This window comes from Cervus canadensis, chromosome 2 (assembly GCF_019320065.1).
Source record: "Cervus canadensis isolate Bull #8, Minnesota chromosome 2, ASM1932006v1, whole genome shotgun sequence".
Lineage (NCBI taxonomy): Eukaryota > Metazoa > Chordata > Mammalia > Artiodactyla > Cervidae > Cervus > Cervus canadensis.
Genome location: NC_057387.1, coordinates 104,806,124 through 105,073,503, shown reverse-complemented (window position 1 = coordinate 105,073,503; position 267,380 = coordinate 104,806,124). Strand labels below are relative to the sequence as shown.

Below are 267,380 nucleotides of genomic sequence, written 5' to 3'. Positions count from 1 at the left end.
GTCCAGGCCCTCAAAAAAAAGCAAGGGGGTAGGTCACTCATAGGGAAGATAAATCTGATCATTTTCATACTTTCTGATAGTGACACTATGTTAAAAGATAATGAAGTAACATGAACTTAGGATTTTTCTTTTTTTTTTTTTGGTCACACCACGTGAGATCTTCGTTTCCTGACCAGGATCAATCACGCACCGCTGCATTAGAAGCCCAGAATCTTAACCATGGGACAACCAGGGAAGTCCGCAAACAGGATTTTATATCCAACCAAATGGACTTTCAAGCATAGCAAGCCACAAACTATCATCAATAGTTAGAAAAATAATGTTCTTACTCGTAGAACATTATTTCCATGAACCCTACATGAGGAATCTATTAGAATAAGGTTCAGATAACCAGATTAATAGGAAAGGCATTAACGTAAGAGGTGATAAAGCTTTGCAAGTATTAAATGAGTAAAATTAGAATATTACCTTAATGATTACCTATGCTAATACCAGTAATACAGTCAGACATTGTGTACTTCCTAGTTGGTATTAGCACTAGTTAAGAAAGGCATCCTTCTCAGAGATCTGAACTTCCATTCCATAGGACTCTCGGGCTGCTGAGTATTAATTTCAGCTTTTTTATTCTCCCAGTCTTAGCAACTAGTTGCAGTTGCTGCTGCTGTGGTACCTCCTTGGTGCTCTTCAGCCTTCCTAGTCATATAGTTCAAATAACTCATATGGTTCCAGTCTCCTGACTGGATGTTGCCTGATATAACACTAGCTATGAATCTTGCCAAATAATTCAATCTGGAATCTTGTCAAAACCCGAGAGCTAGCTGGTGGTTTACTGGAAATGGAGGGGGTCAGAGGAACATACTAACATCAATGGGATTAACCAGCAAAGTCCAAATCCTGGGAAACTGCACAGGATAAAGACTTCAACAAAAACTGACAAGGAAAAAATGGCAGAGGATCCTCTAACAGAGCAGTGGGATTTGAAAAAGAATACATGTATGTGTATAACTGAAAAAAAAATTTGCATTACAGTCCTGAGGGTAATCTCACTGAATTGTACACTTTAAAATGAGGGGATTGAGGGACTTCCCTGGTGGCCCAGTGGTTAAAAACGGGACACAATTAAATTCCTGGCCTGGGAAGACCCCCACATGCTGCGGGGCAACTGAGTCCATGCACAACTACTGAGCCCGCACTCTAGAGCCCATGAGCCGCACCTGCTAAAACCCATGTGCCCAGAGCCCGTGCTCTGCAACAAGAGAGGCCAGCACACTTAAGAAGCCTGCACCCCACATATCTAGAGGAGCCCCCAAGCACTGCAACTAGAGGAAACCCAAGTGCAGCAACGAAGACCTAGTGTAGCCAAAGAGGAAATACTTTTTCAAAAGAGAATTTTATGATACATGAATTATATTTCGATAAAGCTGTTATTTTAAAAATAGAAGTAGGAGCCATATATCATGTATATCATATATCATTGTGTAGACCATGTTTAGATCTTTAAGCAGCTGTAAAAAATGGATATTTATAATGACATTGTGGTTATGTGTTTTTTAAAAATTCACTTTTAAGCCGTTAGTCATGAAATTACCAACATGTAATCTGGGGCTTCAAAATAATCATAGAAGAGAGGGAGTATGAGAGGATCAAGATGAAAAATTTTCCATGATTTCATAGTTGTTAAGTCTAGGTGATGGGTACGTAGGGATTCATTGTATTGTTAACTCAGTTTTTACATGTGAAGTTTTCTATTGTAAGAATGTTACTAAATGATGAACTACTTCCCATTGGAATTCATGCCAGGAATGTAAAGGTGTTTTAATACTAGGAAATTTATGAAATGCAACAGAATAATATATCAAATTAAGAAAATGATATCAAATACCATAGCATTGCTAAAGCTTTAACTTTTGTGCCTGATTTTTAAAACTTTGGTAAAATTAGAATAAAAGATATTTTCTGTTAACAATAAATTGTTGGTAATATATTTATTAGTAGGTACATAAAGACCTAGACAATAGTATGTATAACATTAGCAGTTCAGTTGCTCAGTCATATCCGACTCTGTGACCCCATGAACTGCAGCATGCCAGGCTTCCCTGTCCATCACCAACTTCCAGAGTTTGCCCAAACTCATGTCCATCGAGTTGGTGATGCCATCCAACCATTTCATCCTCTGTTGTCGCTTTTTCCTCCCGCCTTCAATCTTTCCCAGCATCAGGGTCTTTTCAAATGAGTCAGTTCTTCACATCAGGTGGCCAAAGTATTGGAGTTTCAGCTTCAGCATTAGTCCTTCCAATGAATATTCAGGACTGATTTCCTTTAGGATGGACTGGTTGGACCTTGCAGTCCAAGGGACTCTCAAGAGTCTTCTCCAATACCACAGTTCAAAAGGATCAATTCTTCAGTGCTCAGCTTTCTTTATGGCCCAACTGTCACATCCATACATGACTACTGGAAAAACCATAGCTTTGACTAGACAGACCTTTGTCGGCAAAGTAATGTCTCTGCTTTTTAACATGCTGTCTAGGTTGGTCATAGCTTTTCTTCCAAGGAGCAAGCGTCTTTTAATTTCATGGCCGCAGTCACCATCTGCAGTGATTTTGGAGCCCAAAAAAATAAAGTCTGTCACTGTTTTCCATCATCTCCCTATCTATTTGCCATGAAGTGATGGGACCAGATGCCATGATTTTAGTTTTCAGAATGTTGGGTTTTAAACCAACTTTTTCACTCTCCTCTTTCACTTTCATCAAGAGGCTCTTTAGTTCGCTTTCTGCCGTAAGTGTGGTGTCATCTGCATATGTGAGGTTATTGGTATTTCTCCTGGCAATCTTGATTCCAGCTTGTGCTTCATCCAGTCCAACATTTCTCATGATGTACTCTGCATATAAGTTAAATATGCAATACCAAATTAAAATTATCAGTATGTATTATCTACCATTTTACTGAGTGCTTACCATCTATTAGAAACATTAAAAATTAGGAAAATAAAAAGTAAGCATCTTATCTCATCCATTTTTATATCTAGGAAATGATGTTAAAGTTATTCTACTTCCTCTCTAGGCAGGCCAAATTTTCTAGGGAGATGGCAAGGGCAATAAGCAAGTTGAAAAATGTTTCTGGAGAAGGAAATGGCAACCCACTCCAGTATTCTTGTCTGGAAAATCCCATGGATGGAGGAGCCTGGCGGGCTACAGTCCATGGGGTTGCAAAGAGTCGGACACAACTGAGCAACTAACACTTTTCTTTCACTTATATATATAAAATATGATTTAAAATATATATATATGTTCCTAGATTACTACAGTCCCAGGCCAGCTCATATGGAACACTGTTCAAGTGAGTCTCCCTATGAGCCTCCTTGCCTTTTTTTTTTTAGTTCATGCAAACTTACAAAATAGCCATTAAACCAAGATGAATAAAAATTTATCTCATTTATTAATTACAGTGACATTACAAGAATCTTCAGGAAAAGCAGCACCCTGAAAGGTCTCCAACATGCATGTTTAAATTTATATATGCATATGAAACCAAAAAGCCCTCTCTTCTTGTTCTCTTGTTAGACTCCACCTGAGTTTCTACCAGTATGTCCCTTGAAGAAGTCTATATCAACTCCATGGACTACCCACAGACTTACTCTTTTACATTCATCTTATTTAACTACTTTGTACTGGTGTCTGCTCAATTCTTCCTTAATAGCAGTTATAACCATATTTTGTTTTCTTCCAAATATGTGGAAGCTTTATTTTCCTTTTTAATCAAAAGTGTGCCCCTCTGCCCTCAAAAATGTGTGTGTGTGTGTTAGTTCTGTTTCTCTGAAGAACACTAAGATGTATATAACTATTCCACTCAGGAAAATGAGTGCAGAACTTCCCTGGTGGTCCAGTGGTTAAGAATCTGCCTGTCAGTTCAGGAGCCAGAGGTTCCATTCCTGGTCTGCAAAGATTCCACATGCCGTGGAGCAACTAAGCCCATGTACCACAACTGCTGAGCCTGTGCTCTAGAACCCACGAACCACAACTACTGAAGCCAGTGTACCACACAACTAGAGAGCAGCCCCCGCTCACCACAACTAGAGAAAGCCCATGCACAGTAATGAAGACCCAGTGCAGCCAAATAAGAAATTAAGGATGTTAAAAAAAATGCGTGGAAAACCAAAGACAATCTTTTCTTGGGAAAAAAAAAAAAATACTAGAACTCATATCTAAAACAAATTTAAAATATGATATTTGTGTAGGAATAGATAGCTCACTGGATCAGATATATAATGAAATTTAGTATATGATAAAGGCAGCTGAACTACTGAAGGCTACTTTGATTATCAAGAGACAGAAGTAACTCAACCTAGCTTAAGGAAACATTACTTCGGTGAATTGTGAAGCTGAATTCAGGTAGAACTGGAAGCCATGAAAATAATGTTACCACAGCTCCTCCTTTTTATCATTAAGCTTTACTCTTTGTTCCATATTGGTTTCATCTTCAAGGAGTTCTCTCTGAGGTAGGTAGAAGATGACCAATACCAAGCCTGGCCTTTTGCCTTTCTCCATGGTGCCCATTACCTAGTCAACAGAGCTGATAGTCCCACAGAAATAGGAACTCAGGAAAAGATTACACAGTTAAGCATAAACTATTGAAGCAATACAACAAACTGACTAAATTACAGTACAAAAAAGAAGATATAAAGAAATATACAGAACAAAAAATTTAAACATACATAAGCAATAGCCTCAAAGAGAGAAGGGATAGTATTGAAAACATCCATGCATTCGTGCACAGTTGCTCAGTCATGTCCAACTCTGCAATTCCATGGACTGTAGCCCAGCAGGTTCCACTAGCCATGGGATTATCCAGGCAAGAATACTGGAGTAGGTTGCCATGCCCTCCCCTCCAAGGGATCTTTCCAATACAGGGATCGAACCCGGCCCTCCGGCTTCTGCATTAGCAGGTAGACTCTTTACCACTGAGCCACCTGGGAAGTCAATTGAAAGTGTGAAGCAAGAATAAAGAGTTATGAAGGGAAACTTAATACTGGGTACAAAAATGTATAATAATTGACATAAAGAACAGAAAAGGTAGATTGGAGAAAATAATTAGAGAATATACCCCCCAAAAAAAGAAAATAAAGGAATCTAAATATTTAACTACAAAAAAATTAACACAAAAGAAGCCAGTAACGCAGGAAATGAGGGATGTATAAGGCATACAGAAAATAGCAAAATGACAGAAGTCCCTCTTTACCAGTAATTACTTTAAATAAAAATGGTTTAAACGCTCCAATCAAAAGACAGGGTAGCCAGAAACAAAAAAAACCACAGTGAAGCACCATTTCATACCCACGGAAATGAAATGAAGTCGCTCAGTCATGTCCGACCCTTTGCGTTCATACCCACTCAGTTCAGTTCAGTTCAGTCGCTCAGTTGTGTCCGACTCTGCGACCCCATGAATCGCAGCATGCCAGGCCTCCCTGTCCATCACCAACTCCCGGAGTTTACTCAAACTCATGCCCATCGAGTCGGTGATGCCATCCAACCATCTCATCCTCTGTCGTCCCCTTCTCCTCCTGCCCCCAATCCCTCCCAGCATCAGGGTCTTTTCCAATGAGTCAACTCTTCGCATCAGGTGGCCAAAGTATTCGCGTTTCAGCTTCAGCATCAGTCCTTCCAATGAACACCCAGGATTGATCTCCTTTAGGATGGACTGGTTGGATCTCCTTGCAGTCCAAGGGACTCTCAAGAGTCTTTAACACCACAGTTCAAAAGCATCAATTTTTTGGCGCTCAGCTTTCTTTACCGTCCAACTCTCACATCCATACATGACCACTGGAAAAACCATAGCCTTGACCAGACGGATCTTTGTTGGCAAAGTAATGTCTCTGCTTTTTAATATACTATCTAGGTTGGTCATAACTATCCTTCCAAGGAGTAAGCGTCTTTTAATTTCATGGCTACAATCACCATCTGCAGTGATTTTGGAGCCCAAAAAAATAAAGTCTGACACTTTACACTGTCTCCCCATCTATTTGCCATGAAGTGATGGGACCAGATGCCATGATCAAATCTGAATGTTGAGCTTTAAACCAACTTTTTCACTCTCCTCTTTCACTTTCATCAAGAGGCTTTTTAGTTCCTCTTCACTTTCTGCCCTAAGGGTGGTATCATCTGCATGTCTGAGATTATTGATATTTCTCCCGCCAATTTTGATTCCAGCTTGTGCTTCCTCCAACCCAGCATTTCTCATGATGTACTCCACATATAAGTTAAACAAGTAGGGTGACAATATACAGCCTTGACGTACTCCTTTTCTTATTTGGAACCAGTCTGTTGTTCCATGTCCAGTTCTAACTATTACTTCGTGACCTGCATATAGGTCTCTCAAGAGGCAGGTCAGGTGGTCTTCCCATCTCTTTCAGAATTTTCCAGTTTATTGTGATCCATGCAGTCGAAGGCTTTGGCATAGTCAATAAAGCAGAAATAGATAATTTTCTGGAATTCTCTTGCTTTTCCAATGATCCAGCGGATGTTGGCAATTTGATCTCTGGTTCGTTTGCCTTTTCTAAAACCAGCTTGAACATCTGGAAGTTCATGGTTCATGTATTGCTGAAGCCTGGCTTGAAGAATTTTGAGCATTACTTGACTAGCATGTGAGATGAGTGCAATTGTACGGTAGATTGAGCATTCTTTGGCATTGCCTTTCTTTGGGATTGGAATGAAAGCTGACCTTTTCCAGTCCTGTGGCCACTGCTGAGTTTTCCAAATTTGCTGGCATATTGAGTGCAGCACTTTCACGGCATCATCGTTCAGGATTTGAAATAGCTCAACTGTAATTCCATCACCTCCACTAGCTTTGTTCGTAGTGATGCTTTCTAAGGCCCACTTGACTTCACATTCCAGGATGTCTGACTCTAGGTGAGTGAATCACACCATTGTGATTATCTGGGTTGTGAAGATCTTTTTTGTACAGTTCTTCTGTGTATTCTTGTCACCTCTTCTTAATACCTTCTGCTTCTGTTAGGTCCATACCATTTCTGTTCTTTATCGAACCCACCTTTGCATGAAATGTTCCCTTGGTATCTCTAATTTTCTTGAAGAGATCTCTAGTCTTTCCCATTCTTCTGTTGTTTTCCTCTATTTCTTTGCATTGATCACTGAGGAAGGCTTTCTTATTTCTCCTTGCTGTTCTTTGGAACTCTGCATTGAATGGGAATATCTTTCCTTTTCTCCTTTGCTTTTTGCTTCTCTTCTTTTCACAACTATTTCTAAGGCCTCCTCTGACAACCATTTTGCCTTTTTGCATTTCTTTCCCATGGGGATGGTCTTGATCCCTGTCTTCTGTACAGTGTCACAAACCTCCATCCATAGTTCATCAGGCACTCTGTCTATCGGATCTAGTCCCTTAAATCTATTTCTCACTTCCACTGTATAGTCATAAGGGATTTGATTTAGGTCATACCTGAATGGTCTAGTGGTTTTCCCTACTTTCTTCAATTTAAGTCTGAATTTGGCAATAAGGAGTTCATGATCTGAGCCACAGTCAGCTCCCGGTCTTGTTTTTGCTGACTGTATAGAGCTTCTCCATCTTTGCCTGCAAAGAATATAATCAATCTGATTTCAGTGTTGATCATCTGGTGATGTCCATGTGTAGAGTCTTCTCTTGCATTGGTGGAAGAGGGTGTTTGCTATGACCAGTGCGTTCTCTTGGCAAAACTCTATTAGCCTTTGCCCTGCTTCATTCCGTACTCCAAGGCCAAATTTACCTGTTAATCCAAGTGTTTCTTGACTTCCAACTTTTGCATTCCAGTCCCCTATAATGAAAAGGACATCTTTTTTGGGTGTTAGTTCTAAAAGGTCTTGTAGGTCTTTATAGAACCATTCAACTTCAGCTTCTTCAGTGTTACTGGTTGGGGCATAGGCTTGGATTACAGTGATATTGAATGGTTTGCCTTGGAAACAAACAGAGATCATTCTGTCATTTTTGAGATTGCATCCAAGTACTGCATTTTGGGCTCTTTTGTTGACCATGATGGCTACTCTGACAATGCGGTCCACTGGAGAAGGGAATGGCAAACCACTTCAGTATTCTTGCCTTGAGAAGCCCATGAACAGTATGAAAAGGCAAATGATAGGATACTGAAAGAGGAACTCCCCTGGTTGGTAGGTGCCCAATATGCTACTGGAGATCAGTGGAGAAATAACTCCAGAAAGAATGAAGGGATGGAGCCAAAGCAAAAACAATACCCAGTTGTGGATGTGTCTGGTGATAGAAGAAAGGTCTGATGCTGTAAAGAGCAATATTGCATAGGAACCTGGAATGTTGGGTCCATGAAACAAGACAAATCGGAAGTGGTCAAACAGGAGATGGCAAGAGTGAATGTTGACATTCTAGGAATCAGCGAACTAAAATGGACTGGAATGGGTGAATTTAACTCAGATGACCATTATATCTACTACTGTGGGCAGGGATCCCTTAGAAGAAATGGAGTAGCCATCATGGTCAACAAAAGAGTCCGAAATGCAGTACTTGGATGCAATCTCAAAAACGATAGAATGATCTCTGTTCATTTCCAAGGCAAACCATTCTTCACTTTAGTAGACCATAAAAAATGTTCCCTGACTGAGTAAAATGTAAGGTATCATTAATATCTTAGTTATAGTGGCATGTGTGCATGCGTGCTCAGTCGTGTCTGTCTCTTTGCAACCCTGTGGACTGTAGCCCACCGGGCTCTTCTGCCCATGGGATTCTCCAGGCAAGAATACTCAAGTTGATTGCCATGCCCTCCTCCAGGGGATCCTTCTGACCCAGGGATTGAACCCATGTCTCCTGCAGCTCCTGGATTGCAGGATCTGGACTCCTTACTGCTGACCCACCAGCGAAGCCCTAGATATAGTGGATAAGACACCAAATCTGGAATAAAAAATTTTGTATCTGAGTGTCAGCTCTGCCATTTGGATAAGCCATGTTGTCTTAGGCTCAGTCTCCTTGGGAAAATAGGAATTATTTCTAATATAATATATAAAATAATTATAGTTATTTTAAATTTATTTTACAGCAGGATTCTCACAGAGGATTCAAAGTCCAGTAAGACATGCTCCCTGCCACTCAGAGGTCTAGTGGGTGAAACAGAACTGTAGACAAATAAATCCAGTGGGGAACAGTAAAGGAACCCCAAAGGAATCATCATTTTTCTTTGTGTGTCTGCATGTGTGTGTGTACCTCTGAGCTGTGGAAATTAGAAAAAAAAAACAACTTTGTTTTATAAGAAAAAGAAAAGTAAGAGTGTCTTGAAAGTTGATATTTGCTAGTCTTGAAATGGAGCAGGACCCTATGGTCCTTGCCACTACCCCCCACCATGTCCTCTGCCTGCCTTTTGTCTGTGGGTAACTTTAGTCAAAGAACAAGTTTAATCAGAGAAGTGAGAAAAGCTGAAACAAAGGAAAACAGTCAGAGGAGACTAAATAATTATAGTGTAGTCATTAAACATAGTCAAGGACCTTTAGTTTTTTCCCAAGGGCTATAGATAATATTCTGAGCCACATCCTGTGAGCTGTCTTATAGATACAACACTAAGCAGAGAAGTTATTTACATGATGATCAGAATCTACCCAGGACATGAGCTGCCACAATTTCGAGAATTGGCTGCAGAGAAGTGGGAACAAATGGACCCTGGAAATAAACATTAACTGTACCTGAAACAACCTAAATGATGCTAGTCAGACCACCGACGACCAATCTGGAGATGACTGTTAGAGATGACTGTGCAGTTTCTGCATGGAGCTGCCCCCTCTTCTTCGGTCTAGAAAAGCTCTCACTCCCTGCTTGTCAGAGGGGGAGTGAGTTGGCCTTTGGACAGACATCCGCCACCCTCCCTGCCTCCTCAGTTGCTGGCATCTGAAATAAAGCAAACTTTCTTTTCCACCAACCCGGCCTGCTTATTGGCTTTTGACTGGTGAGCCGCCAGACCCACTACACACCATTTGGTAACAGTCTGACAACCCAAAGGTCTTTCTAGGAAGCTGGAACAGTGTGTACAGAGGCAAAGAGGTAGAAAACCCAGGATACACTTGGGGAAGTACAAATAGTTTGCTTTGATTGAACGATTGTTTCAAAGGCATTTTAATAAAAGGTGTAACTAAAGAAAGAGCTATTAATAGATTTATGTGACCTGGTAAGGAGTTTCAGCTTCATCTTGAGTTGGCCAAAAAGTTCGTTCAGATTTTTCCTTTTTGGCCAACACAGTACAAGAGAAAGGGATTCTGAACACAGGATAAATAAAATTAGAGTTCTGGGAAGAAAACTGACAGCAGTGAAAGTGCCAGTGAAGGCAGGGAGACCGGTAAAGGGGAGCAGAGCCCAAGTGGCATATACTGAAGCACTGAATTAGGCTGGTTTTGGCAGATGCGAAAAGGGCTTGAATCAGATATTTAGGAAGTATAATCTACACTACTTAAAGAACAATTGCCTGAGAAAAGGGGAGGGGAATGTAAAATAATACTATTTTAAATTCTACCATAAAGTTGTGAGAAAAAAAATAACATTTGCTTTGGTTTATTTTTTAATGTCTCATGTAAAATATTAAATAAAATTCCACCAAAAAAAGTAAAAAACAAGGAGGGGCAAGAGTATACAAGTCTATAATACAACCATATATCAGAGAACCTAAAAAGTATAAAATGAAGGAAAGAAAAATGAGTAACATCTGTATGTTGCTGTTTAGTTGCTAAGCAGTATCTGACTCTTTGCAACCCCATGGACTGTAGCCCACCAGGCTCCTCTGTCCAAGGTATTTTCCAGGCAAGAATACTGGAGTGGGTTGCCATTTTCTTCTCCAGGGGATCTTCCTGATGCAGGATTGAACCCTTGTCTCCTGCCTTAGCAGGCGGATTCTTTACCACTCAGCCACCAGAAAAGCCTATAATATCTATTACTTGGTTCCATATAAAAGGGAACTGTATTGCTACTTTCATCTGGTTTTGCCCAGAATAGAAAAATTTGGTTTGACTCTCTAATGGAAAAATTACACTATTACTTATTTCAGTGTGGCATGTGGGATCTTACTTCCCCAACCAGGGATCAAACCCATACCCCTTGCATTGGAAGCTTGGAGCCTTAACCACTGGACCACCAGGGAAGTCCCTAGAATTTAAAGTTTGAAACCAGAAAGGGAACAGGATAAGCTATCTATCTAGCTGAACCCTGTTGGGTTAACTCATAATTTATCCAGCAGTCCTTGTGGTGCTAGCATATCCTTGTTAAATTCACCATCTCATTATTTGATGAAAATAAATCCCTGCTTCCAAATAAATATATAAATGAAGAGCTGGTTTCCCTAAGACACAAAGTAAAATATCAATGAATCCTCACATGCAAAACTTTTCCTTTTTGTCTATTACAGCTAAGGGCAAAGTGTTATTCTACCGCCCGATCCAAAACGCTTTTCTCAGACACAGACTGGCTTTCTAGTCTGTTGGAATTGCTACCACAGAATGTCATTTAAATGTCTCTCCACGCCACAGGCTCAGAGTTGAACATTTTCTAAAGTCCCTCTTTCCCACTGGCCTCAAAACATACACCAGTCCCTTTTGCTTTTAGGAACTGAGACATATTTAATTATTTTGTGGAAACAAATACAAAGTTCCAACCACCTCAGCGGAGGCATCAGATGCATGAGTGAAACAGCCATCTTGGTCCAAGTCTTCAGAAGACAAAAGACTCCAGTGTCTGTCCACCTTGCTGAAGCCCGTCAACTCTCAACATCATCATAATCTGTTGTCCCAAGTCACTACATTCAGGGATGGTGAGAGTCCCTTGGACTGCAAGGAGACCCAGCCAGTCCGTCCTGAAGGAGATCAGTCCTGGGTGTTCATGGAAGGGCTGATGCTGAAGCTGAAACTCCAGTACTTTGGCCACCTCATGCGAAGAGTTGACTCATTGGAAAAGTCCCTGATGCTGGGAGGAATTGAGGGCAGGAGGAGAAGGGGACGACAGAGGATGAGATGGCTGGATGGCATCACCATCTCGATGGACATGAATTTGAGTAAACTCCGGGAGTTGGTGATGGACAGGGAGGCCTGGCATGCTGCAATTCATGGGGTTGCAAAGAGTTGGACACGACTGACCAACTGAACTGAACTGAACTGTTATGACGCGCTAGATAATGGAAACTGCTGAAATGAACAACAGTGGGCAAGGGGTCAGACAATTTAGGAGGCAATTTTAATAATCTGGGTCATCTCAGTGTCTCTTGCTCAAGCTGCTTGCAAAGAACAGAAGAAAAGTGTTATGATCAAAATCCTTAATAATGGCCTACAAATGATCTTACCTCTGCCTACTGCTCAGGCCTCTTCTTACACAACAGTCTTTTTTTAAAAACCATTTTATTGGGATGTAATTCACATACCACCCAATTTCCTCCAGAGTATATGATTTAATAGCTTTTAGTATATTCACAGATACATGCATCCATTACTAGTTACTTTAGAATATTTTCATTACCTCATAAAGGAACTCTCTATCCTTTAGCAATTACACCCTTGTTCCTACGTTCCCATTTCTCAACACCTTTCCCCCAGTCCTAAGCAACCACTTACCTACTTCATAGATTTCCCTGTTCTGGCCACTGTATACAAATGTGGTCTTTTGTGACTGGCTTCACTTCTGTTGTAGCACATATCACTACTTCATTTTTTTTATGGCTAATATTCCATAGTATGGATGTATCACTATTTGTTTATCCATTCATCTATGACTTTTTTTTTCCATTTATTTTTATTAGTTGGAGGCTAATTACTTTACAATATTGTAGTGGTTTTTGTCATACATTGACATGAATCAGCCATGGAGTTACATGTGTTCCCCATCCCGATCCCCCCTCCCACCTCCCTCTCCATCCGATTCCTCTGGGTCTTCCCAGTGCACCAGGCCCGAGCACTTGTCTCATGCATCCAGCCTGGGCTGGTGATCTCTTTCACCTTAGATAATATACATGTTTCGATGTTTTTCTCTCAAAACATCCCACCCTCACTTTCTCCCAGAGTCCAAAATTCTGTTCTGTACATCTGTGTCTCTTTTTCTGTTTTGCATATAGGGTTATTGTTACCATCTTTCTAAATTCCATATATATGCGTTAGTATACTGTATTGGTCTTTATCTTTCTGGCTTACTTCACTCTGTATAATGGGCTCCAGTTTCATCCATCTCGTTAGAACTGATTCAAATGAACTCTTTTTAATGGCTGAGTAATATTCCATGGTGTATATGTACCATAGCTTCCTTATCCATTCGTCTGCTGATGGGCATCTAGGTTGCTTCCATGACTTTTATTTCCACATTTTGGCTGTTATGAATGATTCTATAAATATTCATGTACAAATTTTTGTGAGCATGTTTTTTTTTTTCTCTCAGGTTATTAGACTTGCTGGGTCATATGGTGACTGAGGAACTGCTACCGTCTTCCAAGATGGCTACACAATTTTACACTCCCAATAGTGTACAAGGGCTCTGATTTCTCCACATTTCTGCCAACAATCTAGTAGTTGTGAAGTGGTATCTTTTTTTCCTTCCCCAACTTTTATTGAGGCATTATTGACAGATATAATTGTATAGTTAAGTGTACATTGTGACTGGATACATTATGAAAGCACCCATCAAGTGCTTCTTTGAAAACATTTTGTTCTGCTCTCTTAGCAAATATCAACTCTATAATGCAGTGTTTATGAACTAGTCACCATATTATGAAGAATTGATGCTTCTGAACTGTGGTGTTGGAGAAGACTCTTGAGAGTCCCTTGGACTGCAAAGAGATCCAACCAGTCCATCCTAAAGGAGATCAGTCCTGGGTGTTCACTGGAAGGACTCATGTTGAAGCTGAAACTCCAATACTTTGGCCACCTGATGCAAAGAGCTGACTCATTTAAAAAGACCCTGATGCTCGGAAAGATTGAGGGCAGAAGGGGACGACAGAGGATGAGATGGCTGGATGGCATCACCGACACGATGGACCCGAGTTTGAGTAATCTCCGGGAGTTGGTGATGGACAGGCAGGCCTGGCGTGCTGCGGTTCATGGGGACGCAGTGTCGGACATGACTGAGCAACTGAACTGAACACCATATTATCTTCAGATACTCTATAGTTGAAAGTTTGAAGTGGTATCTCAGGGTATATATATATTTTTTTCATGGCCATGCTGCACAACCTGGGATGGAAGCTGGGCCCCTGCATTGGAAGTGTGGAGTCCTAACCACTGGACTGCCATGTTCTCTGAAGAAAAGTGATTAATTTTGGTAAACCCAATATGCCCATTTTTTTGAACACCTTTTTGGTGTCATATTTAATAATTTCTTGCCCAACTCAAAGTCATAGACATTTACCCATTTCCTAAGTGTAATTTTACTTGTACATTTAGGTGTTCAACACTTAAGTAATTTGGGGAATACCATGCTGTGTTAAATCTTTAAATTCTTAAAAACAGGATGTTTTCGTATTTGGCATTTCGTATTCTTCTGAGTCTCTCCCCAGACCACACGATTGCACTCATCTCACACGCTAGCCAAGTGATGCTCAAAATTCTCCAAGCCAGGCTTCAACAGTACGTGAACCGTGAACTTTCAGATGTTCAAGCCGGATTTAGAAAAGGCAGAGGAACCAGAGATCAAATTGCCAACATCCACTGGATCATCAATTAAGCAAGAGTTCCAGAAAAACATCTGCATTATTGACTATGCCAAAGCCTTTGACTATGAACTGTGGAAAACTCTTCAGATGGGAATACCAGACCACCCAACCTGCCTCTTGAGAAATCTGTACACAGGTCAAGAAACAAGTTAGAACTGGACACAGAACAGACTGGTTCCAAATTGGGAAAGGAATACATCAACGCTGCATATATTCACCCTTAGTTAACTTATACACAGAGTATATCGTGAGAAATGCAGGCCTGGATGAAGCACAAGTTGGAACCAAGATTGAAGTATCAGTAACCTCAGTTATGCAGATGACACCACCCTTATGGAAGAAGGCAAAGAACTAGAGTCTCTTGTTGAAAATCAAAGAGGAGAGTGAAAAAGCTGGCTTAAAACTCAACATTCAGAAAACTAAGATCATAGCATTCAGTCCCATTCAGTTCAGTTCAGTTGCTCAGTCATGTCCGACTCTTTACAACCCAGTGAAGCACAGCACGCCAGGCCTCCCTGTCCATCACCAACTCACTGAGTTTACTCAAACTCACGTCCATCGAGTTGGTAATGCCATCCAGCCATCTCATCCTCTGTCGTCCCCTTCTCCTCCTGCCCCCAATCCCTCCCAGCACCAGGGTCTTTTCCAATGAGTTAACTCCTCACATGAGGTGGCCAAAGTATTGGAAGCTTCAGCATCAGCCCCATTCCTTTCTGGCAAACAGATGGGGAAACAACAGAAACAATGAGACTATTTCTGGGGGCTCCAAAATCACTGCAGATGGTGACTGTAGTCATGAAATTAAAAGATGCTAGCTCCTTGGGAAAAAAAGCTATGACCAACTTAGGCATTTTAAAAAGCAGAGACATTACTCAACCAACAGAAGTCCATCTAGTCAAAGCTGTGGTTTTTCCAGCAGTCCTGTATGGATATGAGAGTTGAACTATAAAGAAAGCTGTACACCAAAGAATTGATGCTTTTGAGCTGTGGTGGTGAAGACTCTTGGACTGCAAGGAGGTCCATCCCAAGTATTCATTGGAAGGACTGATGCCGAAGCTGAAACTCCCAATACTTCGGCCTCCTGATGCAAAGAACTGACTCCTCTAAAAAGATCCTGATGCTGGGAAAGATTGAAGGTAGGAGAGAGGGAAGACAGAGGATGAGATGGTTGGATGGCATCACCGATTCTATGGACATACGTTTAAGTAGGCTCTGGGAGTTGGTGATGGACAGGGAAGCATGGCATGCTGCAGTCCATGGGGTTGCAGTCAGACACAACTGAGCAACTGAACTCTTTTCTTCCTCTCATTCTGACCTCAAGTATGTCTGGAACTTTTTAAAAATTATTTTTGAATATATACCTCACATTAATTTGGTATGAAAGAGTCCTTTAACAGCTTGTCAAATTGTAATGAGGTTCAAGAATGAAGGGGATAAGCAGACTTTATAGTAAATTACAGCAGTATTTCCCTTACACTTATAGGTAATCTGAGAATTTGCCCATTACACTGTATATATAAAATTCAACTCTATTTTACAGAAATGGCTACTCAGGACAACCAAAATATTTGGCAACACGCAATTCAGTCTGTGAGTGAAATTAACACCCAATTATTCATAACCATAATTTGCTAATTTTTGTAATATACAAGTGTTATACAAAATTCTATTTAACAACTGCTTTGATGTTTAGTCACTAAGTCACATTAGAATCTTTTGTGACTGCTATCTCATGGACTATATAGCACACCAAGGTCCTGTCTTTCCACCATCTTCTGTAGCTTGCTCAAATTCATGTCCATCTAAATCGGTGATGCTATCTCATCCTATGCCACCTCTGTAGCAAGTAACAATTGCCAATCACATGGTAACTCCAAGACTAAAACTTATGAAGACTGAAGGCAATTTTTTCTTTTTAAGGCCACACCAGGCAGCATATGAGATCTTAATTCCCCCATCAGGGCTCAAACCTGTGCCCCTTACGTTGGTCCACTGGACAGCCAGAGAAGTCCCTAAAGGCCATTTTTAAGATACTGACAGCTAAACCCGTGAATAAATAAGGCCATCAGGTTGATTAGTTATTAAGAGGTGGGGGGTAGGAGGCTGAAGCAGCTCTGCCAAAAAGGCCTCAAGAAATAGAAGTCCTGAATTATGCAATTTGTTTTAAACTTATAACATGAAATAACTTCTTCAATGCCACCGAGAAATAAGTTGCTGACACTTATGGAAAATTCTACAAAATAGAAGAATCCTACTTAAAAACAAAATCAAAACAAAATCCCATCTTGAAACATTTTTATTCAACAACAGGTTGATTCCTCTCTTTGCTCTTTTCCTCACTGGTTTTCAGGACACAGTTCACGTGATCCTGCCAATTAAAAGGAAACAATTATTCCAAAAATCATAATAATTAGGTATCAAGGTCTCAAATATTTATCAGCAACAATCAAGTAAACGTTAATCAAAGAATGTGGTAGCAGAAGTATTTGATTATCTTTAGATAAGTAAGGGTGAAGCAGCACAAATAATTTTAATTCCAGACTCACCTAGCAAGTTTATTAAATTTTATTTCCATCTTCTACAAGAACTTTTAGTTACAACCAAACTCTTAAAAGGAAGATCTCTTCAAGACACTCCCATTAACTGGCACCCTCTGGTGGCTCGGGCACTAAAGAATCCACCCCCAATGCAGGAGACCCAAGTTTGAACCCTGGGTCAGGAAGATCTCCTGCAGAAGGCAATAGCAACCCACTCCAGTATTCCTGGCCTGAGAAATCCCATGGACAAAGGAGCCTGGGGGGCTATAGTCCATGGGGTTGCAAAGAATCAGACACAACTGAGCAACTAATACTTTTCAAAGGTTTAAGACATAGCTCTCAATTCTCCCATTTCTGCTTAAAATTCAACTGAATTAAAATAAAATTCAACTGATTATGATAGCCCTTTATACCTACGTGATACCATGAACAAATGCAATTTTTATTACATGAGACAGGTAAGCTACTGTCTACAGACCATTTTGTAAAAAAAGCTTTACTGGAACACAGTCAGTCATTGTCCATTTGTCTATATAATGTCTATGACTGCTTTTTAGCCAGAAAAGCAGAGTTGAATTGCCCTTTAAAATTGCCAACCCTCTAGGATTTTGTTTTCTGGATGAAAAATAGAACTTCAAATCTTCTGCATCTTCCTCTGCATTGTTGTATGTATGCAAAGGTAAATATAGCTATATATATTTTTATTAAAAACTTAAGTGCCTGTCTTTCCTGAGATTTTAGCCAAACAAGACTAAAGTTAAGACCTACCACACCTCAGAAGACTTTAAAAAAAAAAAAGATTAAATATTTAAGTAAATGTTATAAAACATACTTGCTACAAAAAAGTTTTAACATAGAAGAAATTAAAATGATATCCACATAAGTAGTTATCTTACACCACCCAAGATTCCTTCTGAAAACAATTTTTAAGATGTTTTTCGATGTGGACCATTTTTAAAGTCTTTATTGAATCTGTTACAAAACTGCTTCTGTTTTATGCTTTAGTTTTTTAGCCCCAAGGCATGTGGGATCTTAACTCCCTGCCAGGGATTGAACCCTCACCACCTGCATTGGAAAGTCTTAACCACTGGACTGACAGGGAAGTCCCTGAGGACAGTTTAGAGTTAAGAATCTCAACTAACCTCCATACTGCATCAGTCTAACAAGTTGTGGCTTTCCTTCTTGATCAGCTCATGCTGTGTGACGTCTTGAGAACTTATATCCACCTATCATTAAAATAAAACTTTGTTATGATAACATATTTGGCATATCTTAAACATTTCTGAACTGATTTTTAACATGTACACCTTATTCTGACATCAATAGGTATATATATATTTTAGCATAGGTTTGGATTTCAATAGTGGTTTGTTTTTTTTTTTTTTTGGCTATGGGCTTCTCTTGTGGCTCAGACAGTAAAAAGAATCCACCTGCAAGGGAGAAGACCTGAGCTCGATCCCTGGGTTGGGAAAATGTCCTAGAGAAGGAAACGGCTACCCACTTCAGTACTCTTGCCTGGATAATTCCAGGGACAAACGAGCCTGGCAGACTGCTGTCCATGGGGTTGCAAAGACTTGGACACAACTAAGCAACTTTCACTTTCATTGTTACTGTTTAGGTAAGACATAGCATTGTAGTATGTATCCACTGGAAAAAATCTGCATCATTTAGTGAACCCCTAAAGCACAAACCCATGTTGTTCAAGGGTCAAATGTACTTAAGGAATTCTCCCTACCAGTAATGAAACAATTGTTATTCACAATTTATAATGTAAAAGGAATCTCAAGGAGATTTTTTAATTGGTCTGAAGTTGATTTTAGAGTACCATAAAATACAGCATTTCTCCACAAATTCAAGCCTTTTCTGATCTAACACCATCTTTTTCTTCTATTGTTTAACATTTTTGTAATAAATATTCCCAGCTGTTTCTCTTTCCAACTCATACACACCCACACACATCTATTTAAAAAAAAACAAAAATACAGGGGTATGAAGAGGTGAACATCTTAAAAATCAAACAGCTTTCGCCCCACACAGTTAAATCATTTAACCATTAAATAGAAACCAAACCCCCAAATCCTTAATAGGCAGACTTTCAAGGAAGCTTACTTCAAGTGAATGAGCACTCCAGTTATCAGCCAACATCAATCATTCTTACCTAAAGAATAATAGGAAATAGTTAATATAAAAGACAAGGGCATGAAGATTTGAAATGCTAGTTAATTTCAAAATTTAAAGAGTAAAATTCCAGAAACAAAGATTGGGGGCAAGTTACAGCATAAAAAATAGGAAGAAACTTCATGGGGGGGTGGGGGTGGAATCTAAAATCATTCTGAAGTAGCAGTAGACACCTGAATTAGAATGAGAACTGTATCTTCTTTGTATTTACAAAAGCCTAACTGCATTTTCACCAGTCTGAGCACAATGAAGTTTGACTGCAACCCAAAATATACTATCCCTTATGTGAAGGTATGTGACAACGTTTACCTTACCAAATGAGTTTTAACATCGGCTCTTTTCATAGAAAAGCACATACCCTGCTCCCCACCAAGTATGTCTTCCATTCTCAGGTGGACTGACCACCTTCAGCAGGAGTCCTCCAAGAGTGCCCTCCCCGTTCCACAGTACACAACAATGCAGTTGTTATCCTGCAATCCTATATATTTGCCTCCTTCTTTCCCTCTTAAGTCCTCACTGAGTTTTAAGTTATGGCAGGGAAGCTATGCCTTATCAGGACAGCAAGGAACCTGAGTTTTTCTGAGGGAGAAGACATTCACCTTCACTATATATGCCTGGCAGAGCCACAGTGCACAAAAACCAGAAAGATCAGCCTTAATCCAAATTCCAGGTTTTTCTTCCTCCCTGATTATCAGAGACTGCCAAGGGTATATGAAATAGTGCCCTGTTGCACATGTACCATCCATAAGGGATACTATATCGTTTTGCATTCTTCCTCCATTCTCCAGATTATCCTATTCTGCATCCAGCCCCCCTTTCACCCTCTGAATAAAATCTTTTCAGCACTGGTGTTCAAAAGCAACATTTATGTTTGATGGTTTACCAACAACTGTGTGATTTCCACAGTTGAGTCTTAGAAATTGCCAATCATTATCTAGCAGCAATGACAGATGATTAGGAGCAGCCAAATCCTCTGAATTCTTTCCCTAACAGGCAGCCATTTGAGAACTGCACTAGCTGACAGAGCACTGAAACGTTATCAGCTAAAGCCCAAACCAAATAAAGGCCCAGAACAAACATCCCAGCTCTCTAAAACCTATCCAAAATCATTACTGTTAAAGCAGTATATGCAGGACTGTGGATCATGTCACTGCAGCTGACAATGATTAACAATAAGAAACATGCAACCCCCATTAAGGTTAAAAGTCCAAAACTAGTCACACGCATCTCTTTATCGGGAAAAATGAGACTATTATGCATTCTTTGTAGGTTTTGCAACCTTATATGAAGAGCACCCATTGCATTTCTTTCATCTTTCATAAAGCACCGGTATCTATTCCCAAGGGCCTAACAGTACGAAAACGCATTCTGGCATCACACCTCTGAACTTGCAACCACTGTCATTAAAAACAATTTTTGTTTGTAATAAGAAAAGACTATGAAATACAATGCAAGCACCTGGGATATAGTTACTATTGAAACCCGTTTATCCCATTTTGACTGATTTTTAAAAAGACCCTCTGCACTAAAATTCACAAATTACAGCTACATACAAATCAAAACTAGTAAGAATCAACTTAAGTCACAGGTTTCTCATTCAAAGTGCAAAAGCCTGTTCATCTTGAAATAAGCAGAATGAGGCAAAATTACCCCCCAACCCAATGATGTCCATATATCAAGTACATTCTCTCAAAAGTGCTATTGACTGTTAAGAAATAAACCTGATCTTTTATTTCTAAACAATCACTGAGCCACGGGAGCCAAGTGTTGGCTACCAACTGCATGGATTATGCCATAGGAAAACCCCGTCAGAATTGCATGCCAATTTCGTGACAGTGTTGTCACTAACACTGAGCATTATGTTGGATGTACATTGTATTACTGATACAGAGCTAAACTAGTCACCATTTGTTCTTTCATCTAGCAGAAGTCAAGTCATTTGGTTGAATGGACTACATATTAAAATTACAAGTCTGTCCCCACCATGTGAACTGCTTGCCAAAGAGCAAGCCATTTTTCTTGATACAAAAAGAAATTCTCATAATTGTGAAGAGTTTTGCCAACATTTATGTGAAGTAAGCCAAACTTTCCAGTTACAGAGCAGAAAACATTATACATGAAAGCTATTTCTCGTGCATGCTAGCTAAAAGTCAGTTCATAGACCAATGTTCAGTTGAATTGAGGTCTGGAACAACTGTCGATGCAAATCTTAAATCCTGAACAACAAAGAGGGTGCTTTTGAAGACTTACTTATTTTGGTAATCGAACAGTTTGGACTGCAACATCTCATCCCTAAAAAGCTAAGGGAACCAAATTCAAAAAGCTACCCTGAACATTTGCAGTTATCCTACAGAATACGACGAAGTCTTACAATTGGGAAATGATTCCCAACATGTATTCAATAGGCAAGTCAACATGCCACACCATCTTCCCCCAGGTTTAGAGTATAGACATATTTAGACCAATCACAGAACTTGAACTATTCATGTTAGAATCCCATCTATGCCCCCAGTTAGTAACAAAGCTGTTCCCATGGAGCCCATTTAAAAAATCTTCAAATCACGTTGCCAAACTCTACTTTTAGTTTTAATTCACTCAACCCTGTGGAGTAATAGCCAAGATTACACTCTGAAATTGATACTGCTGACCTGTGGGGAGGTCAGTTTGCTGTAACAGAAACTAATTGTCACATGCTATATACAGTCTGTGTCAAGATGCTAAAAGTACTCTACTTTCCAAATATGGTATGGTCCCCTCTCCCCCACACCACTGATGTGTTTGTTATCTTCAGTTACGATGCAACTAAAAACCACACAACTGAATCAGATACATACCAAATACTCAAGTTTGCACTTTTTATCTGAGAACTGCAACAGCACTGAATTCTGCCTGACAAATTACAGCTCTAAACCCAAACCCACACAGTTTTGATATAAGCTAGCTTTATCATACACGTGTTAGGTGCTGCACTGTAATTTCATTGTCAGAGGTATGATGTCAGAATGCCCACGGAATAAAAGTACATAGCAAGTCACCAAGTTAGATTATATTGCTTGTTACCTACCTGTATGCAGTCGGCAATGAGAATCTCGGAGCAAGCAGGAATACTACATCCGGGTCCTAATGTCCATTGCCATTTGCGGTACTACGTTCCTCACAGTTACGCACTGCAGAAATGCTGGCTAAATGCAGTTATGTAGCAGGCCACTACTTTAATAGTGCACAATTGCAGTCCAAGAACACCAGAGAATATTCCGCCACAAACGTAGTGGCTTGCCCAAGAAAAGCCAAGTATCTAAATTTTTATCTGCCATGATATGCCACTTACAAAAATTGCACAGGCGTAACATTACAATTTCCCAAATTATTGTCTATTTATATTAGTGATATAATACATCTAATAAAGAGTGGTGGGGTTTACAGTACTTCTTAGAAGTTTAATTAGTGTTTTAAGCGAAGAGGATTATGGTTTCACTAAACATGAGCCAATGGGTTAAGTTTCTAAAGTACCTACTAAATACCCTGGGATCTCTTAGAGAATGCAGTTTTTAAAGATAAGGAGTAATAAAAGGAGCAGTTAGTTTTAAAACAATCAAGTGTTCCTCTTAAAATTATGAGAGAAAGTGGAGAAGAGGAAATGGGGGCAGGTGCTTTCTTTAAATGAGAAGAATGGCCAAAATACCTCTCAACTACTACCTTCCCTTTCCCACCCCAAGTTTCGTAAATCAGCTTTTAGGAATCTACTTTTTAAGATGATTTAAATTCACATTAGGCTATCATATACATTGCAAGACTTGTTGAAAGTCTGAGTAGCTTACAACCCTTGATACACTGCTATTTCAGTGATAGAAGTCAAAACTTAGTTAAAACTAAGCAACATTACTTGCTAAACAATGTTTAGCAATTCTACACAGTAAGGCTATCAAAACCACAACTTTCAGGAGATAATCCATTAGCATCCTTCACCACTCTTCAAAGGTACAGTACTACGAAAAGCTTATTTTAGGGGTCTGTGCCAGCATCCCTTACAAAGAAAGGCATGTAATCTGAAAAATAAACTGAAACATTAATTTTATAGGCAGATTTTCCCATTTCCCCCCCAGCCCCCACCCACACATTCAAGTTCACCCTCTGTGGGTGTCCCATGAACACCCCTTATTTTCTTATCATTAACGGGAGTCCCTACCATACAATTCAAATTGTAATGGACTCCTTTCAAATCAAGACCCTTGTTTCCAGTACAGAAAATCTCATACATTATCACCAATTAATGACTTGGGACAAAACTTCCTATGATATAATTATGATAGAACTACTCATTTCCAAGTGACTTGGTGAACAGAAATAATGAACATTTTCTAATGAGATTCTCTCCCTTAATTACCACACCAGGTACCTGTCAGTCACACAACCAGAATTTGGTGGCATGCCTTTATACTCCACTAGTATTTATTAACAGGTTCCCTATGCACAGTGCTGAGCTGTTTCAACTATAGGTTTCCCTTTGTACTCAGGCACAATACTAAACTTACTTCAGCATTTAAACAAAGACTTGATTTAGAATTTTACTTTTGCCAATTAACACTAAGAGGTGAAAAGGAGGAAGACATTCCACAGTAAGAGTTCTATAATGTACAAATTTGAATGGAAACATAGCGAAAATCAAAGCCAAACCATTCAATTACTTTTCCTACTTTTAGGAAATTGTTCCTCTGCTTATATATACACTGGGAAAGCAGGTGTTCCCAATGTACTAACAGACACCAGTAACAAACTATTTCATTAGTAAGTCAAAATGTCTCTGATGGAAGGAGAGTCAATGAAGTTGACGTTAAACTGACAACACCATCGAAACACTCCAAAAGCTTTATGGTGGGAGAAAGGAACATCTGCACCGTGTAGCACGAGCAACTCTCTCCAGATTTTGTGCCACATCAAAAGGAAACTATGAAAAACAAAAATGTTTCGTAACAATGGTTCTCTGCAACCCTGTGTTATTAACAGTCACTACAAGCTCTTAGAAAACAGAATAGGCTTTCTCCATAGTCCTACAGATTTTGCCCAATAGAAGTAGCACAAGGAGATGTAAAAGAGTACAAGTATATACACTTCTAACCTACTTCATGATTAACTATACCTCTTATTTTTTAATTGAATTATTCACACTAAACTCCACCTTTATAAATCACTTAAAAGTAATACATGAAAAGGCTTCATGTTTAACAATCTTTAATTCAAATATGAAAGTTCAATACAAGCCGTTTGTAGGGCTTGGGACTCGTTTTTTAAAAAACAAGAATGGAGGAATGCAACAAAATGATCTTTCCACTTTTTCTTCAGAAACTTTCAAGGAAAGAATAGATCATAGGGCCATAAAAGATCCATTTAAGTCATACCCACTTTCTCCCCCTATCAAGTCTTACACCCATTCCATAATCTTGATACACATTCCTGAATGAAGATTTACAGTTCAGCTTTGCTTACATAGCCATTTAAAAATACTTAGCACCAGCTTGCTTCCTTGCCAAACAAATCAAATCATGAAACTACTTCAATAAGCATTTCTTCTTTTTAAAACAAGGGGGTACTTATAAGTAGAAAGCAATACTTAGCCTACAAATAACATTTCCCAGAAATGGCATATGCCATTCAAAGGCCTAGACACTCTTATGCTTTCCAAGTGGAATACCTAGCCTAATGTGCATAGAAGCATGAATGGCAAAGTTGAAGATCAATATCATAACTATTTTTTCTATTTATTTGAAGCACAGTAAAAAAAAAATTGGTACACTTTGGAAATTCAGTGGCACAGGTACACTGCCATAACTTGAGGGACATTATACAGTTTAAAAAAAAAAAAGGAAAAAAAAGAAAAGGAAAAAAAAAAATTCCCCTGTTGCAAACACTGCATTACATAATTTTACCTGCCCCAACAGACCATTTACAAATATTAGGTCAATAAACTGCTAACATCCATAAAAAGGTTGCTTTCTTACTAAAATGCAAGAATTTAAAAGATTGGTATCTAAACAAGAAAAGACAAAAACAAACTGGAATGAAAGCCTAGATATCACATCTAAAATCGGGGTTTTTTGTTTGGGCCTTCATACTCTTCTCTCCCTCTACCATATCCTGCTGGAGTTCCAGGCCCCATTCCTCTAGGACCCTGTCCACCCACAGGTCCCGCACCTCCCTGCCCAAAGCGCTCAGTACGCTATTGGAACAGTAATCAACAGTTCATTATATGTAGTTGATGTCCATGTGTGTTAAGTAAATATTTTAGAAGGTTCCGTAGTCAACGTTCGTCGATACAATCACCAATGAGTCGATCCACAGGCACCGGGAACATAGAAAGGAAAAAAGGGTAATTTGAAAATTAGTTTACGGTAACACATGCCTTGTGGTATGTTCCCACTTGAGCCATTCTCATACACCTGTTTCAAAGAACAGATCTTCCCTGTAGTGCTAAGAAATTTAAGAATTAGTGCAGATGTGAAAACCCATTCCAAAATGAGTTTTAAGAAATTTCACATCAGATTAACCCACTGAAAAGCTTACAAACTTCTTGCTTTCAAGGTCTGAACAGGAAATTTAATTTCCAAGTAAGCCTAACAAGCCCAACCAGACAGATTCAATTCACTCAATGAAGTGACAAAGACCTACTCACCAGTTAGTGGTATGTGCTGCATAAGAAACCTTGTGCTTTTCAAGATCTTAAGACACATCTGCTAAGTTGCAGAAATCTTAAAAGGTTCAAAGTTTTTAATAAAATGCTACCAGACTACAAAAAGAAAAAGAATAGAAGACTAATAGGTTTAGTCACTTAACCGGCACAGTAATTTTGATTTAAAAGTGTTGCCATATTCTCTCCAAGTATATCACCTTCACAGCCATCACTACATAAAACCAGAGAAATTATGTTCACAGTACTGTTCTTTATAGTTGCAAATTAACTGAACATACAGCCCACCCTCGTAACAGCCCAACTTTTCATTTTCCCTTATGTCTGTGAAAAGTCCCGACAGTTATGATTCCGTGTTTCGGGTGTCTCCCAAACAGCATTAACACCAAGCTTAACTGACTGCAATAAAGCAGGCCTTTATTCCATCTAGTTTTAGGTGAATTCTAGTCCTAGAAACCTGTGATCCCAAACAGAGTAACCCTACAGGTATGCAAGCACAGCAGCCTGAACCATCTTGCAAATTCATATAAAGCAGACCAATTATTAAGAGTGTTGCTCAAAACACAAAACAAAACCCCAAAACAGAACAAAAATCCAACAAAACCCCCCAGAAATTAAAAAAGGCATCAGGGTTTAAAACTGTTATTATAAATAATTTCAACATGCTTCCTACAAAATACTATAGGGCTACTTAAGACTAAATCCTAATCCTTCAAACTATTTCAAAATCCTAACAATTTTAGGTTTTCAGCACATTGTATTATCTCTAAAAGGTGAAAAGGAAATTTGGGGGCTTGTTACCACATCATCTTAGAATCCAGGAGCTACATGTCACAAGGACTGTAGAATCTGAACTGTGGGAACATCGTGTCAGATTAGTTACAAATTTGATATATAACCTACATCTGACTATTAGGAAGCATATAAACCAAAATATAACCCACATTATTTTTAAAATTCATTTTGAAGCTAACAGCTACATTTAACCCTCCAACTACTTATGATTCTAATCTTCAAAGCCTTAAGTAGATGAGGCCCCATTCTAAATCCTTGTTATTTGCACAATGAATCTAGTGAGCTATATGCTGCAGCTTCCCTCCCTTTGCCAAAAGACTGTAGATGAACTAATTAGATTCAATTCAGTTGTGACAAAGCACTTTTCTCCAAACCCACCTCTACAGCCAATTCACTTCTTTAAGGATTGTAAAATCCCGATATCACCATTCAGACCAATTCTCTTGGTTGTTCTAAAGGATCCTGACAGGCTATCTGTACAGCTAAAATATGACCCCATCAAGAAGGTTCAGATCAAATGCACACAACTAGTACGCTAAAAAATAACACTGACTTTTGCTATTCTGTAGCAAAAGAGAGATGTCCATTTATTTTAGAAAGTACACCTAAAGACAGGCCCAAAAGGAGGGAAACGACGAGTCCGAAGACTAAACAATTCCCTTTTCATGGATAAAGTCACACCAAATGTAGGTCAAAGTCCTACACATTGCTAAAACATGCCTAAAGCTACAAGCTACAAACAAGTCTGATTCACACTTATGGCAAATACCAGCTTAATGAATGACAGCTTGCCATTTGATTACTCTCACTTGGATGTAGAATAATCAGTATCTAACATTTAGAATTTGGATTTGCCATGAGCTATTGTGCAGAAGTACACAAGCAATATAATGGAAAGCACCTAAGTCTACTTATTGCCAAAGATAACTCCCAACATACTACTAACAGTATTGACTTTTTGTTGGCAACCTTATCAGGTGAGGTTACCACATTGAGTTCTTCTATGTTGCCAAGGTATTCATCAATATTACGGATTTACACGATAGGGGAACTAAAAGTCCAGTCACCTACTTAAAAAACAAAAACAAAAAAAACACACACACGTAAGTTGTGAGAATGAGAACTTCCTTTTGAACTATGTCCCACAAGATACATTACCATGTCGCTTCCCATCATGGAACCACTCATTGTTGCCGGTGGGACTCCAGGATTAGCTTCATAACCTATGCCACCACCACCACCTAGAGGTGGAAATTTCTGGCCTCCTGAGCCATAGGGATCTAGGAAACAAAAATGCTGGTTACCATTCAATCAAAATACTGCCCTTCATTAGTATCACTAATTTAACTTTCATTCTTACCTCCCATGTTCATTGCTCCTCCACCACCCATTCTCATGTCTCTTTCTCTCTGAAATTAAAAAAAAAAATCCTTTACTACTCTTGTACTAAACCCATACCAAGCATTCTTAACTACCAAATTTCCAAAGCTTAACAAAAATTGTTTTCAACTTAAAGAAAGAAACCCAATTAGGCAATTTAAAAAAGACGCCAAAGAAACCTATAAAGCAAGCTTCTTCCTAACCAATGAAATCTTTTGGCCCACCCAAGAAGGCAAAACTCAAGGCACACCAATCATAAACACTTAGGTTAAAAAAAAAAAAGGGCAGAACAGCTACCATGTGGAAAGTCATATTTAACTGAATAAAACTGCACCCTAGATACCCACAAGTTCTGTAGAAAACTCCGATTTACATTGCCAAAGTTTACTTACTGGATCCATATAGCCCATCCGACTATAACTTTCCTCTCTTTGGCGTCTCATCTGTTCTTCCATCTCACGTTGACGAATCATCATCTCTTCTTCCCTCCTACGTCGTTCTTCCTCTTGCCTGGAAATATTCATCAAGTATGAAAACAAAAGTTTTTTATGCACATTAAAAAAATTCAACTTGAAGCAAACTAGTAGTTTATTTAACAGCATTACAGCAAATGGAAGGTTGGGACAGCGACTAACAAAAAAAAGCCCTAAATGTATTCCAACAAAGTAAATGAGCCATGTAACAGAAATCTCTATTTCACAATTTAAGCATTAAACCAACACTGACATAGTATTTAACATCTCTGTACCTCAACAGACTCACCTGCAAAATTTAGGTACACTTAACACTTAAAGGTTTAACAAAATTGTACCTCAATTGCATCTCTTTACGTTTCTGCATTTCTTGATTGTGCAGTTCTTCCATGCGTCTTAATTCTTCCTGGCGTCTCATTAGATCTGAACATTGGAAAATTCTGTTATAGATTCACATTAACAAATTCTAGTAAGCTCAAAAGGCAAATGATCCTACTAGCAAAATTCAGAAGGTATTTTACCTTGACGCAAAAGATTTGCCTGATGCTCATGATAGGCATCTTCCATTTCACTTTCCAATTTGTCTTTTGCATCTTTCATGTTTTTTTCAACTTGTTCCCGCTGCTGTTTTTCCATTTCATCAAGGGACTTCCACCGCTGAGAATACTCATACTCAAATGTCCCATGCTGGGCAAAACGAGGAGGGGTTTCTCTCTCCCTGACAATATTTAAATATGAACCAATTTATGGATGCACACAAGAAATGTATGTATCTGATATCCCCTAAAAAACACTGGTCCTTCCACTGGCTTCTCACTTCTAAGAAACACTGGAAGACAAAAATTACCTTGATTCTTAGTATCTCTTTACATTCCAGGATGGTACTAGACAGTAACATGGGCAATGAAGATCAATCCTACCTTTCTCACTGTCCTAATCCCACTTCCCAAGCCAGTTTCAATTCAAAGAATATTTTTCCAACTCTGAAAAACCAGATATCTACAACACATCTTAACAACTGTTAAGAACAAAACAAGAATGCATATGAAATGTACCTACCACAGAAACAAACACTAGGTATTTGAATGACTGCTTCAAAACCTCTAGCTTTCGAAACCTGAAGTTTTCATCAACCATATCTAAGATTTTTGTACATTTAAAAAAAAACTGAAAAATTATCAAGTTTTCCGAACTTATGGTTGCTGAAGGGGAAAGGATAGAGTTGGGTAAGACATGCACACATTCCTATTATTTAAAATAGATAACCAACAAGAACCTACTGTACAGCACAGAGAACTTTGCTCAATGCTATATGGCAAACAGGATGGGAGGGGAGTTTGGGGGAGAATGAATACATCTGCATGTATGGCTGAGTCCATGTGCCATTCACCTGGAACTATTGAACACTGTCAATCTGCTATACCCCAAAACAAAATTGAAAGTTTAAAACAAAAAAAAAAGAACAAGTTCTCCTTTGTACTTTTAAGAAATTGTTCTTACTTTTGATACATTGGATTCTTCTGGGCAAGTTTTTCAGGAAGACCGTCTTCATCATCTAACTGTTCAAGTGGTTCCACAATGACTGGACGAGGAGTTCTAGCAACAAAAATGGTTTCATCTTAATTTCGTTCCAGCTTTATTGCAATTTCTTCGAAATGTTAATAAATAAGAGTTACTAAGATAAACATAAAAACTTACGTTGTCAGTAAGAAAACACCTTCACTGCATCTTTCAAATGCTTTTCTTGCTGCTGGTTTGGAAGCAAATTCAACAATGCCTTTCCCTGTAGATCTTCCACGATCATCCACTATTACAACAGCCCTTTCAATAGGACCAAACTGGCTAAAGGCTTCTTCCAACAGTTCATTGGAAACATAAGGTGAAAGATTTCGAACAGAAAGGGCAGCAGCATGTGTGGCAAATCGAACCCGAAGCTGTCTACCTCTCATGGGTGTATCATCAAGTTCAGCTTTAGCTATTTCGGCCAACGCTCTAGATTCCTGCAACCATCAAGATATACACTCAAAGTTAATGACCTCAAAACTGGCTCATGCCCACCCTAAAATTGCCGCAAGTCTAACCCCACAATCCTAATCTTCTGCCAGCTCAGTTCAACTTATCTCCAAGAAGTCTTCCCTGACATTTACCCACACAATCCCCCGTTTTAAGTATTACGCACTACACAGCAGCTACAACTTTTCTGTGAGAGATGAAAACTTTATAAAATTGTTGGTTCAAAAAACACTATGTAGTAGTAAAAAGAGAAGTCCACCAGAAAAACACAAAAACCAAACTCACAAGCTTAATAAATCCAAATCCTTTGCCTTTGTTTATAAAAACTTCTCCAGGTTCTCCATATTTAGCAAAAAGTCTTTTGAATTCATCCTCCGTGATGTCTGCAGGTAGATTACCAACAAACAACCGACAACGCTGGGTGTAAGTTTTCTCTCCAGGCCTCCTCAGGAGTGACAAGTTGGCTTTAAACCCCTGGTATAAAAAAAAAGGCGACTTTCAAATACAAGGTACCTCTGCAAGTAGGAAAAAGCAATAGTCTTTTCCCCAAACTGAATATGTTACCAATCCAATCGGGTTGCTCTTCTGTTGCATTTAAAGATCGTATTACATGCCTAACCGAACTTCCAAAATAATCACTCTCTAACATTAAAGAGCCTAAACCATCAGAATACTCTTGAGACGACAGGTCTCTCCAGAGAGTAGGTTCTGTATCAGGAACCTCGTCAACCGTTTATACCTAACGTCTCTGACAGCATCAAAACTACAATGGACAAAAATTAAAAGGGTGAAAGGGTATTATTAAAACGACTAAAACTGTTGTCAACGACGAAACCTGTGGCTACGCGTTAGGACAAAAAAATCGCCCGATCTCGTCAATCCCAAATTTCACGCTATATTCTTTACTCTGGACCCCAGAACCCGTTAGCTTTAACAGGGCCCATCAAACTTTCCTCAAGCCCCCCTCTGCCAGCCCGGAGGCCTCCCCAGGGATGCCGCTTGCGGACCCGCGCCGTCCGCCCCTCAATCCCGCAGCCCCGCCCACCCACTCCCGCCTCCCGCGCGCAAGCGCCCTTTCCGGTCTCCGACAAAATGGAGGGTGGGGAGGGGGGCCGCCGCCATCTTAGGAAAACCGACGCGTAGCTCAGGTTGATACTCACCTCAGAGTCCGAAATCTTCTCCTCGCTGCGGCCGCCGGGCCCTCCGGGCGGCGGCCCTTGGTGGTGCTGCTGGTGGTAGGGCGGATGGTGTTGCCGGCCCCCGCGGGGCTCCCCGCCACCTCGGTGCGGTGGCTTAGGGTGGCCGCCAGGAGTAGTTAGGCCCGGGCCGCCGCCAGGCTTCGGCCCGCCTGGCATTTTGCCGCCCTTGGGGCCGCCGGGTCCCGGGCCCTGCTTAGGCCCGGGCACCGGGCCCCCTGCAGGTGGTGGAGGCGGCGGGCCCCCAGCCTGAGGGGGGGTGCTGGGCACCCCACTGCTCGGCGGAGCCGGTGGAGGCGCACCTGGGGGCGCCGAGGTGACAGCGGGCGGCGGGGTCGGGGTGGGGCCTGGCCCCGTGGGGGCCCCCGAGGTCGGGGGTGTGGCGGGCGGCGCCGAGCCGGTGGCCGGAGGGGCGCTGCCTACTCCGGGAGCCGAACCGGGTCCTTGAGGAACGACAGACTTAGATGAGTCCTGTGGCGGCGGCGGCGGCTGCTGGTGCGGCGGCTGCTGATGGGGCGGCTGGTGCGGCGGGGGCTGAAGCGGCGGCGGCTGCTGCGGTGGCGGCTGCTGAGGCGGTGGCTGCTGCTGTTGCTGGTGCGGAGGCGGTGGCGGGATCTGAGGCTTGGGGCCACCTTGGCCCGGCACGGGCCCCATGGGTCCGCGATTCTGATTGAGGCCCATGCCGGGCGGCGGGGAGCGGAAGTCGTGGAGGCCGCCGCGGCCGCCTCCTCCTCCGCGTCGGTGGAAGCCACCACCGCCACCGCCCCGGCTTCGGAACCGGTCCCGAGACATGTCTGTGATCAAGGGGCGGTCGAGGCAAAAGCGGAGAAGACGTTCAGGGAACGTGGATGCCACCTTGCTTCGCACAAGATGGCGGATGACACAGGCGGCGCGCCGCCTTTGTCCTCTTCTTATATAGGGCGGCTGGCATGGCCCCGCCTACTTCTCGATATGTAGCTCCAATAGCCAATTGCAAGTACTGTACTTGGTGACGCTAGGTTACGAAGATCTCATCTCTCCTATTGGCTCTCAATGAGAGGCGGGAGGAATGGAGTGGTTGAAGATTGCAGTCGGCCAATGAGCAGAAAAGGAGTTGTCTGTAGGCCACCGTGATTTGCTGGGAGTTATTTGAAAGGGTTCGCCAGAGCAATTTTCCCGTGAAAGCAAATAGCCAGGGCCCTATCAGCTCCTGGGGAGAGATGTTAGAAGACCCTTTTCTTTCTTGATTGCCCTTATGAGCAGCCTACTGGTATCTTTCCCCAGAAAGAACAGTAGTCTCCAGTTCAAAAGCATAAATTAGCTTTGTGCTGGGCCAATGGAATTAAAGAAAATTTTACAGATTTCGTACACAGCATTTACTGATTTGATTTTGGAACCTCATTGGAGTATTGGTTCTAGCAGTATAAATGTCTCAATAGGCTTAAGTGAGTGTTCTCTTTACTCAAAAAGGCCTTGATTTTGTGGTATATATATAGACTATTTACAAACACAAAACACAGAAGGAATTAAACATTTTTCTTAATTCTACCACAAAACACTTGATGAACAGATTAAGATATAAAATTACCATATAAAATATATATATGAAATCAACCAATGGACAACCTTCTTATTTCGAAGTGCATGAGCCATTTCCCTTAATACCTCTCCTAATTAGTGTCATCTAGAGACCATCCTAAAGGAGATCAGTCCTGGGTGTTCATTGGAGGGACTGATGTTGAAGCTGAAATTCCAATACTTTGGCCACTTGATGAGAAGAGCTGACTCATTTGAAAAGACCATGATGCTGGGAAAGATTGAGGGCAGGAGGAGAAGGGGACGACAGAGGATGAGATGGCTGGATGGCATCACCGACTTGATGGACATGGGTTTGGGTGGACTCCAGGAGTTGGTGATGGACTGGGAGGCCTGGCGTGCTGCAGTTCATGGGGTCGCAAAGAGTCGTACACGATTGAACGACTGAACTGAACTGCAGAGACCTTTGGGTGGATCATTCCTCTGGTTAATATTAGCCTGTGGCTCATGTCTTCTTTTCTAATTCTGTACATCATTCACCATCTGAATGGATGACCACCCAATAATAGTCTGTCAATCCTTTAACTCCTCACCTCCAGCCATCTTTCCTTCTATCCTATGTTAGCCACCCCACCCACATCGTAGTTAATCCTGTTTGTTATTGCCAGGAATAACATCCCTTATAAAAAAATTTCTACTTCGGAATCCCAGTCAACATAGTAACTTCTGAGTCTGACTTCATCAGAACCACTAAACCAGGACTTACCTGGCAGTCCAGTGGTTAGGCTTTCATGCTCCCACTGTAGGGTTCACAGGGTTGATCCCAGGTTGGGAAACTAAGATCTCATACGCCATACAGCTAGAAAAAGAAAAATAACTCCAAAATTTTCACTTTCACATTCATAACTGTGTCACCTAGTTTAGATGTTACGATTGCCGCCATAACTCTCTCCATTATACTCACCTGGTAAAATTCCGTTTCTGGTTGGACCAAAGAATTCACCTTCTTTAACAAGGGCTGAGGCTTTCACTTTAAATTTTGACCACAGATCTCAAAAGGGCATTAGGCTTTTCCTGTCAATCTTACCGAATTTCCCTAGTGAGTTCACTTTCTCTCTTCCAGAGATAGTGTATTTCACGCTTTCTCTGTTCAAACTCCAACACTCTACTGTCACTTCCCCATAACTAATGACTTCTCATATTTCTTCGAGAAAATAAAAATCACTAGATAGGAACATTCTCATCCAGCTAGAAGCCACCAAACTACTTGCATCTGCACCCATCATCTCTGACTTCCTTCCTGATATCATGAAAAGTGTATCTCTGCCCCTACCAAATGGCAAGCCCTAGGCCCCCACCCACTACTCCTGCCCCAGTGATTTGGATTCCAAGCTGCACCCGCCCCCCCCCCCCATGCCATCTCAGGGATTTTTCTTTGCTGTATCATCAGTTACTTCTACTGAATCATTTCCATCTTAAACAAAACTTTCTCTTTATGCTATCATTTCATTTCTTCCACTCTTCTTTGCAACAGCACTAAAATTGTCTATGCTCAGTTCAGTTCAGTCGCTCAGTCGTGTCTGACTCTTTGCGACCCCATAGACTGCAGCATGCCAGGCTTCCCTGTCCATCACCAACTCGCGGAGCTTGTTTAAACTCATGTCCATCGAGTCAGTGATGCCATCCAATCATCTCATCCTCCGTCATCCCCTTCTCCACTTGCCTTCAATCTTTCCCAGCATCAGGGTCTTTTCCAAGGAGTCAGTTCTTCACATCAGGTGGCCAAAGTATTGGAGTTTCAGCTTCAGCATCAGTCCTTCTAATGAATATTCAGAACTGATTTTCTTTAGGATTGACTGGTTGGATCTCCTTGCTGTCCAAGTGACTCCCAAGAGTCTTCTCCAACACCACAGTTCAAAAGCATCAGTTCTTTGGTGCTCAGCTTTCTTTATGGTCCAACTCTCACATCCATACACGACTGCTGGAAAAACCATAGCTTTGACTAGATGGACCTTTGTTGGTAAAGTAATGTCTCTGCTTTTTAATATGCTGTCTAAGTTGGCCATAACTTTTCTTCCAAGGAGCAAGCGTCTTTTAATTTCATGGCTGCAGTCACCATCTGCAGTGATTTTTGGAGCCCAAGAAAATAAAGTCTGTCACTGTTTGCATTGTTTCTGCATCTATTTGCCGTGAAGTGATGGGACCAGGTGCCATGATCTTAGTTTTTTGAATGTTAAGTTTTAAGGCAACTTTTTCACTCTCTTATTTCAGTTTCTCTTCACTTTCTGCCATAAGGGTAGTGTCATCTGCATATCTAAAGTTACTGACACTTCTCCTGGCAATCTTGATTCCAGCTTGTGCTTCATCCAGCCCAGCATTTTGCATGATGTACTCTGAGTATAAGTTAATTAAGCAGGATGACAATATACAGCCTTGATGTACTCCTTTCCCAATTTGTAACCAGTCTGTTGTTCCATGTCCAGTTCTAACTGTTGCTTCTTGACCTGCATACAGACTTCTCAGGAGGCAGTAAGGTGGTCTGGTATTCCCTTCTCTTTAAGAATTTTCCAGTTAGTTGTGATCCACACAGTCAAAGGCTTTGGTGTAGTCAATAAAGCAGAAGTAGATGTTTTTCTGGAACTCTCTTGCTTTTTCTATCATCCAATGGATGTTGACAATTTGATCTGTGGTTCTTCTGCCTTTTCTGAATTCATCTTGAACATCTGGAGGTTCTCAGTTCACGTACGGTTGAAGCCTCGCTTGGAGAATTTTGAACATTACGTTGCTAGATTGTGAAATGAGTGCAATTGTGCAGTAGTTTGAACATTCTTAGGCATTGCCTTTCTTTGGGATTGGAATGAAAACTGACCTTTTCAAATCCTGTGGCTGCTGCTCAGTTTTCCAAATTTGCTGGCATATTGAGTGCAGTACTTTAACAGCATCCTCTCCTAGGATTTGAAGTAGTGCAGCTGGAATTCTGTCACCTCCACTAGCTTTGTTCATAGTGATGCTTCCTAAGGCTCACTTGACTTCAGACTCTAGGGTGTCAGGTTCTAGGTGAGTGATCACACCATCGTGGTTATCTGGGTCACAAAGATCTTTTTTGTATAGTTTTCTGTGTATTCTTTCCACCTTTTCTTAATATCTTCTGCTTCTGTTAGGTCCATACCATTTCTGTCTTTTATTGTGTCCATCTTTGCATGAAATGTTCCCTTGGTATCTCTAATTTTCTTGAAGAGATCTCTAGTCTTTCCCATTCTATTGTTTTCCTCTGTATCTTTGCATTGATCACTAAGGAAGGCTATTCTTTGGAACTCTGCATTCAAATGGGTGTATCTTTCCTTTTCTCCTTTGCCTTTTGCTTTTATTCTTTTCACAGCTATTTGTAAGCCCTCCTCAGACAACCATTTTGCCTGTTTGCATTTCTTATTTTTGGAGATGGTCTTGATCACTGCCTCCTATACAATGTCATAAAACTCTTTCCATAGTTCTTCAGGCACTCTATCAGATTTAATCCCTTGAATCTATTTGTCACTTCCACTGTATAATCCTAAGGGATTTGATTTAGGTGATACCTGAATGGTCTAGTGGTTTTCCCTACTTTCTTCAATTTAAGTCTTAATTTTGCAAGAAGGAGTTCATGATCTGAGCCACAATCAGCTCCAGGTCTTGTTTTTGCTGACTATATAGAGCTTCTCCATCTTCTACTGCAAAGAGTATAATTAATCTGATTTTGGTATTGACCATCTGGTGATGTCCATGTAGAGTTGTCTCTTGTGTTGTTGGAAAAGGATGTTTGCTATGACCAGTGCATTCTCTTGGCAAAACTCTTAGCCTTTGCCCTGCTTCATTTTGTACTCCAAGGCTAAACTTGCCTGTTACTCCAAGTATCTCTAGACTTCCTACTTTTGCATTCCAGTTCCCCATGACGAAAAGGACATCTTTTTTTGGTGTTAGTTCTAGAAGGTCTTGTCTATGCTGACGGTCTCCGTTTCCTTACCTCTGTTGCGTCTTCAATCCACCTCAATCGGTCCACCCTCTGCTAAACTTGCCAAGGATACCAATGAGCCTGCTGTTGCCACTGCTGCTGTTTTTGCTTTTGTTTTTGTTTTGAGAAGCTGCTACTGTTTTAATTGCTAAGTTGTGTCCAACTCTTTGCAACCCCATGACTGTAGCCCATAAGGCTCCTCTGTCCACGTGGGATTCCCCAGGCAAGAATACTGGAGTGGGTTGCCCTTTCCTTCTCCAGGGCATCTTCCAGACCCAGGGATGGAACCCACGTCTCTTACACTGGTATGTCGATTCTTTACCATGGAGCCACCAGGGAAGCCCCCCAATGAGCTACATATTGCCAAATTCAATAAAAATTTTCTATACTATTTCTTTTTACCTGTTAGCAACATTCAACATAGATGGTACTCTGTCTTTGATGAAACGCTTTCTCACTGACCTCCGTGACAGCACACTCAGATGATTTTCCTCTTGCCTCAGTGATGTCTCCTTTGCTGACTTCTTCCTCCTCAGACCTCTAAATGATGAGATGGTTCACATCTCAGTTTTGGACTCACTTTAATAACCAGTCTCTCTTTTGATCTAGATAGTCTTTTCAAAACTTCAAACACCTTCTACATACTAATAATCTTTACATTTTTACTTACTTGATAGGATAGATCTCTCTTCTGAGTTCCCAGCTTATATATCCAACTGCTTACTAGACATCTCCATTCAGAGGTCTAGCTCAAGTATCAGATTGAGTATGTCCAATCTGGAGCTCTTGACTTTATCAACCTAACATATTCCTTCCAGTCTTCCCCAGCATAGTAAATGGCATCATAGAGTTAACAATAACAGGGATTTATCCTCTGCATGAAATTAAAAAGTCATTTCTACCTCTGAAATATATATCAAATATCACTACAACCTAATCTTTTCTACCTCCATCTCTCACCTAAATTACTGTAACCACCTTTTTTAAAAAAAAAAATGTTTATTTATTTAGCTATGCTGGCTCTTAGTTGTGGCATGTAGGATCTAGTTCTCTGACCAGGGATCAAATCCTGGCCCCCTGCATTGGTAGTGTAGAGTCTTAGGCACTGGACTACCAGGGAAGTCTCACTGCAACCACTTTATAACTTTTCTCCTTGCTTTCTTTCTGGGTCCTGTTTCATTTTCCATTCAGCAGCTAGAGTGAACTTTTAGGAAAAAATAATTCAGATGTCATTTTCCTTCCCCTATTTAAAGGCCCTCAGTGGTTTCTCGTTGCTCTTAGAATAAAATCCAAACACCTTACCAAGATTTAAAAGTGCCCCCCGCCCACGTCTGCTTCCCCATTCTTATCTTTCTAGTTCCCAAACCCCATCCATAGGAAGCCCCTATCTTTTCTTAGGATTTATCAAGTTACTTTGTCTGCATGGTTTTTGCCTCAAGGTATTTGGACTTGCTGTTTACCCAGCTCCAAGTGCTCTTCCCCCAACTTTCGGCCGTTATGGCGTCTTCATTCTTCTATGTCGGTTTGAATGTCACCTCAAAAGTCTTCTCCCCTCTCTGTAATGCCATTCTATATGTGATGTAATATACGTGAGAGTTCTCTTTACAATTTCTAGTATTTATCTTGTTTTTTTCTTTTGTTTATTGTCTGTTTCCTCTGTTGCACTGAGATTCTATCAGAGTTCTTTAAGTCTGTACCACTGGTACCTAACAAACAAGAGCACAGAAGTGCTTACTATGCTAAATGAATGAATGAAGCATAACATTTTAAGGCTCTGGTTCCATCTCCAGGGCCTTGTCCCAAGGTTCTGTCCTTTTCTGACACACTCCTTAGGGAAGTTGTGAAGATTAGGTGAAGTGTTATTATAGTTGTTAAGTGCTCAATAAATACTAGTTATTGTTTTGAAAAAAATCAGAAGCTCTTGAATGTTATAGGCCAGAAGACAAATTGACTTCAGTAACGAATGTCTGGTTAGTTTTTCAAAGAGGCAAGGTTAGTAATGGCTCTTATTTTTTTAAGAAATTTTATTGATGTATAGTTTATTTACAATGTTGTGTTAATTTCTGCTGTACAACAATTGTACATATATATACATATATTTATTCCCTTTCATATTCTTTTCCATTATGGTTTGTCACAGAAGACTGAATATAGTTCCTTGTGCTACACAGTAGGGGCTCCCCAGATAGCTCAATGGGTAAAGAATCCGCCTGCAATGCAGGAGACACAGGAAAGGTGAGTTCAATCCCTGGGATGAGAATATCCCTCTGGAAAAGGAAATAGCAGCCTACACCAGTATTCTTGCCAGAAAAATCCCATGGACAGAGAAGCCTGGCAGGCTGCAGTTCACTGGTTGCAGAGTCAGTCGCGGTTGAGAGACTGAGCGTGCACAGTAGGACCTCGTTATTCTTCCAGCCTGTATATACTTTGCCTCTGCTGATCCACAACACCCATGCCTTCCCTCCCCTCCTCCCTACCCACCACCCAACCCCATTGCCACCAGTCTGCTCTCTATACCTGACTCTGTTTTTGTTTCATAGACATGTTGATTTGTGTCATACTTAGATTCCACATATAAGTGATATCATATGGTATTTGTCTTTCTCTTTCTGACTTATTTTGTTTACCATGCTCCCAAAGCAGTGGGCCCTAAAAATGGTGTCACTATTGCCCTTTCTTTCTATTTTCCAGGTAGCAATCAAAATTATCTTTTAAAGACGTAAATCTGATGCTTCTTACTCTTCTTTTTAAAACCCCTTGTTGTCTTCATATTGCCTGTAGAAAAAAAAAATATAAGCTCCTAAATTCCTAAGATGAACCTCCATTCCCATCACATTTCTCTCCAGTTGTCTCTCCCTCTTGCATTCTTTGCTGCAGTCATACTGGCTACCTTTTAGTTCTTTTAACTTGCTCTCACCTGAAATAATCTCTCTCTAGCTACCTTCTTACCACTTTTTGGTCAGCTCCTACCCATCTTTTAAGACTTAACTTCTACCTACCCTTCCCTGAAGGCCTCCTGTGACCCCAAAGAAAGACCAAGTTGCTTCATTTGATTGGCATCCTGAACTTTCACTCTCATAACACTCATCTCACTCTATTATACAGACTTTCTAAATTGTACTCTTTAGTCTGTAAGATAATGAGGGCAATGACTGAGATTCTCCTTAAACCACCAAATCCCTGCAACCTGGTGGTGGATACTCAACATATATTTGGATGAATGAATGAACAAATCCATTAGTCTCCCTTTTCTGAGCTATTGAAGAATGGCCCCAGTCATAAATGACTAATTTCTGATATTAAACACAACTCCATAGTTCAAATATGTGGAAAATTATGCTGAATGGCATGTAGAACAATATTCAGTCTATGATACTCTGAATGTGGATGAACTTATAATTCAAACTATAATTTCAATAATAAAAAGTATAATAATTCTCTGGTTTGACTTTTTATGAGGCATAGAAAGTAGGGGGTGGAGATAATATGCTTGATAAAACATATTGCCACTCCCTAATGAAGGAAAGTTATGACCAACCTAGGTAGCATATTAAAAAGCAGAGACATTACTTTGCCAACAAAGGTCCATCTAGTCAAGGCTATGGTTTTTCCAGTGGTCATGTATGGATGTGAGAGCTGGACTGTGAAGAAAGCTGAGCGCCAAAAAATTGATGCTTTTGAACTGTGGTGTTGGAGAAGACTCTTGAGAGTCCCTTGGACTGCAAGGAGATCCCACCAGTCCATCCTAAAGCAGATCAGTCCTGGGTGTTCATTGCAAGGACTGATGCTGAAGCTGAAACTCCAATACTTTGGCCACCTGATGCGAAGAGTTGACTCACTGGAAAAGACCCTGATGCTGGGAGGGATTGGGGGCAGGAGAATAAGGGGACGACAGAGGATGAGATGGCTGGATGGCATCACCAACTCGATGGACGTGTGTTTGAGTAAACTCCAGGAGTTTGTGATGGACAGGGAGGCCTGGCATGCTGTGATTCATGGGGTCGCAAAGAGTCAGACACGACTGAGTGACTGAACTGAACTGAACTGAAAGAATATTAATTGAATTGGCTAAATTTACATCTTCAACTGTATCCCGGGGCCTGAGTTACCATGTTGGTCAGCTTAATTTGTGTTAATTAGCTTTGTAGTTCCAACTTTGCAGAGGCCATTCAGTTTCCAGATCTATCAGCACAGATTTATCTTGTAGCTTCACAAACGCAATAGAGGCCTCAAGTTATTTTAGAGCAGAAAAGAGGGCACCTGAGGTCCCCAAACCCACTCTTCCCAGTAATAAGGGGTTCCTAAGTGAAAGAAAGTGTTAGTCATTCAGTTGTGTCTGACTCTTTGCGACCCGATGGCCTGTAGCCCACCAGGCTCCTCTGTCCTGAGAAGCTGCTGCTGCTGAGAAGTCGCTTCAGTCGTGTCCAACTCTGCGACCCCATAGACGGCAGCCCAGCAGGCTCCGCCGTCCCTGGGATTCTCCAGGCAAGAACACTGGAAGCTGCTGCTGCTGCTGCTGCTAAGTCACTTCAGTCGTGTCCGGCTCTGTGCGACCCCATCCCTGGGATTATCCAGGCAAGAACACTGGAGTGGGGTGCCATTTCCTCCTCCAAACACTGGAAGCTAGGTAGGCCCAAATGGCAAATTCTAACAGTGCAGTAAAGATACTCCCCACTAGGTGTCTCAGTGGCTATGCCACTTCCTCCATCTCCTTGGAAAGCGGCCAGGTGCAGAAACTCCAGTACTCTGTTACTGAACCTTCAAGCAAATATCGTATAGTAAGGGTTGGTTTCAATACCTGAGTAAGTCTTCCAGCAGATCTAATCAGAATCTAGATCGCCTCTCTCAATAAGAGAAACATTGGATTAACCAAAGTGTCTCACTCAGTATGGCTTTCCTTTGCTAAGGGAAAACATGCTGTGTTGGTAGAACGTTTATTTATTTATTTCTCTCTCTGTTTACTTGTTTATGGGTTGGGGGAGAGGAAGGAGACTTGGCTTGAAGTGATTATGATGTTCTACCTGACCTTGATCACCTCTCACCCCTACAGTGGACTACATGTCCTTCCAGGCCCTCTCCACACAGGTACTTGACGGTATCATCACTCTGAAGCTAAGCTGAGCCACCAGGAAAGCCCAAGAATACTAGAATGAGTAGCTGATCCCTTCTCCAGTGGATCTTCCTGACCCAGGAATCGAACCAGGGCCTCCTGCATTGCAGGCAGATTCTTCTACCAACTGAGCTATCAGGGAAGCCATAAATTGACCACTTGGATTGATTTTTTTAAACTGAAGTATAGCTGACTTACAAGGTTGTGTTATTTCTGGTGTACAACAAAATGATTGAGTTATAATAAACATATTATTTTTCATATTATTTTCCTGGATTAATTTTAAACATCAAAAAAATTGAGAGTTTAAAGAATTATCAAATGGAGGAAGATAGCTCAGATACAGTTCCATATATATGAATTTTTAACCACAAGAGAACATCAGAGATCAATGAGAAAGGAATAGTCAATAAATGGTATTAAAATAACTAGTTTATGAAAAAATTACCAAACTAATTCTGGATAGGTAGATTAAAGAGATAAATATACTTTTAAATCAAATCCTGAAAGAAATAATGTGGAAAAAAATGTATATGAATATCAGATCTTTGTCAGGAAGAGAAATTTCTAAGATTTAATATGATACAAATAAATTACAAAACAAAATATCAATAAATTTCCATGCATGAAGGTTAGAAATCACCATGTGAAAAAAAAAGACAAAAATTAAAAGTTAAACTGAAAAACTTAATTGCAAAGAAAAATTATAAGTGGTGAATATCTTTAATATGTTAATATAAGTAATTTATACAATTTTATAAAATCACCAAGATCTCAGTAAAAAATAGCCAAAATAAATGAACAAACATATGGAAAGTATTCATCTTCACTGATAATTTCAAAAATGCAGATAAAAATTAGATACCATTTCTCATCTAAGTTAACACATATTGTGGACTTTCCAGTGGTTAGGACTCTATGCTTCCACTGACAGGTTTGGAAGAGGTTTGACCCCTGGTCAGGGATCTAAGATCCCATAAACTGTGTAACATGGCCAAAAATTTTGAAAATAACAATAAAATGAAAAATAAAATTTAAAAAATTAACACAAATTGAAACAGTCACTTTTGATACAACCCTTTTGGAAAATAATGCAGCATACCATTTAGCAAATTCATCCTTTCCTTTCTCCTCCATTAATCTCAGTGTTCCTCTCCTCCAAGCTCCCTTCCCCTCTTTCATTCATTCATTTTTATTCAACAAATACCCTTTGTATGTCTGCTAGGCACTGGAATCTAGCCTAAATTCTAAATACAGTAAAAAACTTTATGTGCAATTTTGTTCATGTCAATATGATCAGTAATAGCCTCAGATTGAAAACATCCTACATTTTCATCTGTAGACAAGGTAACCAAATGTCCTGTTTTGCTCCTGACACTCTTGGTTTATGCCTGATGTCCCAGAGTAATTATTAAATGGTGCCCCCATTTAGACAACTTCCTGACGGATGGCAGTGAAGTATTTTGAGGAAGGGTCAGCTTTTTTACTTTGTACAAACGCACCACTAGGATTAGCCACTGCCGATCAAGTTACTGAGATAGGGTGATTTCTGGTGTTGCCTCTGTTTTTCCATAATTTCTGGATTTTCTAAAATGAAAAGATAAAATATCTTCTATGGATATGGGGCTTTACATGCATTGACTCATTTAATTTTCTCAACTTTATAAGGCATACCTCATTTTATTGTGCTTCACTTTATTATGCTTTTCACAGATTAAAGGTTTGTGGCAACCCTGCCTTGTCAGATGATAGTTAGCATTTTTTAAACTAAAATGTACTTTATTTTAGACATAATGCTACTGCACACTTAATAGACAACAGACTAGTGTGAACATAACTTTTGGATGCATTGGGAAACCAGAGAAATCACGTGACTCACTTTGTTGCAGTATTGTGTGTATTGCAGTGTCTGGAGCCAAGCCCGCAATATCTCCGAGGTGTGCTTGTACTTAGTTGCTAGTTGCATCTGACTCTTTTCGACCCTAAGGACTGTAGCCCATCAGGCTCCTCTGTCCATGGGATTCTCTAGGCAAGAATACTGGAGTAGGTTGCCATTCCCTTCTCCAGCAGATCTTCCCAACCCAGGGATGCAAGCCAGGTCCCCTGAATTGCAGGCAGAGTCTCTAGCATCTGAGTCACTAGGGAAGATATACCTATAATTTTTTTCCCTCTATCTTTAAAAGACAATGAAATGAGGCAATTGAAGTACTGAGAGGTTTCTTACTTAGAGTCACAAATTTACCAAGCGGTGGAACCAAGATTTATACCTAAGCAATCTATCTCCATACCCTTAAACACTACAGTATCCTGCCCACAGGGACAACTATATTCAACTGAGCTTGTTTTTCATTTATGGGGGAATGTAGACTACCTACATAAATGTTATTTGAAAAGTGCTTACAAATAATAGCCCCAAAAGGTCTCCGTTTATTTCTGAGAAACATAATATTTTCTAAGAACGCTAATTAGAAACACATTATAAAAGTGTTGATTTTTTAGAAATTTAAGATGCAAAAATTTATAAATAAACTGTAAGAATTCCAAACACAAAGTTATGAATGTCCTTTTTAATATATATTTATATTTCCATTTAAATTTCAACACACATTAAGTACACCTGATTAAAATACCTGTTTTAAATGCGTTGGTAGAGGAACTTCTCTGGTGGGTCCAGTGGTTAAAACTCCATACTTAAACTGTAGGGGGCGCAGCTCAATCCCTGGTCAGGAAACTAAGATTCCACATGCCTTGTGGCCAAAAAAAAACATGTGTCGGTGGATAAATAATATTTTTCTTACATGATTAACTAATTTAAAGTGAATTAAACAATATGCATTACCAAGTGAAAGTGAAAGTCGCTCAGTCGTGTCCGACTCTTTGGGACCCCATGGGCTATACAGTCCTTGGAATTCTCCAGGCTAGAATACTGGAGTGGGTAGCTTTTCCCTTCTCCAGGGGATCTTCCCAACCCAGGGATTGAACCCAGGTCTCCCGCATTGCAGGTGGATTCTTTATCCGCTGAGCCACAAAGCTAAATGTAAAAAATACTTTATGAGTGTTATTGAGAATTTATAAAAACAACTGTTTAGTGCTAGTTTTAATTATCTGTTAATCTAAAATAAATTGTTTAATAACTTCAAGTCACCTAAAAAAAAATCATATACTACAAAAGGACAAATTTTAAATTACCTCCTTAAAGGGGACCCTGGTATACTGGTATACCTTACCAGTCTGAATACTACTACACTGGAGCCAATCAAATTCCCTTTCATGGGTTTGAGTGTTTCCAAGTCACCTCGGCTACAGATCCACAGCTCATGTTAAAGATTGGCTGTAGATGCCTCATCCATTATGTGCTGACATTTCCTAGTTTCATTCTCAGATGCTGAAAGTAGCATAGGTCAGCTATGGAATGAAGCAGATTCAAGTTTCCATTCCAGTTCCATCTCAGGTCATTTGTCCCTAGGCAAGTTTCTGAACTTCTCTGAGCTTCAGTTTCCTCATTTGTAAAAGGATAAGGGTAATAATACCACCCGGGATGAAGTAAAGTGGGTCATAGTCTTAACATAGAGTCTGGCTTCTGGTAAGTTCTCAATTGAAGTTAGTTATTATTATCTATGTGACATCTAAGTTGTGGGAACCCAACTTGGGCTCTTATGTGGTGACCCTGGTTAGACAGGAACAATTTTGAAAATAACCTCTCGGCTTTGAGTACTTCATTGAGTAAAGAGCACAGCGAAAGCACAGCTTGAGTGACGTTTCCCCAACAGAATGCAAAGGAACGATCTAGAAGGGTAGGACAAAGCAGGCAAGATCATCAAGGCTGGTTGGTTTTTGGCAGGCATGCTACACACTGCCAGGGTGTATCTGGGGCAAGCTGGAGTGAATTTTAATATTTCAGACCACAATATCTTCCTGGACTTTTGACACTAGTGAAAGCCAGCTTGGGTACTGGCCCTCCCCTGCTAGTCACTGGAACTGCATGAGCAGCAAAAGAGCCTTTGTCTCAACTGCCTGCCCTCAGACAGGCCCAGAATGTGGCCTTTGCTCTAGGTTAAGTCCCACTATTCAAGACTTTCATATTCTCCCAACAGCCTAGAGTTAGTACCATGGGCGGGAGAGAGCTGGAGGAGGCTGCCTCCATTTCCCTTTGCCGTTTTTCAAAGTTTAACTCGGGCTCAAGGCTATAAGGATTAAATGAGATAGATAATGCATATTTAGTACAATGCCCACTACAAAATTTTGGCTGTTATTCCTGTGCATCCCCATGCTCCACGACCTGGAATGCAGCAGACATTGGTTGATTCAAGGTCATCTTCCCTGGCCTTTCTCAGGCAGGGCCTGTCACTTGCTCCTTTTTTGTTCCTAAACACTCTGTTCTGGGTCTGTCATTGTGCTTGATCACTCTACATTGCATTTCTATGGTCTGCTGACTTGCAGATTACCTCCACAAGGCTGTGAGTTCTTTGAAGTCTGAGACTACATCCTTTATCTGTGAATTCAGCCTGTGAAATCATATCTTAGATGCATTATGAATGTTTCATGACTGTTAAATAAAGCAAAGTACATTGAAAAAAGTATGCATTGTGGAATTTTTATAGATCTGGATATGAATCCTAACCTTGGGAATAAAGCTGTTTGTCCCTAGTAAGTTACTTTGCTCACAGTTTCCCTTTCCTTATCCCCAAAAGAAGGGTGACCTGTAACTCCCTCCTAACATTGTTGTGAGGATTAAGTAGAATAATGTGAGAAAAAATATACTCCCCCCCTCCAAAATCTGGCCAATTTTAGGTGCTCAGTATCTGAGTTCCTACTGTAAACTGAATTACACTAATACAGTAAAGAAATGAAAATGCAAACCTGGACCCTTAAGTCTCCTTCATTTGTAAAATTCTCATGAGGTAAGGAGATATGAGATAAATGTAAAGTAATGCAATGATGTCTCTGGCTAAACAATGGGTGTTTAGCTGAAGAAGAGCCTAATGTGTTATTACTGAGCTTAATTAAGTCTTCTCTGCTATTCTACCATAATGGATGAAAATACATTCTCCTTGGGGTTAATTCAAGGAACACTCCTCTCAGGAGGGAAAGCCTGGTCAGGAGCTTCACTCCCCCACTTCAGGCAGCAACATCTCTTCACATACCCTAATAAACTGTGGTAAGCGCGTCCTCCTCCCGCGCTGGGGCTTCTCTAAACCAGAACAAGTCTGGCAATATGACTCAAGATTCATCAGGCCTGGTGAATGGCTGCAGCAAGGGCTGGGACTTGAAATAAACACGAATCCTATTGGACAGAGGATAAAAGATGAGCAGCAAAGTAAGCCTGACAGGCAAACGGAGAGAGATTCCTCAGAGTGCCATGGAGGCCAGATCCCTAGGTTGCTCAGTAGCTCCTCCCCAGGTCTTGCATTACCCACCTGCCATCCCTCCCCCACTGCCTTTTCTCGGCTGCTGAATTTAGACCCCGAACCACGTGCTGTGCCCGCTGCCTCTTGAGAACCCTCGCGGGAGTGAGAATAGGATGCTTCTGAAGCAGCCGGGGAATCCACTGCACGAACAGCCTTCTTCTGTTTTCGACCATCGGCTCCGTTTATTTGGGGGGAAACGAAGCAGTCACGCAAGAGATGATGCTAGGAGGAAATGGGCTAAAATTCTGACCAGTTTATTCACAAAACTGGATTAGATCTGTCACCCTCTCCCAACCCCTGTGGGTTATCATTCTGGGACTCATCTGCCAGTGTCCGCTACTCCCTTTCCCTTTCCCATCGCCTTCCCACTGCCCTTCAGGGGAGAATGGCCTCTTCTACCTTATTGTCTTTTACAAAGTTATAAAGATGTTCAGGGGACTTCCCTGGCAGACCAGTGGTTAAGACTCCATGTTTCCAATGCAGGGGGCCTGAGTTCAATCCCTGGTTGGGAAACTTAAGATCCCACACACCCACAGCCAAAATAGATAAATTTTAAAAACTCAAAATTTTTTTTTTTTTCCTTTCAGAAAGTTACCTCAGTCTCACAAGTCTGAAAGAGTGATTTGGGAAAAGTTCAAAACTCTTAGTTCTTATCTGAAATATTAGCATCTTTTCTTGGGAAGGTTTGTCCAACTCCATAAGAAAATTGCTCTATCCCTTGTTTCTCATTCTCTTAAAATTCACAAGAAATTGTCTACCCTAAAAAAAAAAAAAAGAAAGAAAGAAATTGTCTACCCTAGATGTCTTTTGTATGTCTTTTAAAAGAAATCGGTTTCTTTTTTTTTTTTCTTATTCCTTTTTTATAAAAGAAAAACAACAACAAAACCAACAATGTTTCAGGACAGACAAAACTCACTCCTGAGAGGTCAGCATAGCTTTTAAGCAGTACATAGAATTCTAAAACCAGACTGTGTGTTTGAATCCTGGGTCTGCTGCTCACTAGTTACATGCATTTGTCAAGTCTCTTAACCTCTCCAGGCCTTGAGGGAGATTTCCTTATCTGTAATACAGGGATGATAATAATGGTATTGATACTTATTTTTAGAATTAGGAGGATTAAGGGAACATTTTAAAGCATATAGAACAGTACATGAGACCTGCTATAAAGACACAGTCTATGATTTTACTAGAAAGTAGATTTGAACTCTGTTATATATAGATGACAACTGGGACTTGTATTCTAGATCTTTAAATGCTCAGCCACTCTGATACTTTGTGACAAACCATCATTCTCAATTCATAAATTCATACAAACCTTTTACCATTCTCCTACTTGGCCACCTGAATGCTTGTTCTTTCAAGAGTCAAGTACCTTCTACCCTTGAAAGAAGAGAAATGAACCCCTCCGGGTCAGAACTTCTGTTTTGATGAAACTGAAGTGGCTCCATTTCTAGGTTTGAAGAGATTTCAATTTATGGAAATGAGATCGTTAGCAGAGTTGAATGAAAAGCAGCTCTCAAAAGGAAGACAAAGGACTGACCTGTGAATCAGAAGCATCCACAGAATCCATAATCATACAAACAAAAGATGAGTTTCAATGCCTTGAAATTCAGCTTCTGGTACTTTGAAAAAGTCACTGATGTCCCTTTTGAGGCAGTCCCCACCTTTCTTTACTTCTTATCCTTCTTCAGTATTTGTAATTTCTTTGTGAGTCTGCACCAAAGCCTTCGAGCCATGGGACAGTGGCAAGAGGATACAAGAAAGGGGGAATTCCTTGGCAGTCCAGTGGTTAGGACTCAGTGTTTTCACTGCAGTGGCTAGCTGCCGGGGTCCTGCCCCAGCAGGATCTAGGGGAACCCTCAGGATGAACGGCGTCGGCGAGAGAGAGACACGTAGGACCGGCCTTGATAAGGCCAAGTCTGCTAGGGAGAGAGAGAGAGAGAGAAAGAAAAAGAGAGAGAGAGAGACCAGACCAGGAAGGTGCGGCAGAGTCTGGCAGTTGCTTTATTTTTTACCATCGCCTTTATACCCTAAGTTGTTACATTTCTAAGGGGCAGATAAGCATACAGACTTAGTTTAACATTACATCAGCTTGTCCTTCACGAAACCAAGTGTGTTCTGTATATTTTTTGTTTATGAGAGTCTTTTCCCATAGATTTTTTGTACATTATCTTTTGGCCTTGAGGTTAGCAGAAAACAGAAAATTGGCAGTCTCATGGTACGGCAAATTGCAACATAATAGAAATACAATCCTGTTAACATAAAAGTCAGTCTTTTTGCAGAAATTCTCAGCTAAATTTATCTAAAAAGTTTAACACACAAAGACTCTGCAGCTCTGATGAGGCAGCCCCTGTTTAGCGCTCTTGGTTAAAATTAACAATTATTTTATTGTTTTTACACTAGGGCTAAACTCTTATTTTACTATATCTTTAACTATATTAACAATAGTTTCCACTGCACAACCTCAACACATTAACATCAATCAAACGTTGATCTAATAACCACTTTTAAAACAATATTTTTTTGTATTTTCTAATAGGGCTTCCTCACCCCCCAAAGGGCTCTGTGCCTATTAGGGCCTTTTTAATGGCTAATCTCTATGTATAATATCTTTTGGCTTTCAGGCCTGTTGACAGTTTATGGTTTGCACCTGGTGCAACTTTAAGCAACTTCAGTAGCCGACCCTGTCTTTTTTGTGGTTAATCTATTTTCTTTCTATTAGGTGTCATCTCCAAGGGAACTAGATAGGATTACATTTTCACAGAACAGAAATGCAAAGGATTGCAAAAACAGCAGATATGGCACAAAACAGGCTCTTAGTCCAAAAGTTAATTACCTGCAAGAAGTCACCAGCTAATCTCTATCTAAACTATTTTTTATTGGGCGTATATGTGGCTATAACATTTGTGGGGCTTTTCTCACCCCGCGGAGGGACCTATGCTTAATAGTTTCTTTTGTTAGCGTACTGTGCTTAGGATGTTTAGAACAATCATGAGCATTTTGTGCAATGAGAGCACATGTTTATCAAACAAGCCAGAATGCCAGCAAAAGGGTTTGAATTGAAGCATTTCCTTCATCCCTGGCCCCTTCATAAGGTACCAGCGTCCAGGAGATTTATTAGTTAGGGTTTTAAGTTGGTCCTCATTCAGTGAAAGAGGAGCAGGAGAGCTCTCGGCAGGCAACACAAGAATCTGCAACAGGGCAAGCCAGAACAACAGCAGGAAAAGGGGGGAGGATACAGGGTGGGGTAGAGGCCGAGGCCAACCTGGAGGGTCCCTTATCCTAGACGGCCTTGACTGTCAGGTTCTTTCCTCGTGACCTCGTCATGGATGGGGTCCCGGACGGCCTTGCCTGCCCGGTATTTTCTTCATGACCTCGTCATGGGCGGGATCCCCCATAATGGCTCCCGACAGCTAGCCTCAATGTGAGGTCAAAAAAAGAAAGAAAGGTTACAAGGTAAAAGTTCTCATCATAAGAAAAAAAATTCTAAGTGTGGTAATGAATGTTAGATAGACTTATTGTGGTGGCCATTTCACAATAAATGTGTGTGTAAAGTCACTTCTAAAGAAGGAAATGGCAACCCACTCCAGTACTCTTGCCTGGAAAATCCCATGGACGGAGGAGCATGGTAGGCTACAGTCCATGGGGTCGAAAAGAGCCGGACATGACTGAGCGACTTCATTTTCACTTTCTTTCAAAGTCACTTCATTCATGTCTGATTCTTTGTGACCCCATGGACTATAGTCTGCTAGGCTCTTCTGTCCATGAAATTCTCCGGGCAAAAATACTGGAGTGGGTCGCTATTTCCTTCTCCAAGGAATCTTCCCAACCCAGGGATGAAACTCATGTCTCTGATGTCTCCTGTAGTGGTAGGCAGGTTCTTTACCACTAGCACTACCTCACAATAGATACAAAAATCAAATTATTATGTGCACATGAAATTAATATACTGTTATATGTTAATTATATTTCAATGAAAAAAATCTTTTTAAGGTTACAAAGAAGCTTTACTACAACAAAAAACAATGGAGATAATACATAGGCCAGAAAAGATGGATCAAAAGGGATGAAGTCTACCAAAAGCTGCTGGGCCAGACTTACTTTCTCCAACCCCCCTTTTTTTTTCTATTTGCTTTTTTAAAAAATTTATTTTATTTATTTGGCTGCTCTGGGCCTTTGTTGCAGCATGTGAGATCTAGTTCCCCAACCAGGGATTGAACCCGGGCTTCCTGCATTGAGAGCATGGAGTCTTAGCCACTGGACCACCAGGGCAGTCCTTGATTTTTTTGTTTGTTTGTTTGTCAATTGAAATATAGTTGACTTACAATGTTGTGTTAATTTCTGCTGTACAGCAATGTGACTCAGTTGTACCTATATATTTTTTCATATTCTTTTACATTATGATTTATCTCAAGGTATTGAATATAGTTCCCTGTGCTATAAAGTAGGTCTTTGTTGTTCATCTATTTGCTTTCTTAATGCTAAGTATAAACTACATTACAAAGAGGAGAGACCTTTCTGTGGAGGAGGTAACAGATTTCACATATGTAGAAAAGTTAATAATGTTTTTGTTTCTTTCCTGATGTATATCTAATTTATCTTTTTAGTAATTGGTTTCTTGGTTTCGTCCATTACTCCACTACAATATAAGCTCCAGGAGGGCAAGGAACAGGTCTTCAGTCTAGGCTTATCCTTGTATCCATGGCAACCAACACAATGCCTAGTATGTTGTTATAGATTTTAAACACAGAAAACAATCTATAAAAATAATACAAGGAAATATTGGAAAACATTTATTTTTTTTTTTTGGAAAACATTTATTTTTAAATCCTTGGAGGGCATGAAACCTTTCTATACAAAAAAGAAAATCAAGAAGCCAAGACTGACTACACACACACACACACACACACACACACACACACACACACAGAATTTTCCGCCTGAAAAATAATAATAACCAGCACTTATATGTCACTTTATTGTTCCAGCTTCTGTTCTAAGCATTTTATATCTCTTAATGCATTTATGCACCCTAATAATCTTACGATGCAGGCACTATTATCATTTCCGTTTTACATATAATGAAACTGAGGCTCAACAAGATTAAATACTTTGTTCAAGATCAGCTACTAAATTGTGGAGCCTCAGATTAGATCTCATGCAGCCTAGTTCCAGGGTCCATGTTCTCAACCACTGTATTACAGTTACCCTTGAAAAATACTGTAAAAAATTTTTTTTAAATAATCAAATGACTAGGAGAAAAATTTTGCAATATATGTAGCAGACAAAGCCTTAATATTTATAACAATTAAGAGTTTCTAGAGGAAGGCTGGATTTAGAATGGTCAGATGTTCAAGCTGGATTTAGAAAAGGCAGAGGAACCAGAGATCGAATTGCCAACATCCATTGGATCATTGAAAAAGCAAGAGACTTCAAGAAAACTATCTACTTTTGCTTTATTGACCATGCCAAAGCCTTTGACTGTATGGATCACAACAACTGTGGAAAATTCTTAAAGAGATGGGAATACCAGACCACCTGACCTGTCTCCTGAGAAATCTGTATGCAGGTCAAGAAGCAACAGTTAGAACTAGACATGGAACAACAGACTGGTTCCAAATCAGGAAACAAGTACGTCAAGGCTGTGTATTTTCAAAATGCTTATTTAACTTATATGCAGAGTACATCATGTGAAATGCCAGGCTGGATGCAGCACAAGCTGGAATCAAGATTTCTGGGAGAAATATCAATAACCTCAGATATGCAGATGACACCACCCTTATGGCAGAAAGCGAAGAACTAAAGAGCCTCTTGGTGAAAGTGAAAGAGGAGAGTGAAAAAGTTGGCTTAAAACTCAACATTCAGAAAACTAAGATCATGGCATCTAGTTCCATCACTTCATGGCAAATAGATGGAGAAACAATGGAAACAGTGAGAGATTATTTGGGGGGCGGGGGAGGGCTCCAAAATCACTGCAGATGGTGACTACAGCCATGAAATTTAAAGATGCTTGCACCTTGGAAGAAAAGCTATGACCAACCTAGACAGCATATTAAAAAACAGAGACATTACTTTACCAACAAAGGTCTGTCTAGTTAAAGCTATGGTTTTTCCATTAGTCACGTATGAATGTGAGAGTTGGAATATAAAGGAAGTTGAGTGTCGAAGAATTGATGCTTTTGAACTGTAGTGTTGGAGAAGACTCTTGAGAGTCCCTTGGACTACAAGGAAATCCAACCAGTCTATCCTAAAGGAAATCAGTCCTGAATATTCATTGGAAGGACTGATGCTGAAGCTGAAATTCTAATACTTTGGCCACCTGATGCGACGGACCAAATCATTGGATAAGACCCTGATGCTGGAAAGCTTGAAGGCAGGAGAAGAAGGGGACAACAGAGGATGAGATGGTTGGATGGCATCACCGACGCAATGGATATGAGTCTGAGTAGCCTTAGGAGTTGATGATGGACAGGGAAGCCTGGCATGCTGCAGTCCATGGAGTTGCAAAGAGTCAGACACTGAACTGACTGAGACAAAGGCTAAGGGCTGAAGAATTGATGCTTTCGAACTGTGGTGTTGGAGAAGAGTCTTGAGGCTCCCTTGGACAGCAAGGAGATCAAACCAGTCAATTTTAAAGGCAATCAACCCTGAATATTTATTGGAAGGACTGATCAGGTAGTATGAAGCTGAAGTTCCCATACTTTGGCCACCTGATATGAAGAGCCGGCTCATTGGAAAAATCCCTGATGCTGGGAAAGATTGAGGGCAGGATGAGAAGGGGGCGACAGGGAATGAGACCGTTAGATGGCGTCACCAACTCAATGGACATGAGTTTGAAGCAAGCTCCGGGAGACAGTGAAGGGCAGGGAAACCTGGTGTGCTGTAGTCCATGGTATCACAAAGCCTCATACATGACTTAGCAACTGAACAACAGCAAGAGTTTCTAAAATCAATAAGAAAAATACAGATAATCCAGTTGAAATATTGGCAAAGAATATGAATCAAAAATTCCATGAAGAAATAAACACATATGTTCAGTAAATATTCCTCGCTAGTAAGTAGTGATTTCTAAAACTATAATAATAGTGAGCTACTACTTTTTATCCTTTGGTTGGCAAAACATAAAATATTGCTACTATCAAGTACTGGCAAGGGTATGGGGAAATAGAGGAAACTGTTAGAACTGCTTTCTCATTTTATTCCCTGAGTTATTTTTCATTGCTGTCACTAATGATTGACTAATCAATGAGTATTGATTTTCAAATTATTCTAGATTTGACCAGGGGAAGCTCCTTTAAGCTGGCTCATGTGTACTTTTGAATATCGCATCATTCTTTGAGCACTGCTTAGTTTCTGGCACAACAAAACATTTGCAGGCTCATTCTGTTCCAGCGATCAGTCATTTTTCTAAGAGTTCCTGGTTCCAAGTATATTCAGTGTTCTTGTACTGTCATTGCTTCTGTTGCTCTTGAAGGGCTCGAAAATGAATATGTATAAAAATGCTTAGTGATAAATGTTAAGTAAAATAATCAAGACAGAAAACTGTGTATATAGTATGGTAGTTTTCATTAAAAACACACAGAAACACAGACACAGCAAAATTTGGGGGACTATTTTCTTGTTTAATTGAATGATAGTTGATTTACAATTTTGCATTAATTTCTCCTGTACAGCAAAGTGATTCAGTTATACATATATATATATATACATTCTTTTAAACATTCTTTTCCATTACGATTCAGCTGAGGATACCGAATATGGTTCCCTATGCTCTACAGTAGGACCTTGTTGTTTGGGATTTTTTTTTTTTTTTTTTTTTTTTGGCTGTGTTGCATGACTGTGGGATTTTAGTTTCCCAAAAAGGGATTAAACCCAGGCCCTCCACAGTGAGAATGCAGTACTAACCCCTGGACAGCTGGGGAATTTGGGATGATTTTTAAAATTTAAAATTCCAATTTGTATTTCAAATTTTCTGAAATGTAGCATGTAATTTTTTAAAAACATTTTAAGGCATATTATATTTTATTATTTTTTCAGTAAGCTTTATTTTAGAGTAGATTTAGATTACAGAGAAGTTGCTAACATAGACAAATTCTCTTAGGGCTTCCCTGATGATTTAGTGTTTTAGAATCCATCTGCCAATGCAAAGGACATGGGTACTATCCTTGGTCCAGGAAGACCCCACATGTTGCTGAGCAACGAAGCCCATGCTCTGCAACTACTGAAGCCTGTATGTTAGTGCCTGTGCCCAGCAGCAAGAGAAACCACCACAGTGAGAAGCCTGCACATCACAACGGAGAGTCGCCCCCACCATCGCTGCAACTAGAGAAAGCCTGTGTACAACAATGAAGACCCAGCGCAGCCATAAAAAAATGGTTCTCTTATACTCGACATAGTTTCACCTATTATTAACATTATTTGTCACAACTAATGAACCAATATTGATCATTATTATGAATTAAAGTTCATACTTTCTTTAAATGAAGTATTATTCATGCTTTAATTATATTTTATTTAGCTCCATACTAAAAGGACATTAGTTTTTACCTTTTTCTGTTCTAGGATCCTATCCAGGATACCACATACTATAGTCCAGGACTCCCACAGATACCAAAATCCAGCAATGCTCAAGTCCCTTATATAAAATGGTGTAGTGTTTGTGTATAACCTCCACATATCCTCCTATGTACTTTAAATCATCTCTAGATTACTCATAATACCTAATCCAATATATTAGTAAATGTTATGTAATCAGTTGCCAGTGCACAGCAAATTCAAGTTTTGCTTTTTGGAACTTTCTCTAATTTTTATTTTATTTATTTATTTAGGAACTTTCTCTAATTTTTAAAAAATATTTTTGATCTGCAGTTGGTTGACTCTGTGAATATGAAACCCATGGATATGGAGGGCTGTCTATAGTTTTGGTCATTATGTCTCCTCAGGCTCCTTTCCTTGTTTTTGATGACCTTGATAGTTTAGGGGATAGTCAGTTGTTTCATAAGTTTTGTTTGATGTTTTTCTCCCAATTAAACTGAAGTTATAGGTTTTAGGAAAGACCAGAGAAATAGAGTACCATTCTTATCACCTCAAGAGTACTTACTCACTTGTTGGTATGTTGTTCAGTAGCCAAGTTGTGTCCGATTCTTCGTGACGCCAGGGGTGCAGGACACCAGGCTTCCCTGTCTTTCACTATCTCCTGGAGTTTGGTATGTTATTTTTATAATAAAAAGTAATATGCTTTTTAAAGTTCTAAGAATAAACAATGCATTTTTATATATTTGTGAAGGATGTAAGTTTGGCTGTTATAACAGATATGAAAATATTGAAACATGATAGAAATTAATTTCTTTCTCTCAAAAAGGTCTAGACAGAGCAGTCCAGAGCTGATGGGGCAGTTTGCTTTACAAGGTTGGTAAAAGACCCAGATTCCTTCTGTCTGATAGTTCTATTTAACAAGTAGCCATCGTGGCTACAATGGAAGTTTTGGTTGTTGTATGACTAAGATGGGTGCTCTAGAGGCTGCCACAGCATCCACATTCAGTAGAAAGAGGATAGTACACTCTTTCTTTAAGACATAGTTAGAAGTTGCACATTTCATTCATTCTGCTCACTTTCCATTGGCCAGAACCTAGTCACGTGGCCATACCTAGCTGCAAGGGAGGCTGGGAAGTGTAGTCTCATAGTAGACAGCTCTGTGCTCAGCTAAAGTTTCTACAAAGATTAAAGAAGAGAAGGTTGGATTTTGGGAAGACCATCAGCAGCCTCTGCCAAAGCTGGGGTGCAACCATCCTAAGAGTAGATGATGGATCTGGGAAAATCCAACACTTTAGTGGCTATTCATCATCATCTTCATTACATTACCACCAAAATTTCAGTGAGAACACCAGATATTCCTTTTTCTAATGTCACTTGGTTACCCCACCACTAAGGAATTTATGCCAGCCATTTTTACTCCACATACTCTCCAACCTCATGCCATTTCCGTATTTCTCTGTCCCATCCCATTCTTCTTTCCTCTCCCTCTCAAGAGTGAAACCAAACTCTCCAGTTTGCTTGAAGTGGTTTATCCAGCCACAGTCATCCCCTTAGGGGTTCACCTTCTACTTTAAGAGGATTATCAAGATTTTTTTTCAAAGAAAACTTTTGCTTAGAAAAGCTGTTAAAAATTTTCGCACCTTTACACTAAGAACATCCTTTTCACCAAAAGATGAGATAAAATTCCTTTGTGTCTAGCACTCTTTGAACATTTCTTCACATGACAGTCAGAAGTATTAGCTGAAAACCATTGTTCTCAGTCAGCTTCCTGGCCCCATATAAGACTGTAATGTTGGAAAAATTTGTTTTCAGTTACCTTTTCTCTACTCTCTTCCCCCTCCTTCCTTTTCCTTCATGTCAGCCCCCAAGAGGTCCTCCTGCCTTTGCTTTCCCAAAACAATTCATGAACCACTTTGACTATGTCATAAATAAGAGCAGGGCATCTAGTTACTAATTCCATGGTTATTTTCATTTAAGTGTAGTAGTGTTAGTTGCTTGGTCATGTCCAAGTCTTTGTGACCCCACAGACTGTAGCCTACCAGGCTCCTCTGTGGAATTCTCCAGGCAAGAATAATGGAGTAGGTAGCCATTCCCTTTTCTAGGGGTTCTTTCCAACCCCGATCAAACTCAGGTCTCCCACATTGCAGGCGGATTCTTTACCATCGGAGCCACCAAGGAAGCCCCAAGCAGACAAGGACTAAAGGCTGAAGCCTAAGAAAGTGAAAGTGAAGTCTCTCAGTTGTGTCCATCTCTTCACGACCCCATGGACTGTAGCCTACCAGGCTCCTCTGTCTATGGAATTTTCCAGGCAAGAGTACAGAAGTGCACCCCAATGTTCGTCACAGCACTGTTTATAATAGCCAGGACATGGAAGCAACCTAGATGCCCATCAGCAGACGAATGAATAAGGAAGCTGTGGTACATATACACCATGGAATATTACTCAGCCATTAAAAAGAATTCATTTGAATCAGTTCTAATGAGATGGATGAAACTGGAGCCCATTATACAGAGTGAAGTAAGCCAGAAAGATAAAGACCAATACAGTATACTAATGCATATATATGGAATTTAGAAAGATGGTAACAATAACCCTATATGCAAAACAGAAAAAGAGACACAGATGTACAGAACAGACTTTTGGACTCTGTAGGAGAAGGCGGGGGTGGAATGTTTTGAGAGAACAGCCTCAAAACATGTATATTATCAAGTGTGAAAGAGATCACCAGCCCAGGTTGGATGCATGAGACAAATGCTCGGGGCTGGTGCACTGGGAAGACCCAGAGGGATGGGGTGGGGAGGGAGGCGGGAGGGGAGATCGGGATGGGGAACACATGTAAATCCATGGCTGATTCATGTCAATGTATGACAAAAACCACTACAATATTGTAAAGTAATTAGCCTCCAACTAATAAAAATAAATGGAAAAAAAATTTAAAGAAGCACTGACAAAAAAAAAAGAATACAGAAGTGTGTTGCCATTTTCTTCTCCAGGGGATCTTCCCGATCCAGGGATCAAACCCGGGTCTCCCGCATCACAGGCAGACACTTTACCATCTGAGCCACCAGGGATCTCTAAATGGGAGAATTCCGGGTATCTCAGTTCTCAGGGGGAAACTCTAAATCCTTGACAGCAAAAAAAATAAGACAAGACAAACTTTTACTGAAAAACTGGTCCACACTAGGCATTGTATACAACACTTTCATATATATCAGTGTATTTAATCTTCATGTTAACTGTGAATAGCAATAGTATCCCTATTGTATGGATAAATCAGCCTCAGAGAGGTGTCACAATTGGAATCCAGATCTGTCCAAATTCCCAAATCTGCATTGTTTTCACTATAGTAGCTGTGAATATTTGCCTGAAGAATACAAATTAAGGATTACCATAATTCCATGGGCCAAATCTCAGAAACTGTCTCCAGACAGATCTTGGACCAGAATTAGCAATGTAGGGAGTGGTTGCAGGAGATAATTAAATTCTATACTAGCCAGGCCCAGTCCCTTTTGTGGCATTTCTCAAGATGTAGGCTACATCAGAATCACCAGGGGTCCTTAATCAAAATGTGCCCTCCTGAATCCCTTCTCAAACTACTGATTCCAACCCCCAGGGCCACAGTCCTGGAATCTGCATTTAAAATAAGACTCTGTAAAACACACTGAATTTCCAAATCACTGGTTCAGTGAATAAACACTCCTCCTTCCTACACCTGCCCATATTTTTGTAATTTTATAGCTTGTTTGCACTCTTCTCAGAGACTGAGAACCAGAAAGCCTAGGATTTGTTCTAAATTATTCATTTAGCAATTATTTATTGCATGCTTTCCAATGTGCCAGGCATAGAAAAGCCAACACTTTGCTTTTGAAATGTATTAGAAAGGAAGGCAAACAACTGGGGAGAGAGAGATTTGAAAACAACGGTCAAAAGAAGAAATTGATAAATTATTTGAATGATCAGTTACAGAGACTCTCAGGGTCTCCAGTGAGATATTTGCAATAACCTGGGACTACGCAGGAGTCGCTGGTCACCCATGTGCTCTGTTTTACTGTAGTGGAGCATGCCTTCCTGGATATGCTGATCAAAGATAAGGAAGCAAGAGAGCTATTTCTCTTCTGCTTCCTGTGAAGAAGTCAGATCACCAGCTATTATCTAGCTTGGGAAGGATGTGTGTCTATATGAGCAGTGGATCCAGGTTTTGTAGGAGATGAGTTTCTACAGTCCCAAATACCCTCTCCAAGAATACAAAATTATGAGTACAGTATTAAGTATGAAAGTGAATGTTTGTTTAGAATGAGAAAAGAAGTCAAGACAAATTATTGAAGACTCAGTTTTAGATCCCTCTTTTCTGAGGTCTTTAGGCAATTTTTCAGAAATGCTTCTTGACTGCAAGCCACTTCCCCTCCTCAACTTTCAGGCTACAATTCCCAGCAACTCCCACCTCTCATAGGGGCTTCTGCAAGTGAGGGACCCTGAAACTTAAGCCTCATTGCTTCTGCTGCTGCTAAGTCGCTTCAGTCGTGTCCAACTTTGTGCAACCCCACAGACAGCAGCCCATCAGGCTCTTCTGTCCCTGGGATGCTCCAGGCAAGAATACTGGAGTGGGTTGCCATTTCCTTCTCCAAAAAGCCTCATTAACTTCACGATAAATCTTATTTCCTTCCTTCTTTCCTTATAGGACAAAGTGCTAATCTTTGCTCCCATGGTCTTTGCTTACAGGTTGGCTCCAGCAAATATGCAAAAGGCTAGTTAAACTGATTTTGTTGGGGGAGCAATCTTGAAAGAATAAAATCTGATGATGGTGGAGGTCTAGACTGGGGAAAATGATTTATTGGATCTCACTCCATTCACCCCGGGGAACAGAAGTGAATAATAAATGCTTGAAATTTAAATTATTATTTTTTTTTTTTTGGCCATGGTGTACTGCTTGCAAGATCTTAATTCCCCAACCAGGGATTGAACCCAGGCCACGGCAGCAAAAATACTGAGTCCTAACCACTGGACCACTAGGGAATTCTCTTGTTCTTCTGTTGTTTCTTCCTGCAGTTATTGCTTCATTTCTACATTTGTTTAGCTTTCAATAGTCATAAAATTAGCTTGTTTTGAGTGTTCCATGGAGTCTGCTACATGTCCATCAATATTACTTTTCAACTGGTCAAACATATCAGATATTCTACCAACTTCATTTTTTTCCCCCAGACACCTCATTACTAGAGCCTCATTTCTGTTGCTCTGTACAGGAGTAAGATCAGGATTTCTAGGGGCTTCCCTAGTAGCTCAGTGGTAAAGGGTCCACCTGCCAATGCAAAAGACACGGGTTCTATCCCCGGTCCAGGAAGATCCCACGTGCTGCGGAGCAATTAGCCCCTGAAGCACAGTTACTGAGTCTGTGCTTTAGAGCCAGAGAACCACAACTCCTGAAGGCCTGCAAGTCACAGAGTCTATGCTCTGCAACAAGAGAAGACACCACAATGAGAAGCCCATGTGCCACGACTAGCGAGTAGGCCCCACTCACCACAACTGGAGAAAAAATTTTGTTCAGCAATGAATACCCAGCACTTCCAAAAAAAAAAAACAAGACAAAGATTTCTAGATCTGACACAGACTATTTCCATAGCACTCTTTTCCACCATTTTGCCGTGTTGCATCTTCTGTTTCCTCCATCTTATTTCATTAGAAATAAAAATAAATCTATTTCATTAGATTTATTCCCTTATTTTACTGGAACACATCCTCCGGTAGTTTCTCGATTAAGGGGACATTTAAGGAAAATCTACTGAAAGCTTGTAAATGTCTTAATTTTATTATTATGTTTCACAGTATGGTAAGGTGAAGAAAACAAGACTGATACTCCATTTTTTTCCTCTCAGAATTTGGAAAGTCTTGCTCCATCATCTTCTAGCTTCCACTGTTACATCATGATTTCAGAATGTCATCTGTTTTCCTCCTCTCTCTGGAAACTTTTAGAAATTCCTTTTTATAGCTTGTAATCTGAGTTCTTCTTCTTTCTTTCTTTCTTTTTTTTTTTTTTTAGGCCATGCCATGCAGCATTCAGGATCTTAGTTCCTCAACCAGGAATTGAACCCATGACCCCTGTATTGGGAGGTCGGGATCTTAACCACTGGACCACCAGGAAAGTTCCTGTAACCTGAGATTTTTGAAGAATATATTCTTTAAGGTGAGCCTCTTTTATTCATTTGGTAGGCTTTTTCAATCTAGAGTTAATTTCTCTTAACGTAGAAGTATATAAACTATCAATTGGGTGTATGGTCTTTCTTAACTCACAAATGGTAATAACACAGTTTGAGTCTCTTACACGTTCCCATATTAAATTCTAAAACGTCCCAGACTTAGAAAATGCAGGGGCTTTCTGGTGGTCCAGTGATTAAGACTGCACTTCCACTGAAGGGGTGGCAGGTTTGATCCCTAGTCTGGGAAACAGGATCCAACATGCCACTAGGATAAAAAAAAAAGAGAGAGAGAGAGAGAGAGAGAAGATGCAGACCAGAAAGGGAGACATTTACAGAAGTTATGAATGACCACAGAAATATTGAACTCTCCTTAAAATTGTTAAATCAGCACTCATTAACCTCAAGTGGAGTATGATAACAAGCCTATGTTAAATATGAGCATTTCCTAATTTTTCCTTCTTCAATTAGTTGACTGAATTTTGCATTTCCAGGGCTTTTGAATATGTATATGTCATTTCTTCCTAATTATTAAAACCATTGGATTTGAGGGACCACAAGGATATGTTTTTTTCCATTTAAAATTTTAAGTTTTAAATGCTTTGTGACTTGAAGGAATCTTGCATTCTCACATAACCCTAGAATGAGACAAGCATTACTTTGAATATCTTAATATCTCATTTAATTTTTAATACCTCATAGATTTTGTGAAACTTGCAGCCAACAGCCAAAAACATCATTCTACCAACTTTTGAGTGCCCAAGTTTCTCCAGGGAACCCTAAAAAGGCTCATGAGACCAAATATGCATGAGGAAAGTCACAGGACCGTGGAAAGAAGACTAGATTTCCCTTGAAATAAAAATCTGCTCCAGGTGTTCTAACAGCAACTGTTCAGTTCAGTTCAGTCACTCAGTCATGTGTGACTCTTTGTGACCCCATGGACGGCAGCAACGTTAGGCCTCCCTGTCCATCACCAACTCCTGGAGTTTACTCAAACTCATGTCTATTGAGTTGGTGATGCCATCCAACCATCTCATCCTCTGTCATCCCCTTCTCCTCCTGCCTTCAATCTTTCCCAGTATCAGGGTCTTTTCAAATAAGTCAGTTCTTAGTATCAGGTGGCCAAAGTATTGAAGTTTCAGCTTCAGCATCAGTCCTTCCAATGAATATTCACGACTGGTTTCCTTTAGGATGGCCTGGTTGGATCTCCTTGCAGCCCAAGGGACTCTCAAGAGTCTTCTCCAACACCACAGTTCAAAAGCATCCATTCTTTGGTTGGTGCTCAGCTTTCTTTTGTAGTCCAACTCTCACATCCATACATGACCACTGGAAAAACCATAGCCTTGACTAGATGGATCTTTGTTGGCAAAGTAATGTCTCTGCTTTTTAATATGCTATCTAGGTTGGTCAGAGCTTTTCTTCCCAGGAGCAAGCATCTTTTAATTTCATGGCTGCAGTCACCATCTGCAGCGATTTTGGAGCCCCAAAAATAAAGTCTGTCACTGTTTCCACTGTTTCGCCATCTATTTGCCATGAAGTGATGGGACCACATGCCATGTTCTTAGTTTTCTGAATGCAACTGTTAAGGCTTCATAATCCTAGTATTATTTATTAATAACCAATGTCAAGATCACAGACATTTCTCTAAATCCCCTTGTGAACTTTACAATGCTTCCTATCAAATCTGTTGAGTCATCCATTCATTCAACATATACTGAGGGAAGCAAGGGTCTTCTCATTTATTGAAGGCCTACAATGTGACTGGCACTAGGCTAGGCATCCATAGACATAACCTTACTGATTTTCCTAAGAATTTGCAAGATGGAAATTATTATCTCCTCCTTACAAATGAGGAAACTGAAGTTAAGATAGCAGCTAATTTGCCCAGGTTCTGCCAAGAAGGCACTTTGCTGATTATGCTGTGAGAGAAACAGGCTCACTCTGGAACGTTTACAGTCTAATGGCAAGACAGACATACAAATGACTATAATATAAAACAGAAGAAATAAATGAGAAGATAAAAGTGCCAGCAAAATATCCAGAGAGCACACAGGAAGGGGAATTTTGTCTGAGTTGGTGGGGACAGGTATTTCAGCTGGGTCCCAGAGGATGAGTAGGATTTTAAATAAAATAAGAAGGTAGTCCCTAGAATATTGCTTGAGCACAGCCAGTGAAGTGTTTTGTGTTTGGGAGATAGCAACTGTCTGTGTGGTTGAAGCACAGAGAAGTAGAAGCAGAGAAGGGAAATGAAGCCAGATCATCTATGGTCCTGAAGGCCATAATGTAGAGTGTGGACTTCATTTTGAAGGTAATCAGGAGCCAACAGATGATTTAGTGTAACAGTTCTCAAGGTGTGGTCAGTGGAAGTCCCTGAGACCTTTTCAGAGTGTCTGTGGGGTTAAAACTATTTTAATACTAATAAGTATCTTGCCTTGGGACTTCCCTGGTGGTCCTGTGGCTAAGGCCCTGTGCTCCCAATGCAGGGGACCCAGGTTTGATCCCTCATCAGGGAACTAGATCCTAAATGCCACAATTAAAGAACTCACATGCCTGCAATGAAGATTGAATATCCTGTGTGTTGCAACTAAGACACGGAACAACCAAATAAATAAATTTTTTTAAAAAAATCAGTACAGTTTCTATACACTAACAACTGATTATCTGAAAACTTATAAAAAGTAAATATTTTGCCTTTTTAAAATGGTGGTAAAGAGCACATGCCGTAAAATCTACCATCTTAACCATTTTTAAGTGTACAGTTCAATAGTGCTAAGTATACTCATATTGTTGTGCCACTATCACATCATCCACTTCCAAAACTTTTTTTTTTCAGAACTGAAACTTTACACCCATTAAATAATAACTTCCTATTTCCCATTTCCACTAGCCCCTGCTAATCACACTTTTACTTTCTGTTTCTGTGAATTGGACTCTATCAGTTCAGTTCAGTCGCTCAGTCGTGTCCGACTCTTTGTGACCCCATGAACCGCAGCACGCCAGGCCTCCCTGTCCATCACCAACTCCCTGAGTCCACCCAAACCCATGTCCATCGAGTCAGTGATGCCATCCAACCATCTCATCCTCTGTCATCCCCTTCTCCTCCTGCCCGCAATCCCTCCCAGCATCAGGGTCTTTTCCAATGAGTCAACTCTTCACATCAGGTGGCCAAAGTATTGGAGTTTCAGCTTCAACATCAGTCCTTCCAATGAACACCCAGGACTGATCTCCTTTAGGATGGACTGGTTGGATCTCCTTGCAGTCCAAGGGACTCTCAAGAGTCTTCTCCAACACCACAGTTCAAAAGAATCCATTCTTTGGCGCTCAGCTTTCTTCACAGTCCAACTCTCACATCCATATATGACCACTGGAAAAACCATAGCCTTGACTAGATGGACCTTTGTTGGCAAAGTAATGTCTCTGCTTTTTAATATACTGTCCAGGTTGGTCATAACTTTCCTTCCAAGGAGTAAGTGTCTTTTAATTTCATTACTGCAGTCACCATCTGCAGTGATTTTGGAGCCCAGAAAAATAAAGTCAGCCACTGTTTCCACTGTTTCCCCATCTATTTGCCATGAAGTGATGGGACCAGATGCCATGATCTTAGTTTTCTGAATGTTGAGCTTTAAGCCAACTTTTTCACTCTCCTCTTTCACTTTCATCAAAAAGCTCTATAGTTCTTCACTTTCTGCCATAAGGGTGGTGTCATCTGCATGTCTGAGGTTATTGATATTTCTCCCAACAATCTTGATTCTAGCTTGTGCTTCCTGCAGTCCAGTGTTTCTCATGATGTACTCTCTGCATATAAGTTAAATAAGCAGGGTGACAATATACAGCCTTGATGTACTCCTTTTCCTATTTGGAACCAGTCTGTTGTTCCATGTCCAGTTCTAATTGTTGCTTCCTGACCTGCATACCTGTATCAAGAGGCAGGTCAGGTGGTCTGGTATTCCCATCTCTTTCAGAATTTTTCACAGTTTATTGTGATCCACACAGTCAAAGGCTTTGGCATAGTCAAATTACTTTCCGATTCTGTTAATTGGACTCTATGGACACCTCATATAAGTGAAAGCTTATGGTATTTGTCTTTTGAGGACTAGCCTAATTCACTTAGCATAATTCTTCACAGTTCATCCATGCTGTAGAATGTGTCAGAATTTCCTTTCTTCTTAATGCTGAGTAATATTTCACTGTGTATATACCACATTTTGTTTATCCATTCATTCATTGATGGACATTTGGGTTGCTTCCACCTCTTAACTATTGTGAAAATACTGCTGTGAGCATCAGTGTGCAAGTACCTCTTTGAGATCCTACTTTCAATTCTTTGGATACATATCCAGAAGTGAGGTTGATACAGCATATGATAATTTGATTTTTAATTTTTCTGAGGAACCATCGTAGTTTTCCATAGTTGTTGCACCATTTTACATTGTTATTTGCCTTTTTAGCTATGCTAACATTTGCACTGACATTGTAAATCAATGGTGGGTTAATGGTGGGTCAGCATAGCCCAGTGGCTCCAGATTGAATCTGTATCCTTTGCACATAATCACAGTAAAACAAGTGTTCTTGATGAAGCAGTAAAAAAAATTCTTAATTTTAATTTTATTAAATTTTTACTCTCAAGCACATATCTTTTTAATATCCTGTGTGGCAAAATGTGATGAAGACATAAAGCACTTTAGCTGTGTATCAAAGTATGAAGTTTATTTCAAGGAAAAGCACTTGTGAGATTGTTTAAGCTGGGAGCAGATCTAGCTGCTTTTTCACATAACACCATCTTTACTTGAAAGAATGATTCACGAATAATGGTTATACAGACTTGTGTAATTGGCAGACAAGTTCCCAAAATAGACTGAACTGAGACTATTACCTCAAGGAAAACAGCTGACAATATTTGTTGCCAATAATAAAATTTAAGTTTTCGTGGGAAATTATAATTTTGGAAAACTTGTATCTGCTATCATGACCTTGACAGGTTTGCAATACTTGAAGAATGATAAAGCTGATGGTGACATTAATGAATGAGATTTTTGATATTTTATAATGAAATGTGTCAGCATTTGGAAGATTAGGGTAACAGGGTGAATCAATATTTTCCACATTACCAATGCATGATGTTATAAAATTATTTATGGGTGGAGCATCTATTCAGGGTACAAGATAGATCGATGAATTTTAATATAACAGAATATAGAATTCATTGATATGGCTTCAGATTCCACATTGAAAGTAGCCTTTCATAAATTACTCTGTGTATGTTGATTATTGGTGTCATGCCAAAGAAGAATATCCACATCCCAAAAGCCTTTTAAAATACTTCTCCTTTTCCCAATAATACATCTATGTGAGGTTACATTTTCTTTCACAGACTTCAACCAAAACAGCATATTGCAGTAGATTGAATCAGAAGATATGAGAATCCAGCTGTTTTCTATTGAGCCAAACACAAATGAGGTTTGCAAAAATGTAAAACACTTCATTTTTCTCTCTAATTTTTTTTATTTTTGGAAAATATAGTTATTTTTCATAAGATAAGTTGTATTAACACATAGTGGATTTATTGCTATCATCTTAAGTAAATGAAAATATATTTCAATACATTCTAGTTCTAATTTCAAATATGGTAAATATACATAAACAAAAGTTCAATATTTATTTATCTATTTTTGACTGTGCTGGGTCTTCATTGCTAGTTGCAACGAGCGGAAGCTACTGTCTACTTGCGGAACGTGGGCTTCTCATTGCAGTGCAAGGACTTCTCATTGCCGGGGCTTCTCTTGTTGTGGAGCATGAGGTCTAGGACACACGGGCTTCAATAGTGTGGCATGTGGGCTCAATAGTTGTGGCTCCCCGGCTCTCGAGCACAGTCTCAGTAGTTGTGCCCCACGTACTTTGCTGCTTGGAGGCACGTGGGATCTTCCCAGACAGGGATCAAACCCATGTCTCCTGCATTGGCAGGTGGATTCTTTACCACAAAGCCACCAGGGAAGCCTCCCAAAGCTCAATAATTTTAAGAGTGTAAAGGGGTTCTGATACAAAGAACTTCAGAACTGATGATTTAGGGGTCTAGTGCAACAGGATTAGGACTTTTAGGACTTTTTTTTTTTTTTTGGTTGTGCCAGTTCTTAGTTGTGGCACGTGGGGCCTAGTTCTCTGAACAGGGATCCAACCTGGGCCCCTGCATTGAGTGTGAAGTCTTAGCCCCTGGACCACCAGGGAAGTCCCTAGGACTGTTTTTAAGAATATAATTCTGAAGATGGTGCTTGGAAGGCCTGAAAAAGGTGAACATTTAGAGGTATTGAAGTCAGTGGGGAAACTATTAAAATAGTTGTACTGAACATTCCACAATCTGAATGCAAAGTAAGAAAAGTACAGGGAAAATGTTTCAACCCAATAGAAACTTTAAGTACACTCAAAATTAAAAGAAAATGCCATTTTAAAAATCTAACTGATTGCTAACTGAATGCTCAAGAAGTCTGGTGATAGATGAAGGTAGGTGAAGGTACAGAGATATAGTCACATTTATACACAGCTGGAGGATGAATTGGGCTTCACGAAATATTAGTATCTATCAATATTTAAAGTATCTATGTATGTTGACCCAGACATTTATACTTTTAAGAATTTATACTACAAATATATGCACATTTGTTCAAAATTACACACACACATATATTTATATGCAATGGAAAGAGTTTAAACATTTGTAGAGGATGGTTAAATATTTGAGTTAAGCTATCCATACAATGTGGAGAAGGGAATAGCAGCCCACTCTAGTATTCTCCCCTGGGGAATCCCATGGACAGAGTAGCCTGGCAGCCTGCAGTCTATTGGGTGACAAAAGAGTCGGACATGAATTAGTGACTAACACACACACAAACAAACCATACAATGACATAGTACGAAGTTACTGAAAAGAAGGAATCAGTTTTTATGGGTACAAATATAGAACTATCTCCAAAATATATTGTTAGTGAAAAAAAAGGTTGAGAAAAATGCACATAATGTGCTATCATGTGTGAAAAAAAAGTGTGTGTGTGTGTGTATCGTAGATTTGTAACCTTTCAAAGGATATATAAGAAACTTGTGATAGTGGCTGCCTCTAAAGTAGAGAATTAGATGGTTGAAAGACAATAGTAGAAGGGAGATTTACTCTTCACTATATAAACTTTTATATCTTAAAATTTTCACATCAGATATATGTATTATGAGTCCAAATTTCACTTAAATGATTAAATAATTTCACAATTAATGATTAAATGATTAAGAATTTCACTTAAACTAGAAGATAGTTTCAGTGACAGTAACAGTATTATCTATGGTTGTGCAATGAAATGGAGAGTGGGAGATAGACAGCACAGACGTTGTAAAAGTGGAATTGATTGGTTTCTAAATCTTTTTTTGGCTGTGCTGGATCTCAGTTCCCTGACCAGGGATTGAACCCTTGTCCCTTACTGTGGAATCTTGGAGTCTTAACCAAGCAAGTCCTAAAATTGATTAATTTTGATGACTGATTTCATTTTGAAGGTATGAATGGTGTTGGGGCTAAAAAGAAAGATAAAAAGGAATTAAAGATGATTTCATTTCCCAAACAGAATGATTGATGGCACCCATAACGCCTGCGTGTGCTCAGTTGTGTCCGAGTTTTTGTGACCCCATGGACTGTAGCCCACTGGGCTCTTCTGTCCATGGAATTTTCCAGGAAAGAATATTGGAGTGGGCTGCCATTTCCTACTCCAGGGGCCATAACATTGAAAGAAACACAAAATAAGGAACTGGTTTATGCGGGTGGTAGAGATGGGGTGAAAAATTATGAGTTTCAGACCCAGATGCTTGAATCATTTATAAGAGGACAACTATAGTTTACTAAATATATTTTTCACAAACATAGTCTCTTAAATTCAAAACAACAAACAAAATAACTATATAAGGTAGGAATTACTATCCTGGCTTGATAGGAACAAAGTAGCCTCTACAATGTTAATAAACTTGCATAGGGCTGAACATAGGGGGAGAGGTGGCTTTGAATTAAGTTGTTCTTGTTCTCCAAAAATGTTTTCCTCCCCATCTGACACCAGATGCCAGGTGTTAAACTGGCAGAGGAGGCTAAAAGAACAGGTTGTGAACTTGAATAGACTTGGATTCAGATCCCAACTCTGCTTATTCCTACCTGTGTGATCTCGACCAAGTTACTTCAGCTTTTTAAACCTCACTTTCATCATGGTGTTGTTTGGTAGCTAAGTTGTGTCTAACTCTCAGCGACCTCATGGATTGCAGCATGCCAGGCTCCTCTGTCCTCCACTATCTCCTGGAGTTTGTTGAAATTCATGTCCATTATTCGGTGATGCTATCTAACCATCTCATCCTTTACCACCCACTTGGAAAATACCCTGATGTTAGGAAATATTGAAGGCAAAGGGAGAAGGGGGTGGCAGTATCTAGAAATGAGATATAAATTAGATGACACATCTAAAGGTTTTGGCAGACACGCATGATGGCTTAATATATGTCAGATCAACTGTCATATTGATTAGATATGGGACCTATCAGTACAGTAAATTGATAGTAAGAATTTTACATCTGGAGTTAAGGGAGGAGTGCAGATTTACCTCACATAATGATAACTAGTTTTTGCCATAATGGCTCTTGAAAAATTATTCCACTTTTCAGTCATTGACTCATTTTTCCCAGTACTACAGTTTTTTCACTTAAAAATAGTAAAAGTATGCTCTATTTTTATTATGTAATATTTCAATCCTATGGTTTCCAGTAAAAATACACTCACCACTTTACTTGGCACAACAGATTTAGTCAGAGAATATCATATGAACAAATTTGTATTGGACTCTAGATTTAGATGAGGACAAATGTTTTGTTTTGCATATATACACAAAGCGAGAAAAATGAAGCATCTTCTATGATCAGTTGAATGAGTGCTTATGTCATTTCCATTTTTCAAAGCACATTTGGAGTTAGCCTTTATTTTGCTCTAGAGATATTTTTCCTTGTTATAAACTTATTTTTAGGTGCAGTTCAAGTGCCAAGAAAACCATGAGCGTCTAAAAGATCGAAAAATTGGTGCAAATGGCCAACAAAAGAATACACCTTCTAGAGAATAATTTCCCTGTACCCATCCTCCACCAACCACCTCTCACAAACAAGTCTTCTCTTCTTTTTTTGATAAGGTTAAAAGATTGAGTTATATTTTATGTACAAAAGATATTAACTTTCAAGTCGCTGTTTATTTGGAGATTAATATATATATTACATGGCATGGGCTTTCCCTGCAGCTCACATGGTGAAGAACCTGTCTGTGATGCGGGAGACCAGGTTCAGTCCCTGGGTGGGGAAGACGCCCTGGAGAAAGGAGTGGCAACTCGCTCTGGTATTCTTGCCTGGAGAATTCCATGGACAGAGGAGCCTGGCAGGCTACAGTCCATGGGGTCACAGCATCAGACATGACCGAGCAAATAACACACACACACAGTATACCTCATATAATATTATATTATGCAATGGTATATATTGTATTATATCATTATTATGTAATTATATATTGTATATCTGTAATGGTATATACAGGTGATAGATATCATATAATATACCACATAATGGTATATATTTACAGTTATATATTATATTATAGTGATGTACCATTATATATATACTATGGTATAACATAATTATGATACTTATGTGAAAACAATTATATGTTATAAACCACATTATAGCTGTATATACCATCATGTAATGGTATGTGTGCTCAGTTGCTTCAACCACGTCTGACTCTTTGCATTTCCATGGACTAGCCTACTAGGCTCCTCTGTCCATGGGATTCTCCAGGCAAGAATACTGAAGTGGATTGCTATGCCCTTCTTCATGGGATCTCCCTGGTCCAAGGATGGAACCCATGTCTCCTGCATTGCAGGTGGATTCTTTACTACTGAGCAACTAGGGAAGCCCATAATGGTATACATATCATATAATCTATTGTGTAATAGATTATATAATATAATATAATATATATATTTACATATGATGTGTTTGATGTGTACTATTATACATTATAATTAATATATTATTTACTATCATCGATGATAATATATACCATTATAGTACATAATATATAAACCTATTTTCAATGCTTAATAAATATATTTATTTATTTATTTTTACTTCAGTTGAGATAATTTCATATGCAGAGTTGGGACTCAGATCTTGAAGGAGGAGGCACATCTGGCTGCTGATGGAACTTCAGGAGGGTGCAAAGAGGTACCATGCAGCTGCTGGCTCTAGGAATATCTAAAAAGCTGGAGGTTGGAACCAATTGCTGTTGCCAGGGTGAAGTGATCATTGATGGGAACAGTGAAGGAGCCAGTCCTTTATTCTGCCTCCAACACTGTAATCTCCCTCTACATCTTCTATTTCTTTATCTTTAAAAATTGTTTGCAAATCTTGGGTTCTAAGTTGGCTCCCAATGTTTCCATCTCTTGGTGTACACATTCTATAAAATCCCTACCCTCAAGAATGGGTGGCATCTATAAATATGACAACTAATGTGTGATGAGGTTATCTTAAATAGCAAAAGTGAGGAGATTTTTGAGATGTAATAAGGTTTCATGTATGGATGTGAGAGCTGGACTATAAAGAAAGCCGAGCACTGAAGAACTGATGCTTTTGAACTGTGGTGCTGGAGAAGACTCTTGAGAGTCCCTTGGACCGCAAAGAGATCCAACCAGTCCATCCTAAAGGAGATCAGACCTGGGTGTTCACTGGAAGGAGTGATGTTGAAGCTGAAACTCCAAAATTTTGGCCACCTGATGCAAAGAGCTGACTCATTTGAAAAGACCCTGATGTTGGGAAAGATTGAAGGCAGGAGGAGAAGGGGACGACAGAGGATGAGATGGTTGGATGGCATCATCAACTCGATGGACATGGGTTTGGGTGGACTCTGGGAGCTGGTGATGGACAGGGAGTCCTGGTGTGCTGCAGTTCATGGGGTCGCAAAGAGTTGGGCACGACTGAGCCACTGAACTGAAACTGAAACTGAAAGGTTTCTAATCAGTTGACTTTAAGGTAATCAAAAGGAAGATTATGCTGGATGGGCTTGACCTAGTCAGCAGGGCTCTTTGAAAAGGGTCAGAGACAGAAAGATCTGAAGCACAGCCGTCTTAAAGAAGCAAACTGCCCTGTTGTAGAGTGGTCTATATGGCAGGATATTGTGACTGGCCTCTAAGAGTTTAGGGCCTCAGCACAATGACTAGAAGAAGTTGCGTCAGCCAACAACCAGTAAGCTTGGAAGAGGACCCTGAGCCTCAGATGACATCAAACTCCTGGCTGACATGTTGATTTCAGCAGAGAAAGAACTGAGCAGAGGATCCAACTAACCCATGTCCAGATTTCTGACCCATGTGTGTGCATGCATGCTTAGTCACTTCAGTCGTGTCCAAAACTGTGCAATCTGTGACTATAGCTCCCCAGGCTCCTCTGTCCATGGGAATTCTCCAGGCAAGAATACTGGAGTGGGTTGCCATTCCCTCCTCCAGGGGATCTTCCCTATCCAGAGATCGAACCTACATCTCTTATGTTTCCTGCATTAGTAGATAGGTTCTTTACCACTTGGGCCACATGGAAAGTCCAAGACTGAGAAAATGAATGTGTTGTTTTAATCCACTAAGTTTCTGATAATTTGTCATGCAGCAGTAGAATACTGGTACAGATGTGTATAAAGGATCTATGGCCATAATAATTCTGTATAACAAACCATCCCCAAACTTAGAAGCTTAAAGTAACTACTATTTATTACTTGTCAGGTCACCCAGGCTGCTCTTTTGACCTGGGCTGGTCTAGGCTAATCTCACTTGGACTTGTTCATGAATCTATAACACCTGTTGAATTGCCTGGAAGTTGGCTAGTTAGAAAAGGCAGAGGAACCAGAGATCAAATTGCCAACATCCACTGGATCATTGAAAAAGCAAGAGAGTTCCAGAAAAACATCTATTTCTGCTTTATCGACTATGCCAAAGCCTTTGACTGTGTGGATCACAATAAACTGTGGAAAATTATGAAAGAGATGGGCATACCAGACCACCTGACCTGCCTCTTGAGAAACCTGTATGCAGGTCAGGAAGCAATAGTTAGAACTGGACATGGAACAACAGATTGGTTCCAAATAGGAAAAGGAGTACGTCAAGGCTATATATTGTCACCCTGCTTATTTAACTTATATGCAGAGTACATCATGAGAAATGCTGAGCTGGATTAAGCACAAGCTGGAATCAAGATTGCCAGGAGAAATATCAATAACCTCAGAAATGCAGATGACACCACCCTCATGGCAGAGAGCAAAGAAGAACTAACGAGCCTCTTGATGAAAGTGAAAGAGGAGAGTGAAAAAGTTGGCTTAAAGCTCAACATTCAGGAGACTAGGATCATGGCATCTGGTCCCATCACTTCATGGCAAATAGATGGGGAAACAGTGGAAACAGTGACTGACTTTATTTTTCAGGGCTCCAAAATCACTGCAGATGGTGATTGCAGCAATGAAATTAAAAGATGCTTACTCGTTGGAAGCAAAGTTATGACCAAACTAGGCAGCATATTAAAAAGCAGAGACATTAAAAAAAAAAAAAGCAGAGACATTACTTTGCCAACAAAAGTCCATCTAGTCAAGGCTATGGTTTTTCCAGTGTTCATGTATGGATGTGAGAGTTGGACTATAAAGAAAGCTGAGCACTGAAGAATTGATGCTTTTGAACTGTGGTGCTGGAGAAGACTCTTGAGAGTCCCTTGGACTGCAGGGAGATCCAACCAGTCCATCCTAAAGGAGATCAGTCCTGGGTGTTCATTGGAAGGACTGATGCTGAAGCTGAAACTCCAAAATTTTGGCCACCTTATATGAAGAGCTGACTCATTGGAAAAGACCCTGATGCTGGGAAAGGTTGAAGGCAGAAGGAGAAGGGGATGACAGAGGATGAGATGGTTGGATGGCATCATCAACTCGATGGACATGGGTTTGGGTGGGCTCTGGGAGTTGGTGATGGACACGGAGGCCTGGCGTGTTGCGGTTCATGGAGTCACAAGGAGCTGGACATGACTGAGCGACTGAACTGAACTGAACTGGCTAGTCTAGAAAGACCTCAGGTGGGATGACCTGGCCTCATTCCACATGGTGGCTCATTTTCTAGCAGGCTAGACTGTGTTTGTTCTCATGAAGGTTAGAGAGAGGAATTAAAATTTACAAAAGCAAATTTCAAATCATTTGCATCAAATTGGCTCAGTTCAGTCCAGTTCAGTCACTCAGTCATGTCCGACTCTTTGCAACCCCATGGACTACAGCATGTCAGGCTTCCCTGTCCATCACCGACTCCCAGAGTTTACTCAAACTCACGTCGATTCAGTCAGTGATGCCATCCAACCATCTCATCCTCTGTCATCCCCTTCTCCTCTGCCTTCAATCTTTCTCAACATCAAGGCCTTTTCAAATGAGTCCGTTCTTCGCATCAGGTGGCCAAAGTATTGGAGTTTCAGCTTCAGCATCAGTCCTTCCAATGAACACACAGGACTGATCTCCTTTAGGATGGACTGGTTGGATCTCCTTGAAGTCCAAGGGACTCTCAAGAGTCTTCTCCAACACCACAGCTCAAAAGCATCAATTCTTTGGCACTCAGCTTTCTTTATAGTCCAACTCTTGCATCCATACAGAACTACTTGGAAAAACCATAGCTTTGACTAGATGGACATTTGTTGGCAAAGTAATATCTCTGCTTTTTAATAAGCTGTCTAGGTTGGTCATAACTTTTCTTCCAAGAAGAAGCATCTTTTAATTTCATGGCTTCAGTCACCATCTGCAGTGATTTTGGAGCCCAAATAAATAAAGTCTGTCACTGTTTCCACTGTTTCCCCATCTATTTACCATGATGTGATGGGACCAGATGCCATGATCTTAGTTTTCTAAGTGTTGAGTTTTAAGCCAACTTTTTCACTCTTTCACTTTCATCAAGAGGCTCTTTAGTTCTTCTTCACTTTCTGCCATAAGGGTGGTGTCATCTGCATATCTGAGGTTATCAATATTTCTCTCAGGAATCTTGTGCTTCATCCAATCCAGCATTTCTCATGACGTACTTTTCATATAAGTAAACTAAGCAGGGTGTCAATATACAGCCTTGACATACTCATTTCCCAATTTGGAACCAGTCTGTTGTTCCATGTCTAGTTCTAACTGTTGCTTCTTGACCTGCATACAGATTTCTCAGGAGGCAGGTCAGGTGGTCTGGCATTCCCATCTCTTGAAGAATTTTCCACAGTTTGTTGTGATCCACACAGTCAAAGTCTTTGGCATATTGAATAAAGCAGAAGTAGTTGTTTTTCTGGAAGTCTCTTGCTTTTTTGATGATCCAATGGATGTTGGCTATTTGATTTCTGGTTCCTCTGCCTTTTCTAAATCCAGCTTGAACATCTGGAAGTTCGTGGTTCATGTACTGTTGAAGCCTGGCTTGGAGAATTTTGAGCATTACTTGACTAACGTGTGAGATGAATGCAGTTGTGTGGTAGTTTGAGCATTCTTTGGCATTGCCTTTCTTTCGGATTGGATGAAAACTGACCTTTTCCAGTCCTGTGGCCGCTGCTGAGTTTTCCAAATTTGCTGGCATATTGAGTGCAGCACTTTCACAGCATCATGTTTTAGGATTTGAAATAGCTCAACTAGAATTCATTCCATTAACTAAAGCAAGTTACATTAGAAAAGAAATTAAAATGTAGCCATATAGAGTTGTGAAAAAATATTTATAATCATTTTAGTCATAAGAGCCAACAACAGGAAACAATCCAAATGTCCATCAATAAGAGGAAGACTAGACAAACTGTGGCATATTCACAAAATGAAGTATTACTCAGGAATAAAAGAATGAACAACTGATACAAGTAACAACACAGATGAAAATAAAAACTATTGTGTTGAGCCAAAGAGGTCAGACCTAAAAAAGTACATCTGAATAGATCCATTTATTTGAAGCTAGAGGACAGATAAAGCTAACCTATGGTGACAGAAATCAGGATAATGGTTAAAGGATATGGAGGTTGAGTGGAAGAGGGCATAAGGGCATTCTCTGGTTCAAAGAAATAGGCTTCATCTTGACTGGAGTGCTGGTTACAAGTATATGTTAATTTATCAGAATTCACTAAACTTGATATTTTATGTTTTTAATTGTACACTTTAGATCTATGCATTTCAGTGTTATCAAAAATTTACCTTAAACAAACTGATGTAGTAGTACGAACATAAGCTTTGGTGTTAAAAAGCCTTGTATTGGATACCATTTCCAATTCCTAGCTATGTAAAGTCACATAATCTTTTTTTAAAATGTTTATTCATTTATTTTATTTGGCTGCAGCAGGTCTTAATTTACACATGCTAACTCTTAGTTTTGGTATGTAGGATCTACCTAGACAGCATATTAAAAAGGAGACTTTGCCAACAAAGGTCCGTCTAGTCAAAGCTATGATTTTTTTCAGCAGTCACATATGGCTATGATAGTTGGAGTATAAAGAAAGCTGAGCACTGAAGAATTGATGCTTTTGAACTGTGGTGTTGGAGAAGACTCTTGAGAGTCCCTTGGACTGCAAGGAGATCAACCAGTCAATCCTAAAGAAAATCAGTCCTGAATATTCATTGGAAGGACTGATGCTGAAGCTGAAACTCCAATACTTTGGCCACCTGAGGTGAAAAACTGACTCATTTGAGAAGACCCTGATGCTGGGAAAAATTGAAGATGGAAGGAGAAGGGCACAACAGAGGGTGAGATAGTTGGATCGTATCACTGACTCAATGGACATGAGTTTGAATAAACTGTCGTGATGGAGTTGGTGATGGACACAGAGGCCTGGCATGCTGCAGTCCATGGGGTTGCAAAGGGTCGGACATGACTGAGCGACTGAACTGAACTGAGTTCCCTGACCAGGGATTGAACCCAGCCCCCACTGCATTGGGAGCTTAGAGTCTTAGTCACTGGATCACTAGGGAAGTCTCTAAAGTCAGTGAGTCTGGATAAATTTTATTTGTTTATCTATAAAATAGGAAAATTGTTCACTGTTTTTTTAAAATTGTGATCAAGTATACTTAACAAATTTACCATTTAGTGTATAATTCTATAGCATTTAGTACATTTATATCACTGTGCAACCATTACCATCATCCATCTCCAGAACTTTCTCATCATCCCTAACTGAAACTGTACCTGTTAAACAATAAATCTCCATCATCCTCTTCTTCCAACCCCTGGCAGTCACCTTTCTACATTCTATGAATTGGGCTACTCTAGATACTTTATGTAGGTGGAATGGTACAATATTTGCCCTTTTGTGATTGGCTTTTTTTACATAGCATAATTCTTCAAGGTTCAGCTATGTACTCATGTTAAAATTTCTATCCTTTTAAAGGCGGAATAACATTCTGTTATATGGATATACCACATTTTATTTACCCATTCATCTGTTGATAGACACTGGATTGCTTCCGTCTTTTGGTTACTATGAATAATGCTGCTATTAATGTGGGTATATAAACACCTGTTCAAATCCCTTCTTTATTTCTTTGGAGTATATATCTAGAAGTAGATATGTTGCAATATATAATAATTCTATGTTTAATTTTTTGAGGTATTGCAATGTCCTTTTCCACAGGTATTGAACCATTTGCATTTCTATCAGCAATGTACATGGGTTCCAATTTGTTTGCAGCCTCATCAACACTCATTATTTTCTGTTTTTTGTTTTTTTTTTAATAACAGTCATCTTAATGTGGGTGCAGTGGTATCTTATTGTGCTTTTGATTTGGATTTCCAATTACTAGTGATGTTGAGCACCTTTTCTCATGCTTATTGGCCATTTATATTTCTTCTTTGGAGAAATAAAATCTTGTACTAAGTTTTTTGGGGGGCCGTGCCACATGACTTGCTGGATTTCACTTCCCTGACCAAGGATTGAACATGGGCCATGGCAATAACAGCCTGGAATGCTAACTACTAGGCCACCAGGGAACTCCCTCCTTTAAAAAAACTCTCTCCTTTTAAAAAATTATTTTATTTTTGTTGTTGTGTTGAACTCTAGGGGTTCTTTATATATTCTGGATATTAATCCCTTATCAGATACATGATTTGCAAATATTTTATCCTATGCTGTGGGTTGCCTTTCCATTCTGTTGACAATGTCCTTTGATGCATAAAAGTTTTGAATTTTGATGAAGTCTAACATCAAACAAAAGAAAAACATTTTTTTCTTTTGTTGCCTGTGCTTTTGGTGTCATGTCCAAACAGTGGTTGCCAAATCCAATGTCATGAAGTTTTTCCCTTAAGTTCTCTTTTAAGAGTTTTATAGTTTTAGCTCTTATGTTCAACCCTTTGATCCATTTTGAGTTATTCTTTAATACAGTGTAAGGTAGGGGTCCAAACTTTCTTTCCCTTGAATGTGGATATTGCGTTTTCCCCATACTATTTGTTGAAAAGTCTATCCTTTTCCTATTGGGTGTCCTTGCCCACTCTTATCTAAATTATTTCACCAGGAATTCCTTGGTGGTCAAGTGGTTAAAGATCTGTTTGACAATGCAGAGGACATGGGTTCAATCCCTGTTCTGGGAGGATACCACATGCCTTGGGATAACTAAGGCTGTGTGTCAAACAAGGAAAAATAACTGAAATGAGAAGCCTGTGCACCACAACAAGAGACTAGCCCCTGATGGCCACAACTAGAGAAAGCTGGCATGCAGTAACAAAGACCTAGTGTAGCCAAAAATTAATTAATTAATTGAAAAAAAATCATTTGACCATATATAGGAGGGCTTTTTCTGAGCTTTCTATTCTGTGCCAATATCTTTATATCAGTATCACATTATTTTTTAATAAATTTTAAAATCAAGAACTATGAGTCCTTCACCTTTGTTCTTCTCTCTTATGACTGTTTTGGCTATTCCAAGTCCCCTGAGACTTTACATGAACTTTAGAATGGGTTATTTTAGTTCTGCATAAAAGGTCATTAGAATTTTGATAGTAATTGCATTGAATCTGTAGATTTCTTTGGATAGTGTGAAATTTTGACAATAGTAAGACTTCTATTCCATGACCATTGCATGTGTTTCCATTTATCTATGTTTCTTTAATTTCTTTCAGGAATGTTTTATAGTTTTCGTTGCATAAGTCTTTCAACACTGTGGTTAAATTAACTTCTAGATCAGTCAGTCAATTCAGTCACAACCCCATGGACTGCAGCACGCTAGGCTTCCCTGTCCATCACCAACTCCTAGAGCTTGCCCAAACTCATGTCCATCAAGTTGGTGATGCCATCCAACCATCTCATTCTCTGTCGTGCCCTTCTCTTCCTGCCTTCAATCTTTCCTAGCATCAGGGTCTTTTCAAATGAATTGCTTCTTCACATCAGGCAGCCAAATTATTGGAGTTTCAGGTTTAGCATCAGTCTTTCCAATGAATATTCAGGACTGATTTCCTTTAGGATGTACTAGTTGGATCTCCCTGTAATCCAAGGGACTCTCAAAGTTTTCTCCAACACCACAGTTCAAAAGCATCAATTCTTCAGTGCTCAGCCTTCTTTATGGCCCAACTTTCACATCCATACATGACTACTGGAAAAACCATAGCTTTGACTAGACGGACCTTTGTCGGCAAAGTAATGTCTCTGCTTTTTAATATGCTGTCCAGGTTGGTCATAGCTTTACTTCCAAGGAGCAAGCATCTTTTAATTTCATGGCTGCAGTCACCATCTGCAGTGATTTTGGAGCCCAAAAAGATAAAGTCTGTCACTGTTTTCCATCATCTCCCTATCTATTTGCCATGAAGTGATGGGACCAGATGCCATGACCTTAGCTTTCTGAATGCTGAGTTTTAAGTCAAGCTTTTCACTCTCCTCTTTCACTTTCATCAAGAGGATCTTTAGTTCTTCACTTTCTGCCATAAAGCTGGTGTCATCAGCGTATCTGAGGTGATTGATATTTCTCCCAGCAATCTTGATTCCAGCTTGTGCTTCATCCAGTCCAGCATTTCTAGATATTGCATTCTTTTTACTGCTATTATAAATGGAAGTGTTTTTTACTTTTCTTTTCAGATTATTCATTGTTAGAGTATAGAAATGTAAATGAGGGTGAGCCGGTGTCTTGAGGGGGCACCGACTGCGTCCCCGTGCTCACAGCTCTCGGTTCTCCGCCGCCAGACTGGGGAGCGGGGGGAAGGTTGAGCCTGCTTGCTTGCCCGGCCCCTGCCCGCCTTCCCCTCTCCGGGGTCTTCCTCCTCAGAGCACATTTCTATCAGGATTACCGCGTTAAGCCAAACTAGTTAAGGAAACAAGATCCTGCGGAGGGCGGGGTGTTAGGGAAATACCCGTCTGTCACTCACCGAGGGAAGGCCATCCCTTCTCCAGGGACCTACGGGCTGCCTTCTCTGGAAGGCCAGCGCTCGCCCAGAGAGGGTGGACGCTGGGCTTGGGGGTGAGGAGGAGCCGCACCAAAGGAGGAGAGGAGAGGAGAGGAGACTGGCCTCCTGCTTGGCCCGGAGAAGAGCCCCAGGCTTACTCCTCTCTCTTCTCTTGGGGGCGTGTCCTAGGCGGGACACATTGCCAGGGCCTCTGTGCCTCCGTATTTCCAGGGGAGGCTCTGGAAGTGGGGTCCCTGCAGGTCTCAGGGGTAGGGATGCAATCAGTCCAGGAGGGACCTGTTACGGAGCACAGCTGTAGTGTGTGTCAGGCTTCTCACATCGGCCTCACGCACGAAGAGAGGTCATTCTGAAAGTAGTTGGTTATTGATCCACTGATGTATCAGCCTACTAAATCCTAGCATTGCTGGTGATGATGGGGATTCAGCAGTGAACAAACAGATAAATGCCCCCACCTTTATGGAATGTGTGTTTTGGAGGGGAAGATAGAAAAAGAAACAAAATGAGTAAAGCATAGAATGTTGGAGCACAGTATTTTAGGGGGAGTGGAGAAGGGAAGATAGGAACTGTCAGGGTGGATACAAGTGTATAAAGGTAGCTTATTAAGATGCAGGGGCTTTGGGTAAACACCTGCAAGAAGTAAGCAGTCAGTTCATAGGGATCTCATCCAGGGAAAGGACATCCCGAGGAAGACAGCCAGCTAGTGTACGTCCTGGTGCACGGGTACGGCTGTAATGTTCCAGGAAGTGCACAGCGGCCGGGGCAGCTGGAGCAGGGGGAGGTGGGCAGCTGAAGATAATCCCAGAGAGGGCAGGAGCCAGAGCTTGTGAGTCGCCTTAAGGCTCGTGCAGCTCTTGTAAGGGCCTTGGCTTCTGCTCTTAGGTGGGAAGCACTGGACACCTGTACGGAGGATTGATAGGATCTGACTTACTATATAACAGGAGCGGTAAGGCTGGTGCATTAGAATCATCAGGGGAGGAGCTCGCCAGACACGACAGGCCAGCTGGACAGCTGCAGTTATGGTCCAGCCTTGGGATCCCAGTGACATGGCCCAGAGGGGTTAGCAGTGGGTGGGATAACAAGAGGTCAGATTCTGGAAGTGTTTTGAGGTTAGAGCCAATGACGTTTGTTAATGGATTAGTTGTGAACTGAAAGAGAAAAAGATGTGCCAGGATGACCCAGGTTTGAGGCCTGAGCAGCTAGAAGGAATGGGATTGCCTTCAACACAAGTGGGAAGCAGGCTTGGAGTGGCTGCGGGTTCAGTGTGGGGCATATTTGCAATACAGATTAAACATCTGAATAGAGATACTGAGCCAGCAGTTAGATATATGCATCTCAAGTTCTAGAAGAGGTTCAGGCTAAAGATATAAATTTGGGACCTGTCAATGTAAAACTAACAACAATAAAACCCCACTAGCCTAGCCGAACTCACCAAGGGAGCAGTGTGGACAACAGAGATATTCAGGGACTAAGGGTGGGCTATGCTTAGCCACTCAGTTGTGTCCGACTCTTTGCAACCCCATGGATTCTCATGGGTTGCCATGCCCTCCTCCAGGGGGTCTTCCCAACCCAAGGAGCGAAACCAGGTCTTCCGCATTGCAGGTGGATTCTTTACTGTCAGAGGCACCAGGGAAACCCATGGGTAAAAGGTGTCAACAAAAAGCCTGAAAACCAACAGCCAGGGAGGTGGGAGGGAACCAGAAAAAAGAAAAAAAAACAAAAAGAAAAAGAAAAGAAAAAAAAAGAAGGAAAAAAAACAAAAATTAAAAAAAAAAGGAAAAAAAAAGAAATGTAAATGATTTTGTGTAATTTTATATCCTGCTTTATAAATTTGCTAAATTCATTTAGTAGTTCTATATATCTGAAGTTACTGATACTTCATCCAGCAATCTTGATTCCAGCTTGGGCTTCATCCAGCCCAGCATTTTGCATGACGTACTCTGCATATAAGTTAAATAAGCAGGGTGACAATACACAGCCTCGACGTACTCCTTTCCCAATTTGGAACCAGTCCCTTGTTCCAAGTCTGGTTCTAACTGTTGCTTCTTGACCTGCATATAGATTTCTCAGGAGGCAGGTCAGGTGGTCTGGTATTCACATCTCCTTAAGAAATTTCCAGTTTGTTCTGATCCAAACAGTCAAAGGTTTTAGCATAGTCAATGAAACAGAAGTAGAAGCTTTTCTGGAATTCTCTTGCTTTTTCAATGATCCAACAGATGTTGGCAATTTGATGTCTGGTTCCTCTGCCTTTTCAAAATCCAGCTTGAGCATCTGGAAGTTCTCGGTTCATGTACTGGTGAAGTCTAACTTGGAGAATTTTTAGCATTCCTTGCTAGTGTGTGAGATGAGTGCAATTGTGTGGTAGTTTAAACATTTTTTGACGTTGCTGTTGGGATTGGAATGAAAACTGACCTTCTCCAGTCCTGTGGCCACTGCTGAGTTTTCCAACATTGCTGGCATGTTGAGGAAAGGAGCAGTGACCCCACAAGAGATTGAACCAGACTTGCCTGTGAGTGTCCAGAAGTCTCCGATGGAGGCATGGGTTAACAGTGGCTTGCTGTAGGATTAGGTCACTGAATAAAACAGTCCTGCAGCATGCTGGTATAAGTCCTTTTGATGGAGGTCACCATTAATGCCATTACCCTTACAATAGTTTGACCTCAGGCCAATCTACAGGGACGGAACACAGCCCCACCCATCAGTATAAAATTGGACTAAAGATTTACTGAGCACAGATCTCATTTCCACTCTATAATTGTAAGGGATTTCATTTAGGTCATACTGGTATGGTCTAGTGGTTTTCCTACTTTCTTCAATTTAAGTCTGAATTTGCAAGATGGTGTTCATGATCTGAGCCACAGTCAGCTCCTGGTATTGTTTTTGCTGACTGTATAGAGCTTCTCCATCTTTGACTGCAAAGAATATAATCAATCTGATTTCGGTATTGACCATTTGGTGATGTCCATGTGTAGAATCTTCTCTTGTGTTGTTGGAAGAGGGTGTTTGTTATGACCAGTGTGTTCTCTTGACAAAACTCTATTAGCCTTTGCCTTGCTTCATTCGGTACTCCAAGGCCAAATTTGCTTGTTATTTCTTGACTTCCTACTTTTGCATTCCAGTCCCCTATAATGAAAAGGATATCTTTTTGGGGGTGTTAGTTCTAGAAGGTCTCGTAGGTCTTCATAGAACTGTTCAACTTCAGCTTCTTCAGGATTACTGGTCAGGGAATCAATTTGGATTACTGTGGTATTGAATGGTTTCCTTGGAAACGAACAGAGATCATTCTGTCGTTTTTGAGATTGCACCCAAGTACTGCATTTCAGACTCTTTTTATTGATAATGATGGCTACTCCATTTCTTCTAAGGAATTCTTGCACACCGTAATAGATACAATGGTCATCTGAGTTAAATTCACCCATTCCAGTCCATTTTAGTTTGCTGATTCCTAAAATGTCGATGTTCACTCTTGCCACCTCCCGTTGATCACTTCCAATTTCCCTTGATTCATGGATCTAACACTCCAAGTTCCTGTGCAATATTGCTCTTTACAGCATTGGACTTCACTTCCATCACCAGTCACATCCACAACTGGGTATTGTTTTTGCTTTGGCTCCATCTCTTCATTCTTTCTGGAGTTATTTCTCCACTGATCTCCAGTAGCATGTTGGGCACCTACCGACCTGGGGATTTCATCTTTCAGTGTTGTATCTTTTTGCCTTTTCATACTGCGGCTGCACCCTTCCGATTATACAGTGGATGTGGGATGTACAGTGGATGTGAGATATACAGTGGATGTGAGAAATAGATTCAAGGGATTAGATCAGTGTGCCTGACTGCCTGAAGAACTATGGATGGAGGTTCATGACATTGTACAGGAGGCAGGGATCAAGACCATCCCTAAGAAAAAGAAATGCAAAAAGGCAAAATGGTTGTCTGAGGAGGCCTTACAAATAGCTGTGAAAAGAAGAGAAGCAAATGGCAAAGGAGAAAGGAAAGATATACCCAATGCAGTGTTTCAAAGAATAGCAAGGAAAGATAAGAAAACTTTCCTCAGTGATCAATGCAAAGAAATAGAGGAACACAATAGAATGGGAAAGACTAGAGATCTCTTCAAGAAAATTAGAGATACCAAGGGAATATTTCATGCAAAGATGGGCACAATAAAGGACAGAAATGGTATGGACCTAAGAGAAGCAGAAGAGGTTAAGAAGAGGGTGGCAAGAATACACAGAAGAACTATACAAAAACTATCTTCACAACCCAGATAATCACGATGGTGTGATCACTCACCTAGAGCCAGACATCCTGGAATGTAAAGTCAAGTGGGCCTTATGAAGCATCACTATGAACAAAGCTAGTGGAGGTGATGGAATTCTAGCTGAGCTATTTCAAATCCTAGAAGATGATGCTGTGAAAGTGCTGCACTCAATATACAAGCAAATTTGGAAAACTCAACAGTGGCCACAAGACTGGAAAAGGTCAGTTCATTCCAATCCTAAATAAAGGCAGTACCAAAGAATGCTCAAGCTACCCCACAATTGCACTCATTTCACATGCTAGCAAAGTAAGGTTCAAAATTTTCCAAGTGAGGCTTCAACAGTGTATGAACTGAGAACTTCCAAATGCTCCAGCTGGCTTTAGAAAAGGCAGAAGAACCAGGGATCAAATTGCCAACATCCGCTGGATCATAGAAAAAGCAAGAGAATTCAGGAAAACATGTACTTCTGTTTCATTGATTATGCCAAACCCTTTGAATGTGTGGATCACAACAAACTGTGGAAAATTCTTCAAGAGGTCGGAATATCAGACCCCTTTACCTGCTTCCTGAGAAACCTGTATGCAGGTCAAGAAACACCAGTTAGAACCAGACATGGAAGAACGGATTGGTTCCAAATTGGCAAAGGAGTATGTCAAGGCTATCTATCATCACCCTGTTTATTTAACTTATATGCAGGGTACATCGTGTGAAATGATAGGTTGGATGAAGCACAAGCTGGAATCAAGTTGCTAGGAGAAATAGCAATAACCTCAGATATACAGATAACATCACCCTTATGGCAGAAAGTGAAGAGGAATTAAAGAGTTTCTTCATGAAGGTGAAAGAGGAGAGTCAAAAATGCTGGCTTAAAACTCAAAATTCCAAAAACTAACATCGTGGCATCTGGTCTCATCACTTCATGACAAATAGATGCTGAAACAATGGAAATAGTGACAGACTATTTTCTTGGGCTCCAAAATCACTGCAGATAGTGACTGCAGCCATGAAATTAAAAGACGCTTCCTCCTTGGAAGAAAAGCTATGACAAATCTTGACAGCATATTAAAAGGCAAGGACATTATTTTGCAGATTAAGTTTCATATAGTCAAAGCTATGTTTTTGTCGGTAGTTACATATGGGTTTGAGATTTGGACCATAAAGAAGGCTAATTGTCCAAGAAGTGATGCTTTTGAACTGCAGTGTTAGAGAAGAGTCTTGAGAATTCCTTGGACTGCAAGGACATCAAACTAGTCAATCCTAAAGGAAATCAGTCCTGAATATTCATTCAAGAAATGATGCTGAAGCTGAAGCTTCAATACTTTGGCCACCTGATTTGAAGAGCTGCATCACTAGGAAAGACCCTGATGTTAGGAAAGATTGAAGACAGGAGAAGGGGATGGAACTGGATCAAACGGTTGGATGGAGTCACCAAGTCAATAGACATGAGTTTGAGCAAGCTCTGGGAGATGGTGAAGGACAGGGTAGCCTGGAGGGCTGCAGTCCAGGGGGTAGTGAAGAGTCGGACAAGCCTGAGGAACTGAAGAACAATACCAACGAGGAAGTACCCACTTTAGTTTTGGTCTCATATGCAGATATCCAAGATTAGAACAACTGGAACTGAAGAGGACAGGCGATCAGTGCTTAGGAGGAAATGAATGATCTTTCCCCTGTGATTTCCTCCTTTGTCTCCCAGGAGTTGGAGCCTGCTGTGCCTCCAGGCTACTCCTGTTGTTCCCCTGTAGCTACAAAGGGAGGTAACTGTGTTGACTTTTCAGCTCTGTGCCTGTGTATTCAGTGTTCTTTTCCTCCCAAAGTTTGCCTGAATGTCTTCTCTTATTGCTGTTCCTTATCCTTCACTTTGCAATTAGGTGATATTTATTCAAAGCTTTTGGAGACATTACAAATGGTGGGCTTTCTAGGTGATTTTTCTTAGTTCAGTTCAGTCGCTCATTTGTGTCCGACTCTGCAATCCCATGAACTGCAGGACGCCGGACTTGTCTGTCATCAACTACTCCTGGAGCTTGCTCAAACTCACGTCCATCGAGTTGGTGATGCCATCGAACCATCTCATCACCTGTGGTCCCCTTCTCCTCCTGCCTGTGATCTTTCCCAGCATCAGGGTCTTTTTTCAATGAGTCAGGTTTTTACATCAGGTGGCCAAAGTATTGGAGTTTCAGCTTCAGCATCAGTCCTTCCAATTTTTGTTAGCATATGTGGAAAGTTCAAAACTATTTCACTAATTGACAGCACTGAAATATTTGTAAATTTTATGGTATGTCCATACAACAGAATGTTATCCAGTTATTTAAACGAATGAAGTACTGATACATGTTACAACATGGATGAACCACAAAAACAGTAGGCTAAAGAAACCGTTCACAAATGCCACATATTATATGATTCCATTCATATGAAATTTCCAGAATAGAGAACTCGGTAGAGACTGAAAGTAGGTTAGTAGTTGCTTATGGCCAGTTGGGTTGTGGGAGAGATTGGAGGGTCATAGTGAAAGTGTATTTTGGAGGTGATGCAAATGTTCTAAAAGTGATGGTGGTGTTGGTTGTATGTATCTGTGAATATAGTAAAAATTATTGAATTGTATGGTGGCTTCCCAGGTGGTGAAGTGGTAAAATAAATCTACCTGCCAATGCAGGAGAGGCAAGAGACACAGGTTCAATCCCTGGGTTGGGACGATCCCCGGAAGTAGGAAACGGCAACCAGCTCCAGTATTCTTGCTGGGATAATCTGAAGGACAGAGGAGCCTGATGGGGTCTACGGGGTCACAAAGAATGGGATATGACTGAGGACTGAGCACACACACACACTGAATTGTATACTTTAAGTGGGTAAATTATATGGTTCGTAAATTGTATCTAGTAAAGTTGTTTTAAAAAATTGAATTACAAATATCCAAAAGAGTTGAAAGTAGGGTCTCAAAGAGATACATGTGCATCCATATGCATGGAGACATCATTCACAATAATTGAAAAGTGAAAGCAATTCATGTGTGCATTAACAAATGAATGGATAAACAAAAGGCAGTATATAGATACAATGGAATATCATTCAGCCTCTAAAAAGGAAGGGAATTTTGACATATGCTATGATATGAATGAACCTCAAAGACTTTGTTCAGTGAAATTGGACAGAGAAAGATAAATACTTATGCTTCTATATATATGTGGTATCTAAAGTAGTCCAATTTATAGAAACAGAAAGTAGAATGGTGGTTGCCAGAGAAGGAGGAGATAGCTATTTTCTAAGGGATAATAATAATAATTACTTATTTTTACATTTACATAATTAACAACATTTTAAAAGTATATGATTAAGATTATTCCTCCCCCATCTTCCCTCATCTGGTCCCAAATAGGTAACTACTATTCATTTCCTGTGTATCCTTCCAGATTTTTAAATGCATATCTGAGCAAATACATATTCTTTCCAGGGGGTGATTTTTAAATTTAACTCTTTGCAACTTTCCTTTTGAAAAATAATTTCCATATTATTGAGAGCACTGTTGTTGTTATTATTATCATTACGGTTGTAGTAGAAAATAAGAATATTTCATGATTATTCAGCTGTCTTATGACAATTATTGTGACTTGCCAGGCTCTGTCCTTTATCTTTTTTTCCTGAAATTTCAAAATATCTAACTCATCAGCATTAAATATACTCATCTTTAATATATCCTTATTAGTCATGAATTTTACTCTCGTGCTAGTACTTGAAGAACAAGGTTTATAGAAGAAGCAGTCCAATGATATTCACCTTCTTTTACAGAAATAAACCAATAACTATAACAACTCTACAGGGCTTCCCCAGTGGCTCAGTGGTAAGACATCCTCCTGCAATGCAGGAGCCACAGATTCGATCCCTGGGTTGGGAAGATCCCCTGGAGGACAGCATGGCATCCCATTCCAGTATGTTTGCCTACAGAATCCCATGGACAGAGGAACTTGGTGGGCTACAGTCCATAGGGTCGCAAAGAACCAGATACAAGTGAAGGGACTTGGCCTGCATGCATGACAATGTTACAGAATGCATTTCCCAAGGATTAACTGTTGGATGGAGCACTGGTTTCTGAAGACGGGTTGGCCCCATGATGCATGATTTCTTCTTTTTCACCCACCTCATCATCCACTTCCTGGCCTTCACCTAATCTTTCAGCTTTGTCTCCAAAGTTTGTGTCATCTTGAAGGCAGAGGTCTTTCATACTGTGTTGTCCATATGTCCTTTCCAATATATTTAGTGATGCTTTACTATTTTTAATATTTACTATTTGTAAAATTTTACTAATTTGTAATATTCCCATCTTTAAAAAAAAACAATCCTCTTGACCCACAATTCTCCTTATAGTAGTATAGGGTTACTTGAAGGGACTTAGGTTCTCACAAGTCATGTCAGTCCCCATAGTTTGCATTTCATCTGTTTTTAGTTTCTTGAAGTATCAGTTTGGGTGGGGACAAAGTTAATGGGTTCAAGTTGAAACACACTTGCATTAACTGGAGTCTAAAAAGCTTTGGTACACTTCCTCTGTGCTCCCTACCATATCAGGCTCGTTTGTCTCGTATCACCCGTTTTAATTGTTTAATTACATGTCCATATCAATTCTTATCTTATTTATCTTGGTATCCTTAATTTTTGACACATGCTAGGCTTATAAATGAGTAAATTATGTTAAATCATCATGTAGTGGATATGAGGTTCTAGAGCTCGGAGTAAGGCCTGGACTGAAGATGTCAATAGAGGCAGCCAATGAGTTATGTGATGGATGAAATTTATCCGGGAAAGTTCCCATCTTCCAGGCCTGTAAAGCTGACTCTGCTCCAGTCTCTGAGCCTCTCTTACATACCTAGAGAATATTCATACCTTAGTGGGTCACTTTTTAGTGAAGGGAAATGGGGAAAATATCTTCACATGAGGACAATGTAATGTGCACTCATTGTTTGGGTGTTCAGTTCAGCTCAGTTCAATTCAGTTCAGTCGCTCAGTCATGTCCGACTCTTTGCAACCCCATGAGCGGCAGCACGCCAGGCCTCCCTGCCCATCACCATTCCTGGAGTCTACCCAAACCCATGTCCATTGAGTCGGTGATGCCATCCAACCATCTCATCCTCTGTCGTCCCCTTCTCTTCCTCCCTTCAATCTTTCCCAGCATCAGGGTCTTTTCAGATGAGTCAGCTCTTCACATCAGGTGGCCAAAGTATTGGAGTTTCAGCTTCAACATCAGTCCTTCCAATGAGCACCCAGGATTGATCTGCTTTAGGATGGACTGGTTGGATGGACACTCCCTGAAAAAACTGAATTGAAAATGTGGACATTCTGTTAATAAAACGTACAGTAAACTTGTCATAAGGAATCCAAACAATTTCACATCAGTAACAACTTCCCCGCAATTTACTGCAAGCTATTTTTTTGAAAAATGACAAACAAAATGTCCCTATTGCTTTAGTGTACATCAAGATGTAAGTCAGGAAAGATTCAGCCCAATGCCCCATACCGTCTGTTAGAAAGTTAAGATGCTTGACTTAATAACCCAGCTGCACTACAAAATCTTGGACTGTCTTCAAACTACCAAAGCAAGATTAAATTCTAATCTGAATAATTTTTATGTGAATTATACTCTCATATTCTAAATTTTTGAAAATTAATTCATGCAGAACATATGTATTAACTATCAGTTAAACTGAATATTCACCATTTCTCCTATCATTTTTGGCAGATAGTTGTTAATTTTATTTGTATTTATGTGTTAAGTCCTCTGAACCACTCTCCTCAGGCACACAGGCCCTTAAAGCTGAAAAGCTTGCATGATCCTTCTTACTATTATCTTTTATTTTCTCACAAAGGAACAGAAACTTATTTTATTATTTGCTTAATTTTAATTTTTTCTATTGTCCTCATTTCAGAATGAGAATTTTTAAATTGTCTTTTAATTTAATTAAAAAAATAATATTTGAAGATCATTCTTTAAGACAAAATTTTCTGCACAAAGGTCTGGTACATGAAAAGGAGATAAGCATTATTTTCTCCATATTAGGACAAGAAAAATAAGAGTTATCCTTTAACGAAAGAATCCATCTTCAGGTTTTTTTTGCAGCTAATTAAAAAGCTTTGGTTCAAGAAAAAGCTGTGGACCAGATTTCTGGATCTTCATTACTCAAAGGGCAGTGTTAAATTGGAGGATCAACTCCTTTTTTCCATCCCTTCTCTCCATTCCCATTGGCATAATGGCAAATACTCAAAACAGTGAGATTAAAATGCTACATCTCAACAGTAGTCACCTAAACTTAAAGAATCAAAAAAATCTAGAATAGGGGGTAAGTAGTAGAGCATTTAGCTTAGGGATGGCATATGTAATGGGCAATGTAGCTCCCTCCACCCCTATCTGATCTGTGGCAGACATCGCTCATTAGTTACTGTAACTAAATGTGACCCAACAGAGGTTTTCTGCACAACACCCCCAGTGGTCATTACCAGGTAATTGGTGCTGCCAGTGAGACCCTACCTGAACTAATCTAATCACCTCACATTTGAATACTGAGGCCCACGAAGGTAAGGTAACTGCCCTAAAGTCATTCAGTGACTGACATGTGTGCATGTGTGCATATGTGCTCAGTCGTGTCCCACTCTGCGACCCCTTGGACAGTAGCCTGCCAGGCTCCTCCATCCATGAGATTTCCCAGGCAAAAATACTGGAGTGGGTTGCCATTTCCTCCTCCAGAGTATCTTTTCCACCCAGAGACTGAACCCATCTCTCCTATGTTTCCTGCATTGCAGATGGATTCTTTACTCACTGAGCCATCAGGGAAGCCAGTGGCTGACAGAGAATCCTTCTTTGTATAATGTAAAAATCTGCTCTCTTATGAGCCTTGAATCAATTGAGTATGCTTCACGTCCCAGCAGTGGCAAATAAGAGCCTATATACGGTAGACCATTTCTATCTGGGAAGACACGTTCCTATGACATCAAGAAATCCGAGGGAGAAGCCAGGGACAAACAATAGATTACTTTTCCTCCTCATATTCTGGTGAAAGCAAGGGATAGAAAGAGGGGAAATTAAGATCTTCTGCAAGTTTTCTAATTGTGGAATTCTTGAAACTGTCCTACCAGGTAGCAGGGAAAGAAGGAAGGTGTCCCTCTACAAGTGGCAGTCCACAAGAGGGGCACCCAATTCCCTTTCTATTTGTTCAGGTTCCCAAAACCAGGGTTTAGAAGTTCTTCAGAAACTAAATAACTGAAGTGGCCCTATTCCATTCACTTTTGATCCCAGCACCCTGTTACTTTCTTTTAAACATTCTCAGAATTTATCTAATATACCTGAGTGTCCAATTTTGTTTAGGACATATTTGAATCTAAAGGATGGAATTCCTTTAGGTAATAACCCCTTTGGGGAAGAAACGCCAAGTACTTCCTACAGCTTCTCTCCACTTCTGCACATGTCCCTAAGATAGTGTTGTCATGGTTGTGTAGGAAATGTTATATTGCTGAAGAAGGACTTGGGACCCAAATGGACCTTGGATCCACTTGATATCCTTGTACTATTCTCTGACTTCTCTGGATGTCCAGCAACCTGTTCATCATGAGCAGTGTAACTTGTAGCTTGGCCTTGCTAAGCTTGCCGGGAGACTGGAAGCAAACCACAGTTCTTCCTGAGGTCTGGCGATTACTACTTTTTGTTCCCAGACCAAGCTGTAGAGTTACCTCCGTCTACACTTGCCAGCCAGTTCTCTTGGCTACCTTCCCTATTCTTCTGCAGGGCGTGTGGGAACTTCTGGATACATTCCATATCACACTGGAGCTAAAGGGCCACTCACTTGCAAAGCTCCTTCCAAAACACTGTATCTAATAATTGTGTATATGGAATTTTACACAAACGGGGAAGATGGAAACATGTATCTCTCAATCATTCTCTCTCTTATCTATCTCTTCCTTCTTCCCTCTACACTTTGAGTCAAACTTAATGCCTGAGTATGTCATGGCTTCCTGACTGAACTGTCCTCGCTGGAAGCAGTATCTTTTACGGAGTGTGGGAGAACATGAGATTCTTAGGAAGTACTGAATTTCACAGGTTAAATGGAATTAAGGAAATTTAGCAAATTCTTTTTTTCTCCACTAAGCCTGTTCTACTCACTCCTGATTAGGGAAATAAGTCTCAGAAGTACACTTCAGACAATAGTCTATACTAGAACAAAACTTAAAGAAGAAAATTAAAATGATACTCACAAAATACTACACCATTATATTCTACTTGTTCATAGAGAAGTCAGAAAGTTTTATGTGAAATTTGTATGTGAAATAGCCCATTTTAAAGGTTGGCATGCAATAAATATTTTAAGTTAAAAAATTTAAAAAAATCTATAAAATGATATGCTCTTTTGGTGTTTAGAACCAAAAGTATCCTAGAAGATTTAGAGGTATTAACTAATTTTCCCAGCAACCTATTTTACATATGAGGAAACTGAGGCAAAGGGCAGGTAACCTGACTAAACTGTACATGATGAAGCCAAATACAACTGTGGGAAAGATGCATCTGCAGGACTGCCAATTTGCAACCCCCAGGTTATGACATATTTGCGTAAGCTAGAAAGAAAAAGGCTTTTAATTCTGAGTTGGTTTCTCTGCTGAATGACCTTGTACTGTCACTTAACCTCTAAAATTCCCTCTACAAAATTCGGATAATATGAGTAACCTTGCAGCGCTCACTAAGTGTTGGTTTTCTCTTTTCTCCTTCCCCATATGGATGATTGCTCTGAAAATTGATGGTATGCTTGTATTATCATCTGGAATGTACAAATCCAGCCTTTTGTTCAGGACCCAACACATTTTCAATACTTCTAGAAACAGTCTGATATAGGAAACAGCTTTAGGCTGTCTGTTCCAGTCCTAATGTTGTTCATAATTCTTTGTGTGATCTCAAGCAAGTCACATCTTATTTCTGGGACTCAGTGGCTCCATCTTTAAAAATGTGGAGGAAATAAATGGCTTTAAACTGTGTTCAGAGAAACACATTTCTCTAACAGTGGGAGGGGGAATGAGAGGAGAACACAGGGCAAGGGGGAAGCTGGGGAGCAGGCTTATAGGTTTCCCATTTCCTCTTCAAATTTAACAACTCCAACTTCAAATTTAAGTCACCAGATTTTATTAGAAGAAATGACTAGACCCTTCATGTACCCATATTCCCTGGAATTCTCTTTTCTTGGCTGCTCTTTTTAATTCCTTCTTGTTCTTAACATGGAACTAAAGGGCCTGACATCTCTTTTTAAATTCTTTTGGGCTGAAACATACTTTTATTTACTTATTTAGTCTTTTTCTCCTCTTTCTCATCCAGAAGTGAAATTAAAGATGAACAAGAGTGAGCAAAGATCAGCATGGAAACCTAGCAATCTTACAGATACTTTTCAGCAAAATGTGATGGATTAGGAAACTTCTTAGTTTAAAAACATCTATCCAGCAATATATAAAAATTAACGTGACACACAAAAGTTACATCCCATTATCCTGTAATTTTTTTGAGTTGCTTATTTGCATCTGAATGTCTCTTGTCATGAGGAAAGACTGTTCCAGAAGCAACTTCTTTCTATTTCTTTCTTATATGATTACCCCTAACTGTAACTCCATTAGGGCAATTTCTCCCCACCTGGGGATGGGACACTGGAATGGATGAAGAAGAATGGATCAAGTCCTCATTTTCTTCAGCGGTCTTCAGCTTTGGTTTCAGAGCAAGTCAGACCCAAATCTACTTCCCAGTTTTCTGCTTAAAGATGCTCATTCTTTAAGTCAGATTCTCAAAGCTCCTTCAGTGGAAGTGAATGAAGACACACAGTATTTGCAAACCGTCACACATCTTCAGAGGATAATTACAGTATTCTTGAAAGATCATGGATTTTCACTTTTAATCTTCTAGAGAAGAATGAATTTATTTCTTGCTTCGAAGACAGCCTGGTGCGTTGAAAAGCCTGGAGGATTGTGACTCAAGTCTTGTTCTAATCACACACCAGCCTCTACAGGCTTTGGGACAAATGACTTCCCTTGATTCGGCTGCAATTTTACCAATGGGAAAGAGAAGATGGTTTCTAAGATCCTTTTCGATTTAGACAAAGGACACATTTGAGAAAACTGTCTCCCGTTGTTGCTTCAGTCTTCAAAATCACCAAAGGCTTTGGCTTTAAAGTTAGGCGGTCAGAGTTGGCCCTTAACCGTCTACGCCCTGTGCTTCAGATCAGGCTGTCTAAAGGCAAGAAAGCTGGATCTTCTTGAGATGACTGGCTTGTTCTCTCGTTGCTTGGGATTCTTCACATTCAGAGGTCCACTGTGAACTTCAGCTCACCATCATTTTGCCCTTACAATGGTATCACTGCAGTCAGGTCCAAGATGGTGATCTGTACCCCTCACTGACATTTCACCCAATACTCCAGATAGCCCTTTCACTAATTTCTTGCATTCCTCCTTCATCATTGCGTCATGGCCCCTTTAAGGAAGCGGCCATAGTTGAGTAGTGGGACCAGCTGCTGGCAGCAAAGAGACTTGCAGGATTTGGCCTACCCTGGGCTACTCAACGCGCAAGCTCGGGACCGGGGGCTTGGTGGGAAAGGAAGGAGGGGCTTAGGGTGCGCCTGCGCATCAAGGGCGCGCGCAAGGGGCTGGTTTGGTGATCCCTTTAAGAAACCGCAGGCGGAGGAATTTCTCTGAGAGAAAATAATCCTACTCACGGGGCCCCTTGGAGGCCATTAACCCCCCGAGTCCCGGCCCCCCCCCTTTCCCGGGCAGGCCCTACCGCCTACGCTCGCACCCGTGGGATCTCAAGATCTCCGACCCGGCGCGCGGCATCCGCCCCCTCCCCACTCTAACCGCCAGGCCCGGCCAGGTTCGGGGACGCTGCCGCGAGGCGGCTATTCCTGCAGTGTGGGCGGGGGCCGGGGGCCCGAGAGGTTCCGCCGCCACCGTGCTGGGAGCCGCAGCGGTTCCGAGCGGGGCCCAACATGGCGGAGAGAGAGGTGGAGTCCGGCCCCCGAAAGAGGGTAGGTGAGGTGAGGCAGAACTCGGGCGGCGGGGGGCGGGGCGGGGGCCGCGTCCCGGGGCCCGGGAGAGGAATGGGCCAAGCGTAGGCTCGTGGAGGGGTCGCCGAGGCCCGGTTGGGGAAAGGTTGCGGGCGGGACTGAGGCAACCTTGGGTCTGGAGCGCGCTTAGAGTGGTCCTTCGGCAGGTGGGACAAAGATTTGCTGCTGTTTGGAAGGGGAGGGGGAGGGGCTGTTGTTTTTGTGTTTTTAATTTTTCCAGCACTGTTGGTGGGTTATCTGGGCCGGGAGAGGAAAGGTGTCAGATACTTAAGTGCATCTTTAGTGAACCAGAGTCTGGAAGTTTTAACAGGAGAGAGGTCAGGTGGGGGTGGTAGTGGCGGGAATGAGTCGTGGAGGGGTCTTCTGAGGAATAACCAAGAGGGTGTTTCAGTAATACCATTGCAAATTCATTTTCCTGCCTTCTTTCCCTTCCCCCCATAACCGTTATCAAGACCAAGGTGGAGGTGGTGCTCTTACCTCAGAAGAAATGGGCTCGTTGGCTTGTCCTGATTTAGGAGAAAGATGTTGGCAACTATAAATGTCATGTTCTAGTCTAGCCCCTTTAGCAACAATTAAGAATGTGGAAGAGTGTGACAAGTTTTGTCATAACAAGGATGTATCCAACCAACCTGCAGAGGTGAAGCCAATTCTACATAGGAGTTGTTGAGTGCCTTTTAAAGTTTGTCTTGAAACTTTTCTTATTTAAATCTGAGTGATTTTCTTTTTTTCAGATGGAGAACAATACTGTACTGTCAGTTGAGCAGTATTTTTTAGATTTTTCTTTTACCACCGTCCCCCCTCCCCCCCGCCTCCCTCCTCCCTTAGCGTGCGTGTTAAGCAGTAAGTTTCCTACTAGGAATCTTCCTTTTTGTAAATGGTATCAAAATGATCAACTCAGTGTTAAGCTAACTGCCTAGAAAATTACTGCTTAAATCCTGATCTTTCGATTTATCATAAAATTAGCAATCTCAGTGATACGACAGCTAACATTTCGAGTGCTTACCATGTGCCTGGCACTGTGCTTTAGTGGAAGAATTAAACCTCAACATTTACTATGGGCTTCCCTGGTGTCTCAGCTGGTAAAGAATTTGCCTGCAGTGCAGGAGACCTGGGTTAGATCCCTGAGTTGGGAAGTTGGGAAGATTACCTGGAGAAGGGAAAGGCTTCCCACTCCGGTATTCTGGCCTGGAGAATTCTGTGGACTCTATAGTCCATGGGGTTCCAAAGAGTTGGACACGACTGAGTGACTTTAAGTCATTTTACTATGTAGACCCATTTTGCACAGGAGGAAATGTAGGTGTATAGGGGTTAAGTAACTCATATTAGAGAGCTAGTTAGGAGATTTAGCTGGGATTTGAATCCCTGTTTGTCCCAACTACAGTGCCTGCATAGGAGTTTTTAAAGTCTATGTTTCTCTCCTTAAAAGTTTAAATGATAAATAACCAAGGAAGTGTCAAGTAGTGTTTTTTCCACAATTTATTAGGAAAATATTTTCAACTAGAAAAAAATGCAGGAAGTGTCCATAATGCCCAACATTTAGATTCTATCATTAACATTTTACTATACTTGTGTTATCAAATATGTATCCACATCTGTCACTTTATCAGTTCTTATTCGCATTTCACTAGTATACTGAGCAGTTGAAGTTTATTGTTGATAGTCTTAGATTTAGAAAACTTTAGGTCTTCCTCATAGGACAAATTAAATTGTATGATAGTATGTCCAAATAGTTCACTTATGATTAATATTGGTTATGGAATGCATGTGTTTTGAAAGTTTAAATTGTTCTTCATACTTTAAGCCAGTTTTAAACTGGATCCTCATTATGCTTGAGTGAAGGCATATGGCATGTGATCCACCTGTTAAAATATATTCAGAATAAATTATTTTAGATGAGAATTCAAGATCATCTCTGAACCCAGTTGCTGCTAATGCTGTTGTTATTTTCACCATAGAAGATAGAATGTTCTGGAAAACATCTATGCACTTTGGTAACAAATTCAACTAGATTTTAAATACTACTTTCTCTTCTAATACACTTAAAAGGTGCTACACTGATATCAGTGTAAACTTAATATTATTTTTAACAGCATGTAACATACAGAGCACTTGTACAGGTTTTCCCTGTTATTTTACCAGTTTTATTGTGGAGGAAGGTTACAGTCAGTCTCTTCTAGGCTCCATAATCTATTTTGGTTTTGATATTTGTTAGAATGTTTAGTAGAGTTGTTTTAAATGGTGCACACGATGCATGTGCCTTTTTTTCCCCCCTTATTTTTGTCTCCCTGCACTGAACTCTTACCTGGGTTGCATATGTGTATTCTGAGCAGTTAGTAGGGAGTATGTACAAAAGTCTAGTATCTTTTTAAAGAAGCTGTGGTACATATATAAAATGGAATATTACTCAGTCATAAAAAGGAACACATTTGAGTCAGTCCTAATGAAGGGGATGAATCTAGTAAGTCAGAGAAAAACAATTATTGTATACTAATGCATATATATGGAATCTAGAAAGATGGTACTGATGAACCTGTTTGCAGAGCAACAGTGGAGACACAGACATTGAGTACAGATTTATGGACATGACTGGGTGGGGGAGAAGGAGAGGTGGCGGGGAGGGGGGATATGGCCAGAGTAACATGGAAACATATATTACCATATTTAAAATAGATACCAAGGGGAATTTGCTGTAGACTCAGGGAACTCAAACTGGGGCTGGATAACAACCTAGAGGGGTGGAATGGGGAGGGTGGTGGGAGGAATGTTCAAGTGGGAGGGGACATGGGTAAACCTATGGCTGATTTATGTTGATGTTTGGTAGAAACAAATATAATACTGTAAAGCAATTATCCTTCACTTAAAAATAAATAAAAATACAATATCTTTTAAAATAATCTGTTTGCCTTGAGGTAGTTAAACTACATAGGCCTAGATAATGTTTATTTAATCTGAAATTGCATTCATGATATGGTATTGTGTTTTTTATACTTACTGCCTTTGACTTTTATAATCACAAGTCACAAAAAAATTGTTGAGTACCTGTGCCTGTTGGTGAATTGTGTATTAGGTATTGTGCTATGGTATATGGTATGTATGATCATTTAGAATTACATATTCTGACTCGTCTGCTAAGTTGTGAACTCCATAAATAGGGCCATTATATTCTTTTTTGAACCTCTAATACCTATGACCTCTATGTGATAGGGACTCAAAAATTGACTTTTGGTAGTTTACTTGTATTAGAGGCTCTACGGCTTGGGTACCAGGTTATCTGGTTTGTAGTTTTGGGACCTTCTGTTAATCTTCATATCACCCTTTATATCCCAGATTCTCCTTTGTGAATCTAGATTTAAGGATCTTGTGTTTGTTTTGGATTACGGTTAGATGGGAGAATGTGTTTTAAAGCTATTGACTTCACAACCTTAAATTCTTTGTAGGTCTGCCTGATGTCTTATTTTTATGTTTATGGGCACTTAGGACAATAGTAATACCTAAGGTAAGACTGATTTAATTGTATTCAGACTATATCTGAACGCCATCTCTCAATTTATAAACATGGAGAAGCAGAATATGTGGGTGGGTGAGTACCACATCCATCTATCATCTCTTGTAGAAAGAACCAAGTTCATATGAAAGCCAGTATCATACACACACACACACACACACTCTTTCTTTGAAGTCAGGATATTTTTGAGATATTATTTATAAGTTTGTTTAAGATTATAAAATTTTTATTTTCTGAACTAAGCTTTAAAATTCATAAGGTAGGCTTGTAAGTAGTGGGATTATTTTATGCATGGTTATTATAATAAACTGTTATGAAGCATGAGCTCTGACTAAATCTGGTGACCATATTTTTTTGTGAAATTCCTTTATCTTTTCAAAGGTTACATACAAAATAATAATAACTTTTGTAAATGTATGTATTATTACCTGGTCTAGTAGATTGTATCCATTTTCATATTTAAACTTTTCTGTATATTAACTTTGAGATATATGTTTGGCATATGTTTAAAAGAAAGAGAAAGCATATGTATATAAGTAGTATGCTTCCATTTTTGTAAAAACAAACTAATCTTTCTCTCCTCCTTACGTATGTGTCTATACTTGTATATGTATGAGCTTGGAGAAAGTTGTGGAGGACGCATGTCAGCTGTTACCATTGATTATCTTCAGCAGGTGGGGATGAGAAAGGAAAAGGGAGACTGAGGGAAAATTTTGCAAAATGGAAAATTTGGGGTATAAAATTAAAGTGAAAATGTAAACTATGTTCTTATTGTAAATATGTTAAAATTGAACATGCATGTAGACAAGGAATAGAAAGTGACATGAACAAATGAAAACATTGATTTTACTATGTGATGGGATTATGGAGAAGTTTTGTTTTGTATTTCTGTTATTTTAATATTATAATAAAAAAATTGCAAAAGGTTAATCCCTCTTAATTCCTTAATTAACTTTTTATCTTTGGTTTTTCTACTGAATGTGTTGCTTAAGAACATGGTGGTACATATCATTAAAAATATTTGCAGTTCACATGTGCATAGTGTAAGTTACCTACTTTAAGAATGCATTGACTGTATAAAGGGCATTTTGAAGAGACCATTCTAATGATGACAGCGATCCTGAATTGTTTTCACAGTGCGCATCTTGTAACTAGCAGAGACTTCTATAAATAACGATAATATTTATAAACATTTACGTGCCAGTCATTCTAAAGGTTTTGTATGTAGTGTATTTTTTAGTCCTCATTAATTCCATAAATAGTAGTCAGCTATTACTGTCCTGTTTTACAAATGAGGAAGCTGCAGCACAGACAGAGCTCAAGGTCATGATATATTAGACTAAAGTAAGATCAAGTGCCACTTGAAAAATTGTACTGTTTGATAAACAGTATAGGTTAGAATTCATTATATCAACATGCAGTAATTAATAAACATTGTGTTTAGTCGCTCAGTCATGTCTGACTCTGTAGCCTCATGGGCTGGAGCCCAGTAGGCTCCTCCATCCATGAAATTTTCCAGGCAGGAATACTGAAGTGGGTTGCCATTTCCTCCTCTGGGGAATCTTCCCAACTCAGGGACTGAACTTGGGTCTCGTGCATCTCCTGTATTGGCAGGTGGAATCTTTACCACTAGTGCCACCTGGGAAACCTTTAGTAAACATATACATTAGTTATTAATATGTATGATACAAGGTAATATGTTTACATAATAGTATTGGTTCAGAATTCATTGACTGGAATTTTTTATTTTTATTTTTAATTTTTCATTTATTTTTATTAGTTGGAGGCTAACTACTTTACAATATTGTAGTGGTTTTTGCCATACATTGACATGAATCAGCCATGGATTTACATGTGTTCCCTAATTTTTGATTTTTAAAATAATATTGTAGTTAAGACTCTGCACTTCTATTGCAGGGAGCATGGGTTTGGTCCCTCGTTGGGAAACTACGATCCTGCATGCCCTATGGCGTGGCAAACAAAACATTGAAATATATTTAAATCACATTGATATAAATTATTTCTCAAGAAGCATCACATTAACTTTCTGCCTGTGAAATATATCTTGTGATAACCTTAAAACATATCTTTGCATCTCACAGGCTTGTTTTTAAGAGATATACACTAAATATTTTCAAGCAATGATTCACGTAATGGATAAAGCTTATGCTTCCTTTGAAAATGGGATGCTTTTATTATAAAGAAAATATAAGTAGATAAATGTACAGTTGCAATTTCTCTGGATATTTAGAAGATATTTTTGAGTTCTGTGTTAGATCAGTCACTTTTTTTTTTAGATCAACCACTTTTTAAAGAAGACTGACATTTCCTTTAAATATTCTGATTATTTTACTATGAGTTAACTGTATGTAATTATTTTAGCAAAAGAAAGAGAAACTAATTTTAACATAGTATTAGGTTGTACCATACAGAATTGCTAATATTTGACTATTTTAACTACATAGATGTGTTTTCATATGGCTCAACTCAGCAGTAAGAGCATGGACTTTGCAAAGTCAGGTTGTGTATAACCTCTGGTATTTAGCAATAGTATTCCTATGCCCAGTTTCTTATGCTTATGGAATACTAATAATGTTATTTTAATTTCATTCTTTCTGGCCTCATAGAAGCTTGAGCTAGCTGCCTCCCTGTCTTTGATGAAAGACAATACATAAGCAAACCTTTGTTGTCCAATATATAGGCTATTCTTTGAGGTCAAGGATCACATGTGTTCATTTTTCTTTATATTTCCCAACATGTCTTATAAATTGAAACATATACAGTCACATATATCTTACACATTCATAGGCAAGATTTAAAAACTTTACTATATTTCATAATTCCGTATCAATGCAGAATATAAAAAATATATTGGGGCAGTGAATCCCCATGTTTTTAATACGCAGCTTTGACAAGCAGTTTCAACATTTTGCCATTTTTTGTCTCCTCTGATTTCTTCCTGCCTTCCTTCTCTCTTTTTTTTTTTTTTTTGATGAAATAACAGTCAAAGAAATCTCAGGTGTCACATCATTTAATCTATAAATACTTCTGTATGCCTTTCTAACAGGTAAACGACACAACCACAGTGCTAACAAAATTGAGCTCCTAAATCCAGTTTAGATTTCTCTGATTATTAATAAGTGTGTTTTTATAATTGTTCTGTTTAAATTACTGTGCAAATGAGATTTACCATTTCATCTGGCTTATAGGTATCTTAAGTTTCTGTTAACTTTAACCATCTACCCTCCCCTTCCTTTACGCTATCCCCTCTAGCTCTTGCACTTTTTCCCATGCTATTTATTTGTTAAAAATATTACCTCTTCTGACCAGGAGAGTTTCCCACATTCTGGTTTTGGCTGATTGAATTCTCATGGTGTTTAACCCTTCATATTTCCCACAAAATAGATAAAGGTCTTGATTTTCAGATCAATTAAATCAGAATTCACAGGGTGGATTCTAGGCATCAGTATTTTAAAAAATTTTCCAAGAGATTTCAGTCTGCAGCCAAGGTTGAGAACTTGAATTGGTAGACCTTTATGAGATTTAGGTTCAGTTTCTTTGCAAAGAAGAATTCATGAATTGATTGTGTATTTCCAATCAGACAGTTTTAAGGATGAAAGAGTGTGCCGTTTAATAATTACAGTGGGACCGGAGCAGTGAACTGGGACTGTCCCGGGCTAGTTAGGGTGTGTAGTCACTCTACTAGGTGATGCTGCAAATTCTTACTGCGTCAGTTCCAGGAGTCACATAAACAGTTGTCACACTTCTGGTGATACTAAAATTGATCAGTTTAGGTTTTGTCAGCAGGATCCAAAGGTACTTTCCTAACTTATCACCTAATAGTTTTATCAGCCATTGATGATTATTGCCTTGATCCATTATTTTATTAGAATAGTGATTTTTCTGTCATTTCTCCTATGTTTATTTACTGGAATTCTTTTATGAAGAGTTCCTTTATTAGTTATTTGGTTACACTGTAATATCATTTCTATAGGAGAAGCAGAGAAAATGCTTCTTTTTTCCTCTTTATTTGCCAATTTTCAGACAAATGATTTGTTACCTAAGCAAATCCCAAAGGTGAGGTTTGGGAGGGGCTGTCACTAAACTGAAATTTTAATACAGTTGGTATATTTAAACTTACTGTGATCAGTATACTTTTTTGATGTCTAAATTTGTCATATTTTTGATTGATGGCTATCTGTATTAGTTTCCTAGGGCTGCCATAACAAATTACTAAAAATTTTGTTTAAAACTACAAGAATTTGTTCTCTCACAGTTCTGGAGGCTAGATATCTGAAATCAAGATGTTGGCAAGCGACGTTCTCTCTGAAGGCTCCAGGGGAGAACCCTTTGTCGCCTCTCCCAGCTTCTGGTAGATGGCTTTGTGTTCCTTGGTGTGTGGCAATATAACTCCAGTTTTCCCTCCATCCTCACACTGCCACCTTCTCTGTGTGTTCAGTGTCTTCTCAGGGTACTCTTCATTGAATTTAGAGCCCATTCTAGTTCAGGATGATCTCATTTCAAGATCTTTATCTTCATTACATCTGCAAAACCGTTCTGCACACATTCTGAGGTTCTGGGTGGACATATATAGGGGCCACAATTCAACCCACTACAGTCAGCTATTGTGGGACTACTATGGAATGGAAACATCATGTCCATTCCATATGCAAAATACATTCACCTTCATCAAGAGACTCTACTTCCTGTTCACTTTTTGCCATTAGAGTGGTATCATCTGCATATCTGAGGTTGTTGAAATTTGTCCCAGTAATCTAGATTCCACCTTGTGCTTCATCCAGCCTGGCATTTTGTGTGATTTACTCTGCATATAAGTTAAATGAGCAGGGTGACAGTATATAGCATTGACCTACTGCTTTCCCATTTTTGAACCAGTCCATTATTTTATATCTGGTTCTAACTGTTGCTTCTTAACTTGCATACAGGTTTCTCAGGAGACAGGTGAGGTGGTCTGGTAGTCCACTAAATCTCTAAGAATTTTCCACATTTTGTTGTGATCCACATAGTCAAATGATTTTTGTAGTCAATAAAAGCAAAGTAGGTGTTTTTCTGGAATTTCCTTGCTTTTTCTATGATCCAGTGGATATTGGCAATTTGATTTCTGGTTCCATTACCTTTTCTTAATCCAGCTTGTACACTTGGAAGTTCTTGGTTCGTGTACAGCTGAAGCCTAGCTTAAAGTATTTTGAGCATAACTTTGCTATCTTGCGAAATAAGCACAATTGTACAGTAGTTTGAACATTCTTCGACATTGCCTTTCCTTGGAATTGGAATGAAAACTGACCTTTTCCAGGCCTGTGGCCATTGCTGAGTTTGCCAAATTTGCTGACATACTGAGTGCAGTATTTTAACAGCATCATTTTTAAAGATTTGAAATAGCTCAGCTGGAATTCCATCACCTCCACTAGGTTTGTTTGTAGTAAAGATTCCTAAGACCCACTCAACTTCATACTCCAGGATGTCTGGCTCTAGGTGAGTGACAACACCATCGTGGTTATCTGGGCCATTAAGACTTTTTTGTATAGTTCTTCTGTGTATTCTTGCCACCTCTTCTTAATCTCTTCTGCTTCTGTTCGGTCCATACCATTTCTGTCCTTTACTGTGCCCATCTTTGCATGAAATAGTCCCTTGGTATCTCCAATTTTCTTGAAAAGATCTTTAGTCTTTCCCATTCTATAGCCTTCCTCTATTTCTTTGCACTGGTCACTTAAGGAAGTCTTTCTTACCTCTCCTTGCTATTCTCTGGGACTCTGCCTTCAGTTGGGTATATCTTTCCCTTTCTCCTTTGCCTTTCACTTCTCTTCTTTTCTCTGCTATTTGTAAGGCCTCCTCAGACAACCATTTTGGCCTTGTTACATTTGTTTTTCTTGGGGATGGTTTTGATCACCGCCCCCTTTATGATGTTATGAACCTCTGTCCATAGTTCTCCAGGCACTCTGTCTACCAGATCTAATCCCTTGAGTATATTTGTCACTTCCACTGTATAATCAATTATAAGGGATTTGGTTTCTTCCCTGGGTAGCTCACACAGTAAAGAATCTGCCTGCAGTGTGGGATCTGGGTTTGATCCCTGGGTCAGGAAGATCCCCTGGAGGAGGAAATGGCAAACCACTCTAGAATTCTTGCCTGGAGAATCCCATGGCCAGAGGAGCCTGATGGGCTACAGTCCATGGGGTCACGAAGACTTGGACACGACTGAGCGACTAAACACTACCTGAATGGTTTAGTGGTTTTCCCTACTTTCTTCAATTTAAGCCTGAATTTTGCAATAAAGAACCCATGATCTGAGGTCAGCTCTAGATCTTATTTTTGCTGATTGTATAGAGCACTCCATCTTTGCTTGCAAAGAATATAGTCAGTCTGATTTTGATATTGACCATCTGTTAATGTCCATGTGTAGAGTCATCGCTTGTCTTCTTGGAAGAGGGTGTTTGCTATGACCAGTGTGTTCTCTTGGCAAAACTCTGTTTGTCTTTGCCCTGCTTCATTTTGTACTCCAAGGCCAAACTTGCCTGTCACTCCAGGTATCTCTTGACTTTCTCCTTTTGCATTCCAGTCCCTTTTGCATCATTCCCTATGATGAAAAGAACATCTTTTTTTGATGTTCTAGAAGGTTTTGTAGATTTTTGTAGAACCTTTCAGCCTCTGCTTCTTTGACATTAGTGATTGGAGCCTAGACTTGGATTACTGTGGTGTTGAATCGTTTGCCTTGGAAATGAACAGAGATAATTCTGTCATTTTTGAGATTGCATGCAAGTACTACATTTTGGGCTCTCTTTTTGACTGCTATGGCTACTCCATTTCTTCTAAGGGATTCTTGCCCACAGTAGTAGATATAATGGTCAGCTGAATTAAATTCTCCTACACTGGTCCATTTTAGTTGACTGATTCCTAAAATGTTGGTGTTCCCTTTTGCCATCTCCTACTTGACCACGTCCAACTTAGCTTGATTCATGAACCTGACATCCCAGGTTCCTATGCCATATTTTCTTTATAGTACTGGACTTTCACCACCAGGCACATCCACACCTGAGTGTCACATCCACTTTGGCCCAACCTCTTCATCTTTCTGGAGCTTTTCCCTGCTCTTTCGTAGTAGCATTTTGTACACTTACCCTGGGGATTTATCTTCCAGTGTCATATCTTTTTGCCTTTTCATATTGTTCATGGGGTTCTCAAGGCAAAAATACTGTAGTGGTTTGCTATTACCTTCTTCAGTGGACTATCTTTTGTTAGAACTCTCCACCATGATCCATCTGTCTTGAGTGACCCAAACCTGGGTCTCCTACATTGCTGGCAGATTATTGTCTGAGTCACCGGGGAACCGCCTCAAATTCCACATTTTTAGATATTTATTGCAGCAGCATGTCTCTGTGTTCCAGAGGAACTTCCCGGCTTTAAACAACGAAATTTATTTCTGCACAGTTCTGGAGGCTAGAAGTCCAAATCGAGGTGTCAGCAGGGCCATGCCATGTCTGAAGACTCTAGGAAAGACTCCTTTGTCTCTTCTATCCTCTGGTGGCCCCACATGTTCTTTGGTTTTTGTGGCAGCATAATTCCAGTCTTTCCCTCCATCTTCACATAGCCTTCTCTTTCTGTTCTTTTCTGTCTAAGGATGATCGTCATTGGATTTAGGGCCCAGCCTAAACGAAGGTGATTTCGTTTCAAGATCTTTATATTAATTATATCTGCAAAGAAGTTTATTTCAAAAAGGTCACATTCTGAGATTCTGGGTACACAGATCTTTTGGGGGCCACAATTTAACCTACAGCAGGATCTTTTACTTCCTGAATCATTTTTAAAGATGATTATTTTATATTTGAACAGTTACTTTAAAAATTTCTTATGTCTTCAGTTCAGTCACTCAGTCATGTCTGACTCTTTGCGACCCCATGGACTGCAGCACGCCAGGCTTCCCTGTCCATCACCAACTCCCGGAGCTTGCTCAAACTCATGTCCATTGAGTCGCTGATGCCATCTAGCCATCTCATCCTCTATTGTCCCCTTTTCCTCCTGCCTTTGATCTTTCCCAGCATCAGGGTCTTTTCCAATGAATCAGTTCTTTGAATCAGGTGGGTCAAAGTATTCGAGCTTCAACTTCAGCATCATTCCTTCCAGTGAATATTCAGGACTGATTTTCTTTAGGATTGACTGGTTTGATCTCCTTGCAGTCCAAGGGACTCTCAAAAGTCTTCTCCAACACCACAGTTCAAAAGCATCAATTCTTCGGTGCTCAGCTTTCTTTATGGTCCAACTCACACATCCATACATGACTACTGGAAAACCCATAGCTTTGACTAGATGGACCTTTGTTGGCAAAGTAATGTCTCTGCTTTTTCATATGTTGTCTAGGTTTGTCATAGCTTTTCTTCCAAGGAGCAAGCATCTTTAAATTTCATGACTATAGTCACCAACTGCTGTGATTTTGGAGCCCTTGAAAATAAAGTCTTATCACTGTTTCCATTGTTTCTGCATCTATTTGCCATAAAGTGATGGGACTGGATGCCATGATTTTTGTTTTTTGAATGTTGAGTTTTCAGCCAGCTTTTTCCCTTTCCTCCTTTACTTTCATCAAGAGGCTCCTCAGTTCCTCTTCTCCTTCTGCCGTGAGAGTGGTGTCATCTGCATATGTGAGGTTATTGATATTTCTCCTGGCAGTGTTGATTCGGCTTGTGCTTCATCCAGCCCGGCATTTCTCATGATGTACTCTGCATATAAGTTAAACAATCAGGGTGACAATATACAGCTTTGACATATTCCTTTCCCAATTTGGAACCAGTCCATTGTTCCATGTCTGGTTCTCTTGCTTCTTGAAATATATATAATGTGCAGTTTATCATTTTAATCATTTAAAATGTATAAATCAGTGGCATTTGATACATTAACAATGTTGTGCAACTGTCACCACTATTTGATCCCAAACAGAAACTCTGTATATACATTAAGGTATAAGTCTCCATTGCCCTTTTCTCCTGCCTTTGGTTGTGTTTGCTGCTTATTTTAGGTATTTCATATAAGTGAAATCTTAAGTATTTGACCTTTGGTGTCTGGCTTATTTCACATAGCATAATGTTGTAGCATATGTCAAAACTTCATTTTTTTAAATGGCTGAATAATAGTCCATTATATGTATATAGCACATTTTGTTTTATCTGTTCCTCTGTTGATACTTTGGTTGTTTCTACCTTTTGGCTGTTGTGAAAAATGCTGGTGTAAGCATTACCTTACAAGTATTTGAGTTCCTTCCTTCAGTTTTTGGTTGGGTACCTAGAAATGAATTTGTTAGGACGTAGAAATTTTCTGCCTGTTGTTTTGAGGACTCACCAAACTTTTCAACAGAGACTGCACTGATTTCCATTCTCACTAGCAGTTCATGAGTTTTCTGTTTTCTCTACATCCTCACCAATACTTGTTCTTTTCTTTTGGTAATAGCGATCCTGGTGGGTGTGAAGTCTCCTTGTGGTTCCCCGCTCCCCCCAGTTTTATTGAGATCTAATTGACATACCAGATTGTAGAAGTTTAAGGTATACAGTATAATGATTTGACTCACATACATCATGAAATGATTATCATAGTAAGTTTAGTGAACATCCATCATCTCATACAGACTTAAATAGAAAAAAAGTTTTTTATTGTGATGAGAACTCTTAGGACTTATTCTCTTAACAACTTTTATATGTAATATACAGCAGTGTTAATTTTATTTATCATGGTGTATATTCATTGTAGTTTTGATGTTTTTTTCCAAGTATAATTTACAATATTCAGTTGTCCAGTAGGGTGATTAAATTATACACACACACACATATATATGTATATATTCTTTTTCAGATTCTTTTCCAGTATAGGTTATTACAAGATGTTAAATATAGTTCCCTGTGCCGTTCAGCAGGTACTTGTTGTTTATCCATTTTTATATATGGTACTGTGTATCTGTTAATTCCAAATTCCTAATTTATTCCTCATTGTTTGTGTGTTTTATTGTTGTTGTTTTTTGGATGCCCTGCATGGCTTGTGGGATTTTAGTTCCCCAGCCAGGGACTGGGATTGAACTGGGCTCTTAGCAGTGAGAGCATAGAGTGTTGAACACTGGACCCCTAGGGAGGTCTCTGTTTTGATTACTGTAGTTTATAAGAAGTTTGAAATTGGAAAGTATAAGTCCTCCAACTTTGTTTTTTTTTTTTTTTTCTAGATTGTTTTGGCCTTACTTGGGGTCTTTTAAAATTGATAAGAACTTTAGGATTTTTGTTTATTTCTGTAGTAAGTGCCATTAGAATTTTGATAGGTATTGGATTTGATCTGAATCTCCTGAGTAGTATGTTTCATCCCAGCACTATTAAATGTCATAATCAGTGAACGTGTGATGTCTTCCAATTTATTTAGGTCTTCTTTGATTTCTTTCAGCAATATTTTGTACAAGTCCCTCAGTGTGTAAGTTGTATACCTCCTTAGCTACAGTATCAGTCAGAGTAATAGACCACATTGATAGAATGAAGGGAAAAAGCATGGTAATCTTTGTTGATGTAGGGGAAAAAAGCATTTGAAAAGATCCAACACCCTTTTATAGAAACACTCAAGAAACTAGGAATAGAAGGAAACTTTCTCAATATGATAAAGTCTATATATGAAAAATCATAGCTAACATCATATTTGATGATGAAAGACTGAAAAAAATTTCCCCTCAGAACAAGAATAAGACAGAGATGCCCTTTTTTGGCATTTCTGTTCAGTGTAGTATATGTAGTTTTAGCCAAAGCATTTAGGCAAGAAAGAAAGAAAAGGTCCAAATTGAAAAGAAAGAAGTAAAACTATATTTACAGAGGATATGACCTTGTATGTAGAAGCCTCTAAAAATCCTCCTACTCCCCAAAAATCAAGCCCTCTGAGAAATTAAAGTTCAGGATAAAAAAAAAAAATACAAAGCAGTTTTATTTCTATATACTAGCAATGAGCAACTCCGAAAGGAAATCAAGAAAATGATTTCATTTATATTATAATCAAAAAGAATAAAATACTTGTATTTATCCTTTTGACTTAATTCCAGTAGTCCTCGAGTCTTCCCTTTTTGGCCAAAAAGGTATTCCTAGGCTCATTGGTTCATCTTGTATATTACCATTTCAGATTTGGAATTAACTCCAAAAACTTCTTTTAAGTGGGAAATGGTAGTTATCGACCATAGACTGAACTCAGGCAAGTCTTTTGACTTTGGATTTTTTTTGAGATGGTATCAGCTGAATATTTCCCATTCACTCCCCAGTCACACCTATGCTTTTCCTTCTGTTTCACCACTGAAATTCTCTTTAAAATCACTGAAATTACATAATAATCACCAAGTCTAGTAGATGCTTTTTCAGAACTTTCCTTTTTTGATCTTTGTTAAACATTTGACCCTATTACCCATTCTTTCCTTGAAACTTCTCCCTTAGGTATAAGATGGCATTCTCATGGTTCTCTCTTGAATGGCTTCTTTTCAGTCATCTCTGACTCTTTTTTTGCTTGCCCAGTAGTTCTTGTTCCCTCAGCTGGATTTTTCTTGGGTAATTCCTTCTACAGTGATTTTAGCCATTACCCATTAAATACATTATGAGGTTTCCTTTCTTCTTTGCTTCTCTGTTGTCTCTAAAATTCAAAATCAGTGTTTCCAAATGTGAGCTTTGACTCACATTTTGATGTCTTGTGAATATTGCTAATTCAGTATACCTAAAATGGAATTCTCTATATCCTTGACAAGTACGTAATCTTCCAAATAGTGCCCTATTCCTTCTGAATCTGTTTTTCTTCCTGTATTATCACCCAACTTAGAGACTTCTGAGTCATCTTGCTTCTTTCCTTTCTCTTATCAATCCAGTTTAAATTGGTAAATCTTGTTGAGATTAGCTGAAATGATTTTTAAAACTTCAATGCTACTGCCAACACCCTAGTTCTAGTACTTAAAATGCTTTGTCTTTTTACAATTCTTGTTTTCCCTTTATGTAATCTACTGTTTTCTCTTTCCCAATCGTCTTATACACTGGAGACTGATTTATCTTCAGAAATGAAAATCTGTTCATCTTTAAGGTAATAGGTTGACTCTCTCACTATTCTAATTCCCTTAGATACTCTTTGAATTCTCTCCCTGTGGCAAGAGGCAGGTTGCTTCACAGGTCTTATCCTAGAAATTCTTTTCCTCATGGGAGAGTTTCTGGTTATCTCTGCTACTATCATGTTACCTTGGTAGGGGTTCTGCAATCCAAATATGGAGACAAAATCTTTGCTTAATTCCACCCAGTACAGCTGAGACCAGGCTATGATTTTTTGTACAGGACTATTAAAAGTTTGCTTTAACCTTTAATAGAGGATGAGGTGGCTGGATGGCATCACTGATGCAATTAACATTTACTTGGGCTAACTTCGGGAGATGATGAAGGACAGGGAGGCCTGGTATCCTGTAGGTCATGGGGTCTCACAGAGTTGGACACAACTGGGTGACTGAACAACAATAGTTAAAAGTTTAGCATAGTAGGAGGGAATTAGAAAACAAATATAGCTTGTTTTTACATAGGTTGATCTAGGAGAAATGGGCAACATTTACCTACTAAGCCTTCAGCTTGTTGTCTAGTGAGTAGAGGATGTCTTCTTTTTGGAACCTGGAAGCAGTTTGAGAACTGAGGGAAATAACTTACTCCTCTCTTCTTTCTTTTAAGGATCTAGCATCCTGACCTGTAATTTCTTGTTTTTTTGGCTAACACTGGGACTGGTTCACTTTAGGAGATTCAGTCTCCTTTCTGCAGAGATGTAGTATTATGTTAGTCTTTGACTACAACAGAACAAACAGACCAACATTTGTGTAAGACAGATTGGGTTATTCAGCACATATACAAGATGTGTCACACAGCCATGGAGGTTCAGAGTCGGACACGACTGAGCCACTGAACTGAACACATGGTTTCAGGTGCTGAGAAATAATAATGAACACGAAAGACAAGGTTCATGCTGGTGGTGGGGGTGCAAGACAGAAAATAAGAAATAGATAAAATAATTTGAGGTAGTGAAGAAAATAAGAAAGCATAAGATAATATGATAGTGAGTGAGTGGGGTGGAAAGAAACAATATTAGCTATTTCTCTGAGAAGCCAGCTTGTGGTTTTTAAATAAGATCTCTTAAAAAGATTCCTTTAGTTCCTATGTGTAGGGTGAACTTCAGGGAGCAAGATGGGAAAGAGGATGAATTAGGAGGCTCTTGGTGTAATTTTTGTGTAAAGGTAACCATTGTTTGGGGGAGGTAGAGATGGTGAGAATTGGTTGTGATACATTTTGCAGATTGAGTCATTAGGACTTGTGGATTCATTGAATAGGGAAATAAGACTGCAGACCTCTGGGTTTTCACCTGGATGAGCTAGATATTTGGTGGCACCATAAACTGAGATGGGAAAATTGAAAAGAATACACATAGTAATGAGGATAAAGGAAGTGAAGTGAAGTGAAAGTCACTGAGTCGTGTGACTCTTTGTGACCCCATGGACAGTATAGCCTGTCATGCTCCTCTGTCCATGGAATTCTCCAGGCCAGAATACTGGAGTGGGTAGCCGTTCCCTTCTTCAGGGATCTTCCCAACCCAGGGATCAAACCCAGGTCTCCCACATTGCAGGTGGATTCTTTACTGTCTGAACCAGCAGGGAAGCCCTGGAGGTTCCACCAAGATAGGAAGAAACTGTTATTTTCTTACATTAGTCTAAATTGTTTGTGATTAGTATATAACAGCTTCACTGTAAAGTATACATCAGTTTCTCAACTTTGGTGCTGTTGAGGTTTTGAACCAGGGAATTTGTTTGGGGTAGAGCAAGTTGCCCTGTGTACTGTGGATGTTTAGCAATATACCTGCTCTTTATCAACTGCATGCCAGTAGCACTGACTCCCCATTTGTGAGAACTGAAAATAGCTCCAGTCATGGCCAGATGTCTCCTGAGGGGCATGATTGCCCCTCGTTGAGTACCACGGCTCTAGATATAGCCTAAAGACCTGTCCAAATGGTTCCACTCCTTCTCATTCTGACCTCATGTAAATTCTGTCAATACAGCTACGTTGATTGACCTGCTACTTTTCTTACTTTTGTGCCTTTTAAAAAAATCATGTTTTATTCAGCCCTAATTGTTTCCTGATTTTTTAACCTAAATTTTTGTCCTGAGCACTGCTTCTGTTATTAAAAATATGCTTGTAAACATAATTTTAATGGCTTTAAAATTATAATATTTTAAAGTTGTAATACTTTATTACTTTAAAATTTTTTTAGCTGTAATACTCTGTGATATAGATAGACCATAATGTGGGAATATCCTCCAATTCTTAGGTTGTTTAAAATCTTTTCCTATTAAAAGTGGGGCTCAACTGGTTGGATGAAGCACAAGCTGGAATCAAGATTGCTGGGACAGATATCAATAAACTCAGATATGCAGATGACACCACCCTCATGGTAGAAAGCAAAGAAGAACTAAAGAGCCTCTTGATGAAAGTAAAAGAGGAGAGTGAAAAAGTTGGCTTAAAACTCAACATTCAGAAAACAGATCATGGCCTCTGGTCCTATCACTTCATGGCAAATAGATGGGGAAACAATGGAAACAGTGAGAGACTATTTTTGGGGGCTCCAAAATCACTGCAGATGGTGACTTCAGCCATGAAATTAAAAGATGCTTGCTTCTTGGAAGGAAAGTTATGACCAACCTAGGCACCATATTAAAAAGCAGAGACATTACTTTGCCAACAAAGGTCCATCTAGTCAAGGCTATGATTTTTCCAGTAGTCGTGTATGGATGTGAGAGTTGGACTCTAAAGAAAGCTGAGCACTGAAGAATTGATGCTTTTGAACTGTGGTGTTGGAGAAGACTCTTGAGAGTCCCTTGGACTACGAGGAGATCCAACCAGTCAATCCTAAAGGAAATCAATGCTGAATATTCATTGGGAGGAGTGATGCTGAAGCTGAAACTCCAGTACTTTGGCTACCTGATGCAAAGAACTGACTCACTGGAAAAGACCCTGATGCTGAGACAGATTGAAGGCAAAAGGAGAAGGGGATGACAGAGGATGAGATGGTTGGATGGCATCACCGACTCAATGGACATGAGTTTGAGCAAGCTCCAGAAGTTGGTGATGGACAGGCAGGCCTGATGGGGTCACAAAGAGTCAGACATTACTGAGCGACTGAACTGAAACTGGCTAAACTGGGTGGAGGATGTTGGGACCAGTGAGTGATAGCCAAAGGGTTTGAGGTTTCCTTCTGGGATAAGGAAAATATTCTAAAATTGATTGTGGTCATTGTTATGTAACTCTGAGTATACTAACATTGGGTTAGTGTACTTTAGATGTTGTGTATTTTAGATGTGTGATGTGAATTATATGGCATCTCATTGAAGTTGTTATAGAAAAAGGAGGTTTAAAGCAAACAGCCTTATGTGTAACTTGGTTGTGATGGGTCTTTGTTGTTGCTCACAGGTTTTCTCTAGTTGCAGCAGGTGGGGTCACCTCTTCATTGTGGTGCACCGCTTTCTCATTGAGGTGACTTCTCTTGTTTCGGAGAACAGGCTCTCAGCGCACGGGCTTCAGTAGTTGGGGCACAGAGGCTTAATTGCTCTGTGGCATGTGGAATCTTTCTAGACCAGGGATTGAACCTCTGTTCCCTGCACCAGCAGGCAGGCTGTTATACACTGTACATCCAGGGAAGTCTGATTGTGTGTAATTTTTGTCTATAACTCTAGAAGTGAAACTACTGATTCACGGCATGTGAAAAATATATTTACGGTTTTTTGAGGTATTCTATATAGAGTAACATTTATCCCTTTTACTGTACAATACCTTCTGTAACTTACTGAACTACCAACATAGTCAAAATCCAGAACAGTTCCATCAACCCCCAAATTCCTCATGTCCTTTACAGCCAGGCTTTCCCCTACCTCTACCCCAATCTGTTTTCTATTCTGTAATTCTGCATTTTCAGAAAATCATATAAATAGCATCACACAATATGCAGCCTTCTGAGTTTTGCTTTTTTCACTTAGCATAATGCGTTTGAAATTCACCCATATTGTTGCATGTGTCAGCAGTTCCTTTTTATTGGTGACTAACATTCCGTTTTGTGGATGTACCAAAATTTATCAACTCGCCAGTTGAAGAACAATTGTATTGTTTCTAGTTTTTGGTGATTATGAGTAAAGTCATAATAAATATTTGTCTATAAGTGTTTTTTTTTTTGGCTGCCCTGGGTCTTTGTTGTGGTGTGCTGACTTCTCTAGGTGTGGCATGCAGGCTTCTCTTTGTGTAGTGTGGGCTTCTTGTGCGGTGGAGCTCAGGCCCTAGAGTGCATGGAGTTAATTGCACCATGGCATGTGAGATCTTAGTTCTTCAACCATGTCCCCTGATTAGGAAGATGGATTTTTAACCACTGGACCACCAGGAAAGTCCCTGTCTATAGATTTTTTTTTTTTCCCTAAGCACTATATTATTGCAGGGATATACTATAACACTTTGCTTTTTCAAAAAAATTTAAAGCAAAGTATATAAATGGGGAAAAATCCTTCATTTTCAAGAAGGAATTAATGAGGAAAAAACTTATGTTGGGTGTAATTTCTTTATACTTGTTCATAATGAACAATGAATTTGAGGCAATGAATTTGAGGCAGTTTATAAAAAGATGTATGGGGGAAAAGATTAAAAGAAATAAAAACCACATTAGGAAAATATAGATAATTCTAATGTTGCGATTGATGAGAGAATACGATTAGGTATGTATGTGCCATTATTAAGGGGAGCAAACATTACTGAATCTGCTAAAAAACAGTATCTTCTAGCACTGATTCTAAAAGTAATTTCAGATGTGAATCTTCAGTAGGAGACACTGAGTTAAGGAACAATAACATTTCCTTTTTAACAGGAAACAACAGTCTGAACTTCTTGCTTATAGGTTTTTGTATACACATACATGTTCATTTCCTTTGGGTAAATAATTAGGTGTGGGATTGCTGGGTCATATAGTGTTTTCTTATGTTGAATTTTAAGTTATATTTGTATTTTGAATACAAATCTTTTACTTGATATGTGTTTTGCAAATACTTTTTCCTAGTCTATGGCTCAACTTCATATTCTTAAGTATTTTTCAAAGAGTAGAAATTGAGATTGAATTTGGTGAATACACACCCAGACATATTTAATTTTGTGGGAATAAGTATGTAGATCATGTCAAAGGACCCAAGAGAAAACATCATGATGGGTTTTTTTTTGTTTGTTTCAGAAAAAGCAACTTGTTATTGAATTATAGTTGATTTACAGTGGTGTGTTAGTTTCAGGTGTATGGCAGAATGACTCAGTTATACATGTATTTATCTATTTTTTCATATTTCTTTTCCATTATAGTTAATTACAAGTATTGAACATAGTTTCATGTGTCATATAATAAGTTGTTTATCTATTTAATATAGAGAAGTGTGTCTCTGTTAATCCCACATTCCTAATTTATCACTCCTTCCTTTTCCTCTTTGATAACCATAAACTTGTTTTCTATGTCTGTGAGTCTGTTTCTGTTTTGTAAATAAGTCCATCTGTATCATTTTTTCAGATTCTACATGTAAGTGATATATATTGGTTTTTATTTTCTTGTTTCACTTGGCATGGTAATTTCTAGATCATTCGTATTGCTGCAAATGACATTATTTCATTCTGTTTTATGGCTGAGTAATATTCCTTTATATATACATACATACACACACACACACACACACACACACGCACGCACATACAGCATCTGGTTTCTGTATTCATCTGTCAGTGGACATTTAGGTTAATTCCCTGTGTTTATGTCAAAAAGTGTTCTGCTTATGTCTTCCTCTAGAAGTTTATAGTATTCCGTCTTATATTTAGGTCTTGAGTCCATTTTGAGTTTACTTTGTGTACGGTGTTAGAGAATGTTCTGATTTCACTCTTTTACTTGTAGCTGTCCAGTTTTCCCAGCATTACTTGTTGAAGAGGCTGTCTTTTTTCCATGGTACATTCTTGCCTTCTCTGTCATAGATTGGTCGGACATAAGTACGTGAGAATATTTCTGGGCTTTCTGTTCTCTTCCATTGATCTAGTGTCTAGTTTGGTAATTTGAGTTTGATTACTGTAGCTTTGTAATAGCGCCCGAAGTCAGGGAGTCTGGTTCCTTCAGCTTCATTCTTCGTTCTCAAGATTGTTTTGGCTATTCAGGATCTTTTGTGTTTCCATACAAAGTTTAAAATTATTTGTTCTAGTTCTGTGAAAAATGCCATGGTAGTTTGGTAGGTATTGCATTGAATCTGTAGATTGCCTTGGGTAGTATGGTTATTTTTAACAGTATTGATTTTTCCAATCCAAGAACACAGTATATCTTTCCATTTATGTTGACTTCAATGTCTCTCATCAGTGTCTTACAGTTTTTGGAGTACAAACTTTTTGCCTCCTGAGGTAGATTTATTCCTAGGTATTTTATTGTTTTTGATGCAGCGTTAAACAGGATTGTTTCTTTAATTTCTGTTTTTGATAATTTGTTGTTAGTGTGTAGAAACACAAAAGACTTCTGTATGTGAATATTTGGCAACTTTACTAAATTCACTGATGAGTTCTAGTAGTTTTCTGGTGGCATCTCTATGATTTTCTATCTATACTGTCATGTTATCTGCAGACATTGGCAGTTTTAGTTCTTCGTTCCCATTTGGATTCCTTTATTTTTCTTTTCTGAGTGCTGTGGCTAGGACTTTCAAAACTGTGTTGAATAAAAGTGGTGAAAGTGTGCATCCTTATCTTGTTTCTGGTCTTGGAAGGAATGCTTTGAACTTTCCATCGTTGAGTGTGGTGTTAGCCATGGGTTTGTAATATGTGACCTTTACCATGTTGAGATATGTTTCCTCTGTGCCTGCTTTCTAGAGAGTTATTTTCAATGGATATTGAGTTCTATCAGAAGCCTTTTCTGCATCTATTGAGATGATCCTATGGTTTTTATTCTTTAGTTTGTTAATATGATGTATCATATTGATCTTTGGATATTGAAAAATCCTTGCTTTCCTGGGATAATTCGCACTTTATCATGATGTATGATCCTTTTAATGTATTGTTGGATTTCGTTTGCTAGTATTTTGTTGAGGGTTTTTGCAGAACAACAGTTCAGTTCAGTTCAATTCAGTTCAGTTGCTCAGTTGTGTCTGACTCTTTGCAACCCCATGGACTGAAGGATGCCGGGCTTCATTAGAACTGACTGGTTTGATCTTTATTTCTCCTTGCTGTTGTTTGGAACTCTGCATTCAAATGGGTATATTTTTCCTTTTCTCCTTTGCCTTTTATGTCTTTTCTTTTCTCAGCTATTTGTAAGGCCTCCTCAGACAACCATTTTGTCTTTTTGCATTTTTTTCTCTTGGAGATGTTTCTTGATCACTGCTTCCTGTACAAACGGTTTGTTAAAAGAAAAAGTGGCTTGTTTAGTGTGAGGAATACAACTTTTAAGAGGTTTCTACTTGATTACTACTTTTCTTAACCTTTGTTATGAAAATTTTCAAACATAAATGTGAATAGATAGTTAAACTAATGCTCATGTATTCATCATTCATCTTTTTAAAGATTCATCAAATTTTTGCCTCATTTTTCATCTATTCCTCCCACATTTCTTTACCTATGATATACATGTGTGTGTGTGTATATATATATATATATATATATATATATATATATAAAGTATTTGTTTATTTGGCTACACCGGGTCTTAGTTGCAGCACACAGGATCTTTGATCTTCATTGTGGGCATGTGGAATCTAGTTACCCAACCAGGGATCAAACCTGGGCCTCCTGCATTCAGGGTGCAGAGTCTTGGCCACTGGAACACCAGGGAAGCCCCTCCCTGTCATGTTTTAAAGCAAATCCTGGACATACTTCTTTTTACCTATTAATACATAAAATATGTCTCTCTCAAAGATGCATCTCTTTTTTACAAAAAATAAGCCATAAATACCATTATCGCACTTAACAAAATCAGCAGTAATTTTTCAGTTTCACTTAATACCCTGTTCAACTGTTGAAACTGATTCAGAAAGTTAGTAGCTAAAATAAGATTTTTGTGTTGCTAAAACAAAGTCTGTGGGTTGTTGTGTCTTTTCAGCCTCTTTTCATCAGTAAATCTTCCCCAATTAAAAAAAAAGCCATTTATTTTTAGAAGATACTGTTTGATTTGTTCTGCAGCATTTCCTACATTCTGTGTTTTGCTGGTTATATCCTGGTGTCATTGAACACATTCCTCCATCCCTTATGTTCCCTGTAAGCTGTTAGAAGTATGGTTAGATTCAGGCTTAATTTATGTTTTGCAGAGACTTCTTCATAGGTGGCGCTGTGTTCTCTCTATGACACCAGTAATGGTAGCACATCACTATTTGTGATGTTCATCCTAGGCCAGGTGATGTCAGCCTAATCCATACATTAAAAAGTTCTCCTCCAGTTTTGACCTAATGGTTTTATCATTCATTGCTTAGTTCTTGATTCACTATTTAATTAGTAGTTATAAAATGATAGTTTCCTAATTCTTTTATTTGTGCAGTATCTGTTAACTGATAGTTCCTTTTCAGTTAACTCTCAAGTTTTCTTATTGCTTTGAAATATTGTTAATGCAGGAAAGACAAGATAAATGCTTAATTCTTTTTTTGTCATTTTAAAAAATAAGTTGATGCCCTCACAGGCTCTACAGACGACAAGTAAAGGTTGTTTTTTGTGTGGGTGGGGGAATGAGGGAGCTATCCTGATAAGTCATCAAAGATATATTTATGTATTGTTTATTGTACTGTATTGTACTTCATGGCACATAGATGGGGAAACAATGGAAACAGTGACGGCCTTTATTTCTTTGGGCTCCAGAATCACTGAAGATGGTGACTACAGCCATGAAATTAATAGATACCTGCTCCTTGGAAGAAAAACTATGACAAACCTAGACAGCATATTTAAAAAAGCAGAGACATTACTTTGCCAACAAAGGTCCATCTAGTCAAAGGTGTAAAGCTATGGTTTTTCCAGTATTCATGTATGGATGTGAGAGTTGGACCATAAAGAAGGCTGACCTCTGAAGAATTGATGCTTTTGAACTGTGTGTTGGAGAAGACTCTTGAGAGTCCCTTGGACAGCAAGATCAAACCAGTCAGTCCTGAAAGAAATTATCCCTGAATATTCATTGGAAGGAATGATGCTGAAGCTGAAGCTCCAATACTTTGGCCACTTGATGCGAAGAACTGACTCATTAGAAAAGACCCTGATGCTGGGAAAGACTGAAGGCAGGAGGAGAAGGGGACGACAGAGGTTGAGATGGTTCGATGACATCACTGACTCAATGGACATGAGTTTGGGCAAACTCTGGGAGTTGGTGATGGACAGGGAAGCCTGGCGTGCTGCAGTCCATGGGGTTGCAAAGAGTTGGACACAACTGAGCGACTGAAATGAACTGAGATGAACTGACATACGTCAATTGTACCATCTTTGGTCAGTAAAATCCTCAGTTAGCTCTTGAGTCTTTCTGTCATGACTTCAGTAGTCTTTGATAATTTTCTTGCTTTTTGATGAAAGATGAAGCACCTTGATGCTGGGAGTGATTGAAAGCAAAAGGAGAAGAGGACATGAGAAAGAGAGGATGAGATGGTTAGGTAGCATTACCGACTCAGTGGACGTGAACTTGAGCTAAGTCTGGGAGATGGTGAAGAACAGGAAAGCTTGGCATGCTACATTCCACAGCAAGGAGTCAGTCATGACTTTGTAGCTGAACAATGAAGCAGCTTCATGTGTGTATTCCCTGCTCAAGATCTGAAATCAACCACTTCTGCCAGGAGTCCTGATCCCTCTTAGTGGGAAATAGTATTTAGAGAACATAACACTTGATCATCTTTTGGTGGTTGTTGTTTTTTTTAACTGTGCTTGCGAGATGTTAGTTCCCTGACTACTTAAACCCATGCCCTCGGCAGTGAGAGTAGGAGGCCTAGCCACTGGGCTCCCAGGGGATCCCCAGGACTTTAAAGTTACATCACCTTAGTTTCTAGACTTGGGAGAGTTCTCTGGAGTTTCTGCCGAGTGTGGGAATCTGCGTCCTAAGCATTTTGCACATTCATGGTTGGACTCCTTTGGAGACCATTTAAAAAGGTTAGGTGATAAAGAGTCTCTTGTTCAATATGAGCTCTACTTGATGTTGCTCATAAGAAATCTAAAATAAAAAAAAAAGAAATCTAAAATGAAATGAAACTAAAAAATCTAAAAGTAAAGCAGTGTATATAAAGCATATGCAGCAAAATCAGAATTTTAATATTAAAAGAAAACTGTAAAAAAATGATTATCTGCCACAGATTTCTGACTTTATTCATAACAGATATAATTCACTTTGAGGATATAATTGCCATGAATTTTTATGTATCAAAAAGCCTTGTAGTGAAGTATATAAAACAAAAATTTTAATGGTTTAGAGGCACTATAGTTTAATTGAACCTGTACAGAATGGGGAAACATTGCCTTTTTTTTACACTCTCATGGAACATTTACAGAAATTAATCACAATTTATACTTTGAAGAAGAGTGCAGATTTTAAAACCTTAAAATTTAGAGCTTACATTCTTTGACCATAGTGCATTAAAACTGAGATGAGTAGAGTATCAATCAAAACAATCCAACCGTTTGGAAATTTTAAAACTTTTAAGCAACTCTTGGGTTAAATAAGTTATAACTAAGTTCAGTTGTTTGTAGAGTATAATAATGGTGTTATATGTTAATTATACCTTAGTAACAAAAAGAATATAGCAATGAGAACATGCCATATCACAACTTGGGATATGAGCAGAGCTATACTGTAAAGAAAATATTTAGGGTAATTCCGTGGCAGTCCAGTGGTTAGGAGTTTGTGCTCTCACTGCCGAGGGCCCACGTTCAGTCTCTGATTGGGGAACTAGCATCCTATAAGCTACAAGATGGGGCCAAAAAAAAGAAAAAAAAAAAAAATGGGAGTGGGCAGTCCTAACTACTGGACTGCCGGGGAAGTCCTGTAACTACTGTGCTTTGATGACTCTTGGAAAAAATAGAGTAATATATCATGTTCCTGGATGGGAAAACTCAATTTTATTAAAATGGGACACAGTATGCTATGGTGGAAGGGGCACTGCAGTTTTAAACAGGGGCATCTAAGCAAAAATCTGAGGGAAATGAGAAACCTATATAGATATCTGAGAGGAAGAACATTATAGGTAGAGGGAAAACGAAGAAGGGCAGTAGCTCTAAAGAGCAAGGTGGTGAATAGTCAGAGAAGAGATCAGGGAGATAACTGTCTAGATCATGTAGGGTCTTTTAAGGCCAGGTAATTGTTTGTTGTGGTGGCTGTTGTATACGTTGTTGATGTTTTGCAGCATCCTTGACCTGTACCCACTAGATGTCAATTGAACTCCCTAGTTGTGATAACCAAAAATGCCTCCAGACACTGCCAAATTTTCTAGATTTGGAAAATGAAATTGCCCCTGATTGAAAATCACTCCTTTACTAATTGACTGTAGATCCATCTGGGGGGAGGCTTGGAGGAAGATTTATGGTTGTGTTAGGGGCTTCCCAGGTGGCTCAGTGGTAAAGAATCCAGCTGCCAAGCAGGACACATGGGTTTGATCCCTGGGTCGGGAAGATCCCCTGGAGAAGGAAATGGCAACCCGTTTGAGTATTCTTGCCTGGGGAATCCCGTGGACAGAGGAGTCTGGTGGGGCTTTAGTCCATGGGGTTGCAAAGAGTTGGACATGACTTAGCCACTAAACCACCACCACCACTTGTGTGGTAATGGTGTGGAGTCCTTCCTCAAGAGAACCAAATCTCCCCACCATTAAGAGGCAGTTGACTTCCCTAGTGGTCCAGTGGTTAAAAATCTGTCTTGCAATGCAAGGGATACCAGTTCAACCCCTGGTCTGGAAAGAACCCACCTGCCTTGGAGCAGTTAAGCCTGTGTGCCACAACTGCTGAGCTTGTGCTTTAGAGTCTGTGAGCCACAACGTCGGACCCATGTGCTGCAACTACTGACGCCCCATGCCCGTACTCCACGAGAGAGTGTGTGTTCAGTTGCGTCCAACTCTTTGAGGCCCTGTGGACTGTAGCCCGCCAGGCTCCTCTGTCCATGGAATTTTTCCAGGCAAGAATACTGGAGTGGGTTGCTGTTTCCTACTCCAGAGGATATTCCCAACCCAGGGATCGAGCCTGCATCTCTTGTGTCTCTACATTGGCAAGCGGATTCTTTACCACTGTGCCACCTGGGAAGCCACAATAAGAGAAGCTGCCACGTTGAGAAGGCATAATGAAGAGTAGCTCCCGTTCTTCACAACTGGAGAAAGCTTGCCTGCAGCAACAGAGCCCCACTGTAGCCAAAAATCAGTCGATCAATAAATAATAATAAAAAAAGAGCCAATGAGTCTGTTAATTAACTTGGTCTGGAAACCGGGCACATATCCTTAACTTCCACTCTGATGACTTAAGTCAGTTTTTGGCCACCAGATTTAGACATTTTCCTGGTAGATAGATTACACTGCCCATGTATTTCATTCCTGGAGTCATTGTGATCAGTTAGCCACTGCCAGATTCCTGCGGGCCAAAGCATTCTGATTACTGGTACATCCCGGCTGCCCTTGGGCTTAAGTGCTGCCACTTGGCCTTTGCTGCATGGGGCCCTGTTATCCTCAGTGAAATCGGAGCCCATCTCAGTGGGCTTTCTTCCATACCTGGCGTCCAAAAGAGAACCGCCACACAGCTTCTCAGGGTGCTGTGCTCCTGTCACTAGTGTAGTGTCCTCTGGGCCTTCTCAGAGAAGGTAGTTGGATAATAGGTGTGCAGGATGCAGAGGATAAATGCATTCTGATGTTCCTGTCTCCCTGAGCCTTTGGATTTCCTCTCCTGCATAATACCAGTGGAACTTTGATATCTCAGTCTCTTTAAACTTTATTACATCTTCATTGTTGGTGTAGTTTTGATTTGCATTTCCCTAAGAGAAGCCAATGGCACCCCACTCCAGTACTCTTGCCTGGGAAATCCCATGGACGGAGGAGCCTGGTAGGCTGTAGTCTATGGGGTCGCGAAGAGTCGGACACGACTGAGCGACTTCACTTTCACTTTTCACTTTCATGCACTGGAGGAGGAAATGGCAACCCACACCAGTATTCTTGCCTGGAGAATCCCAGGGACGGGAGCCTGGTGGGCTGCCGTCTGTGGGGTCGCACAGAGTTGGACACGACTGACGTGACTCAGCAGCAGCAATGATTATCAGCTGTTGCTGAGTATCAGTTTAAACCAACAACTGAGCCAGTAAAGCCACCTCCAGCTGCACAGCCAGCACATTGCATTCTGAATCTGTAGTCATCTCACTCATCTTAATGAATTATACAGCCTCCTTGGTCTAAAACCCTTAGCATATATTTTCACACGCAGTCCCAGGTGTTTGCCTTTATATGTTAGCAAAGTTTTGCCATTTTGGACGTGTAATTTCTTCCCTTTTGGGTCATAGTATGTATCTGTTTTACTACAACCAACTCGTGAGTCTAGTGACAACAGGGTTGGTTGTGGTTGATCTTGAAGAGAATGAACATCTTCTCGCAAGTCATTTGTGTCACATAAGGATGTCACAGATGAATTCAAGAAAAGGAAGGCTGTTCTTACATACAGGATGGTAAGTTATTTCTACTGGAGGTTTGAAATTGTCTTTTTCATTCTGGTTCACCCACATGTTCCCATTCCAAGTTTAAGGATCCATTCTTTCCTAGTCATTGCCCTTACTTTCACATTAGAATTGGTTCGACTGTGAATTTATGTGATGATTGTAGTTCAGCTATTTGCCCAGTTACACTTTGGATTTTATTTTTAGCAATACCAACCTAGGAAAGTGAAAGTGAAAGTTGCTCAGTCGTGTCTGACTCTTTGGGACCCCATGGACCATACAGTCCATGGAATTCTCCAGGCCAGAGTACTGGGGTGGGTAACCTTTCCCTTCTCCAGGGGATCTTCCCCACCCAGATACTGAACCCAGGTCTCTCACATTGCAAGCAGATTGTTTACCGTATGAGCCATCAGGGAAGCCCTTCAATCTATGGTTATAAGAATTGAGACTTTTTAAAAAAAATACTATCATGAAAGTGCTCAGTTTCTCAGACTGTGATTTGATTTGAGAGTTAATGGACCTGAACTTGTTATTCTGTAACTGCTGAAGAGCGCTTGGAGAACCCATCTCATGTCTGTTCCATGAGGTGGCTGTAGCTCACCATTACGGCCTTACTGCAGCACCTCTAGTGGCACTGTGTGCCAGGGGTTACCAGCCTCCTAGCTCCTCTTTGAGCCTTACGCTTAAACCCAGAGACACAATCAAGCCAATCTCCGGATCTCGTCTTTGAGTCTGTCTACTGGGAACACTGCCATTACCTGCCCTGTATTAGTCAGAGATCAGAAACCAAAAAGTAAGTTGAATAGGAAAAGTTTAGTGTAAAGAATTATTAACCAGTAGCAGAGAATTAACTCTTAAGGGCAAAAGAGAATATTAAAGTTTACAGACTAGCAGGTAAAAGGAGCAGCCACTAGCTGTAGGACTGAGGCAAAGTAGCAGTGATGGAAAAATTTGGAAGATGCCTGTCTCCCACCTTCAGGGCTGAGATTCAGATTTTGGAGAGGGTGTGTGCCACTAGATGTTGAAGAAGTTCTAGATGCTGAAGAAGTTCTAGGTGCTGCAGATTTTTGCTGGCAAGGAGGAAACCTTCCTTGGGTGCTGACAAAAGTCCCAAGGAAACCCCTTGCTGAACCTGATAGGGAGCTGCCTGGAGTGTTGGCACGATTCCCTGGGAAACCTGCTCAGTGGAGTGCTGCCGGAACTTGCTTGGTGTGCCACCCTCTAGGGAGCTGACCAAATCTGATAGGAAACTACCTGCGGGGGTGTGTGTGTGTCTGAGTAGGAAACTGCCAGTGGAGTTGTGTGTGTGTCACTGAGACTGGTGGGGAGTTGGCACCTGGGGAGAGGGCCATAGACCACTGGCCTCCACTGGAGCAAGCAGATTAGAGCACAGTGTAATGAGAAGAGGACCCCTTCTTTCCAGAGTATTCTTTTGGTGCCATCTGTTGTCAAAAGTTAACACTGCCAGATGACAAAGGAGAAGTGTTTATAGATGCCAAAAACAAGGCAGAGAAAATCAGATTTGAAGTTGAAAGACAGTATGTATATAGTTGGTAATTCTTGTGCTCTTCATTCCTTTGAAAGTGAAAGTGAAGTCGCTCAGTCGTGTCCAACTCTTTGTGACCCCATGGACTGTAACCTACCAGGCGCCTCCACCCATGGGATTTTCCAGGCAAGAATATTGGAGTGGGTTGCCATTTCCTTCTCCAGGGGGTCTTCCTGACCCAGGGATTGAACCTGGGTCTCCCACAGGTAGACTCTTTACCATCTGAGCCACCAGGGAAGCCCTCATTCCTTTGGGGTTACCTTGATTTCCATGTGGTATAATTTTTCTTTTTTCTGAAAGGTGAAAGTTAAAGCCACTCAGCCGTGTCCGACTCTTTGCAAACACATGGACTATCCAGTCCAAGGAATTCTCCAGGCCAGAATACTGGAGTGGGTAGCCTTTGCCTTCTCCAGGGGGTCTTGCCAATCCAGAGATCGAACCCAGGTCTCCTGCATTGCAAGTGGATTCTCTAGCAGCTGAGCCTCCAGGTTTCCCCAAGAATACTGTAGTGGGTAGCCTATCCCTTTTCCAGTGGATCTTTTGGACCCAGGAATTGAACCAGGGTCTCCTGCATTGCTGGCGAATTCTTTACTAGCTGAACTACCAGGAAAGCCTTCTTTATGTAGGACATACTACCTTTAATTTGATATTCTTGTTGTGCTGGTCTAGTGGAGATGAATTCTTCAGCTTTTGTATATCTGAAAAGCTGTGTTTTGCCTTAAAAAATAGTGGCAAAATATACATAAAATGTACCATCTTAACGTATTTTTAAGTGTACAGGTCAGCAGTGTTAAATACATTTAAAATGTTGTACAACCATTATCCATCTTCATAGCTCTTTTCATCTTGTAAAACTGAAACTATATCCATTAAACTGATTTTCTTCTCTCCTAACCCCAACCCTTGGCAACTATCATTCTACTTTCTGTCTCTATTTATTTTACTTAGTATAATGTGTAAGGTTTCATACATGTTGTTACTATGTGTCAAAATTTCCTTTCTTTTAATGGGTGAGTAATACTCCATTATATGTAAGCACCATATTTTGCCTATTCATCTGTCTGTGGTTACTTGGGTTGCTCTCATACTTTAGCCTTTGTAATGTTATTATGAACGTGGGTATACAAGTAACTCTTTAAGTCCTTGCTTTCAGTTCTTTTGAATATATACTCAGAAGTGGAATTGCTGGATTACTTGGTAATTCTATTTTTATTTTTTGAGGCACCAATATAGTGTTTTTCATAGAAGTTATACCATTTTTACATTCCCACAATTTCAATTTCTCCACATCCTTGACAACATCTGTCTTCTGTTTTTTTGATAAGAAAGAAAGTGAAGTCGCTCAGTCGTATCCGACTCTTTGCAAGCCCATGGACTGTAGTCTGCCAGGCTCCTCCATCCATGGAATTTTCCAGGCAAGAATACTGGAGTGGTTTGCGATTTCCTTCCTAATGAGCTTGAGGTCATATCTCATTGTAGTTTTGATTTGCATTTTCAAAGAATTAGAGGTATTGAGTATCTTTTCTCATGCTTATTGGCCATCTATATATTTTCTTGGGAGAAATGTCTGTTCAAGTCCTTTGCCCTGTTTTTTTAAATCAAATTTAATTTTTGGTGACACCACACAGCATGTGGGATCTTAGTTCCCCAACCAGGAACTGAACCCACACCCCTTGCAGTTGAAGCATGGAGTCTTAACCACTGGACTGCTAGGGAAGTCCCCTTTTTGAATTGGGGTGGTTTTCTTGCAGGTTTTAGGTGTTTTCTATATATTCTCAGTATTCTTTATCAAATAGGAGATTTGTAAATATAGTTGACCTTTGAACAACATGAGGGTCAGGGGCACCAGCCCTCCATGCAGTTGAACACCCACATGGAATTTATAGTTGGCCCTCTGTATCTGTGGTTTTTCCATATCTGTGTAGTACTGTAGTATGTACTGTTGAAAAAAATGGAGGTATAAGTGGACCCACACGAATCATATCTTGATACATCATGTGCCTGAAAACACAAAAGAATTTAAAAAGTTTCATTAATGTCTTAAATTATGTAGAAAAAGTGACTTGAGTTATAAACCAAAGTTACAGTAATTCTAACTTTTATAATTGCCCATACATTTACCTTTATTAAGATCTTTTATTTTTTCATATGGCTGTGAATTACTATATTATTTTTTAAAATTATTTTAAAAATGTGTTTATTTTTAATTGGAGGATAATTGCTTTACAATATTGTGTTAGTTTCTGCCATATATCAACATGAATCACCCACAGGTTATGTATGTCTCCTCCCTCATGAATCTCCCTCCCACCCCATTCCCACCCCTCTGAGTTATCACACAAAGCATCAGATTTGAGCTCCCCGCTTCATAAAGTGGATCTCTGCTGACTGTCTGACTTTACGTGTGGTAATGCGTATGTCAGTGCAGCTCTCTTAGTTTGTCCCACCCTCTCCTTTCCTGCTGTGTCCGCAAGTCTGTTCTCTGTGTCTGCATCTCCATTGCTGCCCTACAGGTAGGTTCATCACCACTGTCTTTCCAGACTCCATATGTGTTCATTCATCTGTAATATTTGTCTTTCTCTTTCTGACTGACTTCACTCTGTATAATATGCTGTAGGTTCATCCATCTTGTTAGAACTGAGTCAGATGTGTTCCTTTTTATGGCTGAGTAATATTCCATTGTGTACATGTACCACAACTTCTTCATCCATTCATCTGATGATGGACATCTAGGTTGCTTCCATGTCCTAGCAATTGTAAATAATGCTGCGATGAACATTGAGGTGCATGAGTTTTTTTCAGTTATGGTTTTCTCAAAGTCTATGCCCAGTATGTGAATTACTTTCTGTTGCCCTTTCATTTCATTGTGCTGAACTTCCTTCAGTAGTATGAACTTCCTCAGGCTTTATTTATTTGGTAATGTCTTAATTTCTCCTTGAAGGAGAGTTTTACCGAATATAAGATTCTTGGTTATCTGCTTGTTCTTTTAACATTTTGAATATATTGGCCTGCTGGCTTACAGTCTTTCTAATGACTTCAGTTCAGTTCTTTCACTCAGTCGTATCCGACTCTTTGCGACCCCTTGGACTGCAGCATGCCAGGCCTCCCTGTCCATCACCAACTCCCGGAGTTTACTCAAACTCATTTCCATTGAGTCAGTGATGCCATTCAACCCTACTTATATACTTGTTGAGGATACCTTGTGTGTGATAAGTCAGTTGTATCTTGCTGCTTTCAATATTTTCTCTGTATCTTTGGCTGTTCAAAGTGTCTTTATGTGGATCTCTTTGAGTTTGTCTTTACATGGTGTTTGTAGAGCTGCTTGGACATTTATGTTCATGTTTTTCACCAAATTTGGGGAAGTTTTCAATTACTAATTTTTCAGATATTCTGTCTGCCCCATTTCACTCTTTTCTTCTGGGATTCCCACAACGCAAATGTTGGTACACTGGTTTGTGTCCTGTAGGTACCTTACTGTGTTTATTTTTCTTCTGTCAGTTTTCTTTCTTTTCCTCAGACTTGATAGTTTCCATTGTTCTGCCTTCAATTTGAAGCTTGATGTTTCTTTCTTTTGCTTGCCTAAATCTGCCTTTGAATCCATATAGTGAATTCATTTTAGATATTGAACTTTTTGTCTCTAGAATTTCTTTTTGGTTTCTTTATGTATTTTCTCTTTATTGATATTTCTGTTTTGCCTATATAGCATTTTATTGGTTTTCTTCATATTTCCATATCAGTTTTTCTTGCTAAGTGTTGACCACTCATCAGGTTTGTGAACCATTGACTCAAGTCATTTAAAAAATTCTGAAATCAGACAGTTGATAGAAATGATAATCACAGATAGTTAATAACTATATGGAAAGATTCTTCAAAAATGAAAATGAAAACAATTGAATGTAAATAAAACAGCAAAATACAAACTTAAATGAGATAACATCTTTTGCCTACCAAATGGAGGATGATGAATAAAATTTTATGCCAAGAAGTGGAAGAGTTCTATAATACTGTATTTGGAAAGAATATCTGATCACAGAACTCTTTTTTTCCTTTGGGCCTCTTGCAGGTTTTGTATAACAAATATTGAGAGATGCAAAGTTACAGTATTCAGTTAATAAAAAAGATACTGAGATGAGATACAACACAATATGCTAGGGCCTGTAGGTATCCCAAGATGAAAAAGATTTATCTAGAAAGTGACACTGACACAGGTATGTTAACTCTGCCACAGGTAACTGTAAGTGAAATATAAATCTAGTGCTACAGAGGAGTCAAGACTTCTAAATGGTTTATCAGAAAAGGCCTTATCAAAGAGCTTTATTTTAAATAAATATTGTAGAGTATTCCCTGGCAGTCTAGTGATTAGGACTCTGGGCTTCCACTAATGGTGACTTGGATTCCCCCCTGATTGGGGAAGTAAGATCCTGAAAGCTGAGTGGCACCCCTTCCCCACTTCCCCCCAAAAAAAGGTAAACATTGGAATTTTATCAGATAGAAGTCATTCCCAGTTGGAAGACAATAGTATGAGAATGGTATGATGAAAACTTTAGTGAGGAATGATAAATAACCTTACTCCATAACCAGAGTAATTGTTTTCAGAACTTAGATTTCCTTCCCACCATCTTCTTCAGTGTTTTTGCTTAGGATAAAGTCCAGTGTCTAAACATGACTAATACTTAGGGTGACAAGCTGAGACAGTTTTGAGAGTGAAAGGGAGCACATTAATGGTTACATGAGGATGGTAGGCATAAGCTGAGATGCTTTGGGCTAACTGGAAATGTGGTCCTTTCCATAAAGAATGTCCATTGTTTGGCCCATGATTTGTCATCAGCTTTGTCTTACAGTGCTGACTTGCTTTAGTCCCAGAATTCTTACCCAACTAGTCTTTTTGTTGTTTGAATCTCTATGCTTTCTCCTGCTAAGAAGCTTTACATTTGCTGTTCTTTCCTTTAACCTTTTCTCCTATCTTTTCATTTAATTCTTAGTTATCCTTTAGAAATTAAATTATGGAACAGTTTCTGTTTCTTTCTTGACCTCCTCTATAGGTTAGCTAATCATGGAGAGTTAAGATTTATTTAAAACTGAAGATGTGTTAGAAATAGAAATGATAGTTCTTAATGATCAGTTGAAGGGGGTGGTGGTTTTAGTAGGTAAGTCATGTCTGACTCTTGGCGACCCCGTGGACTGTAGCCCACCAGGCTCCTCTGTTCATGGAATTTTTCAGGCAAGAATACTGGAGTGGGTTACCATTTCCTTCTCCAGGTGATCTTCCCGTCTCAGAAATCAAACCTACATCTCCTGCATTGTAGGCAGATTCTTTACGACTGAGCCACCAAGGAAGCCCACTTGAAAGGCGGAAAATATCTTGAGAGTTCTTTGAATTCTGGGGTGTTGGGGCTCCTACTGAAATGAAAAAAAGGAATTAGTGGTGAAAAGAGTAAATTTTAGAGAAGAAGACAGTGAAGGACATTTGACAGTTTTCAGTCTCTACTTAATCATTGAAAAATTCTGTTTCAACTTTCTGAAAATAGAGCTTTTGGTTTAGTTTTCACAGCATAAGTTTACCACATAAACTCTTAAATTGTTGCAGCTATTAAAACCTGTTTGAGAAAAGTGTTTATGGTGTTAGGCATTTTAGCAGTTATGTCTAGAGAATTTGCAAAGTTGTTTGGTGGACTTCCTCATAGCTCAGTTGGTAAAGAATCCGCATGCAGTGCAGGAGTCTGCTTGCAATTCAGGAGACCTGGGTTCAATCCCTGAGTTGGGAATATCCCCTGAAGGAAGGCAGTGGCAACCCACTCCTATGGTATTCTTGCCTGGAGAATCCCATGAGCAGAGGAGTCTGGTTGGCTACAGTCCATGGGGTTGCAAAGAGTAGGATATGACTGAGCAATTACACACACATGGTGGATAAAGAGAAAATTAACATTTTAAAATAAAAATTATTGGTCCAGGATTCAATAAATTTCTGTGATTTTTTTTTCCCCATACCACACTGTGTGCAGATTTAGTTCCCCAACCAGGGATGGAATCTGGTTCCCTTGCAGTGCAAATGCAGTGTCCTAACCACTGGACTGCCAGGGAATTCCCTCTGTGATTTTTTTAAATGTTTTAATTTTTTCCCGCAGGTGGTTGTGGGTGGTATTTATCAATTCACAGTATATTGGGATTTTTAGCCTCCTCTAGGGTTAGGGACGGAGAAGGCAATGGCACCCCACTCCAGTACTCTTGCCTGGAAAATCCCATGGACGGAGGAGCCTGGTAGGCTGCAGTCCATGGGGTCGCGAAGAGTCGGACATAACTGAGCTACTTCACTTTCACTTTTCACTTCCATGTATTGGAGAAGGAAACGGCAACTCACTCCAGTGTTCTTGCCTGGAGAATTCTATGGTCAGAGGAGCCTGGTAGGCTACAGACTATGGGATCACACAGAGTTGGACACGACTCAACGACTAACACTTTCACTGCATATTTATGACTTACTAATATGCTAAATGCTTTTCATTTAATCATGTTAACAATTCTGGGAAGTGTAGGTATCACTATATCTTTATTTTATGGGTAAAGAAATTTGAAAGTAAAAATCCCTTAAAGTTGTAGCATTTATTTTATAAGTTTAAATATGCAACAGTTACATGTCTTAAAAGGGGTAGAACCCATAAGACTGTTTTGGTAAGTAAAAGTGAACTGGTATTTTTTTGTCTTAAGTTAATATCCATATTCATTTGTTTATTTTTTTAATTTTAGGTTTTGTGGTATTGAGAAAATCCTTGCCTATACAGAATAGTTATTGCAGATTCTTAAAATCAGCTTGGCTTTTAAGTCCAGTTAAATCTTTTATAAAATGTGAGGATTGAGTAATACATTATTCAAAGCTAAATTGCAGTTTATATCTAATTCTTATTTGTAAATATACAGGTTAGGCAAGAAGCACCCAAACACATTTAGCAAAACCACCATATTGTAGCCAAGCTAAGTCTTACTTGTACATTTGTTTGTCACCCCAATGTTAGATTTTAGTCCAAGCAGGTGTTCTGCAGTTCTGATGTAGTCCATAATTGAGAGGTGTTAGTGTTACCTGGCTTGTGCAGTGTTAAGTGAGTAGTCACCAGCAGATTTGAATTGAAACAAAAGATCAAAAAGGCAAACAACCCAATCAAAAAATGAGCAGAAGATCTAAATTAGACATTTCTCTGAAGAAGACATATGGATAGCCAAGAAAGACATGAAAAGATGCTCAACATCACTATTATGGGTTTGTAAAAAATTTATTTAGTTTGTTTATTTATTTACTTGGAGGATAATTGCTTTACAATACTGTGTTGGTTTCTGCCATATATCAGCATGAATCAGCCATAGGTATACGGACGTTCCTTCCCTTTGGAACCTCCCTCCTACATCCCACCCCATCTCACCCTGCTAGGTTGTCACAGAGCACCAGGTTGAGCTCCCTGCATCATACAGATCTGTTTTACATATGATAATATATTTGTTTCAATGCTGTTCTCTCAATTTATCCCGCCTTCTTCCCCTGCTGTGTCCACAAGTCTTTTCTCTCCGTCTGCTTCTCTATTACTGCCCTGAGGATAGGTTCATTAGTACCATTTTTCTGTTGTTGTTTAGTAGGTAAGTTTTGTCTGACTCTTCTGTGACCCCACGGACTAGCCCACCAGGCTCCTTTGTCCATTGGATTTTCTAGGCAAGAATACTAGAGTGGGTTGCCATTTCCTTCTCTAGGGGACCATTTTTGTAGGTTCCATATGTATGTGTTAATACACGATACTTGTTTTTCTCTTTTTGACTTACTTCACTCTGTATGACAAACTCTTAAGTTCATCCACCTCACTAGAACTGACACAAATGCATTCCTTTTTATGGCTGAGTAATATTCTATGGTATATACCATCACTGCATATTAGAGAAATGTAAATCAAAGTTATAGTGAAGCGTTACCTCACACCAGTCAGAATGACATCATGAAAAAGTCTACAAACAATAAATGCCAGAGAGGGGATGGAGAAAAGGGAATTCTTCTACACTGTTGGTGGGAATGTTCTCCATTTCACTGTGGTAAATCAACTATACTCCAAGGTAAAATAAAATTCTGTAAATATGAAAAAAACAACAAAATCAAAGTGAGTCAAAAGTAAATTCTCCCTTAATTGATGCTCTACCGTAGTAAGAAGTTCAAATACATAGAGAGGCTAACATTAAAAGGAGATAACCACATAACACTGGAAATTGTACTTGAGGGGCTTCAATGTATTAAAAATATTATTTATTTAATGGATTTGAATATATATTTTCAAAATTTCTCTTTAAAAAATACTGGCATATGCCCACATACCATTTCTCTAGTTATTCTTGTTTCAGTTGTGCCTTTTGGTTTTTAATACGCAAGACTTGATGGAAATAGTTTTCTTATTGTGTTTTTAGAACAGCTTAATAGAGATGTAGTTCATATGCCGTGCAATTCACCCATTTAAAGCACATAATTCAATAGTTGTATTTTCACAGTTGTGCAACCATATCAATTTTAGATCATTTTCATCACCAGAAAAAGAAAAAGGCAGTATTGTCCAAAAAATGCATTTTCTTCAGACACTCAAACCCCTTTCAGTGTAGACCAGTGCTTTCATTCTTTGGCTTGCAGAGTCATGTCTCCTATTTTCCTTTTATTCACATAGCTCATTGAGTGGAATGGTAGGTAGAGTGGCCTTTACTGTTTCCTTCCTTTTTTAGTGTTTATATAGTTGAATTCAATTATGTTAAATGTGTTTAATGAATCATCTGCAAGATAATTTTTAAATTTTCCTTTTGTTTTCTTTTTGAAATTTTGAAATTTCACCACGACGTACCTTCCCGCCCCCTCTCCCTCTTTCACTTTGTTATTTGGTATACCCATTCAATCTCAATATCCATTTATTTAGTTGAGGGAAATTTTCTTCTATTATTTCACCTGTTTATTGTTTTCTTCCTTGGATTTGCCTATGAGATTTCTTTTACACCTAATTGCTTAATCTTTCATGTTTTCATATAAAATATCTCCCAGCTCTGACTTTTTGTTTTTGTTTTTTGGAAGTTGATTGAGAACTCTGTCAAAAGCTTACCCAGCAAAATTTTTATTTTCTTGTTTCCTAATATTTTCACATATCACCTTTTCATGGCCTTCTGGGTTTAGTTTTTTGTATCCGTAGTTTCTCACACATCTCAGATAGCACTTAAAAGTAGAAATTTCTTTTCTGTAAATTGTTTCCTTCCGGAGTGGTTATTCTTTAATTCACCTTGAACCTTCTCTTTCACATAGTTAATTTCTTTCAGAAACCTGGGATCCTTGGTTGTCTTTTTTGTTCAGTGAATCTTAGATATTATTGATTACTATAGCTAGCCTGTTGTGTTTCGTTTGTAGTTATATAGGTAGCAAGGTAGTTCTTTTTCCCTGAAGTTTTCCCTTTGAATGGGGAGACTCACTCTGTAGTTCAGTGGGTTTATCATGAAGCAGAGTTGCTTCTCTTCTTGCCTCATAGATGAATAGTAGATAGGGAAGCAGGAGGTTGGAATGCTCACACTTGCCAAAATGAGGAGACCTTTAAAGACAAGAAGTGGAACATCTTAGTCGTGTCTTTATCAGTTTCTGAGTGGAGTTGCCTCTGCTTTACATTTCCCCTCCTCTGTGTCTGTTTTAAAGGTCTGAAATTACTTCATACTTGGCTCTGTTTCTGTCTTGGGCCCTAACACACTCAAAAAGGAACCATTCCTGTAATTTGGCTAACTTGCATTTAAAGAGCAGCAGATTTCTGGCTTTCGCCTGATAGTAAATCCTATTGATGCGATTGTTCTGTTCAGTTTTGATTAGAAGTTTAACATAGTTCTAATAATAAGTGTTGTTAGTAAGTTCTCAGCAAATGTTGGCTGTGTTTTATTATTACACATGTGTGATCTTTTGTGTTACGTGATAGAAAAGTGATTTTTGAAAAATAAGTAGCTTTTCTGAATCACTTTGTTGTATACCTGAAATAGTGTAGATCAACTATACTTCAGTTTTTAAAAAACATTAAAAAACAGCTTTTTTAATAGGGAGAATATGTATATATTTCTTAATTTTTGGTTTGGAGGTTTTGGCCTGAGAACCCTTTTATCCATACTAAATTTTTGTTTTAGAGTACTCTATTTGGTAGTGTTTTGTTTATATTGTTATGAATTTGTATACTTTGGTTGAAGATTACAGCTCTTAAGGGCGGAAGAAAGGATACGAAAAAGTATGAATGAAGAATGATAATAATGTTACTTTTCTTTTTTTGCTTTTTCAGTTTGAGCAGAAAACTGGTGCAGTTTTTGATGAAATTGTAGAGAACTGTAAGTACCATTCTAAAAAAAAAACAACCCCCAAATAGTGGTGTCTTAGAGAAGGCATTTATCTGTAACAGTGACTAGTTAGGGCTAATTAATATGATGGTCCAATTTGATTTGGTTTAGATCTTATCACACCCTCTTAGTATTTTAGTAAAGGTAATCTGACTTGTAAGAATCTTATCCTTTTTTTTTTTTTTTTTTAAGAATCTTATTCTTTTCTTTAAATATTCTCCTAGTTACTACTATTGAAATATAGCCATGGTTTGTGTATATGTGGATCATATTGAATTTATCACTCAAACTTTGTTTACAGGGTCTCTTAATTCTCTCTTCGTATTTTTTCCACTGTTACATGATTTTCTTAAAAGAAACTTTGTTTCTTAGATTATAAAAGTAATACATTCAATTCTATAATACAAAAATGAATAAAGCAGAAAATAAAAACCTTTATCTTTACCATTCTCCAAAGAGAATCTGTTTTGAAAGTGTAATATATATCTTTCCAGACTTTTTTCTATGAATGTAGCTATATATCCTTATGGGATGGGTGGGAAGAATGTACTGTTCTTGCGTTTTTCATACAACTGCCTGGACATCTTCTGTTAGTGTATATGGACCCATTTTATCCTTTTGAGTGTGTACTCAGTAGTTTATTGTCTCACTGTACTATAAGTTAACCAGATTCCTCTTTTACATGTGTGTATATTATTTTCAACTTTTTACGGTTACAGTGTTAAGTATGCATTTCTATACACATTTTTGTCTACTTATTGAAGCGTTTTTATAGAATAAATTCCAAGAATAGAGTTTTTTCTTCCAATTTTACTGAGATATAATTAACATGTTTTGACTCATGTACGTCATTAAATGATTATCACAGTAAGTTTAGTGAATCTAAGAATAGAATTGATGAATCATCAAAGGATGTTCGTGCACTTGTTTATGATGGATAAATTTCATCACCTGCAATTCCTAAGGCAAGGGAAATGTGCTTCTTTTTTGTTTTATTTTCTGTTTGCCTTCACTAAAGGGATCTGTTAGTACCTTCCTTCTCTTTGGAGTTAGTTTGTTAATATTTTTTGAGTGATAACAGTTCTTTAGACTACATATTGAAAAGTAACTAGCGCTCCTGATCTTCAGTGGATTTAGTTATTAAATGTCCTTTTTGTTGCATGCAAGTTTCAAAAATAGACTTTTGCTCGCTTATCTCAAGGAAAAAGATGTAGAAGTATACTGGGGTATTTCACAGAAATCAGGGAGGAGATAAAAGAACACATTTCCTCCAGGGAACTCAGTGAAACGTGATCATGGGCCTGCTGTCTCTAGGACGGCCAAAAAGCAGTTATGCTCCAGTGACTTTTAGTCTTTTTGTTTATCCATTTTAGATTTTACATTCCTACTAAAAAGGTTATAATTAGTCCAGCTGGTTTGCCTTTGAACCAGTCTTCTGTGGTTGGGGGAACAGGGTCAAAAAGTAAAACATGCTGTTAGAAGGTATCCCTTAGCCATTACGTCTCACTTTCAGCAAGTAATTTTTGATTTCGTGCTTCTGGATATGCCTTTACTCAAGTCTGTGTACCAGAAATAGTAATTAATAATAATTAATCAAATAGCTTTCTAATGATGCTTTTGTTTGGATACTTTTTTTGTGAAAGATGTTGCAGCAACAACAATCTTAAAGCAGAAATCTTAAGGCAGTAATAAGCATGCTGCTATATGTGGGTCTTTACACACAACATTTGGAATTTATGTTTCTGGTGCAGGTGCTCTTTTTTGCTCCAGCCCTGCAAACATTTTTAGGCTAGGGGTTTGCAAGCAGGGGATTTTAAACCAAATGTTGAATGCAAATGGTGTGGTAAAGATTACTGTTTATCTCCCTCTTTCTGGTAGTTTATAATTAAGGGGCTGTTGAAGGCAGAGAAGTAACTAGCTTGGAAGAGGAGGCTAGCCTGCCTCCATTATGGAGCTCAGGAACTCAGACCTCTACATATAGAGAGAAGGGCAGACTGCTACATAAATGGTATTCAGGAAGTTTCTGATTCCAAAGATGGTCATTTGAGGCCTACCATTTTGTCTTGATGTTGATGTCCAGAAAAATAGGAGATTCACTGTTTCTCAGGCAAGTGCCTCAAAATGTCTTGTATAATACCAGACTTAACTGTGTGTTCATTGCCCAAGACCACTAGGATATGGAACTTCAAATATTTGTTTTATAAATCAAGTTCAGCCTTTCTAGGGTGCAACCTTTTGGCAAAGTATAGTGTCTGCTAATGTCACCCCATCAGTGAGGACTTTGGGAAATTTGGTTTAAACATGAAAAAAGTTAAATTGGCATTCCACATATATAGTGTTTTCAATGAAAGAGATTTAAAAGAAGAAAAACTTCAATATTTTATGCAAATCAGAAGAGAAAGTAGGGTTGTCCACCTTCTAGTTTGTCATTTGTCTGGAGAGTTGTGCTGTCATTTTTTTAAGGTAACATGTTGATAGTGGAAATGACTGATGTATAACTCCTGTTCCTTTAACCATTGCTTCACATTATTTATGTGCAGTTGGAAAGAAATTAAAAAATAATTTTTATTGACATAAAGTTTATTTGCAATGTTAATTTCTGCTATACAGCAAAGTGATTGCATTATACTTGTATATACATTTTCTTAATATTCATTTCCATTTATAGGATATTGACTATAGTTCCCTGTGTTATATAGTAGGACCTTGTTGTTGAGAGATTTTTAAAAAATGCTTTTAGATAACTGCTTCTTTAAAACAAGGGCATTCATTAATTAAATGGCTCTAGGGTAACTACCAGGGAAGAATCCACCTGCCAGTGCAGTCTCAGTCCCTGCCTGGGTTGCGAGGATCTCCTGGAAAAGGAAATGGCCACCCACTCCAGTATTCTTGCCTGGGAAATCCTATGGACAAAGGAACCTGATGGGCTATAGTCCATGGGGTTGCAAAAGTCAGACTAAACTTGGCAACTAAACGATAACAAGAAAGATAACCACTTGGTTATTTACCAGTGGTTAATTTTCTTACTGATAGAATAAGTTCATTGACTGTAACAAACTTGACAACTTCACAGGAAAATAAGAGCATTGCTGAATTTTCATGTGCAGTCTTTGGATTAAAAAACTTCATATTGTTTTGATCACTTGCAGTATACCAGTTTATTTGTGAAAAACTTTACATGTATTACTTTTTGAAAATCTTGATCATTATATCACTGGTAGATTAGATTCAACCATGTGTTGATATAACAGAAACACAATAGAAACTTATTTTCCATATGAAAGAAGCCTGGATGAAAAAATGCTCTGGTTATCAGGAATACAGGGTGTTCCAGTTTTATGGCTTTCTTAGCATATGGCTTCCATTCTCTGATGTTCTGAGATGCCTGCTGTATCTTCAGCTTGTGATGGGTTAGGGAGGAAGGCAAAAAGGCATACTTCTTAATGGAATCAGCCTCTTAAGGAACTTTCCTAGAAACTGTACATATATCCATTGGTTTCCACTTCATTAGCCATCCTGATTTTGAAGAAAACTAGGATTGTCCTTTAGCTGTGCCTGTTGGTGCCAACAGTAAAGTTAAGGATCTCTTAATGAAGAGAAAGGGAGTTGTTACTAAGTATGTAATTTCTGCCATAACAACCCTCTGGATGAAGATATTACAACTGTTTCTATGTTACTAAGGAGGAAACTAAGGCTTAGAGACATCATTTAAAGTTGTACAACCAGGATTTGAATGCAGGTTTATCTTAACTCCCAAGCTGCTTTAAGCTCCTCTTAAGTCTCTTGTTACCTATTTCTGAACTGCCCCCTAGTTCACTGGAATCACAGGTTTTGAATAGTAATTGTTATTTGGTAGAAATAAAGGAATATTTTGTAAAGTAATATAGAGACATTTTAATGAGTGTTAACCATGACAGGTTTTTGGGGCTGCCTATCAGCAGTAAAGAATCCACTTGCAGTTCAGGTGACACAGGAGACATGGGTTCAATCCCTGGGGTGGGAAGATCCCCTGGAGGAGGGCATGGCAACCCACGCCAGTGTTCTTGTCTGGAGAATCCCATGAACAAAGGATCCTGGCAGGCTACAGTCCATAGAGTTGCAGAATCAGGCACAACTGAAGTGACTCTGAGCACACAGGAGTGTCAGTGTCGGTTTGTGTTTGAGTTATAAAACGTCTGTCGTATCAGTGTAGCTCAGTTTTTTTTTTTTTTTTTTTTTAGCTCAGTTTTTAAAAGAACTAATAAGTTGAGTAGTTTTTGTTTTTAAACCTCAGAGCGACATAAAAATTTCTGTTTATATGGCCTATTGCTGAGTATTGTTTTTGTCCTTCCAGCATTTGAAGGAATATCTTTATGAAATGGTTGAAATCAAAACCTAGAGTTGTCCTTAAAGATATAAACATGGGTATAAAACTGAGATGACTTTAACTTAAAACACCTCACCATTCTTAATAATTTTCTAGTTTATTAAATAGAAACATAGATTCTTTTTGAATTAAGCATTGTATTAAGTTTTTGAACAAATGTAATGGACTAAACTAATTTTTGCTTTATTTCTGTGTTACTAAAAGGAATATGTATTTGAAAACAAGTTACACTTTTATTTCAAGATTGTTATCTTTAAAACTGAGTGGTGACAGGAAAACTTTGAGACTGAAAGGAAGACATGAGTTGTATATGAGTTTTAGTTTATGTTGATAACTAGTATAAAAGATTGGTAGAGTTGAAAGTATAAGATAAATGTTTAAATATAAGATGATTCAAATACAGGGTTCTCATCCATTTTCCAATGAAAAGATCACACTTAAGTTTTTAATATCTACAGTGTATGTTGTCTTAGACATATAGATGAAAATCAGATGTCTGTTGATCATGTTAATTTAACTACTTGTTAATTTAAATATATACATCTTTAAACTTCATGTTAAGTAATATTAATTTAGAAAATACTCCTTTTCTCACAATTATTTTGTGAAAGAATTTTAAGTACCTAACATGCATGTTTTAGAAATTTGACTTTGTTATCTCTAGTGTCACTTCTTCAATCAGTTACCAGTTTTCTAGAGCCTGCTGTCTAAATTATTTGAGATAAAACATAGTTTGAATCTGCATTCTTCTTACTGATAATGTTCTGCCTAACAGATCACCGTAAACTTAGTGGTTTAAAATGACAATTTTATTATGCTTGTCGATCTGTGGCTCAGATATTCAGAAACGATACGTGTGAGATGTCTTGTTTTTGTTCCGCAATGTCTTGGTTCTTGGCTAGGAAGATTTGAAAACTCAGTAGGGAGGATCTGGAAGTGTGTTGTGTATCACGGTTATCTGTTCATCTGTTGATGAACATCTGATTTGCTTCTGTGTCTTAGCTATTGTGAATAGTGCTGCTATGAACATTGGTGTGCATATATCTTTTCAAATGAGTGTGTCATCTTTCCTGGATATGTGTCCAGGAATGGGATTGCTGGATCATATAGTAACTTTGTAGTTTTTTAAGAAAACTTCAGACTGTTTTCTGTAGTGACTGTCTCAGTTTACATTCCCACTAACAGTGTAAGAGGCTTCCTTTTCCTCCACGCTCTCTCCAGCATTTATTATTTGTGAACTTGTTGACGATGGCCATTCTGACCAGTGTGAGGTGATACCTCATTATAGTTTTGATTTGCATTTTTCTGGTAATTAGCTATGCAGAACATCTCTTCATGTGCCTGTTGGCCATCTGATATGTCTTTAGAGAAATGTCTATTTAGGTCTCATTCCCATTTTTTGGAGTGCATTGTTTTTTTGATACTGAGTTGTATGATGTGTTTGCTTATTTTGGAAATTAAGCCTTTGCCAGTCACGTTGTTAGCAAATATTTTCTTCCATTCTGTAGGTAGGTTGTCTTTTTTTTTTTTTAATGGTTTTCCTTTGCTGTCCAAAAGCTTTTAAGTTTGGTTGCTGCTGCTGCTGCTGCTAAGTCACTTCAGTCATGTCCGACTCTGTGCGACCCTATAGACGGCAGCCCACCAGGCTCCCCTGTCCCTGGGATTCTCCAGGCAAGAACACTGAAGTGGGTTGCCATTTCCTTCTCCAATGCATGAAAGTGAAGTCACTCAGCCGTGTCCAACTCTTCGTGACCCCACGGACTGCAGCCTACCAGGTTCCTCCGTTCATGGGATTTTCCAGGCAAGAGTACTGGAGTGGTTTGCCATTGCCTTCTCCATTTAAGTTTGGTTAGGTTCCATTTAGTTTTGCTTTTACTTCTTTTACCTTGAGAGACTGATCTAAGAAAATTTTATGTCTGAGAATGGTTTGCTTATGTTCTCCTCTAGGAATTTAAGGTGTCATGTCTTATATTTATAAGTTTTTAAGTCATTTTGAGATTATTTTGATGTCTGGTGTTAGGGAGTGGTCTAACTTCAGTGATTTATATGACACTGTCCAACTTGCCCAACACCACTTACTGGAAAGACTGTCTTTTCTCCTTTGTATATTCTTGCCTCCTTTGTTGAAGATTAATTGACTGTAGGAATGTGGGCACATTTCTGGCCTCTCTGCTTCGGTCTGTTGATCCATACATCTGTTTTTGTGCTAGTACCTTCATGTTTTGATTACTGTAGGTTTGCAATATTGTCTGAAGTCTGGGATGTTATTCCTCTACCTTTGTTCTTTTTCCTCTGAACAACTTTGGCAATTCCCGGTCTTGTGATTCTGTGTAAATTTTAGGATCTTTTGTGAAAAATGTCATGGATAATTTGATAGGGATTGCATTAAATCAATAGATCATGGTGTATAGTATGGCCATTTTAGCAATATTAATTCTTCAAATCTGATATCAATGTTTTAGAGTTTTCAGCATATGTCTTTTACCTCCTTGGTTAGGTTTATTCTTATTTTTTTTTTTTTAAACAATTTTAAATGAGATTATTTTTAAACTTTCTGTTTGTGATTTCATTGTTAGTGTAAAGAAATGCAACAGATTTCTGTATATTGAACTGTGTCCTATTATCCTGCTGAATTCATTTATTCTAATTGTTTTTGTGTGGAATCTTTAGGGTTTTTTTATATAGACTATTGTATCATCCGCATACAGTGACAGTTTTACTTCTTCCCTTCCAATTTGGATATGTTTTCTTGTTCTTGTCTGATGGCTGTGGCTAGGATTTCCAATACTATGTTGAAGAGAAGTGATGAGGGTGGACATGCTTGTACTGGTCCAGAATTTAGCAGTAAGGCTTTTAGACTTTCACTGTGGGATGTTTCGTTGACTGTGGTTTTGTCATAAATAGCTTTCATTATGTTGAAATATGTTCCCTCTGCACCTGTTTTTGTGAGTTTCTATTATGAATGGGTGTTGAATTTTATCTAATGCTTTTTTGCATCTATTGGCTTTTGTCTTTTCTTTTGTTGATGTGGGATATCACATTGATTTGCATATGTTGAACTGTCCTGTCCCTGGCATGAATTCAACTTGCTCACGTTGTATGATCCTTCTTATATATTATTGAATTCTGTTTGCTAATATTTTGTTAAGATTTTTGTACTGTATTCATCATAGATACTGGCCTGTAATTTTCTTCTTTTGTATTGTTTTTGTTTGGTTTTGGTATTCGGGTGTAGGTGGCTTCATAGAATGACTGTGAGAGTATTCCCTCCTCTTCAGTCTTTTGAAAGAGTTGGAGAAATATAGGTGTGAGTTCTTTGTATGTTTGGTAGAATTCCCCAGTGAAGCCATACGGTCCTGGACTTCTGTTTGCAAGGAGTTGTTTTTTTTTTTTCAATTACAAATTCTATTGCACTTCTAGAGATTGGTCTGTTCAAATAATCTATTTCTTACTCAGTTTTGGCAGGCTGTATCTTTCTAGAAACTTGTGTTTTTTTTCTAGGTTGTCATATACCTATTCATAGTAATTGCTTAGGATTTTTTGAGTTTCTTCTACATCATTTGTTATTGTCCCTCTTTGACTTCTTATTTTGATAATTTGGGTCAGCTCTCTTTTCTTTTCCTTGAGACTGGTCAGAGATTTGTCAATTTTGTTTATCCTTTCCAAATATCAGCTCTTGGTTTTATTGTTTTTTTTTTCCTGTCTTTTAAAAAGTCTCTTATTTATTCCTCTCTGATTTTTATTATCTCCTTCTTTCTGTTGATACTAGGTTTTGTTTGTTCTTCTTTTTCTAACTCTTTTAGGTTGTAGGTTAGGTTGTTTATTTGAGATTTCTCTTTTTTGAAGAAGTCCTATATTGCTATGAACTTCCCTGTTAGATCTGCTTTTGGTGCATCCTGGAGATTTTGTATGGCTGTGTTTTTATTTTGTTTTGTGTTTGGCGGTGCTCTGTGGCATGCCCCTGCAGTAGAAGCGTGGAATCCTAACCACTGTATCACCAGGGAAGCTCCATATGTGGTTGTGTTTTCATTGTCATTTATCTTGAGGTATTTTTTGATTTCTTCATTGAGGTCGTTGTTGACTCATTATTTTTTAGTAGCATGTTGTTTTGTCTCCAAGTAATTTCTTTTGCACCCTGTGATTGATTTCTAATTTCATGCCTTTGTGGTCAGAGAAGATGCTTGAAATAATTCCTGTTCTCTTAAATTTGTTGAGGCTTGTTTTGTGCCCTAAAATGTCATCTATTCTAGAGTGTTTCATGACCTATATGTGTTCTGGTTTTTTTGGATGTAATGTCCTACAGATATGAATTAAGTCTAACTGTCCTATTATATCATTTAGAGTTTCTGTTGGCTTATTGGTTTTCAGTTTGAAAAATCTATCCATTGATGTCACTGGGGTTTTAAAGTCTCTACTATTGTTATGTTCCCATCAATTTCTCTTTTTATGTCTGTTAGCACAATATTTTATGTGTTTAGGGTGCTCCTATATTAAGTGATCCTTTTGTCATTATATAGTATCCTTCTTTGTCTACCTTTATGACGTTTGTTTGAAAATCATTTTTTTCTGAATGTTGCTATCACTTTCTTGTCATTTCCATTTACATGAAATACCTTTTCCATCCCCTCACTTTCAATCTGTTCATGTCTTTTGCCCTAAAGTGGGTCTCTTGTAGGCAGTATAACTGTCCGTTCTTGTTTTATTATCCAGTCAGCCATTATGTGTCTTTTGATTGCAGCTTTTACTCCATTGACATTTATAATTGTTATTGATAAATATGTATTTATTGCCATTTTTCCTTGCCTGTCTATATAGTTGTTAACCACATTTTCATTATTGATCAGTATATTGTTTGGTTTTGCTTATTTATGAATTTTGTATTATTTTTGAATCATTCTATATGTTCCACTTTGTTTTTTCATTATAGTTGGTATCTGTCTGTATTCATTGTTTAGCTCTCACGCATTCATCAGTGATGTATAGTAATTCATTATTAATGCTCACCCTAATAATTTCTGTTTATTTATTTTTAATTGTGGTAAAAAACACAATGCAGAATTTACCATCTTAATAATTTTTAAGTGTACAGTTTTGTAATATTAAGTACATTCACATTTTTGTGCAGCAAATCTCTGGAACTATTTTGTCTTGCAAAACTGAAATTTCTATACCCACTGAACAAAAATACCCTCTCCTCTTAAGGTTTATATGTGTTGTAACATGTATTAGGGTTTCCTTCCTTTTTAAGAATGAGTAATATACTGTTGTATGGATAATACTACATTTTGTTTATTTGTTTACCTATTGATGGGCATTTGGGTTGCTTCTGCCTCTTGGTCTATGTGAGTAATGCTGCAAATACCAGCTTTTGATATGCTTGTTGGCCATTTGTCTTCTGGCAGAAATGTGTTTTTCAAGTCCTTTGACCATTTTTGAATTTTAATTCTTACTGTTGATTTATGAGTTCTTTAGGTATTCTGGATATTATTCCTTATCAGATGTATAATTTGCAAATACTTTCTTCCATTCCATGTGTTGCCCTTTTACTCTGTTGATAGTTTCTTTGGATGTGCAGAAGTTTTAAAAATTGTTTGTCCCATTTGTTTATTTTTGCTTTTGTTGCCTGTGCTTTTGGTGTCACATACAAAAATTTATTGCCTAATCCAGTGTCATGGAGGTTTTTCCCTGTGTTTTCTTTTAGGAGTTACATACTTTTAGATCTTCTGGTAAAATATATCACAAATTCAATATCTACTTTACCATTTATAGACTTTTTGATGTTTCTAGTTTTTCCATTGCTGATCTTTCCTCTATGAACATCCTTGTATGTCTTCTGATTCATATAAGAAAGTATCATGTATGGAATTCATGTAAAATCTATGATGGTGAGTCTCTGTCAAGAAACAAGTTTAGAATCTTTTGGTTTAGGTCAGGAATTGGCTAACTTTTTCTCTAAAAGACCAGATAATAAATATTTTAGACATTATGCCATCTCTGTTGCAGCCTATTCAACTCTGTCTTTTCAGCATGAAAGCAGCCATAGACAGTACATGAAGAGATTCGTGTTTGTTTCCAGTGAAACTTTATTGACACTGAATTTTGAATTTAGCATTATATGTGTCTTTTTTGTTTTTTAACTGTTTAAAAATGTGAAAATCATTCTTAGCTCGTGGGTTATGTAGATAGGACACAGGTGGCTTTTGGATTTAGCATGCAGACATAATTTACATACCCCTGGTCTAGAGTGTATATGGAAGATGATTGCTCAGGCCTTGGATATGTACATTCTCAACTTACTAGAACTGCAGAATTTACTGTTTTCGTTTTTTATATTTCTGCCATTGTTTAGAGTTTTGGTCACTGTGCATCTGGACAACACTTATTACTAGCATTAAATATTTTGTAATTATACTAGGTATAGCATGGAATTCATTTTTTAAATATTTATATTTAACTGATTAATATTTTAGTTGAATATTTTTTCATGTTTTTGGCTGTTTCTGGTTCCTCTACTGCAAAATCTGTTGCCCACTGTTGCATTGCTGACCTTTTCTTAACTGCATTGTAGGAGTTCTCTAAATATCCTAAAGAAGAAACTTGTCAGTTATAAATATGAAAAATAAATTTTCCTAACTCATGACTTGACCTAATAAGTCTTTGCATAAGCAGAAATTAATTTTAATGTATCTGAATGATAATAAATAGAGTCTTTTCCTTTATGACTTGATTTTTAAAAAATTTTTATTTAGGTAAACCTTTTCTAGGCTGACATCAGAAAGCTATTTCATGTTGTTTCCTAAAATGTTCATTGGTTTTACCTTTAACACATAGCTCTTTGAATTCTCTTAGAGTTAACTGTTTTAACTGTTTCGTGGTTTGGGTTAGGGAACTAGTTAATTTCTTGCCATAATAGTAACAAATTATCTCATTATCAATCATCAAATACTGTTTTCTTCACACAGTTACTTGAAAAACTATTCTGTAGTGTATATCTGTTGCGGTCCTTTAATGGACCGGAACCTGGTGGTCTGCAGTCGACGATAAGAAAGTGAAAGAGAGAAAGAAGCTGATACTCCCTGGTTTATGCAGAGAACCAATAAGACCCTAGAACAGGGCTTGTACCGATCACGAAGGCACAGGGCGCCCTCTCGAGGGGGTGTTGAAAGCCCGGGCAGGAGCATGAGCTCGGCGGGTTTCTACGCTTCAGAGATTTAGCTGGAGGGGGAGGGAGAGAGAAAGACAGACAGACATGGGGACCCAAGCTCTGATGGAGCAAAGGTGCTTTAATGATCTTTCTGTGAATATATATAGGCTGTTGTACAAGGAATTTCTTTCGACAGTGATAAAGATCAGAAAACCAAAGGTACAGCAGCCGTTACAAGGGAACAAGGGATTAACAATGGTCATAGGGTCAGGAGACAATCCATATCTCAAGAAAGAGGACTAAGACTAAGCAATTTTGTTGTAAGGAGAATGTTTACTGAAGGAGATTCGTGCATGTCTCATCCTATGACCTCAGTCCTGGGAGCGGCGTGCTGTTCCACTTGTTTCTGTTGCCAGAAACTGATAAGGAACAGAGAATTTATGAGAAACAGCATGTAGGAATCCTCCCGTTGAACTTTCCCTGACAGTTCCCCCTTATTTATTTATTATATTTGTAAAAAGGGTCCTGACCATTTGAGTTTATTCAGTTTTAGCAATTTTTGTATAAAATCAATGATAAATAACAAATATAATTGTCAAGACAGTCACCAAAGTTACAGTTCCAGATCCTATGCTTTGAGTAATGTTCTAAAACCATCCGCGTGGGTTTAGCCCAGATAATTGATCAGCTAGTTGTTTAGCTAACGTTTTCAAATTAGTGGAAGAGGGCAGATTTTTAGAAAAGGTTTCAAAGATTTCTTTTTGTAATATTTGTACATTCAGAGAGGCATTATCATGTATGTTTTGTAAATGAAATTTGATTTGTTCCCAGTTGTAGGCACTATGAATTGAATTGATCAGGAGTAACACAAAATTGAGTAGAATTCCAATCATATTTCAGTACCACCTGTTTTTGTACATTTGTTAATTGATCTCCAACCCATTTGATGGCTGTTTTTAGTTCCTGTATTTCATCTTGAACATCCTCATGTATCTGAGCCTGAGTGGCCCACATAGTATGAGCATCTTTAGTCTAATTTTGGATAGAATTATGTGTTTGAATTGAGGTTTGTAAAGTAATGCCAGTGATGGCAACAGTGGTGCAAATAGCTATTAATCCCAAAATGCCAAGAATCAGCCATCCAATGAATCATTTAGATCGCCAGAGCAGTTTAGTAAGCAACCGGGAAGCAAGTCCAGCCATGGGACCTTCTTCCCAGGGCTGCTGGAGATTTATTGGTAACCACAGACTATGTCAAGATCGAAGAATCAAAGGGAATTCATTTCTTTTTTAAAATTTTATTTATTTATTTATTTATTTTTCCATTTATTTTTATTAGTTGGAGGCTAATTACTTTACAATATTGTAGTGGTTTTTGCCATACATTGACATGAATCAGCCATGGATTTACATGTGTTCCCCATCCCGATTCCCCCTCCCACCTCCCTCCCCATCCCATCCCTCTGGGTCTTCCCAGTGCACCAGCCCTGAGCACTTGTCTCATGCATCCAACCTGGGCTGGTGATCTGTTTCACCCTTGATAGTATACTTGTTTCAATGCTGTTCTCTCTGAACATCCCACCCTCACCTTCTCCCACAGAGTCTAAAAGTCTGTTCTGTACATCTGTGTCTCTTTTTCTGTTTTGCATATAGGGTTATCGTTACCATCTTTTTAAATTCATGTATATGGGATTCATTTCTTAAGGACACAGAAGAGTTAAGACAAGTGTATAATTTGCAATTTATACAAGTTATAGAACTTAAAGTCTTATTGAATTGTAACCTCCCTATAGCTAAAACAAAAGGAAGGGGAACACAAGCTTCTATGAAATATGATTGATTATAACTAAAGAAATAGTTACTATGACTACGATTGGTCCCTGTGAAATGTCCAGTCTAAGTGTGCTTGCAGCAAGTTTCCAGATGTCCCATTGTTTAGGCCCAGTCTGTTTCTCAAGGACAATTCGAGGACGAGGGGGGGCCATTCCACCGTCAAGGCACCCAAGAAGTCCTTTGTCATGCTAATGCTCCATTGTAGTGTTAGTAACCGTCTCATAGTCACATATAGTGCTGTTAATATCATCTGAGCAGTTAGATAACCATATACCATGGGGTCTCCAATCAACAATGGTGTAACTGCCCATAAACATTATTTCCCTGATTTAGCTTGACATTTATCTCAATAAATAGGAGTATATTTAAAGTCTTTTTAAGTAAACCCCTTACATTCTAACTTTTGTCCTTTTCCTAGAGTTCTGGTTAGTATTGACATGGCTTTCATAAAAGGACAGGGTTAAGTTCCTTTTTGGAGGCAGGACGAAAGCCCATGTTTGTCGACTAACATTAATACATAATTTTGTTGGGCCCATGCGTAAAGAAAGGATTTCATAGCCTAGAGAAATGTTAATTAGTCTTCTTTCTTCCTCAGGATGAGAGGGCCCCGCCAAGTTCCAAGGAGAGGGCATATGTGTTGAGTCATTAGTGGATACGATTGGTCCTGTATCTGTCCATTCTACAACCTACAGTAAAAGGGGGGGTTAGGTATATAAACCCAATAAGTGTGATCAATCAAGTCAGCCTGAGCGGGGGAATCAAAGGCAAGCAAAGCAAGCGTAGCGACAAAACTATTTTCAGGATTCTGAGGCATTCCCTGTTGAGAAATCAGATTTTCAGCTTGATTAGTAAGGGTTTTTATTTGTCCCCAAGTAGGGAGATCATAAGGTCGATGACATCGAGTGCAGCGTTTTTTGGAAATTTTTAAAGCTGCCATGGCTTGTATTGGAATTTCTTCCTCTTGGGGTTTTTGTTGTTTCGTCTCTAGTTTGAATGCTGGGGGCCCCCTTAGGTTGAATCTTCCGAAGAGGAAGCCTTGTGAGTTCGTTGGATCCATCTGGAGAAATACAAGCATACCCCTTTCCCTGTAAGATTGGTTTTTTAGATTCCCATTGATTAGTTAACCTGTCTTGATACCAAATGGGCAGAGGAAGGGAGGTGTCCTTTAATGCCTCGAAATGTTTTTCTGCTTTTGTCAAAATATCTCCTTGTGGTAAGTTTAAAAAATTTTAAAACAAATAAAGCTATATTAACAGTAGTTATAGGCTTAAAGAATATATTGCATTGGAATCTAGTAAAGTCTGTTCTGGATAAGGAAGATAAAAATGTTAATGTGTATTTCCCCTTTTTAAATTTTTTTTATTTGTAGTTTCAGTGTGTGATGTGTTTATTTAAGTATGTCTTGTGTTTGTGGATTATAAGGAATGTCTGTAATCTGTTCAATAGAGAATGAATGTAAAAATTGTTTGAACTGTCTAGAAGTAGGGGCCATTGTCTGTTTTTATAGAATTAGGTGTTCTCATTATTGTAAAGTAAGGTAACAGGTGGGTTATAACATGTTGTGTAGCTTCACCTCGGAGAGGTGTGGCCCTTATAAAAGAAGCATTTGTATCGATTGAGACATGTAAGAAGAAAGAGGAAGAAAGTTCAGGGCAATGAGTTAATATCCATTTGCCATAGAAGTCTCTTCCATTTGTCATAAACCTTTTTTATACTTTTGTATTCATCATTCTATTTGTTATTCCTTATACCTTTTTATTAAAAACATACATCTTACAAAAAAAAATACATCTTATTTTTCTTTAGCAATGATGAAGTGTTTTGTATGTTAGCATTTTATAGATTGGTGAATATATTTATTATATTTATAATGTATATTTATTTATTTTTTATATATTTATTTTTATATATAAATATTTATATATATATTTATTAATAGTCTAAAATCTCTTTAGTTTTTCTGTAAGAAAAACTTTGTAAGAGGAAGTTAGTGTTTGGTAATTAATGTTTTAAAATCTTATTTTATTTGGAAATGATTTAGCTATTTAATAAACTTTTATCATTTACTTTAGTAGAACTCTAGAAATTTAAGTTATTCCAATCCTAAGAGATTATTTTAGATAGACATTTTTAAAATATAATTATTTTTAATAGAGTTTATCTAAAAGTTTTCATCTCATATATATATAAAGTGTTACTTTTTTGTTGACAAATTTAGTTTGCCTTAAACCTAGGCTTAATAAAAGTATTATACAATATTGATGATTTAAGACATGTCTTAATTAGATTAGCAAACAAACATTATATTTAATATTGAATATTTTTAAGTTCATGTGAACCTGAATTTAAATAGAGCTCATTTATAAATTAATTTCATATTATCCAAAAACAAAGACATACATTGACACATAGATAGATTTAGATAGACAGACAGACATAGTTTTCTGTTTGAAATTTAAAATATCCTTTTGTCCTATCTTGGTTTTTTTTTTTTCCCTTTATTTTTTGAGTTTTACCATTTTGTTTATGGTTTGAATCCCACATAGAGTGGGCTTTGTATCCCAAGGACATGATAAGAGTTAATTTTAGGTTTTTTTCTTAGGCCTGTTTTTGTTTCCTAGGCAGAATTGGAGCTCCAAAAAAGTATTTTAACAAGTCAACATTTTCCTAATTGCACGTGTAAGAAGGACTGGTTTTGTAATTTCAAAGATTTTATTTTAATCAGTTTTTTCTGGAGTCTTAAAGAACATCATGGCCATTCAGTGTCAAAAATGTCATTTCTCTCTGTTGTAGTCACGTATATCATTAATGATATATGCATGAGGGAATTGCTGTCGCATTGGGTGTAAAGCCTTGGCTACAAAATTTTGACAAATAGTAGGACTGTTAAGCATACCTTGAGGTAACATAGTCTATTGAAATCTTTTATGAGGCCTGATGTGATAAGAAAAGGGAGAGAGAAAGTAAATCTCTCTCGGTCTAAAGGGTGTAAAGGTATATTAAAAAAGCAATCTTGTAAATCAATAATTATGTGCCAGTTTTCAGGAATAGTAGTAGGTGATGGGATCCCTGGTTGCAATCCACCCATAGGTTTAGTAAATGTATTAACTTTTCTATGGTCTGTTAAGAGATGCCATTTGTTAGATTTCTTTTTTATAACAAAAATAGGAGTGTTCCAAGGAGAGAAAGATTCCTCAATATGTTTCAGTTCTAATTGTGTGTCTATAAGTTCTTTAGTAGCCTGTAATTTTTCTTTCGTAAGGGGCCATTGCTCTGTCCAAATAGGTTCGTCATTCTTCCAAGTTATTCTGATAATTGTTTTGTTTGTTAAATGAGCGGTGGCCCCTAGGAAAAATGTGGAATATCTGAGTTTGCCATTGCATAAGTAAGTCCCTTCCTATTAGATTAAGGGGTTCATCTATCATATAAGGTCTTAATGTTGCAGGCTGGCCTTTTGGTCGCTCATGTGGGTGTATTTGAACATTTTGATATATTTCTTGTACTTTGGTTTGAGAAATTCCTGCAATTTGGCAAGAGATTTTTTTGTATAGGCCAGGATTTGGGCCATAAGTGTTTGGAAATAATAGTAATATCAGATCCAGTGTCAAGAAGACCAGAAAATCTCTTACCATTAATTTTGATATTTATATTTGGTTGGACATATTCAGATATCAATGATGTCCATAAGGATTGTTTTTAATCTGTACTGCCAAATCTGCCTGTCAGTACATCATTAGAGGAGTTAATAGAAATGTAAGGCAAAAGAAGTAATTGAGCAATTTTGTCCCCCTTTTTGAATTGCCATAGGAATCTGAGATGACATCATGATTTGAGTTTCTCCTTTATAATCTGAATTAATTACTCCAGGGTGAACAGTAATTCCTTTAGAAGTCAAACTGGATCAGACCGAAGGTTTGTTGGGGCCAGGGGCCCAAAAAGTCTGGTAGGTATTCTAAAAGGAACTGCTTGAGGGTAAAGGAGAAAATCATTTAGGGCTGGTATATCGATGGCAGCATTGCTGGATGTTGAGGGTTTGAGGGAAAAGATGGAATTTGCCCCTAGCTTTTGCTGAAGAGGACCTGGGGGTTCCCCTGCCTAAGAGTTTTCTGGAATAGGTTTTTCTTCAATATCAAATTTAGATTTACAATCTTTTTGGCCCAGTGCATTCCTTTACGGCAGTGAGGGCAGATTTTTGGAGGTCTTTTATTAGCCTTCTTAGGGCAGTCCCTAAGAATGGTTCTTATCTCCACAAGTAAAACATCCTTCATTTTCCTTTCTCAAGGCGGTAGCCATTGTTTCAGCTAGCATTTGCATCTTTTGAGTTTCTGATCCTAGATTGCGACAAGCCTTCAAATAATCAATAATAGTTCCAGTCTCACGAATTGGAGCGATAGCCTTTTGACATTTCTGATTTGCATCCTCATAAGCAGGTAATTTCTCTAGCTGTTTTTTGGCTTTTTCTCCAATTATAGTACGGGAAATAGCAGTTTCTAATCTAGCTAAAAAATGAGCGTAATTTTCATTAGGTCCTTGTAATATTTTAGTGTAGCTACTGGTAGGCTCTCCTTGAGGAGTAATTCGATCCTAAGCTTAAAGGGCCGTTGTTTTTAATTGTTCATGTAACAAGGGAGGGCATTGTATTTGAGCTTCTATGGCATCAAATTTTCCAGTGTCAGTTAACATTTCAAAAGTAATTTGGTTTTGGGGAGTGCCAGCTCGAGCATTCTTGTTAGTGTGATCTCTGGCTATATCATGAAACCACATTGTCCACTGAAGATATTCTCTTGGTTTAAGGAGAACTTTTACTAAAATTTGCCAATCATAAGGAATAAAATTTTTAATAGAAGATGTCATAGTGTTAGAAGTTCTTTAGTGAAAGGTGAATGAAGGCTGTACATAGTTATAGCCTTTTTCATTTATTGTATGTGAGAAAAATCAGTGTCTTCATATTGAGGTATTAGTTGTCTTTGAACATTAACATTTTTTAACATAGGAAAGGCAAAAAGATCATTGGCCTCAGAGACTTGAGATTGTAAAGCCAGCAATTTAGAGAGCCTCTGTTGCAAAGGAGAGTGAGTAAATGTCGATTTTTTGCAAATATGAGTCTGTGTTAAGGACTTATCATTATTATCTAAAAAAGTATTGCCAGTTTTGGTGTCAAAACGTGTCTCAGGAGAGTCATTGTCAGAATTATTAGGTTCTAGCAAAGGAGAGACTTTTGGAGTTGTGCCTGTTGGCAGAGGAGGAGCATTTGGAGCAGATGGGGTAGGATTGGTAGGAAATTTTTGAAATATTTTATGTTGTTTTAATTGGGCCTTTTGTAAAGTTTCATCATCTAATTTATATTCATGTTTTGTCTGTTGTCGAATATTGGGAGGGCTAGAATTACCTTGAAATGGCAGAATTACAGCTTTAATGAGAGCTCATAGGGGCCAGAAATCAATTGGAATATTTTTTCTCTGTCTGGCGGCTTGTTCAACATTTTCTTTGACCTGGTGCTAGATATCTAAATCAAAACTATCTGTATCAGGGAACCAAGGATTACATTCAACCAGTGTTTAAAGGCAAGCCTCTATTCGTTGGCACAAAACCAAAAGTCCCTGAGCTTTAAACAAACGGTGAAGTAAAGTAGAGAAATGATGGGCCTTTCCAGCCGTTTAACCCATATCTTAGTACTTACCGACCTCAGTAGGCCCTGAGACAGTCTGTCCGAAATGCCACATATACCAGGTCCCTGTTCGGGCGCCACTTGTTGCGGTCCTTTAATGGACCGGAACCTGGTGGTCCGCAGTCGATGATAAGAAAGTGAAAGAGAGAAAGAAGCTGATACTCCCTGGTTTATGCAGAGAACCAATAAGACCCTAGAACAGGGCTTGTACCAATCACGAAGGCACAGGGCGCCCTCTCTTGAAAGCCTGGGCAGGAGAATGAGCTCCGTGGGTTTCTACACTCCAGAGAATTAGTTGGAGGGAGAGAGAGAGAGAAAGAAAGAAAGACATGGGGACCCAAGCTCTGATGGAGCAGAGGTGCTTTAATGATCTTTCTGTGAATATATATAGGCTGTTGTACAAGGAATTTCTTTCGACAATGATGAAGATCAGAAAATCAAAGGTACAGCAACTGTTACCAAGGGAACAAGGGATTAACAATGGTCATAGGGTCAGGAGACAATCCATATCTCAAGAAAGAGGACTAAGACTAAGCAGTTTTGTTGTAAGGAGAATGTTTACTGAAGGAGATTCGCGCATGTCTCATCCTATGACCTCAGTCCTGGGAGCGGCGTGCTGTTCCACTTGTTTCTGTTGCCAGAAACTGATAAGAAACAGGGTTTATGGGAAACACCATGTAGGAATACTCCTGTTAAACATTCCCTGACATATACCTATGGGCTTTCCCACACGTTTTCCAATGGAATTTTTATTTCTGTGCCATGTTCTTTTAATTAATTTAGCTTTGCAATAAGTCTTGTTTGATAACCTGATAGTTCACATATCCTTGAAAATTTTTCTTCAGGAATGTCTCACCTATTCTTGTTACTGTTCATTTTAGAAATACTTTACCAAGTATCTAACAAAACAAAATCGTAAGAGCAGAATTTTGATGGACTGTTTTTTGATTCTGTCAATCAACAGAGAGTTGGCATGTTTATGATATTGACTGACTGTGAACTTTGTGTGTCTTTTTATTTCTTGAAATCTTTATCGCCTTTCAATAAAATTTTATAACCTACAAAGATTATCTTGTAAGCTTTTTATATTTTAGCATTTAAGTCTTAATTTGATATTTATTTTTGGATGCAGGATAAGATTGGGGTACAGTTTTTTCAGATGAGTAACTAATTGTGGTAACATGTTAAATAACTTATCTTTTCATCTAAATAGTTGATATTCATCAGTGAACTCAATTTGCACTACTGAGATGTATTTAAGTCATATATATGTGGGAATCTTTTTCTGAATTTCTTTTACATTTGTTAACATTTACATAGTAATATTTTTCATAAACATATTAATTGCTATATTATCTTCACTGATTTTATTCATAGTATATATTATTTTAAGAAATAGTTTAATACTGTATTTTTTTGGATTTGAGCTATTGGCATTTCTGTGCTCTGTCAAGCTAGTTTCTTAGTTTTAATATTTGTTACTTTAAAGCTTTTCTTTAGGCTCTTCATCCACTAAATTTTAATATGATTTATTGAATATCCAAAAATAGTCTTTTGGAATTCTGACTGAAAATGTATACATTTATATGTTATTTTGGGGGAGAATCAATATTTTATTTCTGTTCAGAAACAAACTAGATTTTAATACAGATTTTGATTTATGCCATTTACTTAATTTTTATTGTTGCTTTCAAGTAATTGTATTGTGTTTTTCTTCTATCATTTGTTTTTAAATATCTTATTTTTGAGTCCAGTTAAGTATAATAGTTCTCATATTTTATCATTTAGGGATAATTATTGTTGGTTTCGGTCACATTTGCTAAGGCTTTATTACATTAAAAACTTCCATTTTATAAGGAATGGCTGAAGAATATTTATATATTACTGGACTCAATTTGCTAATATTTCATTAAGGATTTTTTCTGACAGACTTTGTGTACAGCTGGAGTTATATCTTCATTAAATGTTTTATAGAATTCACAGGAAAACCACCTTGGCTTAGAGATTTCTTGGTGTGAGGATTTTTGTTTTTGAAAGGCATACATTTCCCATTTGTTTTTAAATTTTGAGCATAATTGTTTTCCAAAATATTTTTGATGTCAGTTGTAGAACTTCTCCCCACGAAACCACAGTTCCTGACCCTGAAATGTGACTCTTTTCTGGGAGAATGAATGCGCCTCCAAGGGACCTGGCACATCATGCATTTTTCACAAGGCTGTGCAAGTACTAATAAATCAATCCTTGTGAGATTAAATATGCATTTGGTATGCACTTTAATTTTCCTAGGTATATAGAATACTTTTTCAACTTTGTCCTTTAATACTAAAGGAAGGGAGAAAACCTATTCATGAGTACTAAAAAAATCTGATCTCCAGAAATCAAAACAGTATCAAATAACAGTTTTCCTTCAGAACCAAATATGTGACTGTTAGTGATTTTTTTTTTCTTTCTCATTCTTTCTTTTGAAAGTGAAAGTCACTCAGTTGTGTCTGACTTTTGCGACTTCATGCTCTGTAGCCTGCCAGGCTCCCCTGTCTGTGGAATTTTACAGGCAAGAATACTGGAGTGGGTTGCCATTTCCTACTCTGTGGTGTGAGGTTTTAAGTTATGAATTCAAATTTTTCAATAAATAAAGGATTATTTATATATTATATTTACTCTTGTGTCAGGTTTGTTATGTTTTCAAGTAGTTTGTTCATTTCACTTAACTGGTCTTTTCCTTTTAGGTTATGATTATTTTAAAAATGGGAAGGAGGGACTTCCCTGGCAGTCCAGTGATTAAAACTCTGCCTTTCAATGCAGGCAGTGCAGGTTCAATCGCTGCTCAGGGTGCTAGGATTCCACATGCCTAGGGGCCCAAAAGCCAAAACATAAAACAGAACCATATTGTATAACAAATTCAAAAACACATAGAAAAGCTGGTTCCCATCAATAAAATCTTTCTAAAAAATAAGTGAAAGTAGGATGGATACTTTGCTGACAAAGGTCTGTCTAGTCAAAGCTATGGTTTTTCCAGTAGTCGTGTATGGATGTGAGAGTTGGACCATAAAGAAAACTGAGTGTTGAAGAATTGACGCTTTTGAATTGTGGTGTTGGAAGACTCCTGAGAGTCTGTTGGACTGCAAGGAAATCAAATCAGTCAGTCCTAAAGGAAATCTGTCCTGAATATTCATTGGAAGGACTGATGCAGAAGTTGAAGCTCCACTACTTTGGCCACCTGATGTGAAGAACTGACTCACTGGAAAAGACCCTGATGCTGGGAAAGATTGAGGGCAGGAGGAGAAGGGGACGACAGAGGATGAGGTGGTTGGATGGCATCTCCAACTCGAGTTTGAGCAGGCTTCTGGAGTTGGTGATGGACAGGAAGCCTGGCATGCTGCAGTCATGGGGTCGCAAAGAGTTGAACATGATAGAACGACTGAGCTGAAGGATGGATAGTGGCAACTATTTATGGTTTTAATTTACATTTCCCTGCTGACTAATGATTTCACTTGACAGCGTGTGTTATGCCTTTCTTAAAATGTTCCTTTGTAAAGTGTTCCAAGTCTTTGCCCATTTTTTGAATTGTTGGTTTGTCTTTTCTATTATAGTGTTGTAAGGGTTTTTTACATATTCTGGATACGAATCTTTTGTTTTACAGATGATTAGATAGAAATAGATGTGGATATATCTGTCTCCATCTATTCAAGTATTCTGTGGCTGATGTTTTCATTATCTCTGTGGTGTCTTTTGTAACGCACAAGTTTTAATTTTGATGAAATTCCATGAAGTTCCGTTTTTTGTTGTTCAGTCACTCAGTCGTGTTCGACTTTGTGACCCCATGGACTGCAGCTCGCCAGGCTTCTCTGTCCTTCACCGTCTCCCGGAGCTTGCTCAAACTCATGTCCAATGAGTCGGTGATACCACCCAGCCATCTTGCCCTCTGTCATCCTCTTCTCCTCCTGCCTTCAGTCTTTCCCAGCATCAGGGTCTTTTCCAATGAGTCTGCTCATTGCATAAGGTGGCTAAAGTTATTGGAGCTTTAGCATCAGTCCTTCCAGTAAATATTCAGGGTTGATTTCCTTTAGGATTGACTGGTTTGATCTCCTTGCTGTCTAAGGGACTCTTCTCCAACACCGCAGTTTGAAAGCATCAATTCTTCAGCACTCCGCTTTCTTTATGGTCCAATTCATACATCCATACATGACTACTGGAATAAATCATAGCTTTAACTATATGGACCTTTGCTGGCAAAGTGATGTCTCTGCTTTTTAATATGCTGTCTAGGTTGGTCATAGCTTTTCTTCCAAAGAACAAGTGTCTTTTAATTTCATGACTGCAGTCAGTCACCATCTGCAGTGATTTTGGAGCCCAAGAAAATAATCTTTTTTCTGATTGGTTTATTTTGATACTTTTTTGAAGATTAAATGTTCTGTATGTTTGGTTTTATTTTGGACTCATACTGTTCCAAGGATCTATATGTCTTTCCTTATGTTAGTACCACACTGTATTAATTACTTTAGTTTTATATTAGATGACATATTCTAAGCCATTTTTTTCAAAAGTTGTTTTTCCTATTCCAGATCTTTTCCTTTTTCATGCAGTTTCTTAGAAACACCTTGTCATTTTCTATAAAAAAACTTACTGGGATTTTGATGGGGATTCTCATTTATAGATGAGTTTGGGGAGAATTGACATCTAAAAGAGTTTTCCCGTTCATGAATGTGATGTATCTTTTAAAAAATTTATTTAAAAAAAATTAAAAATAAATAAATAAAAATTTTATTTAGATCATCTTTCCTTTTAGCAGAGTTTTGTAGTTTTTAAGTACAAGTCTTATGCATATTTTGTTATCCCTGTACATTTAAAATTTCTTGTGCTATTGTAAATGAAATTTTAAACATTATATTTGCTGATGTATAATTTACATATAAGATGTACTGTATCATGAAATCATTTTTAACTTTTTACTTCAAAACAATTACAGACTTATAAAACAAAGTTAGCGTAAGCCATCCATCTCTTCTTAAAATTTGCTTTGTCTATTTAACTCCTTTGTATTTACACAGACATTTTAGAATCAGCATGTAAAGGTGTATAGATAAACCTTTGGCTGTTTGATTAGAATTGCATTAAATTTATGGATTAATTTGGAGGAGAATTGACATCTTAAATATATCCGTGAGCATGGCATATTTCTGAGTTTATTTAGTTCTTCTTTAAATCTGTAAATAATTAGTAAATTATTAAATTTCTAAATAACCTTTTATAGTTTTAGTCTATAGATTTTGCATGTATTTAAGAAATTAGCATTCCTGTTTTTCTTTTGGTCTTTTCAATATTTTGCCTCAATTTTGTGTGTATATGGATAAACTAAGGGACAGTTTTCTCCCATACTAGGTAGTTTTTCTTTTCCAAGTCAGTTAATAACAGTCCATTCTTTCCTTACCAATTTGAAATTTAATATTTCTATTTTTTATGCTATTGTAATGATTAAAACATTTTTTTTTTAAATTTTCCAGTTGATCTTTATTATCTTTGTAGATACCTTTTCAGGTTGAGGACTTTCTCTTCTCTGTATTTGTGAAAAGATTTTTTTCATGAATGACTATTTTGTCAAATGGTTTCTTTTCATATGCTGAAATGATCATGTTGTTTTCTTTACTGTGTTAATGTGGTGAGTTGATTTTTGAATCTTAAACCGACCTTGCATTTGTGATATAAATCGTACTTTGTCATGATCTATTGTTTGTTTTATATCTTTGAAAATCCAATTTGCTAGTATTTTAAGTATTCTGATTTTTAAGCACCTATATTTATGAAGGATATTGGTATGTAGTTTTTTTTTTTGGTCACATCTTTCTCTGGCTTTGGTTCTAGGGTGATAATGGCCTCATAATATTAGTTATAAAGTGTTCCTTTCTCTTATATTTGCTGAAAGAATTCATGTAAGGTGGGTATTACTTCTTCCTTAAGTATTTAATTTACTAGTGATGTCATCTAGTCTTGATGTTGTTCATATTTTCTATTTCTTTTGTGTAATTTACACCTTTCAAGGCATTTTCTCGTAAGTCAGCACAGTCTGGTAGAACTTTGTCTGACAATTGAAACATCTATGTTGTACTACACCATTAAAGTATAGTAGCCGCTGTGTGTGGCGGAGGAGTACTTGAAATGTGATAAGTGCAGAACTGAAGTTCTAGTTTTGTTTAAGCATGTAGCTGGTGACTTACTATACTGAATATTACAGACCTAAGTTGTGAATTCATTTCCATAGGATTATTAATAATTTTTAAATGTATTGTCATATGCTATGAATAATAGTTTTAGTTTATGTTCATAGTTTTAAAATTTTTTTCTACATAGTTGTTTATAGGGAATTCCCTGGTGGTCCACTGGTTACTAGGACTCTGAACTTCCACTGCAGGGAACCTGGGTTTGATCCCTGGTCGGGGAACTAATGTCCTGCAAGCTGTGTACTGTGGTAAAAAACACAGACACACACACAATTGGGAGATATAAGGTTGTTTATAATATTATCTTATTTTTGCTCTCTAATGAAACCTTTAGTGCTGTCTCTTTTACTCCTGAGGATTGGTAATTTGTGTCTTCTCTCCCTATCCTTTCCTCCTCTTTGTATTTTTTATTAAAATATTTTAAGTGTAAAAATACACATAAACTAAAATTTACCATTTTTATCATTTTTAAATGTTCAGTAGTGTTCATTACATTTAGATTGCTGTGCAGCCAGTCTGTTAACTTTTCATCTTGCAAAACTGAAAGTCTGTATCTATTAAATTCCCTGTTTATCTTTCAGCTGTGTCATCTACCTGTTTACTGTCTGTCTCTATGGATTTTACTATTCTGAGTACCTCATATAAGTGGAATTATACAGTATTTGTCTTTATGGGACTGGTTTATTTCATTTTAAATGATGTCCTCGAGGTTCATCTCTGTTGAAGCAGATGTCAGAATTTCCTTCCTTTTTAAGGCTGAGTAATATTCCACCATGGGCTTCCTTGGTGGCTCAGCAGTAAAGAATCTCCTGCCAATGCAAGAGACATGGTTTTGATCCTTGGGCTCCAAAGATCCCCTGGAGAAGGAAGTGGCAACCCACTTTGGTATTCTTGACTGGGAAATCCCGTGAACAGAGGAGCCTGGTGGGCTACAGTACATGGGGTTGCAAAAGAGTCAGACAGAACTTAGAGACTGAAAGCAACAACATCAGCAACATTTCATCGTATGGATATACCACATTTTATCAGTTCAGTTAGTAATGGACAGATAACTTGAATTACTTCCATCTTTAAGCCATTGTAAATAATGCTGCAGTGAACATGGTGTGCAGATGTAAATATCTCTTACAGACCATGGTTTTTATTCTTTTGAGATCATGTGGTAATTCCATTTTCAACTCTTTGAGAAACTGCCGTACTGTTTTATATAGTAGCTGTACCACTTTGCGTTCACACCAACAGTGTGCAAGGGTTCCAGTTTCTCCACATCCTCACCTATGTGGTTATTTTTGCTTTTTGATAGTAGTTAGCTTACTGAATGTGAGTTGATATCTCATTTCAGTTTTGATTTACATTTCCCAAATACTTAGTGATGTTGAAGCTCTTTTTCATGTATTTGTTTGCCTTTTTTAGTTCTCTCTGTTTATGGTTAGTTTGTCTAGAAGCTTACCATTTTTGTTCCTTTTGAAGATCTTGCTTTTGATTTTTCTTCACCGTTTATTTTCTGTTATATAGATTTTCTTTCTTTTTTTTTTTCATTTATTTTTATTAGTTGGAGGCTAATTACTTTACAATATTGTAGTGGTTTTTGCCATACATTGACATGAATTCTTTTTATCTTCATTACTCCTTCTCTTGAGTTGGCCAAATATTCATTTGCTTTTAAGTAAAATTAAAAGACATTAATATTTTCACTTTTACCAAGAACTTTATTGAACAGTATATTCAATAACCAAATAAACTTTTTGGCCAACCAAATGAACTTTTTGGCAAGCCCAATCAATACTTTGTGCTTAATCTGTTTTTTCTTGCTTCTAAAGGTGGAAGTTTAGGTCATAGGTTTTAGATGTATAAATCCGTAAGTTCCCCCTCTAAGGACTTTTTTATTGCCCTTCTCAAGTTTTGTTGTGTGTTCATGAACTTTATTCAGTTCATGTGCATGCATGCATGTTAAGTCGCTTCTGTCGTTTCTGATTCTTTGCGACCCTCTGGGCTGTCCCCTCCCTGGCTCCTCTGTCCCCTGGCATTCTCCAGGCAAGAAGACTGGCGTGGGTTGCCATACCCTGCTCCAGGAAATCTTCCATACCCAGGGATCGAGTCCGTGTTGCCTGTGTCTCCTGCATTGGCAGGTGGGTTCTTTACCACTAGCACCACCTGGGTAGCCCCTATTCAGTTGATAATATTTTCTAATTTTCCTTGTGATTTCTCCTTTGACCAGTTACTTTTTTTAAAAGTTTTTTATTTCTAAATATTTGGGGTTTTTCCACATGTGCTTTTGTTATTGAGTGCATTTTGGTCAAAGTAAATATTCTGTATGAGTTCCATTCTTTGATAATTCTTCCATACAATATTTCCATCATTTGTCATGTGATCTATACTGGTGATTGTCCCATGTATATTGGAAAAGAATATGTGTTTGCCATTTATGGGTTAACACTTTATAAATGTCAGTTAGGTTCAGTTGGTTGGCAGTGTCTTTTTGGGTCTTTTATAGTTTTACTGATTTCCTGCTATTCAATTAATGGCAGAGAAGTGTTAAAATTATTCGGATATTACAATAAAATTATCTATTTTTGCTCCTAATTTTATTTATTTATTTATTTTATTTGGCTACATGGGATCTTCTTTGCTGCACTATGGCATGGGGGATCTTTAGTTGCTTCATGCAGGATATAGTTCTCTGACCAGAGATCGAACCTGGGCCCCTGCATTAGAGAACAGGGAGTCTTAACTACTAGATCACCAGTGAAGTCCCTATTTTTGCTTTTAATTCTGTTTGTTTCCAGTGTTCCTTCTCTAGTCTAGGTCTGGGTTTCCATCCGGTGTCTTTTTCTTTAGGAAAAACTTTCTTTAACATTTCTTGTCATATAAGTCTGCTGATAACACATTCTTTCATATATAACAGTAATAATATAGTTTTTTAATTTCCATCTCCTCCTGTTTACTATTTTCATCTGTATAGTCTAATATGCAGTTAACTCATTCAGTTAAATTTTCATTTCAGATATATTTTTCAGTTTTAGAAGTTTCTTTTTTAAAAATATAGTTTCTACTTTTATTCTCATTAAGATCATGCTTTGCATTAAATCTTTCTACTTTTTCTTTTTTTTAATAACTTTTTAAGTATTCTCTGCTAATTCTAATCCCATCGTTTGTATTCTTTCTGGCCCCATTTCTGTTGGCTGAATTTTCTTCTGGTTATGACTCTCATGTCTTTCAAATGTGTTACAGTTTTTGATTGGATGCTGTATATTGTTAATGTTACATTAAGTCTTAGATTATATTTTCTATTTCATTTTATATTTCCTTTAAGGAGCATTGAATTTTATTCTGACATGCAGTTTGCTTTGATTCAACTTGATTTTTTTTTTTTTTTTTTTTTTGAGATTTGCTTTTAAAGCTTGTTAGGGCAGCTCTAGGGTTGGATTTAGAGTTGTTTAGTCCTACTTTTAATGTGTGACTTTTCGAGGTCTCCATTGATTCTCCTAGTTGTTTGACGAAGTTTCTTTGTTTTTTTAAAAAATAGGCTCTAATTTTTAGAGCAGTTTTTTAGGTTCACAGCAAAATTGAACAGAATGTACAGAGTTCTCATATGTTGCATTCTCTCACAGAACCATAACCTTCCCCACCTTCTCATGTGTGGCTTACTGTTCAGTCAAAGAATTTTTAGGGCTCTTTGAGTGTGTATTTGTCTCTTCTTTTTGGTGGTGTGTCCTCCAAATACTAGCTGCTTTAGTTTTCTCAGTCTCTTGTCTCCCCAGTTTATTGAAACTGGTGTGCGTCTACTTGAGTTTTCCCTCTGTATACTGGAACTTGCTAAATGTTCCTAGGCAGAAAGTGTAGGCTAGTCACCTCATTAGTTCATTTTGTCAGAGATCACAGTCTTGTGATTATTGTTGTCCATACTTTGGGTATATTTGTTTTACATATTTTGTCAAGTTTTTTATTCACAGCAGAAGGGTTATTCTGGTACCAGAACTCTGCTAGAGCTGCAAGTAGTTTTGTGATAGTGTATTTATTATACCTAGTGCCTAATTTGCAGTTGCTTTATTCTGAATCATTTTGGCTGTAACTCAGAGATAGTTCTGCAGATAATTGCCCTGAGGGCTTTTCTAAGCCTATTTAGTACCGTATGTTTTCCTAGCATGATGCAAATTATACTGTATGAACTACACTCAGCAATATTCCTATAGATAGGGGTCAGGAAACCTTTTTTATAAAGGGCTGAATGGTAAACATTTAAGCTTTGTAGGATGTAGTCAAAAATAGGGTCTCCCATGTATTCTTCTCTTCCTCCTCTTCTCTCCCCTCTCCCCTACTTCTTTCTTTTACTGTCTCAAAAATGTAACTATTTCTGTCACAGGGGCCATCCGTTGATCAAGAGGTTACCAGCCCCTATGCTGAAGCTGAAACTCCAATACTTTGGCCACCTCATTGACTCATTGGAAAAGACCCTGATGCTGGGAGGGATTGGGGGCAGGAGGAGAAGGGGGCAACAGAGGATGAGATGGCTGGATGGCATCACCGACTCGATGGGCATGAGTTTGAGTAAACTCCGAGAGTTGGTGATGGACAGGGAGGCCTGGCGTGCTGCGATTCATGGGGTCGCAAAGAGTCGGACACGACTGAGCGACTGAACTGAACTGAACTGTAGATAAAGTTGTTCAAGTGGGATTTTTTCTTTCTTTGTTTAAATCTCTATTGACATTGTTGCAGGTAATATGAGAGAGTAGAATTGATGTTTCTGAGTTTAATGAGTTCAAGAGAGTAACAGCATGAAATGGTTTTAAGTTTACTAATGCTATTGAAGGTGGAAAAGTGAAAGTTACTCTAGTTCTACAGCGTTAAAGCTCTTAAAAATGGCTATTTTACCATTGCATTTTTTCCCAGTTAAATAGGGTGGGATAAAAAGTAAGATTCAGAACTGGAACAGATCCTTGTTTATCTGTGTAGAAAGGATATCAGCTAAATTTGATGTGGCAAGAAGGGAGAGAAGATGAACATTAAAACATTGTATTTTATATATAACAACGGTATCACAGAAATTTAGAATTAGAAGGAATAACAGGAAAGTTGTAGAACTGTAGATTGGGACACAGTTGGAACTGGCTCCTCATTCCTCTGTAGAATTGTGCTTCTGCAGCTATTAGTATGAATTACTTTTGCTTTTATTGTTTTGTTAAAATTTCATTGTTTTCTCCTTATAGAAGTAATATACTCTCTGAAATGTTATAAAAATATATAAATATTTTACTCGATTAAAATGCATGATATTCTGTTGTAGTGATATGCTTCAGTTTTAACAGACCCTGGACAGTTTTTAGGTACATGCTGAATATATCTTTTTATAGATGTCTCTGATCTTCTTGATCATTGCTTTCAGAGCACTGTAAATATCAATAACTTTTCAAAAAAAGTAAAGTCTGTTGTATTTACTTTAGTTGTCTTCACAGTAAAGAACAAATACTTGTTTTATAATTGTGTTAAATCTTTTTTTAGCTCTATAAATAGTGTACAAGTGGACCATTGAAATTGACAAAATGTAACCAATTTCTGTCGGAGGTGTTACAGGTGTTCACATTTGTCAGTCACCTTTTAGCAAGTTATAAAGTCAGATTGTTCTGGATATTCTCGTTTTTCCCCAGTGTGGGAACAAATAAAAGCAAAAATTAGTGAAAAGTTATGTGAATCTCACTTAGGAGTTTCATCTCTCTTCATTGAATGTATAGAATCATCAATGGCATTCTTTAATAATTCCACAGCAACAATACATATTTAAATGAAAACAAGAAAAGAGAGCAGTAATCTTGAGTCATGACTTCCTGAGAAAACTAACTCATTTTCATTAGTACTTAACATGGATTATTTTTGAACTGTCATAAATAGTTCATCTCTTGTAGATGATTCAGTGGTTCATCTTGTTGGTTTAACATTCAGAGGGATGGTTGACTATTTAGGGTTTTGTGAAAGAAATTCAACCATCTGATAAGAGATTGGGCTTGATGAAGATTGCTTTCAGCCTCCGGGTATAGTGATTTATTATCTGAAGTTAATTATGCCTGGTTCATAAAAACTAGAGCCTATTATGTCAGGTGTGGTAGAGTATTAGCATCACCTGGAGCTGTGTTAGAAATCAGATCTTTGATGGTGACTCTTGACCTGCTGAGTCTGAATCTTTAGACATTAATTCAGGAATCCGTTTCCAAGCTCACCAAGATTCTGATATCCAGTAACTGTTGAGAAGCATTGCTTTAGTTTAGTGATCCTCAAACATTAATGTGCATCAGAAGCAAAATTATCTAAGAGTGCTTGTTTTTGTTTTGTTTAAAACATTTTTTAAAATTTATTTTTAATTGGAAGGTAATTACTTTACAATATTGTGATAGTTTCTGCCATACATCAATTTGAATCAGCCATAGGTAAACATTTTTTTTTAATTGAGATAAAATTGACATATAACATTGTATTAGTTTTAGGTATATAACATAATGACTTGCTATATGTGTAAATTGCAAACTGATTACTGTAACAAGTTTACTTAACATCCATCACCAATGCTTCTGGTTTTTTCTTTTTTAATTTTGATGCTGTTAGAAATCTGTTTCACGTTGAGATCCACTTGTGTGTGTGACAGTGTTTTGTAGCGTCACTTATTGTGACTCTGCACTGTGTTTTCTGTTGTAGTCTGTTTTTTAAAAATTACAGCCCTGGTTCACTAATGAACTGACACTTTCAGTTTGAAAGAGAACGGTTTGTTGTATTCCAGTTATTGTCCCATTTCCATGAAAAGCTTTCTGTTGGTTATTGGCCTGTTCATAGCCAATGTGCTTTTTCACCTTAGGATCATAAGCTGAGATTACAATCTTTTTCTTACTGTAAGTGTGCCAGATTCCGGGAGATGGTAGGGACAGGGAGGCCTGGTGCGCTGTAGTCCACGGGGTCACAAGGAGTAGGACACAGCTTGGCTACTGAACAGCAGCAAGTGTGCCCCGCTGAGAATAAGGGCCTGTCCTTAAGGGAGGAAGCTGGGATGACTGTTGAAGAGCATCTAGTAGTTTCAGAAGAAGACAACTTGATTTAGCTTTTGATGAATTGGGTGCTTACAAGAGTCAGAATTTCCTGAACTTGTTTATTCTAGTGGTACTTTTTATTATAATTAATTTTAGTTGTACCGTTTTTGACAATAATGAAATTTCCTCTGAAAAGTACAATTGTTTCTGTGAATAATTTTAATGCTTTTGGAAGACTTAACTCGGTCAAGTCAGTAAAAACGTGGAGATGCCTTTATTTTCTCATTCCATTCTAAAGAAATCAAAGTTGTGATCTGAGGGGTTGCATTAGGGCTGTGATTTGTTCAAGGAAGAACTCAAATTAGCAAACCCATTTCCAAAGTCTTACTGATCATCAGTGATAGGTCAATGTGCTTTTTTTATACATACCAAATAAAAATAAATGTTTAAAGCATGTATATTTCATTTTTAATTCCTGACTTTATTGGACTTTTAACTGGTAAACTATATTCCTGATCTTGTTTAAAGGGGCTTGTATTACTTTGTTGTTGTTGTTCATTTGGTAAGTCATGTCCGGCCCTTTGCAACCCCTCGACTGAAGCGTGCCAGGCTTCTCTGTCCTTCACTGTCTCCTGGAGTTTGCTCATTGAGTTGGTGATGCCATCCAATCATCTCCTCTTCTGTCGTCCCCTTCTCTTCCTGTGCCTCATCTTTCTCAGCATCAGGGTCTTTTCCAATGAGTTGGCTCTTCACATCAGTTGGCCACAGTATTGGAGCTTTAGCATCAACCCTTCCAGTGAATATTCAGGATTGACTTCTTTTAGGATTGACTGGTTTGATCTCCTTGCTTTCTAAGGACTCCCAAGAGGCTTCTCCAGCACCACAATTTGAATGCATCAGTTCTTAAGTGCTGAGCCTTTTTTATGATTCAGCTCTCACGTCTGTTCATGACTACTGGAAAAACTATAACTTTGACTATATGGACTGTTGTTGGCAAAGTGATGTCTCTGCTTTTTAATATGCTGTCTAGGTTTGTTACAGCTTTACTTGCAAGGAGCAAGCGTCTTTTAATTTTGTGGCTGCAGTCACAGGTTCAGTGATTTTGGAGCCCAAGAAAATAAAGTCTGTTGCTGCTTCCACGGTTTCCCCATCTATTTGCCATGAAGTGATAGGACTGGATGCCATAATCTTAGTTTTTTGTATGTTGAATTTTCACTCTCCTCTTTCATCCTCATCAAGAGGCTCTTTAGTGCCTCTTCACTTTATGCTATTAAGAGTGGTATCGTCTGCAAAGCTGAGGTTGTTGATATTTCTCCCGGCAATCTTGATTCCAGCTTGGGCTTCATCCAGCCCTTCATTTCGCGTGATATACTCTGCATGTTAAGTTAAATAAGCAGGGTGACAATATACAGCCTAGATGTACTGCTTTCCCAATTTTGAACCCGTCTGTTGTTCCATGTCCGGTTCTAACTGTTGCTTCTTGACCTGTATACAGGTTTTGCAGGAGGCAGGCAAGGTGATCTGGTATTTCCATCTCTTTTAAGAATTTTTAAGTTTGTTCTGATGTATACAGTCAAAGGCTTTAGCATAGTCAATGAAGCAGATGTTTTTTTTGAAATTCCCTTTTTTTATGACCCTACGGATATTGGCAGTTTGATCTCTGATTCCTCTGCATTTTCTCAATCCAGCTTATACATTTGGAAGTTCTCAGTTCACGTACTTTTGAAGGCTAGCTTGAAGAATTTTGAGCATTATCTTTTTAGCATGTGAAACGAACGCAATTGTACGCTAGATTGAACATTCTTTGGCATTGCCTTTCTTTGGGATTGGGATGAAAACTGACCTTTTCCAGTCCTGTGGCCACTGTTGAGTTTTCCAAATTTGCTGGCATATTGAGTACAGCACTTTCACAGTATCATCTTCTAGGATTTGAAGTAGCTCAGCTGGAATTCAGTCACCTTCACTAGTTTTCTTCATAGTAGTGCTTCCTAAGGCCCAGTTGACTTCACACTCCAGGATGTCTGGCTGTAGGTGAGTGACTGTGCCATCGTGGTTATCCAGGTTATTAAAACCTTTTTTGTATAGTTCTTCTGTGTGTTCTTGCCACCTCTTCTTTTTTGTAAGTAATTAAATTTATTTATTTTTAGTTGAAGGATAATTGCTCTACAATATTGTGTTGGTTTCTGCCAGACATCAACATGATTCATCCATAGGTTTACTTATGTACTCTTCCTCTTGAAACTCCCTCCTCATCCCACCCATCTGTTGCTACAGTGCCCTAGTTTGAAGTCATACAGCAAATTCCCATTGGCTGTCTATTTTACATATGGTAATGTATAGGTTTCTGTGTTACTCTGTCCATCCATCCCACCCTCTCTTTCCTCCCCCTCCCACTGTGTCCATAAGTCTGTTCTCTATGTCTATGTCTCCACTGTTGCCCTTCAGATAGGTTCATCAGTACCGTCTTTCTAGATTTCATATATATGCATTAATATACAGTATTTGATTTTGTCTTTCTGACTGACTTCTCTTTGATTAATAGGCTTTAGGTTCATCCACCTCACTAGAACTGACTCAGATGCGTGTCTTTTTATGTTGCCCCCTCTCCTTAATCTCCTCTGCTCTCTCAGGCCCTTGCTGTTTCTGTGCCCGTCTTGGGGATGGCTTTGTCACCACCTCCTGTACAGTGTTTCAGACCTTCATCCGTAACTCTTCAGGCACTCTTGTCTACCAGATCCAACCCCTTGAATCTATTCGTCACCTCTACTGTATAGTCATAAGATTGTATTTTATTGAAAACAAAAATAAATCATCTCCTAGAACTATTTCAGTGACAAAGCAAAATGCTAATTTGAAATTTTAAAAGGAACCAAGATTACCTTGCTTTTATGCTTGCTGTTATTTATTTTTACATTCTTTGGAGTTTGTGTTTTTTCTTTTGATCCTTTGTTTCTTTATTAAGAGAGAAAAGCAATGTCAGAATTATTAGAAAACCATAAGTTCTAAGGTTGAAATTACAATTGACATTATTTTATTTCTGAAAGTTATCATTTATTGAAATAAAGATATATGGAATTAATTGAGTAATATATTGGAAATGAAAGTAATAGCCATTTCATAATGTTCATTTATGTAGATTCCTTTAATGGGTTCTTTAGTTGGTGGTTGTACCTTAAAGTGAAATGATTCTTGGATATAGTATACAAATATCAATATGCCACTAAATCAAAAGCAAAAATGAGGACAAGGCATAAAAGTTCATTTGACCTCATGAAATTTATTTTCATTTTCAAACACAAATATTGTACATAAGTGCTTTAAATAACTTTCATTCTTCTTTCAGAAAATCTTAACAGCCAGCTGCATTTAACCAGTATGCTCATTTTATTTTTTCACAGAGGAAATTTATGTCCTAATCACATCCCTGTCGCACAGATTTTCCCTCTTACTTATTGGTTTTTCCCTTTTTTGAAAAAATATTTGTTTATTTGGCTGCACTGGGTCTTCCCAGGTGGCGCTAGTGGTAAAGAACTTGCCTGCCAATGCAGGAGATGTAAGAAACTTGAGTTTGATCCCTGATTTGGGAAGATCCCCTGGAGAAGGGCATGGCAACCCACTCCAGTAGTCATGCCTGGAGAATCCCCTGGATAGAGGAGCCTGGTGGGCTACAGCCCATAGGGTTGCAAAGAGTCGGACACGACTGAAGTGACTTAGCATGCACAGGCCTTAGTTGTGGCTATCAGGATCTTCAATCTTTGTTGCATCACACAGGATCTTTAGTTGCAGCATGCAGGGATCTAGTTTCCTGTCAGGTGTCGAACCCAGGCCTCCTGCATTGAGAGCACGGAGTCTTAGCCACTGGACCACCAGGGAGGTCCCCTCCCTCTTTTTTTTTTTTAATTAATTTTTCTTATTGGAGTATAGTTTTACAGTGTTAATTTCTGTTGTACAGCGGAGTGAGTCAGTTACACAGATAGCCACTCTTTTTAGATTCTGTTCCCATTGTTATTCCCTCTCTATTGAATCATTCCTAGGAGTATGCTATAAGCTGTGATAGTCTTCATCTTAAAAAACAAAACTCCCCCCTCCAAAAAACTACCTAAAACTAAGAAAACAAAACGAAAATACAGAGTCAGAAGAACTTTTCACTCTAGATTTTAGTCCAGTTTCTGCTCATTTTCTTTAATTTAGAGCAGAACTCCTCTGTAGAGTTGTTTGTACTTAAAGTTCTCTCCTCTGAATCTCTTTATGGGATCACCCCACTCCAGCTTTTGTGTATCCATTTTCCACTGATAAAGCTCCTGTCAAGACCCATAATTCCGTGCGCTCGCCCCTCCCGTCCTCTTTCCGCCATCTTTCCGTGCCGCCAGAATGGTGCGCATGAATGTCCTGGCTGATGCTCTCAAGAGTATCAACAACGCCGAAAAGAGAGGCAAACGCCAGGTGCTTATTCGGCCGTGCTCCAAGGTCATCGTCAGGTTTCTAACAGTGATGATGAAGCATGGTTACATTGGCGAATTTGAAATCATTGATGATCACAGGGCTGGGAAAATTGTTGTGAACCTCACAGGCAGGCTAAATAAGTGTGGAGTGATCAGCCCCAGATTTGATGTGCAACTCAAAGATCTAGAAAAATGGCAGAATAACCTGCTCCCATCCCGTCAGTTTGGTTTCATTGTACTGACAACCTCAGCTGGCATCATGGACCATGAAGAAGCAAGACGAAAACATACAGGAGGGAAAATCCTTGGATTCTTTTTCTAGGGATGTAATATGTACAAATAAAATGCCTTAGAGGAAAAAAAAAAAAAAGCTCCTGTCAAGTAAGAAGTTTGTTTCAACTTTGCCAATATTAATCATCAGTCTTCAGCCTTCATTTTTCTGTGTTAGCTCAGCAGCATTCATTAAGGTTAAGCATTCACTTCTTCCTAATTGAAATATTTTCTTTACTTTGCTTCTATAATATCACCCCCCCTAGTTTTCCTCCTACCTCATTGGTTGTTTCATTTTAGTCTGTTTCCCTGATTCCTTCCTTTCTACCAGATTTCTAAAAGTTGAATGAGATATCTCAGGACTCTCAGCTCTCTTCCATCAGTAGTAAGTTCAATCACTAGCTTATCTTAACTAGTCTCATGAACTTTCAGTTCAGTTCAGTTCAGTCGCTCAGTTGTGTCTGACTCTTTGCGACCCCATGAATCGCAGCACGCCAGGCCTCCCTGTCCATTACAAACTCCTGGAATTTACCCAGACTCATGTCCATCGAGTCAGTGATGCCATCCAGCCATCTCATCTTCTGTTGTCCCCTTCTCCTCCTGCCCCCAATCCCTCCCAGCATCAGAGTCTTTTCCAGTGAGTCAACTCTTTGCATGAGGTGGCCAAAGAATTGGAGTTCAGCTTCAATATCGGTCCTTCCAGTGAACACCCAGGACTGATCTCCTTTAGGATGGACTGGTTGGATCTCCTTGCAGTCTAAGGGACTCTCAAGAGTCTTCTCCAACACCACAGTTCAAAAGCATCAATTCTTCGGCGCTCAGCTTTCTTTATAGTCCAACTCTCACATCCATACATGACTACTGCAAAAACCATAGCCTTGACTAGAGGGACCTTTGTTGACAAAGTAATGTCTCTGCTTTTTAATATGCTATCTAGGTTGGTCATAACTTTCCTTCCAAGGAGTAAGCGTCTTTTAATTTCATGGCTGCAATCACCATCTGCAGTGATTTTGGAGCCCCAAAAAATAAAGTCTTGACACTGTTTCCACTGTTGCCCATGAAGTGATGGGACCAGATGCCATGATCTCAGTTTTCTGAATGTTGAGCTTTAAGCCAACTTTTTCACTCTCCTCTTTCACTTTCATCAAGAGACTTTTTAGTTCCTCTTCACTTTCTGCCATAAGGGTGATGTCATCTGCATATCTGAGGTTATTGATATTTCTCCTGGCAATCTTGATTCCAGCTTGTGCTTCCTCCAGCCCAGCGTTTCTCATGATGTACTCTGCATATAAGTTAAATAAGCAGGGTGGCAATATACAGCCTTGACGTACTCCTTTTCCTATTTGGAACCAGTCTGTTGTTCCATGTCCAGTTCTAACTGTTGCTTCCTGACCTGCATATAGGTTTCTCAAGAGGCAGGTCAGGTGGTCTGGTATTCCTATCTCTTTCAGAATTTTCCACAGTTTATTGTGATCCACACAGTCAAAGCAGTACCATCATTTCATCTATGACTCCCAAATTTATATATCATTTCTTGACAAGAGTTTCTTCTTTATGTTGTTAATGTGTCCAGTTGCCTTCTTAATATCTCCATTTGCAAGTTTAGTAAGGTTCTCAAAATTAACAGGTCCAAACCAAACTATTCATGCTACCCCCTCAGTCTGTTCCTCCCTTAGTGTTTACATCTCAAGACATGGCACCCTTTTCTGCTCTTTTTGACTCCTTTCATATACAGCTTCTCATATACCAGGAAATGCCTCTACTTTCAAATTATGTCCATCTGAATACTGTTCCTCACATCCACCATTCTCTCCTGGTCTGAGCCACCAGTTTTTCCTTGGATTACTGCAGTTGCGTCCTACGTGATGTCTTGCTTCCCTTCTTCACTCCCTGTAACATTTAACAGCTTTAAAGTAGTCATGCTACTTTACATCCTGTTTCTTGTAAAACATAAATCATATTATTTCCTCTTTGGGATCTTTTTTGGATGGTTTGGAAATTCTTAATATATCTGTCCTCTGACATTTTCTCTTTTATCATTTTTAAGCACTCTTCCTCACACTTATTCATTTCCAGCCTCACACTTATTCTTTTCCAGCTGTATACCATTTTTTTCCCCTCAAACATACCGATCCTGTTCAGTGTGTAAAAATTAGGTAGGAATCTTTTGTGAGAAGTTTGCTTTCAAGTGTTTCATTATCCACTTGTATCCCCAAATACAGTTTAGTGTTGCATTTTTTCTGTAGATGTAGGCTCTGAGAAACAGAACCTGTTTCTTTTATTTGGGCCTCAAGGATGAGTACAATTCTATTCTGCTTAATTCTGTATAATAATATAACAATTTAATCTCATACACTTTTATTCAGCCTGTAGATTTATTGTGATAACTATCAAAATTGCAATTCAAATTAGATAACTTAATAGCAGTTGCCACCTCTGAAAAAGCTTTAAATCTTGAGCGCATTCTCAAATGAGAATAAATTTTGTTTTTTCAATAGACAATAGATGTGCTTCCAAACTCAAGATACAAAAGGATATGCTTTGAAAGTTAGTGTTTCTGTCTCATAGCCACCTGATTCTGGTGTCAGAGAAAATCAGTGGAAGGTATTATTTAACATGTACACAAACATACACATAAATTATAAAACATATAGAAGTGATAGCCTAATATATATATGTATATTCTTTCTCAGTTTAGGTATTTTTACTAATTGAATCTGAGAACTCTTACAAAGCTGCCTCATTCTTTTTATCAACTATATAATATTCTGTTATAGGTATGTACTATAGTTAATTGAGCCTCATTGTTGAACAGATAGACTGTTTCCAGTCTTTGCTGTTTTTTCGTGTTCTTTTTCATAGATCTTTTGGGAAATATCTATAGGATAAGTTCTTAGAAATTGAATTACTGGATCAAACGTGTATGTGTAAAGTCTCATAACTATTGCCTGGTTCCTTTTTTTGTGTGTGTGATTGTGCCATCTTATACTTTGCCTAATAGGGATTATAGTAGGGATTCCCTACTACAGGGATTGGCAAACTTTTTTTTCTCTTAAGGGCCACATAGTAAATATTTCAGGCTTTTCAGCTCCCATATGGTCTATGCCACACTCTTCTTTGTGTATTTTTTTGGCCTTGGGCCATAGTTTGGCAGCTTTGGCCAATAGCATAGCTGCCAGGCTATTATCAAAACCTTTTGTCTTTACCAACCTGCTCTGTGATCATGGTATCTAACTGCATTATTAGTTTGCATTTCGTTTATGAGCAAAGTTCATCCTTGGTGTTTCCTTTCCTGTGAAATGTTCATTTAGATCCTTTGCTTTTATAAATGTATTTGGCTTTGGTATATTTATCCGTTAGGGAAAGGACCTTTTGTGATGTAAAGTGCAGTAAAATATTTTTGACAGCTTTGTCATTGATCTTTTGGTTTGCCTTATGTTTCCTTCTCATTAGGAATTTTTTATAGTCACATTTGGTCTTTTATTCTTTAATTCAGTCAGTCTTTTATTCTAGGTTTTGTGTTATTCTTAGAAAGGCTTTCCCCTAAAAAATAATTCTTCCATGGTTTTTTTTTAATATTGGTGTTTTATTTTTTTATGTCTAAAAGTTAAATACCTCTGGAAATTATTTTGGTGTGAGTTAAAGATCCAGTTCTTTTCAGATGGTTCCCCTTTCCTCCCAATATCGTATCCTGAATTTAAACATAAAGATTTTGGAAGTCTCTTGCAATATTTCTTTTTAGTTGACTTCTTATATACTGTAGTACTTAGATTAAAATGTTGATCACAAGAATGCATATTCTTTCATTCATTAAACAGTTACTGAGCATATACTATGTGGTCAGGTAGTAAGGATAAACTGTTCTGTAGAGAAGGCTCTAACCTTGACCTTTGTTTGCCTTATGATCTGGTAAATTTATCTCACTATGTGTTTGTTTTAACACCCTGCTTCTTTATATTTTCTCCCTATTCTTCTGTTATTAGGAAAATTTTCAAATAAAACAGTCTAAGGAATAAGAATAGTATAGTGAATATCTGTGATATTGTACATGCTTTCTCTTCCCTCTGTGCTTTTCTCTGTGGTATACTGTGTGAAAGTAAGTTATGGAAATTCCTATGATTTTACCATCTTTTATTTAAAATTAATTAGTTACGTGAAAATGGTGATTTTCTAATTTTATTATTTTCTCTATTTGTCTGTTTCTCTAGTTCTCTGAGGAGAGGGATTCATAGCTGTCATTTCCATCATCATATCCCTAGAACCTAGCATAGTAGTTACCATGAAGCGATTTCCTAATAAGTAGGTGCTGAATGAATGAGTGAGTACTTTTAGGCCAAGGGATATTTTTGAAGGATTTCAAGTGCAGGTATAATGTGGAATGATTAATGGTTTCAAAAGATAATTCTGATGTCTTTATGAAGGGGGCAGCTTGAAGAAAGCTTTCATTTGGACCCTATATTAGTTAGGACTTGATTAGATGTAATCCAACTCAAATCAGTTTGAACAAAAAGAGAAATTATCCTGGATCATGGAACTCAGAGAATGATTTGAAGATCCAGCCACATGAAATAAAAGCAAAGCTGTTGGTGCCACTAATATTTTTAGTTTTTGCTTCGCTCTGTGTTTTCACCAGTTCCAGTTTGTTTGCTCATGGACCAATTAAATATGGTTTGAAGGCAGAATTTGTAAGAATATGGTTGCCTGCTAGATATCCTGTGGATTGAGTTAGTGCACTGTCAGTAGGAAGAGATGTGAAGTGTTGGAATGGTACCAATGAAGGAGATGGATTTGAAACAGATACTAATACAGTTAACAGAATTTGTCCAAGAGGAAGGAGAATTGGAGTGACTCTGGTTTTTTTTGTCTTGATCAGCCTGCTGACTTGGCAATGCTATTAATTAAGTGACAGAAATACAGTACAAGAAAGTATGCTTGGAATGGGAGCATGATGAATTTTATTTTAGAGGTGTTAAGTTGAAGGTTCTTAGGGGTCCTATAGAAGCTAGTTGAATATAGACATCTGAAGTTTGGAGGAAAGTTCTAAGCTAAAACATTTGGGAAGTCGTCAGCAAAAGTCAAGGCTATGATGGTAAATAAAATGGTCTGAGTATATAAAATGAGATGAGAATTGGAATATTGAGTACATAAAATAGGAAGAGGAGAATGGAATAAATTAATAGAATAGTAAGGAAAGTAGGATATAGTGCATGTCAAAGAAACCAAAGTATTTTATCTGGGAGGGATATGACACATAAAGATTGAAAAAATAATTGAATTTGGCCATGAGGAAATCATTGATGATCTTAATGAGAGAGGTTCCAGTGTGAAATTGGGAACCAGACTGCAATAAGGGCAAAGGATTAATGACTGGGAGATGAAGTAGAAACAAACCAATGTAAACTTTTTCCCTAGAAGTTTGTGAAAGAAAGGTGAATTAGGGCAGGAAAAAGAAATACAGGACTAAGTATTCTTGTTTGTTTTATTTTGTAATGGGAGAGACTTGAGCATGTAGTTCAAATAGTAAACAGTTTTTAATATTTACTCTGGCTTGGATAAATTTTATTTTTATGTTTTAATATTCACCACTGTAAAGAGTAACTGCTGTAAGTGTTTATTAAGGGTTAGTGTAGAGGGATTAGGAATCTGAGGTCAGAGAACTGGGTTCTAATCTCAGCTCCCCAGAATAGTCTCTATGATAACTATGATTATCACTTTCATATTCCCTTCTCTGTGTCAATCTCTGTGTTAGTAGGTCCTTTATACAGACTATCATTAAACCTCACCACAAATTAATCTCCAAGGTGAGTATTATACTGTTCTATAGATAAGGAAGCCTTAGAGTTTATTCTCAGGATCACATAGATTTTCAGTAATTATGCTATGATTCCAACACACATATGTCTCATTCTGAAGTTGGTACTCTTTCTTTCTATATTGCATTGACTTTCTTTCTAACTTAAAATAGTTTCTCAAGTTTTATGTCCCTGTTTCCTTATCTGTCAGATAGGGATATCTTATCTGTCACATCTATTGAATACTGCAGTATTATTATCTATATTTTGTTTGAAAAGAAAAAGATAAATATCATTTGTTAAATGCCAGACAGACCTTATAAATATGGTCATCTTTAGCACTATCGTTTGTCTAAACAGTATTTTACTTTTTAAGGTGGTGGTATCATGGATACAGAAATGTCTGAAGATATAGACCACAACTTAACTCCTACCCTTGACAGCATGTCTTATGGAATGCCGAATCAAACAGGATCTGAAAATTCATTGCTGGATGAAGATGATTATTTTTTGAACTCTGGGGATCTTGCAGGAATTCCAGTCGTTGGTAGTGACAATGAGGATGAACAGGATTTTAGTTCAAAGGACAATCTTGTTTCTTCAATTCATACTGATGATAGCTTGGAAGTAGAGAGAAGAGTCACACAGCATGAATCAGACAATGAAAATGAAATACAGATTCAAAATAAATTAAAAAAAGACTTTCCTAAACAATTTGATCAGGTTTCTGTCTTTAAATCAATACGGAAAGATTTTAGTCTAGTAAGAGAAAACAGCAAAGAGACATTTTCTGGAAAGGAGAAAAATAGAGACCTAACTTATGAACGTGAAAAACGGTTGGATAAACCCCATAAAGAGTTGGATTCAAGGTTGAAAAGCAGTTTTTTTGATAAAGCAGGTAATAATTGTTGGAATAGAGCCATAAAACACAATAAATAACAACATACTGATAATAATACAGCTTTTATTACTTCTGATACTAAACAAAGTGTGAACAGTTAAATTCATTGTAAGCTTGTCATTTTTCTTTTATCCTTGTTCTTTGCAGAGTGACTGAATTTCTCCCAGTAACTATTGGTAATGGTATAAATGGTTGAAAAATAGCTCTAAACCTCATTTCTCCCTCCCCTGGTTGCAATGTTTTGATGAGAAGGCAAGATACTCGAATCACCTGTTCATTTTCTTTGGTTGAACATTGGAACCTGAAGTTGGATTTAACTTCTTTGTGCTGTAAGCACTAATTCAAACTGCTGTCCCACGAGTTAGTCCAATTTAGGGAGGGTTTTTCTTTTTGATAACATTTCTATTTTATGTTTTAAAAGTTTCTTGAGACTCCTCTTGAGCCTCTTTGCCCAGCATACCCTATACTTATCTTTAGTTCCATTCTTGAATATATACATTTTCTTATTTCTATGCCTTTCTTTTCTCTTGCTGTTCCATTTGCCTGCATGTCATTTTCTCTCTTGTATATATGCCTGTAAAAGTGCTTCTTATCCGACACTACCTAACTCATAAACCTCTTCTACCCTGTGGTCATCGCTAATCTCTCTGCGTCAAGAATGTTTGTTTCCTCATCTGTATTTCCATAGCATTTTTTTAATGCCTCATTTATTTATAGTAATTATCACACAGTATCATAGCTGTTTGTTTTGCCTTTACTTGCTAGTGTGAGAGTTTATTGAGGGCCGGACTGTATCTTACTCATTTTTGTGTTCTTGGGGCCTAACCTGGTATAGTGAAAATAGTAAAATTTCAATAAATATTCAATAGGTGTGAAAGAAAGCCAGGTTGAATATACTAGTCCTTGTATTACAATTTCTTCTGACAGTGCTAGGAAAACTGTGATAGAACAAATCAGTATCATTATAAAGAACAATTAGTTTAAGTATCCATTATGTACAAGGGTGTACAAGGGTATACTGTGTTTTTCAGTATATATTATTTAATGTATTTTCAGTATGCCTAGAAGGATAAATTATATGGGTACTTATATTCAGGGAACATAATGTCGAATAGCAAAAGGGACAAGTAAAGTAGTTGAAGTGTTAATGACCAGTTGAATAGCATAAAATTTAATTTATAATTGAAGACAATGGTAGAAGAGTTTTTAATAAAGCAGTACAATAATATTTCTTTGAAATAACTGAAACTGTTTTAGGTATTCTTAGAAGAGAAATGATTTTTAACTTAGTGGACAAGGGAAGGTTTTCTAGAAGGGAGATGATTTTTGAACTGAGCTGAATATGAAAGACTGTAAAGATTAGGATAGTGGGGACTTGGAATGATATAAGCAGAGATGGGGAAGAGCAAACTTAAGTAATTTTTAGAACATAGTGAATAAAGTAACCACTTTATTTAGGTTTGAGCACGGAAATAGTGTGAGGTGAGGCTAAAAGTTAGGTGGGGCCAGATTGTTTATTTTGAGTGAAACTACCTTTTGGGTATTTTTTGGTACCCTTTTCACTCTAATGATCATCTTTGTTGGAAAGAGAGGTGATTATCAAGCAATAGCTTTTTTAGGTCACTCTTTCTAAGATTTGTTATTCATATACATATGTTTGTTTTGTTTTGTTTTTTTCTTTCAATAGCTAATCAAGTTGAAGAAACATTACATACCCATTTACCACAAACCCCAGAAACAAACTTTAGGGTAAGTTTTCAGTGTGTATGTAGATTGCTGTAACTGTGGCAAGTGTCAAAGTTTTCTTTATGTGATTTTCTAAACTGTAACTATATGTATTAGGTAGAGCACTGGTTTTTTAAATTTCCTTTATTATTTGGATAAGGACATCTTTGGAGATGTGCTAAGAAGTCTTTGCTCTTAGATTCTTTGTTTGTATTTAATATTTGGACATATATCACATTTACTTGTAAGCATAGGGACTCTAATGAACATCCATAGAGTTCTTCATTTCCATTGAGCTTTTCTCTGGGTGTTAAACCTGAAGAGGAATAATTAAAAAATCTGAATATTTATTAATCCTTTATATTGTGTTTTAGGATTCCAGCTATCCATTTGCCAATAAAGAATCCATTGGTTCGGAACTGGGAAATTCCTTTGCATCAAATATTAGAATTAAAGAAGAACCTTTGGATGATGAGTATGACAAAGCAATGGCACCACAGCAGGGACTACTAGACAGAATTAAAGATGAACCTGACAATGCTCAAGTAAACATTTCACCTTTTTCCCCTTCTTTTTTGTTCCACACATGCATTATTCATTCAAGAAAGGAAGTTCTTGATTAAGAAGTATTTTGTTGATGGGGTGAGAAGAGACTGTTAATGAAGGTTGAGGAAATTGAATTATCTTCAAGAATACTACTAAGGAATCAACCAGAGTTAAAGGAAACTTTTTCCAAGTAGTAATTAAGGCTTCTAATCCACTTTGTTCCTTAATAACGCTGTTCTGTGATTTTTACAGTGTTAGTGAAGGATTAGGGAAAGAGAATCTTCAAGGATTTGAGATTGATAACAGCAGACATGGCTGAAGTTCATGGAGGTTTATGAGTTTATGGTGTGATTGTTTATATAAGGTAGTAATAAGCCTTTTACAGTTACTGCTAATGAAGTATGTAAAGATTTAAGTGTTTTTCAGGAGGGATTAATGGACGGGTTATCTTTGGAAGAGTTAATTGATTGAAAAACCAGTTCTTTAGATCAGTGGGTTGAAGATAAAGGAGGTTTTGATGGGTGATACAGGGTTCCAATTTTGAGGTGTGTGAGTAAAAAGGGTAGGGATAGAGCTCTGTTATTTCAAGGTTGCTCTGGAGAGATCCTGTAACTGTGAATCCTGAAGTCAGTGAAGTTATCCATGCAGTTAATGACATAGCAGTGGTTGGAACAGAATAAAGATGGTGCAGTCATTTAAGAATGTAGAAAAGGACCAAGGGATGAATATGCAATAGCAGCAATTGTTTGAGGGTGTTCTGTATTTTATACAGATGGTATGAGTACAGAAGCTGAGAAGTAAAGATAACATGAAACGACATTTGATCTGGAGAAAGTTTACCTTTCCATATCTTTCTTTTATTTTAGGGTGGTTGAGAATGTGAGATTTGTGTGGAAGAGATGTTTTTCACTCAGATGTGTCTAAGCAGGGTCTCTCAGCACTGTTGACAGTTTGAGCCAGATAGATCTTTGTAGTGAGGGGCAATCCATCCTAGGCATTACAGGATATTTAGGAGCATCCTTGGCCTCTGCCTACCTGCTGCCGGTAGTGCCATGTCCCCAGCATTGCCAGGTGTCCCCTGGGGGACCAAGTCCTCTGGTATTGAGGACCACTGTTTTACAGTAGGAAAAGGCAAGAGATACAAGTGATTTATGTGAGTCAGACTGATGCTTCAGCTAAACAGGAATTCCATGGTGCCCAGTGGGAGGTAGCTGTATAGGGTAGTGATGATAAAGCTGTAGAGTTGGATGGGTGTGAGTGTGGTAGCTACAAAGAAGATGGTAGAAGTTACAATGAAAGAATGGTAATAGAAGCAGGCAAAATAGAGATATCTCATTTAGAGATAAAGAAATGTCCTGACACCTAGGGGAGATATGGCAGTGTATGTTTCAGAAGACTACTGTTACTTCTATACAGAGCAGATCTCCATCCTTTATGTGCCCCAATCTGGACATGAGAAATCCATAAGGAATCGCAGTGTTGTCAGGGTACCAAAGACATCAGTTTCTCCCTGTACATGACCCAGTGACACTCCTTGAGATGAAAGACAGTTATAGGAAAGACTACATACATCAGGGGAAGGGAGCATCAGGAAGGGTTATTTGTATTACTGTTTTGAAAACAATCAGATATTCCAGTGACTAGAGAACAGCAATAGGATGGAACTGTCAGGACCCAGGAATACCTACATATTTATCACTATTCAGAGTGTAATAATGTGTTATAAAATACCAAATAGGAAGTTTCGTCATGATTTTGGGGAAGAACTTCCATAAGAGCTCACCACTTGATTGACTGGACTCGAGAACCAAGCAGGAATGTAAGTCCAAGGCATAAGGTCTAGAAGCATTCTTTATGCTGACCCCAAAATAAGGAAGTTCCAGTGTGTGAGTGGGTAAAGCTAGGTTTTCTCTGAGAGGTCCTCGCTGTTATCAGCTACACCAATCCTGTCGGATCAGACCTTTGTAATTCCTCTAGAAATTCCTCAGGAAACCTCATGTTAAACTGTGGATACCAGAGTCTTTATTTCCCTTTCCCTTCCTTACCCTTCTCTCCCTTTCTTTCCTACTTCCTCTCCCTACTCCTGTTTCCTCTCCCCTTCTCTTGCTTCCTTCTTCGTTGTTCTGTACTTTTAGGTATTTCTCCTCAGTGACCACTGGAAATCTATATTCATTTTTCGGTACTACCTAATGCTTTATCACTCTTCATTTCCAAAAATAGGTTGGAAAAAGGAGTTCCAATGAATTATTTTCTTAGATTCTGAAACAGTACTATTAACCTAATGCTCATAAAATACTGATAGATTTAACAGCTGTGGTCATTCTTTACTTTTGACCATCAGTTACTTGTAATAACTTTTCTCTTGACTTAATAAGATCATAGCTTTAGCTTCTGGCACCTTGTAAAAACCTCACTTGACTTTTCTTTTTGCTTAACTTGTAGCTTTGCTTTCAACTTGCTTCCTTATTCTCCTTTTTACACAATTCATTTTGGTTTTAATTTTTTTACTTTCCCATATAACTCACTAAGATACGGAAATATGTTTATCCACTTCTTCTCAGTTGCTCTTGATTATTCTTCAGTTACATTTTTCTGGGTTTGCCAGTTGTCATACTCCTTCCTCTGTTACTGGCATAGCATCGTTTGTCCTCCTGGTTGCATTTCTTCATTCAAATCCTATTGCATGTTACTATATTTTCTATGTAATATTTACAATTACAGATACTTTTATATGAACTACATTGTTTCATCCTCCAGAATAAAAAGGCCAGAGTAGATGATATTAAGTCCATTTATAGATAAGGGAACTGAGGTTTGTAGAGGTTAATAAGTTATTCAAGGCCATATGGCCAGAAAGGAGCCAATCAGGGGCCTTTATCAAGGCCTTATTATTAGTCTGCCAAACTTTGTTCTATAAATAAAAGTTGTTTCTCATTTTTTCTTTGCCCCTTTTCTATAGATTCTAAAAGATCGGAATTCAGTAAATATTACTTTAAAATAATGATTTGTTTTTTCTTTTTGCTCATAATAAAAGGAGAGCTAATCTATAATCTCATTGAAATAAATGGATTAGAATGGGAAAGCAAATCAGTTAATTGTGACAATAGTCTTGGAAAGTAGGATGCAGTAATTAAATGTTGGAGCTTGTTTTTTAGCTATGTCAAGTTAACTTGGTTATAGAATCTGGGTTTTTCATTTCTGAAACACTGTCTTGTAATACTCATATATACTTTCTGGTAAACAAGAGGAAGGTAAAGATACTGGTAAAGGATTTTTTTGGTTTTGACTTCTGTTTTTCTGCTTCTGAGAGCTGTTGGGTCATAAGATTTTCACTTCTCAAGTTACTAGTCACTGATTTTTTATTAAATATTTGTGAAATTAGTCATTGTTCGGAGGATGCTAACATAAACATGATTCTGCCTTGAAGGCGTTGTGGGGGTGTACAAGCAGAGTACTTAAGGTATATGTGTATTTTACTATGTTACATAAGTAATATGTACTTGAGGCTTAAGGAATATATCAGAAGTTTTAAATAACTGTCATAGACTGAGAAAGAGAGCTGACTGGAGACCATTAAAGTATACCCATGAATATTGATTTTTTTTCTGGAATTTTCTGGAATTAGAAAAGATTTTTACTTGTAATATGCCTTAATATACTATATAATGTAGGAATGTTAGAATGAATCAGTATTAGAAAATCTCTTAATGTATAACTTCATCAACAGGTCAAATAAGACTGGATAGATAGATAGATGCCCCAAAAAGTTTCAGTGTAATTCACTATGCATTTCTTATAATAGATACTCTCTTGATCAGGTAAGGAAATACCTACTTCTGATCAATAACAGTCATTGAATTTGAAAGTAAAATGATGGAAACCTTCTGTTAATATTTACTAAATGAACACAAATTACAGATATCAGCATTATTATTTAACTCTTGTTGGATTTTCGACCCAACACATGTTAAAGAAATTAGAAGAAATAATGGAAAAGGGGAGACAAAATTATCATCATTTGCTGGTAAGGATCTTTATTAGAAAATTAATAGAATTCATGAAAATTTAGTTGAGTAGCTAGTTGAATTTTAGTCATGTAAAGCAGAGCAGTATTTCTATAAATCAGTTGTTTCCCACCTAGATAATACAGTGAAAAGATAAACTATTTCCTACAGCAAAGTGACTAAAAAGTGCTGTATCATATAAAACAACTTGAATGAATGGATAGACTTTCTTAAAAAAATGTAAGATATTAGTTATTCCTAAAGTAAAATATAGTTACAATACAATTCTGATGAAATATCAATGGTTTCTTACGTTTTGAAGAATAAATAGGCATGCACACACACATTATATTATATATATGTTCTAGTAATTAGAAATATGGCAAACTATTTAATGATTAAGCATCTTACAGTTATTTTCATTAAAATAGTATGAAATCGTAAGAGTAGTCAGCCTGATAATGATACAGAATAGATTGCCACAAAAGAGGTATTTTTAGAGAAATTTGATATGTCAATTGTGAGTGAAAGGAATTCACCAGCTATTCAGAGAAAGAGAAAGAAAAATGCTCATTATATATCAAAATAAATAAATCCTGGATGGATTAAAATAGGAGTTGGCAAATTATCAGCCGCAGGCTAAATCCCGCCTGTCCTCTTTGTTTCTGTTTTGTTTTTGTTTTTCTGCATACTATTTTTGTAAATAAAGTTTTACTGGTTATTGTCACAGTTGTTCATTTATATATTATCTATGGGTGCTTTTGCTCTACCAGGGCAGAGTTGAGTAGTTGTGATAGCATGGCTTGAAAAGTCAAGAAATACTTTGTATCTGGCCTTTTGCAGATAAAGTTTGCTGACCTCTGGATTAAAGGACTCTATAAACAGTGAGACCATTGTCTTAGCATTTTATCATGGAAGTAGAACTTTGTAAGAAATAGAAGGAATCGCTAAAGCTAAAACCATCTATTTTTTGCCATAAACATGGAAACTTCAGTATGTAAAATTTTAGCTGAAAGAACGTATTGAGGAAATATTGATAACAGATGCTGTAGGAGGTTAATATTATTACCTTATAGTGCTTTTTTGTAAATGGATATTGAAAAAATTGGAAATTAAAACAAGAATGGGAAAAGACTAAGTAACTTTTTTCACAAATTGCTAGAATAAATGTAGTTAAGTTTTTAAAAAGCAATCTGACATTGTGCACCAAGAACCTTTACTATATACTTATCTACCTAGTAATTCCACTGTTAAGGTTCTTTCCTTAAGTGATAATCCTAAATATGCATGTATGAGCATTCACAAAGATGTACATCGTGGCATTAATGATTAAAGCAAATGTGTGGAAACAAATGGGCCAGCATGGGTTGTGGTTATGTAATTTCAGTGCCATACAGGGCTATCATCAAATTGGAGACGGAGGCCAAGGGAAAAATTAGTAATGGTATCCTGTCTTTACTTATTTAAAGTTTTGATATTTTATTTATCATGGAGTTTTGCATTTAAAGAAAATATGACTGAGAATTGGTTCCTTAATTTATACCTGAGGCAAGGGCCTCACCTCACCCCGGTCTCATCCTTGTGTAATCTGTTATGTCTATTAAATAATATATATCAGTATTTCTCGAATTTGAATAAAGTACAGACACCTGTTGTCACAAAAAAGGGAGTATGTTGGAGTTGCCTGAGAATTCCAAGAATATGACATCTTTTGGGGTTTTGCAAGTATCAGTGTGGTAAACAGTGAATTAAAAAGTTAAATCTATTACTTAGAGGTTTCACAATGCAATAATATAATTGTAAAAGCTAACAACAGTACTAAAAACTTGTAGTATAACTCAGTTATATGTGATTATGCATGACTGAAAATAAACTTTATTCAATAAAAAATTACTCAAAAACTCAAACTTAAAAAAATATTTTTTAAGAATTTTCATACTGCTTAGAGTACCTTTATATAGATCTCATGGATTCTTGGAATCCCCCGTTAGAAACACTGATACTTAGCCACTAGAAGTTATTTTGGAATAAAGTGCGGTAATATGTAAATATTCAATTGATTCAAGTGACCAAAAAAAATCACTTTATAAAAATGGTATATTCAGTATAATTACAGCTGTGTAAAGAAACACATATTGGAGGGGAAAAGACTGGAAAGAAATATACCAAAAGAATATCAGTGGTTGGTTGGTTGGGGATAATGGAAATATTGTAAGAATTTTTTTCTGATTTCTACTTGTCTAAATTTTGTATAGTAAGTGTGTATTACTTTTATAAATATAAGTACTTAAAACACTATAGTAAATTAAGAATTAAAAAATAGTTTGTGACTATCTGGTAGTGCTGTAGGCTAATTAGATAGCTACTTTGATTTTTTACCTCATAAGCTCTCAGCATGTATAAACCTGTTATACCCTCATTGTAATTATAGTTTGCTTGCTCTTATTTCTTACTAATGTAGTAAACATTTTCTACCCCTGTTTAGCCTTAGTAAAATGTCTTGAATGTTTCAATTTCTTTAGACACATTGTATTCATTTTTATTTACATATTTATTTATTTTTCTTTTTAAAAGGAGTATAGTCATGGCCAACAGCAAAAAACTCAAGAAGGGGAACTGAAAATTAGCGCTGTGTTTTCAGTCAGTGGCAGTCCTCTTGGTAAGAAACAGAACTGAATGAATGAATCATGTTTATTTATTCTGACCAGTGTGAGTGAGAGGAAGTCCTCCTTATATTAGTAAACTAGGCAGTTCTCTCTGCCTGTTTAGAATGGCTTTAATTGTGCATTGCATAATTAGTGTTGGATTTCAAAACTAGTTCTAGAAGAGAAAGAAAGGATGCCTACTTAAAATTCATGGTAAAAAGTAAAACTTTTTTTCAATTTTTTTTTTTAAAGCTCCACAGTTGACTACTGGCTTTCAGCCTTCACTGGCGTCATCTGGCATGAATAAAATGCTTCCTTCAGTTCCAGCCACAGCTGTTCGAGTTTCCTGTTCTGGTTGTAAAAAAATCCTCCAGAAGGGGCAAACTGCTTATCAGAGGAAAGGGTCTACACAGCTGTTCTGCTCTACATTGTGCCTCACTGGATATACAGTTCCACCTGCCCGCCCACCGCCTCCTCCCACTAAGAAAACTTGCTCGAGTTGCTCAAAGTATAGCAGAATTCTAAGTTATCTTCTGTTTCCTTTCTTTCAAGATGCTTTGTTCTTACTTGTGTATTGTTTCATTTTCTACGTTTCTGTGTTTTTTGAGAAATACCACACATTGTTTACTACAAACGTGTTGCTGCTGCTTTCAGTCTTTCTGGATGCGAGGTGCTCAGCTTTCTTTTAACTTTAATTAATGAGCATTTTATATAATAAGAGATACTTTTGAAACATATTTTAGCATCCCGGTTGAGATGCTTTATAAAACAAAAATTGCATAACTTAGATATGACTGAAGTATTTTATAACTGTAGGCAATTACACTTAAATCCAACAAATATTTAATGCTTGTGTGTTATTTCTTGTTTACATAGTTGGAATTCATTTAATACTTTTCATATTAACTTTAATTAGATTTCAGTATATTTATCTTTACCTTCTCAGTACCTCTGAAGTATCTGAGAGGTTACATTTCAGTGTTTTAACAACAGAAAATTATGACCTTAGGATCATTTGAGGAATATGAACTAATTTTTCAGGGTGGTCATTAGACACTGTTTAAATAAATCAGAAAAAGATGAATAATGCTTTTCTGAAACAATTTGGCTTCTATTATTAAGCTACTCAAACTATGATTTATTTGTATCAATACTTAGATCAATACAAGGATGTTGCCATTTTCTGTCTAGAAAGTGAAAAAGATGCACCCTCTTCTAGTTCAATTGGAAAAGGCATATAGAAAGAAACTTCTAAAAGAAATTTGAGTATGGTTAGATGTTCCAGAAGTTATATTTGCATTCCTTTATGTTTCAAGTTAAATTTAGTAAAAGTAGACTTTATTTATACTGTTCGAATTATGAAATATGCTTTAAAAATGAATACTTACAGACCAGATATCTAATTTCTGTATTTTAGTAAATTCATCATCTTTCTAAGGTTAATCAACCTGAGAATTAGACTTTTTATAAGGCTTTTTTTCAGTTTTCTATTTTGCCATGAAATAATTTCATGTAATAACTTCCCCTTATGTTTCTTTATTTAGTTCTTGAGCAATCAGCACTTTCTAAAATTGCAGTGATATTTCTCCTTTCATAATAATAGTCATAGGTATTTATTGCAGTGATTTACCAGTGAATTTCAAAATGACCACAGGAAACTCATAGAAGTTTTAAAATGTGTGCCCTCTTTTTGTGTTTTTTAATTCTTATCCATACATGTTGTTCTTCTCATCTAAATTCACTGTATCTCTTTGGCCTCTAGCATTGACCTCCCATTATCTGAAGATGGTTATTTTTACCTGCATGTCATCCCTTAGTTTTATTTGATCTTACGTAGTTTAATTATTTTTAAGATTACATTTTCTTCTTTTGTAATGTTTGGTCTTACCCATAAATTTCAACCTGCCATTCTTTGACTTTAAACTGTTCTCCCTCTTTCTTCACTTACTCTGTTACCTTTCTGTAAATCCTTCGCTCTTTCCTTTGCCCCTTTCTGGTCTTTTCTCAGGTACTCCTTGCCTGCTTATCACCTCAGTTTTTCTTTTTCATTTTCTGTCTTCATTTTCCCCTTTCTCTTACTACAGAGTACCTTTTTCACTTGTTTCTCAGTCCTCAACCATTTATATTAGTCTTGTTTTTCTTTGTATTCTGTTTCGTTTTGTTTTCTGAACTACTCTTTCATCTCCATTTCATCACTTTTCCTTTCTCTTTTTTTCCTCTCTTGTTTACACAGTCATTACAACAGTTTGGAATAGTCTGGTTTATATGATTATAAAATTATTGATATGAATTGTGTCTTGAATATAAGGAAATTAGAGTCAAAGAAATTAAATGATTTACTCAGTGTCACATTTTAATAGCTTGTTTGGCACATTCATTTTCCCGCCTTATAGTCCATTTAGTCAAATAGGTTTAATTTGTAATTCAGCCCCTATGAGAAGGATTTTTACTTTAATTTGAATAGGTGGAGATAGAAAGATTTCCTTTCTGATAAGCTTACTGTTATTTTTATGTTGTTGTTCAGTCTCTAAGTCATGTCCGACTCTGCGACCCCATGAACTGCAGCCTGCCAGGCTTCCCTGTCCTTCACTATCTCCCAGAGTTTGCTCAGGTTCATGTCCGTTGAGTTGATGATGCTGTCTAACCATCTCATCTTCTGCTGCCCACTTCTCCTTTTGCCTTCAGTCTTTCCCAGCATCAGGGTCTTTTCCAATGAGTCAGTGCTTCACATTAGGTGGCCAGTAGACCGGTAGAAATAATAGCAGCAGCACTTAGGTTGAAAGAAGCTACATCACTGTTTGGAGTAACAACTTTATTTTTGTTAGTGTTTTATTAATCAAATCTCTTAGCATCTTGAATTTAACCTAAACTCTGAATATATTTTGGCTAGTCATTTATTGTTTAGATTTCATTAGTAATAAGGACATAACAATTTCTTTTAAAAAACTCAATTTCAAATCCTACACTTTCTGATTTTTTTGACATTTACTATGTGTTTTAATTATATAGAGAAACAAACATTACTAGAGTAAGTTGAGATTTTAGTCCAACAGATAGGCAGATATGAAAAACATTTTTCACGTTCTCCCACATATCCTGTCTTCATTTTTGCCTCTGTCTTTGCTTTTGTCATCAAATCCAGCATTTAAAAGAGATAACTTGGATAAGGATACTTGTGTTAATACCCATGGAACAGTTTTCTAGATATAATGGCACTCAGAGAAGTAACTGTTTCAGGATTGTCTCTACCATTTCTGAATTTTTGCTCTCTGAAATGATGTTGCTCATTCTCATTCTGACATGAGATCTAATCTGTTACAATAAAATGTAATGCAGCTGGATGTTAAATATACTGAGAGCTGGGAGAAATAGCTGCTTTTATGCTTCTATTGCCTTGATCCATGCTGTTCCCCAACTCTTATCTCCTTAGCCTTCTAGAAAACACCTATTTAAGGTCCAGATAAAATGTCATAATTTTCATGTCACATCTTATCTAATATTTCTGTAGTACATTTAATGTATATAAATACATTCGTCAAAATTATTATACTATTTTAAGAATACTTCTGTTACAGTGTTTAATATATCATTTGTCTACTTGTCTCAGTATACAGGCTCCTTGAGTGCTTGTACCATTACTTGACCTAGGGTTGGGCTAGTCCCTGACTCAATATAACTGCTCATTAAATACCCTTATAAATGAAATATAATAAATTAAAACCTAATTAAAAATAGCTATAAAAGGTGAGAAAATGCAGATAATAGAGCAGTGTTAAGCTACTAAGTATTGAAGATGAGGTATGGTGTTACGAATTACAGTATATTACAATATCAGATGCTCCTTGTGATGAGTCCCACTGTATTTACTGTTTTCCTTTATTGAAGCAGGGGTATCTGTAATCTTTTCTAAAAAGTACTATATTAGTGTAATCTGTTGAAAATGTAAGAATGAATATAACAGTTTATTTATTATTATGTGAGTTTATACTCATGGGACAGAGACATTATTTAAAGAATTACTGGTTTTTAAAATGGTTTGCACTTAAGCTATCTCATAAACTTCTATGCAGTAAGACTGATTTGGGAGTGGGATAAAGGGTGGACTGGTAGGGAGTCTTAATTATCACAGTTTTAATCTTCATTGTCTTTTACTAATGCTTACAGATTGAATTACTTAGATATGAAAATGTTCAATTCAATATAATCTTGATAGAATGTGCACTGTGTAGTTTGAAATGTATTTTTACTTTTAAAAGATAATGACTTCAAATTTCTCAAATGTAATGTTATTTAAAGAGTATTTTGAACATACAGGAGACCTGAAGAAAGAAAATGAGACTCTCCTATAATTCTTCCCCCTAGAGATAGTAAATGTTAACTATTTGATATATATCCTTTTAAACTTGAGCCATAGTATATTGATCTTCACAACAGTTCTATGAACTAAGCCATGTATTTGTTTCATTTTATACAACAGAGCTTGAAGATCAAAGAGATTTATCAGTTAATTCAAGAAAACCCAGGTTTCAGGTTTAAATTTCAGTGCCCTTTCCCTACACTTTTAATTGCCCTTGTTTCATTTGATATTTCTAGTTGACAAAAAGGGAAAAAATGAATTATGTTGTGGCTTATTTTATCTTTGTTGTCATTTTTAGAGACATTTTAAATCCAAAGGATGTGATCAGTGCCCAGTTTGAAAATACCACCACTAGTAAAGATTTTTGTAGTCAGTCGTGTTTGTCAACATATGAACTGAAAAGAAAACCTGTTGTTACCATAAATACAAATAGCATTTCAACCAAATGCAGCATGTGTCAGAAGAATGCTGTTGTAAGTTATCATTTTTACTTTACTGGGGGAAAGAGTCTGGTATTTGTGCTTAAAGGACAGCTTTTGATGATCTTTGCTTGTTGTTTCTAAGTTGTTACTTTATAATTTCTAGATTCGACATGAAGTTAATTACCAGAATGTAGTACATAAACTTTGCAGTGATGCCTGCTTCTCTAAATTTCGCTCTGCTAACAATCTCACCATGAACTGTTGTGAAAACTGTGGGGGTTACTGCTACAGTGGCTCTGGACAATGCCACATGCTTCAAATAGAGGGACAATCTAAAAAGTTTTGTAGTTCAACATGTGTCACAGCATATAAGCAGGTATGTGACCCTATTTCAGAAGGATCTATTTCCATAGAAATTATTTATGAAAATGTCACAAAAATATTAAGTTCTTATTATTAGCTTAATTAATATTTTTGCATCTAAATAGTATTTGTGAAATGCTTGTATGTTAAACACTCTTGTTATGGAGTATTATAAGTAGTAGTTGTACCCCAGTGTCCATGGAGGATTGTTTCCAGGAACTCTGAGGAAACCAGAATCTGAGAATGCGTAAATCCCTTGTATAAATTGATATAGTAATTGCATATAATCTGCACACATTCTCCTGAGTGCCTTAAATCGTCTCCAGATTATTTATAATACCTGCTGCTGCTGCTGCTGCTAAGTCGCTTCAGTCGTGTCTGACTCTGTGCGGCCCCATAGACGGCAGTCCACCAGGCTCCCCCGTCCCTGGGATTCTCCAGGCAAGAACAGTGGAGTGGGTTGCCATTTCCTTCTCCAATTTATAGTATCTGGTACATTGTAAATGCCATGTAAATAGTTGCTGGCATGCAGCAAATTCTTTGGCTTTTTGAAACTTTCTGGAATTTTTTTCATTAAATGTTTTTGAACAGTATTTTGAAAATGCAGAAAAGCATGAAGAAGAAAATATACTGCATCTCCCAGAAATCCCCAGTCTCATCTTTTTGGTTTATGCATTCTAATCTTTGCATCTGCTAATCCCAAACTCCCAATCCATCCCTCTCCTGCCCTTCTCCAGCCTTGGCAGCCATCAATTTATTCTCTGTGTCCCTGCCTCATTCTCTTTCTGTTTCATAGATAGGTTCATTTGTGTCTGATTTTAAATTCCACAAATAAATGATATCATATGGTATTTGTCTTTTTCTTTCCGGCTTACTTCACTTAGTATGATAATCTCTAGTTGCATCCATGTTGCTGCAAATGACGTTATTTTGTTCTGTCTTATGGTTGCATAGTATCCATTGTGCACATGCACCACATCTTCCTTATCCATCATCTCTCACTGGACATTTTTGAATTATAATTTTGTTTGGATGTATGGACAGGGGTGGGATTGTTGTATCATATGGTAATTCTGTTTTTACTTTGCTGAGGAACCTCTGTACAGTTTTCCACAGTGCTGCACCAATTTATATTCCCACCAGCCATGTGGAAGTGTTCCCTTTTTTTACACCCTCTCCAGCATTTGTTATTTATAGACTTTTTAATGGTGGCAGTTCTGACTGGTGTGAGGTATAGTTTTGATTTGCATTCCTCTGATAATTAGCATTGTTGGCAGTTTTATTTATACTGTTTATGTTTTGTTGATAAGTTTTGATTAAAAATTCCACTTTAAAATTGATAAAAAAGATAGTAAGAACTTTTTACATTTTCAGTTTTATAATACTCTCCTGTTTCACTGCATTTACTGATCATTCTTTTTCATAGAATAGTAAATTTTTATATAGTTAATGAAAACTGGTGAATTTAATAATGTTGATTGAGAAATTTCTTTTAAATTGTTCTTAAAACTTTGCAATTATTTTGTAATTTTAAACATCCTAGTGTTTCCATTTCAGTTTAGTTCAGTTCAGTCGCTCAGTTGTGTCCGACTCTTTGCAACCCCATGAACCACAGCACGCCAGGCCTCCCTGTCCATCACCAACTCCCAGAGTCTACCCAGACCCATGTCCATCGAGTCGGTGATGCCATCCAGCCATCTCATCCTCTGTCGTCCCCTTCTCCTCCTGCCCTCAATCTTTCCCAGCATCAGGGTCTTTTCCAATGAGTCAGCTCTTCGCATCAGGTGGCCAAAGTATTGGAGTTTCAGCTTCAGCATCAGTCCTTCCAATGAACTCCCAGGACTGATATCCTTTAGGATGGACTGGTTGGATCTCCTTGCAGTCCAAGGGACTCTCAAGAGTCTTCTCCAACACCACAGTTCAAAAGCATCAATTCTTCGGCGCTCAGCTTTCTTTATAGTCCAATTCTCACATCCATACATGACTACTGGAAAAACCATAGCCTTGACTAGACGGACCTTTGTTAGCAAAGTAATGTCTCTGCTTTTTAATATGCTATCTAGGTTGGTCATAATTTATTTCTTGTTAATGTGCAAGCATGTTTAAAGGACTTAGTGTTAGTTCCCATTTAATCCTTCCTTAGAAACACTTTGTTTTTGTTCTCACATGGGAAAAAAATCCAGCATCTTCATTTGCTTTATCTTTGTCCAAAAGACTGTTTTCCTGATACTGTATCAAGTTCTAAAGGTTATTTCTATTCAGTCTACTGAAAGATGGTAGTATGGTCCACAGGAGGAGAAATACTTTGAAATGCCTTAACTTTAAGTTTATTACTTTTAATTTAGCTAATACCTATTAAACTTTTCAGTTATTAGTGTGTGCTTTAGCTTAGAGAAAGGATGTGGATTTAGAAGTAAATAGGTTTTGATTTGATTTCCAGACTTTCTGTTCAAATAGAATTTCATACTGGGGAAAGCAGTTAACTCGCTGCCTGCATTTTCTTTTCTGCAAATGAGTATGTACTGCCAGTGTCACTGGAATGTTTTTAGGATTGTGTGAAGTAAGAGTGAGAAAGCACCTCGTGTACAGCCTGAAATGTTGAAGATGGTCATTTCTGCTGCTTTTCTTTTCTTCTTTATAATTGTTAAATTTATTTAACAAGCATTAGATGTGGTTCCTGTTTTGAGGTGCTATATGTTCCTTGGGGAGATATATATATATAACTATGTCGAGATGCTATGTAAGTATTACGGGATTCAGAAGGGCACAGCAAAAGCAAGGTCAGTTCTGCTTGGTAGTTTCAGAGATAACTCTTGACCTAATTCTTACATATGAAGTTTGTATTTGTAGCCCTTATGGACGAAGAAAGGAGAAATGGGGTTGGAGATGCTGAAGATATTCCAGAATGCAGGAATGTGCTCACTTGAACATGTATTTATTTTAATAGCAAGTCTTATATACTTATCTTTGAGGAGAACATAGGAATCTTGAAATCTTTTAATTGGTGCTAGATATACTGTATAAGTTATCCTGAATGTATGACATGTTAATAGTATTTAGCATTATTTACTACTGATTCACAGAGTGGGAACTTAAGATAACAGATTCTTTCATTGTCTATATTGGACACTTGGGATATCCAAAGTTTCCTCTCACTTTATTGGTTAGAGTGTACTTTGTTGTCATTATCATCATTAATTTATTTTTTGGCTGTGCCTTGTGGCATGTGGCATCTTAGCTCCCTGACCAGGGATCAAACCCGTGGCCCCTGCAGAGGGAGTGTGGAGTCTTAGCCATTGGACTGCCAAGGAGGTCACTGTGCTTTGTTATTCTTAGTGGTAGCATATTTGAAAATGAATTTTTCTGGTAAGTTTATTGATTTCCTTGGATTCACATTTCATTGCTATATGCAGCACCTTTTGTGGGGAAGTTCTTCCAATGTTTTGAAGAGAGTAAGAGCATAAATTCTCTATTGTATAATTTTTAAAATAGTGGGGGGGAATTTGTTTGGTTGGAGTTTTGTATGGTATATTCTTATAGCTAATTTACTTTATACATAATATTGAATAGTTTGTATAACCCCTTAGGCTTATCTTGAAGTGAAAGAATTAGTCACTCAGTGTGTCTGACTTTGTGACCCCATGGACTGTAACCAACCAGGCTCCTCTGTCCATGGGATTCTCCTGGCAAGAATACTGGAGTGGGTTGCCATTTCCTTCTCCAGGGGATCTCCCCAACTCAGGAATCAAACCCAGGTCTCCCACATTCCAGGCAGATTCTTTACAATCTGAGAGGGAAGTCTAAAATAATGTTTTTAAAACTATAGTTGCAATGAATTAATAGATCCCCAAATTAATTACATTGGTCTTTAATGAAGTTGAGTAGAAAGGAAAAATACCAAATTTACCATGATATATATTATTTTATGAAACTTTTCAATTTTTTGTACATGCTTATTTAATACACAAACACATCAAAAGTTTGTGTTACTGAGCCATTTTCTAAAATTTATTTCTTACTGAGGATTGTAATCATAAAAGTTTGGAAGCCACTAATTTAAAATATTTCAACAGTGTTAAGTATAAACATTTCAACGAATTATGTTTTCACTTGTAATTTGGTAAAAATGAATGTTATTTTATTCTCTTAATAGAAATCAGCCAAAATTACACCATGTGCGCTTTGCAAATCATTGAGATCCTCAGCAGAAATGATTGAAAATACCAATAGCTTGGGAAAGACAGAGCTTTTCTGTTCTGTTAATTGCTTATCTGCTTACAGAGTTAAAATGGTTACTTCTGCAGGTAATATTGGTTTCATAAACTTTATAATAGTTGAAAAAATTACAATTATTGCTTTGTTTTTGTAGTACAGATTTTTGTCCATATATAATTGATTTTAATGCAAATTAAAATATTTCAGATCTGTGTTGTAAAATATCACTTATTATCTTGATTGCTTTTTTATGTTTATTAACTTACTTGCCTATTTGTACATCTTTCTTACCAAAAGAATCTAGGACTTTTTAAATGTGTTTTCTTTATTCACACCTGATTTATTTCAAGATTTGTTTATTTTTTAGTTTAAGGGTGTAGACTGTGACAACTTTAAATTATCCAAAATATCTTTAACATTGTTAGTTTTTGTCTACATGTGAGGTAAATAAGTTTAATTTTAGTTCCTGCAACATGACTGGGCCCTTGAATTTTCATGTATTGTATAATACTTATTTACTTTCTCATACATTTGTATACATTTGTATGTATTACTCATTAGCTTTTATTTTGATTTGCTAAGGTGTACAAGTTCAGTGTAACAGTTGTAAAACCTCAGCAATCCCTCAGTATCACCTAGCCATGTCAGATGGAAGTATACGCAACTTCTGCAGCTACAGTTGTGTGGTAGCTTTCCAGGTATGGCTTCAGGACTCTTCCTTTTCTCCAGCCAGTTAGTAGCGTATGATAGTGAAGTAAACTTATTAGGTGTTTGCTAACTGCCTCGATTGCCTACATTTCTATCTCAGTTTTAGTAAATAAAACTAGGGTTCTTTGGTCCATCCTGTATTTGGAAGCATGTTATTTAATTGCTTCCTGTGAAATTAAATGATACTATTATTACCTAGATTATCTATTGGGAGGATATTATCTTTAAAGATTATTATTAGTTAAATTATTTTATTTTTTGGATGTAAATAACACTCCCCCCATTCAGTTGTAAGCTACTCAAAGGCAGGGATTTTTGCCTGTTCACAAATGTGTGTTAAGTGCCTAGAACCGCGCTTGATATAGGTAGGTATGCAGTGCCCTCTTATTTGAAAAAGTAAGGAGATTGATCTTTTTATTTGTTTCTTCTTTCAGAATTTGTTCAACAAACCAGCAGGAATGAATTCTTCAGTAGTGCCCTTATCTCAGGGCCAAGTAATTGTAAGCATCCCTACAGGTTCAACAGTGTCAGCAGGAGGGGGTAACACCTCTACTGTTTCTCCCTCTTCCATCAGTAGCTCTGCTGCAGCTGGTCTCCAGCGTCTTGCTGCCCAGTCCCAACATGTGGGGTTTGCACGAAGTGTTGTAAAACTCAAGTGTCAGCACTGTAACCGTCTTTTTGCCACAAAACCAGAACTTCTCGACTATAAGGTAAAGTATAGGAGCATGATAGAGTGTTTGGGTATAAAATGATCTATTTGTAAACTTACTTCTGGCTTTTTTCACCTTTCAAAATTACACTGTTTGAAAGTAAGAGGGATAAAGATTTACCTAAGATAAAAGCCAAATGTTTAATTAGTACTTAATCTTATTTCTTTGCAGGGTAAAATGTTTCAGTTCTGTGGCAAAAATTGTTCTGATGAATATAAGAAAATAAATAATGTAATGGCAATGTGTGAATATTGTAAAATTGAGAAAATTATAAAGGAGACTGTGCGATTCTCAGGTGCTGACAAGTCATTCTGTAGTGAAGGTAAAGATAGAAGATTATCTTCCTACCAAGCATGTTGGTTGGTTGAAAAGTAGTTGATAATTTAAGCTGTCACTGTGTAAGTTTTATCTATTTCATCCTTTGTGTGTAACACCGAAACCTTTTGTTTTGTTTACACTTGTTCGCTCTTTTCTGGTATAATCCTTCATATTATAAAGATGTTAAAATGAAGGAAAAGATCCTCAAAGTGTATAGCAAAAGATGATGGTGATGGGAAAAACATTTAATGTTGTTAGATTGATGAGGATCTTTTAGTTCTTATATTTATTTCTAAAGGGAACTGCTTAAATTTTCGTAGTATCCTAAGATTATACTTTTATTTTAAACATCCATTATATTTCTGAATATGCAAATCAGTGTATCTTCCTTATTAGATGACTGTAAGTTCAGAATGTTTTGTTTTACTCCAAAACCATGCAGAATTAACCTCCTAGTCTAGTGGCTTTCAAACCTCTTGAGCACTTGCAGAAAACATACATTTTACATTGTGACCCAGTGTATGATCACATACCCAAAGAAAACAAGTCTTATGAAACAAAACTGACTTTTATTATATATGATGGACTGTAATATTTGCTCTGCTGTCTTATTTTGTATAAAAAAAGAAAATGGTAGTATCAATCTTCTAAATTGATTTCTTGATCTGCTAATTGGTGAGAACCCAACTGTGCAAACTTTATCATAGGGCATTTAAATTAAAGATGTAAATACTTATTATTCTCTCTAATGTTAATTTTACCTTCTCTGATTTTTTTAGGTTGCAAATTGCTTTATAAACATGACTTGGCAAAACGCTGGGGAAATCACTGTAAAATGTGCAGTTATTGTTTACAGACATCTCCCAAATTGGTACAGAATAATTTAGGGGGGAAAGTAGAAGAGTTTTGTTGTGAAGAATGCATGTCCAAATATACAGTTTTGCTCTGTCAGGTAAATATGATTCACGTTCCTGGGTTTTTCAAGTTAGGGCACATTTTTCCCTTCTTTTTGTCTTTCAAATAGTATAAAGGGCAATTAATGATTTTCAGTGTTAAGTGTTAATGTAGGATTTAAAAAGACTTCAATGTCACTGAAGTTACATTACTGCTGTTTTTTAATTTCCTTGTAGAAGACGTATGTCTTAAAACATTAAAATATTTAAAATTATAATTATTCACTTATTCGTTAAAATAGTCTTCTGACATGTTTAAGGAAGATCAGTCTATTTCCATTTCACTTTTCAAAAGTTGCTATTTTTGACATCTCTATAATGTGACTGACTTTTTTTAATGTTGTATAAGATTGTTGACAGATAAATAATTTCCAATTTCAGAATGATTAACCTTAATTTTTTTTTTTTAAAGCTGAATTATAGTTGTGGTAAAGTATTAGGTGTGCAATATAGTGATTAACAATTTGGAAAGGTTACACTTCACTTATAATTATAAAATATTGACTATATTCCCTGTGTTGTGCAATATCTTTATAGCTTATTTTCTGCATAGTAGTTTGTACCTCTTAGTCCCCTACTGTATATTGCCCCTCCCTCCAGGATAGTTAACCTTCATTTTAGTGATCTACATTCTAAGCAGATTTCCTCACTCGTTACCTGTGACCTTTTATTTCATCAGACCATAGATAATTTGTTTCTTACTTCTTTACTGTCTTCTGTTTCTTTTTTCAGATGGCAAAATGTGATGGTTGTAAGCGACAGGGTAAGCTCAGTGAGTCCTTGAAATGGCGGGGAGAAATGAAACATTTCTGTAACCTGCTTTGTATTTTGATGTTCTGTAATCAGCAAAGTATGTGTGACCCACCTTCGCAAAACAATGCAGGTAAAATGAAACTTTAGTCTTAGGTCAATGCCAGGGACTAACTACTGTTCCACAGGTTGAACTTTAAACAGTTGTAAATAATTTCATGAATTGTAGATTTCATTCTATTTAAATCACATTAACATTTAGATCCCTTTTTGTTTAACACCTTAGATTAATGCCCTAAATTCTTTCAGTTTTCTCTGAGCATATTTAGTCAAATAAACTCTGTAAGAACTTTATGGGAAAGATAGACAGTTAACATTTTATAATTGAAGATGTACAGCTTGACTTCTTTAGAAAAGCATTTAAGATTATAACAAAGAACATAGAATCTAAACCACATAGCCTTTTTTATATACCACATGCAGAGTTACGCAAGAGAAAGTACATGGAATACTTTTAAGGTTCAGTAATTTAAAAATAGAAAAAAATGCAGTTAATCTTGAAGTGACTCTTTAATCCATTTTACTCTAACCTAAAAGCACTGTTTAACCTTCTTAAGATGTTGGTTTCTAGGTATGTTCATATAAATTACATGAGGTTTTCTTATTTTTGTTTACTTTAATCAGCAAGTATTTCCATGGTGCCAGCTGCTTCAGCCGGGCCCCCATCTCTAAGAAAAGATTCAACTCCAGTTATAGCTAATGTAGTATCATTAGCAAGTGCTCCTGCTGCTCAGCCCACAGTGAATTCTAACAGTGTCTTACAAGGTATGACTTGATTTGACGGCAGTTATTTAGCCTTTTTGAGGTTGACGACAGTGGTCCTCTACCTTTTTTCTGTCTGTAATCATTTTCATGTGTTTGTCACATTCATATTAGGAACGGTGGTTCACTGTGTGCTGCTGTGGCATTAAACAGTGTTTTTGTAGTTTCCAAATCTTTTTTTCTTGTATAATACTTGAGATGCTACTCTTCCCCTGAATAAAATAAAAGTAATACACATTTTTATTATAAAACTTTGTGTTTATTTTCTAAAAATCAGCTTTTAATGCTAGCGTTTAAATAATAAGATCCTAAATTTTATATTTTTATTTGTCAGGTGCAGTTCCAACAGTAACAGCAAAAATCATCGGGGATGTAAGTTTTATTAATTTTATTGTTATTGCCACTGTCTTTTCCATCTTAGACAGAATGAATGTGTCTAAGCTGATTTGCCCTCATTTATTTTTTATTTCTTATATAAAATAAATTTCATGAGTTCATTTAATCTTGTTCAGGAACAGGATTTCCTGGTTATTTAACTAGGTCTTTTATGCACTTCAGTTTTTTTGAATGCTTTATGTAGTTACTGAAGGGTTTTGTTTTAATTGTGTAGAGTTAAATGTTACAGCATTCAGGCATACAGGGATTGGGCCTTTGGTAGTGTGGTCAGACTGTGGAGGAAACGTTTGCAGAGAGTCACTTGTTTCCCATTCAGTGCAGATTGTGCCATAAATAAGCTGTTTTTTTTTTAAAGCTAAATACTTTTGTCTCTTAAAAGAAGGACAAAATCAATAATGAGAAAGACTTAGGACTAGAACAGTGGCATTTCTAAAGTGTTTCCTAGTCTCTGGGACAATTTTCATATCATCTTTTCTCAAGTTACTTACAGGATCATGAGTGATGTTATTATTTCTAGTTGCCTTGAAACTGGTTCTTCTAAGATTTAACTCCGTCAAGAAAAAACCGTTCTGATTTTAAGCTCAACCATCATTGTTACTGATCAACAATGTCTCATAAATACAAATGCTATTTTTCTTGGTTAATAGAACTGGTAATTAGATTCATTCAGAGTCAATATGTAGTTATCAAGGTATTCCTTTATTGTTGTTGATATTTCAGGAATTTTGTATTTCTTACATATTTAATTGAATGTTTATATTCTGTGTCTTCCATGTGATTCCAGTATAGCATTCCTTGTGAAATTATAATGCTTTGAAATGCTTTGAAATATAATGCTTTGAAACATTATGTAGTGAAGTGTTAGTCACTCAGTCATGTCTGAAACTCTGTGCGACCCCATGGACTGGGGCTCACCAGGCTCTTCTGTCCATAGGATTCTCCAGGCAAGAATACTGGAGTGGTTTGTCATTTCTTTCTCCAGTAATATTTTACAATATTTATCATAATTAGTAAACTTTTCATTTCTGATTTATTTTTTTACTAGGCGAGTACACAAACAGATGTCCTGAAACTTCCACCTTCCCAGCCTCCAAGACTTTTGAAGAATAAAGCTTTATTGTGCAAACCCATCACACAGACCAAGGCCACCTCTTGCAAACCACATACACAAAACAAAGAATGCCAGACAGGTATGTTCCTTGTGTTGTCTTTGTTTAATTTTTCCTAAGGGAAAGGAATGTGGTATGTGCTTATGTTAATTAAGTGTCTTTTATTTCGTAGGTGATGTATTTCATTGCTTATATACATTGCACAATTGAGTCCTTACAGTAGCCCCGTGGGTTAGGTGTTTTCATTAACTTAATTAGTTATGGCAAAGAAAAGGTAGTTGATAATACCATACCGTGAATGCTTCGTTTGATTTCCTTATTCATGACAGTGATATATTATGGGAAGTATATCCAAATTCCATAGCTTTTGGAATTATATATACAGGGTCTTAGTTAAGAGGAACTATTATTTTCCGGAGCACACTTAGGTTTGGACTTTTCCACACTCTGTTTCAAGTAAAGTCAGTTCTTTTGGGAAGAGCTTTAGGGCTTTCTTCTTCTAAACTGCCTCTTCCCTCTTTGAGCTACTGCTTTTCTGGATTGTAGGCACAATGTGAGCTTCTGATCTTCTTAGCTTGCCTCTGCTAGCATGGAATCTCTGCCCTACAAGTGAACTGGAATGAAGGTAGTTTGGACCCTGGCTTTGATAGCCTTGCTATTCCTGTGGTTGTTAATGTTCAGTTCCTCAGTCATGTCTGACCCTTTGCAGCCCCATGGACTGCAGCACACCAGGCTTCCCTGACCTTCACCATCTCCCAGACTTTGCTCAAACTTGTGTCCATTGAGTCGGTGACGACATCCAACCATCTTGTCCTGGTTTGTCCCCTTCGCCTCCTGCCTTCAATCTTTCTCAGCATCAGGGTCTTTTCCAATGAGTCAGTTCTTCACATCAGGTGGCCAAAGTATTGGAGCTTCAGCATCAGTCCTTCCAGTGAATATTCAGGATTGATTTCCTTTAAGATTGACTGGGTGGATCTCCTTGCAGTGTGAGGCACTCTCAAGAGTTTTCTCCAACACCAGAGTTCTAAAGCATCAATTCTTCCAGGACTCTGCCTTCTTTTTGGTCCACCTCTCACATCCGTATGTGACTACTGGTAAAACCATAGCTTTGACTATATGGACCTTTGTCAGCAAAGTAATGTCTGCATTTGAATATGCTGCCTAGGTTTGTCATAGCTTTTCTCCCAAGGAGCCATCTTTTAATTTTATGGCTTTTAATTTTATGGCTGCAGTCACCATCCACAGTGATTGTGGAGCCCAAGAAAATAAACTCTGTCACTGTTTCCATTGTTTCTGCATCTGTTTGCCATGAAGCGATGGGACCGGGTGCTAGGATCTTAGTTTTTTGAATGTTGAGTTTTAATTCCTGTAGTAGGTTTTCTCTTTATGGGTGGTACTGGTACTCACTAGGAAACTAACCTTTCTGTCCTGGAGTTTGAGGGAATAAGAAATAATGGTGGCCTGCCCCTCCTGGTGAGATACAGTAACCTTGAGTTGGGAGCTGAAGGAAGAGGAGCCCATTCTTGTTGGTGACGTCCATTCCAGAGTAGAGTTTCTGTCATATTGAGCTGGCTGAGGCAGGGATGTGGAGCAGGTGGTAGACCAAATGTCATAGATTCCTACTGTTCTTACTGTATTTAGTAGATTTTCTTAAACATTTTTCCACTTGATATGTACCCTTTGGACAATTTCAAAAGAATTTAAATGGTTATTTTTTAGATTTTCACCAGCTTTGCTTGTTTCCCTAGGGAATAGATCTCTGGAGCTCCTCATGCTGCCATCTGAAAATCCCAGAATTTTTAAAATAGAAAGGAATTTTAGATTCTTAGATCTGGAAGATATCCCCTAGGCCAGTACTTCTCAAACATGAATATGCATATGAATTACTTGGGAATGTTGCTATGTAGATTATGATTTAGTGGAGCTTAGGTTCTGCATCTTTTGAGTTACTGAGTAATGTCAGTGCTGCTGTCTCATGAATCATTTGATATAGCAAGGCTATAGATAAGATAGTCCTGTATTTTTATTGTGTCAATAGCAGCTTTTTAAAAAATTATTTTTTAATATTTTTTGCAGTAGGTCCTTGTTGGATATTTACTTTAAATATAGCAGTGTGTACACATCAATCCCAAAATAGTGACCTAGTTTAGCATCATGTAGCTTGGTTACTGCATGATAATAGAAGGGGAAAAGGTGGAAGTAGTGACAGATCTTCCTTTTCTTGGGCTCCAAAATCACTGCGGACCGTGACTGCAGCCATGAAATCAGAAGATGATTGCGTCTTGGCAGGAAAGAGATGGCAAAGCTAGACAGTGTGGTGAAAAGCAGAGACATTACTTTGCCAACAAAGGTCCATATAATCAAGGCTCTGGTCGTCCCCGTGGTCACGTATGGTTGTGAGAGCTGGACCATAAAGAAGGCAGGACACCAAAGAGTTGTTGCCTTCGAACTATGGTGCTAGAGAAGACTCCTGAAAGTCCCTTGGAGAGCAAGGAGACCAAACCAGTCAATCTTAAGGGAGATCAACCCTGAATGTTCACTGGAAGGAGTGATGCTAAAGCTGAAGTTTCAGTATTTTGGTCATCTGATGCGAACAGACGACTCATTGGAAAAGTCCCAGGTGCTGGGAAAGATCGAGGGCAGAAGGAAAAGAGGGCATCAGAGAATGAGATGGAAGGAGAGGAGGGCGTCAGAGGATGAGTTGGCTGGACGGCATCCTCAATGCAATTGGCATGAACTTGGGCAAACTCCAGGAGATGGTGAGGGACAAGGAGGCTTGGTGTGCTTCAGTCCATGGGGTTGCAAAGAGTTGGACACAGCTGGGTGACTGAACAACAACAGCATGGTTATCAGACAATCTCTAATCATAACTTTTTTTTTTTTTAATGTCCACTGTACCATGGTAAAATTGATCCTATATTATTCTCCACTTCTAACCTTAGCCAAATTGTCAACTTTTCAGTTCTCCTTACTAGAAATACCTTTCTCTTACATTAATGATTTTACAGTTATCCAGGATATTTTTTCTGGCCTACAGAAAAGACTGTAGATGGTTGTTAAATAATTGAATGACTCCTATCTCCACCCTTCCCATTTTTTCCTTACTCATGTATAAGTTAGTTTCCAAGTTCTATTTAATTTTTTAATATCTTAGACCCTCTGCTGTGAATACTTACTCTCTTTCTACAGCTATCATAACCACCCTAGTTCAGGCCCTCATTGTCTTAGCTCTATATATTGTAGTTGCTTTCTATACTTTCTATTCCGTGCAAAGATGGCAGCAAAATTAATCTTTTAAGAAGCAATTTTTATACCATTACTTTGTGATTAACAATTTGTAGTACTTCCCACTGTTTACTGGAAATGATTTTAAATGTGTATTATAGCCTTATAAAAAGGGCCCTTCTATATATTCAGTCTCCTCTTTAACATACACTATTATTCATGTTAAGTTTTCTGTACCTCCCTTCTAAGATCACTGTTCCATTTATTCATCGAGATTATAGCCATCATGCATCTCACTCTTGTGTCATTGATAATTATTGTGTTGCCCACTTTTTGTTAGTGCTTTTATACTCAAGCCTTTCTTCACAATTTCTCCTTTCTATGAACTCCTAGTATCATGGGTCTGTGGGAACATGCTCAGTCACTTCAGTCATGTCTGACTCTTTGCACCCTATGGACTGTAGCCCACCAGGCTCCTCTGTCCTTGGGGTTTTCTGGGCAAGAATACTAGAGTGGGTTGCCATGCCCTTCTCCTGGGGATCTTCCCTACCCAGAGATCGAACCCTGCATCTCCTGCATTGCAGGCAGATTCTTTACCCACTGAGTCACCTGGGAAGCACCCTGGTATCATAGATGTTTCTTTTGAAGTACAAAAAAAAATTTTTTTTTTTTTAATTAAAATGTTGTTTCTAACCCTCTTTGTATTTGTGTGGGTTTTTGCTTTTATTTTTGTTTTTATTAGAAGACACTCCAACTCAGCCCCAAATTATTGTGGTGCCAGTTCCAGTACCAGTGTTCGTACCTATACCTCTTCATCTTTATACTCAGTATGCACCAGTCCCATTTGGACTTCCAGTTCCAGTGAGTAATCATTTAGAGGTTAAGGCTAGTTTAGTGCACATTTTTCTCAGTTAAGATTTGGCAGCTCCATAAAAACTTTTAACTTATTGGTAAAATATACCTGACTCATGTTGGATATCATCATATTACTTTAATTACTTGAACATGGAGTATATAAAGGACAGCTTCTGATTGTATCCTGTCTTCTCAGATAAGATTATGATGTAGTTTTTTAAAATATTTTAAACAGAATAAGACCACTAACATAGAAAAAGATCGGAAATGGTGTGTGTTAGAATCTTAGATTCTAGCATGGCTGAAAAGAGGAGTACTGTGATTTCCAGGATTCTTGACTTTTTATTAAAGAAAAATGTATTCTTTTTTTTATCAGAAAATACATATTTTCTTGGTACTGAATTCCTATGAGAAACTCTTGTGTGAAAATATTAAACAAGTAACATAATCAAAAATAAAAATGAATTACTTAATTATTCTTTTAAAGGATTCAGAGATACTTTTTTTGAGTGTCCGAAAAGCACTTACTGAATTTTTATTTAAGTGACTATAGTCTTATAAAAACAAACTAGCAAGGCTGTTTTAATTGTTGGCCATAGAATATCTTGTTTATTTGGATTTGTTTATTATTTTGTATTTAAATTATCTCACAAGTAATAGTTTTGATGATAGACTTATTTCCCAAGAAACTCTTCAGTCTGTCCTTGGTCTTTCAGATGCCTGTCCCTATGCTTATTCCATCCTCAATGGGTAGCGAAGATAAAGTCACCAAGAGTATTGAGGACATTAAGGAAAAACTTCCCTCACATCCTTTTGAAGCTGATCTCCTTGAAATGGCAGAAATGATTGCAGAAGATGAAGAGAAGGAGAAGACTCTATCTCAGGGAGGTTGGTATGATTTTAAAGGAAAAAAAAAAAGCATACCTGCAGATTTTCAGGTCAATGAAAGTGAAAGAGTAATTTTAAGTATTAGCCAGTCAGGAAGTTTCTAAAAGCTTTTGCTGTTGTTCAGCCACTAAGTCTAAAATCTTTACTTGTGTTTAAATACCAACTCTGTGGGCTCGTTAAACTTGTTAACTCTGAAACTCTATGCAGTTTAGGAAAAAAACTTTAAAGTTTTGATACAATTTGATTCTTAATGTTTCCAGAAAAACAACATACAAATCCCCTTTTCATGATCATATTCTGGTTTTATACTTGTTGTCAAAGCCTTTGTTGTCAAGGTGTGACAACACACTTTGTCGTCAAAGTGTGCTCAGTTGTTCAGTTGTGTCTGACTCTTTGCAACCCGATGGATTATAGCCCACCAGGCTCCTTTGTCCATGGGATTTCCCCGGCAAGAATACTAGAGTGGGTTGCCATTTCCTTCTCCGGGGGATCTCCCCAACCCAGGGACTGAACCCAGGTCTCTTGCATTAAAGGCAGTCTCCTGCATTGCAGGCAGATTCTTTAGTGACTGAGCCACCAGGGAAGCCCATGGTCCCCAAATAAAAATTCCTGTTGTATAATATCAGCTTGTTGGTAGAAGGTAAATAGAATTTTAAGATGGAAAACCATTTAGTTCAAAATAGCCTATAGATAAATCCTATTTTAAGAGTATATAATAATGATAATAACAGTAGTTAAGATATATGTTCTTGCTGTACCCTAGGCATTGTCCTAAACGCACTTGTATATATCACCTCATTTAATCTTCACAACTACTCCATGAGGGAGTAGTTTTTACTTTATTTACTTTACATTCTTCTTTTGGAAAATAGGCTAGCCATGGTTATACAATCAGGAAATAATGGAACCAGAAGTTGAATCCAGGTCCATCTCACTACAAAGAAAGGATTTTGACTAGAACTCAGTAGTATGTATTCCAGAATGGTTTCCAGCCTTAATTAGCACCTTCTTGATTTATGGATGAAAGAAGAGATATAATCATAAGAAAAGACAGAGGAAACAGTGTTTAAGGTAGTTGAAATGTACAGGTGAATTTTTGTAAAAGCAAAAAAAGCAGAGACATTACTTTTCCAACAAAGGTCTGTCTCGTCAAGGCTATGGTTTTTCCAGTAGTCATGTATGGATGTGAGAGTTGGACTATAAAGAAAGCTGAGTGCCAGAGAATTGATGCTTTTGAACTGTGGTGTTGGAGAAGACTCTTGAGAGTCCCTTGGACGGCAAGGAGATCCAACCAGTCCATCCTAAAGGAGATCAGTCCTGAGTGTTCATTGGAAGGACTGATGTTGAGGCTGAAACTCCAATACTTTGGCCAGCTGACTCATTTGAAAAGACCCTGATGCTGGGAAAGATTGTAGGCGGGAGGAGAAGGGGACAGAGGATGAGGTGGTTGCATGGCATCACCAACTCAATGGAGATGAGTTAGAGTAAACTCCGTGAGTTGGTGATGGACAGGGAGGCCTGGCGTGCTCTGATCCATGGAGTTGCGAAGAGTCAGACACGACTGAGCGACTGAACTGAACTTTCGCATATCATTGATGAGCCAACAAATTACTCTTTTCTGACGACTTCTTTCCCGTGTTGGCTTCTAGAAACCTTGCCACTGGGTTCTGTTTTTGTATAATACATTCTCGAGATTTTCTGAACAATTTAGCACTTGATAACTCTACTGTCAACTTTTCTGTTGTGTTGCCACTATGTTTTTAAATCATATATACTCTGAGAGGTGGATAAAAAGCTTTTTGTTATCCCAAAGTTTCTGGTCTCATTTTGCTCTTTGGTGTATAATCTCATAGTTGTGACCCATTTATATGTGGATGTTAACGTCTTAGAATATTGCCCCATACTTGATCTTCTAATATCTGATACTTATTTTGGAAGTTCAGGCAATTTCTAATAATAAACATCATTTTAACTTGGCTTCTCCATTCATATTAATATTCAGCATTTATCAGATATTTCCTCTATACAAATATTGTGAGTTTGCCTTAACTTGCAATGGAGTCAAACAGAAAACCTTTAAAAACTAAGCTTCAAGCCAGTTGTAATCATCATAGTGTAAGTAAAATCAAATGGTCTAGAAATATAACAGGGAGAAAAAATTAATTCCATCTGAAAGGATCTGGCTCATTTATCTTTGATTTCAGGGAAAAGAGACAATATTCCTTGGTTTTTAAAAAAAATCTGATTTTTTAATACTCTGAATCTTTAAACTTTTTATATTTATTTTTTAATATATGCATTTTATTGAAGTTTAGTTAACTTACAGTGTTTCAGGTATATAGCAAAGTGATTCAGTTATACACATAATATTTTTGAAATTATTATCCATTATAGATTATTACAAGATGTTGATTATAGTTCCCCGTGTATAGTTTACTGTGCTATACAGGAAAACTTTTCTTGTTGAATACTGCTTTTTTAATTAGAAATCTAGCATTATATTCATTCTAAGTCAAACAAGTGGAACTAAAATGTCATAAATTTTTTAGTTAGGCGAAAATTCGTACGTTTTCTAAAATAGATATAGTACATATTATTTATATATACATACACAAAAGTTTTTCTACTACACTTGATAAAAACTTGAGAAAGAACATCTGAAAAAAAAAAAACAGAGTTGGAGAAATTGGAAAACATAAACTAAATGAAATGGGAGCACTGAATATGAAATAGAAAAAGTGAAACAAACTAGAGAAAAGTACAAGAGACCTCACTGTGCCAACAGAGGTCTATATAGTCAGAGCTGTGGTTTTTCAGTAGTCGTGTATAGGTGTGAGAGCTGGATAATAAAAAAGGCTGAGCACTGAAGATTTGATGCCTTTGTACTGTGGTCCTGGGGAAGACTCTTGAGAGTCCATTGGACTGCATGGAGATCAAACCAGTCAATCCTAAAATAAATCAATCCTGAATATTCATTGGAGGGACTTGATGCTGAAGTGCCAGTGTTTTGGCCACCTGATGTGAAGAACTGACTCATTGGAAAAGACCCTGATGCTGGGAAGGATTGAAGGCAGGGAAAGGGGGCAACAGAGGATGAGATGGTTGGAAGGCATCACTGAGTCAATAGACATGAGTTTGATCAAGCGCCAGGAGATGAAGGACAGGGAAGCCTGGCGTGCTGCAGTTCATGGGGTCACAAAGAGTTGGGCATGACTGAGGAACTGAACAACAACAAAAAAAGATATAGTCCAGTTGTTTTTAAACATGGCTGCTCATTAGGAACATATCTGGAACTCTGGAGAAAAAAAAGCAATACCTGTGCATTTGTATTTCTCAAAAAATTCCAAGATAGTGGACTTCCTTGGTGGCCCAGTGGCCAAGACTCTGTGCTTCCAATGCAGGGGGCCTGGGTTCAATCCCTGGTCAGGGAATTAAATCCCACATGCCACAACTCAGAGTTCCCATGCCACAACTAAAGATCTTCCTTGCTGCAAGAGAAGATTGAAAATCTACATGCTGCAATTAAGACCTGGTGCAGCCAAATAAATAAATGTTTAAAAAAATCCAAGATAATTCTTATAAGCATCTGGATTTTAAAAAGTGTTTACAAGTTTTTCTATTCAATGGTAGTTTTGGTGATACAGAGTTCTATTATTTTTCTGTTGACCAATCATGATACAATGGTATTAAGTGAGTAATAGTTACATAATCACAATAGTGAGAGATGTTTATGTGTTTTCACAATCAATATCCAGACAAAAAAATAAAAGATAATTAGAAATGCAAACCATAATGGGAACATGATTAACCTAACAATGTAAAATAATTACACCCAGTTTGGGGCATCAAGCAGAATGATGTGGTAAGTGGAAGTGCAAACACGCACATATTTTCATCCAGCCGGCCAGTCTGTGTTTTGGTTGGTACATTTGATCCTGTTACCATTTTCTTAATTATTTTGGGTCTATTTTCTGTAGGTCTTTGCCTTCTCTTGTGTTTCCTGTGTGAAGAAGTTCCTTTAGCATTTGTTGTAAAGCTGGTTAGATGGTGCTGAATTCTCTTTAACTTTTGCTTGTCTGGAAAGCTTTTATGATTTCTCCATCAATCTGAAAGGAAAGTCTTGCTGCATAGCGTTTCATTGGTTGTAGGTTCTTCCCTTTTATCACTTTAAATATACCATGCCATTTCCTTCTGTCTTGTAGAGTTTTTGTTGAGAAATCAGCTGATAGCCTGATGGGAGTTCCCTTGTATGTTATTCGTTGTGTTTCCCTTGTTGTTTTTAATGTTTATCTTTGTCTTTAATTTTGTCAGTTTGATTACTATGTGTCTCGGTATATTCCTCCTTGGGTTTATCCTGTCTGGAACTCTCTGTGCTTCTTGAACTTGGATGATTGTTTCTTTTCCCTGTTAAGGAAGTTTTCATCTATTATTTCTTAATATTTTCTCAGTTCCTGTCTCTGTCTCTTCTCCTTCTGGTACCCCTCTAATGCAAATGTTGGTGTGTTTAATGTTCTCACAGAAATCTCTTTGGCTGTCTTTATTTCTTTTCATTCTTTTCCCTATATTCTCTTCTACAGCAGTGATTTTCACCATTTTGTCCTCTAGGTCATTATTTGTTTTTCTGCCTCAGTTATTCTGCTATTGATTCCTTCTAGTGTATTATTCATCTCTGTTTCTTTGTTCTTTAGTTCTTCTAGGTCTTTGGTAAACATTTCTTGCATCTTCTCCATTGTTTTTCAGATATCCTGGATTATCTTCACTGTCATTATTCTGAATTCTTTTTCTGGAAGGTTGCCTAGCTCCATTTCACTTAGTTGTTTTTCTCGGGTTTTATCTTATCCCTTTATCTGGGACATAGCTTTCTGCTTTTTCATCCTGTTTCGGTTCAGTTCAGTCGCTCAGTCATGTGTGACTCTTTGCAGCCCCATGAACCGCAACACGCCAGGCCTCCCTGTCCATCACCAACTCCCAGAGTCCACCCAAACCCGTGTTCGTTGAGTCGGTGATGCCATCCAACCATCTCATCCTCTATTGTCCCCTTCTCCTCCTGCCCTCAGTCTTTCTCAGCATCAGGGTCTTTTCCAGTGAGTCAGCTCTTCGCATCAGGTGGCCAAAGTACCGGAGTTTCAACTTCAACATCAGTCCTTCCAATGAACACCCAGGACTGATATCCTTTAGGATGGACTGGTTGGATCTCCTTGCAGTCCAAGGGACTCTCCTCTAACACCACAGTTCAAAAGCATCAGTTCTTCGGCACTCAGCTTTCTTTATAGTCCAACTCTCACATCTCACACAGGTTTGATTCTTGGTTGGGGAACTAAGATCTTGTATGCTGTGTGGTGCAACCAAAAAAAAAGTAGTAATAATAAGGTAGTTTATAATTGATAGAACTTCGTTCTATAGTTTCATGTGCTGATTGCTAGTGTATTTATGTTCTAAGTCTGTTTTCCATTTCATGGTAAATCATTTTTTTCAGGGGGGAAGCAATGTAAAACAGATTTTTCAACCTATGAGTAAATAAACATTGTGTGTGTTTGTTACTAAAAAAAGAAATTTCATAGTCGGAACACTCGATGACATAAATCAAAATAAGATCCTCTATGACCCACCTCCTAGAGTAACGGAAATAAAAGCAAAAGTAAACAAGTGGAACCTGATTAAACTTAAAAGCTTTTGCACAGCAAAGGAAACTATAAGTAAGGTAAAAAGACAACTGTCAGAATGGGAGAAAATAATAGCAAGTGAAACAACTGACAAAGGATTAATTTCCAAAATATACAAGCAGCTTATACAACTCAATGCCAGAAAAACAAACAACCCAATCAAAAAGTGGGAAAAAGACTTAAAAAGACATTTCTCCAAAGAAGACATACAGATGGCTAACAAACACATGAAAAGATGCTCAACATCACTCATTATTGGAGAAATGCAAATCAGAACTACAATGAGATATCATCTCACACTAGTCACAATGGCCATCATCAAAAAGTCTACAAACAATAAATGCTGGAGTGGGTGTGGAGAAAAGGAAAGACTCTTGCATTGTTGGTGGGAATATAAATTGATACAGTCACTATGGAAGACCATATGGAGATTCCTTAAAAAACTAGGAATAAAACAACCATATGACCCAGCAAGCCCACTCCTAGGCATATACCCTGAGGAAACCAAAATTGAAAACGACAAATGTTTCCCATTGTTCATTGCAGCACTATACAATAGCTAGAACATGGAAGCACCCTTGATGTCCATCGACAGATGACTGGATAAAGAAGTTGAGGTACATAAACACAATGGAATATTACTCAGCCATAAAAAGGAATGCATCTGAGTCAGTTCTGATGAGGTGGATGAACCTAGACCTATTATACAGAGTGAAGTGAGTCAGAATGAGAAAGATAAATATCGTATTCTAATGCGTATGTACGGAATCTGGAAGAATGGTACTGAAGAATTTACTTACAGGGCCACAAAGGAGAAACAGACATAGAGAACAGACTTATGGACATGGGGAGAGGGGAGGAGAGGGTGAGATGTATGCAAAGAGTAACATGGAAACTTACATTACCATGTGTAAAATAGATAGCCAAAGGGAATTTGCTCTATGGCTCAGGAAACTCAAACAGGGGTTTTGTATCAATCTAGAGGGGTGGGATAGGGCGGAAGATGGGAGGAAGGTTCAAAAAGGAGGGGAAGTATGTTTACCTATGGCTGATTCATGTTGAGGTTTGACAGAAAACAAAAAGATTCTGTAAAGCAACTATCCTTCAATTAAAAAAATTTTTAAATATATTTAAAAAAGTAAAAGCAAAAAAAAAAAAAATTTCAGATAGCATAGAATCCAAAATAAACATCTCTTGGCTTGACTTTTTTCATACTGCTATTTGGAAATATAGCCGCTGTTGTAATTTAACTGTATTTATCGCTAATGCTTAATTTTTATTAACGAATCATTCTTTCTGCATATGAAGGCTATCTTGCAGTTGTTTCATTTGAGATGCAATTTGTTCACATATACATATAAATTGACATTATGTGCTTTTCTTTTTCTTTAGAATCCCAAACTTCTGAACAGGAACTCTTTTTAGACACCAAGATATTTGAAAAAGGTTTGTAGTTGTAAATATATTATGAATCTTAGAAATATTGTATCTCTGTTAGTGATACCCATAAAGTATTAGCAACCTTGGATTTAATATTTATAATTTAAGCTGTTTGTAGGGGGCATCAGAGAGCTAGCTGTGAGTTTGTGCTAATTTATAAAGAGAGTGATAAAAGCTATCTCAGATATTGGTTTTAGGGGTTAATTGAACTAATGTACTAAAGTGTATACCAAGAATATAAATCCATTTCTGTGATCCTGGTGAACAAGTTGCTTCATTCTTGAGGGTACCTATGGAATTGTTCAGCAACTTTATCTGACTTTTTGGTATTTAGGATTTCAGGGAGGTATATGAGCATGTCAGGAGTCTTATTTCATTTTGAGGGCTTGTTTGTTTTTTATTATTTCAGACCAGGGAAGTACTTACAGTGGTGATCTTGAATCAGAGGCAGTATCTACTCCACATAGCTGGGAGGAAGAATTAAATCATTATGCCTTAAAGTCAAATACTGTGCAAGAGGCTGATTTAGAAGTGAAGCAGTTCTCAAAAGGGGAAACTGAACAGGATCTGGAAGCAGATTTCCCCTCAGGTTTGTTCAGTGTAACTTGACTGCTGAAAGTCCTTTTTTAGAAGATTGGTACAATTTTGAATTGACATTTTGAAGCAGTTATAATGTGTGATAACTACCTAGGGCACAAATCGTCCCTGACTTTGAAGGTATTGATTCATACCATATTCTTCTTTATAAAGGGTTAATTTGTTTTTGTTGTTATTTTTAACTTCCCACAGTAATCATATAGGGAATTTTCTCGATTGTTAATAAAGTTTTTATTCATGCTGTATCTTCTCTGTTTCCTTAAGTATATAAGTAAAATCTGTATTTTATCAAAACAAAATAATATAGTGATGATTACCTGATATTTCCTCCTCCAGTCTGAGACTTTATTTTACTGTGAGTTATTTATCTCACATTATGCTGTCTCCTGGTTATCACAGAATCCTTTGACCCATTGAACAAAGGACAGGGAATCCAGGTACGTTCCCGAACAAGACGACGACACAGAGATGGCTTCCCCCAGCCCAGACGAAGAGTAAGCAATAGCTTAATTTTTCTAGCATTTTCTTTTGTTTATTATCTTCCAATCTTGAATTTTCATGTTTTTGCTTTTTGAAGTTAAAAAACCATATCTTTTATTTTACATTTCTTTAAGAGGGACTTTTTCCACAATTGAAGGATTTTTCTGTTTTGTTTTTTAATTCTTGTTATAGACTTTCCTCTTTTTTTAAAGTCTCTAAATTTAGCTTTTAAATATAATAATAAGGTTTGCTGTTTTATATAGTACAGTTATAATAGTGAAGTACACAAAGACTTTTTCATGGTGACTGGGCTTTCTCATACTGAAATTAAAACAGCCTTTTTTTAAAGAAAATTTCCATTGAGTTGTAATTACATTTAAAAATTCATAAATTTTAAATGTACAATTTGATGAGCTTTGATAAATGTATACAGTACGTAACTACCTCCACAATCACAATACTTTCCTTGTGCCAAAAATTTGCCTTGTTAGCATTTCCAGTCAGTCTTCATCTCCAGCTCCTGACAACCACTGACTGATCTGCTTTGTGAATTGGTGTAAAATGGTACTGCTTTACCTTTTCTAAAATTTCATATAAATGCAATCATATAATTTGTATTCTTCTGTATCTGGGTTTTTTCAGTTAGCATAATGTTTTTGAGAGTTATTCATATCATGTATCACTAGTTCATTCCTTTTTATTTCTGAGTATTTTATGGATAAACTACTGTTTATATAATTGTTGAATAGCTAATAGAAATTTGGGTTATTTCTGGTTTGGGTGTTTTTAAGTAAAGCTGCTGTGAACATTCTAATATAAACGTCTTTGTGAAGAATATACATTTTCATTTGGGGAAAAATATCCAAGGGTGGAATTGTGAGGTCTGATCTGTATTTTTTTTTTTTGATCTGTATTTTTAACTTCGTAAGAAAGCTGCCAAGGTATGGTCCAAAGTGGATGTACCATCTTGAATTCCCACCAGCAGTCTGGGAATTCTATCTGCTCCATGACTTAGTACTAACAATTATCCATTATTATCAGTTGTTATCAATTATTATCAATCCTTATCAATTATAATCAGTTGTTATCACCTGGCATTATCAATTTTTTAGTTATTCTAGTAAGTGTGTAGTCATATTAATTTATGGCTTTAATTTGTATTTTCCTCATGACTAATATGTCGGCATCTTTTCTAATGTATATTGCTGTTTGTTTATCTTTGATAAAGTGTGTATTCAAAACTGTTGAGCATTTGGGGGGGTTTAGGTGTCATCTTTACGGAGTTGTGTTTTGTTGTTTTTTTTATGGATATAATTCTTGTATCAAATATGACTTGCTCCTATTCTGTGACTTCGTCTTTCTTTTCTCAATAGTGAAAAACAACTTTTTCCCCCGTTTCCATGATTCATTTTATTTATTTTCTTCCAGTTTTACTGAAATATATTCGACATCCAGCACTGTATAAGTTTAAGATCTATAACATAATGATTTGACTGACTTCAGTTCAGTTCAGTTCAGTCACTCAGTCGTGTCCGACTCTTTGCGACCCCATGAATCACAGCACGCCAGGCCTCCCTGTCCATCACCAACTCGCGGAGTTTACTCAGACTCATGCCCATCGAGTCGGTGCTGCCATCCAGCCATTTCATCCTCTGTCGCCCCCTTCTCCTCCTGCCCCCAATCCCTCCCAGCATCAGGGTCTTTTTCATTGAGTCAACTGTTCGCATGAGGTGGCCAAAGTATTGGAGTTTCAGCTTCAGCATCAGTCCTTCCAACAAACACCCAGGACTGATCTCCTTTAGGATGGACAGGTTGGATCTCCTTGCAGTCCAAGGGACTCTCAAGAGTCTTCTCCAACACCACAGTTCAAAAGCATCAATTCTTCGGCGCTCAGCTTTCTTCACAGTCCAACTCTCATATCCATACATGACCACTGCAAAAACCATAGCCTTGACTAGACGGACCTTTGTTGGCAAAGTAATGTCTCTGCTTTTTAATATGCTATCTAGGTTGGTCATAACTTTCCTCCCAAGGAGTAAGCATGACTGACTTACATGTCATGAAGTGAATACCACGGTAAGATGGTAAACACACATCATCTCATATAGATAAAGAATTAAAGACATTTTTTAAAAAAGTTTTTTCCTTATTATGAGAATTCCTAGGGTTTACTCCTAACAACTTTCATATGTAATATAGAGAAGTGCTCATTATATGTATCATGATACACATTATATCCCTAGTACTTCCTTAGCTAAAATGGTAATTTGTGCCTTTTGACTGCCTCCATCCAATTCCACCTCCCTCTCCCTGGTGCCTCTGGTAACCACAAATCTGATCTCTTTTTCTAAGAATTTGTTTGGTTTTGAAATATAATAGACCCATAACATTATGTTCTTGGAGTGCAACGTAGTGATTGGACATTTCTGCATATTTCAAAATGTTCGCTAGAGTAAGTCTAGTTACAATGTGTCAGCATACAGAGATATTACGTAATTATTGTGTGACTGTATTCCCTCCGCTGTACATTTCATAACAGGACCATGACTCATTTGCTTTGTTACTGAAGTTTGTATTCTTAATCTCCCTCACCTATGTCTCTCATCTCCCCAACACCCTCCCCTCTGACAACCCCATGTTTATTCTCTGTATGTTTGATTCTGTTTCTGATTTATTGTGTTTGTTCATTTGTCCTATTTTTTAGATTGCAGATATAAGTGAAATAATATAGTATTTACATCTGTCCGTTTTTTTTCTCTTAGTATTCTCTAGGTCCATTTGTGCTGTCACAAATGGCAAGATTTCATTCTTTTTTTGTGATTGATTAATAATTCGATGCATGTAACTCTGTGTGTGTGTGTAGCATTGTTTTTAAATTTCCTTGTCTAGTGTTCTTCACTGACATATAGAAATAGAGATGGTTTTGTATATTGACTTCATATGTGGCGATTTTGCTCAACTAATATCTGTGAGATTTTCTCCCTACACAGTTGTATTATCTGTGAATTAAGAAAGTTTCACTTTGTCCCTTTACATTCTCAGGGTATTTTCTTCTTTTTTCAAAAACAAAATTTATTATTTGTTATTTTACTTTTTTTTTTGGCCATGCCATGTGGCATGTTGGGTCATAGTTCCCCAACCAGGGATTGAGTCTATACCACCTGCAGTGGAAGCAAGAGTCTTTACCGTTGGACCACCAGGAAGCCCCTCTTTCTTTTTTTGATTTATTGCATTAACTGGGATCAATGTTTAATATGAGTGCAGACTTTAATGCCTCTTCCCAGTTTTAACAGTGTTCAGCCTTGCAGTGTTAAATACAATGTTACCTGTGTATTTCTCATTGTTGTTGTTGTTCAGTTGCTCAGTCGTGTCTGACTCTTTTCGACCCTATGGACTGCAGCACATGAAGCTTCCCTGTCCTTCACCATCAGAGTTTGCTCAAACTCATGTCCATTGAGTTGGTGATGCCATCCAACCATCTCATCCTCTGTCATCTGCCTCTTCTGCTGCCTTCAGTCTTTCCCAGCATCAGTTTTTTCGAATGAGTTGGCTCTTCACATCAGGTGGCCAGAGTACTGGAGCTTCAGCATCAGTCCTTCCAGTGAATATTCAGGGTTGATTTCCTTTAGGATTGATTGGTTTACTCTCCTTGCTGTTCAAAGACCTCTCAAGAGTCTTTTTTGCACCACAGTTCAAAGGCATCAGTTCTTCGGCACTCAGCCTTTTTTATCGCCCAGCTCTCACATCCGTACATGACTACTAAGAAAATCATAACTTTGACTAGACGGCCCTTTGTAGACAAAGTAATGTCTCTGCTTTTTAATATGCTGTCTAGATGGTCTTAGCTTTTCTCCCAAGGAGCAAACGTCTTAATTTCATGGCTGCAGTTACCGTCCACAGTGATTTTGTTGCCCAAGAAAATGGTCTGTCACTGTTTCCTGTGTTTCCCCGTCTATTTCCCTTGAAGTGATGGGACCAGATGTCATGATCTTAGTTTTTGAATGTTGAGTTTTAAGCCAGCTTTTTCACTCTCCTCTTTCAACTTCATCAAGAGGCTCTTTAATTCCTCTTTGCCTTCTGCCATAAGGGTGGTGTCATCTGCGTATCTGAAGTTATTGATATTTCTCCCCACAATCTTGATTGTAGCTTGCGCTTCATCCAGACCAGCATTTTGCACTATGTACTCTGCCTATAAGTTGAATAAGCAGGGTGACAGTATACAGCTTTGACATACTCCTTTCCCAGTTTTGAACCATTCCATTGTTCTTTGTCTGGTTCTCACTGTTGCTTCTTACCTCCATACAGGTTTCTCATAGATGACAGTCTTTCTCATAGATGACCTCTGTCAAGGTCAGGAAGTTCTCTTCTGATTTACTCAGCTTTTGTGATTGTGTTTTGAACTTTGTCAGGTGATCTCTTGAGATGATCATCTAATTTTTCTTTTGTAAGTCTTTTTCAATGGCGAAATACATTGATTTTTTCCAGTGATAAACTTAACCTTGCATTTATGGGATGAACACTACTCTCTTTTGATGTTTTTATATTTATATATGTATTGCTGAATTGAGTTTGCTGGTATTTGTTAAGGTTTTAAGTATGTCAGTTTAAAAGAGCTATTGGTGTGTAGTTTTCTTGTAAGGATTTTATCTGTCCTTGCTGGCAGGATAAAAGTGATGTTAAGGAAAAAAAAAAAAAGTGATGTTAAGGATAAAAGTGAGTTACTGTTCCTCTTCTGTTTTCTGAAATACAATTTATATAGTTACTTTAATTCTTGGGTAGACTTCAGCAGTGAAGTCATCTGGGTCTGAAATTTTTTTGTGGGAATGTTTTAAAATATAATTTGAATTCTTCTGGCTGTTATCTATTTCTTCTAGAGCAAGCTTTGTTAGTTTGTATCTTTCAAGAAATTTGTTCATTTTTTCTAAGCTGTCTAGTTTATTGTCATCATGGTGTTCACAGTTTTCTGCTGTTACCCCTTATTATGTCTGTGGAATCAGGTGTTGATAATTTGTATCTTCTGTCTTATCTCTAATCATTTTGGCTAGAGATTTATCAATTTTTTTAACCTTCTAAAATTATGAGCTTTTTTGTCTTACTAATCTTTTCCTCTATTTTTTAATTGATTTTGCTCTTATTTTTATTATTATTTTGAGTTTTAATGTAGTCTTTATTCTAGTTTCTTAACATAGGAGCTAGCTTACGGATTTCAGACTTTCTTCTCATATAAGCATTTTAATAAATATAAATATCCTTATAAGCACTGCTTAGCACTATTATATAAATTTTGATATGTTTTGTTTTCATTTTTACTTAAATTCAAAATATTCTCTAATTGCATTTTTGATTTCTTAGTGAGTGTTGGTTAATTCTAACTTTCATGGATTTTTCTAACAATATTCTGTTACTGATTTATAGCTGAATTCCAGTGTAGTTAAGAGAGTTGATTGAGGGTTGTTTTATAGCCATCTATTCATGTATTGCATTAAATAGACCTGAGTGTAATAACTGTTACTCATACCTCATTTTGTAAGTCTACTATCTGGAAGATAGTAAATAAATACTCAAATGTTATTGATTATTCCAGTATTATTTTCTGCACTTCAGTTTCCTCTTTTTTTTTTTTTCTCCTGCGGATAGGATTAGATGACTTCTAAAACTCTTTCTACCTGTAAGAACTCTGAATCTCAGGGATGTAATACTGAGTTCCATTTCTGTAAATTTATGCCCATTCTATCTTTGCAAACCATGATTCTTAGATCCAAAACTAAATTTATATTCTGTAAATTTTTGAAAATTCTTACAGGGACGGAAGAAGTCTATAGTATCTGTGGAGCCCAGGAGTCTTATTCAAGGAGCCTTTCAAGGGTGCTCAGTGTCTGGGATGACACTGAAATACATGTATGGGGTAAATGCCTGGAAGAACTGGGTTCAGTGGAAAAATGCCAAGGAAGAGCAGGGGGATCTGAAATGTGGCGGTAAATACATGGCATGAATTTGTGTCTTGATTTACGGGTGGGAGGAATACGGATTAATAAATTTACAAACCTACTCAAAAGGGTTAAATACTAGTCAAAAATCCCATAAAGCTTTGATTTGGGCTTTGCTTAATTTTTTTCCATCTTTATTTAAACTTCTCATTTACTTTTCTTTTCATGTCAGGAGTTGAACATGCCTCATCTAGCCCGTGTTCTGACCCGTTAGGAAGTACTCAAGACCATGCGCTCTCTCAAGAATCTTCAGAGACAGGCTGTAAAGGTAAAATATTTCTCTCCTTATGATCTGAATTGATTGTAATATCATTGTTGATTTTAAATTTATAAATGGAAATTGAAAATGCTTTAAAATTTGAAGTTTATGTTTAAAAAGAGAAATTAATCTCCACTCTCAGTTTTAAAGAACTTGTTTTTAAGGGAGGGTTATTATCTTCAGATCATGGGTTTCTTATACAACTATAAGAAATTTTGTGTCTTTTTCTAACACTCTGCAAGTGACTCAAATCTGTCTTTTTTGAGTCCTGTATCTGTAGAATAACCCATGTGGAACGCAGTGTAACACTTCATTGTTGTTGTTAAGAAAAGTACCTGGGAAAGCCTTGCTGTTTCTGTAGTTTCTCCCATCAAGGAGCTGTATATGATTGACCATGTTTGCAGGTTTCACTTCTGGTGCCAAGAAATTTGGAACCCAATAAACAGTTCAAATAGAACAACACTGTATTATTTTAGAGCCCTAATCATTAGATTTCTTCTTTCCAGGATTTTGTTTTCTGTTCTAAATTTTGTTTTCAGTTTGTGTTCTGCCTTTTAATTTTTTTTATATTTCATTTGTTTATCACAAAATCATTATTTTATGAAGTCTGTGGAATGATATAGGGCAGGAATGCATGAGTATGTAACTAAACTTTTCACCCCTTTCCAACTGTACCTTCTCTCTGATACCTGGGTGATTGCATGTATTCTTGGCTTCACCTAAGTTTACCCTCATTGGAGCAGTTAGTTGCTGCTGTGGTCTGTGATTGACTTATTGAGTTCCCACAGATCAAGTATAATCTCTGTGCTTCAGAGTGATGTAAAAATGCTCACGTCATGGGGGTTTACTAGGCCTTTCACTTTGTACTTTGAGCCACGACATTTTTGAGAAAGGAGGAGTGGTAGTGAGAATAGAGAAGTAATATTGTATTAGACTGCCAGGCCTAAATGCAGTAGCCACACAGGATGCCTACTCATTTCTGCTACTCATTCTTCCAGAAAAGTACTTACTGTATTTATCTGTCATGTATCAAGCATGGTGGTAAATATTCAGGTAAAAAGGTCAAATATGGTCCTTGCCCTCATGAATCACCTATTTAAATTTGCAAAACCAACTCAGGGAAGCTCAGGTGTACCATTGGAAACATGTAGTCTTTTCTACATGCAGAAAGGCAGGAACTGGAAATGGTGTTTTAACTCATCCCACAGTGTGGACCAGTCTGTTGCCGTAAGATCTCTAAAAATCAAGTTAGATAACTCTCCTGCCTAAAACTAATGTACGTGTGCTCATTTGCTCTACGCCCAACTCTTCATGACACTGTGTGACTGTAGGCCACCAGTCTCCTCTGTCTGTGGAATTTTCCTGGCAAGAATACTGGAGTGAGTTGCCATTTCCTCCTCCAGAGATCTTCCTGACTCAGGGAATAAACCCGTGTCTGCTGTGTCTATTGCATTGGCGGGAGGATCCTTTACCCCTGAGACACCTGGGAAGCAATTCAATTCTTAGTTGTCTTCAGAATCTTTATATATATATATATGAGGCTTACCATGATCTGCCCTCTTTACTTTTCTGCTATATTCCTCAGTCCCCAAACCCTTTCGTTTTTGTGGCTGAGCACATACTGTGTTTTCTAGCATTTTCAAAAGCATGAAGTTGTTAATATGTAATCTGAAATATACTTTATTCAAATAAATATCACTTAAAGTTAAATAGCATTCCCTTTACAGACATCTCCAGAGCTTTTTATATATTAAAACATACTGTGAATTCTTCACAGGCAGATATAATATACTGTTGTTTTCCAAATTTATCAGATCTTAGAAACCCAGTTTTATTGAGCTTTCACATGGTTAGTATTTTGTGGAATATACTTTGGGAAATCTTATATCCTCAAGTTGAAATTCTTAATCTATGAGTTTAATTTTTCTCCACCTTTCACTTCCTCTGGAATCTAACATGACTTTTCACTATTAGATGGCCCTTATTTGTTTTCATAGAATTTTACTTAAATAAGACATTTTATTTAAATGTTACATCATATGTGATGAATTATCTTTATTTTTTTTTAACTAAAAAAGCCTTGAGATGAGTATCTGTCTTTAATCCATGTCTTCACTAGTGTATACCATAATACCTGGGGCAGTGTAGTCAGTGTTTATTTAGTGAATTGAGTAATGTTATTATTTTTCTTTTAAGTTATTATTTCAGATGTTTTTTACCTTTCCACAGTCCGCTCTATCAAGCTGAAGGAAGATATTCTGTCCTGCACTTTTGCTGAGTTGAGTTTAGGCTTATGCCAGTTTATTCAAGAAGTGCGGAGACCAAATGGTGAAAAATATGATCCAGACAGTATCTTATATTTGTGCCTTGGAATTCAACAGGTATGAAATCAGTTGTTATGTAAACTATTGCTTTTTTAATAATTCTGGTAGAACTTGTGAATTAAGCTGAGAAAGTACTGTATATATTGTCAGTTGGTATTGCTCCTGTACTCTCTTCTTAGTTAACCACTGACCCTGATTTGAAAGTCTTAGTCACGTAAACGTTTTATAAGTTTAATTGAGACTTATAACAGAATTGAGACTGTTAGAGTAACAGAAATTGAAGTTGGTTCATTTTATTGCTAAATGGACAAAAAAGGCCTAATAGCAATTCACAAAAGAAGTGAGATAGATGACTCTGTGTTTATATGTATGTATCTGTATGAATTTTGTAATCTCATATAAACTTTAAATTCACATTAGAATAGATATGTCAATATTTATCCTATCACAATAGCAAAGATCAAAAAATTTTAGTAGTCATTGTTGATACGAGTTCTGTGAGATGGAGGTTCACCTTCATAGTTGATGATAATTAGTACATAGTTTGTAAAAAGCAGTTTTGAGCGTATGTTTCAGGAATACTTTTGAATGTTCATATTATTTCACCAGTGATTCATTTTTTGGGAATCTCTCAAAAGTCTGAGGTTCAGACATTATTGCCCAAAACTGGAAATCACCTCAGTGTCCACCAAAGTATAGTATATTTATAGTTAAATATTATGCCCCCAATAAAAATGGTTTACAAAGTGACTTCTAGTAACATAAAAATCTTAATACTAAAGCATTAAGTGAGCAAAATAAGAGTGTATGTGTATCACTATATTTTAACATAGTGGTTTATAAGCCATTCACATAAATAACATAGTAAATGAAATACATGAAAAGTATTTACAGTGCTTATTATCTTGGAGTGATGAAACTCTGAATATAATTGATTTTTTTCCTCTATTTGCCAAATTTCATTCCCTCTGTATTTCAGGGGGTATTATTTAGTCATTTATTTGTTGTTAAAGTTTAATTTTTTAATTATAAAAGTAGTATGGGCTCAGTTAACTGTTAAAACAGTAAGTGAAGACATAATAAGAAAAATTAAATCAGTCCATTCCCACTCCCTGAGGTAATCAGTGTTTGCAGTGTGATATGTAACCTATATCTTCTTTTTTTGTCATTTTAATTGATGTATTGTTGACTTATCTCATTATCTTTTGTGCAATATATATTTATACATGTGTGTAGATGTTTGTTAACAGTTTTTATTTTGCTTAGTTTTTTTAAAATGGGGCCTATACTATACCCACTTTTTGTAACTTACTATTCTCAACCTGTGTATCCCTTGAGATGCATATAAATCAAATTCCTTGCTTTAAAAAAGAAAGTCACATAATGTTGCAGAGTATGAACATAACAGTTATTCAGCCTTTCCTCTTTTCTATATTCAGGCGTTTCTCCCTCCTCTTCTCTTACTCTTGCAAACCATGCTTCGGTAAATATTTTGTTTGCACACCTAGTGAACTGGTGCTTTTGTTTCTAGGTTAAAGCATAGATTTTTCTAGTTATAAGATACTTTCAGATCACTTCCCAGGATAATTGTGGTAGCTTACGATTTTACCAGCAGTGTGATGCCTGTTTCTTGAATCCTTTTCACCATCCTCTTTCTCATGTTTATTGTTCTGATGGAATTTTTTAAAATGTTAACTTGTGGCTCCAATATGTATTCTTCCAACTTTTGTGAAGTAAATGTCTTTTTATGTTGGTCATTTGGATTTTTCCTCCCGATCTGTAGGGTCTCTTTTATATTAGGGATATTGAGTCTAATATGAGATTAAATTTTTCTAGTGTATTTTTGTCTTTCGGTTTTTATGTATGTTTTACTATTTAAAAAGTTTTCATTTTTATATAGTCCAATGTGGATATATTTCCCTTTATAGTTCCTATACTTTCCATGTTGGCTTAGAATGGTCTTTGTACTTAAATATTTAAATTTAAATTCTCATCAGTTTCTAAAATACTTGGGAGTTTTTTGGATTGACATTGTTAATATATCTGAAATTCATTTTTATGCATGAAATAAATATGTTGCTGATGAATAACATATCTGAAGTGTAGCTGGTTATGCAAGCAGCATTGGTTGTTCTTCGAATCAAAATGGCACCTGTTACTTAATAAGTTTCCCTTATATTTTGATCCAATTTCTAGATGGTAAGATATATTTTTAAAAGTTGCATATAAGAGAACTTTTATGGATTCTTTCAGCAGAATTTGAGAACCTTCCATGTGTGTCAACATGCATTTTGCTTAGGTAAAAATTGCAAAGATTCTGGATGCACTTCCTTCCTTTGGAGTTTATAATATAAGAATCTGAAGAACATTTCCTAATTTTGTTAATACGTATGTCAAGAAATAAGATGTTTTTTGGTATTTATTAATAGTCTAATGATTTGAATATAATCAAAACATGTGCTCATTGCTAGGAATTTCAATAAAAAATATTTGAGTACTTTGCATGTAGACACTCTGCTGTATATATTCTATTTGTGAGGTGAATCATAAACCTGTTAAAAGTTTTTTCCTAGTATATTTCTCTTGTTATTTGTTTATATTAATAAATGACTTTCTGTAACAATACTATAGGTTAACAAATTCTCACATGACTTACCGAAAGTAATTACAAACCTGTTAGCAATTTTGGCAAGAAATAAACTTTCATTAACCTATAACTTATTCCTTATAGGGAATTTTAAAAGTTTACTTATGTTTACATCTCAAATTTGTTTCCTTTTTTATTTTTTCCTCATTATAATAACATACGGTTATGCTATAAAAGTTGGCATTATAAACAAATACAGTTATGCTTAAAAGTTGGCTTAAAACTCAACATTCAGAAAACTAAGATCATGGCATCTGGTCCCATCACTTCATGGCAGATAGATGGAGAAACAATGAGTGATAGACTTTGGAGCACTGCAGGTGGTGACTGCTGCCATGAAATTTTTAAAAGACACTTGCTCCTTGGAAGAAAAGCTCTGACAAACCTAAACAGCATATTAAAAAGCAGAGACATTGCTTTGCCAGCAAAAGTCTGTCTAGTCAAAGCTGTGGTTTTTCCAGTAGTCATGTATGAAGGTGAGAGTTGAACTACAAAGAAAGCTGAGCTCCAAAGAATTGATGCTTTTGAACTGTGGTATTGGAGAAGACTCTTGAGAGTCCCTTGGACTGCAAGGAGATCCAGCCAGTACATCCTAAAGGAAATCAGTCCTGAATATTCATTGGAAGGACTGCTGCTGAAGCTGAAAGTCCAATACTTTGGCCACCTAATGCAAAGAACTGACTCATTGGAAAAGACCCTGATGCTGGAGAACAAGGGGACGACAGAGATGGTTGGATGGCATCACCAACTCGATGGACATGAGTTTGAGTAAGCTCCGGGAGTTGGTAATAGACAGGGAAGCCTGGCGTGCTGCAGTCCATGGGGTCTCAAAGAGTCAGACATGACTGAGCAACTGAACTGAACTGATGCTAATTGTAAAGAGTTTTGAAAATACATAAAAATGTAAAATTAAACAACAGCTGTAATATCAATGCCTTGACCACCACTGTTAAAGTTCTCTAGGAGAGATAATTGGCAAAAGAAACAAACAGTCAAGTAACAGAAGAAAATCAAAAGATTGCTAATAGATAAAATGTATCAGGAATATTTAACAATCATTTACTTTGTATGCTATATTTTAATATAAGCCCATTTCATATATTAACTTACATAATTGTTAGTGTACCCTTATTATGTATAATAACTAATATCATTTTGTGCTGAAGAATCTGAGGCACAGTGAGTTAAATAGCTTGCCTAAGGTCTTAAAGGTAGTAAGTGGCAGGGCCAAGGTGTGAAGTGAACGCAGGTAGCTCAGCTTTAGGGTCCATGCTATGATTACTGTGTTGGGCTGCCTCTCTAATATAAAATAGTGGTCAGCTGTAATCAGGGAAGTTTTCACCTATTAGATGGATTAAAACACTTGAAAGATTGAGAAGTTTGACAATGCTAAGTATTAGTGAAGACACATGTGCACTGTTGGAGGCCTTTTTGAAAGAGGGCAAATTGACAGTGACTGTTAAAACTTGAAGTGCATGTAGATTCTTCAGTCTAGCAAATCTATTGATCAGTATCTTTCCCACAAAGAAATTAATACAATTACCTAGGAAAACACATAATGGTGTTTTTATTGTAATTTTTTTAACAGCAAAAAACTAGAAACCACCTTAGTGTTCATGAAAAGATTCAATCAAATATAGTACATCCATACTATTAAATAACAGTAGTTTTAAAGGAATGAATTGCTTCTGTAGCTTCTATATGTTTTGACATGGTAAACTCTTGGAGACATACATTTTGAAAAGTAACTTGCAAAATTTTATGTGTAGTACAATATTTATAGTAAGGTAAAATACATATAATATAAAATTTGCCATTTTAAAGTATACAGTTCATTGTCATAACAACATCATGATGTTGTGCAACCATCATCACTATTTTGTTTTAAAATTTTATTCCCCTAAAGGGAAACCTGCACATTATGCTTTCACTTCTTACCTCCTCCATTTAGTCCTTGGCAACCATAAATCTGCATTCTGTCTATATGGGTTTGCCTATTCTAGATCTTTCATGTAAGTGGAAAGTTACAGTTTGTGGACTTGCATGCCTTGCTTCTTTCACTTAACATGATGTTTTCAAAGGTCATGCATGTTGTAATATGAATCAGTACTTTGTTCTCGTTTATGGTTGAATTATTCTGTTGTTGGAAATGTGTTGATAGACATTTGAGTTCTGTCCGCCTTTTGGCTGCTTTAAATAGTGAGTGCTGCTATGAACATTCATATACAAGTTTTTGTTTGAACACCCGTTTTCATGTCTTTTGGGTACTGTATGCCTAGGAGTGGAATTCCAGAGTCAAATGGTGACTATGTTTAGCTTGTTGCTGCTGCTGCTGCTAAGTCACTTCAGTCGTGTCCGACTCTCTGCGACCCCACAGACAGCAGCCCACCAGGCTCCTCTGTCCCTGGGATTCTCCAGGCAAGAATACTAGAGTGGGTTGCCATTTCCTTGTCTATTAGCTTGTTGAGGAACCACCAAACCATTTTCCAAGATGACTGCACCATTTTACATCCCCAGCAGCAATTTCTGAGTGTTACATTATCTCCATGTACTTGTCAACGCTTGTTAATATCCTTAAAAAAAAAAAAAAAGCCATCTGATGGGTGTGAGGTGGTATCCTATTGTGATTTTGATTTGCTTTTCCCTAATGATTCATGGGGTCGCAAAGAGTCGGACACGACTGAGCGACTGAACTGGATGACTAATGACACTGAGCATTTTTTTCATGTACGAGGCCATTTGTATAGCCTCTTTAGGGAAAATGTCCAAATCGTTTGCCTGTTTTAAAACTGGGTAGTTTGCTTGTTATTGAGCTGTAGAATTGTAGAATCTCTTTTTATATTCTGGATAGTAAACTTTTATTAGATTTGTGATTTTCAAATATTTTTTCCCGTTCTCTGGGTTTTCTTTTCAGTTTTGTATACTTTCTTGTACTTTCATTTTTAATTTTGATGAAGTTCAGTTTATTTTTCCTGTTGTTGCTTGTGCTTTGGTGTTATACCTAAAGAATCCATTGAAGCTCAAGTTCATGAAGATTTGCTTCTGTGTTTTCTTCTAAAAGTTTTATGGTCTTAGCTCTTATGTTTAAGTCAGTGGATCAGTGTTTAGATCATCGATCCATTTTGAATGATTATTCTATCAGGTGAGGTATATCAAGTGAGCCACCGGGACTTCCCTGGTGGTTCAGATGGTAAAGAATCTGCCTGCAGTGCAGGAGACCTGGGTTCAATCCCTGAGTCAGGAAGATCCCCTGGAGAAGAAAATGGCAATCCATTCCGGTATTCTTGCCTGGAAATCCCATGACAGAGAAGCCTGGCAGGCTACAGTCCATGGGGTCACAAAGAGTCAGACACAACTAAGTGACTAACACAGGGATCTGTTGAATTAGGGATAACTGGATATGTAGATGTCTAGTTCTCCTGGCATCATTTGTTGAAGAGTCTGCTCTTTCTTCATTCATTCATCTTGACAACCTTGCCGAAAATCATTTGACTCAATGTGTGTGTGTTTATTTCGCACTCTCAGTTTTAATACTTTTTGGTCTATATGAGTATTCTTGTGGCAGTACCCACTGTTCTGATTACTGTAGCTTTGTAGCAAATTTTGAAATTGGGACGTGTGATTCCTCAAGATCCTTTTGACTATTTGAGATTCCTTACAATTTTGTAACAGTTTTAGGATTGACTTTTCCATTTCTTCAAAAAGGAAAATCTGAACCTTTGGGATTTTGATAGGATTGCATTGAATCTGTAGTTTACTTTGGAGAGTATTGCTGTTGTAATAATACTGTCTCTAGTGTAATAATACTGTCTCTAGATCCATAAATACAAGATGTTTTTCTTAGGTCTTCCTTAATTTCAGAAGTTTTATATAGTTTTGAGTGTGTAAATCTGTATCTCCTTGGTTAAATTTATTCTTCTCAAGTATTATATTTCTGATACTGTTGTAAATGGAATTTTCTTAATTCTCTCTTTGGATCGTTCATTGCAACTGATTTTATGTTGCTTGTCTTCTGCAGGTTTATTGAGTTCATTTATTAGCTCTAATAACTTTTTTTTGTGGACTCTTTAGAATTTTCTCTATATATAGGTTCATGTCACTGCAAATACAGATAGTTTTGCTTCTTCCTTTTCTATTTCAATGCTTTTTATTTCTTTTTCTTCCCTAGTTACTCTGGCTAGTATTTCCTATACAGTGTTGAATAGAAGTGGCATTTTTATCTTGTTCCTGATCTAAGGGAGAAGTGATTCTTTCAATATTTCTTTTTATTTTATTGATATATTTATTTGGCTGCTCTGGGTCTTAGTTGAGGCATGAGAACTCTTAGTTGCAGCATGTAGGATCTAAATAATTCCCTGACCAGAGATCCAACCCAGGCCCCATGCATTGAAACCATGGAGTCTTAGCCACTGGACCACCAGGGAAGTCCTGTGATTTTTTTTTTTTTAAACCCATGTATTTTATATGTACTCATATTTGAGTTACTGTATAAAAACTCAACTCTGTGTATTCATAAAGGAGAGTTTTTTAAAGATTGAAATAACCCCTGACTGTTGATAATAGTTGCTTTTGAGTAATGAGTCTGAATGTACTTTTCTTCCACCTTTTCTATATTTTAAACTCTTTTCATAATGAGGTTATAATATTTTTTAAGTTGTAAAAATAACTTTATTAAAATAAAGGAGATGATACTTTTCAGCAACAAAACTGTAATCTGGCAATATGATCATAAATTGCCTTTGAAGAGACCTATAAAAGTGTACATTGAAATTGTATATAATCTTTATTAACCAGAATAAACTTAAGTGGAAATAAAAATTTACAGTAAGTCATACATAGATCAAGAAAGCAGGAAACCGACATAGCCATAGATAAATGTTTAAAATACTAGATCGTTAAGACACCAAGATCTTTAGCTTGTAATTATGCTACTTTGTGTTCTTCTCATATGCTACTGATTTTATTTCTCTGAGTGATTTTATCTGACCTCACCTGCACCCTCAAAATATTTAACAGTAATTTACTCAAGCTATTGCTTGTTTCCTCTGTGAAATGATTCTTGATGGTTATAATTAGCATACTTTTATGTCCTATAATTAGACTTGAACTTTGTGAAGGCTGGCTTGTGGGGCAGAGAGTTGAGAGCTGTGGTTAGAAGCCTCCAAATAAATAGTTTTATAGTTTCAGTACCCTCGGGTCACCTGAAAACTAGCTAACTGTATTATTTTCAGGAAGTGACCTTATAACTAGATTAAAAAACAAACAAACTTCTAAGAGTACATCTCAGATGCTGAGAATTTAAAAATGATTTGAGAAATATGAATTAAGACCAGTTTTTAGTATATCAGTTTTATTAAGTGACTGAAAGGTACTGATTTATTATTTTAAATAATTGTTTTTAAAAGGAAATACAAAACTTTACGTTACAAGCTCAGTGGTCAAGATAATGTTAATTCATGTGAAAAGAAACTTTAGCTTGAATTCTACTGGTTTGACTGTATCCTTAAAATATTTCACAGTATTGTAAGGACAGAAACTAAGGGTAAACTATATTCCTAAAAACACATTTTTTAAATTTTATGTTTTCTTTGTATCAACATATATGTTTCCATTTTTTTCTCTTGTAGTACCTGTTTGAAAATGGTAGAATAGATAACATTTTTACTGAGCCCTATTCCAGATTTATGATTGAACTTACCAAACTCTTGAAAATATGGGAACCTACAATACTTCCTAATGGTAGGATGATTATATTTTGATTCTTTTCATGATATGCCTTCTTAAATTGCTTAATTTTTATGATTACCTTTTGTAAATTGTTCATTTTATATTTGTCTTGACTTATATTTGGACTTTTGAGGAGAAAATCTTTGCTTTATTATCAGTTACTTAATAAAACTACATCTTGCATATAGTACATGAATAGCTAATAACTACTGAATATTAAAAAGCAACTAAAGGTTACATTTACTTTTTAGAAACCATTCTTGATATGGTTGTATTAGTAAAGTTGTACACTGTACTAGTAGCTGCCACATATGCTACTTTTTGATGCTGTTAGCAGTGGATCTTTTTCAATAGTTTGAAAAAAGTACCGTGAACTAATTGTTAAGAGAGTTAAGTCTTCATCCTTGAATTGTCTGTGACCATTTGTCTTTGGACAAGTCCCTAATTCTCTCCTGCTCTCATGCTCCTTGCCTGTGAATGAAAAGGTTGAATGTAATGCCCAGAAATGTGTTCCCTTTCTTTTGGGCTACAGAGAACCTTTGAAGCATTAAAAGGAATGCAGTGGCATGATGCATTTAGCTTTCAAAGGAAGAGCTAAGAACTTACATTTGGAAGTAACAAATAATATATTCGTGGGCAGTCTCCCAAGAATAGAATGAGAGGTGGTAACAAAGAGGATTGGGGAGAGAACATTAGGAAAGACCTGAGTTTAATGGATATCATGAAGAAGCTGCATTTAAAAGTATACTAATTTTAATTCTTCTGACCTCTGCTTTTTAGGGAAAATCCAGATAAACTATTGTGAAGTAATTTCTCTTAATATAAGTTTTAAATAGGAGGGAGAGAGGGAGCTGCCTTCTAATGTTCTTAGCCAAATAAAACTGAAGCAGTTAACAGTAAGCATAATGTTTTCAAACAGGAGTCTGCTAACTGCAGCTCATGGTTGGATCTGGCCTCTTGCCTGTTTCTATATAGTTTATGAGCTAAAAATATTTTTTTACATTTCTAAATAGTTGGGGAAGAATTAAATTATATTTTGTGATATGGGAAAATTGCATGAGACTCAAATTTGTTTCTATAAATAAAATTTACAAATAGCCATACCTGTTTGTTTCTGTAGAGTCTATACTTTCTTATCTTTTACAACAACAAAGTTGTTCAGAGCCCTTATGGCCCACAATGCTTAATATACTTATCATCTGGCTCTTCACAGGAAAAATTTACCATGCCCTGGTCTAAACTAACAATAGATTAAAACTGTTCTAGGGGAGTGCTCACAATGTCTCTTTCACTGGAATCATCTGCCCTTTTCTTTGCAGTGCTTTTTCTATTTTTATGTATGAGGAAGAGGGACAAAGAGAGGCACAATCAGTGTTTTCCTTAGTATCCTCCTGTCTGAGAATTAAAGAAATTACTTAGTCCCTTTCAGCAGGATCTCAGTGCTGTTTCTTTTTCCCTGTTCTGTTCAGGTTACATGTTCTCTCGAATTGAAGAAGAGCACTTGTGGGAGTGCAAACAGCTGGGCGCTTACTCGCCAATCGTCCTTTTGAACACCCTCCTTTTCTTCAATACCAAATACTTTCAACTAAAGAATGTTACTGAGCACTTGAAGCTTTCCTTTGCCCATGTGATGAGACGGACGAGGACTCTGAAGTACAGTACCAAGATGACCTATTTGAGGTTCTTCCCACCTTCACAGAAACAAGAGTCAGAACCAGGTGTGGTGGAGATTCCTTACTTTTTAAATTGAAATATACTTGATGTGCAATATTATGTTAGTTTCAGGTGTGCAATGTAATGACATTTAAATACATTATGAAATGATCACCACTATAAGTCTAGTAACTATCTATCACCATACAAAGTTATTACAGTATTATTGGCTGTGCTTCTTCATGTTGCATATTACTTCCTCATGACTTATTTATTTTATAACTGGAATTTCATACCTCGTAATCCCCTTCACCTAATTACCCCCACCCCTCTTGCCTTTGGCAGCCACCAGTTTGTTCTCTGTAGCTGTGAGTCTATTTCTGTTTCTTTTGTTCATTTGTTTTAATTTTTTAGATTATACATATAGATAAAATCATACAATATTTGTCTTTTTCTTACTGACTTTTTTCACTTAGCATAACACACTCTGTGTTTTCACAAATGGCAGGATTATATCCTTTTTAATAGCTGAGTGAGTTAATCCCTCTATTGATGGACACTTCATATTTTGGCTGTTGTCAGTAATGCTGTATTGGACATAGGGGTGCGTATATATCTTTATGAATTAGTGTTTTTGTTTGCTTTGGGTAAAAAATACCCAGAAGTAGAATTGCTGGATCATGTGGTAGTTCTGTTTTCAGTTTTTGAGGATGCTGTATACTGTTTTCCACAATGGCTGCACCAGTATGCATTCTCACCAACAGTGCACATGGGTTCCCTTGTCCCTTTCATGGTAGTCATTCTGATAGATATGAGAGGATATCTTGTGGGTTTTCATTTGCATTTTCCTGATGATTAGTGATATGGATCATCTTTCCATGTGTCTGTTGGCAGCTTGTATGTCCCTTTTAGAAAAATGTCTGTTTAGATCCTCTACCCATTTTTTAATTGCATTTTTTATATTGAGTTTTCTGAGTTCTTTGTATGATTTGTGTGTTAACCCCTTTCCAGATATATACCTTGCAAATATCCTCACCCATTCAGTAAGCTGCCTTTTCATTTTGTTGAGAGTTTCCTTTGCTATGCAAAATCTTTTAAGTTTGATTTGACCCCAGTTGTTTATTTTTGCTTTGTTGTCTTCACCCGATGAGACAGATCCAAAAAAATATTATTAACACCAATGTCAGTTTCCTGCCTGTGTTTTCCTCTAGGAGTCTTATGGTTTCAGGTCTTACATGTAAGTCTTTAATCCATTTTGAGTTTAATTTTGTACATGGTGTGAAAAAGTGGTGCACTTTCATTCTTTTCCATGTAGCTGTCCAGTTTTCCCAATCCATTTGTTTTAGACTCTGTTTTTCCCCATTGTGTATTCTTGCTTTCTTTGTCACACATTGATTGTATAAGGATGGGTTTACGTCTGGTCTGTCTGTTCTGTGATGCTCCCCTGGTGGCTCAGACGGTAAAGCGTCTGCCTGCAATGCGGGAGACCTGGGTTTGATCCCTGGGTCGGGAAGATCCCCTAGAGAAGGAAATGGCAACCCACTCCAAGTACCCTTGCCTGGAAAAGCCCATGGACGGAGGAGCCTGGTAGGCTACAGTCCAGGGGGTCGCACAGAGTCGGACACGACTGAGTGAGTGTCTGTTCTGTTCCATTGATCTGTGTATCTGTCTTCACACCATTACCATGCTGATTTGGTCACTGTGGCTTTGGGTATACAGTTGAACCTTAAGCCAGCCAGTTGAAAATCTGCATATAACTTTACAGTCAGCCCTCCTCATTTACTGTTTCATGTCTGCAGATTCAAAAGCCATGTGTTATATAGTACTATAGTATGTATTTATTGAAAAAAATCCATGTATGAGTAGATCCATGTAGTTCAAACTTGTATTTGTTAAGAATCAACTGTAGTTCGAAGTCAGGAAGTATGAACCTCCAGCTTTGTTCTTACTCAAGATACCTTTGGCCATTTGTGGTATTTTGTGAGTTCGTATAAATTTTAGAATTACTCTCTCTTTGTGAAAAATGCAAATGGAATTTTGTTAGGGATTGCACTGAATCTGTCAGTTATTTTGGAATAGACATTTTAACACTATTCTTTCAGTCTATGAGCATGGTGTATCTTCCAACTTATTTGTATCTTTTTATAGTTTTTAGAGTACAGGTCTTTCACCTCTTTGGTTAAATTTCTTCCTAGGTATTTTATGATTTTTGATGCAGTTGTAAATGGGATTGTTTTCTTAATTTCTGTTGCTGATAGATTGTTGTGAGTGTATAGAAATCTGGAAGATTTCTGCATGTTTTATATCCTGTAAAATGTATTTACTAGAATTGATTTATTCTTATAATTTTTTGGTAGTGTCTTTAGAATTTTCTATATATAGTATCATGTCATCTGCAGGTAGTGATGGTTTTACTTCTTCTTTTCCAGTTTGAATTTTTTAAAATATTTTCTTGTAACCTATGACTTGTCTTTTAGTATTATTTTTTAAAATATTTGTTTAATTTATTTATTTTCCTCCTCCAGGTCTTAGTTATGGCACCTGGCAGCTTTAGTCTTCGTTGTGGCATGCAGGATCTTTAATTGTTGCATGTGGCATCTAATTCCCTGACCAAATTGGGAGCACAGAATCTTAGCCACTGGACTGCCAGCAGAGTTCTTGATTTTTAAAATTTCCTTTTCTTGTTTGATTGCCTAGGAATTTGTAGGATTGCCTAAGACTTTGTAGGATTGCCATGGCTAGGATTTCATCCAGTACTGTGTTGAATAAAAGTGTCGGGAGTGAGCATCTTGTCTTATTCCCCAACTTAGAAAAAATTTATTCAGCTTTTCACCATTGGGTATGATGTTAGTTGTGAGTTTGTCATATATGACGTTTATTATGTGGAGGTATCTTCCCTCTGTAGCTGCTTTGGTGAGTTTTTATCAGAAATGGATGTTGAATTTTTTTCAAAAGCTTTTTCTGCATCTACTGAGATTATCTTATGCTTTTTATCCTTCATTTTCTTAATGTGGTGTATAATGTTGCTTTGTGAATACTGAATCATCCTTGTATCCCTGGGATAAATCCCATTTGTTCATGGCATATGATCCTTTTAATGTATGGTTGAATTCAGTTTGCTAATATCTTCTTGAGGATCAGTGATATTGGCCTGTCATTTTATTTCTTTTTCTGGTGTCTTTGTCTGGTTTTGGTATCAGGGTCCTGCTGGACAAGTAAAATGAGTTTGGAACAGAGTTCCTTGCTCCCCTATGTTTTGAAATAGTTTGAGAAGAATAGATATTAACTCTTACCTAAATGTATGGTAAAACTCATCTGTGAAGCCATCTGGCTCCAGGTTTTGTTTTTTGAGAGTTTTATGATTACTAATTCAGTTTTATTATTGGTGATTGGTCTGTCCATGTTTTCTATTTTTTGCCTGATTTAGTCAGATAGTATGTTTCTAAGAATTTATCCATTTTTTTGGTCTAATTTATTGGCATATGATTGTTCATGGTAATCTCTTGTGATCCATTGTATTTCTGTGATGTCAATTGTAACTTCTGTTTCAATTTTCATTTTATTTATTTGAGCCCTCTCTTTTTGTTTTTGATGAATCTGGTTAGTCAGTTTTGTTCATCTTTTCAAAGGACAGATTCTGTTCTATTTTTTTGTTCCTGTTTTATTTATTTTCACTTTTGATCTTTATTACTACTTCCTTTACTAACTTTGGTTTTCGGCTGTTTTTTTTCTAGTTCCTTTAGGTATAAAGTTAGATTATTTGAGTTTTTCTGTTTCCTAAGGTAGACCTATATCACTATAAATTTCCCTCTTAGACTTTTTTTGCTGCTGATAGATTTTTGTCTCAAAGTGTTTTTTTTTTTTTTAAATTTCCTCATTGATTTCTTCAGTGATCCATTGATTGTTTAGTAGCATGTTGTTTGGACTCCACATATTTGTTTTTTCCAGTGTTTTCCTTTTAGTTGCTATCTAGTGTGATAGCATTGTGGTTGTGAAAGAGACTTAATATGATTTCAACTTTGGGGTGACAGAGGATGAGATGGTTGGATGGCATCACTGACTCAGTGGTCATAAGTTTGAGCAAACTCCAGGGCATAGTGAAGGACGGGGAAGCCTGGCTTGCTGCAGTCCATAAGGTCATAGAGTCAGACATGACTTGGCACCTGAATAACAACAAACTTATTGAGATTTGTTTTGTAGTCTGACGTGATGTATCCTGGAGAATGTTCCATGTGTACTTGAATATTATTTTGTTTGGGGATGTAACATACTGTTTATTAAGTTCATCGGTCAGATGTGTCCTCTAAGGCCAGTGTTTCCTCATTGATGTGTCCACTGATGTAAATAGGGTGTTACGGTCTCCCCCCTGTTACTGTAGCACTGTTGCTGCCTCCTTTTGTCTGTTAATATTTGCTTACATGTTACATGTCGGTCCTCCTGTGTAGGATGCACACATACATACAAGTGTTTTGTATTATTGTTGGAATAATCCCTTCACTGTTTTGCAGTGTCCTTCTTCCGTCCTTGTTTTAAAGTTTTTTCGCCCACTCCAGCCTTCTGTTTCTGTTTACATGGAATACCTTGTCTTGTCCCTTGCTCAGTCTGCGTGTGTCTGTAGGTCTGGAGCGAGTCTCTGATGCGCAGCGTGTATGTGGATCTTACTTTGGAATCCACCCAGGCACGCTGTCTTTGGGTCGCAGCAGTTAGTTGGTTTGCGTGTACAGCAGTTATTGCCGTGTGCAGGACAGGGAAGCTGCGGTCCACAGGGGCACAAAGAGGCGGCCACAACTTAGTGACTGAACAGCAAAAATTTATTCATTACCTTTTTAGAAATTGTTTTATAATTGTTTGTATTGTTCATGTCTGTTTCTTTTCTTCTTGCTCTCTTCCCTTGCAGTTTGATTACTTTTTAGTTTTGTTTGTATTCTTTTTTCTTTTTCGTGTGTGTATCTATTATTCAGTTTTGGTTAGTGGTTATCATAAGCCTCTTATATAACAACTTACGTATATGGCAGTCTGTTTTAAGTTGATGGTTGCTTAAGTTTGAGTGTGCTCTAAAAACACTACGTTTTTACTGTCACCACCCCACCCCGTCTTTTATGTTTTTGACAAATTTTACTTTTTTAAAATGTTGTATTTTCTTTAATAATTATAGATTATTTGATCTCACTACTTTTCTAATCTTCATACTAGCTACATAGATGGTTGAATCACTACCTTTAGTATGTGCTTGCCTTTACATTGAGTTTTTTTCTTCCATAATTTTCATATTTCAAGTAATGGCCTTCTTTTTATGTTCAAAGAAGTCCCTTGAACATTCTTTGTAAGGTCAGTTGAGTAATGATAAACGCCTTTAACTTCTGCTTGTCTGGGAAACTTTATTTCACCTTTAGTTGTGAATGATAATCTTGACAGAGTATTCTTGGTTGTAAATTTTTTCCTTTAAGCATTTTGAATATCTCATGCCACTGCCTTCTGGCTTTAAAGTTTCTGCTGAAAAAGCTAATAGTCTTATGGGGGCTCCTCTGTGTGTAACTACTTATTTCTCTGTTTTGCTCAGTCTTGTCTGACTCTTTGCAACCCCATGGACTGCAGCACACCAGGCTTCCCCGTCCTTCACCGTCTCCCAGAGCTTGCCCGAACTCATGTCCATTGAGTCGGTGATACCATCCAACCATCTTGTCCTCTGTCATCCCCTTCTTATCCTTGCTGCTTTAAATATTCTCTGTCTTTAACTTTTGACATTTTAATTATAATGTGCCTCAGTGTAGGTTTCTTTGCGTTCATCTTGTTTGGGACTCTTCATTTCCTGGAATTGGATGAGTTTACTTTTCCAAGTTAGTCAAGTTTTCAGCCAGTTTTTTCTTCAAATAGATTTTCTGTTTCTTTTCTCCCTTCTTCGGGAATCCTTATAATGCAAATGTTAGTATGCTTGGTGTTGTCCCCAGAAGTCTTTCAAACTGTCTTTTTTTAATGTTTTTGCCTATTTCATTTGGAACAATTCCTTTGTCTCTTCAATTTTCCTCGCTCTCTGTGTTCGTTTCTATGCACTAGATAGATGAGCCACATCTGCCAGCCTACAGAGGATGACTTTAGGTAAAAGGTACCCTGTGAAGCCCAGTAGTGCAAGGGCTACATGCAGCCTCCTCTGTGGTTAGGCCATGCAGGACTGGACCCTGAGATAGCTGGCTGTAATGCTGAGTTGTGACTGTTGGGGGCAGTGTGGTTTGCAGGGCCATTTCCTAGGGTGGAGCTGCTTTGGAGGGGCTCTAGTGCTGGCCAGAGCCACTGGCTAGGTGTAATAGAGTAGCTTTGGAGGAGTGCCAGCCTGGATGGGTCTACAGGTGAACCTGGGATGAGATGGGAAGAGTCAAAATGGCACCCACCAGCATTGGACCAAGTAGTCATAGAAGGTGAGCAAAAGATCCTGGTGTTCCTCAGTGGCTACATAACCAGGGAAAATTATAAAAGTCCCTGGCTCTGCTGTACACACCCTAAAATCAGTCAGTGACTCTCCTTCACATAGGACCCAGGTACTCTTCAAACTGCTGCCTCTGGGACTTGGGGCAAGAGAGTTTTTGCATGTGCCCTTTAAGTTTTAGTTTCCTACAGACCTCTGGATGTAAGTCCCACCGGTTTTCAAGTCCAGGTGTTACAGGGGTTTGTCGGATTATCTTTCTAGTGCTGGTCCCCCTGAGGCTGAGGAGCTTCATGTGGAGTTTGGACACTTTGCTCCTCAGGAGGACCTCTACAGCTGTGATGTCCTCTCTGCCTGTGGGTCCTGGCCAGATACCATCTCTGCCTCTCTTACTCATCTTAATGGTGATTTTCCTTTTATCTTCAGTTGTGGAAAATCTTTTGTGCTGGTCTTCAGGTCTTTCTCAGGGATAGTTGCTCTGTGTATAGTTGTAGTTTTGGTGTGTTCATGGAAAGAGATGAGCCCGGGATCTCCTACTCTTGGATCTTGTCCCTTTCTTGTAAGATTTCTATTTGAAATCATATTAGTATTCAGATGGACACTTAACAGAGATGAGTAATTGCAAATTCTAGACATGGAAGAGTATAGTTTTAGTTTAACATTTAAATGCTTTTCTCTATTTTCAGGGCCATATTAAAGGCTTGACTCAAAATTAGAGGAATCAGTTGCTTCAGTATGCTTTTTTTGGTGCGGGGGAGTGGTTGCCATGCTGCATGGCTTGTGGGATCTTAGTTCCCTGACCAGAGTTTAAAATCGTGCCCCCTGCAGTGCAGAGTGTTAATCACTTAAAAGTCCTCTTTTATTGTCATTTAAATTAGAAATTCTGATTTAATTGGTTAAGGATGTAACCCAGATATAATCTTCATTTTAAAACTTTGCATGGAATTGAAATATACAGCCAAGGTTGGGGATCATTGATTTAGAGGCAACAGATGGGTCAATTACTAGTTAAAAGGAACTTGCATAACTTTTAAATCTACTGTTTCTAAAAGTTTGGGGTTTTTTTGACCAGAGTACTCCGTTTTAGTTAATTCATTATTGACCACAGGATTTTTGTAGAAACTTAACACCTGTGGCTGGTGATTTTTATTTTGACCAGCCAGAAGTTAATTCTGTTGTTTCTTTAACATTTTGTGGATTATTGCATTCAGTAGTTACACTTGACACACCTGTAAAATCTTCTAATTTTCTTGAATGTTGTCTTTAGTCCACTGTTCTATAGAAGCAAAGGTGCATTCTCCAGCACCATGAGTTTCCCTGTATGTATCAGAATCAATCATTACAGCCTTTTGTCTTATTTTGTCCTAATATTCACATTGTTTGAATCAGAACTATATTTTGAAGAACTGTCATCTTCCAAGACACTAGTATATATGTCACTTGGAAAATCAGAGAAAGTACCTGTATAAAATTCAGCAAAAAATTTTTCTTTACTCAAAATTTTTTGATGTGTCAGTTTTGAAAATTTTATGTTTTTGATATACACAAGGCTGGTACAAAAACCTAATGGAGCAAAATGTGAATGATAACAACAATCATAAGTTGCATAATGAATCCTTGATCAGTTTTAAACTCTTAACAACTTCACCTGGTGATGTTAATTGTTTATCATTTTGTAAAAATGTATTGATACGTCTCTAGTCAGTAATGTGTTAACGTTGTAAAATTCTGAGGGAACTTTAAGCCTGTCCTAGAGTATACTGCCTTCATACGCAGTAGAAAAATATTAGCAGTGACTGTTTTATTAGAATGTTTATGATCTTGCATTCTAAAAAGTCTGTTAATAATTTGTTTTTAATGTTTAAAAATTAATGTTATTATGGAACTAGAAATTATGTTTATTGATTTTGAACAGAATTGCAAGTCTGAAATTCCCAAAACTAAACTATTATTTCCTTGAGATAAGAGGGAAGTATATATTTTGAATGTAAGAATTTTAAATTACTGAAACTAGAATCTGTAGAGAATAATTATGATGTTCATCTTTGTGTTTACTTTTTTCTCAGTTGCTCCTTTACTTTAGAAAATACTAAGATTATCTTGCTTTTTCCACCATGCATTCATACCCTCTTTCTTATATTTTGTTTATATATAGCCCACTTTATGCTCTTAGTTGATATTAATTCAGGGACTTCTTTGGTGGTCCAGTACCTAAGAATCCACGCTCCCAATGCAGGGGTTGCAGGTGTGATCCCTGGTTGGGGAACTAGATCTCACATGCCACGACTGAAGAGTTCACATGCCACAACTAAAGATTCTACATGTTGCAACTACGACCTGGTTCTGCCAAATAAATAAAAATAGATAACTTAAAAAATTTATACTAATTCAGGGAGGTAGAGGCAATGGGGCAGCATTTTCCTGTTTTCTAATTAGGTGCTTGACCAGATTTGTAATAAATTTAGCTTCTTTTATGAATGAGCAGCTAGCACATTTTCTATTTAGATAGCCTGTAAATGGAAAACTAGGTTAAAACCATAAATTAACCACTTATGGTTAATTCAGAACTAATACAGGAAGCTGGGGAAATTTTTGGATCAGTTGTTAAAAGCAGATAAAAGAAGAAAACCTTTTTTCCTCAGGTTTTTAGATTCTCTTGAAGTTTGAATGGAGAAAGTGGGAAGGAAACAGCCTGCTTTCCATGTCTTTACCCTGGCTTCTTTCTGATAACCCTTGGCCTCTGCACAACTGTGTTGGTGAAAAAGAGATTGCTCTTTCCTTATCAAATGGTCGGCCTTACTGAGAATTCTTTTTCTAAGAAAAGATTTCATTTCTCATAATACTATAACAAATGGAAAGAGACTTAAAACAAATGCCCAGTGGGCACTGGTGTCCCACAGGAGGACTGTTTTCAGAGGAAGAGGTGCCGGCTTCTGTTTTGATCCCCACTATAGGAGAGGGGCACGCAGAACCCTTTTTTCTCTTTGTTTTGCTATGGATTAAGAACCCTATGCCTCATAAAATAGCCTAACAAAGTCAGTCTCGGAATTGAGACATACTTTCAAGCATCATGCTTTTTGTCATGGTGCCCCAACTTGGGTAAGGATACAGACATAAATTCTACAGGACAGGGACTTTGTTTGATCAACCCAGCACTAGTCTAGTGCTTCCATGGATCCTCAATAAATATTTGTTGAAGAAGTGAGTAAGTGAAAGGAAGGGAAAGGCAGCCACATAAGTGGGTGTCTTAAGACTTGAAGAAAGACTTTTCTAATTCTATGATTATTATTTTCTGTCTCAAGATAAACTAACTGTTGGCAAGAGGAAACGAAATGAAGATGATGATGTTCCAGTGGGTGTGGAGATGGCAGAGAATACTGATAACCCCCTCAGATGCCCAGTCCGACTTTATGAGTTTTACCTGTCCAAATGGTAAGTGATTTTCCTCTGAACTAGATACACACACTTCAAAAAGTAATTATTATATTTTAGATTTCAGATGCTCAAATCCCAGAAATGTAGCTGGTCTGTAACTTTAAACAAAGATTTACTTACAGTTTCATTTTTTCCCCAATTTCTTATCTGCCTGGATTTTGAACCAAGAAACAAACTGCTTTATCTTGAGCATTTTTTTCCCAAAAATCTCTTAAAAAGCAAGAATCACTGTCATTGTTTGATCTTTACAACTGTTGCTTAACTTTATGTGACATCTAAACTGCTGTGAATTTGTTGTTTACATAGAAAAATAGGGGAAAGACTGTACTAAGTCTATAAATGAGAAAATAGTTTTTAGAGAATTGACATTTTTTGAGTGGTCTTTTTTTTTATAGAAACTTTATAATTTTAAAAAGTTGCAAGATCTGCACTAAAGCAATTTTTTTTTTCCCCCAAAGAAATAAAATGACTGGGTTTGCTGTTTAGTAGAGTTGTGAAGTATTTTGGGGGTTCATTTTAGGATTTCAGGGTATTGGGTACTGAGGATGAGTCTCAGCCATAGTGTCACTTGTGAGTTGAATTTGTTTTTGCTCCTGGTAAGTTTTAAGTACTAACGCTTGTGAAAGCTTTACATTTTGTCATCTATTAACATACTTACTTCGAATCCAGCGTGATTCTTGAGTGTGGGGGAAAAAATATGCAGTTACAGGTTGCTCCTGGAGCATAAATGTCTATAAACTTGTTTATCTCTTTGGGCACACTGTTTACGATATTAGTCATAGTACGAAATATCTGAGAGCCATTATACTTAGAGAGTAATTACAATGTGCTGTACTCTCTGATCCCAGTTGTCTCTCTCTCTCTTCTTCCCTGTGGATAGCTCTGAAAGCGTGAAGCAGAGGAGTGACGTGTTTTACCTTCAGCCTGAGCGCGCCTGTGTTCCAAATAGCCCCATGTGGTACTCCACATTTCCCATAGACCCCGGGACCCTGGACACCATGTTAACACGCATTCTCATGGTGAGGGAGGTACACGAAGAACTTGCCAAAGCCAAATCAGAAGACTCTGATGTTGAATTATCAGATTAAAGTGCAAGTGGGTTCCTATTTTCATACATGTTGGTATGCACCAAACTGTGAATGCATCCAGCTTTGGAAAACGATAAGTCTCAAGTCCTCTTGACTTGATTATGAGATAATGGAAAACAGACAACTCGTGAACCACAGTGTGGATGTACAAATGAAAACTGAAGGAAACAATATGAACTGAGAAACATTGTTCTTTGGCAGTGATATAGTTCTTAGACATCTTCAGAATGACTAACCAATTTCTCTGAGTGGTGCATAATCTTATTTTGTTTGGGAATAACAAATTGTGGAATATTTTTAAGGAAAACTGTTGTATAAAATTCTACCATAGTAACCTTAGACCTTAGAGGGGTAGCTTTGGAGTGAAACCTTGGCTGCGGCAGGCTACTTGGGCAAGCCCTCTGTGAAAGTCAGGGGAGAAATCAGTACAGAGCTAAGAGTGGCATCAGATGAGGACTGTGGGACCCAGACTTGAAGACCCAATAAAAATACTCAGCCTTTTTTTTTTTTTTTTTAAAGGTAGAGAGTGAAGTGGTCTTGATTCTGATTTTCACTGCCAAGCCAATTCTGTGAAGGATAGAAGCCTTTGGTGCTTTTGCCATAGGGTCCCTCACATCAGGGGAAAAGGCCTTCACTGCTGTTCATGCAGTAATGTGTCCCTTTCACTTTCTGGGTCTGGCCTTCTCAGCTGTGGGTCTGGATGTGGGTAAATTAAGTTAAAGGGGCTGAAACTCTGCAAAATAATTATGCACACAGAAAGTCTGTGGCGCTTGTTAGACCCCAAGTGTCTTGAAATGTTTGTAGAAAACCCACTAAAATGCCCACTTTGGGTGTCAGCCTTTATTGCTGCTGTCTCACAGCATAAGCTGTGGTACACAGAAGTGGGGGTTCTTTTGTTTTTATTTTATCCCCAAATGGCAGCTTTCCTCCCATTGTTTTATCTTCCCGTTTCCTAAATAATTTGTTATTTTGTCTTTTGCACCAGTTTCTGGAGGCCCTTGTCATTTCAAAAAGAGGAGTCTCTCCTTTCTCTGGCAAACCTGTGGGTGATTCCACAGAGACACAGTGTTACTTAGCTATCAGAACTATGGTAGAAGAAGAACTAGTATTTTCCTATATAAAGCATTGGAAGATGACCTTGTTACCCTAAGAAACTTAAAAATAGGAATCTGGGGTTAGGATACAAAGACACTGACGGTCTTGCATATATCCACAAGAAGGTCTTCTTATAGCATTATTCCAAACTCTAGCTGTTTTAGTAGTTTGATGAGGATCAAGTCATAGGAGTGTTTGGCAAATGGATCCATTTCCTTCTGCATTCTGTTTCTTCCCCACAAAATTTTGAATCAAAGCTTCTATAATATTGGCCAGTCACAGAACTTCTTTAGCGGAGGTTAATTTGACCCTTTAATAGAAACGAGAGAAGTCTAAAAAGCCTCTTAGAAATTTTAACCTTGAAAGACTTTACCATATGTCCCATTTTTTAGATGGGAATGGCAGGTGGTTTTTTTGTTTTTTAATAAATAAATTTAAATACAATAAAAATTTTAAAGTAGACCTTTTGACATTGTGTACTTATGGTTCTGTCCCTCTGCCTGTAACAAATCTTGTTTTTGTTACCAAGAACTATGTGAAAGAAGTAAATCTGCCCCAGTTCTGTATGATTAATTCCATCTGTGTTTTGTCATTTCTGACTGGAAAACTTACTTCCAGACCTTGTTTGATATGGAGGAAAAGCAATTGGATTGTCTGATAAGTCTGCCAATAAACTATCCAGAAACATCAGGTATAATAGTCCCCACTAATGAAATTTTATCGTTTATATAAACACTAATGTTTCCCCTTCTGTAGAAATGCAAATTTACGGCATAGTAGATAAACTATTATAAAACACTAGAGAGAGAGGAAAAAATTCTGTATGTTTTAATTGAGAACAGACAATATCCAGGTAAATGACTGTATCAAGATGTCAATTGCATGTTAGTCCACAGAGTTGTTCCAGATCCTGGAATAATTTGTAAAAGAAAATATTGAGTCATTATTGGTCATTCCTCATAAGCATAGCTGTTGATGTGTGTGTCCGGTTATTTGCTTTTTTAAATTTTATTAAAATTATGTAAAATTGGTTTTTTTCCGCCCCCCCAGGGGAGGAAAAAATATCAAACAAGAGAAACATTAAATTATCTGTTCTTTTTTGTTTTTTAAACACTTTCGGGTTTTCACCTTGCAAAAACCACAGAAATATTCCCTTAGAATAAAATAGTATATTTGTATTTGATGGGTGAATTATTCATTTTCTTTATGTCTTGAAAGAATTTTAAATATTTTTTTTGTTTGACCCTATTGGTATGATCCAACAGATGGTATATTACAAAGAAAGAGATCAGTTTTCAGAAAATAAATTATTTGGTTTTTACTCAGTCCAGAAAACATTGTTTCATTGCAAAATCTTGTCAGTTTTTTTTTTCCCCCATCAAAGACTTGTTCTGATTTTTAATCTGTTACCATATACAAAGCCCTGAAAGCTAGAAGCATCAAGTATTAGGTTGGTGCAAAAGTAACTGCGGTTTTGCATTGTTGAACTTTGCTGTTTGATATTAATGAGTACATTCTTAAATGTGGTTGTATTATACATCATTTTAATGCACATTTCTTTATTTTTTTTGCTAATGACTTATGACTTGCTGTTTATTTTATATTTATTTTAGATTAGGGAAATGATGATGTTAGACAAAAAAGCAAGTTCTAGCAATTTTCTTATTCAAGTTCAAAATGAGTCGTAAAGCAGTAGAGACAACTCGCAACATCGACAACGCATTTGGCCCAGGAACTGGTGATTCAAGAAGTTTTGCAAAGGAAACAAGACCCTTGACAATGAGGAGTGCAGTGTTCGGCCGTGGGACGTTCACAACAGCAAATTGAGAGGATCATCGAAGCTGATCCTCTTACAGCTACGCAGGAAGTTGCTGAAGAACTCAGCATGGACCACTCTATGGTCATTTGACATTTGAAGCAAATTGGAAAAGTGAAAAGCTTGGTAAGTGGGTACCTTACTTATCTTGTGGCTGACTGCAAATTAAAAAAAATCGTCATTTTGAAGTGTCGTCTTAATTCTGCACAACTACAGCAAACCATTTCTTGATCAGATTATGACATGTGACGAAAAGTGGATTTATCCAAGGCAACAACCAGCTCAGCAGTTGGATCGAGAAGAAGCCGCAAAGCACTTCCCAAAGCTAAACTTGAACCAAAGAAGGTCATGGTCACTGGTGGTCTGCTGCCCATCTGATTCACTGTAACTTGCTGCTGCTGCTAAGTCACTTCAGTCATGTCAGACTCTGTGCGACCCCATCCCTGGGATTCTCCAGGCAAGAACACTGGAGTGGGTTGCTGTTTCCTTCTCCAGTGCTTGAAAGTGAAAAGTGAAAGTGAAGTCGCTCGGTCATGTCTGACTATTCGCGACCCCATGGACTGCAGCCTACCAGGCTCCTCAGTCCATGGGATTTTCCAGGCAAGAGTACTGGAGTGGGGTGCCATTGCCTTCTCCACTGTAACTTTCTAAATCCCATCAAAACCATTACATATGAGACATATGCTTAACAACTTGATGAGATGCGCTGAAACCTGCAGTGCCTGCGGCCAGCACTGTTCACCAAAAAGGACCCAATTCTGCACGACAACGCCTGACTGCACATCGCACAACCAACACTTCAAAAGTTGAACGAATTGGGCTATGAAGTTTTGCCTCATCTGTCACATTCACCTGACCTCTCACCAACCATCACTTCTTCAAGCATCTCAACAACTTTTTACAGAGAAAATGATTCCACAACCAGCAGGAGGCAGAAGGTGCTTTCCAAGAGTTCTTCGAATCCTGAAGCACAGATTCTTAGGCAATGGGAATAAAACTTGTTTCTCATTGGCAAAAATGTGTTGATTGTAGTGATTCCTATTTTGATTAATAAAGATGTGCTTGATCCTAGTTATAATGATTTAAAATTCATAGTCTGAAACCGCAATTATGTTTGCATCAACCTGATATATTTTTCATTTTAGGCAAGACTTTTTTTTAGATTTACACAGCTTACCTAGTTCAACTTGAATCATTTTGAAATCATGAGATTAGAATAAAGAATATATTCTTAAGTATGAATACCTATTTAATTTGGGAATGTGAGACTAAGTGGCATTTTCCTTAGACTCTAGTTTTCTTGGTATTGTGCAAATATACCTTCAGATTCCACATAGATTGTTTTTACCTACCTGCCTTGGGGCATTCCTATTTTTTTAACAAAATTTTCCAAAAAGTTTTAAGTTAAAATGAAATTATGTAAATGAATCCCATTTTTTAAATTAAATTCAAAATTTAATTTTCTATGCAAATAGAAAAAGTCATTGTGATTCTGAGTTGAAATAAGCAACAATACCCCCAATTCCTCCTGTCTATCATCATCATACTTTATTTCATCATTGAAAAACAAACAGTTGTGACCCATTGTTACCAGGTGGGAAGATCAGAGCTCTGCAGCCTAGTCTTTCTACTTTACTGTCTGTACAGCCTTAAGTTAGTTACCTCACCTCTCTGTGCCTCAGTTTTCTCTTAAACTGGGAATAATATCAACTTCTGTAAGTTGTGCTTGGAACATGATAGGTTTTCAATGTCAACTCTTTTTTACTACTATAACATCTGCAAATTCTAGGCATATAGTAAGATTTTAAATAAATGCTAATTCCCCCACTACAGCCTGAATTTTCACTAAATTCAGTGCTTCCGATTCTGCAAAACATAATACCCAGCATCATCAATTCTATATATTGGAATGAATTATTTAGAATAACTAAAGACTATATACACTAAATCATACATTCTTCACTCATGTGCTTGCTTACATGCATATAAATTATGATCAACGTTACAGAAATCCTTTGATACACTTCACCACATTGGAAAAGGTAAATAATACGTGGTATATCAATGGGTACAAGAAGAGCACGTGATAGTTTACCTTTTTTTTCACTGAAATTCTGAATCTGAGAGATTTCATTTATCTGACAGTAGTTATATACCAGCACATAGGAAGAAGGCTGCTGCACGATGTGCATCTCCACACTTCCTTCTTATTACGGAACCTGCACCCCTACGTTTTGGGTAGGCAATGGCTTCCTGCTAAGTGACTGTTTTCCAGCCTATCTTGCAACAGGATGTAAACAAGTGACTAGGTTTTGACCAATGGGATGGAAACAGAAGGATGTAACAACCAGGCCACATCCTTAAAAGGGAAGAGTTTGCCCTCCTTTCTAATTTTCCTTTCCCCATGCACCAGAATGTGAATGTAGTCAGTCAGTGGTCATGGCAAACCAGTTTTTTCTGTGTGGGAAAGGGTGATATATTGAAAGTACGGTAGCTCAGCCCTTCACATAAAAAAGGAAACCTTCCAGCTTACTGAAGCTATCATCATTTGCTTTCTGCTAAAGTAGCCAAACCAGTATCCTAACAGACCTACTGTGCCCAGTATCATGCTACTGCTTAATACAGAACTGGAAGTTCTGATCCAGAGTACAAAGAGCTTTTCAATATTGGCAAGTGAGAAAACCCATTATATTTAAGTCATTATTTTCAGATGTAGAAACATCTGTGCAAAAAAGCCAAGAGAGGGAATTCTCTGGCAGTCCAGTGGTTAGGACTCCTTGCTTTCACTGCTGCGGGCCTGGGTTCAATTCCTGGTCAGGGAACTAAGATCACAAAAGCCAGGCCATGGAGCCAAAAAATAAAACCAAGAGAAAAAACATACCATTAAAAATAAGGCTGCTGCTGCTGTGCTCAATCATGCCCAACTCTGCAGCGCCATGAACTGCAGCCGACCAGGCTCCTCTGACCATGGAATTTCCAAAGAAGAAAACTGGAGCAGGTTGCCATTTCCTACACCAGGGGATCTTTGACCCAGGGATCAAACCCAGATCCCTTGTGTCTCCTGCATTAGCTTCTTTACCACTGTACCACCTTTAAGCCCTAAGTTTAAGATTGCTAACCATAAGTTTATTAAAAAAAAAAACATTTTTCCACAAGAGCAGTACCCAACTAGATAATGTAATTAAAAGGAAAAGATACTAATTTTTTAAAAAGAAGATACTATTCACAGTAGCAATGCAAACTGTACAGTATTTAGTTATTAATCATATCTATAAAGGATGACAAATATGACAGGCTGAGAGAAGATAACTTGTAATGTGTAAGACCACCAAAGGATTTATACCTAGAATATAGAAAAACTGCAGAATTGTAAAGAAAGTTAAATGAAGATATTTCATAGATCAGTCATTCAGTTGTGTCCAACTCTTTGCAATCCCATGGACTGCAGCACGCCAGGCTTGCCTGTCCATCATCAACTCCCAGAGCTTACTCAAACTCATGTCCATTGAGTTGGTGATGCCATCCAACCATCTCATTCTCGTGTCATCCCCTTCTCTTCCCACCTTCAATCTTTCCCAGCATCAGGGTCTTTTCAAATGAGTCAGTTTTTCACATCAGGTGGCCAAAGTATTGGAGTTTCAGCTTCAGCATCAGTCCTTCCAATGAATACTCAGGACTGATTCTCTTTAGGATGGACTGGTTGGATCTCCTTGCAATCCAAGGGACTCTCAAGAGTCTTCAACAACACAGTTCAAAAGCATCGATTCTTCGGTGCTCAGCTTTCTTTATTGTCCAACTCTCACATCCATACATGACTAAATCCATAGCTTTGACAAAACGGATCTTTGTCAGCAAAGTAATGTCTCTGCTTTTTAATATGCTGTCCAGGTTGGTCATAACTTTTCTTCCAAGGAGTAAGCATCTTTCAACTTTATGGTGGCAGTCACCATCTGCAGTGATTTTGGAGCCCCCCAAAATAAAGTCTCTCAATGTTTCTATTGCTTCCCCATCTATTTACCATGAAGTGATGGGACCAGATGCTGCAATCTTAGTTTTCTGAATGTTGAGTTTTAAGCCAACTTTTTCACTCTCTTTCATCAAGAGGCTCTTTAGTTCTTTGCTTTCTGCCATGAGGGTGGTGTCATCTGCATATCTGAGGTTATTGATATTTCTCCCAGCAATCTTGATTCCAGCTTGGGCTACATCCAGTCCAGCATTCCTCATGATGTACTCTGCATAGAAGTTAAATAAGCAGAGTGACAATATACAGCCTTGATGTACTCCTTTCCCGATTTGGAACCAGTCTGTTGTTCCATGTCCGGTTCTAACTGTTGCTTCTTGACCTGCGTACAGGTTTCTCAAGAGGCAAGTCAAGTTGTCTGGTACTCCCATCCCTTGAAGAACTTTCACAGTTTGTTGTGATCCACATAGTCAAAGGCTTTGGCATAGTCAATAAAACAGAAGTTGATGTTTTTCTGGAACTCTCTTGCTTTTTCCATGATCCCACAGATTTTGGCAATTTGACCTCTGGTTCCTCTGCCTTTTCTAAATCCAGCTTGAACATCTGGAAGTTCACGGTTCACATACTGTTGAAGCCTGGCTTGGAAAATTTTGAGCATTACTTTGCTAGCATGTGAAATGAATGCAGTTGTGTGGTAGTTTGAGCATTCTTTGGCGTTGCCTTTCTTTGGGATTGGAATGAAAACTGACCTTTTCCATTCCTGTGACCATTGTTGAGTTTTCCAAATTTGCTGGCATATTGAGTGCAGCACTTTCACAGCATCATCTTTTAGGATTTGAAATAGCTCAACTGGAATTTCATCACCTCCACTAGCTTTATTTGTAGTGATGCTTCCTAAGACCCACTTGACTTCACATTCCAGGGTGTCTGGCTCTAGGTGAGTGATCACACCATTGTGGTTATCTGGGTCATGAAGATCATTTTTGTATAGTTCTTCTGTGTATTCTTGCCCCTTCTTGTTAGTATCTTCTGCTTCTGTTAGGTCCATACCATTTCTGTCCTTTACTGTGCCCATCTTTGCATAAATGTTACCTTGGTATCGCTAATTTTCTTGAAGAGATTTCTAGTGTTTCCCATTCTATTGTTTTCTTCTATTTCTTTGCATTGATTGCTGAGGAAGGCTTTTTTATCTCTCCTTGCTATTCTTTGGAGCTCTGCATTCAAGTGGGTATATCTTTCCTTTTCTCCTTTGCCTTTCGCTTCTCTTCTTTTCACAACTATTTTTAAGGCTTCCTCAGGCAACCGTTTTGCCTTTTTGCATTTCTTTTCCTTGGGGATGGTCTTGATCCTTGCCTCCTGTTCAGTGTCACGAACCTCTATCCATAGTTCTTCAGGCACTCTATCAGATCTAATCCCTTGGACCTATTTGTCACTTTCACTGTATAATCATAAGGGATTTCATTTAGGTCATATTTGAGTGGTCTAGTGGTTTCCCCTACTTTCTTCAATTTAAGTCTGAACTTGGCAAGAAGGAGTTCATGATCTGAGCCACAGTCAGCTCCCGGTCTTGTTTTTGCTGACTGTATAGAGCTCCATCTTTGGCTGCAAAGAACATAATCAATCTGACTTCAGTATTGCCCATCTGGTGCTGTCCATGTGTAGAGTCTTCTCTTGGTTGTTGGAAGAGGGTGTTTGCTATGACCAGTGCGTTCTCTTGGCAAAACTCTTTATTAGCCTTTGCCCTGCTTCATTCTGTACTGCAAGGCCAAATTTGCCTGTTACTCCAGGTGTTTCTTGACTTCTACTTTTGCATTCTAGTCCCCTATAATGAAAAGGACATCTTTTTTGGGTGTTAGCTCTAGAAGGTCTTGTAGGTCTTCATAGAACTGTTCAGCTTCTTCAGCATTACTGCTTGGGGCATAGACTTGGATTACTGTGATATTGAATGGTTTGCCTTGGAAACAGAGATCATTTTGTTGTGTTTGAGATTGCATCCAAGTACTGCAGTTTGGACTCTTTTGTTGACTATGATGGCTACTCCATTTCTTCTAAGGGATTCCTGCCCACATTTCATAGATGAGGAGCCCAAAAGGGTAAGCAAATACATGAAGAGGTGTTCAAACTCATCAGTAATCAGCAGATTTTTTTTTTAAAGAACTATCACTTTACATCCTTAAGACTAGCCAAAATTAGAAAAAGGATAATGTCAACGGGTGCTGGTGATATAGGGATATTAAAACCCTTATATATTGCAAGAATAAATGTAGAACTATATACCCATTCTGGAGTCAATCCTGGACATTAAGTTAAAGAAGTTTGGTAGATTTTACAAAGAAGCTTACCCTTTCCTCTTGTTAAATAAATGATTATTATTAAATGTGTTTGTTTTTCATTATATATGTCCATGTAATTTTTATCTTTATTCATTTGCCAAAATACCTTGACGGATTTTTCTAATGTTGAACCATCATCCCTGCACTCCTTGATGAAATCCTAATGTGATTTATATATAGGATTAGATATATAACCTTTATCAAGGTAAAGATAATACCTTCCATTCCTAGTTTGCCCTGAATTTTTCTTTAAATTTTTTTTTCTTTAAATTTTAAATAAGTGTTGAGCTTACCAAAGGCCTTTTTTTTCTTTTTGCATTTTTAAAATAATACTCATCTTACTTTTCTGTCTTCATTAATGTTGTGAAGCACACTGAATGCTTCTTATACTCCTTGGATAAACTCTTGTTATGTTTACATATTTTGGCTAACTAATATTCAGTTCTGTTTTTACATCATAGTCACAAGTGACTATATTTTTTCTTTTTGAATTATTTTTGAGTATTTTTCTCTTTGATTTCTCATCTGATTTTGGAATCACTATTAGAAAAAGAAATAGTCAAGTTTTATTTTTCCAATTTGTGGAACAACTTATATAGAACTTATATTCTTGAGCGTGTAGTCAAACTATAAAAGCTTTTTTCTACTTTTTGGCCATCCCGTGTGACATGCGGGATTTTAGTTCCTCAACCACAGGCGGAACCTGCACCCTCAGCAGTGGAGGTGCAGTGTATTAACCACTGGACCACCAGGGAAGTCCATATAAAATTTTAATTGTTTTTTAAATTCCTCTAAAGGGATTTTGGTTTATTTAATGTCATTTTGGTTTATTTAATGTTCATTCGTCTACTCAAAGTTTTTATGTCTTATCAATTTGGATTTTTTGATAATTTTCTCAGTTTGATCTATATGTTCAGGTTTATTAGCATATGTTTCATAATTCCTTCTTCCATTCTGCTGCTGCTGCTGCTAACTCGCTTCAGTCGTGTCCGACTCTGTGCGACCCCATAGACAGCTGCCCACCAGGCTCCCCCGTCCCTGGGATTCTCCAGGCAAGAACACTGAAGTGGGTTGCCATTTCCTTCTCCAATGAATGAAAGTGAAGAGTGAAAGTGAAGTCGCTCAGTCGTGCCCAACTCTTCGCGACCCCGTGGACTGCAGCCTACCAGGCTCCTCCGTCCATGGGATTTTCCAGGCAAGAATACTGGAGTGGGGTGCAATTGCCTTCTCCATTCTATATTTCTTGTTATTTTGTTTGCATTGTGTCTTTTTCCTGATCTGCCTTCTTTTTAAACATTTTTATTGGAGTTTACTTGATTTACAATATTGTTTTAGTTTCTGCTGTCCAGCGAGGGAAATCATATATAGATAGCTACTTTTTTTTAGATTCTTTTCCCATATAAGTTACTGCAGAGTATTAAGTAGAATTCCCTGTACTACACCCTAGGTCCTTATTAGTTTTCTATTTTATGTAGTATGTGTATGTCCATCCCAATCTCCCAATTTATCCTTTTCCCCCGCTTTCCCCCCATGGTAGCCATAAGATTGTTTTATACATCAGTACCTCTGTTTCTGTTTTGTAAATAAGTTCATCTGTACCATTTTTAAAGATTCCTTGTATAAGTGATATATTTGTCTTTGTCTGACTTACATCACTCAGTATGACAATCTCTAGATCTGTTCATGTAATAGTGATGTTGAGCATCTTATGCTTTTTAAACATCTGTATATCTGCTATGAAGCAGCATGTATTTAGATCTTCCACCCATTTTTTTGACTGGGTTTTCTGTTTATTTTTTGTTACTGAGCTGCATGAGCTGTTTGTATACTTTGGAGATTGATCCCTTGTTGGAGAAAATGCAAGCATTTTCTCCCATTCTGTGGGCTATTTTTGTGTTTTATTTATTATTTCCTTTGCTGTGCAAAGCTTTTAAGTTTAATTAGGTCCCATTTGTTGTTGTTTTTATTTTCATTACTCTAATGAGATGAATAAAAAAAAAAATCTTGTTTCAGTTTACGTCAGTGTTCTGCCTATGTTCTCCTCTAAGAGTTTTATAGTATTCAGCCTTACACTTAGTCTTTAATCCATTTTGAGTTTATTTTTGTGTACAGTGTTAGGGAGTGTTCTAATTTCATTCTTTTACATGTGGCTGTCCAGTTTTCCCAACACCATTTATTGAAGACTGTCTTTTCTCCATTGTATATTCTTGCTTCCTTTGTCATAGATTAGACCATGGGTGTGGGGGTTTATCTCTGGCCTTTCTACCCTGTTCCATTGATCTGTATTTGTTTTTATGTCAGTACCATACTGTCTAATTACTGTAGCTTTGTAGTGTAGTCTGCAGTCAGGGAACCTGATTCCTCCAGCCCCATTTTTCTTTCTCAAGATGGCTTTGGCTATTTGAGGTCTTTTGTGTTTCTGTACAGATTGTAAAAATTTTTGTTCTAATTCTGTGGAAAATGTCATTTTGACAGTGAATCTGTAGATTGCTTTGGATAGTATAGTTATTTTAATGATACTGATCCTTCCAGTCCAAGAACAGGGTATATCTCTCCAATCATTTGTGTCATCTTTGATTTCTTTCATCAGTATCATAGTTTTCTGAATACAAGTCTTTTCCCTCCTCAGGAGGGTTTATTCCTAGGTATTTATTCTTTTTGATGCAGTGGTAAATGAGATTGTTTCATTAATTTCTCTTTCTCATCTTTTATTGTTAGTGTGTGATAATGCAAGAGATTACTGTGCATTAATTTTGTTTCTGTGTACTAATATGTTGTAAAGTTTGCAACTTTACCAAATTCAGTGATGAGCTCTAGCAGCTTTCTGGTAGTATGTTTAGGATTTCCTATGTATAGTCTCATGTCATCTGCAAATATTGAAAGTTTTTATTTCTTTTCACTTTGGATTCATCTGTGTTTCAATTGCCTTGCTAGAACTTGCAAAACTATGTTGAATAAAAGTGGTGAGAGGGGACATCCTTGTCTTGTTCCTGATCTTAGAGGAAATGCTTTCACTGTTTCACTGTTGAGAAAGTTGGGTTTGACAAACTGCATATGCTCTGGGTTTGTCATATGTGAGCTTAATTATGTTGAGTTATGTTCTCTTTATGCCTTATTTCTGGAGGGTTTTTATCATAAATTGATATTGACTTTTATCAAAAACCTTTTCTGCAACTCTCAAGATGATCATATGGTTTTTATTCTTCAGTTTGTTAATGTGGTGTATCACACTGATTTGTGGATACTGAAACACCTTTGCATCCTTGGGATAAATCCCAGTTGATCATGGTATATGATCCTTTTAATGTATTGTTGGATTTGGTTTGCTAGTATTTTGTTGAAGATTTTTGTATCTGTGCTCATCACTGATATTGGCCTGTAATTTTCTTATTTTGTGGTATCTTTGTCTGTGTTGCTATCAGGGTGATGGTGGTCTCACATAATGAATTTTAGAGTGTTCCTTCCTCTGCAGTTTTTTGGAAGAGTTTCAGAAGGACAGGTGTTAACTTTTCTGTAAATGTTTGATAGAGGGACTTCCTGGTGGTCCAGTGGCTAAGACTCCATTAACTCCTAATGCAGGGGACCCAGGTTAGCTCCCTGGCCTGAGAACTAGACCCCACATGCCACAACTAAATCTTTCATAGAATTTGCCTGTGAAGCCATCTGGTCCTGAATTTTTCTTTGTTGGAAGCTATTTTAATCAGTTTCGATTTCAGTACTTATTGGTCTATTTGTATTTTTTATTTCTTGTTTAGTCTTGGAAGATTGTACCTTACTATGAATTTGTCCCCCTAGAAGAAATGGACAGATTCATAAGCATATAGTTGCTTGTAATAGCTCTTATGATCCTTTATACTTATGTGGTGTCAGTTGTAGCTTCTTTTTCATTTCTAATTTTATTGACTTTGAACCCTCTCCCTTTTTTTCTTGATGAGTCTGGCTTTAGTTTATCAATTTTTTTTTACTTTTTTAAAGAACCAACTTCTCATTGATCTTTTCTATTGTTTTCTTCATCTCTATTTTATATTTCTGCTCTGATCTTTATGATTTCTTTCCTTCTACTTATTTGGGTTTGTTTGTTCTACTCATTCCAGTTGCTTTAGGTGTAAGATTATGTTGTTTTGAGATTTTTCTTGTATCCTGAAGTAAGACTGTATTGCTATAAACTTCCCTCTTAGAACTGCTTTTGCTGTGTCCCATAGGTTTCCGAACATCGTTGTTTTCATTGTCATTTTGTCTCCATGTATTTTTTTTTAAATTTCTTCGGTGATCCATTAGTTTTTTAATAACATATTATTGTATGTGCTTATGTTAGTTTTTTTTCCCTGTAATTTATTTCTAATCTTATAGAATTGTGGTTGGAAAAGATGCTTGATATGACTTCGGTTTTCTTAAATTTACCAAGGTTTAATTTGTGGCTAATATGTGGTATATCCTGGAGAGTATTCTAATGTGCCCTTAAGAAGAAAGTATATTCTGCTGCCTTCAGATGGAGTGTTCTAAAAATTATCAGTTAAGTTCATCTGATCTAATGTGTCACTTTAGGCCTGTGTTTCCTTATTGATTTTCTATCTGGATGACCTGTCCATTGGTGTAAGTGGGGTGTTCAGGTCCCTGTTGATTTTAATCTGTTTTGTCTCATAATGAGTATTGCTTACCCAGCTTGGTTCTGGTTTCTATTTTCATGGAATACTTTTCTGTCCCCTCATTTTCAATCTGTATGTGTCCCTAGCTCTGAAGTGGGTCTCTTGTAGACAGCATATATATGGGTCTTATTTTTGTATCTCTTCAGCCAGTCTGTATATTTTGGTTGGAACATTTAATCCATTTACATTTAAGATAATTATTGATACACATGTTCCTACTGACATTTTCTTAATTGTTTTGGGTTTGTTTTTGTAGGTCTTTTTTCTTCCAGTCTTCTTTTGTTCGCTTATGATTTGAATGACCACCTTTGGCATTGTGTGTGTGTATTGTAGTTTTTTGGTTTGCCATTCCCATGAGGTTTTGATATTAGCAGTCTGTATATACACAAAGTTGTTTTAAGTTGCCGGTCTCTTTCCTGCCTAGAGAAGTTCCTTCGGTGTTTGTTGTAAAGTTGGTTTGCTGGTGCTGGATTCTCTTAGCTTTTGCTGTTCTTAAAGCTTTTGATTTGTCCATTGAATCTGAATGAGAGCCCTGCTGGGTAGAGTATTCCTGGTTTTAGGTTTTTCCCTTCATCACTTTAAATATATCATGCCATTCCCTGATGGCCTGTAGAGTTTCTGCTGAAAAATCAGCTGATAACCTTATGGAGACTCCCTTGTATGTTATTTGTTGTTTTTGATTAGACTTATCTATCTTAAAAAATCTTTCCAAGAACCATCACTTGGTTTTGTCAGCCTTCTCTTTTCCATCTCTGATTTTATAACTATTTTTCCTCTCTTGTTTTTTACCCTTGCTGTTTATTCTTTTTTCTATTGCTTTAGTCCTAAATTTTTGGGTTTTAAAAAGAGAATTCATATTGAGTCCTTCATATTTTTTACTCATTTATGCATATCAGTATAGTCTCATATATTCCTATTTTATTATAATTTGATACTCAAATTGCTCTAGGTTTTAATCAGTAGAAACAACACATGCTTGTATAACTGTATATATAACTATATATAACTATTTATCATCTATCTATGTATCTTAACCTGTGAGTTCATATGAATTCTTCCAATCTGAGTTCAATACCTCGGGGTTCTTTCTAGCCACCTCCTTTTTCACACTCATAAACCCTTTAAGAGTGAGGAAACTGTCTCTCATTACACTCAGTATGTGTATTTATTTTCTCAATCACCTAGCATTTTGCACGAGGTACTCAATCACCCCGATTACAGCCACCCACTGTCTCACTTGCCCTGCTGCTGGGCTGCTTCACTGCGGCCCCCTCGCCAGTGGGCTTCCACGGGCCCCAGGCCCACCAGTTATTCCCTTGTGCATTTATTCCTTTAATCACTAATGTCCATGCAGGAAGAGCAAGTGAAGATGGAAAAGAAGGGGTGAATCTGTCTTCAGTGAAGATGTTTATTTTCATTCTAACTAATGCTATTACAATGTATTTCTGCCATTATTTCACAGTTTCTACTTAGTGTACTTCTCCCGCCCCCCCACCTTGCTTTCCATTGGGTGGCAATGGAAAATTTTCTTTTACATGTTTAAAAGTTACATATTCTACTTTTTTAAATTGATGTTACTCAATACTAAACATGCTTGTTTTCTCCTTGGTTTCTTTAACTGTCATCTAAATCTTCTTTCTAATAAGATTTAGTCTTTGCAACCCTACCATGTTGATATTTTTTAGAATTTTGGCTCTGGATTGTTAATATACTTCATTGTTTTCCTTTCCTTCTCCTTCCTCTCTTTTCCTGTCATCTCGATCTTCCTCAACTTATGTATTATGTCCCAATAAACCCAGTAAGATGAAAATATTTTAAGTCAAGAAAGCATTTATCACGCCTAATCTCAACATCATAGCTTAGTGATTCTACCTTAAAGGTGCCCAGAACACTTAAATTAGCCTGCATTAACATTAATTGGGCAACACCATTTTCTTGTTTTTGTTCAGTTGCTAAGTCATGTCTGACTCTTTGCTGCCCCGTGGACTGTAGCCTGCCAGGCTCCTCTGTTTTGTCCATGGGATTTCCCAGGCAAGAATATTGGAGTGAGTTGCCATTTCCTTCCCCAGGGAATCTTTCTGACCCAGGGATTGAACTCTTGTCTCCTGCATTGCAGGTGGATTCTTTACTGCTTTGCCATAGGGGGTTGTACACAAAGCCTGTTCTATAATAAAGTGTTGACTGTCTCATGTAATTTACTGAATATTGTACTGAAAGTGATAAACAGATGGGTTGTATAGATACAGAATGGTTACATTGTCTCAGTTGTTTACCCTTCTGATCTGTGGCAACTGGGAGCTGTGGCTGCTGCCACTGCCCAGCATCACAAGCAGCTACCCTACATATTGCTAGCCCAGGAAGGATTGAAACTCAGAATTCGAGTAACTTCCCCGTGGTCCAGTGGCTGGGATTTCACGTTCCAAAGCATGGGGTACAGGATCAATCCCTGGTCAGGGAGGTAAGATCCCACATACTTTGTGGCCAAAAAACCAAAACATAAAACAAGTAATATGGTAACAAGGTCTAAAGACTTTAAAAATGGTTCACGTTTTTAAAAATCTTCAAAATAAAAATACAAACTTTGATAGTTTCTACTGAATCTGTATCATCATTTTTACATCATCATAAAGTTGAAAAATCATAAACCATTTTACGTTGGAAACCATCTGTACAAACTTTGCCAAATAACTCATTTGTTCACTCTTACTTCCTATATATCATTCCATGTCTAAATTTACTTTTCATATTTTGTAGAATTTTTAAAATTATTTATTTTGGGGTCTTTGCTGGGCAAGGGCTTTCTCTAGTTGTGGCGAGTGGGGGTTCCTCTTCATTGCAGTGTGGGGGCTCCTCACTGCAGACCATGGCTCTGGCACACGGCGTTCGTGGTTATGGGGCACAGGCCAAGTTGCTCTGTGGCATGTGGGCTCTTCCAGGCAGGCAGATTCTTAACCACTGGGCCACCAGGGAAGTCTCTCTTTTTCATATTTAACCACTTCTAAGTACATCTTAAGTGGATCTATTGGAAAAAAATTTGAAGCCTGTATCCCTGAGAATATTTTTTTATTCTACTTTCATGTTTAAGTTTGTCTTGCTATAAATTTTGAGTTCAACTACATTCTTTTCCTTCAGCATTTTGGAAACATGTTTTGACTTTTTTCACCTGAGGATACTGTTAAGAAACCTGATGTCAATCTGTTTCTTGTTCTTTTGTTATTGATCTGCTGTTTCTCTCTGGGAGCTTTCACAATTTCTCATTCTCTTAGATGGTCTTAATTCTCTTACTACAATGTTTATGGTATGTTTTTCTTAATCACCCATAAGCTCCTTCATCTTTAATTCTCATCAACCTATTATTATTTCTTCAAATATTTCCTTCTCAGACTGCCATTTATTCAGACGTCAACACTTCTACCCTAGCGCTGTGCTGCCCTGTGTGTGCCCATCTCCTGTAACCCTTTCCTGCTTCCTTTTGGTAAGGGCCCTGGGATGACACTCCAGCTGATGGGTTTTGACCTGTATGTGTCTATCACATTCATTGTATTTTCCATACTTCATATTTCCACTTGGTTCTTGTTCCTGCTTCATACTGCTAATATTTCCCTGTACATTTACTTTGCTTTATTTTCAATTCTTGGTTAGGCAGTGTATGTAGTTTTCTGTCTACGGGGGCCAGGGTTTGCTTATTTTTGGCCTCTGAGCTCATGTCCCTTCACAGCACTAGCTCTTCTGCCTGGTAGTATTTATTGGGGAAAGGGCAAGGCCAATTCTGTCCCTTCCATTTTAGAAGGGAAGGTAATGACCTCTGGGTACCTCACCATCACTGTCAACCACTCCACCAGCAACTGTTCTAAGATTACTTTCAGAGCCTTGGGAAGCAGCAGTAATTCCTAATTGTCATTTCCCAATGCTGGGGCTTTGGAGGGAAAAAAGTTTTAATCCCAAGAGCAGCTGCCTAGCCCACTCTCTTTTCACCCCAGCAGAGCTTTTGTGCTGACTCAACAGTGTCCCTCTTACCCCAGTGACTTGGCTGCGTCTCGTGTTCACCAAGAGTAGACGTCTCACTGGTGTCCTACATCCTCTCAGTTTCTGATGACCTTCGGTGTCCTAGCGGTTGTTACAGGATTTGGGGAGACTTCTTGGTGTGATTTTTGGTGGTGGTCCCTCAGATTTATGCTACTGTCTAATGTGTATTGTTTTTCTAGGGTTAATTTTAGGGGAAGGGAGCCAGTAGTCTATGCCACCTCATTGTCTTCATAGGAATCAAAGCCCCCAGTATTATCTTTGCTGACTTTTATTTTCAATCTCTGTATGAATCCGCCTGCAATGTGGGAGACCTGGGTTTGATCCCAGGGTTGGGAAGATCGCCTGGAGAAGGGAACGGCTACCCACTCCAGTCTTCTGGCCTGGAGAAGAGGTGGACACGACCGAGAGACTTTCACTTTCACGCTATATTTTAGGTGTCTTTTGTGAATATAGTTTTACAGTTACATCCAATCTGTTAACTTTTGTTTGGAGGTGGTAGTGGTGGTTCTTTTAGCATCCAATCTGACTTCTGCGTATTAAATGATCAGATCTTTTAATGCTGCAGTTCTGCCTGTATTCTTGCTTTCTGCTTGGTTGATTGAAGTGTGTGTGTGTG

General features: G+C 37.8%; 3 protein-coding genes, 1 long non-coding RNA gene and 1 other non-coding gene across 12 annotated transcripts; 2 read left to right on the top strand and 3 right to left on the bottom strand.

Annotated features, from left to right (window-relative positions):
• Positions 1 to 16,943: 16,943 nt before the first annotated feature.
• SFPQ (splicing factor proline and glutamine rich) lies at positions 16,944 to 32,823 on the bottom strand. 2 transcript variants are annotated; one of them, XM_043461954.1, is made up of 13 exons: positions 31,884 to 32,823; positions 31,009 to 31,197; positions 30,409 to 30,710; positions 30,211 to 30,306; positions 29,232 to 29,428; positions 29,049 to 29,133; positions 28,630 to 28,747; positions 28,218 to 28,266; positions 28,016 to 28,137; positions 22,445 to 25,594; positions 19,312 to 19,360; positions 18,345 to 18,428; positions 16,944 to 17,033 (listed from the first exon to the last, which is right to left on the bottom strand). In XM_043461954.1, exons 1-10 carry the CDS (start codon positions 32,709 to 32,711, stop codon positions 25,457 to 25,459), a joined length of 2,124 nt encoding a protein of 707 aa, XP_043317889.1. In that variant the 5' UTR covers positions 32,712 to 32,823; the 3' UTR covers positions 16,944 to 17,033; positions 18,345 to 18,428; positions 19,312 to 19,360; positions 22,445 to 25,456. The 2 variants fall into 2 exon arrangements, with proteins under 2 accessions (XP_043317889.1, XP_043317890.1); XM_043461955.1 differs by lacking the exon at positions 22,445 to 25,594.
• Positions 32,824 to 39,680: 6,857 nt separating this feature from the next.
• On the bottom strand, positions 39,681 to 45,424 carry LOC122428182. Its single transcript, XR_006265663.1, has 3 exons — positions 45,372 to 45,424; positions 45,163 to 45,279; positions 39,681 to 40,197 (listed from the first exon to the last, which is right to left on the bottom strand). It is a non-coding gene; the product is annotated as an uncharacterized LOC122428182 (long non-coding RNA).
• A 15,993-nt stretch (positions 45,425 to 61,417) lies between these two features.
• TRNAK-UUU lies at positions 61,418 to 61,489 on the bottom strand. Its single transcript has one exon. It is a non-coding gene; the product is annotated as a tRNA-Lys (tRNA).
• Positions 61,490 to 96,962: 35,473 nt separating this feature from the next.
• On the top strand, positions 96,963 to 251,307 carry ZMYM4 (zinc finger MYM-type containing 4). 7 transcript variants are annotated; one of them, XM_043461946.1, is made up of 30 exons: positions 96,963 to 97,391; positions 138,463 to 138,508; positions 181,634 to 182,155; positions 183,846 to 183,907; positions 184,258 to 184,428; positions 191,008 to 191,092; positions 191,331 to 191,586; positions 195,734 to 195,908; positions 196,021 to 196,233; positions 200,374 to 200,524; positions 201,018 to 201,133; positions 201,578 to 201,853; positions 202,025 to 202,175; positions 202,951 to 203,123; positions 203,857 to 204,007; positions 204,559 to 204,699; positions 205,031 to 205,068; positions 206,138 to 206,282; positions 210,172 to 210,287; positions 210,998 to 211,169; positions 218,225 to 218,278; positions 218,682 to 218,861; positions 219,269 to 219,363; positions 225,153 to 225,324; positions 225,509 to 225,604; positions 227,825 to 227,976; positions 236,194 to 236,305; positions 237,763 to 238,011; positions 247,667 to 247,796; positions 248,680 to 251,307. In XM_043461946.1, exons 1-30 carry the CDS (start codon positions 97,344 to 97,346, stop codon positions 248,885 to 248,887), a joined length of 4,656 nt encoding a protein of 1,551 aa, XP_043317881.1. In that variant the 5' UTR covers positions 96,963 to 97,343; the 3' UTR covers positions 248,888 to 251,307. The 7 variants fall into 7 exon arrangements, with proteins under 7 accessions (XP_043317881.1, XP_043317882.1, XP_043317880.1 ...); XM_043461947.1 differs by having other exon boundaries at positions 96,964 to 97,382; positions 210,169 to 210,287; XM_043461945.1 differs by having other exon boundaries at positions 96,964 to 97,391; positions 210,169 to 210,287.
• On the top strand, positions 175,067 to 175,565 carry LOC122437246 (40S ribosomal protein S15a). Its single transcript, XM_043461952.1, has one exon. The coding sequence runs from the start codon at positions 175,125 to 175,127 to the stop codon at positions 175,515 to 175,517; it is 393 nt and encodes a 130-aa protein (XP_043317887.1). The 5' UTR covers positions 175,067 to 175,124; the 3' UTR covers positions 175,518 to 175,565.
• Positions 251,308 to 267,380: the final 16,073 nt, after the last annotated feature.

Bases quoted from the DNA above. Each gene is read 5' to 3' on its own strand.
- SFPQ (XM_043461954.1), bottom strand. From the start codon at position 32,711: ATGTCTCGGGACCGGTTCCGAAGCCGGGGCGGTGGCGGTGGTGGCTTC. The intron at 30,307-30,408 runs GTAAGTTTTTAT...TTTTGTTGCTAG, and splicing joins GGTGTTTTCTTACTGACAAC to AACTCCTCGTCCAGTCATTG. The intron at 28,267-28,629 runs GTAAGTAAACTT...TTTTAATTTCAG, and splicing joins GGATGGGCTATATGGATCCA to AGAGAAAGAGACATGAGAAT.
- ZMYM4 (XM_043461945.1), top strand. From the start codon at position 97,344: ATGGCGGAGAGAGAGGTGGAGTCCGGCCCCCGAAAGAGGGTAGGTGAG. The intron at 201,134-201,577 runs GTATGGCTTCAG...TTCTTCTTTCAG, and splicing joins GTTGTGTGGTAGCTTTCCAG to AATTTGTTCAACAAACCAGC. The intron at 218,862-219,268 runs GTTTGTTCAGTG...TGGTTATCACAG, and splicing joins GGAAGCAGATTTCCCCTCAG to AATCCTTTGACCCATTGAAC.
- LOC122437246 (XM_043461952.1), top strand. From the start codon at position 175,125: ATGGTGCGCATGAATGTCCTGGCTGATGCTCTCAAGAGTATCAACAAC.